General features: G+C 45.6%; 2 protein-coding genes across 7 annotated transcripts in view; both read left to right on the top strand.

The window, feature by feature from the left end:
* Positions 1 to 80,279, top strand: part of ECI2 (enoyl-CoA delta isomerase 2) — a 97,051-nt gene extending 16,772 nt beyond the window's left edge. The window contains exons 2-11 of one of the 3 annotated variants that reach the window (XM_063923077.1): positions 17,962 to 18,124; positions 31,185 to 31,283; positions 37,494 to 37,679; positions 38,390 to 38,459; positions 54,224 to 54,326; positions 56,233 to 56,353; positions 68,032 to 68,121; positions 68,312 to 68,422; positions 71,454 to 71,597; positions 79,885 to 80,279. In XM_063923077.1, coding sequence (XP_063779147.1) covers positions 17,962 to 18,124; positions 31,185 to 31,283; positions 37,494 to 37,679; positions 38,390 to 38,459; positions 54,224 to 54,326; positions 56,233 to 56,353; positions 68,032 to 68,121; positions 68,312 to 68,422; positions 71,454 to 71,597; positions 79,885 to 80,040 — 1,243 coding nt within the window. In that variant the 3' untranslated portion in view covers positions 80,041 to 80,279. Of the gene's footprint in view, positions 1 to 17,958; positions 18,125 to 31,184; positions 31,284 to 37,493; positions 37,680 to 38,389; positions 38,460 to 54,223; positions 54,327 to 56,232; positions 56,354 to 68,031; positions 68,122 to 68,311; positions 68,423 to 71,453; positions 71,598 to 79,884 lie in introns of all 3 variants that reach the window. The other 2 variants (XM_063923076.1, XM_063923078.1) reach the window with 2 other exon arrangements.
* A 39,966-nt stretch (positions 80,280 to 120,245) lies between these two features.
* On the top strand, positions 120,246 to 252,704 carry LOC134927942 (enoyl-CoA delta isomerase 2-like). 4 transcript variants are annotated; one of them, XM_063923072.1, is made up of 9 exons: positions 120,246 to 120,323; positions 154,525 to 154,613; positions 190,084 to 190,260; positions 199,429 to 199,498; positions 210,894 to 210,993; positions 218,590 to 218,710; positions 219,442 to 219,531; positions 221,252 to 221,395; positions 250,640 to 252,704. In XM_063923072.1, the coding sequence occupies exons 2-9, from the start codon at positions 154,563 to 154,565 to the stop codon at positions 250,793 to 250,795; spliced, it is 909 nt and encodes a 302-aa protein (XP_063779142.1). In that variant the 5' UTR covers positions 120,246 to 120,323; positions 154,525 to 154,562; the 3' UTR covers positions 250,796 to 252,704. The 4 variants fall into 4 exon arrangements, with proteins under 4 accessions (XP_063779142.1, XP_063779144.1, XP_063779143.1 ...); XM_063923073.1 differs by having other exon boundaries at positions 120,285 to 120,323; positions 154,530 to 154,613; XM_063923074.1 differs by lacking the exon at positions 190,084 to 190,260.
* Positions 252,705 to 288,358: the final 35,654 nt, after the last annotated feature.

The following is a 288,358-nucleotide window of genomic DNA, read 5'->3' as shown; positions in this document are numbered from 1 at the left end:
ATCACTCTCCACTTTATACTTATTAAGGCTTAACACATTTGGCCATATCTCTCTAAGGGGTCTATTCATGTAAGAATGCGATGTTTAGGTTTAACTTTTCACTAAACATCGCATTCTAATGTCAGGGTTTTTTTTTTTTTTTTTCACATTTTCAATGCAATTCATTAATACTTACCTGTTCCCTGATGCGATGCGGTATCCGGCTGTTCCACGATCCCGGCTTCTCCAGTCTTCTCTCTTCATATCGCGGCTGGGGGTTTCTGCACATGTACAGTGTATCCCCTGCCTCCAGGTGTCATCTGCGCATGCGCTGGGGAAACGATAACTGCGGCGGCGGGTCACAGGGTAGAGTGGGAGCGGGGTTGAGCTGACAAAAAGCTGGGTTTGGGCAGTAAGGAGCAGGTGACCCGGCATATGTATATGTCGGGTCACATTTTAGCAGCGGCGGGAGAAGGACAGTAGTGAGAAGTCATCGGGGGAACGGGGGCGGACAGTCTGGAGACCCGGCATATGCATATTTGCATATGCCCTGGTCTCCTCTGATTGGCTGGCATCAGAGAAGGGGACGGGGATACATGAGTCTCCGCTGCCCTTCTCCATTCTGCTGCCAGTCTACGCCATCCTGAAATGGCGAAAACAAAGTCAGGGGCGAAGCGGAAAGCACTGCTTTCAATGCCTAAATGAATTGCAATCACCATTCATTAGAATAGTGTTGCAATTCAGCTGCGGGGACAGGAGCCAGGTAGAGAAAACAGCTGCTAGAGGGGCGGTAAGACGCTACATGAATTAGAGGGAGCAGAGAGAAGCCCTGTTTAGCGCACAGCAGGGCTTTTCACTGCTCTATGAATAGACCCCTAAATAGGTTTGAAACATTTCCCCCCCTCATGCTTGATGTCACCCAGTTCATGTTACCCAGTCCACCTATCTTGGGCACATGCGTATTCATTACTGACGGACACATTTTAATAGATCTACATGTGGTTTGTAAAAGACGAACTGCTAAAAAGTCCTGAGATTGAGAAACACTGCATCGAATCACATACAGTCCCAACATCTACTATATACATGTACTTCCCTGATTGGCATCTGTAATGGGTGGACACCCTGCACTTGTTGAATATTCTAAACCTTGCTGCAGCCTTCAGGTGCCAGATTTTAGAGACGTGTACAGTGAGGTAATCACCTGGAAAATTACATCAACCCCATTTTGCCGGGGATAAGCATGTGCACAGTAGGCTCTGGCACAGTGCCAGAGTCTACACCGTGCATTAACCGGCATGAGGTGATTGGGTCCGCTTAGAGACTGTACAGCGGCCCTCTCATAACAGCGCATGTCCTGAGAGTACATCTATGATTGTAAGCTTGAGAGCAGGGCCTTCCTACCCTTATATCTATCTGGTAATACCCAGTTTTGTTACTGATGTCCTATTTGTAAAGCAAGGAAAGTGAGGATACAGAGAGAGGAGTCGCTGTGACCAGTAGAGAACTTCATGCATTACAGCAGCTGATTGTTTACCATCAATTGCCGGCAATTGTCCTTTTGCTACCACTGCACCATCCATCCCGCCTGTACATGAGAACTCTTAGACACTTTTGTCTGCTCAGCCTTAGTACATCTGTGCTGGGGGTGTTGCCCGGCGGCTCGGCTTACGGACACCGTGCCGCACGGCGGTTAGCGGCTTCAATCGGATCGTGCCGCTGACGGATGTCTCACCCGTGTAAAGGTTGATACAGAGCGGCTCTCTACAACCGATCCTGTGCTGTAAGGACAGTCACTACTGTGCAGTGAGTAGCCATTTGGCAGTCAGTCCCACACTTGTATATCAATTTCAGTAATTCAGCGGACTACCTAGCTGATGGACACTCTTTAATTGTTCCATATCAACACTGATCCGGGATACATTTATGTATGGATATAGGTGCTAAACCTATCAGCTGGATAATTAACTCTTACATAAACTGCGGGCTGCTAAACAAGCAGGAGAGACTGACTATATCTATTTGAGAGTCTCTCTAATATTTGTCTCAGCGACTACCTCACATTTATTTGCATTAGAATATATGATAATATATGTGCATGTATTATTGATTACACTGGTGGTATTATACATTTTAGGTTGATATGATGCCACATATCTTGGTCTATTATTTTTAATTGTTCATTTGTGTGTCTATATTTTTTTTTATGTCTTCAATAAATTGTTTTTTATAAATTGGGAGCATCATTGGAGTTAAGCGTTGGCCTGGTGTTTGGTTGCAATTTCTTTGGTTTTTGAGGAGGCTGGCTACCTCCTCACCAGGTGGCTGCTAATTCCAGGGTGTAAACCTACACAGATCTACTCGGCGCCAACAAACCATATTTTTCTGTTCACAATGGAATATGCTGCGCTATATAAGAAACTGGTAATAAATAAATATTAACAGATTTCTGTCTCGTGTATTGAACCTTCTGACACTAAGGGGGAGGGGGAATTTAATTGGTCACAAGGTTTAGCAAGGTGAAAATCCTTGCGTACCTCATGCGCGCTTCCAATACCCGCAGTATGCAATAAAAGAAAATGGCTGCAGGGTTTTCATCATTGAAAACCTTGCAGCGCGTAAAAGAAAAAAAGATACCTGCCTGGTGGTCTCCACGTCGTCTTTCCATTTTCCCACTGGACAGGGGGCTGCTGGGAGATGTAGTTCTCCCTGCGGTTGGCTGCAGGGGGGCGGAAACACACTCTTGCATCTGCCCCATACTTACAGACACTCACGCAACACCACATGCTCACCGCTCCTGCAGAGGACTTGATCCTGATGCTGGAGGAAAAGAGACTGCTTAGGAAGATGAGTAATTACAGATTAATTAAGTTAATTGGAAACTTCCGATTGATTAATTAGTCCTCAGAGGAAGTTCAATTGATTTTTCCGAAACTAATGGTTTTAGGAAAAATCAGACTTGTTCTGGAGATGCGAGAAAACAGATGCAGTGATGCGTGGCTGTGGGGAAAATCCAGCACCACAGGGTTTTTCCAGTTTCCTGCTGTCAGTTGAATTCTCCCCTAAATTGATAGGGAACAATGGACCCTATTCAGGTTGGATCGCAAATCTTTGGTCACTGCTCTTTAAGCTGTTTTTTTTTAATGTAGGATTTTAGTACAGATGAAATGCAAATACATTAGACTTGTCACTGGTCAGTTGATATACAGTAAATAGTCACATTTGCTCCATTTTTCATTGCATTGCATAGTCATTTTACACGAGTCATTGCCCAAGACTGAGGAACATTGGTTTAAAATATGATTAAATATGTGTGATTGTAGTACTGTACATTTATCTAATTATGTTTACACATGCCAATCCTTTTTTATACAGTGAATTTGATTAACTGATTTGTTTATTTTTCATTTTTAGATTTTATCTGTAAAAGCCCAAAGGCGTTATGGGATTTAATTAAGTAGAAATGACCTGGAAATCATTCTACAGAATGAAGCTCAATTACCTTTAATCCATTTTTTATTAAAATGGCATTAATAACTTTTAGTAAATAAGAAGGGTATAAGGAACACTATCATTTTAAATGTGTCAGATTTAGGATCAAAATGTAAATGACTGTAGTTACTTGCATACAGCTAAAGTCATCTCTATGCATTTTAAACAACCATTCTGCCTGTAAATATAAACATCTTGGTGAAAAAAGTTAAAATCTGTCTCTGTCTGGAAAACCGGACTGCCGTCTGCAAAGTGGTGAGATCATCCATGTGGGGCCATATTAAAAAGGCTATCATATACAAGCTAACTTTCCATAAAAGTACCCGGAGTGAAAGCATTTATCTTTTGATGAGAGCCCATGTGACTGTTTCAAAGCTATATCATTACACTGGGATGCCAGTGAAAAATAAAAGGACCATTTAAACAGAAACACCTTGGACTGTGTTATATGTTAAGAATCCATTATGCTGCACTAATAAGCAACTTTATAAAGATATTGTATGCTACAAAAGCTCTGTAAGAAAGATATCGTCAAAAGCATTTTAATACCATATATATGCCTATGGGGTTGATTCAATTCGGCAACTTAAGAATAGCGCCGGGAATTAGCTCTCGATGCTATTCAATTCAGCTGCTAGTTACCATGCAATTGTCGGGAATTCTTCTCTCATCCCCGACCTGTTAAGTCGGCGAGAACGGGCTTTCGCCGACTTAACTTTAGCTGAATTGAATAGCGTCGGGAGCTAATTCCCGGCACTATTCTTAAATTGCCGAATTGAATCGACCCCATATATGTTGTTGTTGTTTTTTTTTTTTTAATATCTATTTCTCTTATGTCCTAGAGGATGCTGGGGTTCCATTTAGTACCATGGGGTATAGATGGGTCCACTTGGAGCCATGGGCACTTTAAGAGTTTAATAGTGAGGGCTGGCTCCTCCCTCTATGCCCCTCCTACCAGACTCGGTTTAGAAAATGTGCCCGGAGGAGCCGGTCACAGCTAGGGGAGCTTCTAGGAGTTTTCTTAGTTTTGTTGTTTTCTAGAGTAAATTAGGTTACAGGAAGGCTGTCGTGGGACTTAGGGGGGAAAGTAGGAACCAACTCTTGAAGTTAATGGTCCTCTACTCCGCTGACAGGACACTGAGCTCCAGGGGGTGCTGATCGCAAGCCCACGAGGCGATTGCTCACTCCCGCAGCATGGCCGCCACCCCCTAACAGAGCCAGAAGAAAGAAAAGTGGTCAGTACAGCGCCGGCGGCCCTGTTAGCGGGTCGCCGGCGGGAAGGGAGGCACAAGGGTGGGAGCGCAGCTCTGACAGGCTGTGCTCCAGGAAGGCTCAGCAGCACACAGTGTAGGTGCTTTGAGGGGTGTCCTGAGCCAGCACGGATCACCCTACACTGGTCAAGCAGCTAACAGGGGCAAATCCCGCTGTTAGCAACAAAATCCTCCTGCCAGTATAATACAATTTGTGCGGGAAGCCGCGCGCCATTACAGGAGACGGGGCTTCTCCTCAGAGCCGATCCAGCACTCACCAGCTCCATTTTCTCCCTGCAGATCATAGAAACAGGACGCTGACAGGGAGCGCTGCCCTCCACATAACTCCAGCATACCTCTGCGGTACCAGGGTGTTATAGACGCCGGGCTTTTATCATAATAATTGCCTACTGGGGCGCTGTGTGGCTGGCTCCTTATACTCTGTGACTCTCTAAATGTACTCTGGGGGAAACTGTGTCTGACATTTTCGTGTGTGTATGTGTGTGTATATCTCACGTTACCATGTCTAAGGACATCTGTGTCCTGTGCTGCAGAGTGTTTATCTTCTCCTGAAGAGTCTATTCCATGTACTCAGGACTGCAATGTACTTTCCCAGCATTCTGAATCAGAACCCCCATGGGTGGATTCTTTAAGGGGAATGATATCCCAGATGTCAACATAGTGAGAAAGAAACAGTTTTTGAGAAAATCTGTGGAGGATTTGACATACTCGGCCCCCACTGATACATCTAAGATCCCCCCCCCCACGTACCCACAAAAACGTAGACTTGCCCAGATAATGCAAGCTGATACTGACTCTGATACAGGGGACGTTGATGGGGATCTACATGGGGGGGGGGGGGGGGGGAGATGCATCACTTGCTAATGAGGTGCAACTAATGATTGAAGCCATTAGGGACATTTTATATATTTCTGAAAATGTAACTGAGCAGGTAGAGGAATCTTATTTTACGTTATGTAAGAAATCCTTGCTTACCTTCCCGTCTTCTAAGGAGTTATACTCTTTGAAAAATCCTGGGAAAACCCAGAGAAAAAATTTCTGATCCCAAAAAGGGTTCTCTTTCCCTTTCCCTGAAGAGGACAGAAAAAAAGTGGGAAAACCCCGCTATATTAGACGCTTCTGTATCTAGGTTGTCAAAAAAGATGGTTTTACCTGTCCCTAGTTCAACCGCTTTAAAAGACCCGGCTGACCGCAAGATTGGGACTACGCTCAAATCAATATACACAGCTACTGGCGTAGCTTTAAGGCCCACTATTGCTTGTGCGTGGATTTCTATAGCCATAGTAAAGTGGTCAAGCACATTACTAGAGGACTTGGATACTATGGATAGGAGTGATATTGAATTGTTTTGAGTCACATACAGGATTCTGCAGGTTTCATGGTGAAGGCCATGAAGGACCTTGACATGCTGAATGCAAGGGCTACTTCCATGGCAGTCTCGGCACGCAGAGGACTCTGGCTACGCCAATGGACTGCGGATGCAGAATCCAAGAAAAGTGTGGAGAACCTACCTTTCACAGGTCAGGCTTTCTTTGGGGACGTATTGGATGTGTGGATCTCCACGGAAACTGCGGGTAAGTCAACCTTTCTTCCCTCAGCAGCACCACTGGGTAGGAAATCTTATTTTACATCTACACTGCAGTCCTTTCAGACCGCAAAAAGTAAAAAAATCCAAACCCCCTTCCACTTTCTTCAGAGGAGGTAAGGCAAAATCCAGAAAACCTGCACCAACAGGTTCTCAGGAACAGAAACCAGGTTCTGCTTCCTCAAAGTCTTCAGCATGATGGTGGACCTACCAGCATGGAGATAGGGCATGTGGGAGCGAGACAAAAAGGTTTCGGTCACATCTGGGCGTCATCATGCCTAGACCCCTGGGTAAAAGATATTGTTGCCCAGGGGTACAGACTGGAGTTTCAAGTGCTCCCACCTCACAGATTCTTCAAATCAGGCTTACCAGCTTCGCTGACAGAAAGTGCTATCCTACAGGAAGCCATTCAAAAATTGGTTCAAACAAATATCATTGTTCCAGTTCCACCTCACCTACAACACAAGGGTTATTACTCAAACCTGTGTTTGGTACCGAAACCGGACAGTTTGGTAAGGCTGATATTAAACCTAAAGTAATTGAACCCCTACTTGAGGGAATTCAAGATGGAGTCTGAGAGTGGTGATCTCAGGTCTGGAGGAGGGGGAATTCCTGGTGTCCTGGATATCAAGAATGCATACCTTCACGTTCGGATCTGGCCGCCTTACCAGGCTTATCTAAGATTTGCGCTGCTGGACTGTCACTATCAGTTCCAGGCACTGCCATTTGGCCTCTCCACAGCACCGAGGGTGTTCACCAAGGTCATGGCGGAGATGATGCTACTCCTCCGCAAGCAGGTAGTGAACATAATTCCATATCTGGATGATCTGCTGATAAAAGCATCTTCCAGGGAGAAGCTGTTACAGAACATTGCTCTCTCAACTCGACTACTCCAGGATCATGGGTGGATCCTGAACCTTCCAAAGTCACATTTGGAGCCGACAAGGAGACTTCCCTTCCTGGGGAGGATACTCGACACGGAAGTGCAGAGGGTGTTTTCTACCGGTGGAGAAAGCGTTGGTGATCCAATCAATGGTCCGGGATGTCTTGAAGCCAGCCCCAGGGTATCTGTTCATCAGTGCATTTGCCCTCCTACGAGGCTCTACAGTACAGAAGATTCCATGCACTGTCATTCCAACCGGATCTCCTGGACAAATGGTCAGGATCACATCTTCACATGCACCAGCGGATACGCCTGTCGCCGAAAGCCGGAATTTCAATCCTCTTGTGGCTGCAAACTTCTCACCTTCTCGAAGGCCGCAGGTTCGGGATTCAGAATTGGATCCTTCTAACCATGGATGCAAGTCTCAGAGGTTGGGGAGCAGTCACCCAAAGGCAAAACTTCCAAGGAAAGTGGTCAAGTCTGGAATCCATCCTTCCGATTAAACATTCTGGAACTAAGGGCCGCATACAATTGCCTTCTACAAGCGGCACATCTTCTTCTCCAAGATCAGGCCATTCAGGTTCAGTCGGACAATGTAACGGCAGTGTCTTACATAAACCGACAGGGCGGAACGAAGAGCAAAGCGGCAATGTCAGAGGTAACAAGAATCCTCCTCTGGGCAGAAAAGCATGCGGTGGCGCTGTCAGCAATCTTCATTCCGGGAGTGGACAACTGGGAAGCAGACTTCCTCAGAAGACACTATCTCCATCCAGGAGAATGGGGCCTCCACCCGGAGGTGTTCGCAGAGGTGACAAGCCGATGGGGTGTACCTCAGATAGACATGATGTCCTCTCGCCTCAACAAGAAGCTTCGGAGGTACTGTTTCGAGGTCGAGAGACCCACAAGCAGTGGCGGTGGACGCACTGGTAACTCCGTGGGTGTTCCAATCAGTGTATGTGTTCCCTCCACTTCCACTCATCCCAAGGATCCTCAAACTAATAAAAAGAACAAGAGATCAGGCGATCCTCATTGCTCCGGACTGGCCAAGAAGGGCTTGGTACGCGGATCTTCTGGAATTACTGCTGGAGGATCCGAGGCCTCTTCCTCTTCGCGAGGACCTTCTTCAACAGGGGCCGTTCGCCTATTACCGCGGCTACGTTTGACGGCATGGAGGTTGAACGCCAGATTTTAGCTCGGAAGGGCATTCTGAACAAGGTCATTCCCACCCTGATACAGGCTAGGAAGGGAGTAACGTCTAAACATTGGAAAAAGTATGTGTCTTGGTGTGAATCCAAGAAGTTTCCTACAATGGAGTTTCAACTGGGACGGTTTCTCCTCTGTCTGCAAGCAGGTGTGGATGTTGGCCAACGCTTGGGCTCCATAAAGGTCCAGATTTCGGCCTTGTCCATTTTCTTCCAGAAACAATTGGCTGCTCTTCCTGAGGTTCAGACATTCTTGAAAGAGGTTATGCACATCCAACCACCCTTTGTGCCTCCTACAACACCTTGCGATCTTAATGTGGTGCTGCAGTTCATGCAATCGGATTGGTTCGAGCCTTTACAGGAGGTAAAGGACGTCAAGTTTCTTACGTGGAAGGCGGTCACACTGTTGGAATTGGCATCTGCTAGACGTGTGTCCAAATTGGGGGCATTTTCCTGCAAGAGCCCCTGCTTGATTTTCCACGAAGATAGAGCTGAACTCAGAACACGTCAGCAATTTCTTCCAAAGGTTGTGTCAGCTTTTCATATCAACCAACCTATTGTGGTGCCAGTGGCTACTGACACCTCAATTACCTCAAAGTCCTTGGATATTGTGAGAGCTTTGAAGATTTATGTGAAGAGAACTTGTCATCACAGGAAGTCGGACGCTCTGTTTGTCCTTTATGATCCCAACAAGGTTGGGTGTCCTGCTTCTAAGCAGACGATTTCTCGCTGGATCAGGTTTGCTATCCAGCATGCTTATTCTATGGCAGGCTTTGCCGTGTCCAAAATTGGTTAAGTCCCACTCTACTCGTAAAGTGGGTTCCTCCTGGGCGGCTGCCCGGGGTGTCTCGGCTTTACAGCTTTGCCCAACAGCTACTTGGTCAGGGTCGAACACGTTTGCTAAGTAATACAACTTCGATACTTTGGCCTATGAGGACCTAAGGTTTGGTCAATCTGTTCTGCAGGAACCTCAGCACTCTCCCTCCCGTGCTGGGAGCTTTGGTACATCCCCATGGTACTAAATGGAACCCCAGCATCCTCTAGGACGTAAGAGAAAATAGGATTTTAATTACCTACCGATAAATCCTTTTTTCTTAGTCCGTAGAGGATGCTGGGTGCCCGCCCAGTGCTTCGTTTTCCTGCATTGTTACTTGGTTAAGTATTGTTGGTTCAGTTGTTGCTGAATCGTTTCAGTTTGGTTAGCTTGGCTTTCCTTATGTTATGTGTGAGCTGGTTTGAATCTTACCACTATCTATGTATTTCCTTCTATCGAAGTATGTTCGTCTTCTCGGGCACAGTTTCTAGACTGTCTGGTAGGAGGGGCATAGAGGGAGGAGCCAGCCCACACTATTAAACTCTTAAAGTGCCCATGGTTACCAAGGGACCCGTCTATATCCCATGGTACTAAATGGAACCCCAACATCCTCTACGGACTACTAGAAAAGGCTTTAGGTAAGTAAAATACTATTTCTCTTACGTCCTAGAGGATGCTGGGGACTCCGTAAGGACCATGGGGATAGATGGGCTCCGCAGGAGACATGGGCACTTTAAGAAAGACTTTAGATCTTGTGTGCACTGGCTCCTCCCTCTATGCCCCTCCTCCAGACCTCAGTTTGATACTGTGCCCAGTGGAGACTGGGTGCTTTTCAGAGAGCTCTCCTGAGCTTTCTGACAGAAAGTATATTTGTTAGGTTTTTTATTTTCAGGGAGCTTGCTGGCAACAGACTCCCTGCATCGAGGGACTGAGGGGAGAGAAGCAGACCTACTTCTGTGAGTTTCAAGGCTCTGCTTCTTAGGTTACTGGACACCATTAGCTCCAGAGGGAGTCAGAACACAGGTCTCACCCTGGAGTTCGTCTCGGAGCCGCGCCGCCGTCCTCCTCACAGAGCCGGAAGATAGAAGCCGGGTGAGTATGAGAAGAAAAGAAGACTTCAGAGGCGGCAGAAGACTTCATGATCTTCACTGAGGTAACGTGCAGCTGTGCACCATTGCTTCCACACACCTCACACACGGCAGTTACTGTAAGGGTGCAGGGCGCAGGGGGGGCGCCCTGGGCTGCAATATAAACCTCATTTCTGGCAAAAGAGATATATATACAGCTAGGCACTATATATATATATATATATATATATATATATATATATATATATATATATATATATATATATAAAGAGCCCCCGCCAGTTTTTATTATATTTAAGCGGGACAGAAGCCCGCCGCCGAGGGGGCGGGGCTTCTCCCTCAGCACTCACCAGCGCCATTTTCTCCACAGCACAGCTGAGAGGAAGCTCCCCGGACTCTCCCCTGTTTATCCACGGTGAAAGGGGATTTCAGAGAAGGGGGGGGGGGCCACATAATTAGCAGCAAATAATAGTATTACAGCGCTACTGGGTAAACACATTATGTGTTTTTCCTGGGGTATTAGCGCTGGGTGTGTGCTGGCATACTCTCTCTCTGTCTCACCAAAGGGCCTTGTGGGGGAACTGTCTTCAGTTAAGAGGATTCCCTGAGTGTGTGGTGTGTCGGTACGTGTGTGTCGACATGTCTGAGGTAAAAGGCTCTTCTAAGGAGGAGATGGAGCAAATGTGTGTGGTGTCTCCGTCGACAACGCCGACACCTGACTGGATATGTGGAATTAAGTGCTGAGGTAAATTTATTGCACAAAAGATTAGAGAACAGACAGGGAATCTACCCATGTCTGTCCCTATGTCGCAGGGACCTTCAGAGTCTCAAAACGCCCACTATCCAAAATAATAGACACTGATACCGACACGGAGTCTGACTACAGTGTCGACTACGATGATGCAAAGTTACAGCCAAAACTGGCAGAAAAGTATTCAATATATGATTATTGTAATAAAAGATGTTTTGCTGATGACCCATCATCACCACTGATGACCCATCTGTCCCTGACACGAGGGTACACATGATTAAGGGGAAGAAAGCTGAGATAACCTTTCCCCCCTCTCATGAACCAAATGAATTGTGTGAAAAAGAGCGGGAATCTCCAGACAAGAAACTGCAGTTTCCCAAAAGAATTCTCATGGCGTATTCTTTCCCTGCTAGGGCCAGGATACGATGGGAATCCTCCCCTAGGGTGGACAAGGCATTGACACGTTTACCCAAAAGGTAGCGCTGACATACCAAGATACAGCTACCCTCAGGGATCCTGCAGATAGCATGCAGAAAAGTACTTTGAAGTCCATTTACACATATTCTGGTACACTACTCAGACCGGCGATTGTGTCGGCAGGGGTTTATAGCGCTGTAGCAGCGTGGACAGATACCTTTATCAGCGGAGAATGAAACACTAGATAAGGATACCATGTTATTGACCCTAGGATATATATATATATATATATATATATATATATATATATATATATATATATATATATATATATATATATATATATATATATATATATATATATATATAGAGATAGATAGATAGATAGATATATATAGATATATATAAAAGATGCTGTCTTTATATATAAGAAATGCTCAAAGAGACATTGGTCTACTGGGTTCTAGAGTCAACGCTATGTCGATTTCTGCTAGACGTGTCCTGTGGAACATGCAATGGACAGGTGATGCCGACTAAAAGAGGCATATGGAGGTTTTACCTTACAAGGGTGAGGAATTGTGTGGAGAAGGGCTCTCGGACCTGGTCTCCACAGCTATAGCTGGTAAATCTGATCTTTTGCCTTATATTCCCTCACAGCCTAAGAAAGCACGACATTATCAAATGCAGTCCTTTCGGTCGCAGAAAAACAAAGTACGAGGAGCGTCCTTTCTTACCAGAGGTAAGGGCGCAGGGCACAGCTAGTTCCCAGGAACAGAAGTCCTCCCCGGCCTCTACTAAATCCACCGCATGACTCTGGGGCTCCGCTAAGGCAGTCCGCCCCAGTGGGAGCACGTCTTCGACTCTTCAGCCACATCTGAGTTCACTCACAGGTGGATCCCTGGGCAATAGAAATTGTTTCTCAGGGTTACAAGCTGGAATTAGAAGAGGTGCCTCCTCGACGGTTTTCCTTATCGGCCCTACCGGTTTTCCCCCAGAAAGGGAGATAATATTAAATACAATTCACACATTGTATCTCCAACAGGTGGTGCTCAAGGTTCCCCTCCTTCAACAAGGAAGGGGATATTACTCAACCTTGGCTGTAGTCCCGAAACCGGACGGTTTGGTCAGACCTATTTTAAATTAAAATCTCTGAACCTATACTTGAAAAGGTTCAAATTCAAGGTGGAATCACTAAGAGCGATCATCGCCAGCCTGGAAGGGGGGTGATTTTTATGGTGTATCTAGACATAAAGGCTGCATACCTTCATGTTCCCATTCATCCACCCCATCAGGCGTACCTGAGAATTACGGTACAGTATTGTCATTACCAATTTCAGGGTAATTGGCGGAAATGATGGTGCTCCTACGCAAGCAAGGAGTCACAATTATCCCATACTTGGACGATCTCCTAATAAGGGCGAGATCAAAAGAGCAGTTGTTGAACAGCGTGTCACTTTCGCTGAAGGTGTCACAGCAACTCGGCTGGATTCTCAATATCCCGTAGTCACAGTTTGTTCCTATGACTCGTCTGCCCTTCTTGGGTATGATTCTGAATACGGACCAGAAATGGGTTTATCTTCCGACAGAGAAGGCCCAGGAACTAATGACTCTGGTAAAAAACCTGTTAAAGCCAAAACAGGTGTCAGTGCATCACTGCACTCGGGTCCTGGGAAAGATGGTGGCATCTTACGGGGCCATTCCATTCGGCAGGTTCCATGCGAGGACTTTCCAATGGGATCTACGGAACAAGTGGTCCGGATCACATATACAGATGCATCAGTTAATCACCCTGTCCCCTAGGGCCAGGGTGTCTTTCCTATGGTGGCTGCAGAGTGCTCACCTTCTGCAGGGTCGCAGGCTCGCCATCCAGGACTGGATTCTGGTAGCCACGGACGCGAGCCTCCGAGGTGGGGGAGCAGTCACACAGGGAAGAAACTTCCAAGGTCTTTGGGTCAAGTCAAAAAACTTGTATTCAAATCAACATCCTGGAGCTGAGGGCCATATACAACGCCCTTCGGCAAGCGGAAACATTGCTTCGCGACCTACCGGTTCTGATCCAGTCAGACAACATCACCGCAGTGGCTCATGTAAACCGCCAAGGCGGCACAGAGCAGAGTGGAAATGGCAGAAGCCACCAGGATTCTCCGCTGGGCGGAAAATCATGTAAGCGCATTTTCAGCAGTTCATTCCGGGAGTGGACAACTGAGAAGCAGACTTCCTCAGCAAACACGACCTGCATCCAAGAGAGGACTTCTTTAGGAAGCCTTCGCATAGATTGCAAGTCAGTGGGAACTGCCACAGATAGACATGATGGCATCCCGCCTCAACAAGAAGCTACAGAGGTATTGCACCAGGTCAAGAGACCCTCAGGCAGTAGCTGTAGATGTCCTAGTGACACCGTGGGTGTTCCAGTCGGTCTATGTATTTCCCTACTCTTCCTCTCATACGCAAGGTGTTGAGAATGGTAGGAGGGAGAGGAATGAGAACAATCCTCATTGTTCCAGAATGGCAACGAAGGACCTGGTATCTGGATCTGCAGGAAATGCTCACAGAAGATCAGTGGCTTCTTCCTCTAAGACAGGACCGGTTGCAACAGGGGCCATGTCTATTCCAAGACTTACCGCGGCTGCGTTGGACGGCATGGCGGTTGAACGCCGGATCCTAGCGGATAAGGGAATTCCGGATGAGGTCATTCCTACGCTAATAAAGGCTAGGAAGGACATGACATCTAAACATTATCACCGTATATGGCGAAAATATGTTTCTTGGTCTGAGGCCAGGAATGCTCCTACGGAAGAATTCCATCTGGGCCGTTTCCTTCACTTCCTGCAAACTGGAGTGAATTTCGGCCTAAAATTAGGATCTATTAATGTTCAGAATTCGGCCTGATCAATTTTCTTTCAAAAGGAATTGGCCTCTCTCCCTGAAGTACAAACTTTTGTGAAGGGAGTACTGCATATTCAGCCTCCTTTTGTACCTCCGGTGACGCCTTGGGACCTTAACGTGGTGTTAAGTTTCATTAAGTCACACTGGTTTGAACCACTTAAAACGGTGGAGTTGAAAAATCTCACTTGGAAGGTGGTCATGTTATTAGCCTTGGCTTCGGCTAGGCGAGTGTCGGAATTAGCGGCTTTATCACATAAAAGCCCCTATCTGGTTTTCCATATGGATAGAGCGGAATTGCGGACCCGTCCTCAATTCCTGCCAAAAGTGGTTTCATCCTTTTCATATGAACTATTGTGGTGCCTGTGGCTACGGATGAATTGGAGGATCCCGAGTCCCTTGATGTGGTCAGGGCTTTGAAAATTTACGTGGCCAGATCAGCTACAGTCAGAAAAACAGACGCACTGTTTGTCATGTATGCAACCAACAAGATTGGTGCCCCTGCTTCAAAGTAGACTATTGCTCGCTGGATCTGTAACACGATTCAGCAGGCGCATTCTACGGCGGGATTGCCGTTACCTAAATCGGTCAAGGCCCATTCCACTAGGAAGGTGGGCTCTTCTTGGGCGGCTGCCAGAGGGGTCTCGGCGCTACAGCTGTGCCGAGCTACTACTTGGTCGGGTTCAAACTCCTTTGCAAAGTTCTATAAGTTTGATACCCTGGCTGAGGAGGACCTCCTGTTTGCTCAATCGGTGCTGCAGAGTCATCCGCACTCTCCCGCCCGTTTGGGAGCTTTGGTATAATCCCCATGGTCCTTACGGAGTCCCCAGCATCCTCTAGGACGTAAGAGAAAATAAGATTTTAAACCTACCGGTAAATCTTTTTCTCGTAGTCCGTAGAGGATGCTGGGCACCCGTCCCAAGTGCGGACTACTTCTGCAAGACTTGTATATAGTTATTGCTTAAATAAGGGTTATGCTATAGTCTCATCGGTCTTGGACTGATGCTATGTCGTTTTCATACTGTTAACTGGATAGTATATCACAAGTTATACGGTGTGATTGGTGTGGCTGGTATGAATCTTGCCCTTGGATTAACAAAAATCCTTTCCTCGTACTGTCCGTCTCCTCTGGGCACAGTTTCTCTAACTGAGGTCTGGAGGAGGGGCATAGATGGAGGAGCCAGTGCACACCAGATCTAAAGTCTTTCTTAAAGTGCCCATGTCTCCTGCGGAGCCCGTCTATCCCCATGGTCCTTACGGAGTCCCCAGCATCCTCTACGGACTACGAGAAAAAGATTTACCGGTAGGTTTAAAATCTTATTTTTTTTGTGTGTGTTGTTTTTGTATATGTACGTTTGAATATACCAAGTAAAAGGAATATTTTTCTGTGTTTTATATTGTGGAAAGATAAGAGCGCCTGATTATAATTGGGAGTATTTAAGTGCAGTGGAATATGTTCTATTTGTTTGTTCCTCTAGTAGAAGTTGGCTAACTTCTTCCACTAGCTGCTAAAATATCCATAGATATTTATTAATTCAGAATTTAGACCAGCGCCAAGGTTTTTTTGTTAGTGATTCTTTCACCAGCCTTTATTATTTACATTGTAAGGACAGGTTTCCCCTCCCCACTGTACGTTTGAGTCACAGCAGTGATCCACTTTGCGATTGTTAGTTTGGACACAAACTTTTGTAACCTCCTTAGAGTACCAGGAGATAATCTGACTTTCTAATATCTAGAATCTTTGAAGCCCCACTTTCACTGGAATGGGCTCCCTTGCTCTGTTAGACTCTCCCCAAACTTGCAAAGTTTCAAACAGGCACTGAAAATCCACCTGTTCATCAAAGCGCACCTATCCACCGCATAACCTAGTCTCAAGGCCACTCTCCCAACCTGTTGCCTCAAACCTTGGCCTTCTCTGCCTTGCTTATTTCCTGCCATTAAGCCACTTGCTCGCGTCTGCTGTTACCTGTCTGTCTTCTCTCCCCTCCCCCCTAGATTGTAAGCTCCTTGGAGCAGGGCCCTCTTCCCTCCTTTTCTCACAGCCCTCTTCTATCGCACTTCAATTACAGCTCTCCCGGGCAGCAACTGTCTATACCCGCATCTCCTATTACTCTTAATCGTTCAGCTCTTCCAATGGCTGCCCAGCCCTAGTAGTACGCCAATTGCTTCTTTGCTTCCTTACATCTCAGCTGTATTGTGTATTGAGAATTGTGGTGCTAATTGTTACCGGTGTTCTGTTTGTCTTTCAGTTACTATAATGTTCTGTGTACCCTGTATTGTTCTGTTTGCTATATGTACGGCACTGATAACCACCTGTGTCACCTTTATAAATAATATGTAGTAATAATAACAGATATTCAAGGCCCTCATCTCATGTAAGATATGTGGAGATCCCTCTTACTCAACTGGCCGAATTCCTATTTCCCCATTCCCCTGTATTTGTGTATATACAGTACACTTGAAGTTAGATACCCCTGCTTGGTACTAGCACCCTACCCATCTGCCTTTAGCTGACGTAATTGCGGTCTACATATTATGGTAAGTACTTGATAAATAGACATAATGGGCCTGATTCTGAGTTGGGAGTAAATTTTGGAATGATTGCTAGACTCCTCTGGAAGAAAAAGATTGATGGCAGTAATCTTAATGTTTAAGGAAATCCATTTTAGTTCATTATCCAAAACGTCTTGTAAAAACAGGAGCAAGTGAGCTTAATTGAAAAGTAGCTGGAAGCTCTTTTTGTCTTGTACCAAGAGACATAAGTCTTCCAGATTGTTCTCTGAAAAATGGTTTGTTTGGCCTGAGCATGTCCCTCCATGGTTCTCTGATTATGGCTTGAACTGACTCACCGTTAAAGCCAATCCCTTGTGGTACCAAGAGTTTGGGCCAGACTAGTGCAACTAACAACACCTAGAGCCTTTCCATTTTTATCACCTTAATGTGCAGAAGCATCAGCATTAGAAGATACATGTAAAATAGATTAGAGATGATGATGAGTGGGTACTAGGCAGCAGTCTTGGGGCGCAGGTTGCTTGGATTTATTCTATAGACGTGTGAAGTCGAACACCCTTCTAAGTGAAGTACCCTACTGTAAAAGGATTTGGTGTGTTTTGTGGACATTCTTTATCTAGATGGCATAATGTTGACTGCTGTCTGTTGACATTTTGTACCGGTCAACATGTTCAAAATGTCACCACACAATTTTTAGGCTAACCCTAAAACTTCTACTGTTGACAATTTGATGCCAACGTTTTAATCATGTAAACATCATGACGGGCAATTTTGTTGTTGACCTTTTAACTGTTGACATCGTGATTGTTGACCTAATGACCTGTAAAACAGTTTGTCTATTCTGGCTAACAGGTCAGTGAAGTGAGGTGATGCTACCTGTATTATTATTTTTTATTATTATTATATTTACAAGTGAAATAAAATAACAGTAGTTTACTATAAAACATGAAACCTTAACTGTGCTCTTCTAGGTGTATAGTACTGTATACATAGTACTGTATGATAGCCTAAAGTGATGCAGTACACAAGTTCTAAAACTAATATTTTCTCTCAACTTTGTCACAATATTGGTGTAATAACAGCAGAGCCCGTAGCTGGAGTCGCGTTACCTCCCTTGGCATACACACAACTGGAGGATATATGCAGGCAAATCGGAAAGACTTTGAGAAAGCACAAAATGAATTAAAATTGCTGAAAAAGGATCCTGGCAATGATGTAAAACTGAAGTTGTATGCTCTGTTTAAGCAGGTAATAACATGCTAATTTATATTCTATAAAGCTGAACAACGCTATGGTCTTGTACACAGGAACACTTTCTCTGCTCACATGATATTTTAGTTGAGTGCTGGTTGCCCAAGGGTTTAGTGTGGTTTACCAACATCTCCAGCTGCAAGCAGCTCAGATCTAAAGTAAGCATGATCCAAGAAAATATCCGTGTATGTACGTGAATGTGTTCTCCAGACATCTGTACATGGACAGCATTTATGTACTTGTTTTTTTTCCGCCCCGCATGTCAGGCCCTACCCCACCGCACAAGTACAAAAGCATCGCACAGTGGCGATGCTTTTGTACTGGAAGAGTAGCTCCCTACCAGCACAGCTCCTGCGCGCTGGCAGGGAGCTATTTGTCGCTGTGAACGTGGCAGCGGCTGAGTGTGATGTCACGCAGCCACCGCGGCCCGCCCCACACTGTCCAGGCACGCCTGCGTTGCCTGTACCGCGCCCCTAAACCGGCGGCCAAATGCCGCCAGCCTGCCCCCTCCTGCCCAGCGAACGCCTCTGGCCTCTGCCTGTCAATCAAGTCAATATAAGGTCAGGATTTCAACATTTCATTATTGAGAAAGTGACCACCTGGCTACTTCTTAATGCCACCTTGGCAGGAAACCTTTTCTGGGGAGAATACTTATGTTACCTTGATTGGCATGGCTCAAAAGTAATTTCATTGTGTTTTGTATTGCAAGAACAATAAGAAAAGCATTATTATTTTCAAAATGTCTTTAAAAAAAAAGGAAGCGCCCTATTACCTTTATTTTCTAATTTTTTTTTATTGTACCTTAACATTAAAAAAAAAAAAAAAAAAGCCAATAACGAGTTGACTAATTATGCCATGTTACACGTATTTATTAGGCAAATATGAACTGAGCTAACATTCAGTAGTGTCCATCAAATGTTAGCCAATTATAATCTATTTTTTTCTAAGAGTATGTAGATGTATTGGTTTGTTTTTAACAATGAACAGATAGAAATGCAGTAGGCATTGTCGATAAACTGGCAATAAGTCTCATTCAGTGATAATGTTATGATTTTTATAAATGAATCAAAGGGCAGAATTCAGGTGTTTTTTTTTTTTGGAGCAACAGTAAGTAATGGGCGCCCAACTGAGCTATTTAATTGTTTTTGGGTGCCCGTTATTTGTCACATTATTGCAGCCAAATCACTGGGATTAACTGTGTAAAGCGGTTAAACCCCTGTAAAGTACTGGGATAACAATTGAATAGCTCTGGCAGGTACCCAGTACTTAGCGAATTCTCCTGTAACCTGCAGAGTGTGCATTTACAAGGTCCCTGAACTCCTCAGTTACTTGTCTAAGATTCATATTAAGTAGTTAGTAGTTTATTCTAATTTTCTCCTACGTCCTAGAGGATGCTGGGGTTCCAAAAGGACCATGGGGTATAGACGGGATCCGCAGGAGACATGGGCACACTATAAGACTTTGAATGGGTGTGAACTGGCTCCTCCCTCTATGCCCCTCCTCCAGACTTCAGTTAGACTTTGTGCCCAGAGGTGACTGGACACACACTAGGGGAGCTCTACAGAGTTTCTCTAAAAGACTTTGTTAGGTTTTTTATTTTTAGGCAGACCTGCTGGCTACAGGCTCCCTGCATCGTGGGACTGAGGGGAGAGAAGTCAGACCTACTTCTTCTTAGTTCAAGGGCTCTGCTTCTTAGGCTACTAGACACCAATAGCTCCAGAGGGTTCGATCACTTGGTTCGCCTAGCTGCTTGTTCCCGGAGCCGCGCCGTCAACCCCCTCACAGAAGCCAGAAGAAAGAAGCCGGGTGAGTATTGGAAGAAAAGAAGACTTCAGTAACGGAGGTAACTGCAGCGGTAGCGCTGCGCTCCATGCTCCCACACACCAACGGCACTTGCAAGGTGCAGGGCGCTGAGGGGGGAGCGCCCTGGGCAGCATTTTACTGAGGTTCTTTGTTTTACACAGGCATTCTCGGGGCCCGGACACCCGGTACGATACCCCCGCCTAACAGCAGCGGTAGCGCTGCACGCCATTGATCCCGCACACTCAGCGGTCACTTGGGTGCAGGGCGCTGGGGGGGGCGCCCTGGACAGCAATATATATGTGTTTTGGGAAGGTATATAGTGCCTAGACACTGTATACGGTCCCCTGCCTGTATGTTACACTTTATTATAATGAGGCTGAAGCGCGCCAAATAGGGGGCGGGGCTTAGCCTTCACAGCAGTGTTCAGCGCCATTTTTCTCTCTGTCCCCGCCAAAAAGGTGATGCAGTACAAACGAGGGGGGGCACAGTGTCTTTAGTGGTATATTGAGATATATATAACGCTATTTGTTTAGAAATGGCCATAAAATCATTGTTGTGCATATTTCTGTGTGAGTTCCCTGTCCGTTATACCCACTATAGTCCACATGTGTCTACATGAGGGAGTGATCGGTCACAAACCGATATGGGGTCACTGTTGACATCGCCGACGCCTGTTGGTACTTGATAGAGTAAACAGGTCGGTAGTGGTATGCTTGTCATAAGTACACACTGTATGGGAAACACAGTAGTAGGTGGGTGGCCCTGTCGGCACCAACTATGATTACTGGGTGTAAAAATATATGAGAAACCTATACCTGTGTGTGTGTGTGTGTGTGTGTGTGTGTGTGTGTGTGTGTGTGTGTGTGTGTGTGTGTATACATAATATAAATATATATATATATTATGGTACGTTGCAGTGGGCTGTAGCTCGAGCACAGACGTGATAGTATTTTGTGGGGGCGTCCTAGTGAAATTAGGTATGTGTTTCCCTCAGATCTCTCGGGGTCACAGAAATGTTATTTTGGCCAGTCACTACTCCCTGTCTCCGACATGAATACTATGTTCTATGTCGGCCATAATGTTTCCTGATTAGATCCGCAACATTGGGGCATACACATTCAGAACACATTAATGTCACTAGGGACCCTGATGTTCCGGACAGATTATATATATATATATATATATATATATGTGTGTGTGTATTTAAATGTGTACAGTTATATTACAATTTATTATGAATGCTGAAGTAAAGTTATTCTTTCTCATGTGCTGGTTGCTCTGTTAATGAAGCTCTAGGTCAGCCGTGACAAGATGGTCTCGAATCCTCACAAGGAGTCCGAGTGTGTATTCCTTTCCTGCTGTGGATAGAATAAAGTGAATGTCTACCCCTGGTCTACACGGGGCCCTGTCAACAAGGATCGTATACAGGAAGCTAAGTTATAATTTTAATTATATGCTTTGATGATATTGGCATTACATGCGCATGGGGGGGTACTTGTATTCAAAGATGGTCGGTTACCTTGTTATCCGATATAATGAATTCCTTGGGTCTTATCTAGAACATTGCAGCCGTGCACTACAAGAGGTATGTACTGACTCCGAGAAATACGGGAGCATCTTCCCTATGAAGGGATAATCTGGTTTGGGGATGGCTTGGTTAAGTGGATCTCGGCAGATACCACTGGTATGTCTACCGTCCTGAGCTATGTTCCCTCAACGGTTGCTGACGCATTTTTTTGTGGGATGCAGTCATTTTGACTGGTTGGATACCATTTTGTTTCCCCTTCTTTGCAGGTAGAGGAAGGTGAAAAGGTAAGAGGTCTGCGGCCTTTTCAAGTTCGCAGAGCAAGATATCGTCCTCTGTTCCTACCACGTCCACCGCAGATCGTTGGGTCTATCTTGCTGGAGCCCTCACTGGTGGGAACTCGTCTGATACTCCTCAGTCAGTCCTGGAATGGACTTGACACAGTGGGTAAGAATACAGTCCATAGGGGAACATACTCGAGTTTCCAGATGATTCCCCTCGCTGATTTTTAAAATAGATCTTACGATTCTCCTATGGATGGGGAGGTAGTAGGAGACGCCATACAAGGTTTGGTTCAGGATCAGGACATTGTAAAAAAAAAAAAAAAAGGGGGAATAAGCTGGCTTTTTCGTACTTCTGAGACCAGACAGCTCGGTCAGAACAATCCCAAGAAGATTTCTTCTTAAAAAGTTAGAACTACAAGTTGGAATCTCTCTCAGGGCAGGGATTTCCGACCTGTAAAAGAAGAAAGCGGTTTTAAGTGCGGTGTCAGCCGCGTTAAATTTACCTATTTCTCTGACGTCCTAGTGGATGCTGGGAACTCCGTAAGGACCATGGGGAATAGCGGCTCCGCAGGAGACGGGGCACATCTAAAGAAAGCTTTAGGATCACCTGGTGTGCACTGGCTCCTCCCCCTATGACCCTCCTCCAAGCCTCAGTTAGATTTTCTGTGCCCGACGAGAAGGGTGCACACTAGGGGCTCTCCTGAGCTCTTTGTGAAAGTTTTAGTTTAGGTTTATTATTTTCAGTGAGACCTGCTGGCAACAGGCTCACTGCATCGAGGGACTAAGGGGAGAAGAAGCGAACTCACCTGCGTGCAGAGTGGATTGGGCTTCTTAGGCTACTGGACATTAGCTCCAGAGGGACGATCACAGGTTCAGCCTGGATGGGTCACCGGAGCCGCGCCGCCGGCCCCCTTACAGAGCCAGAAGAGCGAAGAGGTCCGGAAAAATCGGCGGCAGAAGACTTTCCTGTCTTCAGATAAAGGTAGGCGCACAGCACCGCAGCTGTGCGCCATTGCTCTCAGCACACTTCACACTCCGGTCACTGAGGGTGCAGGGCGCTGGGGGGGCAGCGCCCTGAGACGCAATAAATCGATAGAAAACCTTTTATGGCTAAAATAAATGCATCACATATAACTCCTGGGCTATATGGATGCATTTAACCCCTGCCAAAACATACAAGAAAACGGATGATAAGGACGCCGAGAAAGGGGCGGAGCCTATCTCCTCAGCACACTGGCGCCATTTTCCCTCACAGCTCAGTTGGAGGGAAGCTCCCTGGCTCTCCCCTGCAGTCACTACACTACAGAAAGGGGTTAAAAAAGAGAGGGGGGCACAAATTAGGCGCAGTATAAACAATACAGCAGCTATAAAGGGAAAAACACTTATATAAGGTTATCCCTATATATATATATATATATATATATATAGCGCTCTGGTGTGTGCTGGCAAACTCTCCCTCTGTCTCCCCAAAGGGCTAGTGGGGTCCTGTCCTCTATCAGAGCATTCCCTGTGTGTGTGCTGTGTGTCGGTACGTTTGTGTCGACATGTATGAGGAGAAAAATGATGAGGAGACGGAGTAGAGTGTCTGTAATAGTGTTGTCACCCCCTGGGGGGTCGACACCTGAGTGGATGTACTGTTGAAATTGCGTGACAGTGTCAGCTTTGTATAAAAGACAGTGGTTGACATGAGACAGCCGGCTACTCAGCTTGTGCATGTCCAGACGTCTCATACAGGGGCTCTAAAGCGCCCGTTACCTCAGATACAGACGCCGACACGGATACTGACTCCTGTGTCGACGGTGAAGAGACAACCGTGATTTCCAATAGGGCCACACATTGCATGATTGAGGCAATGGAAAAAGTTTACACTCTTCTGATAATATAAATACCACCAAAAAAAAAGGGGTATTATGTTTGGTGAGGAAAAACTTCCTGTAGTTTTCCTGAATCTGAGAAATAAAATGAGGTGTGTGATGATGCGTGGGTTTCCCCCCGATAACAATTGATAATTTCTAAAAAGTTATTGGCAGTATACCTTTTCCCGCCAGAGGTTAGGGTGCGTTGGGAAACACCCCCTAGGGGGGATAAGGCGCTCACACGCTTGTAAGAACAAGGGCTCTACCCTCTCTGGAGATGGCCGCCCTTAGGGATCCTGCTAATAGAAAGCAGGAGGGTATCCTAAAATGTATTTACACACATACTGGTGTTATACTGCGACCTGCAATCGCCTCAGCCTGGATGTGCAGTGCTGGGTTGGCGTGGTCGGATTCCCTGACTGGAAATTTGATATCCTAGATAAGGACAGTATAGAGCAATTAAAAGATGCATTTCTATATATGCATGATGCACAGCGGAATATTTACCGACTGGCATCAAGTATAAGTGCGTTGTCCAATTATACCAGTAAAGTGGTCAGGTGATGCGGATTCCAAACGGCATTTGGAAGTATTGCCTTAAAAAAAAAGGGGATGTACCCCAGGTCGCCTCTCAAAATAAGACGCCGTATTATCAGGCGCAGTCCTGGTTGGCAAGCGGACAAAAGGGTTCCTCTTTTCTGCTCGTGACAGAGGGAGAGGAAAATGGCTGCAGAGATCAGCCAGTTCCCAGGAACAGAAACCCTTTTCCGCCTCTGCCAAGCTCTCAGTATGACGCTAGGGCTTTACAAGTTCAGGCACGGTGGGGGCCCGTTCTCAATGAATTTCAGTGCGCAGTGGGCTCACTCGCAAGTAGACCCCTGGATCCTTCAGGTAATATTTCAGGGGTACAAATTGGAATTCGAGACGTATTCCCCTCGCCGTTTCCAAAAGTCTGTTTTACCGACGTCTCCCGCTGACAGGGAGGCAGTTTTGGAAGCCATTCACAAGCTGTATTCCCAGCAGGTGATAATTAAGGTACCCCTCCTGCAACAGGGAACGGGGTATTATTCCACACTATTGTGGTACCGAAGCCAGACGGCTCGGTGAGACCGATTTTAAAATCTAAAATCTAAAATCTTTGAACACTTACATACAGAGGTTCAAATTCAAAATTGAGTCACTCAGAGCAGTGATTGCAAACCTGGAAGAAGGGGACTGCATGATGTCTCGGGACATCAAGGATGCTTACCTTCATGTCAAAATTTACCCTTCTCACCAAGGGTATCTCAGGTTATGGTACAGAACTGTCACTATCAGTTCAGACGCTGCCGTAGGGATGGTCCACGGCACCCCGGGTCTTTACTGAAGTAATGACCGTAATGATGATATTCCTTCGAAGGAAGGGAATTTTAGTTATCCTTTACTTGGACGATTCCCTGATAAGGGTGAGATCCAGGGAACAGTTGGAGATCGGTGTAGCACTACCTCAGGTAGTGTTGCGGCAGCACGATTGGATTCTCAATATTCCAAAATCGCAGCTGGTTCCGACGACTTGTCTTCTGTTCCTAGGGATGATCCTGGACACAGTCCAGAAAGAAGGTGTTTCTCCCGGAGGAGAAAGCCAGGGAGTTATCCGAGCTAGTCAGGAACCTCCTAAAACCGAACCAAGTCTCAGTACATCAATGCACAAGGGTTCTGGGAAAAAATGGTGGCTTCCTACGAAGCAATCCCATTCGGCAGATTCCACGCAAGACTTTCCAGTGGAACCTACTGGACAAATGGTCCGGGTCGCATCTTCAGATGCTTCAGCGGATAACCCTGTCACCAGGGACAAGGGTATCCCTCCTGTGGTGGTTGCAGAGTGCTCATCTTCTAGAGGGCCGCAGATTCGGCATGCGGGACTGGGTCCTGGTGGCCACGGATGCCAGCCTGCGAGGCTGGGGAGCAGTCACACAGGGAAGGAATATCCAGGGCTTATGGTCAAGCCTGGAGACATCACTTCACATAAATGTCCTGAAGCTAAGGGCCATTTACAATGCTCTAAGCTTAGCAAGACCTCTGCTTCAAGGTCAGCCGGTGTTGATCCAGTCGGACAACATTACGGCAGTCACCCACGTAAACAGACAGGGTGCCACAAGAAGCAGGAGGGCAATGGCAGAAGCTCCAAGGATTCTTCGCGGGGCGAAAAACCATGTGATAGCACTGTCAGCAGTTTTCATTCCGGGAGTGGACAACTGGGAAGCAGTTTTCCTCAGCACGACCTCCACCCGGGAGAGTAAGGACTTCACCCAGAAGTCTTCCACATGATTATAAACCGTTGGGAAAAACTCGACAGGTATTGCGCCACGTCAAGGGACCCTCAGGCAATAGCTGTAGATGCTCTGGTAACACCGTGGGTGTACCAATCAGTGTATGGGTTCCCTTCTCTGCCTCTCATACCCAAGGTACTGAGATTGATAAGATGGAGAGGAGTAAGCACTATATTAGTGGCTCCGGATTGGCCAAGAAGGAATTGGTAACCGGAACTTCAAGAGATGCTCACGGAGGATCCGTAGCCTCTACCTCTAAGAAGGGACCTGCTCCAGCAAGGACCTTGTCTGTTCCAAGACTTACCGCGGCTGCGTTGACGGCATGGCGTTTGAACGCCGGATCCTGAAGGAAAAAGGCATTCCGGATGAAGTCATCCCTATCCTGATCAAAGCCAGGAAGGATGTAACCGCAAAACATTATCACCGCATTTGGCGAAAATATGTTGCGTGGTGCGAGGCCAGTAAGGCTCGACGGAGGAAATTCAACTGGGTCGATTCCTACATTTCCTGCAAACAGGAGTATCTATGGGCCTGAAATTGGGGTCCATTAAGGTTCAAATTTCGGCTCTGTCAATTTTCTTCCAAAAAAGAACTAGCTTCAGTCCCTGAAGTTCAGACATTTGTTAAAGGGGTACTGCATATACAGCCTCCTTTTGTGCCTTTAGTGGCACTTTTGGGATCTCCAGGTGGTTTTTGGGTTCCAAAAGTCACATTGGTTTGACACACTTAAATCTGTGGAGTTAAAATATCTCACAGAAAGTTGGCTCTGGCCTGGGCCAGGCGCGTGTCAGAATTGGTGGCTTTATCCTGTAAAAGCCCTTATCTGATTTTCCATTCGGACAGGGCGGAATTGAGGACTCGTCCTCCGTTTCTCCCTAAGGTGGTTTCAGCGTTCACCTGAACCAAACCTATTGTGGTGCCTGCGTCTACTAGGGACTTGGAGGACTCCAAGTTGCTAGACGTTGTCAGGACCCGGAAAATATATGTTTCCAGGACGGCTGGAGTCAGGAAATCTGACTCGCTGTTTATCCTCTATGCACCCAACTAGCTGGGTGCTCCTGCTTCTAAGCAGACTATTGCTCGTTGGATTTGTAGTACAATTCAGCTTGCACATTCTGTGGCAGGCCTGCCACAGCCAAAAATCTGTAAATGCCCACTCCACAAGGAAGGTGGGCTCATCTTGGGCAGCTGCCCGAGGGGTCTCGGCTTTACAACTTTGCCGAGCAGTTACTTGGTCAGGAGCAAATACGTTTGTAAAATTCTACAAATTTGATACCCTGGCTGAGGAGGACCGGGAGTTCTCTCATTGGGGGCTGCAGAGTCATCCGCACTCTCCCGCCCGTTTGGGAGCTTTGGTATAATCCCCATGGTCCTTACGGAGTTCCCAGCATCCACTAGGACGTCAGAGAAAATAAGAATTTACTTACCGATAATTCTATTTCTCGTAGTCCGTAGTGGATGCTGGGCGCCCATCCCAAGTGCGGATTGTCTGCAATACTGGTACATAATTATTGTTACCAAAAAATTCGGGTTATTGTTGTAGTGAGCCATCTTTTCGAGAGGCTTCTCTATTATCATGCTGTTAACTGGGTTCAGATCACAAGTTGTACAGTGTGATTGGTGTGGCTGGTATGAGTCTTACCCGGGATTCAAAATCCTTCCTTATTGTGTACGCTCGTCCGGGCACAGTATCCTAACTGAGGCTTGGAGGAGGGTCATAGGGGGAGGAGCCAGTGCACACCAGGTGATCCTAAAGCTTTCTTTAGATGTGCCCTGTCTCCTGCGGAGCCGCTATTCCCCATGGTCCTTACGGAGTTCCCAGCATCCACTACGGACTACGAGAAATAGAATTATCGGTAAGTAAATTCTTATTTTTTGCTATTCAGGATTGTCATTGCCAGTTCACCAGACTGATGGGGGTATGATGGTTTCCTTCTCTAGTAAGAGCCATTATTTTTCTGTACGGGGACGCTCTCCTGACTACGGCAAGGTCAAGAAACAAATGGTAAAATTCGTTGTTTCTCTCTGACGGTTCTTCGTCACAAAGAATCGCTGTTGATCCCAACGACGCTGAGGTCGGAGTTGGGAATAAGTTTGGATACTGATCGGTTAAGAGTTGTTTTTTCCTGTGGAAAGAGATCTGATGATCCAGAGTCGGATCAGGTTTGCAACAGTGTAAACCCGTCGATACCTTTCGTTGATGCGGAAGATGAATACGGCCTACAAGGCCATTCGGTGAGCAGGTCAAATGCCAGAGTGGTTTTGCGGCAACAGTTGAACATATGGGGGTAAATTTACTAAGATGGGAGTTCTATTTAAGATGGGATGTTGCCCATAGCAACCAATCAGATTCCAGGTATTATCTTCTAGAAGGTGCTAGATAAATGAGAAGTAGAATCTGATTGGTTGCTATGGGCAACATCCCATCTTAAATAGAACTCCCGTCTTAGTAAATTTACCCCATGGTCCAGGTCTTACCTGCACATGCACCGGTGAATATTCCTATTTTACAGGACCAGGATATCTCTCCTGTGGTGGCTTCACAGTTCTCACCTCCTACAGGGACGATGGTTCGGGATCCAGGATTAGATCCTGGTGTCCATGGATACAAGTCTCCAAGGCTGGAGAGCAGTTTTTCCAAGGGAAGAATTCCCAAAGGGAAAGGTCAAGCCGAAAAGCTTGCCTGCAATAAGCATTCTTGGATTAAGAACTATTTGCAACGAACATCTTCTTCGTGTTCTGCCCGTCTTAATTCTGTCGGACGACTAAACAGCAGTGGTGTAAGTAAGCCACTAGGGCGGAATGAGGAGCAGAGCGGAAATGGTGTTAGCCACAAAAGTTTCCGATAAGCGGAAAGGCAGGTAAACGCTCTATTAGAGGTCGTCGTTCCGGGTGAAGACAACGGAGAAATAGACTTCCTCAGCACGATCTTCATCCAGGAGAGTGGGGTCTTCATCAAGAAGTTCACAGAAATGACAAGTCTTTGGGGAATTCCTCGATTAAATGTGAGGGCGTTTTCGCCTCAACAGGATACTTCGGGGATGTTGGTCCAGATCAAGGGACACTCAAGCTATAGCAGTGGACCCCCTCGTGGCACCTTGGGGGCTTTTCAGTCGATCTATGTGTTCTCTCCACTTTCACTCTTTCCGAGGGTGATAACCATAAGAAAAACAAAGATTCAGGCGATCCTCATTGTTCCGGTCTAGCCAAGGAGGGTTTGGTATCCAGATCTTCAAGACTTACTCATAGCAGATCCCTGGCCTCTTCCTCTAAGAGTGGTCCTGTTACAGCAAGAACAGGGCGTGTACCAAGATTTACCGGGGCTGCGTTTGATGGCTTGGCAGTTAGACGCCATATCCTGGCCCGAAAGGGTATTGCCGGTAAAGTCATTTCCACATTGCTTCAGGCTAGTAAAGGAGTAACGGCGAAGATTTACCACCGTATTTGGAGGAAGTATGTGTCTTGGTGTGAATCCAAGAAGGCTCCTACGGAAGAATTTCGGCTGGGTCGTTTTGTCCATTTTTTTGCATGCAGGTGTGGATGCAGGCCTAAGGCTAGGCTCCATTAAAGTGCAGGTTTCGGCCTTATCAATTTAAAAACAAAAAAGAAGAAGAGTGGGCCACCTCTCCAAAAGTTCGGACTTTCGTGAAAGGAGTGCTGCACTTCCAACCTTCCATTTGTACCTCGGTGGCACCATGGGACCTTAATGTGGTGTTGCAAATTCTTATGTCACACTGGTTGGAACCTTTTACGTAAGGTAAAAAAATTCTCTCTTGAAAAGTGGTCATGCTATTGGCATTGGCGTCCGCAAGGCGGGTGTCTGAATTGGCGGCTTTGCCTCACAAGAGCCCTCTTTGATCTTCCTTGTGGATAGAGAGGAATTGAGAAATTGGCAACAGTTTCTGCCTAAAGTGCTTACTGCGTTTTCACAGGAACCAACCTATTGTGGTGCCTGGGACTGCTTAAGCCTTGGCTGATTCGACGTCTCTTGTGGTAGTCAGAGCTTGAATTTTTGAGTCGCCAGGACAGCTCAGATTGGGGAAACAGAGGCTCTGTTTATCCTGTATGCTCCCAACAAAATTGGGGCTCCTGCTTCTGAGCAGACGATTGCACGCTGGATCTGTGATATGATTCGGCAGGCTCATTATACGGCTGGATTGCCGTTACCGAAGTCGGTGAAGGCCCATTCTACCAGGAAGGTGGGCTCTTCTTGGGCGGATGCCCGTGGAGTCTCAGCGGTTCAACTTTGCAGAGCGGCTACTGGGTCCGGTTCAAACATTTTTCCTAAGTTCTACAAGTTTGATACCCTGGCTGCTGAGGACCTCAGGTTGCTCAATCGGTGCTGCAGAGTTGTCCGCACTCTCCCGCCCGGTCTGGAGCTTTGGTATAAACCCCATGGTCCTTTTGGAACCCCAGCATCCTCTAGGACGTAGGAGAAAATAGGATTTTAATACCTACCGGTAAATCCTTTTCTCTTCTCTTAGTCCGTAGAGGATGCTGGGCGCCCGTCCCAGTGCGTACTGTATCTGCAGCTATTGGTTGTCGTTGCACTCATGGGGTGTTTCTTGCAGTCGTGTCTGTTGCTGCAGTTATTCGTGCCATGACATGCGATATCTGATTATCGGTCATGATGCACACAAGTCGTGTTACGTTTTCGGTCAGCATTTTGCTGTATGGTTTTTCCATGCCATCAGCTGGTGTTCTATTGAATGCCACGTTCTGCGGCATGTTTGAGGTGTGAGCTGGTATGACACTCACAGTGTTTAAACATTAAATTCTTTCCTCGAAATGTCCGTCTCTCTGGGCACCGTTTTCTAACTGAAGTCTGGAGATGGGGCATAGAGGGAGGAGCCAGTTCACACCCATTCAAAGTCTTATAGTGTGCCCATGTCTCCTGCGGATCCCGTCTATACCCCATGATCCTTTTGGAACCCTAGCATTCTCTACGGACTAAGAGAAAAGGATTTACCGGTAGGTATTAAAATCCTATTATCTCACCTATGGCCTAGATACCTGATATATGCATCTGCGTAGATATCTTCTGTAGTGACAAGCTAGAAAGGGCTGTATGTGATTAAAACTTTTATGTTTTAAGTATGGTGTATATAGAACACAGTCCAGTATCTTGGTTATTCATCAGGGAATTTGTATGTTTGGCAAGTACATGACTGAAAAATTATATTTTGTTATCTTTAACCTTAGGACTTTGCTCTCTAGTACAAAAAAAAAAGTTTTCAACATTTTTATTTTATTTTTTTTCTTTGTGCTGTCCCTTTGCAGGGAACACAGGGAACTTGTAGTACACCAAAACCAAGTATGTTAGACTTTGTTAACAAGGCAAAGTGGGATGCCTGGAGTGCTCTTGGAAGCTTATCAAAGGTAAGACACTTGTTCACACTGCTTACTTAGGTTATGAGTCTTCATTTCATGCAAGGCTTTCTTTCCTGCAGGTGTAATATGAACATACTAATGGCATAAAACCACTGGATCTATTGTATTTGACAAAGTAGAAGGTGAGGGATCACAATACACTTTATAAAGAGAGCAATCCGTATGTATTGAATAAGGGGGCATAAAACATTAATAAGGGGGACATGTACTAAGCAGTGATAAAAGTGGAGAAGTTGCCCATAGCAACCAATCAGCTGCGCCATATATGTTTCCAGTATGCAAATTATAAATGTTACGTCAATGCTGATTGGTCGTCATGGGCAACTTCTCAACTGGCTCACTTCTCCACTTTTATCATTGCTTAGTACATGTCCTTCTAAGTCTCTATAAGAGCAGTATTATTTTATTAATATATTAAGGACAAAATGAATATAATTTTATTAAAAGGCAGTATTAATAGTTGATAGCCTTTTAAAAAGTGTTATGATGGGGGCATTTGTTATTTCAGGGCTATGTAAATTTAGCCCCAGTCATATAAAAGAAACTAAAACATTTTTTAAAACCAATTAATCAATTCACATTGCACCTTTAATATAATAGGTAATACTGCTGTCTTAATAAAATAAAATATTTCATTTTGGCCTTTATGTATTCATAAAATATTGCCCCCATAAGGAAATTTTGCATGTTATCAGTCTCCTTATCCAATACATAATGATGTGATTCTTTACCCCTCACATGCTGTGTAAGCAATCTCACCTTTTTATTTTTTTATTCTTCTGGGGTTTTGGCAACATTATTCCAGTGGTTTGCAAAACAGACGCTTGATAAATTATAGGGATTCAACTGGTTTCTTTTCTTCACTGTAAAAAAAACTGGTGTCTTTTACATTTGTTTTGCCTTAGTAGATCTGGGGTTTCCAAAAGCTGACTCAAAAAACAGAGATTTTACATGACCAATATTATATTATTGAAATTTGGGGATATTTTATTTATAAAAACTAATTATTCACTGGTAGAGGCTAATTGGAAAACAATTAGGGCAAACTTGGGGATTCCACAGTATATGGGGTAAACACAATTAAAAATATCTGCGGAGGAATATGGAGTTTGAAAATGTCTCGAACAGTCTGTGTAAGTGTCATTTGTACAGTAAAACAGACAAATCTGTTGACTTTTTAGTGGTTGAATACCTTTGCAGTACACTGTGTGTGTGTGTGTGTGTGTGTGTGTGTGTGTGTGTGTGTGTGTGTGTGTGTGTGTGTGTGTGTGTGTGTGTGTGTGTGTGTAATTAATATATATATATATATATATATATATATATATAAAAGCCCATGTAATAAAGATATTGCGCATGCCGCAAAAAGGGGCGTGGTCTCAAAAAGAAAGGGGCGTGGTCACACAATAGTAATAATGCCCACAGTGGTAGCACCCCATAATACACTTAATGCCCACAGCAACATACTTACCTATGTTCACACGCCGACCTCTGTCCACTTGTCCAAGTAGAATCCACGTGTACCTGTGAATAAAATTATACTCACCTGATCCAGTGTCCAGATTATAATCCACGTACTTGGCAAAAAAAAAAAACGAACACCCGGACCAAACGGACTGAAAGGGGTCCCATGTTTACACATGGGACCCCTTTCCCCGAATGCAGAGACCACCCGTGACTGCTGTCACAGAAAGGTCTCTTCAGCCAATCAGCGAGCGCAACGTCCTGGCACTCTGCTGATTGGCTCTGCGCGTCTGAGCTGTCAGACAGCGCATCGCAAAGCCTCTCCATTATATTCAATGGTGGGAACTTTGCGGTCAGCGGTGAGGTCAGCCGCTGACCGCGGGTAACCCCACCGCTGACGGCAAAGTTCCCACCATTGAAACTAATGGAGGCAGCTGTGCGATGCGCTGTCTGCCAGCAGACGCGCATACAGCCAATCAGGTGAGTGCCACGAAGTAGCGCTTCCTGATTGGGTGAAGGGACCTTTCTGTGACAGCAGTCACGTTGGGTCCCGGCATTCGTGGAAAGGGGTCCCATGTGTAAACATGGGACCCCTTTCAGTCCGGGTGTTCGTTTTTTTTTTTTTTTGCCAAGTACGTGGATTATAATCTGGACACTGGATCAGGTGAGTATAATTTTATTCACAGGTACACGTGGATTCTACTTGGACAAGTGGACAGAGGTCGGCGTGTGAACATAGGTAAGTATGTATATGTCGACATGTGTGAAATAAAGTTTTACTATCACGGTGTGCGTGTCTGTTTTTATTTGGGTATTTTTTTCACAGTAGAACTACAGGTACCAGCGGGCCCGTTTTTCTCCCGCATGCTGGTACTTGTGGTTCTCCAAGTACCAGCTTGCGGGGGAGGCTTGCTGGGACTTGTAGTACTACTGGAAAAAACAATATTCTTTCAATTTTCTCAAGGCTATCAGCCCCCCATCCGCAGCCCTTGGATGGGGGGGACAGCCTCGGGCTTCACCCATGGCCCTTGGGTGGCTGGGGGGGGGGACCCCTTGATTGAAGGGGTCCCCACTCCCCCAGGGTACCCCGGCCAGGGGTGACTAGTTGGATATTTAATGCCACGGCCGCAGGGCGCTGTATAAAAGTGACCCCCGGCTGTGGCATTATCTGTCCAGCTAGTGGAGCCCGATGCTGGTGTAAAAAATACGGGGGACCCCTACTCTTTTTGTCCCCCGTATTTTTTGCACCAGGCGCAGAGCCCGGTGCTGGTTTTAAAAATACGGGGGATCCCCTGTCATTTTTCCCACCGGATCTTTAGAACCAGGACCAGCTCGAAGAGCCCGAGGCTGGTTATGCTTAGGAGGGGGGACCCCACGCAATTTTTTTTCTGATTTTTACCATTCTATTTAAAAAAATATATATATATTTTTAAAAATATATAAATAATACTTGTGCCTCCAAAATAGACAAACCAAGTACCTAATCCCTTCTAATATAAATAGATATGCTATTACCAATAAAAAAAACACCAAAAAAAAACATGTTTTTAAAAAAAAATTATTAGATTCCGCCACCAAAGTGTGGCGGATTGAAAATGACGTATTTACTGTCTAAAAGCACTGTTGTCGAATTTCCAAACTTCAATTGAATATACTTTTGGCGAATTGCCGCATTTGTACCATTGCAGAAATGTCGAATTTGACAAATGTCGAATTTCAAAAAGTCGAATTTGGAAAGTCCGTTTTTTTGACGGAAAGTACTGAATTGCATTGTCGATTATCTTTTTTTTTGGGGGGGGGGGCGAAAATGTCCCGTTTTTCGACATTTTCGGAAATTCGACCGCAATTGCATATACCCCATAGAGGGATAGAGATATATATATATATATATATATATATATATATATATATATATATATATAATATTTATTTATTTTAAATAAATACTCAGTCTCTGCACTAATTGTCCATCTGTTCCCAGAGTTTCTTTGTTTTCAAAACCCCAAGTGCAGCTAAATGCCATTCCGAGCCACCGGAGCACGTTCAATTAGTGCTGTGCAAAAGAGATTGGAGAGCGCACTCATCAATGTAATATTTGATACACTTTATAGAAAAAAAAGAAAAATGTTTACATATATCAAGGTTTAAAATCACAAATATGGCTCTGCTGCAGATAAAACCGTTGGGCCTCTGGTCTGTCCGGCCTTTCACGCTAGCTCCGGACCAAGCTGGTGACGTCACAACCTTTCACACTATGGTGATGTCACAGCGCCCACGCTGTTTAGCCATGCCCATCGCATTTCGTCCAATGAGGGACTGCGTCGGGATGGTCATCCCATGACGATGTCCTTTATTGGATGAAACGCATTGGGCGTGGCTAATCGACGTGGGCGCTGTGACATCACCCTAGTGTGAAAGGTTGGCCGGACAGATCAGGGGACTGACTGTTTTATCTGCAGCAGAGCTTTGCCATATTTGTGATTTTAAACCTTGATGTATGTGAACATTTGTCTTTTTATATATATTTTTATATAATCTCATTGGAAATCCGCACTCACATCAAAGTACATAAACACATATTTGGGTTCACCCAGTGATACTGACAAAGTCAGCCACAAATACAATACTGGAAGGGGCACTCACAATAATATATGTACAGGTTGAGTATCCCATATCCAAATATTCCGAAATACGGAATATTCCGAAATACAGACTTTTTTGAGTGAGAGTGAGATAGTGAAACCTTTGTTTTTTGATGGCTCAATGTACACAAACTTTGTTTAATACACAAAGTTATTAAAAATATTGTATTAAATGACCTTTAGGCTGTGTGTATAAGGTGTATATGAAACATAAATGAATTGTGTGAATGTAGACACACTTTGTTTAATGCACAAAGTTATAAAAAATATTGGCTAAAATGACCTTCAGGCTGTGTGTATAAGGTGTATATGTAACATAAATGCATTCTGTGCTTAGATTTAGGTCCCATCACCATGATATCTCATTATGGTATGCAATTATTCCAAAATACGGAAAAATCCCATATCCAAAATACCTCTGGTCCCAAGCATTTTGGATAAGGGAGACTATATATATATATATATATATATAAAACTGGGGGATAGGGGTACTGGCGACAAGTGTGGCTAAAAACTGTGTATTTTAAAGCTTAAAATTAGAAGCCTAAAAATTTATAAAAATAGATTTTTAATATATATGAGAGTACAAACCGTTTCTAAAAAACTTTTTTAAAACAAGAATAAAAAGTTTTTGTCCATAAATGAGAAATATAAATAACAATTATAAAGGATAGGAATTCAAAACTTAGCTTGTCAGTAATGGGTGGTCAGTACAGGCCCAGCGCGTTTCGTCTTGTCAGCCTTCATCAAGGGGTTTTTGCACATATATATATATATATATATATAAAAAATTTACACACAATACGTAGGGAGAGAGTGATTAAGAATAATAATAATTATGCTTATCTTGGTTCCTTCTCAAGGTGTTTATTCAAATATTTATAGAAAGCTTTCTCACGAACAGTTTAAAACCATGTACAAAATATAAATAAGTGCTAATAATAGTGAAATTAAATACCTGTGTGTGTGTGTGTGTGTGTATGTATGTATGTATGTATGTATGTATATATATATATATATATATATATATACACACACACACACACACACACACACACACACACCGATTGGCCAGCACGCTGAACAAAATGCAGCTCCCACGGTGCTCACAATAGAGTAAATAGCAGGCAAATCAGGGCACTCAGTGGTATTATGTCAAAAAACAACTTGGCATACAAAATAAATTTGCAACGTTTCGGACCTTTAATGCCCATCGTCAGGAAGCAATAACAAACTTTTGTTGTTGCAAATTTATTTTGTATGCTGAGTTGTTTTTTTTTTACATAATACCACTGAGTGCCCTGATTTGCCTGCTATATATATGTGTATGTACGGAACAGGACTGCGTACAAAAATCTGCAAATCTGAAGTGTGAGAGGGCAGCAAGGGAGGAGTGAGTTCTGTTGCTGACATTTTATATAAATATGTGTGCGTATTTGAATGATGAAAGTCCACACACATTGACAAAGTGTACCAAAAATAAAAGTTCGTCTAGAAGGTCTAGGAATGAGTCACTGTTTCAGTACATCCAGAAACTTGAAAAGAAACAATGGGTTTTCAGTTTCTTGAGGCCATTGTTTAATTAACTAAGCTTTAGCAAATACCTGAACTGTGCCATAAGTAATAAAATACCATTTTGATAAGATTAACATTTGAGGTAAGATTAAATCACAAAATAATGCTATAATACGTAAATTGTTTAATTAACTTAAATTTATTTGTGGATAGAATATTTTGAATTAAGTTATTCCTCTATTTGGCAAGCCATATTAAATCTACAGTAGTTTGTTTTAAAAATCAAAAAAACATAATTATACAGTATATCTTTTAAAATATCTAAAATTATTATCTTACCCACACAAGGAATTGTTCTCAGTAATTATTGACTTTTTATAATAATGTATTTAAAATACATAATGAAACTGGATAAAAATGCCCACAGATGTTAACAAACCCTAAAATGAATTGCTGGCTGTTTAATGAGAATATCCAACCGTACAGTCCTCTTCTTTGCTTAAATAATAGAATGGAGAGAATAGTTATTACCCGCTCTACAAGGAAATGAAATTATTGTCTTTTCTACCTATGTGTTCAGGATGAAGCCAGACAATCCTATATAGAAATCGTTTCTAATCTCATCTCTTCTGAGTCTCCTACCACAAATCCATCATCCTCATCAGGAGCTGAACGGAAATATGAAACGCTACAAGTTTCTTGCCAGAATAATATAACTACAATATTTCTGGATAGGCCGGAAAAGAAGAATGCTATCACTTTGCAGGTGAAGTACATGGTCTGTTTGAATCTTGTTTTATGCAGTGTGTCTCTGACATAAGTGCTTACTGTTGATTATATATCAATTTTCCCTGTTAAGCCTCTACTACGTACATTCACCTTCATCAAATGTACACTTGAAAGCTCGTTGCATGGCTTATTATGGGGTGTTAGTCCCTGGAAACAGACCAATAAGATTTTGCCAGTTGAGTGTGGATTACCACTGACTCGAAGCAATTTCTTATGCCAGGGACGTACCAGTTTCTGAATTAAATGTATGATCTCTATAATCCTTATTAAATGTCAAATACACTGACTTTTTTGCAGAGTTTGGGATTATGTGTTCACATGCGTACTCTCTCTCTCTCTCTCTCTCTCTCTCTCTCTCTCTCTCTCTCTCTCTCTCTCTCTCTCTCGATCGAACACTCCTGGGTTTATAGCTATAAATTATTTTTAGGCCATATAATATCCTAAGAAAACAAGTAGTCCTAATCATCTGAATTTGCAGATTTACATTATATACAATAGAATGTACAGTATAGTCTGTATGACTGTTCATTAATTCTATCGTGTGGTGTGATTGAGGCCAAATCCTGATGAAATTTGCCAGACAAATGTCAAACAAGACAAAATCTGCAGAATAGTCTTTCATTTATTTTCAGACATTTCCCTCATTCCTAAATGCCAGTTTTAATAGGACTGAGTGTTTTATTTCAGATGTATGAGGAGATTGGTCTGGCTTTAGAAGAAGCTGGAAAAGATGATTCTGTTATCACTGTCCTGACTGGTATGTTTATATGCACTCTGTTGACCATGTTTATTTGGTGTTGGATTGCACACAATGTGGGGAATTCAATTGGGCACAAGGTTTTCTCTGCAAAAAAAACTTACTCCCATTGCCCCAATTTTGGATTACCATGGGTATGTGTTCTCCCGATACTCGTGGTATCAAATTTAATGCATCATGGATGACGCAATATAATAATACTCTGTGTACAATACATGTTACATATATGAGTATTAATCTGTGGATTCCGCTTGTGCATATTTTTCATCTGAACATGTGTCCTAGTCGCAAACCAAGTCTGTGGCTTTTTTCACGTCAAGTTCACAGCACCTTTTTTGCATGTTCGGGCAAAAAAAAGATACAAAAGGCCGTTTAGCACAAGCTGAGTCGCACGGGACCTGGTGTCTCACTTGTGCCACATGGTGGTGCAGATAATGGTGTATGAGGACACATCTGAAAATTTATTTTAGTCGCAATTCGACTTGGACGCACCAGGAGACTGTGCTGATTAATTTGATAAGAGACACTTGTATATTGTGTGTGTGTCTGAATACAGAGCAAAACAGAACTTGTATAGACATAAAGCTGCGGCTGCTACATTTTAGCACTTCATAAACCGACTAGTTAAAGCCTTTCAAAATGACGGCCATCAGGACTGGATTATAGTAGGAGGGTGGTCTCTGCTCTCACAGGAGCTGCCAGGTTTCTGGAAGTCCTGCTGTTGGGAGTCGAGGCTCTGTCATGCTGTGTGTGTGATGTTAACCTTTTATAAATATAATGCTGTATATCTGTAATGGGCAGGCTATAATGATGCTGCACTATATACACCAGTACTGGCATGTGTAAGCTCACCAATCACCGCACAGCTCCCGACCAGTCTAGGGGGTAGAGGACACCAGTAGCCACCAGCATCTGGCCGGAGGGTTCTGGGCATGGCCTTTGTAGGGCGTGGGAGGGTCGAGCACAGAACCCTGCCCCTTCGTCAGCGCACCGTAAAGCAACTGAGCGATTATCTGCCTCCCCCCTCATCTGCAGCACCGGCCACTCCTCCGCTCGTTCATCACACTACTCACCCGACACAGGGTCTCGCCTCTTCCTGCCAGACTGATTCACCTTCTCCCCCCGTCGGTAAATGGCTACACGTGTCCCCGATGCCTCCGCTTTGAGCGCTGCAGGACGTCTAGTGGTTTCCGCAGCAGTTTCCTGGTTACTGCTGCTACTTGTTGCAGAGTTCCGGAATGGCAAGTAACTTGGGATTGCAGCATGGTATATGAAGGAGGGAGTGCAGAGTATGCAGTATATGGAGGAGGGGGTGCCCTGTATATAGCGGGCACTATATGGAGGGGAATGGGGGTGCAGTATATGGTGGGAGGTGCAGTGTACATAGGGTGTGTGTGTGTGTGTGTCCGTGTCACACACAGGTGACTATATTGAAACAAACTGCTTCTCTCTCCACAGTCCCTCTCTGCCACCTCACTCTACACCAGGGGTGGGCAATTATTTCAGCTGAGGGGCCACTTGACATTTCCTGTCAGTATCCGAGGGCCACATACAAAATAGCAGCTCCCCCCACTTGCCAAAAATATAGGGACATGGCTTCATGTGGAAGGGGTGTGGGCAAAAAAATAATACAGATTCATATTAGGCTGCACAATAGTCTCCATTATTCAAATTGCGCCACACAGCGCCACTTACACACATTACACCAGGTAGAGCCCCTTTTACACACATTACGGCAGGTAGAGCCCCCTTTTACACATTAACATTTTATTTAGGATAATTATTGTGCAGCAAGCAAATTATCCAGTGTCTTAAGGCCCCTGGGGAAAGGTGTGACACGGTAACAGAACACGGGGGGTGTGACACAGTGACAGAATACGGTGGGGGTGACACGGTGACAGAACACGGGGGGGGGGGGGGTGACACAGTGACAGAACACTGGGAGGGGTGGTGACAGTGACAGAACATGGGGTGTGTGACACAGTGACAGAACACGGTGGGGGTGACACTGTGACAGAACACGGTGGAGGTGACACGGTGACAGAACACGGGGGGTTGACATAGTGACAGAACACGGGGGGGTGTGACACAGTGACAGAACACGGGGGGGGTGACATAGTGACAGAACACGGGGGGTGTGACATAGTGACAGAACACGGGGGGGTGACACAGTGACAGAACACGGGGGGATGGGGGGGGGGGTGACAGAACACGGGGGGGGGTGACACGGTGACAGAACCCGGGGGTGTGACACAGTGACCGAACACGAGGGGGGGGGGGGGGGGTGACACAGTGACAGAACACGGGAGGGGTTGGTACAGCGAGAGCTAAAGATCTCTCCCCCAAACCTAAAAACAGTCTGACGCCACTGCCCGCACACACAAATATACGCACGCTATCACACACACATACACACACATACACACATACACACACACTTTCTTTCTCTCACTCACTTTTCTCTGACGTCCTAAGTGGATGCTGGGGACTCCGTCAGGACCATGGGGAATAGCGGCTCCGCAGGAGACAGGGCACAAAAGTAAAAGCTTTAGGATCAGGTGGTGTGCACTGGCTCCTCCCCCTATGACCCTCCTCCAAGCCTCAGTTAGGTTTTTGTGCCCGGCCGAGAAGGGTGCAATCTAGGTGGCTCTCCTAAAGAGCTGCTTAGAGTAAAAGTTTTGTTAGGTTTTTTATTTTCAGTGAGTCCTGCTGGCAACAGGCTCACTGCAACGAGGGACTTAGGGGAGAAGAAGTGAACTCACCTGCGTGCAGGATGGATTGGCTTCTTAGGCTACTGGACACTAGCTCCAGAGGGACGATCACAGGTACAGCCTGGATGGGTCACCGGAGCCGCGCCGCCGACCCCCTTGCAGATGCTGAAGAGAGAAGAGGTCCAGAAATCGGCGGCTGAAGACTTCTCAGTCTTCATGAGGTAGCGCACAGCACTGCAGCTGTGCGCCATTGCTCTCAGCACACTTCACACCAACGGTCACTGAGGGTGCAGGGCGCTTGGGGGGGCGCCCTGGGCAGCAATGAAAGTACCTATGCTGGCTAAAAATACATCACATATAGCCCCTGGGGCTATATGGATGTATTTAACCCCTGCCAGGTTGTCAGAAAAACGGGAGAAGAAGCCCGCCGAAAAGGGGGCGGGGCCTATTCTCCTCAGCACACAGCGCCATTTTCCTACACAGCTCCGCTGCTAGGAAGGCTCCCAGGCTCTCCCCTGCACTGCACTACAGAAGCAGGGTTAAAACAGAGAGGGGGGGCACTGATTTGGCGATATTATTATATATTAAGATGCTATAAGGCAGGGGTGTCAAACTCATGGCCCTCCAGCTGTTGTGGAACTACACATTCCAGCATGCCTTGCCACAGTTGCAGCCATCCCTAATACAAAATAGATGGCAAGGCATGCTGGGATGTGTAGTTCCACAACAGCTGGAGGGCCGCGAGTTTGACACCCCTGCTATAAGGGAAAACACTTATATAAGGTTGTCCCTGTATAATATAGCGTTTTGGTGTGGCAAACTCTCCCTCTGTCTCCCCAAAGGGCTAGTGGGGTCCTGTCCTCTATCAGAGCATTCCCTGTGTGTGTGCTGTGTGTCGGTACGTGTGTGTCGACATGTATGAGGACGATGTTGGTGAGGAGGCGGAGCAAATTGCCTGTAATGGTGATGTCACTCTCTAGGGAGTCGACACCGGAATGGATGGCTTATTTAGGGAATTACGTGATAATGTCAACACGCTGCAAGGTCGGTTGACGACATGAGACGGCCGGCAAACCAATTAGTACCTGTCCAGGCGTCTCAAACACCGTCAGGGGCTTTAAAACGCCCATTTACCTCAGTCGGTCGACACAGACACGGACACTGACTCCAGTGTCGACGGTGAAGAAACAAACGTATTTTCCATTTGGGCCACACGTTACATGTTAAGGGCAATGAAGGAGGTGTTACATATTTCTGATACTACAAGTACCACAAAAGAGGGTATTATGTGGGGTGTGAAAAAACTACCTGTAGTTTTTCCTGAATCAGATAAATTAAATGAAGTGTGTGATGATGCGTGGGTTTCCCCCGATAGAAAATTATTGGCGTTATACCCTTTCCCGCCAGAAGTTAGGGCGCGTTGGGAAACACCCCTTAGGGTGGATAAGGCGCTCACACGCTTATCAAAACAAGTGGCGTTACCGTCTCCAGATACGGCCGCCCTCAAGGAGCCAGCTGATAGGAGGCTGGAAAATATCCTAAAAAGTATATACACACATACTGGTGTTATACTGCGACCAGCGATCGCCTCAGCCTGGATGTGCAGCGCTGGGGTGGCTTGGTCGGATTCCCTGACTGTCCCCATAAGGGCAAGCAGGCAAAAGGCCAGTCATATCTGCCCAGGGATAGAGGAAAGGGAAGAAGACTGCAGCAGGCAGCCCATTCCCAGGAACAGAAGCCCTCCACCGCTTTTGCCAAGTCCTCAGCATGACGCTGGGGCCGTACAAGCGGACTCAGGTGCGGTGGGGGGTCGTCTCAAGAGTTTCAGCGCGCAGTGGGCTCACTCGTAAGTGGACCCCTGGATCCTACAAGTAGTATCCCAGGGGTACAGATTGGAAATTCGAGACGTCTCCCCCTCGCAGGTTCCTGAAGTCTGCTTTACCAACGTCTCCCTCCGACAGGGAGGCAGTATTGGAAACAATTCACAAGCTGTATTCCCAGCAGGTGATAATCAAAGTACCCCTCCTACAAAGGAAAGGGGTATTATTCCACACTATATTGTGGTACTGAAGCCAGACGGCTCGGTGAGACCTATTCTAAATCTGAAATATTTGAACACTTACATACAAAGGTTCAAATCAAGATGGAGTCACTCAGAGCAGTGATAGCGAACCAGGAAGAAGGGGACTATATGGTGTCCCTGGACATCAAGGATGCTTACCTCCATGTCTCAATTTGCCCTTCTCACCAAGGGTACCTCAGGTTCGTGGTACAAAACTGTCACTATCAGTTTCAGACGCTGCCGTTTGGATTGTCCACGGCACCCCGGGTCTTTACCAAGGTAATGGCCGAAATGATGATTCTTCTTCAAAGAAAAGGCGTCTTAATTATCCCTTACTTGGACGATCTCCTGATAAGGGCAAGGTCCAGAGAACAGTTGGAGGTCGGAGTAGCACTATCTCAAGTAGTTCTACGACAGCACGGGTGGATTCTAAATATTCCAAAATCGCTGCTGTCTCCGACGACACGTCTGCTGTTCCTAGGGATGATTCTGGACACAGTCCAGAAAAAGGTGTTTCTCCCGGAGGAGAAAGCCAGGGAGTTATCCGAGCTAGTCAGGAACCTCCTAAAACCAGGAAAAGTGTCAGTGCATCATTGCACAAGGGTCCTGGGAAAAATGGTGGCTTCTTACGAAGCGATTCCATTCGGCAGATTTCACGCAAGAACTTTTCAGTGGGATCTGCTGGAAAAATGGTCCGGATCGCATCTTCAGATGCATCAGCGGATAACCCTGTCTCCAAGGACAAGGGTGTCTCTTCTGTTGTGGCTGCAGAGTGCTCATCTACTAAAGGGCCACAGATTCGGCATTCAGGACTGGGTCCTGGTGACCACGGATGCCAGCCTGAAAGGCTGGGGAGCAGTCACACAAGGAAACAATTTCCAGGGAGTGTGATCAAGTCTGGAGACTTCTCTCCACATAAATATACTGGAGCTAAGAGCAATTTACAATGCTCTAAGCTTAGCAAGACCTCTGCTTCAAGGTCAGCCGGTATTGATCCAGTGGGACAACATCACGGCAGTCGCCCACGTAAACAGACAGGGCGACACAAGAAGCAGGAGGGCAATGGCAGAAACTGCAAGGATTCTTCGCTGGGCGGAAAATCATGTGATAGCACTGTCAGCAGTGTTCATTCCGGGAGTGGACAACTGGGAAGCAGACTTCCTCAGCACGACCTCCACCCGGGAGAGTGGGGACTTCATCGGGAAGTCTTCCACATGATTGTGAACCGTTGGGAAAGACCAAAGGTGGACATGATGGCGTCCCGCCTGAACAAAAAACTGGACAGGTATTGCGCCAGGTCAAGAGACCCTCAGGCAATAGCTGTGGACGTTCTGGTAACACCGTGGGTGTACCAGTCGGTGTATGTGTTCCCTCCTCTGCTTCTCATACCTAAGGTACTGAGAATTATAAGACGTAGAGGAGTAAGAACTATACTCGTGGCTCCGGATTGGCCAAGAAGGACTTGGTACCCGGAACTTCAAGAGATGCTCACAGAGGACTCATGGCCTCTGCCGCTAAGAAGGGACTTGCTTCAGCAAGTACCATGTCTGTTCCAAGACTTACCGCGGCTGCGTTTGACGGCATGGCGGTTGAACCCCGGATCCTAAGGAAAAAAGGCATTCCGGAAGAGGTCATTCCTACCCTGGTCAAAGCCAGGAAGGAGGTGACCGCACAACATTATCACCACATGTGGCGAAAATATGTTGCGTGGTGTGAGGCCAGGAAGGCCCCACGAAGAAATTTCAACTCGGTCGATTCCTGCATTTCCTGCAAACAGGAGTGTCTATGAGGCCTCAAATTGGGGTCCATTAAGGTTCACATTTCGGCCCTGTCGATTTTCTTCCAGAAAGAATTGGCTTCAGTTCCTGAAGTCCAGAAGTTTGTCAAGGGAGTACTGCATATACAACCCCCTTTTGTGCCTCCAGTGGCACCGTGGGATCTCAACGTAGTTCTGGGATTCCTCAAATCACATTGGTTTAAACCGCTCAAATCTGTGGATTTGAAATATCTCACATGGAAAGTGACCATGATGTTGGCTCTGGCCTCGGCCAGGCGAGTGTCAGAATTGGCGGCTTTGTCTCACAAAAGCCCATATCTGATTGTCCATTCGGACAGGGCAGAGCTGCGGACTCGTCCCCAGTTTCTCCCTAAGGTGGTGTCAGCGTTTCACCTGAACCAGCTTATTGTGGTACCTGCGGCTACTAGGGACTTGGAGGACTCCAAGTTGCTAGATGTTGTCAGGGCCCTGAAAATATAGGTTTCCAGGACGGCTGGAGTCAGGAAAACTGACTTGCTGTTATCCTGTATGCACCCAACAAACTGGGTGCTCTTGCTTCTAAGCAGACGATTGCTAGTTGGATGTGTAGTACAATTCAGCTTGCACATTCTCTGGCAGGCCTGCCACAGCCAAAATATGTAAATGCCCATTCCACAAGGAAGGTGGGCTCATCTTGGGCGGCTGCCCGAGGGGTCTCGGCTTTACAACTTTGCCGAGCTGCTACTTGGTCAGGGGCACACCCTGGCTGAGGAGGACCTGGAGTTCTCTCACTCGGTGCTGCAGAGTCATCCGCACTCTCCCGCCCGTTTGGGAGCTTTGGTATAATCCCCATGGTCCTGACGGAGTCCCCAGCATCCACTTAGGACGTCAGAGAAAATAAGAATTTACTTACCGATAATTCTATTTCTCGTAGTCCGTAGTGGATGCTGGGCGCCCATCCCAAGTGCGGATTGTCTGCAATACTTGTACATAGTTATTGTTACAAAAATCGGGTTATTATTGTTGTGAGCCATCTTTTCAGAGGCTCCGCTGTTATCATGCTGTTAACTGGGTTCAGATCACAGGTTGTACAGTGTGATTGGTGTGGCTGGTATGAGACTTACCCGGGATTCAAAATCCTTCCTTATTGTGTACGCTCGTCCGGGCACGGTATCCTAACTGAGGCTTGGAGGAGGGTCATAGGGGGAGGAGCCAGTGCACACCACCTGATCCTAAAGCTTTTACTTTTGTGCCCTGTCTCCTGCGGAGCCGCTATTCCCCATGGTCCTGACGGAGTCCCCAGCATCCACTACGGACTACGAGAAATAGAATTATCGGTAAGTAAATTCTTATTTTCCCATTAACTTACTGATCTGGCTGGCTGTGGCAGGAAGGATGGATCTGTAGCAGTCTGGCTCTTGTCCTGTGTAGCTCCGCCCCCTGAGGTCCCGTGTAACCCCGCCCCCTCATTGGCACGTAGCTCCACCCCTTTTCGGCTGAACACAGCCGTGTCACTGGGGACTCTGGAGGCGGGAGGAGGAGGCTGCTACAACCCAGGCACCGTGCAGCAGCAGGGGAGAGAGGCGCCGCTGGCAGCTTGGAGGTACTGACTGCAGTGCAGAGCAATGACAAGCAGCTCATCCGGTCGGGCCTCTTGTCATTGCTCGCTGGTGGGAGGCAGTGGGCCGGGCCGTATTTTGCCCACCCCTACTCTACACAGTCCCTATCTAACCCAACCCCTCCCCCTCTCTATCCCCCCATGCCCTAGCTGCCTCAACCCTTCTGCCCTCTTTCTTTCTCCCCCAGTTCCTATCTGTTCCTACCCCCAGTCTCTATCTGCCCCTACCCCCACTCTACACCCCCCAGCCACTTCTCTGTAAGTAGCAGGTGTGAAACAGTCAGATCAGTATTATTAATATTAGCAGCAGCATGGTAGGTGGATATAACTTCTCCCTGCAGTATTAGTTTCACTTTGAGCTAGGGATGGACATCACATCAAGATGGTTTGAAATCATCGATGGTTTTGTTGCGATGGCAGTGTTTTTACCATTCGATGGCAGCATTCTGATGTTTGTATGGTAAACATTTGATGATGATCTGATGGTCCCGCCCCCATCCGGCCATGCTGCAGAGGGTTTACGCATGCGCGTTCAGTGGCGCACCCAGGGGGGGGGGGGGGGGGGTTCCGAGTACCCAGAAACCCCCCTCCACTAAAAAAAAAAAATATATATATTTTTTTTTTTAGCTGCATGAGTATTATTAATGACTGTCTAGCGTCCTCTGCAGCCTGCTGTCTTCCTGGTGGCACTTGCAAGTGCAATAAAAGTTTACTTTATTTTAATTATAGTACATATATATCCATGTGCATACATATATACACATGTATATTAGTGATGAGCACCGGAAATTTTTCGGGTTTTGGTTTTGGGTTCGGTTCCGCGGCCGTGTTTTGGGTTCGAACGCGTTTTGGCAAAACCTCACCGAATTTTTTTTGTCGGATTCGGGTGTGTTTTGGATTCGGGTGTTTTTTTCAAAAAACCCTAAAAAACAGCTTAAATCATAGAATTTGGGGTTCATTTTGATCCCAAAGTATTATTAACCTCAATAACCATAATTTCCACTCATTTTCAGTCTATTCTGAACACCTCACACCTCACAATATTATTTTTAGTCCTAAAATTTGCACCGAGGTCGCTGGATGGCTAAGCTAAGCGACCCAAGTGGCCGACACAAACACCTGGCCCATCTAGGAGTGGCACTGCAGTGTCAGGCAGGATGGCCCTTCCAAAAAACACTCCCCAAACAGCACATGACCCAAAGAAAAAAAGAGGCGCAATGAGGTAGCTGTGTGAGTAAGCTAAGCGACCCTAGTGGCCGACACAAACACCTGGCCCATCTAGGATTGGCACTGCAGTGTCACGCAGGATGGCCCTTCCAAAAAACACCCCCCAAACAGCACATGACGCAAAGAAAAATGAAAGAAAAAAGAGGTGCAAGATGGAATTGTCCTTGGGCCCTCCCACCCACCCTTATGTTGTATAAACAGGACATGCACACTTTAACCAACCCATCATTTCAGTGACAGGGTCTGCCACACGACTGTGACTGAAATGACGGGTTGGTTTGGACCCCCACCAAAAAAGAAGCAATTAATCTCTCCTTGCACAAACTGGCTCTACAGAGGCAAGATGTCCACCTCATCATCATCCTCCGATATATCACCGTGTACATCCCCCTCCTCACAGATTATCAATTCGTCCCCACTGGAATCCACCATCTCAGCTCCCTGTGTACTTTGTGGAGGTAATTGGTGCTGGTCAATGTCTCCACGGAGGAATTGATTCTAATTCATTTTAATGAACATCATCTTCTCCACATTTTCTGGATGTAACCTCGTACGCCGATTGCTGACAAGGTGAGCGGCGGCACTAAACACTCTTTCGGAGTACACACTTGTGGGAGGGCAACTTAGGTAGAATAAAGCCAGTTTGTGCAAGGGCCTCCAAATTGCCTCTTTTTCCTGCCAGTATAAGTACGGACTGTCTGACGTGCCTACTTGGATGCGGTCACTCATATAATCCTCCACCATTCTTTCAATGGGGAGAGAATCATATGCAGTGACAGTAGACATGTCCGTAATCGTTGTCAGGTCCTTCAGTCCGGACCAGATGTCAGCATCAGCAGTCGCTCCAGACTGCCCTGCATCACCGCCAGTGGGTGGGCTCGGAATTCTGAGCCTTTTCCTCGCACCCACAGTTGCGGGAGAATGTGAAGGAGGAGATGTTGACAGGTCGCGTTCCGCTTGACTTGACAATTCTGTCACCAGCAGTTCTTTGAACCCCAGCAGACTTGTGTCTGCCGGAAAGAGAGATCCAAGGTAGGTTTTAAATCTAGGATCGAGCACGGTGGCCAAAATGTAGTGCTCTGATTTCAACAGATTGACCACCCGTGAATCCTTGTTAAGCGAATTAAGGGCTCCATCCACAAGTCCCACATGCCTAGCGGAATCGCTTTGTGTTAGCTCCTCCTTCAATGTCTCCAGCTTCTTCTGCAAAAGCCTAATGAGGGGAATGACCTGACTCAGGCTGGCAGTGTCTGAACTGACTTCACGTGTGGCAAGTTCAAAAGGTTGCAGAACCTTGCACAACGTTGAAATCATTCTCCACTGCGCTTGAGACAGGTGCATTCCACCTCCTATATCGTGCTCAGTTGTATAGGCTTGAATGGCCTTTTGCTGCTCCTCCAACCTCTGAAGCATATAGAGGGTTGAATTCCACCTCGTTACCACTTCTTGCTTCAGATGATGGCAGGGCAGGTTAAGGCGTTTTTGGTGGTGCTCCAGTCTTCTGTACGTGGTGCCTGTACGCCGAAAGTGTCCCGTAATTCTTCTGGCCACCGACAGCATCTCTTGCACGCCCCTCTCGTTTTTTAAATAATTCTGCACCACCAAATTCAAGGTATGTGCAAAACATGGGACGTGCTGGAATTTGCCCATATTTAATGCACACACAATATTGCTGGCGTTGTCCGATGCCACAAATCCACAGGAGAGTCCAATTGGGGTAAGCCATTCTGCGATGATCTTCCTCAGTTGCCGTAAGAGGTTTTTAGCTGTGTGCGTATTCTGGAAAGCGGTGATACAAAGCGTAGCCTGCCTAGGAAAGAGTTGGCGTTTGCGAGATGCTGCTACTGGTGCCGCCGCTGCTGTTCTTGCGGCGGGAGTCCATACATCTACCCAGTGGGCTATCACAGTCATATAGTCCTGAGCCTGCCCTGCTCCACTTGTCCACATGTCCGTGGTTAAGTGGACATTGGGTACAACTGCATTTTTTAGGACACTGGTGAGTCTTTTTCTGAGGTCTGTGTACATTTTCGGTATTGCCTGCCTAGAGAAATGGAACCTAGATGGTATTTGGTACCAGGTACACAGTACCTCCAACAAGTCTCTAGTTGCCTCTGCAGTAATGATGGATACCGGAACCACGTTTCTCACCGCCCAGGATGCCAAGGCCTCAGTTATCCGCTTTGCAGCAGGATGACTGCTGTGATATTTCATCTTCCTCGCAAAGGACTGTTGGACAGTCAATTGCTTGGTGGAAGTAGTAAAAGTGGTCTTAGGAGTACGACTTCCCCTCTGGGATGACCATCGACTCCCAGCAACAAAAACAACAGCAGCGCCAGCAGCAGTAGGCGTTACACGCAAGGATGCATCGGAGGAATCCCAGGCAGGAGAGGACTCGTCAGAATTGCCAGTGGCAGTGACATGGCCTGCAGGACTATTGGCATTCCTGGGGAAGGAGGAAATTGACACTGAGGGAGTTGGTGCGGTGGTTTGCGTGAGCTTGGTTACAAGAGGAAGGGATTTACTGGTCAGTGGACTGCTTCTGCTGTCGCCCAAAGTTTTTGAACTTGTCACTGACTTATGATGAATGCGCTGCAGGTGACGTATAAGGGAGGATGTTCCGAGGTGGTTAACGTCCTTACCCCTACTTATTACAGCTTGACAAAGGCAACACACGGCTTGACAAATGTTGTCCGCATTTCTGTTGAAATACTTCCACACCGAAGAGCTGATTTTTTTTGGTATTTTCACCAGGCATGTCAATGGCCCTATTCCTCCCACGGACAACAGGTGTCTCCCCGGGTGCCTGACTTAAACAAACCACCTCACCATCAGAATCCTCCTGGTCAATTTCCTCCCCAGCGCCAGCAACACCCATATCCTCCTCATCCTGGTGTACTTCAACACTGACATCTTCAATCTGACTATCAGGAACTGGACTGCGGGTGCTCCTTCCAGCACTTGCAGGGGGCGTGCAAATGGTGGAAGGCGCATGCTCTTCACGTCCAGTGTTGGGAAGGTCAGGCATCGCAAACGACACAATTGGACTCTCCTTGTGGATTTGTGATTTCGAAGAACGCACAGTTCTTTGCTGTGCTTTTTGCCAGCTTGAGTCTTTTCATTTTTCTAGCGAGAGGCTGAGTGCTTCCATCCTCATGTGAAGCTGAACCACTAGCCATGAACATAGGCCAGGGCCTCAGCCGTTCCTTGCCACTCCGTGTGGTAAATGGCATATTGGCAAGTTTACGCTTCTCCTCTGACAATTTTATTTTAGATTTTTGAGTCCTTTTTTTACTGATATTTGGTGTTTTGGATTTTACATGCTCTGTACTATGACATTGGGCATCGGCCTTGGCAGACGACGTTGCTGGCATTTCATCGTCTCGGCCATGACTAGTGGCAGCAGCTTCAGCACAAGGTGGAAGTCGATCTTGATCTTTCCCTATTTTTGGAACCTCAACATTTTTGTTCTCCATATTTTAATAGGCACAACTAAAAGGCACCTCAGGTAAACAATGGAGATGGATGGATACTAGTATACTTATGGATGGACGAGCGACTGCCGACACAGAGGTAGCTACAGCCGTGGACTACCGTACTGCGTCTGCTGCTAATATAGACTGGATGATAATTATATAAAAAAATATATATATATATCACTACTGCAGCCGGACAGGTATATATTATATAATGACGGACCTGCTGGACACTGTCAGCAGCACTGCAGACTCCTAAAGTAAGCTACTAGTAGTATCAAGAAGATAGAAAAAAAAAAAAACACCACAGGTAGGTGGTGTACAATTATGGATGGACGAGCGACTGCCGACACAGAGGTAGCTACAGTCGTGGACTACCGTACTGCGTCTGCTGCTAATATAGACTGGATGATAATGATATAAAAAATATATATATATCACTACTGCAGCCGGACAGGTATATATTATATAATTAATGACGCACCTGCTGGACACTGTCAGCAGAATGCGTTTATAGAATAAAAACACCACACGACGAGTGTTTAACTTTTTCAGGCAGACAATCACAATATACTGGTGGTCAGACAGTGGTCACTGGTCAGTCACACTGGCAGTGGCACTCTGGCAGCAAAAGTGTGCACTGTTAAATAATATGTACTCCTGCTACTGCTCCCCAGTCTCCCCCACAATTAAGCTGTGTGAGCACTCAGCACAGTCAGATATACATAGATGATGCAGCACACTGAGGCTGAGCACAGATATGGTATACTGTTACTGTGTCACTGTGTATCGTTTTTTTTCAGGCAGAGAACGGATTATATTAAATAATAATATAATAAAAAAACTGCACTGGTGGTCACTGGTCAGTCACTAGTAAACTCTGCACTCTCTGAGTACTCCTAAGCTCCAGTAAATCAAGTGTCTCACTCTCACTCTCTCTCTCTTCTAATCTAAATGGAGAGGACGCCAGCCACGTCCTCTCCCTATGAATCTCAATGCACGTGTGAAAATGGCGGCGACTTATATAGAATCCGAGTCTCGCGATAGAATACGAGCCTCGCGAGAATCCGACAGCGGGATGATGACGTTCAGGCGCGCTCGGGTTAGCCGCGCAAGGCGGGAAGATCCGAGTCTGCCTCGGATCCGTGTAAAAAGGCTGAAGTTCGGGGGGGTTCGGATTCCGAGGAACCGAACCCGCTCATCACTAATGTATATACATACATACAAACACACACACATATGATATATATATACATATGATATATATATACATGTGTGTGTGTGTGTGTGTATATATATATATATATATATATATATATACATGCATGTTTAATATGCTATGTATATGTGTATATGTATGTGTGTGTGTATATATATATATATATATATACACACACACACACACAGACACACTAGTTTTACGGACCCAGCATATACTGGGTCACCTCAGTCCCCACCCCCATGATTGGCTCCGCCCAGTTCTGGAACCCCCCCCCCCCCCCCCAAGCAAATCCTGCGTTTGCCACTGGCGTTGGAGCAGCAGAGATTCACGCATGCGCAAATGTGGTTGTTGTTTTTTACGCATGCGCAAATCAGGTTTGGTTGGTTTTTTTGCCTATCAAATTCTTTTGACACGATAGTCAGTTACCATCGCAAAGAAAGATTCAATGGTGAAAGCTCAGCCATCATTTTATGGTGGGCTTCCAATGTCCATCCCATCAGCTTCCAGCACACAAAGGAATAATTTGGTCCATGTGGCGGCCTCTAGTGGACGGCAGTGCACATAACAGTGGTGAGGAGCAGAGTTGGCTTTTAGAATACAGGTTGAGTCTCCCTTATCCAAAATGCTTGGGATCAGAGGTATTTTGGATATGGGATTTTTCCGTATTTTGGAATAATTGCATACCATAATGAGATATCATGGCGATGGAACCTAAATCTAAGCATAGAATGTATTTATGTTTCATATACACCTTATACACACAGCCTGATAGTAATTTTAGCCAATATTTTTTATAACTTTGTGCATTAAACAGAGTGTGTGTACATTCACACAACTCATTTATGTTCCATATACACCTTATACACACAACCTGAAGGTCATTTAATACAATATTTTTAATAACTTTGTGTATTAAACAAAGTTTGTGTACATTGAGCCATCAGAAAACAAAGGTTTCACTATCTCACTTTCACTCAAAAAAGTCCGTATTTCGGAATATTTCGTATTTCGGAATATTTGGATATGGGATACTCAACCTGTATAGGATTCAGAGACTTAGTCGTACACAGATATATAAGTGTCCTATATCAAATTAATTGCATTGCAACTAAGATACTTTTTTTTGAAGAAAAAAAAGACACCCAACGCTAGCAGAGTCTCACGGGACCTGACTAATTGAGAGGAGCTGTTTGGCCCGACTGCAACAGTAATGTATGAAGACACATCAGTAATATATACACTATCAATGAATAGAGCACCAGCTTCAGTCGTTAATGCAAAATTAACCAGTCAGAAGCTACTAGCTTGTGCTGGCAGCCGTCTTCATCAACATTTATTTTCCCCAGTCCTCAGGCACCAGCAATTGATACAGCTACTGACAAGCATATATGTTTTCTTGTGGAGGTCTTTGGGTATTTGCGTCTCTTTATGTAGCATACACAGTACAATTTTGTGACGATTAGAGAAACGCGAACAGGCATAAATGCAACTCCGTCCTGTGTTTTACCAGGATAAATGCTTTTACAAAGGTGATGGAACTCTGAGGTGACTTCTAAAACGTCTTAGTGTTATTTTTTTTTTTTCCTTTTATAATACACAAGTTTCAGTTTCTACAGATGTTGCTGTTTTTGGATTCTTTATGTCTTTCATTAATTCAGCTAATCCTAATGTTTGTGTTCTCTTTATGTATTGTAGGACATGGTGATTTTTTTTGCAGTGGTAATGACTTGAATAATTTCACAAACATTCCGGCAGGAGGCAAAGAGAAGATGGCTAGCGATTCTGCAGTAGTTTTACAGTATGTAATCATTTGTCAACTTAATGCATTCACTTTGTACACATACTAGATACCCCAATTCTGTAATGACATGTTTGATTCTTTTCAGATGGATTGGATTGAAATTATTTATGTAATTAAGTATATGTAATCTAAATAGCAAAGGGTCAGCAAGAGTACACCTGACACTAGTAATTGTGCCAGAAGCTTCATGTACAAAGTACAACAATGATGGCCTGACAAGCTGTGACCCTCAGCCCTTCCAAGCTTTATTCCCCCCCATCTGCCTTTTTTATTTATTTATTTTCTTTGTAAATAAAGCATATCTGTGGATGCAAGTGAAGCTCTGTATCTTGTATAGTACAACATGATTGGTCCAGCCACTATTACATAACCACAGACGCAGGCTTTCTGAGTGGAAGGGATGGAGGAGAGGACTGCAGTCCAGTCCATTCAGCACCTCCTGATCTCCGTTCATCCATCACAAGAAAGACTCTGATTCCTGAATCAGTGGTAGCTATCAGTTATACCGCTTTCACATTGCAAAACTGGGTCGCACCCAAGACTTGTACATAGATCCTTCCCGGGTGTGACCTTGTTGATACCCCTTTTAGACTGGTGGCACCAACCTGCCAAATTGGCAGGTTGGTGACGTGTGCGGAGGCGGCGCCTGGAGATCAGATCATCTCCAAGCACCACCTGTCCCTCTAACGCCATCTCTCCCTATTCTGTGAACGGGTCCCGTGTCGCATCGACCCAGCAACCCGTTCACACTGCACCTGACCCAGGAATAACCCTGCTTTATTCCCGGGTTGAAATACCGGGTCAGGTGAACCGAGAATTCGGGACTTAACCCTTTCAGACCGCACATTGATCCGCAATGACCCGACAATATACCGGGTTATTTGTGCGGTGTGAAAGGGGTATTAGTGGTAATTTATTATCTATTGGTAATGGGTGCACACTAATACTCCTATAGTGGTGGACTGGGGGATGTGAGGCATTTTGTGACAAATGTACTTTCTTTAAGTGTACTATTATTATTATTATTATTATTATTATTATCATTTATTTATAAAGCACTACTGTTATGTAGCATTGTACTGTGTATTGAGGGGATTTTGACACAAGATACATTAAATTACTTGAAGCAGGAAGTGAAAATGGGTCAACCCAATGAACTTACAAATGAAGACGTGTGGGGAACACTTGGTAGATAAGGTAGCAGAAAACATTTGTACCTGCTGGTGGGGAATTGTGTGGGGTTGTTGTAGAGTAGCAGCATGATCAGCCACCAGTAAGAATGATTGTGTATTGTTTTATCTTATTACGGAGCTTACACTTTTGTAGCTTACAGGACCGCAGTTACAGCCCTTTAAAATATATCAGGCTGCCCATCGCTGGCATACAATAGATTACACCAGTTATTAGCCTGTGACAAAGCCTCTCGTGCATTTCAAGTAGATCTATGAAACCGTGAGGCTCTTTATACTGCAAGTCTGTAAAGTATTTATACAAATACAGTACATTACAGATCTATATATTTAAAATGTGTGCTCATGAAAGGCATTGTGTATGAAGCCAGAGATTCTGTATTTGTGATCCACAAGGGTTGGCTGGGTGAGTCAGTCTAAGCAGCAAAAAATCTGCAGAACATACTGTAAATCCATTCATCCTTCCCGTTGTAAAATGTCATATATGCGAATGTTAGGAACAGTACGTAATTAGAATGAGAGCAGATAATCTTGTGTAAGGGAGCTATCAGCAAGTGTGCTGGAATGAATTGAACCAACCTAATGAGCAGGATTATACAGTGTATTATGTTTTAACAAAATAAGGACTATTGTTGTAGCAAGGGTGGGGAAATAGAAGGAAATTTGTTCAATATGTAAATAAATGTTTAATTCTTTTTCATTTCCACTACCAGGGCATTTGTTGGTAAATTAATCGATTTCCCTAAGCCACTCATTGCCGTTGTAAATGGGCCTGCAATTGGTATCTCAGTGACTATATTGGGGTTGTTTGACCTTGTCTATGCTACGGAAAGGGTAAGTTTAAGTAACATTTCTCTATCGTCCTAGTGGATGCTGGGGTTCCTGAAAGGACCATGGGGAATAGCGGCTCCGCAGGAGACAGGGCACAAAAGTAAAGCTTTTCCGATCAGGTGGTGTGCACTGGCTCCTCCCCCTATGACCCTCCTCCAGACTCCAGTTAGATTTTTGTGCCCGGCCGAGAAGGGTGCAATTCTAGGTGGCTCTCCTAAAGAGCTGCTTAGAGAAAGTTTAGCTTAGGTTTTTTATTTTACAGTGAGTCCTGCTGGCAACAGGATCACTGCAACGAGGGACTGAGGGGAGAAGAAGTGAACTCACCTGCGTGCAGGATGGATTGGCTTCTTGGCTACTGGACATCAGCTCCAGAGGGACGATCACAGGTACAGCCTGGATGGTCACCGGAGCCGCGCCGCCGGCCCCCTTGCAGATGCTGAAGTTAGAAGAGGTCCAGAATCGGCGGCTGAAGACTCTGACAGTCTTCTAAAGGTAGCGCACAGCACTGCAGCTGTGCGCCATTTTCCTCTCAGCACACTTCACACGCTGTCACTGAGGGTGCAGGGCGCTGGGGGGGGGCGCCCTGGGAGGCAAATGTAAACCTATATACTGGCTAAAAATACCTCACATATAGCCCCCAGAGGCTATATGGAGATATTTAACCCCTGCCAAACTTCACTAAAGAGCGGGAGACGAGCCCGCCGGAAAAGGGGCGGGGCCTATCTCCTCAGCACACAGCGCCATTTTTTCTCACAGAAAGGCTGGAGAGAAGGCTCCCAGGCTCTCCCCTGCACTGCACTACAGAAACAGGGTTTAAACAGAGAGGGGGGCACTAATTGGCGATATAAATATATATATAAAGATGCTATTAGGGAGAAACACTTATATAAGGTTGTCCCTATGTAATTATAGCGTTTTTTGGTGTGTGCTGGCAAACTCTCCCTCTGTCTCTCCAAAGGGCTAGTGGGGTCCTGTCCTCTGTCAGAGCATTCCAGGTGTGTGTGCTGTGTGTCGGTACGTGTGTGTCGACATGTATGAGGACGATGTTGGAGGAGGCGGAGACATTGCCTGTAATGGTGATGTCACTCTCTAGGGAGTCGACACCGGAATGGATGGCTTATTTAGGGAATTACGTGAAAATGTCAACACGCTGCAAGGTCGGTTGACGACATGAGACGGCCGACAAACAATTAGTACCGGTCCAGGCGTCTCAGAAACACCGTCAGGGGTTTTTAAAAAAAAAAAACGCCCATTTACCTCAGTCGGTCGACACGGACACTGAATCCAGTGTCGACGGTGAATAAACAAACGTATTCCTCATTAGGGCCACACGTTAAGGGCAATGAAGGAGGTGTTACATATTTCTGATACTACAAGTACCACAAAAAAGGGTATTATGTGGGAGTGAAAAAACTACCTGTAGTTTTTCCTGAATCAGATAAAATAAAATGAAGTGTGTGATGATGCGTGGGTTTACCCCGATAGCAAATATTGGCGTTATACCCTTTCCCGCCAGAAGTTAGGGCGCGTTGGGAAACACCCCTTAGGGTGGATAAGGCGCTCACACGCTTATCAAGTGGCGTTACCGTCTCCAGATACGGCCGCCCTCAAGGAGCCAGCTGATAGGCAGCTGGAAAAATATCCTAAAAAGTATATACACACATACGGTGGTTATACTGCGACCAGCGATCGCCATCAGCCTGGAGATGCAGTGCTGAGTTGGCTTGGTCGAATTCCCTGACTAAAAATATTTTATTGATATAGAGCATTTAATAGGATGCATTCTATATATATGTATGCGAGATGCACAGAGGGATATTTGCACTCTGGCATCAAGATAAGTGCGTTGTCCATATCTCCCAGAAGATGTCATGGACACGACAGTGGTCAGGTGATACAGATCCCATAAGGCACATGGAAGTATTGCCGTATAAAGGGAAGGAGTTATTTGGGGTCGGTCCATCGGACCTGGGGGCCACGGCTACAGCTGGGAAATCCAACCTTTTTACCCCAAGTTACATCTCAGCAGAAAAAGACACTGTCTTTTCAGCCTCAATCCTTCCGTTTCCCATGTGGGCAAGCGGGCAAAAGGCCAGTCATATCTGCCCAGACATAGAGGAAAGGGAAGTAGACTGCAGCAGGCAGCCCCTTCCCAGGAAAAGAAGCCCTCCACCGCGTCTGCCAAGTCCTCAGCGTGACGCTGGGGCCGTGCAAGCGGACTCAGGTGAGGTGGGGGGTTAGTCTCAAGAGTCTCAGCGCGCAGTGGGATCACTCGCAAGTTGACCCCTAGATCGTACAAGTATTATCCCAGGGGTACAGATTGGAGAGTCGAGACATTTTTTCCTCGCAGGTTCCTGAAGCCTGCTTTACCAACGGCTCCCTCCGACAGGGAGGCAGTATTGGGAAAAAATTCACAAGCTGTATTTCCAGCAGGTGATAATCAAAGTACCCCTCCTACAACAAGGAAAAGGGTATTAGTCTTCCACACTATATTGTGGTACTGAAGCCAGACGGCTTGGTGAGACATAGTCTAAATCTGAAATCTTTGAACACTTACATAAAAAGGTTCAAATCAAGATGGAGTCACTCAGAGCAGTGATAGAGAACCGGAAAAAAGGGGACTATATGGTGTCCCTGGACATCAAGGATTACCTCCATGTCCAAATTTGCCCTTCTCAACAAGGGTACCTCTGGTTCGTGATACAGAACTGTCAATATCAGTTTCAGACGCTGCCGTTGAATTATCCACGGCACCCCGGGCCTTTACCAAGGTAATGGCCGAAAAGATGATTCTTAAAAGAAGAAAGGCATCTTAATTATCCCTTACTTGGACGATATCCTGAAAGGGGCAAGTTTCCAGAGAACAGTTGGAGGTCGGAAAAGAACTATCTAAAGTAGTTCTACGACAGCACGAGTGGATTCTAAATATTCCAAAAATCGCAGCTGTTTTCCGATGATACGTCTTCTGTTCCTAGGAATGATTCTGGGCATAGTCCAGAAAGAGGTATTTCTCCTGGAGGGGAAAGCCAGGGAGTTATCCGACCTAGTCAGAAACCTCCTAAAACCAGGCCAAGTATCAGTGCATCAATGCACAGGAGTCCTGGGAAAAATGGTGGCTTCTTACGAAGCGATTCCATTCGGCAGATCTCACGCAAAAACTTTTCAGGGGGATTTGCGGGACGAATGGTCCGGATCGCATCTTCAGATGCATCAGCGGATAACCCTGTCTCCAAGGACAAGGGTGTCTCTTCTGTGGGGGCTGCAGAGTGCTCATCTTCTAGAGGGCAGCACATTCAGCATTCAGGACTGTGTTCTGGTGACCACGGATGCCAGTCTGAGAGGCTGGGGAACAGTCACACAGGGAAGAAATTTCCAAGGAAGTGTGGTCAAGTCTGGAGATTTCTCTCCACATGAATATACTGGAGCTAAGGGCAATTTACGATGCTCTGAGCCTAGGAAGACCTCTGCTTCAAAGTCAACCGGTGCTGATCCAGTAGGACATCATCATGGCAGTCGCCCACGTAAACAGACGGGGCGGCACAAGAAGCAGGAGGGCAATGACAGCAAGGATTCTTCGCTGGGCGAAAAATCATGTGATAACACTGTCAGCAGTGTTCATTCCGGGAGTGGACAACTAGGAAGATTTCCTCAGCATGAATGAATTCCACCCGGAAAAGTGGGAACTTCATCTGGAAGTTTCCACATGTTTGTAAACCGTTGGGAAAGACCAAAGGTGGTTATGATGGCGTCCCACATGAAGCGCCAGGTCTAGAGACCCTCAGGCAATAGCTGGGACGCTCTGGTAACACCGTGGGTGTACCAGTCGGTGTATGTGTTCCCTCCTCTGCCTTTCATACCCAGTGTATGGAGAATGATAGGAAGGAGAGGAGTAAGAACTATACTCGTGGCTCCGGTTTGGCCAAGAAGAACTTGGTACCCGGAACTTCAAGAGATACTAGAAAGGATCTTGATTCAGCAAGAATCATGTCTGTTACATGACTTACCGCAGCCGCGTTGACGGGTGAATGCCGGATCCTAAGGGAAAAAGGCATTCCGGAAGAGGTCATCCCTACCCTGGTCAGAGCCAGGAAGGAGGTGACCGCACAACATTATCACTGCTTAGGTGAAAATGTGTTCCATGGTGTGAGGCCAGGAAGGCTCCACGGAAGAATTTCAACTAGGTTAATTCCTACATTTCCTGCAAACAGGAGTGTATATGGGTCTCAAATTGGGGTCCATTAAGGTTCAAATTTCGACCGGTCGATTTTCTTCCAGAAAGAAATTGGCTTCAGTTCCTGAAGTCCAGAAGTTGTTAAGGGAGTACTGCATATAAAACCCCCTTTTGATGTCTCCAGTGGCACTGGGCGATCTCAACGTAGTTTGGGATTCCTAAAATCACATTGGTTTAAACAACTCAAATCTGTGGATTTGATATATCTCACATGGAAAGCGACCATGCTGTTGGTCCTGGCCTCGGCCAGGCGAGTGTCAGAATTGGCGGCTTTATCTCACAAAGCCATATCTGATTGTCCATTCGGACAGAGCAAAGCTGTGGACTCGTCCCCAGTTTCTCCCTAAGGTGGTGTCAGCGTTTCACCTGAACCAGCTTATTGTGGTACCTGCGGCTACTAGGGACTTGGAGGACTCCAAGTTGCTGGATGTTGTCAGGGCCCTGAAAATATAGTTTCCAGGTCGGCTGGAGTCAGGAAATCTGACTTGCTGTTTATCCTGTATGCACCCAACAAGCTGGGTGCTCCTGCTTCTAAGCAGACTATTGCTCGTTGGATTTGTAGTACAATTCAGCTTGCACATTCTGTGGCAGGCTTGCCACAGCAAAAAAATATGTAAATGCCCATTCCACAAGGAAGGTGGGCTCATCTTGGGCGGCTGCCCGAGGGGTCTCGGCATTACAACTCTGCCGAGCAGCTACGTGGTCGGGGGAGCACACGTTTGTAAAATTCTACAAATTTGATACCCTGGCAAAAAGAGGACCTGGAGTTCTCTCATTCGGTGCTGCAGAGTCATCCGCACTCTCCCGCCCGTTTGGGAGCTTTGGTATAATCCCCATGGTCCTTTCAGGAACCCCAGCATCCACTAGGACGATAGAGAAAATAAGAATTTACTTACCGATAATTCTATTTCTCGGAGTCCGTAGTGGATGCTGGGCGCCCATCCCAAGTGCGGATTATTCTGCAATACTTGTACATAGTTATTGTTACAAAAATCGGGTTATTGTTGTAGGAAGCCGTCTTTCAGAGGCTCCTTTTGTTATCATACTGTTAACTGGGTTTAGATCACAAGTTGTACGGTGTGATTGGTGTGGCTGGTATGAGTCTTACCCGGGATTCAAAATTCCTCCCTTATTGTGTACGCTCGTCCGGGCACAGTACCTAACTGGAGTCTGGAGGAGGGTCATAGGGGGAGGAGCCAGTGCACACCACCTGATCGGAAAAGCTTTACTTTTGTGCCCTGTCTCCTGCGGAGCCGCTATTCCCCATGGTCCTTTCAGGAACCCCAGCATCCACTACGGACTCCGAGAAATAGAATTATCGGTAAGTAAATTCTTATTATTTAAAATAAAGAACAATACGTATATATATTATATTTATCTATAATCTTTTTTCCACTATTAGTAATGTACTTTCCCCCTATGATGTTAAGGAAAGAATGGATGACTTATGACAGCAAATACATCCTAGAACCCAAAGAGACTGTGATTAATGGACCAAACAAAATGATTTAGATCAAATTAAAATGTTAATTTCTCTAACGTCCTAGTGGATGCTGGGGACTCCGTAAGGACCATGGGGAATAGACGGGCTCCGCAGGAGACAGGGCACTTTAAGAAAGAATTTGGATTCTGGTGTGTTCTGGCTCCTCCCTCTATGTCCCTCCTCCAGACCTCAGTTTGAATCTGTGCCCGGACGAGCTGGGTGCTACTTAGTGAGCTCTTCTGAGCTTGCTAATAAGAAAGTATTTTGTTAGGTTTTTTATTTTCAGAGAGATCCTCTGGCAACAGGCTCTCTGCTACGTGGGACTGAGGGGAGAGAAGCAGCCCTACTCACTGAAGATAGGTCCTGCTTCTTAGGCTACTGGACACCATTAGCTCCAGAGGGATCGTACACAGGATCGCACCCTTGGTCGTCCGATCCCGGAGCCGCGCCGCCGTCCCCCTCGCAGAGCCAGAAGACAGAAGCCGGTGTCAGAAGCAAGAAGACTTCGAAATCGGCGGCAGAAGACTCCAGTCTTCATATGAGGTAGCGCACAGCACTGCAGCTGTGCGCCATTGCTCCCACACTAAACCCACATACTCCGGTCACTGTAGGGTGCAGGGCGCAGGGGGGCGCCCTGGGCAGCAATTAGAGACCTCTTTGGCAAAAGTTAGCATAATATACAGTTGGGCACTGTATATATGTATGAGCCCCCGCCAAAATTGTACATGAAAGCGGGACAGAAGCCCGCTGTCGAGGGGGCGGGGCTTCTTCCTCAGCACTCACCAGCGCCATGTTTTTTCTCCACAGCACCGCTGAGAGGAAGCTCCCCAGTCTCTCCCCTGCAGTTACACGGTAGAAGAGGGTAAAAAGAGGGGGGGGGGCACATAATTAGGCGCAAAAATCATTATAAACAGCAGCTACTGGGTTAACATTAAGTTACTGTGTTATTCCTGGGTTAATAGCGCTGGGGTGTGTGCTGGCATACTCTCTCTCTGTCTCTCCAAAGGGCCTTATGGGGGAATTGTCTTCAGATGAGCATTCCCTGAGTGTGTGGTATGTCGGTACGTGTGTGTCGACATGTCTGAGGTAAAAGGCTCCCCTAAGGAAGAGATGGAGCAAATATGTGTGTGAGAGGGTGTCTCCGTCGACAACGCCGACACCTGTTTGGATATGTGTAATTAAGTGCTAAGGTGAATTTATTGCACAAAAGATTAGAGAACAGACAGGAAATCTACCCATGTCTGTCCCTATGTCGTAGAGACGAGTCTCTCAATGCTCACTATCCAAAATAATAGACACTGATATCGACATGGAGTTTGACTCCAGTGTCGACTACGATAATGCAAAGTTACAGCCAAAATGGCAGAAAAGTATTCAATATATGATTATTGTAATAAAAGATTATTTGCATATCACTGATGACTCATCTGTCCCTGACACAAGGGTACACATGTTTAAGGGGAAGAAAGCTGAGGTAAATTTCCCTCCTCTCATGAGGAAAAAGAGCGGGAATCTCAAGACAAGAGACTGCAGTTTCCCACAAAGAATTCTCAGGCAGTATCCTTTCCCCACTAGGGCCAGGATATGATGGGAATCTTCCCCTAGGGTGTCACATTTGCCCAAAAGGTAGCCCTGACGTAACAGCTATTCTCAGGGATCCTGCAGATAGCGTGCACATTCTGGAACACTACTCAGACCGGCGATTGTGTCGGCATGGGTTTATAGCGCTGTGGCAGCGTGGACAGGTACCTTATCAGCAGAGATTGAGACCCTAGTATGTATATAGATATACATATGTATATATAGAGAGATATATATATTAAAGATGCTGTCTTAAGAGATATGTATATATAAAACATGCCCAAAGAGACATGAGTATACTGGGTCCTAGAGTCAAAGCTATGTCGATTTCTGCTTGACATGTCCTGTAGAATATGCAATGGACAGATGATGCCGACTTAAGAGGCATATGGAAGGCTGAGGATTGTGTGGAGAAGGGTTCTCGGACCTGGTCTCCACAGCTATAGCTGGTAATTCTGATATTTTGCCTTATATTCCTGCACAGCCTAGAAAAGCATGACATTATCAAATGCAGCTTTTCGGATAAAGAAATAAGAAAGTCTGAGGTGCGTCCTTTCTTGCCAGAGGCGGGGGCAGAGGAAAGAAGCTGCACAACACAGCTAGTTCCCAGGAATAGAAGTCCTCCCCGGCCTCTACAAAAATCCACCGCATGTCGCTGGGGCTCCACAGGCGGAGCTAGGCCCGGTGGGGGCACGCCTTCGTAAGTTCAGCCACAAGTGGGTTCACTCCCTGTTAGATCCCTGGGCAATGGATATTGTGTCTCAGGGATACGAGCTAGACTTTGAGAAGATGCCCTCTCACCGACGGCCCTGCCGGCTTCCGCCCACGAGAGGGAAACAGTGTTAACTGCAATTCATAAATTGTATCTTCAACAGGTGGTGGTCAAGGTTCCCCTCCTTCAACAAGGAGGGGGTTATTATTCGACCATGTTGTAGTCCCGAAACCAGACTGTTCGGTCAGACCCATATTGAATTTAAAATCCCTGAACATATACCTGAAAAGGTTCTAGTTCAAGATGGAATCGCTAAGAGCGGTCATTGCAAGCCTGAAAGGGGGAGATTTTATGGTGACTCGGGACATAAAGGATGCATACCTTCATGTCCCCATTTATCCACCTCATCAGGCGTACTCCAGAATTGCGGTACGGGATTGTCATTACCAATTTCAGACGTTGCCGTTTGGTCTCTCTACGGCCTTGAGAATATTCGCCAAGGTAATGGCGGGAATGATGGTGCTCCTGCGGAAGCAAGGTGTCACTATTATCACGTACTTGGACGATCTCCTCCTAAAAGCGAGATCAAGAGAGCAGTTGCTGAACAGCGTATCACTTTCTCTGGAAGTGTAACAGCAACACGGCTGGATTCTATATATTCCAAAGTCGCAGTTGGTTCCTACAGCTCATCTGCCTCTCCTAGGCATGATCCTAGACACAGACCAGAAAAGGGTTTATCTCCCGATAGAGAGAGCTCAGGAGCTCGTGACACTGGTCAGGAATCTATTAAAACCAAAACAGGTGTCAGTGCATCACTGCACTCGAGTCCTGGGAAGGAGGGTGGCATCATACGAGGCCATTCCCTTTGGCAGGTTCCATGCGAGGACCTTCCAATGGCACTTACTGGACAAGTGGTCCGGATCACATCTTCAGATTAATCACCCTATCCCCCAGGGCCAGGGTGTCTCTCCTGTGGTGGCTGCAGAGTGCTCACCTTCTCGAAGGTCGCAGATTCGGCATTCAGGACTGGGTCCTGGTGACCACGGATGCAAGCCTCCAAGGGTGGGGGGCAGTCACACAGGGAAGAAATTTCCAAGGGCTGTGGTCAAGGCAGGAAACTTGCCTTCACATCAATATCCTGGAACTAAGGGCCATATACAATGCCCTAAGTCAAGCGGAGACACTGCTTCGCGACCAACCGGTTCTGATTCAGTCAGACAATATCACCGCAGTGGCTCATGTAAACCGCCAAGGCGGCACAAGGAGCAGGGTGGCGATGGTAAAAGCCACCAGAATTCTTCGCAGGGCGGAGAATCGCGTAAGCGCACTGTCAGCAGTGTTCATTCCGGGAGTGGACAACTGGGAAGCAGACTTCCTCAGTAGGCACGACCTCCACCCGGGAGAGTGGGGACTTCATCAAGAAGTCTTCATGCAGATTGCAAGTCGGTGGGAACTGCCACAGGTGGACATGATGGCATCCCGCCTCAACAAAAAGCTGCAGAGATATTGCGCCAGGTCAAGAGACCCTCAGGCGATAGCTGTGGACGCACTGGTGACACCGTGGGTGTTCCCGTCGGTCTATGTATTTCCTCCTCTTCCTCTGATACCCAAGGTGCTGAAAATCATAAGGAAAAGAGGAGTGAGAACAATACTCTCTGTTCCGGATTGGCCAAGAAGGACTTGGTATCCAGACCTGCAAGAAATGCTCACGGAGGACCCGTGGCCTCTGCCTCTAAGACAGGACTTGTGCAACAGGGGCCCTGTCTGTTCCTAGACTTGCTGCGTTTGACGGCATGGCGGTTGAACGCCGGATCCTAGCAGAAAAAGGCATTCCGGATGAGGTCATTCCTACGCTGATAGAGGCTAGGAAGGATGTGACGGCTCAACATTATCACCGTATATGGCGAAAATATGTTGCTTGGTGTGAGGCCAGGAATGCCCCTACGGAGGAATTCCAGCTGGGACGCTTTCCTTCACTTCCTACAGTCGGGAGTGACTTTGGGCTTAAAATTGGGTTCCATTAAGGTCCAGATTTCGGCCCTATCCATTTTCTTTCAAAAAGAACTGGCTTCTCTACCTGAAGTTCAGACGTTTGTAAAGGGAGTGCTGCATATTCAGCCCCCTTTTGTGCCTCCAGTGGCACCTTGGGATCTTAACGTGGTGTTGAGTTTCCTGAAGTCACTGGTTTGAGCCACTTAAAACCGTGGAATTAAAATTTCTCACGTGGAAGGTGGTCATGCTATTAGCCTTGGCTTCAGCTAGGCGTGTGTCAGAATTAGCGGCTTTGTCACATAAAAGCCCCTATCTGGTTTTCCATATGGACGGGGCAGAATTGTGGACCCGTCCGCAATTTCTGCCAAAAGTGGTGTCATCTTTTCATATGAACCAACCTATTGTGGTGCCTGTGGCTACTCGTGACTTGGAGGATTCCGAGTTACTAGATGTGGTCAGGGCTTTGAAGGTTTATGTAGCCAGAACGGCTAGAGTCAGGAAAACGGAGTCGCTGTTTATCATGTATGCACCCAACAAGCTGGGTGCTCCCGCTTCAAAGCAAACTATTGGTCGCTGGATCTGTAACACGATTCAGCAGGCTCATTCTGCGGCTGGATTGCCGCTTCCAAAATCAGTAAAAGCCCACTCCACAAGGAAGGTGGGCTCTTCTTGGGCGGCTGCCCGAGGGGTCTCGGCATTACAGCTTTGCCGAGCAGCTACTTGGTCAGGTTCGAACACTTTTGCAAAAGTTTTACAAGTTTGATACCCTGGCTGAGGAGGACCTTGTGTTTGCTCATTCGGTGCTGCAGAGTCATCCGCACTCTCCCGCCCGTTTGGGAGCTTTGGTATAATCCCCATGGTCCTTATGGAGTCCCCCAGCATCCACTAGGACTACGAGAAATAGATTTACCGGTAAGTAAAATCTTATTTTAACGGTGGTTGGTACCCATAATAGAGATGAGTAATAAATAATTCATTGTTATAGATAGTATCAGTATGTAGGTATTAATGTAAGTGAAAGGTAAATATAACCTGTATTAAAACATGAATAATAAAGCATTGAGTCAGTACATAGTGTCAAGAGGAATAAAGTAAATATTTATTGAATGGTGATAGAATAAATTGCTGACGGCAGCTTTTGTGCTGTTTGCTATTTTTGCTTAATGTTGCATCTATCAAGCATAAAAGAAAGCATTGATTTAATAGGTGGCAGATTTTTAACTGCATGTCCATTTTTTGGTTTATAAAATTCTAAATTTGACCATCTTTATTGGAAGAAATTCTTTAAAAATGTGACAGGCATTATGACGGCTTTGCCTTCATTCCATTATCTATACCTAAATAGTGTTCGCTCTAGCGCCCCTGCACCTAATCAGTGATGAGGGCATATTTAAATTTTGAATGGCAGAATTGTATACGTGATGTATCACTATGGATACAGTAGGTGTAGTGATACATCACATCTAAACTTTTGCCATTCAAAATTAAAATGTGCCCTCCTCACTAATTAAGTGCAGGGTGCTAGAAATGAGTACTATACGAATTGGGTAAAGGTAATGGAGAGTGAACACAATTGTATCTAGATTGCAGCTTGTTAGGTTTTTCCTTCGACAATGCAGCTCTCACTTGTCATGATTAAATACATGTACACTACAAGTGTGACTGTGTCTCTCTTTTTGCAGGCAACTTTCCACACTCCTTTCAGCCAGTTAGGGCAAAGTCCGGAGGGTTGTTCTTCATACACTTTCCCTCGTATTATGGGTGTAAGCAAAGTAAGTCATGGTGCATAATGAAGTCTGCACTCTTCAGACACAGAAAGAATGCTTCTGATCTTCTGTGCTAGAGAAACGTAGCAGGTGGTAAATTTCTTTGCAGATTTTGCAGTTGGTGCATGTGAATTGTTGATAACAGTCAAGGAAATTTTTTTCCAGTTTTAAAATATGTTTTGGTACATTAATCTAGACAAGAAAACACAAACACATTTTCCAGCATACCATAATGGACCAGCAAAAGAGACTTACGTCATACAGGATAATAGAAATTCAGAGATCTCCGTTCCATTTGCAAACCTTGGTAAGCCACCAGCCATGGCAAGGCATCTATGCTCTGGTGCACCTACACTACATTATAATAGCACCTACTTTAAGTCAAACATTTTATGTATTTCGAAATTGAGAGCTAACTTACCTGGAGGCACCTCAAGTTCCTTCAAGGATCAGCGTACACTCCAACTACTGATCCCACCCAGGTTTCTCAGAACAGTGATACACGAGTAGTACAGATGTAGCCGCGCTCATCGTGCACTCCTGGCGTGGCACGCGGTCTCTGCAAACAAGGCGCGATTACATCTAGATGTAGCCACAATGAGCGTGGCTACATCTGTAGTTGCTCAAATCAATTTTATTGGTCCTTCACTGGTGCATGTGAGGGAGGTGCTAAATTTCCTTGAAAATTTGTAGTTAGGGATGATGTGTTATTGCATGTGACTTGTGGATGCAATTAAGGTTTTTTTTTCCAATTAAATATGTTTTGGTGCATTTTGTATACAGTGATTAGCAAAAGTATTCTGATTCTTTTGAAAGTTTAGCTATTTTTATAGTAGTATTATTATCTACTGGATTGCATAAATATATTAGAGAACCAAAATTTTCAGATGCAAGAAACTGTATGTTAACCTGACCTTTCCTAAAATCGTGACATTGCAGAAGTTAATGCGATGTTATGTGTGAAACTACAAATCCCTAAGGGCTTAATATAATACACAAACTATTTCCAGGGAGGCATATCCTTAAATGAATAAATACATATTACATTTCACTTTCTTGCCAAGACTTGCTTCAAAGCCCTTACCAAAGACACCCACACTGCCCTTGGTAGACATTGAATGATGTCCCCAGAGCCTTACACAGTCTGCGAAGTCGGATAATAAACTTCACACTTAATATACAATGTGTCATGCTTGCTGCACTGAGCCTGCAAGAACTGGGCTTGGTCCGGATATTCCCATGCACTGTTCCACATTGTTCCACGGAAAGCTGAGGCAATTTACTTATGACTGTTTTGACAAGTAGTACTTAGGCGGGGATGACGCATGGTAATTTTCAAGTTGCACAATCAAATATGAGTATTTTTCTGTTTCCATAGTCTTCTCAAAGAGCATAATTTTCCAAACTGTGACCTATCTAGTATACTAGACCCTGTAGTGAGAAGAGGTACTCTATTGAAACAACAAATGACATCAAGATATGGTTTTGCTTAATTCTACATGGTACATTCACATGGTGGGCATAACTTAATGTTACCTCCTCCACAGGCTATACATAGACTTAGTGAGTTCTGTCTGCTTTCCAGCATTTTTGGTCCTCATAAGTGATAACCATCCCCTACCATTGCACCATGCTTGTAAAAGGCACATCAGACAAATAGAAGTAACAGGAGGGCTTTGAAAAACTCCAATGTATTTTGTAGCAGAGACAAATGAATCCGGGAGGGGGAGTTCTGTGTTCACACGGATCCTGTTCTGCAGGATCCCGCAGAACAGGATCCGGCCAGTGACACGGGATTTCAGTAGAACACAGAACATTGAAATGTACTATATGTATTCATATTGAAATCCCGCCATCCTGTCATCCGACCCGGTTCGGCATGCAGTGGCCGGATCCGGTGGCACTGCCACACATGTGTGGGCGCCTGCATAGGCACCCATGTTCAGTCTCCTTGCGGCCAAGTGGGTCCCACTGAACGGGACTCGCTTGGCCGCTACGTGTGGCTCGACACTTGTGCGTTTCAAAATAACATCCTCCCCTTGGCCTGTGCAACATCTGATCCTCTGACAGCCATTTTCATTATCATTGAGACTTGATCTTTGCATCAAATTATGCCTTAAACAGAAAAAAAGGGACTGACTGTTTCATAGTATGTGTACCCCCAGATTTTCAGAATGACTTAATAGTCTCTTGAAGTATGAACTTTTATAAAGGTTTTCCAAGAGTTTGAAGGGTGACGGGACTGTTATACAATACCTTTCCCATAGATTATGGTATAAATGGAGTACTTTTGCTATTTGCGTTGCTGTCATCGCCTCACTTGTAGAAGTCACAAGAGAAGTGGAACTTAAAATGGGTCCAGCCAACTCCTGGTTTTGCTTTGGGGACTTCAAAAATACCTTGTCATGAGGTTAACTCAGTCCACAAATCATACTGTAGCTAATGCTTCCTTTTAAGTAATAAACACAGCAAAACAAATATCTATGGACTAGAGTTTATAGTGCCACCTTTATGAACCACCCTTCACTGCCAAGAACATCTCCTCCAGTAGTTTTGCCAGTCACTGTGCTCCAGAAGCAATGAAACCGGAAGAAGAGTGGTTACACTTACACCAATCATCTGTATGTGTTTCTGCAGTCTCTGTATTAGCAGTGCAGTGGCTGGCAGAATGAGTAATTACACTGATACTCCCTGCAGGAGGAGTACCACTGACTGGTGTAAGTGTCATACTGCGCACTCTCTCCTAACAGTGATTCAGCAGTGTAGTGACCTATGGAGATCCATTGTACCCGGATCAGGCTGTGAGCCAGGAAACGCACTGAAATCATTTCCTATGCTGCCCCATAAATTGCAGATTTTCTCCTTTATAGCTAATCAAAAAGATAATTCACAGCATAGTATAGGATCTCTCCACAATCATTAGTTTTTGTGCATCATTCAGTTCTATAACTGATGCCTTGTGTGTTCAATTTTTAGATGTGAAATGCAGTTCTGAAATCTAGGTGTACAAGTTTCTCAAAAAGGGATGCAAATTTTCAAGACTATCCATGCAAACCATGATCTTTATCCAGAAGCGTGTTTATCACCAAAGTGTCTTTTGGACAGTTGTGTTTTGAAGCAAGAAAAGTATAAAATCAAAGATTAACATTGAGCGATAAAAATCTGTGTGTGTTTATATGATTGCAGCCCTTGTGTTTTGTTGAGTTTTATACAGGGGGAATTTAACACCTTGCAATGTACTGTAGAAATAATGACCTGCTCTGCTAAATTCTAAAGTCCTGTCTTGTCTGGAATTTTAGTAGCACACTTTTCAAAGCTGACCCATGTCTTTGTAACAGGCTGTAGAAGTACTTCTATTCAACAAGTTGCTGACCGCACATGAAGCATGTAAACTTGGACTGGTCGCTGAGGTTTTTCCAGACAGCACTTTCCAAAAAGAAGTTTGGGAAAGATTGAAGGCTTATAGTAGCTTACCTAAAAATGTAAGTCTGACATCATCTCATTGGCTCTATAATGCTAATAAAGGGCAGAGAACTGGTATGTACTCAATATGAATCGTAAGATTTTATTTTATTATTTCTCTTATGTCCTAGAGGGTCCACATTAGTACCATGGGGTATAGACGGGTCCACTAGGAGCCATTGGCACTTTAAGAGTTTGAGAGTGTGGGCTGGCTCCTCCCTCTATGCCCCTCCTACCAGACTCAGTTTAGAAAATGTGCCCGGAGGAGCCGGTCACAGGTAGGGGAGCTCTCCAGAGTTTCTCTAGGAAAGTTTATTTTTAGAGTTTATTATTTTACAGGGAGGCTGCTGGCAACAGCCTCCCTGCTTCGTGGGACTAAGGGGGGGGAGTAGTGTCCGCCCAGCGGGGTCTGAGCCACTGACTCCGCTGACTGGACACTGAGCTCCAGAGGGGATGGATCGTTCCCCGCCACAGGGGATCGCTCACCCCAGCAGCATGCCGCCATCCCCTTACAGAGCTGAAGATCAGTGGCGAATGAGTCACCGACCCCCCTAGTAAGCGGGGGGGCGGTGTGAAGATGGCGGCATCAGGGTAGGAGCGCAGTATTTACAACGCTTCGGAGGCTCAGCGGTACATAGTGCGGCGCTGTGAGGGGCGCCGCGAGCCAGCGCCTACACCCTACACTGGTCACACAGCCTGTCGGGGTCCCGGGATCTCAGCCAGCATAAATCCTCAGGCCAGTATAATCCTGTGAAGAGCGGGAAGACAGCGCCATTTTGGGGGCGGAGCGTCTCCTCAGAGCGGACCCAGCAGCGTTCAGCGCCATTTCCTGCCTGCACAACGCTGTCAGTGAAGAGCAAGTCCCTCCACAGCAACTTCAGCTATCTCTCACGGTACCAGGGAATTGTAAGGGGGGGGGGGGGGGCTACAAAACGACTGTGAATTAAGGTGCACAGTCAGCGCCGATAGGGGCTCTCCATTTATATTAAAAGCGCTGTGTATGGGTTGGTTTCAATCTCTGTCTCTCTCTTGCCATTCTTGGGGGGGAAAACTCTGTCTGTACTCCCCTGTGTGTGTGTGTGTGTGTGTGTGTGTGTAGAGTGTCTGTGGTCTCCATTAAGCAATGTCCAGGGACTCTGTGTCATATGCTGCAGAGGATATGTCCTCTCAGGATGATCCCATTCCATGTAATCGGGATTGCACTGGTTTAGCACAGATACCAGCAAGTACCAGCTGAGTGGTTATCCTCTATCAAATCTGATTTCTCAGATTTCTAACAGGGTTGCACAAAATTAATCTGCAACTCAGGCTTTACAGAACTCTGTCAGTCTGGCCCAGTTCTGGTACATCAGGCTCTCGCTGTATATTCACATAAACGTGCTCTTGCACAGATCATGCAGGATGATACCGATTCTGATACTGCAGACGGTGACGGGGATGTGTTGCTGGGGGGCAGCATCTCTTGCAAAAGGGGTGCAGTTGATGATAGAGGCTATTAGAGATGTGTTGAATCTTGCTGATACAACACCCGAGTAGGTTGAGGAGGCTTACTTCACTGACAATAAGAAAGCCTCACTAACCTTCCCTGCGTCAAAGGAATTAAATGCTATATTTGAAAAGTCTTGGGAAAACCCGGATAAAAAATTTCAGATACCCAAGAGGGTTCTGGTAGCGTTTCCTTTCCCGGTAGAGGATAGGAAAAACTGGGAAAACCCGCCTATTTACGCGTCAGTATCCAGACTCTCAAAAAAGGTGGCTTTACCTGTTTCAGGATCTACCGCCTTGAAAGAGCCGGCTGATCGTAAAATTGACAATACGCTCAAATCCATGTACACGGCTTCTGGAGCAATACTACGTCCCACTATTGCCAGCGCTTGGATTGCCAAAGCTATAGTAAAGTGGTCAGGCACATTACTTGAGGACTTGGATACTATGGAGAAATGTGATGTTGAATTGTTTTTACATAACATTCAGGATTTGGCAGTATTTCTGGTAGAATCCATGAAAGACCTGGGTTCCATGGCTGCGGGAATTTCCTCCATGTCCGTATCAGCTCGTCAAGGACTATGATTGCGCCAGTGGTCTCCCGACGCGGAATCCAGAAGAAATGTGGAGACCTTACCCTACACAGGTCAGGCTCTCTTTGGGGAAGCGTTAGATGCTTGGATCTCCACGGCTACGGCTGGTAAGTCACCCTTTCTTCCCTCAGCTACACCTGCTCCGCAGAAACCCTTTTCTTCAGTTACATCACAGCCCTTTCGGTCTACCAAGCCCAGAAAGGCCAAGCCGTCCCAAGTTCAAGAAACCTGCGGCTGCAGGTTCCCAGGAACAGAAACCCACTTCAGGTACACCAAAGTCCTCCGCATGATGGTGGACTGCACGCCCCGGAGGTGGGGCCAGTGGGAGCGAGATTCAGACATTTGTCATGTCTGGGTGTCCTCTGGCCTGGACCCTTGGGGGCAAGATATTGTGTCCCAGGGGGTAGAATTTCAGGCTAGAATTTCAAAATCTCTGCCCTCATCGATTTTTCCGATCAGGCTTGCCAGCTCTGCTGGCAGACAGGACTGTCCTGCAAGAAGCCGCCCAGAAGTTGGTGGTGGCACAGGTCATTGTACCAGTACCACCTCATATGCAAGCAAAGGTTACTATTCGAACCTTTTCGTGGTACCGAAGCCGGAGGGTTCGGTCAGGCCTATTCTGAACTTAAAATCACTAAACCCCTTTCTGAGGGAGTTCAAGTTCAAAATGGAATCACTAAGGGCAGTGATATCAGGTCTCGAGGAGGGGTCATTCCTAGTATCCCTGGATATCAAGGATGCGTACCTCCACATTCTGATTTTGGCTGCCGCATCAAGCTTATCTTTGATTCACACTGCTGGACTGTCACTTTGAATTCCAGGCCCTCCCATTCGGCCTCTCCACAGCGCCGAGGGTATTCACCAAGGTGATGGCGGAAATGATGATTCTCCTCCGCAGACAGGGTGTGAACATAATTCCGTATCTGGACGATCTGCTGATAAAGGCATCGTCCAAGGAGAAGCTGTTACGGTCCATAGCACTCACGACCCAGCTTCTCTGGGAACATGGTTGGATCCTGAATCTTCCAAAATCACATTTGGAACCAACCTGGAGGTTGTCCTTTCTGGAAATGATCCTCAACATGGAGGTGCCGAGGGTGTTTCTCCCAAAGGAAAAGGCATTGGTGATTCAAACGATGGTCCGGGATGTCCTGAAGCCAGCCCGGGTGTCAGTTCATCAGTGCATTCGACTTCTGGGGAAGATGGTGGCCTCTTACGAGGCTCTACAATACGGGAGGTTTCACGCTCGGTCCTTCCAACTGGATCTCCTGGACAAGTGGTCAGGATCCCATCTACACATGCACCAGAGAATACGTCTGTCGCCAAAGGCCAGGATTTCACTCCTCTGGTGGCTGCAATTACCTTACCTTCTGGAGGGCCGCAGGTTCGGGATTCAGGACTGGGTCCTTCTAACCACGGATGTTCGTCTCCGCGGCTGGGGCGCAGTCACTCAAGTGGTAACCTTCCAAGGAAGGTGGTAAAGTCAGAAAGCTGGCCTGCCGATAAACATTCTGGAACTAAGAGCCGTCTACAACGGTTTTCTCCAAGCGGACCATCTTCTGAGAAATCGGGCCATTCAAGTGCAGTCGGACAATGTGACAACAGTGGCTTACATAAACCGACAGGGCGGAACAAAGAGCAGAGCTGCAATGGTGGAGGCAACAAGAATCATCCTCTGGGCAGAAAAGCACACGGCGCTGTCAGCAATCTTCATTCCGGGAGTAGACAACTGGGAAGCGGACTTCCTCAGCAGACACGATCTCCATCCAGGGGAGTGGGGTCTCCATCCGGAGTTGTTCAAAGAGGTAACAGATCTTTGGGGCGTACCCCAGATCGACATGATGGCCTCATCTCAACAAGAAGCTTTGGCGGTATTGTTCCAGTGGCGGTGGACGCCCTAGTGACTCCGTGGGTGTTCCAGTCGGTGTACGTGTTTCCTCCCCTTCCACTCATCCCAAGAGCTCTAAAGCTCATAAGGAGAACAAGGGTTCAAGCATTTCTCATTTCTCCAGATTGGCCAAGAAGGGCTTGGTACGCGGTTCTTCTGGATCTACTGCAAGAAGAGCAGAGTCCTCTTCGGGAGGACCTGCTGCAGCAGGGGCCGTTCGCCTATCAGGACTTACGGCGGCTACGTTTGATGGCATGGAGGTTGAACGCCTGATACTAGCTCGGAAGGGCATTACGAACAAGGTTATTCCTACCCTGATACAGGCTAGGAAAGGAGTAACGTCTAAACATTACCATCGAATTTGGAAAGAATATGTATCTTGGTGTGAGTCCAAGAAATTTCCTGCGGTGGAGTTTCAACTGGGATGGTTTCTACTCTTCCTGCAAGCTGGTGTGGATATGGGCCTGAAGTTGGGATCTGTGAAGGTCCAGATTTCAGCTCTGTCCATTTTCTTCCAGAAGTAATTGGCTGCCCTCCCTGAGGTTCAGACCTTTTTGAAGGGAGTTCTGCACATCCATCCTCTATTTGTACCGCCTACGGCGCCATGGGATCTTAACGTGGTGTTGCAGTTTCTCCAATCTGACTGGTTTGAGCCTCTACAGGCGGTCGAGGTGAAATTTCTTACGTGGAAGGCTGTCACTTTGTTGGCTTTAGCTTCTGCTAGCCATGTGTCTGAGTTGGGGGCTTTGTCCTGTAAAAGGCCATACTTGATCTTCCACGAAGATAGAGCATTTCACATAAACCAACCTATTGTGGTTCCAAGTGGCTACTCACTCCTCAATTTCATCAAAATCCTTGGATGTTGTAAGGGCTCTGAAAATCTATGTGAAGAGGACTGCTCGTCACAGAAAATCGGACTCTCTGTCCTTTATGATCCCAAGAAAATTGGGTGTCCTGCTTCTAAGCAGACGATCTCTCACTGGATTAGGTTCACTATCCAGCATGCGTATTCTATGGCAGGATTTCTGTGTCCTACGTCTGTCAAGGCCCACTCTACTCGTAAGGTGGGGTCTTCCTGGGCGGCTGCCTGCGGTGTCTTGGCTTTAGAACTTTGCCAAGCTGCAACTTGGTCTGGGTTAAACACGTTTGCGAAGTTCTACAGGTTCGATACTTTGGCCTCTGATTATCTGAAGTTCAGTCAATCAGTTCTGCAGGAGCCTCCTCGCTCTCCCTCCCGTTCTGGGAGCTTTGGTACATCCCCATGGTACTAATGTGGACCCCAGCATCCTCTAGGACGTAAGAGAAAATAGGATTTTGGTTACCTACCGGTAAATCCTTTTCTCGTAGTCCGTAGAGGATGCTGGGCGCCCGCCCAGCGCTTCGTTTTCCTGCTATCGTTATTTGGTTCAGTACAACTTCATTTAAGTTGAGTACTGCATTGTTACTTGGTAAGTAATGTTTCAGCGGTTGCTGAGTTTTCAAGCTACGTTAGCTTGATGTGCCTTGTATGTGTGAGCTGGTGTGAATCTCGCCACTATCGGTGTTAAATCCTTTTCTCGAAGATGTCTGTCTCCTCGGGCACAGTTTCTAGACTGAGTCTGGTAGGAGGGGCATAGAGGGAGGAGCCAGCCCACACTCTCAAACTCTTAAAGTGCCAATGGCTCCTGAAGGACCCGTCTATACCCCATGGTACTAATGTGGACCCCAGCATCCTCTACGGACTACGAGAAAAGGATTTACCGGTAGGTAACCAAAATCCTATTTTAAAGTACATTCAATATATATAAAGCATATGCCAAGTTTTTGAAAGTATAATAATAGGGTGGTTTAGGGATATAGAAAGAAAACATAGGGATGAAGGGATAACAAAACAGTCAATAATAATTAATTTACCAATATAATGGCTTGTAATATTTCAGTAGTTTATACATAAATGCAGAAATCTTATATAAATGCAGTCTTCAATAGTTGTGTTTGGAATCATTACGTTACTGGAAAATGTCAAAAGCACAATATTGGAACAATCCTTTCACAATAGGTGGCCCAGGGCGACGATATAGTAGAGATAGATATGTTATACAGGTTGAGTATCCCATATCCAAATATTCCGAAATACGGAATATTCCGAAATACTGACTTTTTTGAGTGAGATAGTGAAACCTTTGTTTTTTGATGGCTCAATGTACACAAACTTTGTTTAATACACAGTTATTAAAAATATTGTATTAAATGACCTTCAGGCTGTATGTATAAGGTGTATATGAAACATAAATGAATTGTGTGTGTATGTACACACACATTGTTCAAGGCACAAAGTTACAAAAAAATATTGGCTAAAATTAGCTTCCGCTGTGTGTATAAGGTGTATATGTAACATAAATGCATTCTGTGCTTAGACTTGGGTCCCATCACCATGATATCTCATTATGGTATGCAATTATTCCAAAATACGGAAAAATCCGATATCCAAAATACCTCTGGTCCCAAGCATTTTGGATAAGGGATACTCAACCTGTATATAAAATGTGTGCTTCTTTTCTATGAATATCATAGATGTAGACAGTAATACTTACCATTACAGTACAGGGGTGAGAGAAACATGTCTGTTTTGCTATTATTACATGCAGCCTGTGAAAATATATTTTTAAGTTAATGTCTAAAGTTCCTTAGTTTTAATTGTACTTGGCATTACACGCAATGATTAAAAAGAAGGGCATTAATGATTTATTACTGTCAAACTTTAGCCAATTTTGTTCATGTCAGACAGATGTTTAGTTTTCTTTTTCTTACTGAGCACATGTGGAGGTATATATGTATATGCTGGATTCATTCTCCATAAATGTATTTTGAAGGTTTTTTGTTTAACTAACCTTTTGTTAAATGTTTGCATTTGCACTAAAAACATACATTTTCATCAAGACTTATACTTTCAAGGTCTAACCTGCTTAACCAGCAGTTAGTAATAAAAGTTAATTACTAACTGGGAGCTAAAATTTTAGTAATGTTAGTCCTTGGTGTGCACATTCACGTCTATGTACTAAGCTTTGGAGAGAGCTAAAGTGGACAGAGATAAAATACCTATCAGCCAGCTCCTGTCCTGTTTCAAACAGAGCCCGTAACATAGGGGTAGAGTCAGTTAGAGTCTGAAACTGCCGTCTTGTCGGAAAGACGGCAGTTTCCGTCTGGAATAGGTCGGAAGGGGTTCCGACCTATTCAATCCAGCCTCATTTTTTCCGACAAGTTTGTAAATCCGACTTGTCGGGAAGCTGTCGGAAGGCACGCGAATCGGCGGAATAAGGGCCGATCCTCATGCTGCTGTTGGAAACTGGGCCAAATCCGACAGGTTTTGGTCCCGTTTCCGACAATGTCAATCAGACTTTGTAAAAAGTCAGATTGACATGTCGAACGGCCAAATCCTGTCTAATTTGTCCGTCCTATTGAATAACCCATGTTGGATCCTTTCCGAAAAATGCATGTCTGTTAATTGCATATACCGCATAGCAGTTAAGAACGGATTGGCTGGTACCTTATCTCCAAAGGTCCACTTTATCTCTCTCCAAAGCCTAGTACATAGACCCCTAGGTGGCAACCTGCTTTCACTGTACATTTTGACATTTATTTTGCAAGCTAAACACAAGTGAAAATATTTTCACAGTAATAAATGCAGAAGTGACAAATGGGTATCTAGGATACTGATCCCTCCAGTCTCAAGGCAAACTTTGGGGTCTATTTACTAAGCCTTGGGTGGAGATAAAGTAGACAGAGTTAAAGTACCAGCCAATCGGCTCATAACTGTCATTTTTCAAACCCAACATGTGACATGGCAGTTAGGAGCTGATTGGCTAGTCATTTATCTCCGTCCACATTATCTCCAGCCATGGCTTAGTAAATAGACCCCATCATTTATGTTAGTGAAACTATTCCAAAAAATGTTGCTCTCACTTTTAGAAAATATTGTTTAAAACTTAAATTATTTCATTGGATGTTAAAAATCATGTGCCATATTTTTAAAGCGTTTGAACTTTTTGTTCTTCACATTTACTTTATAACAATTGCTAATAAGATATGAAAGACATTTCTATTTAAATGCCTTGACAAGTCACTGGGACACAAAATACCTGTAATCTCAATTGTTTAATTATGTACTTTATTCTGTAATAAATATCAAATAATAACACTTACATGTTTAGCGTTCTGAAGGTGTTTAATGTATATGCTTTACGAATACACTTTTCCCTTTTTGGACTGTGTTTGTCGAAAAAGAACTACTGCCCTCAAAGTTAGTATTAGTGTATTGTATTTTATCCATAATCTATTTGTTTTTTTAACTTTTTCCAACAGTCCTTGGCTTTCTCCAAGCAGCTGATTCGTGAGACTGAAAAGGAGAAGCTGCATTCTGTGAATATTCAAGAGTGTGAACGCCTGAAGGAGCGCTGGCTGTCAGAGGAATGCATGAATGCAATTATAAGCTTCTTCCAAAAGAAAGCAAAATTATGATTTTTGCTTTTAGGCTCTTTAGGTTATGGAATATTTCATTTGTATACTAAGATAACCTTATTACCCAAGAAAACATTCATTTTACTAACTCTGTTTTCATAGTAATACCACCATTTGGGGTTTTATATAAATTAAAATATATCTGCAGTTATCTGATTATATACTTTTTCTGTTGATCTTTTCTTCATCATGTTTGTTCATTTAAAATTTTGGGCAGGTTATAAATACTTAAAACTTTACTTGTGGAAAAAAGTGTTTGTTTTTTTTACATCCCAAAAATAGCCCTGACATTGCGGTTGTCAGGTGTATTCGATTGAAGTCGGAACTGTTGTCAAGTCGGAAAGACTGTAGTTTCCGACCTTTTTTTTTTTTTTGTCAAATCAGGATTCGACCTATTCAATGGAGCTGCCGTTCTTCCAACTTGTTGGAAAATACATGGATCGGCGGATTAGCTGCGGATCCACGTGTTTCATTGAATTAGCGGCCAGTTCCGATAGTTTTTTGGCCTGTTTTCGACCATGCTGATCCGACGTCAAAAAAAGTTGGATTAGCATTGTCGAAAATGGGCAAACCTGTCAGAAATTCCCGCTAATTGAATACTGCACTGTCTGATACTCTCCGTCAGAGAGGATCCGACATGCACTGAATAGACCCCTAAGTGGACATGCAAAGTGTGAATGCTATGTCAAGTCCACAAAAACACTAACAATCTTATACCCCTTTCACATCGCACAAATAACCCGGTATCGACACGGCATATTGCTGTGTCGAAACGGGTCAGTGTGCGATGTGAAAGCTCCTTTGCCGAATTAGCGGGTCACCTGACCCGGTAATTCAACCCGGTAAAAAAGAAGGGTTATTACCGGGTTGAATACCGGGTCAGGCGCAGTGTGAATGGGAGCCGTTTCGATGCGACACGGCTCCCATTCACAGCATAGGGAGAGGCGGCGCAGGAGATGAGCTTATCTCCCAGCGCCGCCTCCACCCCCGCCCCTACTGCGCCCCCCAGCTGCTATGGCAACTGACTCTGTATATTGCCGGGTCGGAAATCCACCAAAGAAGAGCAAATGCCGGATCCCACCCGGTAAGGACACGTTTCTCTTATCGGGTGGGATCCGGCATTTGCGATCTTAAAGCGGCATTAGTGACTTGTAACAGTTATTCTGTTTGATTTTTTAAATATAATGAAAACATGTCAGATGCTTGGAGTTAATCTCACACACAATTTCTTGCTTAATAGTCCCGGACTGACGTGATTCATCTCTGCTGAGACTTTTTGAAGATTAGCCTTTTTGTTGTTAAAGTTAATTAATTAACCAATTCCATGAGCAATTTCATTCCAAAATGTATTATTTTTCTAAGTACTGTATTTATTAGGAGCATTTTTTAATAGTGTTGGAACAGTAGGAACAATCACACTCCCCTCGTCTTCCATATTACGTTAAGTAATAGTTCAGGTGGTGAGAGGTGCCTTGAGCAAAGACATTTTAGAAATTTAGCCTGCAAAAATATGGGACCCCACTAAGCAACCAACTAAACAGCAACAGGGCTCTTACTGAACCACCAGCACTGTGGGTGCCAGGGTAATCACAGAAAAATATTAAATTATATTACAAGTCCCAACATGCACTGGCAGAGCAGCAATGCAAATGATTGAAAAGGAGCCTGACCACTGATAGTCAGCAGACTAACTGCCTGGAGCAGTGGTTCTAAAACTCGGTCCTCAGGACCCCACACGGTTCACGTTTTCCATGTCACCCAGCAGCTGCACTGTGCATCACCAGCTGTCACATTTTAAAAATCTACAGGTGACCTGCAAAACATGGACCGTGTGGGGTCCTGAGGACCGAGTTTGAGAACCTGTGGCCTAGAGCATCTGAAAAATATTTGTGTGTTACAGACGAGAGAATCGGCAACATCTGCAATAGGTAGAGTAGTTTAGGGAACATGATAATTTTAATAAAATGTATTTGGTCAAGATAGGAAAGCATTAAGTGTTTCTCCGGCAGGGTCCACAGGTTATCCACAGAATAACATTGGGATATGATGGAGCGACGGCGGATGGGCACCAAACGATTACAAGCTTTCAGGCCACCCAGAATGCACCGGGCTCTTCCATATAATCCCGCCCACTGACTCACTCAAATCAGTTTTTTGTTTGGTGCGGCAGGAGCCGGACCATGGTCACAGGGCTGCTGTGTTTGGCAGCCCTAAGCTTTATTTGAGTTATTTCTCTAACGTCCTAGTGGATGATGGGAACTCCGTAAGGACCATGGGGAATAGCGGGCTCCGAAGGAGGCTGGGCACTCTAGAAAGATTTAGGACTACCTGGTGTGCACTGGCTCCTCCCACTATGACCCTCCTCCAAGCCTCAGTTAGATTTCGTGCCCGGCCCAGGTTGGATGCACACTAGGGGCTCTCCTGAGCCCTTAGAAAGAAAGTATAATTTTAGGTTTTTTATTTTCAGTGAGACCTGCTGGCAACAGGCTCACTGCAGCGAGGGACTAAGGGGAGAAGAAGCGAACTCGCCTGCTTGCAGCCGGATTGGGCTTCTTAGGCTACTGGACACCATTAGCTCCAGAGGGATCGACCGCAGGCCCAGTCCTTGGTGTTCGGTCCCGGAGCCGCGCCGCCGTCCCCCTTACAGAGCCAGAAGCAAGAAGAGGTCCGGAAAATCGGCGGCAGAAGACATCAGTCTTCACCAAGGTAGCGCACAGCACTGCAGCTGTGCGCCATTGCTCCTCATGCACACTTCACACTCCGGTCACTGAGGGTGCAGGGCGCTTGGGGGGGGGGCGCCCTGAGCTGCAATAAAAACACCTTGGCTGGCAAAAATACCACAATATATAGCCCTAGAGGCTATATATGTGGTAAATTCCCCTGCCAGAATCCAGAAAAAAGCGGGAGAATAGGCCGCGGAAAAGGGGCGGAGCTATCTCCCTCAGACACACTGGCGCCATTTCTCCTTCACAGATCCGCTGGAAGGAAGCTCCCTGGCTCTCCCCTGCAGTCTACACTTCAGAACAGGGTAAAAACAGAGAGGGGGGGCACTAAATTTGGGCGCAATACATATATAATATAAAAAGCAGCTATAGGGGACATAACTTAGTTAGTCCCTGCATTATATAGCGCTCTGGTGTGTGCTGGCATACTCTCACACTGTCCCCCCAAAGGGCTTTTGTGGGTCCTGTCCTCATTCGGAGCATTCCTTGTGTGTGTGCGGTGTGTCGGTACGGCTGTGTCGACATGTTTGATGAGGATAATGATGTGGAGGCGGAGCAGATGCCTTTAGAAGGGATGTCACCCCCTGCGGGGCAGACACCTGAGTGGATGGGCTTATGGAAAGTAATGAGTGCACGTATAGACTCCTTATATAAGAAAATCGACGACATGCCAAATATGGGACAGCCGACTTCTCAGCTCGTGCCTGCCCAGGCGTCGCATGGGTCGTCAGGGGCTCTAAAACGCCCGCTACCTCAAGCAGACCCAGATGTCGACACGGATACTGACACCAGTGTCGACGACGATGAGTCAAACCTGATGCCCACTAAGGCCATTCACTGTATGATTGAGGCAATGAAAGAGGTGTTAAACATTTCTGATATAACTACTGGTACCACTAAAAAGGGTATTATGTTTGGAGAGAAAAAACTACCCGTAGTTTTTCCCCCATCAGATGAATTAAATGAAGTGTGTGAAGAAGCGTGGGCTTTCCCTGATAAAAAATTGGTAGTTCCTAAGAAGGTACTAATGGCGTTCCCTTTCCCGCCAGAGGATAGGTCACGTTGGGAAACACCCCCTAGAGTGGATAAAGCGCTCACACGTTTGTCTAAAAAGGTGGCACTACCGTCTCCGGATACGGCCGCCCTCAAGGAACCTGCTGATAGAAAGCAGGAGGCGATCCTGAAGTCTGTATATACACACACAGGCATTATACTTAGGCCAGCTATTGCGTCAGCTTGGATGTGCAGTGCTGCCGCTGCGTGGTCTGATAAACTGTCAGAAAATATTGACACATTAGACAGACACGATCCTGTTAACCATAGACCATATAAAAGACTCAGTCTTATATATGAGAGATGCACAAAGGGAAATCTGCCGATTGGCATCTAAAGTAAGTGCATTGTCCATTTCTGCTAGGAGAGGCTTATGGACTCGCCAGTGGACAGGAGATGCAGATTCAAAAAAAGCACATGGAAGTGTTACCATATAAGGGTGAGGAATTATTTGGGGATGGTCTCTCGGACCTAGTTTCCACAGCAACGTCTGGGAAGTCAGCATTTTTACCCCATGTCCCCTCACAGCCTAAGAAGGCGCCGTTTTATCAGGTTCAGTCCTTTCGGACCCAGAAAAACAGGCGTGGAAAAGGCGGGTCCTTTCTGTCCAGAGGTAGGGGAAAAAGACTGCAACAAACAGCAGGTTCCCAGGAGCAAAAGTCCTCCCCCGCTTCTTCTTCCAAGTCCGCCGCATGACGGTGGGGCTCCACAGGCGGAGCCAGGTACGGTGGGGGGCCGCCTCGAGAATTTCAGCGATCAGTGGGCTCGCTCACAGGTGGATCCCTGGATCCTTCAAATAGTATCTCAGGTGTACAAACTGGAATTCGAGGCGTCTCCACCCCACCGGTTCCTAAAATCTGCCTTGCCGATTGCTCCCTCAGACAGGGAGGCGGTGCTAGCGGCAATTCACAAGCTGTATTCCCAGCAGGTGATAATCAAGGTACCCCTACTTCAACAAGGCCGGGGTTACTATTCCACACTATTTGTGGTACCGAAACCGGACGGTTCGGTGAGACCCATTTTAAATTTGAAATCCTTGAACACATACATAAAAAAGTTCAAGTTCAAGATGGAATCGCTCAGGGCGGTTATTGCGAGCCTGGACGAGGGGGATTACATGGTATCCCTGGACATCAAGGATGCTTACTTGCATGTCCCCATTTACCATCCTCACCAGGAGTACCTCAGATTTGTGGTACAGGATTGCCATTACCAATTCCAGACGCTGCCGTTTGGACGGTCCACGGCACCGAGGGTATTTACCAAGGTGATGGCGGAAATGATGATACTCCTTCGAAAAAAGGGAGTTTTAATTATCCCGTACTTGGACGATCTCCTAATAAAAGCGAGGTCCAAGGAACAGTTGTTGGTGGGAGTAGCACTATCTCAGGAGGTGCTGCACCAGCACGGCTGGATTCTGAATATCCCAAAGTCACAGCTGGTTCCGACGACACAACTACTGTTCCTGGGTATGATACTGGATACAGTCCAGAAAAAAGTGTTTCTCCCGGAGGAGAAAGCCAGGGAGTTGTCATCTCTAGTCAGAGACCTCCTGAAACCAAAACAGGTATCAGTGCATCGCTGCACGCGGGTCCTGGGAAAGATGGTGGCTTCTTACGAAGCAATTCCCTTCGGCAGGTTCCATGCCAGAATCTTTCAGTGGGACCTGTTGGACCAGTGGTCCGGATCGCATCTTCAGATGCATCGCTTGATAACCCTGTCTCCAAGAACCAGGGTGTCGCTACTGTGGTGGCTGCAGAGTGCCCATCTTCTAGAGGGCCGCAGGTTCGGCATACAGGACTGGGTCCTGGTGACCACGGATGCCAGCCTTCGAGGCTGGGGGGCAGTCACACAGGGAAGAAACTTCCAAGGACTATGGTCGAGTCAGGAGACTTCCCTTCACATAAATATTCTGGAACTAAGGGCCATCTACAATGCCCTAAGTCAAGCAAAATCCCTGCTCCTACACCAGCCGGTGCTGATCCAGTCAGACAACATCACGGCAGTCGCCCATGTAAATCGACAGGGCGGCACAAGAAGCAGGATGGCGATGGCGGAAGCCACAAGAATTCTCCGATGGGCGGAGAATCATGTACTAGCACTGTCAGCAGTGTTCATTCCGGGAGTGGACAACTGGGAAGCAGACTTCCTCAGCAGACACGACCTCCACCCGGGAGAGTGGGGACTTCATCCAGAAGTCTTCCAGATGCTGGTAAACCGTTGGGAAAAACCACAGGTGGACATGATGGCGTCCCGCCTCAACAAAAAGTTAAAAAGATATTGCGCCAGGTCAAGGGACCCTCAGGCGATAGCTGTGGACACTCTAGTGACACCGTGGGTGTACCAGTCGGTTTATGTGTTCCCTCCTCTGCCTCTCATACCAAAGGTATTGAGAATAATAAGAAAGCGAGGAGTAAACACCATTCTCGTGGTTCCGGATTGGCCAAGACGAGCGTGGTACCCGGAACTTCAAGAGATGCTCTCAGAGGACCCGTGGCCTCTACCGCTCAGACAGGACCTGCTACAACAGAGGCCCTGTCTGTTCCAAGACTTACCGCGGCTGCGTTTGACGGCATGGCGGTTGAACACCGGATCCTAAAGGAAAAGGGTATTCCGGAAGAAGTAATTCCTACGCTTATTAAGGCCAGGAAAGATGTTACGGCAAAGCATTATCACCGCATATGGCGGAAATATGTTGCATGGTGCGAGGCCAAAAAGGCGCCAACAGAGGAATTTCAACTAGGTCGATTTCTGCATTTCCTGCAAGCAGGAGTGAATATGGGCCTAAAACTAGGCTCCATTAAAGTACAGATCTCGGCTCTGTCGATTTTCTTTCAAAAAGAACTAGCTTCAGTACCTGAAGTTCAGACATTTGTGAAAGGAGTGCTGCATATTCAGCCCCCATTTGTGCCTCCTGTGGCACCTTGGGATCTCAACGTGATGTTGAGTTTCTTAAAATCACATTGGTTTGAGCCACTAAAAACCGTGGATCTGAAATATCTCACGTGGAAAGTGGTCATGTTATTGGCCTTGGCTTCAGCCAGGCGAGTGTCAGAATTGGCGGCTTTATCATGTAAAAGCCCTTATCTGATTTTCCATATGGATAGGGCAGAATTGAGGACTCGTCCCCAGTTTCTCCCTAAGGTGGTGTCAGCGTTTCACCTGAACCAGCCTATTGTGGTGCCTGCGGCTACTAAGGATTTGGAGGACTCCAAGTTGCTAGACGTTGTCAGGGCCCTGAAAATATGTTTCCAGGACGGCTGGAGTCACAGCCAAAATCTGTAAATGCCCATTCCACAAGGAAGGTGGGCTCATCTTGGGCGGCTGCCCGAGGCGTCTCGGCTTTACAACTTTGCCGAGCAGCTACTTGGTCAGGGGCAAACACATTTGCAAAATTCTACAAATTTGATACGCTGGCTGAGGAGGACCTGGAGTTCTCTCATTCGGTGCTACAGAGTCATCCGCACTCTCCCGCCCGTTTGGGAGCTTTGGTATAATCCCCATGGTCCTTACGGAGTTCCCAGCATCCACTAGGACGTTAGAGAAAATAAGAATTTACTCACCGGTAATTCTATTTCTCGTAGTCCGTAGTGGATGCTGGGCGCCCATCCCAAGTGCGGATTGTCTGCAATACTTGTAAATAGTTATTGTTAACTAAAGGGTTATTGTTGAGCCATCTGTTGAGAGGCTCAGTTGTTTTTCATACTGTCAAACTGGATATAGTATCACGAGTTGTACGGTGTGATTGGTGTGGCTGGTAAGAGTCTTACCCGGGATTCTAAATCCTTCCTTATTATATCTGCTCGTCCGGGCACGGTGTCCTAACTGAGGCTTGGAGGAGGGTCATAGTGGGAGGAGCCAGTGCACACCAGGTAGTCCTAAATCTTTCTAGAGTGCCCAGCCTCCTTCGGAGCCCGCTATTCCCCATGGTCCTTACGGAGTTCCCAGCATCCACTACGGACTACGAGAAATAGAATTACCGGTGAGTAAATTCTTATTTTTTATAGTCTTACTATGTTTTTTGAGTGATCTTTCCTAACAGCGTCTTACATGCATAATTGGAAAGAGTCGCTCCAACAACTCTCTGCTGGGTCGCAACAACGCTTACCCACGGTACAAGTGCTGTCTCGACGGGCGTCTGTGTCGGATGTTACTAGCAGGTCCAGCAGACGTTACCAGGCTGTGTCAGGAGCACGGGGAGAAGGTAAGGCATCGGTTCCGCTTAGAGGGGGAATACGGACACAGCCGCACTGTTTTGGGAGGAGACTACCAAACAGTAGCCGGCGCGCCACCACCACGGGTGCTCTAGCGCTAGGCTTTAGGGATCATAAGGCGCCAGGATTAGTTTGAGGCTGCGATCCCTAGGGTTGATGTCAGCAGTGGGGAGTCAGACGCTCTCCTGGTCGCCCCTCCCCTCAGTTCATGACCAGTTACCGTGCATCTCCCACCATGAACTGATTGCCTCACTTCCGCCTCAGACGCTACCACGAGGGGACTCGGTCGCAGCCTAGGCCGCTGCTTCTGTATACACTAAGGTTTACCGCTAAGAGATGGGGTCGCAGATAGGAGCGTCTGCATGAACTAATGTTCACTGAGTGTCTGTGTCCACAAATAATGAGCGGAGCGGTAGTGTACACTAGTAGCATCTAGATCTACTCAGCGTTCGCTAACGTATTGATCGATCCTGGAAGTGGGGTAAGTCTCCCTGTATCCCACTCTACTGAGTACAGGTTATACAGCACTAAAATTCTATCTACCTTTGTAGTATGGATAGTTAACTTTAGTGCCTAATGCATATGAGTTTTATGTACAACACTGTGGTTTTCTTCGCAATGCGTCTGGATACTTTAAATATCTGTATAAGACAGAATTCAGTAAATGTAGTACTACATGCTTTGAGATGTGTTCGTAGTTGATAATCTGCTCATATGATGTGTGTGTGTGTGTGTGTGTATATATATATATATATATATGTGTGTGTGTGCGCGTATAATATGTGGCTGACTGCTAGTGTGATGCAGACTTAATAATAAATGATTGCCGGTTGATATTTCTGATCCTTAATGCAGGTGCATGGGAAGGATCACACGTCACTTTAGAGAAAAGTGATTACAGTCACAATTGTGTAGTACACTGTGAAAGTGCTGAGTATTTATCATGTCTAAGGGCAGCAAAACACTTATGTTGTTGTTCGGCAAAAACTGTATTATCCTCTATGATTGGTACAGGATGGTTATGTGTAAAAATGATTTGCTGTTTAGCATAATACATTTCCTGATTACATCAGGTATAGATGGACAATGTTGCACAGACCTTGTGCAGTTTAGCTGAAATGTTAAATCTTACAATATTAACACATGCTGCTCACTGAGTGTGGTATATCCCCAACAGCGTCTTCAATAAGACAAGCTGATGAACCGAATGTAAGTAAATCTTAGACTATCACAGGCTACACATGAAATCATCATATGATGAAAGCTCCATATACTCTACTTCAGCATACGAAGAACAGGTAAAAGATATCAGCTAAATAAATAAGCTGAATAAATGAGAGCAAAAATAGGCTTGCTGTCAATAAAGGGAGGCAGCAGAGCCTGGGGAAATAAGGCACTTCGCTTTAAACGTCCCAAGAGGTCTCTGACGAGGGCAGAATTCAGGAAAAAGGTTTGGGTTACACACAATAAAATAGAAGCCCAGTAAATGGGATTCCAATATCTTTTTCAGGATAGGGACTGTTTTGAATAGGGAAGTGCCTCCCAAAATAGATATTCATATCATTTGATGCAAAAATCTATAGGGCCTCTGTCATCAAAAGAATAAGACCATATTGTCTTTGTCTGGGGCAGTGATAAGGCCAGCCAGGACTTCACCTTGTTGTCTACGGCTACATCACACTGGATAGGCCCAATCTCAATAGATTTTGGAAGCTAAGCAGTGTTCGGCCTGGTTAGTTCTTGGAGGGGGACCACCTTGAAATACCAGGTGCTGTAGGTACATTAGGCTGAGGCACTGGAAGCCAGGTTTCAGCGCCTGCAAGGGAGTAAGAATCCCATATAGCTCATATGGACACTAATGTTCTAGGGCATCAGCATAACAATCGCTGTTCAATAACAGCTTGGTTTACGTACAGACGGGTCCTCGGTTATCTTGACTAGTTTTTGTGCCTAAGCACAACAGGACTTATAGTATAAATCCTTCATCTGTACATAGGAGGCTGATTCAGAATCTAAGAAGGTTCTGAAATTTTTTTGCCCTGGATGGAAGTTTCTGTTTTAACAGTTATTCCAGAGTCCAAGAAGGTCACATTCCCTTCCACATCTAACCCCAAAATGGGGTCTGGTTTGGCCTTGTCGGTAATAAAGGAACGTAACAGCCTTAATACAATAAGTTTGGTAAGGCAAAGAAGCAAAGGCAACCAGAGGCCATCAGTATGATGGAGCAGGTCTCCTTCTGGCTGATTCCAGAAGGATAAGGGGCCGACTTCTTCAGTTTGCACAGATTGATAGCAGTCTACAAATAGATGCCTGGGTGCAAGAAGCAGTATCTCTAAGGTTATATTTTCACTTCTAGAACCATTCTGCTAAAAGGTAATCGGTTTCAGCCCGTCTCGGGTAGAGGCGTAGGCAAGGGTTTTGCATGAAGTCAATGGAGGGTTTATTCCCAGCTGGTTCAAAAACAATCCCTTGCCCCATTATCATTTTCAAAAACAGAGAAATTTGGGTAACACGGTTCACGTGGAGGCAACTCCATAGTTGGGTGAGGAGCCAATATAATACATGGTATTCCTGGATAAGTCAGAAATTTTACCTTCAGGCTCCTATAAAACTGTCCATCAGTGTTATCTCAAGGTTTACAATCCTTCAGCAAAAATTCAGGTAGGCCTTACCCTTTGGGTTAGCCACAGCCCCAGAGTACCAAAATGATTATGCAATTTATCTCCGTTAGTAGAGGTTAAGAAAAATTGTCATATCTTGACCACCTTCCTATCCTGACACTAATACAGGAAAGGTTCTGTGTCATCTACAACATACAAATAACTTGTCTGCAGAGGCACGGGTGGTTCGTAAAGGGGATCATCTCTGGTTCCGTAACATAACTCACGGTGGGGCTATACTGAATTCAAGTTTGCAGAAAGTAGTTAACTCAGAACAAGATATCCAAGGCAAAACTAGGAGAGTGGTTACAATGTCAAACAATATTGATTCACACAGCAATGCGAATGAAGGGTTTGATGGTGTTAACAATACACATGATGGAGTGGGCATAATTCCACTCAAGACTTTTCCAGTATCTCCTCCATCTAAGGCTGCATCACACTGAATATGTCCAATCTCAATGATGTTGGAAGTTAAGCAGTGTTGTACCTGGTAAAATTCTCCGAGCACAAGACCGTCTGTGAATACCTGGTGGTGTAGATGGGCCAGATGGACAGTATACAAACACGTACGTGGTACTGGCAAAAAAAGGTAAGAAGTAGCCTGGAGGCTACAGACATTCCATCTAGATGAGAGGATACCTTTTTCTTTTTGGTATCAGGTGGAGAAATCCTGATAACAAATACAAGTCTTCTCGACTATGGAGGCCATTTTTCCAGAAAAATATGATTCTGGGGATTATGGACCACAGAAGAAAGGTGCCTGCTAATAAATCTGTTAGCACTTCAGGCCATATACTGGGTCCTGATTCAGGCACGAGACATTCCTAAAGGAAGATCGGTCCAGATCCGCAAGGACAAGGAAAGGACAGTAGTGTACCTTAACTTTCAGGCAGGAACACGCAGATAAATAGCGAGGAAGGAGGTAAATCACATACTAAAATGTGCAGAACTACATCTTCCAGCCTAGTCCTCAGGGTTTGTTCCGAGAGTCCTAAACTAAAGAGCTGATTTCTCAGTCAACACACCATTCAGGTAAATGAATGCGCTTTGCACCCTAAAGTCATTTTAGACTCTGGTAGACAAATGGGCTTGGCCAGAGATAATTCTCATGAAGTCCCATTTGAACAACAAAAGCCATAATCGGGTCAGTAACAAAAGAGTGATTTTTGTGGATATCTTTTTAATGGGAATTTATTTCTCTTATGTGTTTCTCAGATCATCCTGTTACTCAGGATAGTGAGGAAAACACAATAAAAATGCCGGGATCCTAATAAGCCCCGTCTTGGACCAGAAGGTGTTGGTACACAGAGCCGCAGAAAATGTTGAATACCTTTTCTGTTTCCTCTACGCCCAGACTTATGGGCCCTACACATTGGCCGAGCTGCCCGACGGCGGATACGGCCGACCCGGTGGCGGGGGGACAGTGAAGTTACTTCACTCCCCCCGTCACAAGGCTCCATAGAACTTCAGGCAAATATGGACGAGATTGTCCATATTGGCCTGCATGCACAGCCGACGGGGCACCAGCGATGAACGAGCGTGGGGCCGCGTATCGTTCATCGCTGGTGCCTCCACACTGCACGATATGAACGTTATCTCGTTCATTAATGAACGAGATCGTTCATATCGTGCAGTGATGTCGGCCAGTGTATTATCACAAATATCTGGATCAACTGTTTTAATGGTGTGGCTTTTGAAATCTAAATACTGAGGTCCAGAGGATTCTCACAAAGGCTCAGAGCAAGGAAAAATTTCCTTAACTCGTATTTATCACCAAATGTGACAAACTTATATGCATTGGTGCAATAAAAGAGGTATGGACCCAAAATCTTGCAGAGTTTCCAGGGTTTTTGCCATTCCTTCAAACAGGAATAGATTAAAGGTTTAGTGGTGGCTTCCTTGGAAATACATGTGTCAGCATTTGACTGTATGGTTCTGAAAAGAAAAATGCCAAATTGCAGAATGTGTGCACTTTTTACCAGGGAATGCTGCGCATTCAACCTTTCCCTTTTCCTACTACAGTGTCAGGGAATCTAAATCTAGTCCTCAAAAGCCTGTCAAGTTACTCTCTGTTTAAACCACAAAGAGATGTGGGTTTTTAAATGGTTTACAGCTAAAGTTCTCGTTCGGCTGACTATGGCATTAGCTAGAAGAGAGTTAGATTTAGGAGCACTTTCATGCTAATCTCCTTTTTTGATAGTATCCAGATAAAGTAGTTCTTAGAACTGAGTCTGGGTATCTTCCTAAGGGGTGATCTATATTCCACCTTAATGAAGATAATATGGTCCCGGTTTTTCAAGAATCGGGATTTTTCTGCGGGAGATGCGTCGCTGGACGTAGTCCGGGCATTAAGTATCTACATGCATTGTACCAGTGCCATTAGAAAGACAAATGCTCTTTTCATCCTCTACGGTTTTCACAAGAGGAGATGGCCTGTTACTAAACAGACGCTAGCAAGATGGCTTCGAATGACTATTTCAGAAGCATATTCTTAAGCTGATCTCGGCTAATATCTCTGCTTACATTTACATGTAAGGAAGGTCTTTCATGGGTAGCACAATATTGTGCTTGAGCAGAACAGATATGTAAGGTAGCCACATGGCTTCCAATAAACACATTCAATCAGACATTATGCCTGGGATATGCCTCACATGATGCTCAATTCGGGCGTAAGGTTCTACTATTAATCAGGAGCGTCTCCACCACTAAAAATTGCTTTGGGAAATCCCAATGTTATCCTGTGGATAACCTGTGGACCCTGCCGGAGAAATATACGTTATGGTAAGAACTTACCATTGATAACGGTATTTCTCCTAAGTCCACAGGGATTCCCACCCTAACACACCTGATTTGAGAATCTGTATACTCACTAAACTCTTCCCTCTTGCATGGAAGAGTGTGCATGTGGGTTTTTCGCCTGAATAGGGTTGTACATAATGCTCCTGCCTATATGCTTTGAAAACAACTGATTTGACTGAGTCAGTGGGCGGGATTATATGGACGAGCCTAGTGCATTCTGGGAGGCCTGAAAGCTTGTGATCGTTTGGTGCCAATCCGCTGTCGCTCCATCATATCCCAATGTTATCCTGTGGACTTAGGAGAAATACCGTTAACGGTAAGTTCTTACCATAACGTATATTTCCAAATAAATAAGTCACCAACCACAACCCTAATAAGCCCCTCATAGTAGGATCATGCAAGTCATGGGTGTTTCTCTTACGTCCTAGAGGATGCTGGGGACCCCGTAAGGACCATGGCGATAGACGGGCTCCGCAGGAGACATGGGCACTTTAAGAAAGACTTTAGGTATGGGTGTGCACTGGCTCCTCCCTCTATGCCCCTCCTCCAGACCTCAGTTTGATACTGTGCCCAGAGGAGACTGGGTGCATTACAGGGAGTTCTCCGGAGTTTCCTGTCAGAAAGTATTTTAGTTAGGTTTTTTATTTTCAGGGAGCCTGCTGGCAACGGACTCCCTGCATCGAGGGACTGAGGAGAGAGAAACAGACCTACTTCTGTGAGTTTCAAGGCTCTGTTTCTTAGGCTACTGGACACCATTAGCTCCAGAGGGATTGGTACGCAGGTCTCACCCTCGCCGTCCGTCCCAGAGCCGCGCCGCCGTCCTCCTCGCAGAGCCGGAAGATAGAAGCCGGGTGAGTATGAGAAGAAAAGAAGACTTCAGAGGTGGCAGAAGACTTCTTGATTTTCACAGAGGTAACGCACAGCTGTAAAGCTGTGCGCCATTGCTCCCATACACCTCATACATGACAGCCCACTGTAAGGGTGCAGGGCGCAGGGGGGGCGCCCTGGGCAGCATATAAACCTCTCCTTTGGCAAAAATACATATATACATGTGCAACTGGGCACTGTACATGTATATAAAGAGCCCCCGCCAGTTTTTTAAGATTTTTGAGCGGGACAGAAGCCTTCCGCCGAGGGGGCGGGGCTTCTCCCTCAGCACTCGCCAGCGCCATTTTCTCCACAGCACAGCGCTGAGAGGAAGCTCCCCGGACTCTCCCCTGCTTACTCACGGTGACAGAGGGTTTTCAAGAGAGGGGGGGAAGGGGGGGGGGACATAATTGGCACATATAAAAGGCGCTACTGGGTAAACATTTTGTGTTTCTTCCTGGGTCATATAGCGCTGGGGTGTTTGCTGGCATACTCTCTCTCTGTCTCTCCAAAGGGCCTGGTGGGGAAACTGTCTTCAGATAAGAGTTTCCCTGTGTGTGTGGTGTGTCGGTACGCATGTGTCGACATGTCTGAGGTAGAAGGCTTGCCTAGGGAGGAGGGGGAGCGTATGAATGTGAGGTCTCAGTCGGCAGCGCCGACACCTGACTGGATGGATATGTGGAATGTTTTAAGTGCTAATGTAAATTTCTCTGACGTCCTAGTGGATGCTGGGAACTCCGTAAGGACCATGGGGAATAGACGGGCTCCGCAGGAGACTGGGCACTCTAAAAGAAAGATTAGGTACTATCTGGTGTGCACTGGCTCCTCCCTCCTCCAGACCTCAGTTAGAATCTGTGCCCGGCCAGAGCTGGATGCACCTAGTGGGCTCTCCTGAGCTAGCTAGAAAGAAAGTATTTGTTAGGTTTTTTATTTTCAGTGAGATCTGCTGGCAACAGACTCACTGCTACGTGGGACTGAGGGGAGAGAAGCAAACCTACCTGCGTGCAGCTAGCTTGTGCTTCTTAGGCTACTGGACACCATTAGCTCCAGAGGGTTCGAACACAGGGCCTGACCTCGATCGTCCGTTCCCGAAGCCGCGCCGCCGTCCCCCTTGCAGAGCCAGAAGACAGAAGAAGGAGATAAAATCGGCGGCAGAAGACTCCGGTCTTCATTAAGGTAGCGCACAGCACTGCAGCTGTGCGCCATTGCTCCCACTGCACACCACACACTCCGGTCACTGTAGGCTGCAGGGCGCTGGGGGGGGGGCGCCCTGGGCAGCAATAAGTATACCTTTTGGCAATATATACACATAATACAGTCTGGAAAACTGTATATGTGTAAAACCCCCGCCATGTTTAGTCAGAAACAGGACAGAAGCCCGCCGCTGAGGGGGCCGGGCCTTCTTCCTCCGCACACCAGCGCCATTTTCTCTTCACAGCTCCGCTGGAAGGAAGCTCCCCAGGCTCTCCCCTGCAGTATCCTGGTACACAAAGGGTGAAAAGAGAGGGGGTGGGCACATAAATTTAGGCGCAAAAATTTGTATATACAGCAGCTACTGGGTAAACACTGAGTTGTAGTGTAATCCCTGGGTTATATAGCGCTGGGGTGTGTGCTGGCATACTCTCTCTCTGTCTCTCCAAAGGGCCTTGTGGGGGAACTGTCCTCAAATAGAGCATCCCCTGTGTGTGTGGTGTGTCGGTACGCGTGTGTCGACATGCCTGAGGTAAAAGGCTCCTCTAAGGAGGTGATAGAGCGGATATGTGTGTGAGAGGGTGTCGCCGTCGACAACGCCGACACCTGTTTGGATATGTGTAAGTGCTGAGGTGAATTTATTGCACAAAAGCTTAGAGAACAGACAGGAAATCTACCCATGTCTGTCCCTATGTCACAGAGACCTTCAGAGTCTCACAATGCTCACTATCCATAATAACAGACACTGGTATCGACATGGAGTTTAACTCCACTGTCGACTACGATAATGCAAAGTTACAGCCAAGATGGCTATAAGGTATTCAATATATGATTATTGAAATAATAGATGATTTGCATATCACTGATGACTCATCTGTCCCTGACACGAGAGTACACATGTTTAAGGGGAAGAATGCTGAGGTAAATTTCCCTCCTCTCATGAGGAAAATGAGCGGGAATCTCCAGACAAGAGACGGCAGCTTCCCACAAGAGAATTCTCAGGCTGTATCCTTTCCCCACTAGGGCCAGGATATGTTGAGAATCTTCCCCTGGGGTGTCCTGTTTGCACAGATGGTAGCACTTGCTATTCTCAGGGATCCTGCAGATAGTGTGCACATTCTAGTATACTACCCAGACCGGCGATTGTGTCGGCATGGGTTTATAGCGCTGTGGCAGCGTGGACAGGTACCTTATCAGCAGAGATGAGACCCTAGTATGCAATATAAATATATTAAAGATGCTTTCTTAAGTGATAGATATATAGTTATAAAGCATGCCCAAAGAGACATGAGTATACTGGGTCCTAGAGTCAAAGCTATGTCGATCTCTGCTTGACGTGTCCTGTTGAATATGCATTGGACAGATGATGCCGACTTAAGAGGCATATGGAAGGCTGAGGATTGTGTGGAGAAGGGTTCTCGGGCCTGGTCTCCACAGCTATAGCTGGTAATTCTGCTAGTTTGCCTTATATTCCTGCACAGCCTAAGAAAGCACGACATTATTAAATGCAGCCTTTCGAATAAAGAAACAAGAAAGTCTGAGGGGCGTCCTTTCTTGTCAGAGCCGGGCAGCTAGTTCCCAGGAACACAAGTCCTCCCCGGCCCCTACAAAAATCCACCAATGTCGCTGGGGCTCCACAGGCGGAGCTAGGCCCGGTGGGGACACGCCTTCGTAAATTCAGCCACAAGTGGGTTCACTCCCTGTTCGATCCCTGGGCAATAGATAGTGTCTCAGGGATACAAGCTGGACTGTGAGAAGATGCCCCCTCACCGACGGCCCTGCGGGCTTCCCCCCAAGAGAGGGAGCCAGTGTTATCTGCAATTCACAAATTGTATCTTTAACAGGTGGTGGTCAAGGGTCCCCTCCTTCAACAAGAGGGTGTTATTATTAGACCATGTTGTAATCCCGAAACCAGACTGTTCAGTCAGACCCATATTGAATTAAAAATCCCTGAACATATACCTGAGAAGGTTCAAGTTCAAGATGGAATCGCTAAGAGCGGTCAGTGCAAGCCTAAAAAGGGGGAGACTTTATTGTGAATCGGGACATAAGGGATGCATACCTTCAGGTCCCCATTTATCCACCTCATTAGGCGTACCTCAGAATTGCGGTACGGGATTGTCATTACCAATTTCAGATGTTGCCGTTTGGTCTCTCCACGGCCTCGAGAATATTCACCATAGTAATGGCGGATGTGATTGTGCTCCTGCGGAAGCAAGGTGTCACTATTATCACGTACTTGGACGATCTCCTCATAAAAGCGAGATCAAGAGAGCAGTTGCTGAACAGCGTATCACTTTCTCTGGAAGTGTAACGGCAACACGGCTGGATTCTATATGTTCCAAAGTCGCAGTTGTTTCCTACAGCTCATCTGCCTCTCCTAGGCACGACCCTAGGCACAGACCAGAAAAGGGTTATCTCCCGATAGAGAGAGCTCAGGAGCTCATGACACTGGTCAGGAATCTATTAAAACCAAAACAGGTGTCAGTGCATCACTGCACTCGAGTCCTGGGAAGGATGGTGGCATCATACGAGGCCATCCCCTTAGGCAGGTTCCATGCGAGGACTTTCCACTGGGACTTATTGGACAAGTGGCCCGGATCACCTCTTCAGAGGCATCGGTTAATCACCCTATCCCCCAGGGCCAGGGTGTCTCTCCTGTGGTGGCTGCAGAGTGCTCACCTTCTCGAGGGCCGCAGATTCGGCATTCAGGACTGGATCCTGGTGACCACGGATGCAAGCCTCCGAGGGTGGGGGGCAGTTACACAGGGAAGAAATTTCCAAGGTCTGTGGTCAAGTCAACAGACTTGCCTTCACATCAATATCCTGGAACTAAGGGCCATATACAACGCCCTAAGTCAAGCGGAGATCCTGCTTCGCGACCAACCGGTTCTGATCCAGTCAGACCGCAGGGGTTCATGTAAACCGCCAAGGCGGCACAAGGAGCAGGGTGGCGAGGGTAGAAGCCACCAGAATTCTTCGCTGGGCGGAGAATCAAGTAAGCACACTGTCAGCAGTGTTCGTTCCGGGAGTGGACATCTGGGAAGCAGACTTCCTCAGCAGGCACGACCTCCACCCGGGAAAGTGGGGACTTCATCAGGAAGTCTTCACGCAGTTTGCAAATTGATGGGAACTGCCTAGGGTGGACTAGATGGCGTCCCACCTCAATAAAAAGCTAAAAAAAGGTTTTACGCCGGGTAAAAAAGGTTTTATCACCTCAGGTGATAGCTGTGGTCGCACTAGTAACACCGTGGGTGTTCCAGTCGGTCTCTGTATTCCCTCCTCTTCCTCTCATACCCAAGGGCTGAGAATTGTAATAAAAGGAGGAGTGAAAACAATATTCTGTGCTCCGAATTGTCCAAGAAGGACTCGGTACCCGGAGCTGCAGGAAATGCTCCGAGGACTTAGGGCTTCTGCCTCTCAGACAGGACATGTTGCAACAGGGGCCCTGTCTGTTCCAAAATGTACCGCGGCTGCGTTTGACGGCATGGCGGTTGAACGCCGGATCCTAGCGGAAAAGGGCATTCCGGATGCAGTTATTCCTACGCTGATAAAGGCTAGGAAAGACGTGACAGCAAGACTTTTTCACTGTATATGGGGAAAATATGTTGCTTGGTGTGAGGCCGGGAAGGCCCTACAGAGGAATTCCAGCGGGGTCGATTCCTGCACTTCCTACAGTCAGGAGTGACTATGGGCCTAAAATTAGGATCCATAAAGGTCAAGATTTCGGCCCTATACATTTTCTCTAAAAATGAACTGGCTTCACTGCCTGAAGTTCAGACGTTGTTCCGGGGGTGCTGCATATTCATCCTCCTTTTGTGCCACCGGTGGCACCTTGGGATCTTAACGTTGTGTTGGATTTCCTGAAATCCCACTGGTTTGAGTCACTTAAGACCATGGAGCTAAAATATCTCACGTGGAAAGTGGTCATGCTATTGGCCTTAGCTTCGGCTAGGCGTGTGTCAGTATTGGCGGTGTTGTCATGTAAAAACCCTTATCTGATCTTCCATATGGACAGGGCAGAATTGAGGACTCGTCCCCAATTTCTTCCTAGGGTGGTATCATCGTTTCCTTTGAACCAGCCTATTGTGGTGCCTGCGGCTACTAGGGACTTGGAGGATTCCAAGTTGCTGGACGTAGTCCGGGCTTTGAAAATTTATGTTTCCAGAAAGGCGGGAGTCAGAAAGTCTGACTCGCTGTTTATTCTGTATGCAGCCAACAAGGTTGGCGCTCCTGCTTCGAAGCAGACTATTGTTCGCTGGATCTATAGCACGATTCAGCTGGTTCACTCTGCGGCTGGAGTGCCGCATCCAAAATGGTGAAAGCCCATTCCACAAGGAAGGTGGGCTCTTCTTGGGCGGCTGCCCGAGGAGTCTCGGCTTTACAGCTTTGCCGAGCTGCTACTTGGTCGGGGTCAAACAAGTTTGCTAAGTTCTACAAGTTTGATACCCTGGCTGAGGAGGACCTTGAGTTTGCTCATGCGGTGCTGCAGAGTCATCCGCACTCTCCCGCCCGTTTGGGAGCTTTGGTATAATCCCCATGGTCCTAACGGAGTTCCCAGCATCTACTAGGACGTCAGAGAAAATAAGAATTTACTCACCGGTAATTCTATTTCTCGTAGTCCGTAGTGGATGCTGGGCGCCCGTCCCAAGTGCGGACTCTCTGCAATACATGTATATAGTTATTGCTTCACTAAAGGGTTATTGTTATGAACCATCTGTTACTGAGGCTCAGTTGTTGTTCATACTGTTAACTGGGTATGGTTATCACAAGTTGTACGGTGTGATTGGTGTGGCTGGTATGAGTCTTACCCTGGATTCCAAATCCTTTCCTTGTTGTGTCAGCTCTTCCGGGCACAGTTTCCCTAACTGAGGTCTGGAGGAGGGGCATAGAGGGAGGAGCCAGTGCACACCAGATAGTACCTAATCTTTCTTTTAGAGTGCCCAGTCTCCTGCGGAGCCCGTCTATTCCCCATGGTCCTTACGGAGTTCCCAGCATCCACTACGGACTACGAGAAATAGAATTACCGGTGAGTAAATTCTTATTTTATTGCACAAAAGATTAGACAAAGCTGAAGCTAGGGAACAGTCAGGGAGTCAACCCATGTCTGTCCATATGTCGCCGGGACCTTCGGGGTCTCAAAAGCGCCCACTATCCCAAATAGGAGACACAGATACCGACACGGATTCTGACTCCAGTGTCGACTACGATGATGCAAAGTTACAGCCAAAAGTGGCTAAATGTATTCGTTTTATGATTATTGCAATAAAAGAGGTTTTGCATATCACAGAGGAACTCCCTGTCCCTGACACGAGGGTACACATGTATAAGGGAAAGAAACCTGAGGTAACTTTTCCCTCCTCACATGAGTTGAACGAATTATGTGAAAAAGCTTGGGAATCTCCAGACAAAAAACTGCAGATTCCCAAAAGGATTCTTATGGCGTATCCTTTCCCGCCAATGGACAGGATACGGTGGGAATCCTCCCCTAGGGTAGACAAAGCATTGACACGCTTATCAAAAAAGATAGCGCTGCCATCACAAGATACGGCTACCTTCAAGGATCCTGCTGACCGCAAGCAGGAGGTTACCTTGAAGTCCATTTACACACATTCTGGTACGTTACTCAGACCGGCAATTGCGTCGGCCTGGGTTTGTAGCGCTGTAGCAGCATGGACAGATTCCTTATCAGCGGAAATTGAGACCCTAGATAAGGATACCATTTTATTGACCCTAGGGCATATAAAAGATGCTGTCTTATATATGAGAGCTGCTCAAAGAGACATTAGTCTACTGGGTTCCAGAATAAACGCTATATCTATTTCTGCTAGGCGAGTCTTATGGACCCGGCAGTGGACAGGTAATGCCGACTCAAAGAGGCATATGGAGGTTTTGCCTTACAAGGGTGAGGAATTGTTTGGGGAAGGTCTCTCGGACCTCGTCTCCACAGCTATGGCAGGTAAATCGAATTTTTTGCCTTATGTTCCCTCACAGCCTAAGAAAGCGCCACATTATCAAATGCAGTCCTTTCGGTCAAATAAAAGCAAAAGAGTACATGGATCGTCCTTTCTTGGCAGAGGTAAGGGCAGAGGAAAAAAGCTGCACAACACAGCTAGTTCCCAGGAACAAAAGTCCTCCCCGGCCTCTGGAAAATCTACCGCATGACGCTGGGGCTCCGTTGAGGGAGTCCGCCCCAGTGGGGGCACGTCTTCGACTTTTCAGCCACATCTGGGTTCACTCACAGGTGGATCCCTGGGCAATGGAAATTGTTTCTCAGCGATACAAGCTGGAATTCGAAGAGGTGCCTCCTCGCCGGTTTTTCAAATCGGCTCTACCGACTTCTCCCCTAGAAAGGGAGATAGTGTTAAATGCTATTCACAAATTGTGTATTCAACAAGTGGTGGTCGAGGTTCCCCTGCTTCAAAGAGGGAAGGGATACTACTCAACTCTGTTTGTAGTCCCGAAACCGGACGGTTCGGTCAGACCCATTTTGAATTTAAAATCCCTGAACCTATACTTAAAACGGTTCAAGTTCAAGATGGAATCGCTCAGAGCGGTCATCGCCAGCCTGGAAGGGGGGGATTTTATGGTATCTCTGGACATAAAGGATGCATACATTCATGTTCCCATTTATCCACCTCACCAGGCGTACCTGAGATTTGCGGTACAGGATTGTCATTACCTATTTCAGACGTTGCCGTTTGGGCTTTCCACGGCCCCGAGGATTTTCACCAAGGTAATGGCGGAAATGATGGTGCTCCTGCGCAAGCAGGGTGTCACAATTATCCCATACTTGGACGATCTCCTCATAAAAGCGAGATCACGAGAGAAGTTACTGAACAGCGAGTCACTTTCACTGAAGGTGTTACAGCAACACGGCTGGATTCTCAATATCCCGAAGTCGCAGCTGGTTGCTACGACTCGTCTGACCTTCTTGGGCATGATTCTGGACACAGACCAGAAAAGGGTTTTTCTTCCGATAGAAAAAGCTCAGGAACTCATGACTCTAGTCAAAAACCTATTGAAGCCAAAACAAGTGTCAGTACATCATTGCACTCAAGTCCTGGGAAAGATGGTGGCAACATACGAAGCCATTCCCTTCGGCAGGTTCTATGCAAGGACTTTCCAATGGGACCTATTGGACAAGTGGTCCAGGTCACATCTACAAATTCATCAGCTGATCACCCTGTCCCCCAGAGCCAGGGTATCTCTCCTGTGGTGGCTGCAGAGTGCTCACCTTTTAGAAGGCCGCAGGTTCGGCATTCAGGACTGGATCCTGGTGACCACGGACGTGAGCCTCAGAGGGTGGAGAGCAGTCACACAGGGAAGAAACTTCCAAGGACTTTGGACAAGTCAAGAGACTTGTCTTCACATCAACATCCTGGAACTGAGGGCCATATACAACGCCCTATGTCAAGCGGAGAACTTACTTCGTGACCAACCAGTTCTGATCCATTCAGACAACATCACCGCAGTGGCTCATGTAAACCACCAAGGTGGCACAAGGAGCAGAGTGGCAATGGCGGAAGCCACCAGGATTTTTCGTTGGGCGAAAAATCATGTAAGCGCACTGTCAGCAGTGTTCATTCCGGGAGTGGACAACTGGGAAGCAGACTTCCTCAACAGACACGACCTGCATCCAGGAGAGTGGGGACTTCATCAGGAAGTCTTCGCACAGATAGCAAGTCAGTGGGGACTGCCCCAGATAGACATGATGGCGTCCCGCCTCAACAAAAAGCTACAGAGGTATTGCGCCAGATCAAAAGACCCTCAGGCGGTAGCAGTAGACGCCCTAGTGACACCGTGGGTGTTCCAGTCGGTCTATGTGTTTCCTCCTCTTCCTCTCATACCCAAGGTGTTGAGAATAATAAGAAAAAGAGGAGTGAGAACAATTCTCATTGTTCCAGATTAGCCACGAAGGGCCTGTTATCCGGATCTGCTGGAAATGCTCACGGGAGATCCGTGGCCTCTTCCTCTGCGACAGGACCTGTTGCAACAGGGGCCCTGTCTGTTCCAAGACTTACCGCGTCTGCGTTTGACGGCATGGCGGTTGAACGCCGGATCCTAGCGGAAAAGGGCATTCCGGATGAGGTCATTCCTACTCTGATAAAGGCTAGGAAAGACGTGACAGCGAAACATTTTTCCCGGATATGGTGAAAATATTTTCTTGGTGTGAGGCCAGGAATGCTCCTACGGAAGAATTCCATCTGGGCCGTTTCCTTCACTTCCTACAGACTGGAGTGAATTTGGGCCTAAAATTAGTCTCCATCAGGGTTCAGATTTCGGCCTTATCCATTTTTTTTCAAAAATAATTGGCTTCTCTCCCAGAAGTACAGACTTTTGTGAAGGGAGTGCTGCATATTCAGCCTCCTTTTATACCTCCGGTGGGGACCTTAAAGTGGTGTTGAGTTTCCTTCAGTCGCACTGGTTTGAACCACTTCAAACGGTGGAGTTAAAACATCTCACTTGGAAGGTGGTCATGTTATTAGCCTTGGCTTCGGCTAGGCTAGTGTCGGAATTGCCAGCTTTGTCTCATAAAAGCCCCTATCTGGTTTTCCATATGGATAGGGCGGAATTGCGGACCCGTCCTCAGTTCTTGCCTAAGGTGGTGTCATCTTTTCATATGAACCAACCTATTGTGGTGCCTGTGGCTACGCAAGACTTGGAGGATTCCGAGTCCCTTGATGTAGTCAGGGCTTTGAAAGTTTACGTGGCCAGAACGGCTAGAGTCAGAAAAACAGAAGCACTGTTTGTCCTGTATGCAGCCAACAAGGTTGGCGCCCCTGCTTCAAAGCAGACTATTGCTCGCTGAATCTGTAACACGATTCAGGAGGCGCATTCTACGGCTGGATTACCGTTACCAAAATCGGTCAAGGCACATTCCACTAGGAAGGTGGGCTCTTCTTGGGCGGCTGCCCGAGGGGTCACGGCACTACAACTGTGCCGAGCTGCTACTTGGTCGGTTTCAAACACCTTTGCAAAGTCCTATAAGTTTGATACCCTGGCTGAGGAGGACCTCCTGTTAGCTCAATCGGTGCTGCAGAGTCATCCGCACTCTCCCGCCCGTTTGGGAGCTTTGGTATAATCCCCATGGTCCTTACGGAATCCCCAGCGTCCTCTATGACGTAAGAGAAAATAAGATTTTAAACCTACCGGTAAATCTTTTTCTCGTAGTCCGTGGAGGATGCTGGGCGCCCGTCCCAAGGGGGTAATTCCAAGTTGATCGCAGCAGGATTTTTGATAGCAACTGGGCAAAACCATGTGCACTGCAGGGGAGGCAGATATAACATGTGCAAAAAGAGTTAGATTTGGGTGGGTTATATTGTTTCTGTGCAGGGTAAATACTGGCTGCTTTATTTTTACACTGCAAATTAGATTGCAGATTGAACACACCACACCCAAATCTAAGTCTCTCTGCACATGTTATATCTGCCTCCCCTGCAGTGCACATGGTTTTGCCCAGTTGCTATCAAAAATCCTGCTGCGATCAACTTGGAATTACCCCCCAAGTGCGGACTACTTCTGCGAGACTTGTATATAGTTTTGCTTACATAAGGGTTATGTTATAGTTTCATCAGTTTTGGACTGATGCTAAGTTGTTTTTTCATACTGTTAACTGTTTAATGGATACACAAGTTATACGGTGTGATTGGTGTGGCTGGTATGAATTTTGCCCTTGGATTAACAAAAATCCTTTCCTCGTACTGTCCGTCTCCTCTGGGCACAGTTTCTCTAACTGAGGTCTGGATGAGGGGCATAGAGGGAGGAGCCAGTGCACACCCATACCTAAAGTCTTTCTTAAAGTGCCCATGTCTCCTGCGGAGCCCGTCTATCCCCATGGTCCTTACGGAGTCCCCAGCATCCTCTACGGACTACTATTTACCGGTAGGTTTAAAATCTTATTTTTTCATCATATAAACACCTACGTTTTTAGGAGATTTAGGGCAGTATTCAATTAGGTGTGCGAGTTTTTCTCCCCCACAAAATGGCAGATTTTTGACTGAAGGTCATTTTTGGGCTATCCAATTAAAGCCCCTTTTTTGTGGGAGCAAAGTATCCTGTTTTCAGTCGATAATACATGGGTTCCAATAAGTTTCTGATCTCATGTATTATCGCCGCTCCGAGGGCTGCTTATCGTGGATTATGCCTCGGTTTCCTGAGACAACCGAAACACAATACCTGATAAGTGCGGGGTATCATGGTTAATTCAATAGCCCCCGGCGAATCTATTAGCTGTAGTAAATTACTGCAGCTAATTGAAGTTCATGATCTCCAGTCTTCAGGAGCAGGTGTGCTTTGTTATTATTGAAGACCCAGACATGTCTGCCACTAAGAGTCTTGTCAGCAGAAGTAAGAGTCAGACTGCACTGAGAAACCTTCACCAAGATGGGGCAACCGCAGAAGAAGGTGCAGGGGAGATGAACCCTACTGTAGGGCACAGGCCAGTCTGTGATACAGGTATAGACTGCATCTTCCAAATGGCAGCTGGACCTTGCGCTCAACCCAGTGAGCTGGATTCTGGGGAAACAAAAGACAGGAACCTGGAAGTCAAGAATTGCTTCATACATCACTATCCCCATAACGTGGCAGCTCTGCAGGATCTCCAGCCTGGTGTGGGGGCCAAATGTTTGCAGATTTTTGGAGAGACTAAAGGAGCTAAATAAAATGAGGCTGCATTTGTGGCCCATACATTGGAAGTCCCCAGAAGGATAGCAAAGTTCCCTTTTGCAGAAAGTCACATACAGTAAAATGTAATTGAATAATTTCAACATAGCAGGGGCAATATGGGGTTGTAAGATTTTGCAATATTCATTAGAGAGGCTATCTGAACCCAGGGATTTACGCAACTGGAGTTTAGAAATTACCACAGTAATCTCGAGTGTGATGTCCTCGCTATGGGATTCCAACTGGCCCAAAGTAAGAAGGGGTAGGTTTGCATCTTACATAAATTCATCATGGTTAGCTTGATCAAAAGAGAGAGCAGAATACACATTAGTTTAATCCTCAGTCAGGCGCAGCTGTCCTGACAGGCGCCGCAAAGCTGTTCTCGCACCCCTCTCCGCACCATTGGGACACAGGGGCCTGTCCCTTCTAGTACCTTCCTATCTCTAGGTGCTGTTCGATACCCCCCTAGTAGGTTTTCCCGCCACCTGTGTGGAGTGCAGTAGTGACCCTCCTGGCCTCTCAAGCACACTGCGCCCAAACTCCTGTGACTTTTTTGAAGGTTAGTTTTTCCTTTTATTTTCATCTATTAATTGTTTATTTTGCTCATTTTATGAATGAAAATTACAAAGGTTGTGGATATTTTGCGGAAATATGTAGGTTTGTCCAGGGTGGCCTCTCAGGCACACTGCGCCCAAACTTATACTCCTGTTCGTGTTTTCTCTATTTTGCTTAAGATTTTCTGCTGAAATGGACCATAAAACCTACGATTTCTCTCTTTGTACGTCCTAATGAAGGTCACTAATCGCTTTAAGAGCGTTAGAATTGAGTTAATTAGGGGCTAATGATGATTTTCTAACAGGCGCCTGAACCTGGGAGTCCCAGAGGTTCACCTGACGGAGGGTTAATAGGACTCAAAATGTTTGAAAATTTCAGGGGAGGAAACAGTAAAGAGTTCCTGGCTTTGGGTTACTAATGTCTGTAATAAACCGCCAGGTTTAGCCATAGACGCTAGTAGATGGCCAGTTTTATTTCTCCGCCGAAAATATTTAAATTTGGAGAACACTAGATCACATTTGTCTTGGGATAACAAAGTCATTTAAGAGTTGTTTGGCTTGTGTGTATTGTTGTAATAAATCATCAGTCTGAGACGCTAGATGTTCTTGCAATGCCCTAGATCAGAGGTTCTCAAACTCGGTCCTCGGGGGCACACACAGTGCATGTTTTGCAGGTAACCCAGAAGGTGCACAGGTGTATTAATTACTCACGGACACATTTTAAAAGGTCCACAGGTGGAGCTAATTATTTCACTTGCGATTCTGTGAGGAGACCTACAAAACATGCACTGTGTGTGCCCCCGAGGACCGAGTTTGAGAACCTCTGCCCTAGATAGTGAGTCATGCAAGGATGTATATTGTGCAGCCGACTTTTTCTTTTATTTGAGGAGACAAAATCAATTCTAGAAGTGTTATTGATGCACCCCAGAACAGTGCAGGTATGTCCCAGAAATCAAAATTGTCATCTAGGTAGGATATCCATTTATTAGTAAGGAATTCACAGAATTCCCCAGACTGATCAACATAACTTGGAAAGCGCCAAAGAAGCGATCCACCAGTCTATTGATCAGGCAAGTGACAAAAATAGCAGGGCATGGTCTGAGATCTAGATATTGTGAATATCCGTGTGTTGGACCTGGGTAACCAAAAAGTAATTAACTAAAATTTCTCTGACGTCCTAGTGGATGCTGGGACTCCGTCAGGACCATGGGGAATAGCGGCTCCGCAGGAGACAGGGCACAAAATTTAAAAGTTTGACCACTAGGTGGTGTGTACTGGCTCCTCCCCCTATGACCCTCCTCCAAGCCTCAGTTAGGTTTTTGTGCCCGTCCGAGCAGGGTGCAATCTAGGTGGCTCTCCTAAAGAGCTGCTTAGAAAAAGTTTGTTAGGTTTTTTATTTTCAGTGAGTCCTGCTGGCAACAGGCTCACTGCAACGAGGGACTTAGGGGAGAAGAAGTGAACTCACCTGCGTGCAGGATGGATTTGCTTCTTAGGCTACTGGACACTAGCTCCAGAGGGACGATCACAGGTACAGCCTGGATGGGTCACCGGAGCCGCGCCGCCGACCCCCTTGCAGATGCCGAATAGAGAAGAGGTCCAGAAACCGGCGGCAGAAGACGTCTCAGTCTTCATGAGGTAGCGCACAGCACTGCAGCTGTGCGCCATTGCTCTCCGCACACTTCACACCAGCGGTCACTGAGGGTGCAGGGCGCTGGGGGGGGCGCCCTGGGCAGCAATGTAATATACCTATTCTGGCTAAAATATATCACATATAGCCCCTGGGGCTATATGGATGTATTTAACCCCTGCCAGGTTCCAAAAAAACCGGGAGAAGAAGCCCGCCGAAAAGGGGGCGGGGCCTATTCTCCTCAGCACACAGCGCCATTTTCCTGCCCAGCTCCGCTGCGAGGAAGGCTCCCAGGACTCTCCCCTGCACTGCACTACAGAAACAGGGTAAAAACAGAGAGGGGGGCACTTATTGGCGATATTTATAATATTTGAGCTGCTACAAAGGGAACACACTTATTAAGGTTGTCCCTATATATATTTATAGCGCTTGGGTGTGTGCTGGCAAACTCTCCCTCTGTCTCCCCAAAGGGCTAGTGGGGTCCTGTCTTCTATCAGAGCATTCCCTGTGTGTCTGCTGTGTGTCGGTACCTGTGTGTCGACATGTATGAGGACGATGTTGGCGTGGAGGCGGAGCAATTGCCTGTAATGGTGATGTCACCCCCTAGGGAGTCGACACCAGAATGGATGGCTTTGTTTATGGAATTACGGGATAGTGTCAGTACGCTACAAAAGTCGGGTGACGACATGAGACAGCCGGCAAACCAGTTAGTACCTGTCCAGGCGTCTCAGACACCGTCAGGGGCTGTAAAACGCCCTTTACCTCAGTCGGTCGACACAGACCCAGACACTGACACTGAATCTAGTGTCGACGGTGAAGAAACAAACGTATTTTCCAGTAGGGCCACACGTTATATGATCACGGCAATGAAGGAGGCTTTGCATATCTCTGATACTGCAAGTACCACAAAAAGGGGTATTATGTGGGGTGTGAAAAAACTACCGATAGTTTTTCCTGAATCAGAGGAACTGAATGAAGTGTGTGATGAAGCGTGGGTTACCCCAGATAGAAAACTGCTAATTTCAAAGAAGTTATTGGCATACCCTTTCCCGCCAGAGGTTAGGGCGCGCTGGGAAACACCTCCTAGGGTGGATAAGGCGCTCACACGCTTATCAAAGCAAGTGGCGTTACCGTCTCCTGATACGGCCGCCCTCAAGGATCCAGCTGATAGGAGGCTGGAGAATACATTAAAAAGTATATACACACATACGGGTGTTATACTGAGACCAGCAATCGCCTCAGCCTGGATGTGCAGTGCTGGCGTGGCTTGGTCGGAGTCACTGTCTGAAAATATTGATACCCTGGATAGGGACAGTATTTTACTGACTATAGAGCAGTTAAAGGATGCATTTCTTTATATGCGAGATGCACAGAGAGATATTTGCACTCTGGCATCAAGAGTAAGTGCGATGTCCATATCTGCCAGAAGAAGTTTATGGACGCGCCAGTGGTCAGGTGATGCGGATTCCAAACGACATATGGAAGTATTGCCGTATAAGGGGGAGGAATTATTTGGGGTCGGTCTATCGGATCTGGTGGCCACGGCAACGGCCGGAAAATCCACCTTTTTACCCCAGGTCACCTCCCAGCAGAAAAAGCCGCAGGCTTTTCAGCCGCAGTCCTTTCGTTCCTATAAGAACAAACGAGCAAAAGGACATTCCTATTTGCCCCGAGGCAAAGGAAAGGGTAAGAGACTGCAACAAGCAGCTCCTTCCCAGGAGCAGAAGCCCTCCCCGGCTTCTACAAAGGCGTCAGCATGACGCTGGGACCTTACAAGCAGACTCAGGGGCGGTGGGGGGTCGCCTCAAACATTTCAGCGCACAGTGGGCTCACTCGCAGGTGGACCCCTGGATCCTGCAGGTAGTATCTCAGGGTTACAGGTTGGAATTCGAGAAGTCCCCTCCTCGCCGTTTCCTAAAGTCTGCTTTGCCAACGTCTCCCTCCGACAGGGCGACGGTATTGGAGGCCATTCACAAGCTGTATTCTCAGCAGGTGATAGTCAAGGTACCCCTCCTACAGAATTTTCCAAAATCCCAACTGATCCCGACGACACGTCTGTTGTTCCTAGGGATGATTCTGGACACTGTTCAGAAAAAGGTATTTCTTCCGGAGGAGAAAGCCAGGGAGTTATCCGATCTAGTCAGGAACCTCCTAAAACCAGGAAAAGTATCTGTGCATCAATGCACAAGAGTCCTGGGAAAAATGGTAGCTTCTTACGAAGCGATTCCATTCGGCAGATTCCATGCACGAACTTTTCAGTGGGATCTGCTGGACAAATGGTCCAGATCGCATCTGCAGATGCATCAGCGGATAAAATTGTCCACAAGGACAAGAGTGTCTCTGCTATGGTGGTTGCAGAGTGCTCATCTGTTAGAGGGCCGCAGATTCGGCATACAGAACTGGGTCCTAGTGACCACGGATGCCAGCCTGAGAGGCTGGGGAGCGGTCACACAGGGAAGAAACTTCCAGGGCGTGTGGTCAAGCCTGGAGACGTCTCTTCACATAAATATACTGGAGCTAAGAGCAATCTACAATGCTCTAAGCCTGGCAAAACCTCTGCTTCAGGGTCAGCCGGTGTTGATTCAGTCGGACAACATCACGGCAGTCGCCCACGTAAACAGACAGGGCGGCACAAGAAGCAGGAGGGCAATGGCAGAAGCTGCAAGGATTCTCCGCTGGGCAGAAAATCATGTGTTAGCACTGTCAGCTGTGTTCATCCCGGGAGTGGACAACTGGGAAGCAGACTTCCTCAGCAGACACGATCTGCACCCGGGAGAGTGGGGACTTCATCCAGAAGTCTTCCACATGATTGTGGTCCATTGGGAAAGACCAAATGGTGGACATGATGGCGTCCCGCCTCAACAAAAAACTGGACAGGTATTGCGCCAGGTCTAGAGACCCTCAGGCAATAGCTGTAGACGCTCTGGTAACACCATGGGTGTACCAGTCAGTGTATGTGTTTCCTCCTCTGCCTCTCATACCAAAAGTACTGAGAATTATACGGCAAAGGGGAGTAAGAACGATACTCGTGGCTCCGGATTGGCCAAGAAGAACTTGGTACCCGGAACTTCAGGAGATGCTCACGGAAGATCCGTGGCCTCTACCTCTAAGAAGGGACCTGCTTCAGCAGGGACCGTGTCTATTCCAAGACTTACCGCGGCTGCGTTTGACGGCATGGCGGTTGAACGCCGAATCCTAAGGGAAAAAGGCATTCCGGAAGAGGTCATCCCTACCCTGGTAAAAGCCAGGAAGGAGGTGACTGCACAACATTATCACCGCATTTGGAGAAAATATGTTGCGTGGTGTGAGGCCAGGAAGGCCCGACGGAGGAATTTCAACTGGGTCGATTCCTACATTTCCTGCAAACAGGATTGTCTATGGGCCTCAAATTAGGGTCCATTAAGGTTCAAATTTCGGCCCTGTCGATTTTCCAGAAAGAATTGGCTTCAGTTCCTGAAGTCCAGACTTTTGTAAAAGGAGTACTACATATACAGCCCCCGGTTGTGCCCCCAGTGGCACCGTGGGATCTTAATGTAGTTTTAGATTTTCTCAAATCCCATTGGTTTGAGCCACTCAAATCGGTGGATTTGAAATATCTTACATGGAAAGTAACCATGCTACTGGCCCTGGCTTCAGCCAGGAGAGTGTCAGAATTGGCGGCTTTATCGTATAAAAGCCCATATCTGATTTTCCATTCGGACAGGGCAGAACTGCGGACGCGTCCTCACTTTCTGCCTAAGGTGGTTTCAGCGTTTCACCTGAACCAGCCTATTGTGGTGCCTGCGGCTACTAGCGATTTGGAGGATTCCAAGTTGCTGGACGTTGTCAGAGCATTGAAAATATATATTTCAAGGATGGCTGGAGTCAGAAACTCTGACTCGCTGTTTATACTGTATGCACCCAACAAGCTGGGTGCTCCTGCTTCTAAGCAGACGATTGCTCGTTGGATTTGTAGCACAATTCAACTTGCACATTCTGTGGCAGGCCTGCCACAGCCTAAATCTGTCAAGGCCCATTCCACAAGGAAGGTGGGCTCATCTTGGGCGGCTGCCCGAGGGGTCTCGGCATTACAACTCTGCCGAGCAGCTACGTGGTCAGGGGAGAACACGTTTGTAAAATTCTACAAATTTGATACCCTGGCTAAGGAGGACCTGGAGTTCTCTCATTCGGTGCTGCAGAGTCATCCGCACTCTCCCGCCCGTTTGGGAGCTTTGGTATAATCCCCATGGTCCTGACGGAGTCCCAGCATCCACTAGGACGTCAGAGAAAATAAGATTTTACTTACCGATAAATCTATTTCTCGTAGTCCGTAGTGGATGCTGGGCGCCCATCCCAAGTGCGGATTGTCTGCAATACTTGTACATAGTTATTGTTACAAAAAAATCGGGTTGTTATTGTTGTGAGCCGTCTGTTCAGAGGCTCCTACGTTTGTCATACTGTTAACTGGGTTCAGATCACAAGTTGTACGGTGTGATTGGTGTGGCTGGTATGAGTCTTACCCGGGATTCAAAATCCTTCCTTATTGTGTACGCTCGTCCGGGCACAGTATCCTAACTGAGGCTTGGAGGAGGGTCATAGGGGGAGGAGCCAGTACACACCACCTAGTGATCAAACTTTTACATTTTGTGCCCTGTCTCCTGCGGAGCCGCTATTCCCCATGGTCCTGACGGAGTCCCAGCATCCACTACGGACTACGAGAAATAGATTTATCGGTAAGTAAAATCTTATTATCTATTCATGACCAGGAGTGGTTCAACCCAAAAAAGAAAGTAAAGGTCTTAGCCGGGGGGTTCAAGAGGCACCAAATATCTATGAGCAAGAGAGTGGACTTAATAGACTGAATATGTTTTCATGAAGAGGAACCAGGAATTTTAGGGCTAGTGGGTATCAAGAAGGGATTAATCCACTGAGTTGAAGTCTCCACCCACAATAAGAGGGAAATTAGAATGTTGTGCTAACTGGTGAGTGACGCCATGCAGGAATTCAAAAGTAAAAAGGTTAACTATTAACTAGGGTGTACTGAGTTACCCACACCTCCACATCAAGACGTAAGTAACATGCATTAGGGTCAGCCACAAACAGTGTCCTAGTGTCAGCATCAGTGTGTTAGTGTATCAGTGTCTGTGTGTCAATGTCTGTGTCAGTGTGTGACTGCATCTGTGTGGCAGTGTGTTAGCATCTGTGTGTCAACATATGTGTTAACGTCTGTGTCAGCATCTGTGTCAGTAAATGTGTATCAGTGTCAGTTTGTCAGCATTGGTTTGTGTTGATGTGTCAGTGTGTCGGCATCCATGTGCCAGTGTAGCTGTCTGTGTCAGCATGTTAGCTAGTGTTTCAGCATCAGTGTGTCCACATCATTGTGTCAGCATCTGTGCCAGTGTGTCTGTATGTTAATGTGTCTGCATCTGTGTGTCAGCATCTGTCAGCACCAATGTCTTGGTGTCTGTGTCAGCATCTGTGTATGGGGTTCACTACGGCTGGCCGGCGGTCGGGCTCCCGGCGACCAGCATCCCGGCGCCGGGAGCCCGACCGCCGGCTTACCGACAGCTTGGCGAGCGCAAATGAGCCCCTTGCGGGCTCGCTGCGCTCGCCACGCTACGGGCACGGTGGCGCGCTACGCGCGCCACACTATTTTATTCTCCCTCTATGGGGGTCGTGGACCCCCACGAGGGAAAATAATTGTCGGTATGACGGCTGTCGGGCTCCCGGCGCCGGTATACTGAGCGCCGGGAGCCCGACCGCCGGCAAACAGAAGACCACCCGGTGTATGTAAGTGTCCTGTGTATATCAGCATCAGTGTCAGCATCTGTGTATCAGTGTATGTGTGTCAGCATCTGTGCCAGTGTCAGCGTGTCAACACCTGTGTGTCAGTGTGTAAGCATCTGTGTGTCAGTGTCAGCAAGTGTGTGTTAGTGCATCAGCTTCTGTCAGCATCTGTCTCGTGTGTCAGCATCTGTGTGTTAGTTTCAGTATCAGTGTGTTGGAGTGTCAGTGTGTCAGCAACTGTGTCAGTATGTCAGCATTTGTGTGTCAGTGTCTGTGTGTCAGCATCAGGCCATCTGCATGTCAGCATCTGGTCAGGTTCAGCATCTGTCAGTGTGTCAGCATCAGTGTGTCAGCGTTTGTGTCAGCAACTGTCAGTATGTCTGTGTGTTTGTGTCAGCATCTGTGTCTGCATGTCAGCATCTATGATTAGGTTCAGCATCTGTCGGTGTGTCAGCATGTCAGTGGCTGTGTGTCAGCACTGGTCAGTGTGTCAGCATCTGTTTATCATTGTGTCAGTGTGTCAGCATCTGGCTGTGTGTCACTGTGAGGCATGTCAGTGTCTGTGTCAGCATCTGGCTGTGTGTCAGTGTCAGCCTCAGTGTGTCAGCGACTGTGTGTCTATATAAGTGCATGTCAGTGTGTCAGCATCTGTGTTTCAGTGTGTTCGCATCTGTCTGTGTCAGTGTGTAAGCATCCGTGTCAGCACCGGTGTGTTAGTGTCTGTGTGTCAACTTCAGTGTGTCAGCATCTGTGTGTCTATGTTTCAGTGTCTGTATCAGCATCTGAGTGTCAGTGTGTACGAATATGTGCGTCAGTCAGTCAGCATCTGTCTGTGTATCAGTGTGTACTTCATACCCCTCGCACCTCATACCCCTCTGGCACCCGGCCCTCCACTGCATACCCTGGCACTGGCACACACCCACTTCCTGGCACCTGCCCATTCCCTATAGGAGGAGGAGGAGGACAGGTGGCTGGAGCAGCAGTACTTCCAGCCATGCACTGCTCCGCAGCTGTCTCAGCCCCAACTCCTCTGCCATGCTCTAGTCTCATTCTGCCTGGTATCGGTATCAGATCCTATGCAGAGCTGATACTGAAAGTACTGGCGGGAGCTCCAGCCTGACCGAAAGATGGAGGAGGCCACCACCCAGGTGCGGGCTGTGTGTGGGAAATGTTATGTGGTGTGTATGTGGGGGACCGTGGGAGTAGGGTGTATGTGGGGCAAAATGGGACTAGGGTGTGTGTGGGGGTAGGTGGTTATGGGGTGTATGTGGGGAGACGGAGTGCAGGGTTTGTTAAGGGTAGAGAGATATGTGGGGGGACTAGGGCGTGTTTGGTGTGGTAGAGGGTAGTGGGGAGTATGTGCGGGATAGGGGTATAAGGGGTGTATGTGAGGTGACAGTGAGTGCATGGTGTGTTCGGGGTAGAGGGATATGAGGTGTATGTTGGATGACAGGGTGAGTAGGATATGTTGGTGGTAGAGAGGTATGGGGTGTATGTGGAAAGATATGGGGAGTAGGTTATGTAGGGGTAGAGGAATATGGGGTGTATGTGGGTGGACAGGGGGAGTAGGGTGTGTGGGAGTATTAAGGTATAGAGATAGGGGTTGGGTATGGGGAGAGGGGGGTGTATGTGGGCTACGAGGGATTATGGGGACTAAGGTGTGTGTGTGTGTGTGTGTGTGTGTGTGTGTGTGTGTGTGTGTGTGTGTGTGTGGAATAAGGGGTGTGGGGGGTTGTATGGGTTAATGGTGTAGGGTCCTGGGTCAGAGGCAGACCCACCAGCAGTGCAGCTGATGCATTACAGCAGGGCATGCCGCAATGAAGGTTGTGGGATTTTCTGCTAAGGGGTCCCAATAAAAATCTTCCTTAGGGCATCAAAATCTTTTTTTTCCCGTATTTTTGGAACCAGGACCGGTCCAAGAGCCTGGTGCTGGTTGTTAAAATAGACGGTGGCCTCAATCATTTTTCCCCGGTTTTTTTTTTTAACCACTCAGTTATGCTTTTGGGAAGGAAAGGGGGGCGCACATCTTTTATTTTTACATTTTTAACTCATTGTTTACTTTTGCAGACAGAAGTATGCACAGATCTTACTAATCTGTGCATGCTTCTGTCAAACATGCACGTATTACAGGTGCACTGAGGTGCGATTTTTGTGCGCTTTTCATTGGTAGTTGGGATGAGATTTCTGCAGGGAAAACAACAAAATCAGGCCTATACACACACACACACACACACACTACAATGCAACACAATACACCATCAAAAGACTTGTTAGTAAATGTGCGGTTTTTGTTCCGGCACTTAGAGGCAATAAGGGTTGTAACACACGCGCCGGATTCTCCCGGATGGCAAAAAGCCGGACAAACTTTGTCCGGCTTTTTGCCATCTGGGAGAAACCGTCAGAGTCTCTCACATAGGACGGCTTTGAGCCGTGTGTAATGCTGTGCGCATGCGCAGCATTAGACACGGCTTGGAAAAAAACCGTTGTGTGTGAAAGCTCCCCTTCACACACACGGTTCACTGGCTGCAAAGACGGCGCGGGGCCGGCCCGACAGCCGGACCTTCCAGTGGATAGTTCCGGCTGCAACCCGGCAGCCGGGCCAGTGTGTAAGGACACTACACCTCACACTGGTCATTACAATGCCGGCATGGGAAAAAGACATCCGGCTTTTTCCCGGCCGGCAAAAGCCGGCTTGTGTGTTTTAGCCCTAAGGGGTGATTTAGGATGATTTTCTAAATCGTACAAAATAATTTCTTAGTAAACTGCACCCTAAGTACTATTTCACACACTCAGGTTTTGTCCAGACTGCAAAAAGACGGACAAAAGTTGTCCATTTATTTTACCGGCTGGCAAAGCCTTTCACACACAACGACTTTCAGCCGTGCTTACTGCTGTGCGCAGCAGAAGAAAAAAGTTGTTGTGTGTGAAAGCTCTCATTCACACACATTCTAGACTGCCATCAGGGTGGGCATGGCCACGGCACGGCAGCCGACCTTTCAGTGGATATTTCCGGCTGCAACCCAGCAGCTGGGCCGGGGTGGTGCTGTGAGAAAGGAGCAGTGTGTTTTCATATATAACTGAAAACACCGCAAGGCAAAAAGCCGTTCAACTTTTTGCCGGCCGCTGAAAATCGGCTAGTGTGAAACAGCCCTAAGAGGGTTATTCCAGGGCCATCTTAACAGCAGTGTAGGTCCCTGGGCACAGCAATGCACTGGGCCCCCTACCCACCCTCCAGCAGTAGGGATGTGGGGTGCTATCAGCGGCAGCTTTGATGTCCCGCGGGCGGTGGGGGGTGTTCTATCTTCCGCTCAGCATGTAGGACTTTGAGCAGTATTTTCTGCTAATTACTCCTTTACGGCACAGATGGGGCTAAACTGTAGAAGGGGGCATTGGGCTGAATTAAGAAGCCCTGGTACATGACTTCTGGGGTGGTAGGGGAGTGTTTAATATGTAGGGGAGTGGTGGATAGTGGAGTGGGCTTAATATTTAGCATTTTCCAGTGGGAGGGCAGCTTGCTTGACTGCAGATATCTCAAGTTCCTGAAAATATATTTCTTAGCTTTGAATGGGATAAAAAACTAGAGAGTCCCACCTTTCAGAAGGTTCTGGGGACACCTTTCAGGAGGTACTGGGGACACCTTTCAGGAGGTACTGGGGACACCTTTCAGGAGGTACTGGGGACTTGGGGATCAGAGTTCAGGAGCCAGGGCAATTCACCAATGAAAATCTAAAACTGCATATTAGGCATGTGGAGCTGGAGCAGGGACCAGCTGCTGGAAGGCTGATATCTATGGTTCTGGGCATAGTAGAGACAAGCTGCCAAAGTCCACCAAAAGCGGAGAGTCCCAGCTTTTGGAGTTTACTCTCATAAAAACTATAGGTCAGACAGAACTCGAGATAGCTGGCTGGGAAGAGCAATTAACAGGCTTGGATGGGGACCACTGCTTTCAAGTCAGATATCTCCGGTTTGCCAGGGCCGATTTTCAAAAATCTGGTACCCCTGGAAAGAGGGGACCCTCAGCTATCAGCCTAGGGCCCTTAAACTCCTGGGGCCCTTGGGCAAGAGCCCATTGAGCCCATACGAAAAGACGGCCCGGGGTTATTCAGGTTTGTTAGCAAACAAAAAAAGTTAGCAATTGAGCAAAACCGTGGGCCCAATTCAGACCTGATTGCTGCCGTGTTTTCGCACAGCGGGCGATTATCGAACTGCTGTGCATGCGTATGCACTGCAATGCGCAGGTGCGACGCCAAACAACGATAGGATGGTGTGATTGAAATTTCGATGCACGGCCGTTCGCACAGTGATTGACAGGAAGAGGATGTTTGTGGTTTGTAACTGGCCGTTTTCAGGGAGTGTCTGGAAAAATTCGGGCGTTCCCAAGCGTTCTCAGGGCGGGTGTGTGACGTGAGCTCCGGCCCCAATCGGTCTAATTTCATTGCACTGGAGGAGTAAGTATTGAGCTATGCGCAGACTGCACAGAATGGGAAAAACATTCCATGGTGAGTGTTTTGCAGCCGTCCACTGACTGGGGGGAATTTTCGCACGGCGTACACATGCAAATTTTCACTCCCCCTGGCTGGCTACTATCTGATCGCAGGACAGTGTAATTTGCAGCACAGCAATCAGGTCTGAATCGGGCCCCATGTTGCACTGCAGGTGGGGCAGATGTAACGTGCACAGTGATTTTGATTTGGGTGGGTTATATTGTATTGCAAGGTAAATACTGTCTGCTTAATTTATACACTGCAATTTAGATTTCAGTTTGAACACACCCCACCCAAATCTAACTCTCTCTGCACATGTTACATCTGCCCCATTTGCAATGCAACATGGTTTTGCCCAATTGCTAACTTGTTTGGTGTGCTAACAAACCTGAATAAGGAACAAAATGCCTTTCAAATTTCCATACCCCCACTTTGCCCACTGATAGAAACTTCAATTTATAGAATAAAAATATATAGAAAGGTTGTTTCAAACTTGAGAAGGATTTATCAACTCACTGCCTCAGTCTTTGGAAATAGAGCTGCACAAATGTTTTTAGAAATCAGAATGATACGAAACAAGAATCTTCATGACATCATGACAGATTAGGTTGGAGTTATAAAGTAGTATGTGAAGAAAATGTGCTCTGTTAGAGAATAAAAACAACCCACACTTGAAAAAAATGAGTATACTGTATATCAGAGGTTCCCAAACGCGGTCCTCACGGCACCCCAACGGTCCTAGTTTTAAATGTATCCATGGTTGGCCACAGGTGACTTAATTAGCACCTTAGTGAATTTGATTTAACCATCTGTGCTGAGCCATGGATATACCTAAAACCTGGACTGTTGGGGAGCCTTGAGGACCGCATTTGGGAACCTCTGCTGTATATCGATTGATACATGTATGTTAAATTGGGGTGTGGATCATTGGGTCGACAGTCACTAGGTCGACCACTTTTGGTCGACAGTGACTAGGTAGACACCTGGAATAGGTCGACATGGGAAAGGGTCGACATGAGTTTTGTTTTTTCTTCTCTTTTTTTTTTTACATAGTGTCGTTTTCTTCATAAAGTGACTGGAAACCCCAATTTGTGCACCGTGTCCTCTTGCATGGCTTGCTTCACTCGCCATGCTTCGGGCAAGCTGCGCCCGGCACAGGTTACTGTTCCCAGTCGTAGCCAACATGAATCATAAAGTATGTAAAAGTAAAAAAACAAAAACAAAACTCATGTCGACTTTTTTCCATTTTGACCTTGTCGATGTCGACCTAGTGACCATGTCGACCAATAGTGGTCAACCTAATGTGTCGACCTAAGTACTGTCGACCTAAAGACCGGATACCGTTAAATTGTTTTATGCAAAACCTTTTATATGTATAATGGAACTTTTTTATGTTTTTTTTTTTTTTTTTTTGCTGAAATTAATAGATTTATAAAAAAATATATTTGGTAATATGTTTTCTTTTAAATTCTGCCAGAAAAACGGTCCTTGAAGGTTTAAGTTGTTCAATAAAAAGTACAATTATACTTCAGCTTAATATGTACAGTACCCACATCTAGATGTGGTCATTGCCCTTTTAAAATTTAAGCAGTAATGCCCCTTTAAAACTTGTTGTCGGGTGTCAGATTCCAGGAAGAGAGGACTAACATTACAAGCACACTGGAAAGACTTTGAGAGGTAACAATAATTAAGACAAACTAAAGGCTGCTTATGTGTGAACATACAGTGTTTTAATTAGATATATTGTGCACATCAGAATTCAGAATCTTGATAACTGTTTCATGCTGAGTGTGGATAGAATTTGCTTCAAAGTTTTACAAATGTGTTATGTGCTCTTGTAGTCAAATGGTCAGTAAAGCTGATTTTCATTACACAATATGTGCCACTGGTGCACTATTACAGATTCTTTACAGATTCCAACATGTTTATCCAGTCTGCAAACTAAAACTGTGTACTCCTATTATTATTGTTTTTTTACTGTATATCTGCGATAGATAGATGGATGTTTATAAAATAAACTCACCCTAAAGCTATTAAAAGTAGGCAGTTTACATATTAGACATTAATAATCACTGTGTGAATAGCAGCACATTTCCAACCTGGTTTTGCCTTTTAAATTATTGGTGCTTTAAATCTGCAGGCTAAATTTGCAGGCAACATATTGGCCATGGAATACCGTCAGAATTCAGGGGCAGATTTATTAAGCTCGTTGAAGTGATAAAGTGGAAGGTGATAAAGCACCAGCCAATCAGATCCTAACTGCCATGTCACAGGCTGGGTTTGAAAAATGACAGTTAGGAGCTGACTGGCTGGTCCTTTATCACCTTCCACTTTATCACTTCACCAAGCTTAATAAATCTGCCCCTCAATGAGCTATTTCATCTGATAAAACACTTTTGGTAACACAAATAATTTACTGAAAGCTCTTCTGAATTTCTAAAATCAGACAAGGTGCAGAAAAGTCCAATGTCAAAGTCAAGTAGTACAGCTGAGATTGCTCCTTAACGGGTATACACCTAAACCACCATTAACTTAATTTCTCTAACGTCCTAAGTGGATGCTGGGAACTCCGTAAGGACCATGGGGAATAGCGGCTCCGCAGGAGACTGGGCACAACTAAAGAAAGCTTTAGGACTACCTGGTGTGCACTGGCTCCTCCCTCTATGACCCTCCTCCAGACCTCAGTTAGAATTTTGTGCCCGGCCGAGCTGGATGCACACTAGGGGCTCTCCTGAGCTATTAGAAAGAAAGTAATATTTAGGTTTTTTATTTTCAGTGAGATCTGCTGGCAACAGACTCACTGCTACGAGGGACCTAGGGGAGAGAAGCGAACCTACCTGCTTGCAGCTAGCTTGGGCTTCTAGGCTACTGGACACCATTAGCTCCAGAGGGATCGAACACAGGCCCAGCCTCGGTCGTCCGGTCCCGGAGCCGCGCCGCCGTCCCCCTAGCAGAGCCAGAAGCAAGAAGACGTTCCTGGAAATCGGCGGCAGAAGACTTCGGTCTTCATTAAGGTAGCGCACAGCACTGCAGCTGTGCGCCATTGCTCCCCAGGCACACCACATACTCCGGTCACTGATGGGTGCAGGGCGCTGGGGCGCCCTGGGCTGCAATATAAGTACCTTACTTGGCAAATTAACACATAATATAGCCTTTAAGACTATATATGTGTAAAATCCCCTGCCTTAACTGTATCAAAAAAGCGGGAGAAGCCCGCCGGAAAAGGGGCGGGGCTATCTCCCTCAGCACACTGGCGCCATTTTCCCTCACAGCTCCGCTGGAAGGATCGCTCCCCAGACTCTCCCCTGCAGTTCCAGACTACATAGGGTAAAAAAAGAGAGGGGGGGCACTAAATTTAGGCGCAATCTGTGATATATAAGCCGCTATAAGGGGTAAAATCACTGTGTAGTGTGTATCCCTGTTTTATATAGCGCTCTGTTGTGTGCTGGCATACTCTCTCTCTGTCTCCCCAAAGGGCTTTGTGGGGTCCTATCCTCAGTCAGAGCATTCCCTGTGTGTGTGCGGTGTCGGTACGGCTGTGTCGACATGCTTGATGAGGAGGCTTATGTGGAGGCGGAGCAGGTGACGATAAATGTGATGTCACCCCCTGCGGGGTCGACACCTGAGTGGATGGATATGTGGAAGGAATTACGCGACAGTGTCAACTCCTTACATAAAAGGTTTGACGACATATCAGATGTGGGACAGCCGGCTTCTCAGCCCGTGCCTGCCTAGACGTCTCAAAAGCCATCAGGGGCTCTAAAACGCCCGCTACCTCAGATGGCAGACACGGATGTCGACACAGATACTGACTTCAGTGTCGACGATGATGAGACTAGTGTACATTCCAATAGAGCCACACGTTACATGATTACGGCAATGAAAAATGTGTTGCACATTTCTGATATTACCCCAGGTACCACAAAAAAGGGTATTATGTTTGGGGAGAAAAAACTACCAGTGGTTTTTCCCCCTTCTGATGAATTAAATGAAGTGTGTGAAGAAGCGTGGGCTTCCCCCGATAAGAAACTAGTAATTTCTAAAAAGTTACTAATGGCGTACCCTTTCCCGCCAGAGGATAGGTCACGTTGGGAGACATCCCCTAGGGTAGATAAAGCGCTCACACGCCTGTCAAAGAAGGTGGCACTACCGTCTCTGGACACAGCCGCCCTAAAGGAGCCTGCTGATAGGAAGCAGGAGGCTATCCTGAAGTCTGTTTATACACACTCAGGTATTATACTGAGACCAGCTATTGCTTCAGCATGGATGTGCAGTGCTGCAGCTGCGTGGTCCGATTCCCTGTCAGAAAATATTGATACCTTAGACAGGGACACTATTTTGCTAACCATAGAGCATATTAAAGATGCAGTCTTATACATGAGAGATGCACAGAGGGATATTTGCCGGCTGGCATCTAAAATAAGTGCAATGTCCATTTCTGCCAGGAGGGGTTCATGGACTCGGCAGTGGACAGGGGATGCAGATTCTAAAAGGCACATGGAAGTTTTGCCTTACAAGGGTGAGGAGTTGTTTGGGGATGGTCTCTCGGACCTCGTTTCCACAGCGACAGCTGGGAAGTCAGCATTTTTACCCCATGTTCCCTCACAGCCAAAGAAAGCACCGTATTATCAGGTACACTCCTTTCGGCCCCAGAAAGGCAAGCGGGTTAAAGGCGCGTCCTTTCTGCCCAGAGGCAGAGGTAGAGGAAAAAAGCTGCAGCATACAGCCAGTTCCCAGGAACAAAAGCCCTCCCCCGCTTCCTCTAAGTCCACCGCATGACGCTGGGGCTCCACAGGCGGAGCCAGGTACGGTGGGGGCCCGTCTCAAGAACTTCAGCGACCAGTGGGCTCGCTCACGGGTGGATCCCTGGATTCTACAAGTAGTATCTCAGGGGTACAAGCTGGAATTCGAGACGTATCCCCCTCGCCGTTTCCTCAAATCTGCCTTGCCAACAGCTCCCCCGGACAGGGAGGCAGTGCTGGAGGCAGTTCACAAGCTGTATTCGCAGCAGGTGATGGTCAAGGTACCCCTCCTTCAACAAGGAAGGGGTTACTATTCCACAATGTTTGTGGTACCGAAACCGGACGGTTCGGTGAGACCCATTTTAAATTTGAAATCCTTGAACACATATATAAAAAGGTTCAAGATGGAATCGCTCAGGGCGGTTATTTCAAGCCTGGAGGAAGGGGATTGCATGGTATCACTGGACATCAAGGATGCTTACCTGCATGTCCCCATTTACCTTCCTCACCAGGAGTACCTCAGATTTGTGGTACAGGACTGTCATTACCAATTCCAGACGTTGCCGTTTGGTCTGTCCACGGCACCGAGGGTATTTACCAAGGTAATGGCCGAAATGATGATACTCCTTCGAAAAAAGGGAGTTTTAATTATCCCATACTTGGACGATCTCCTTATAAAGGCGAGGTCCAGGGAGCAGTTGTTGGTCGGGGTAGCACTATCTCGGGAGGTGCTACAACAGCACGGTTGGATTCTGAATATTCCAAAGTCACAGCTGGTTCCTACGACACGTCTACTGTTTCTGGGGATGGTTCTGGACACAGACCAGAAAAAGGTGTTTCTCCCGGAGGAGAAAGCCAAGGAGTTGTCGTCTCTAGTCAGAGATCTCCTGAAACCAAAACAGGTCTCGGTGCATCACTGCACGCGAGTCCTGGTAAAAATGGTAGCTTCCTACGAAGCAATTCCATTCGGCAGGTTCCATGCAAGAATCTTTCAGTGGGATCTGTTGGACAAGTGGTCCGGATCCCATCTTCAGATGCATCGGCTAAAACCCTGTCTCCAAGGACCAGGGTGTCTCTGCTGTGGTGGCTGCAGAGTGCTCATCTTCTAGAGGGCCGCAGATTTGGCATACAGGACTGGGTCATGGTGACCACGGATGCCAGCCTTCGAGGCTGGGGGGCAGTCACACAGGGAAGAAACTTCCAAGGGCTATGGTCAAGCCAGGAGATTTCCCTACACATAAATATTCTGGAACTAAGGGCCATCTACAATGCCCTAAGTCAGGCAAGACCCCTGCTTCAAAACCAGCCGGTACTGATCCAGTCAGACAACATCACGGCGGTGGCCCATGTAAACCGACAGGGCGGCACGAGACGCAGGACGGCGATGGCAGAAGCCACAAGGATTCTCCGATGGGCGGAAAATCACGTGTTAGCACTGTCAGCAGTGTTCATTCCGGGAGTGGACAACTGGGAAGCAGACTTCCTCAGAAGGCACGACCTCCACCCGGGAGAGTGGGGACTTCATCCAGAAGTCTTTCAGCTGATTGTAAATCGCTGGGAACGGCCACAGGTGGACATGATGGCGTCCCGGCTCAACAAAAAGCTAGAAAGATATTGCGCCAGGTCGAGAGACCCTCAGGCAATAGCTGTGGACGCTCTAGTGACACCGTGGGTGTACCAGTCGGTTTATGTGTTCCCTCCTCTTCCTCTCATACCAAAGGTACTGAGGATAATAAGACGAAGAGGAGTAAGAACTATACTCATTGTTCCGGATTGGCCAAGAAGAGCTTGGTACCCAGAACTTCAAGAAATGAGATCAGAGGACCCATGGCCTCTGCCGCTCAGACAGGACCTGCTGCAGCAGGGGCCCTGTCTGTTCCAAGACTTACCGCGGCTGCGTTTGACGGCATGGCGGTTGAACGCCGGATCCTGAAGGAAAAGGGCATTCCGGAGGAAGTCATCCCTACGCTGATTAAAGCTAGGAAAGAAGTGACCGCAAACCATTATCACCGCATATGGCGAAAATATGTTGCGTGGTGTGAGGCCAGGAAGGCCCCAACGGAGGAATTTCAGATGGGCCGTTTTCTGCACTTCCTACAGTCAGGGGTGACTATGGGCCTAAAATTGGGTTCCATTAAGGTCCAGATTTCGGCTCTATCGATTTTCTTCCAGAAAGAACTGGCTTCACTACCTGAAGTTCAGACATTTGTTAAGGGAGTGCTGCATATTCAGCCCCCTTTTGTGCCCCCAGTGGCACCTTGGGATCTCAACGTGGTGTTGAATTTCCTAAAGTCACATTGGTTTGAACCACTTAAAACCGTGGATTTAAAATATCTCACGTGGAAAGTGGTCATGCTGTTGGCCTTTGCTTCGGCCAGGCGTGTGTCAGAATTGGCGGCTTTATCATGTAAAAGCCCTTATCTGATTTTCCATATGGATAGGGCGGAATTGAGGACTCGTCCCCAATTTCTCCCAAAGGTGGTTTCAGCTTTTCATTTGAACCAGCCTATTGTGGTGCCTGCGGCTACTCGTGACTTGGAGGATTCCAAGTTGCTGGACGTAGTCCGGGCCCTAAAAATCTATGTTTCCAGGACAGCTGGAGTCAGAAAGACTGACTCGCTATTTATCCTGCATGCACCCAACAAGTTGGGTGCGCCTGCTTCAAAGCAGACTATTGCTCGCTGGATCTATAGCACGATTCAACTTGCACATTCTGCGGCTGGACTGCCGCATCCTAAATCTGTAAAAGCCCATTCCACGAGGAAGGTGGGCTCTTCTTGGGCGGCTGCCCGAGGGGTCTCGGCTTTACAACTTTGCCGAGCAGCTACTTGGTCGGGGTCAAACACATTTGCTAAATTCTACAAGTTTGATACCCTGGCTGAGGAGGACCTAGAGTTCGCTCATTCGGTGCTGCAGAGTCATCCGCACTCTCCCGCCCGTTTGGGAGCTAACAAAGCTAAATATTTATCTTATTAAAAACACGTTAAAGGTTAAAGAACACAGTACGCAATTGGCGCAAAAAGTACCGCAAGGGTACTCCCTTAACTATACCTTAAGGAATGTACTTATACTGTAAACCTCTGTGTAGTGGTAGAGTGTAAATGCAACACAGTGTAACCTTATTAACTTCAAAGCTGTTTGAGCGTCACCGACGCTCTGAGAGTACTTAACACTATAAGAAATACACAGATACCTGGGCTTAGGGTCTAACGCCTTATATATATATTATGGATGGTATGCTTGCAAAAGAATAATACAATACAATTATACACTACCAATATAACACAGAATATCTAACCAAGTTAACTACACAGGAAATACAATACAATACAATTTACGTTTAAGGGAAAATGAGGGAGAAAGAGAGAGGGAGAGAGAATGGCTAACAATAACAATAAGACAATATGGTTGCAGAGAAGCTTACACATGTGAGGAACAATCGCTGCGCAGTTAGTCAATGCTGATGAAATACTTGAGCTTACTCATACTGGCTGTCCCTATATACACAACCCTACAATACCGCATGGGACAGACGCTAGACTCCATTTTGGGAAAACTCCACTTGATTCCAAAGACTACACCACATGGTTGAAAGGGGGAGGGGAAAATACCCGGCAGCAGCCATTTTAGATTTGCAGGTCCAAACACATGGCACTCTCTGCTACACCACAATCACATAGCAGAAGACACAAGACTCCATTTTATTCCAAAATGTCCAAGCCTCAGAACAATGCATATGTTCTGATTTTACAATTCCAAACCATCTAAATCACCTTTCACAATTTCAATCCAACTTCCTAGAACCATCTTATTCACTTTCGCATTCCAAACAACTTCCTAGAACCATCTTATTCACTTTCACATTCCAAACAACTTCCTAGAACCATCTTATTCACTTTCACATTCCAAACAACTTCAGTATCTCAATAACCAGAGCATATTCATCACAAGACCAGATCACAATGTAACCACACATCTCAGCCCGCCACTGCCACAAGCACATGCCCAAACGCAACTGCATGGTGGTATTTATGATTAACAAGATATATATTATAACTAACCAGTACAATCTATTTTAAATCACCATAGGCAAACAAATACCACAAATGCTATGCTACAGGTTGTCTAATGTCCCAGCTACCATCACAGATTCCCAGATCTATCACACAAACACCCAACAATCACACAACCAAGTTACAATATCCTATTTAAACCAGAAAGCAATCTGTCTATATTTCCTTATCTAGCCATGTGAATTCAATACTTAGTCCTTTGGTGCCTGGTGATGATCCAGCCATGCTTCTGAGTGCTTTGTTCTGAGTGTAGCTTCATTACATCTGTTCTCTGAGGCCACCAGCAAAACTGACCCCCAACCCCCCCAGACAGGAACTATCCTCCTGTGTGTCTGTTCCTAGGGGAGGGGTCTCTCTCTCTCCTTTGTATATGTTAATCAGGTTCAGCCCTGAAAATCTTAGTAAAAGGTTGGCTTGATCATCCATTGTTCTCAACAAAGTGATCTTAGCTTTTATACATATAATCATATCTATCCGCTGCAATGTCCCACAACTTCACAACCAGCATCAAACTAACCCACACATCATTCTGCTTGCTTCAATACCAAACATGATGGGCGCACCTGGTTCTGTTCAGATAATACATATTCATGACATCAATTCATCAGCCAATTCTAAATCTCCATGATGTCTGGTGCTTGACATTATTATAACCATGTACTGTATGAAACAAGCGCCGAATCCATCTCCGTGCCATGTCCGAGCAAATGCGTGTGTTTCCATATATTGCTGTGCTCGCTGCGCATATTTGCAAGTATAGCGACTTAAATGTGTGTGTGGTTTGTATGTTCTCTCTATGTAATATTTTTGACTTTGACAGTCCACCCTTTGGCAGTCACCAATAACTGCCACTTCCTAAAACATTTCAAAAAGAGAAAAATATATGTCATATGTAAATACATTTCTATGATTGGGTAAGGGAGGAGAGAAGAAGGTGGGAAAAAGGTATGACCTAGTGAGATAGCAGAAGTATGTATGTATGAATCCATGTTTGGGGGGTCATGTATCATCGTGCCGTACGTGTTTTAAATCAAGCTTCGAGGTATTGCGAAGTATACATTTGAATTCCTTCTTATCCCGTACTAAGGGTCTGTGGATGGGCTGTCAAACTTTACCGAGCTCGTTTCGGCTTTTGGTTGCAACAAAATGGGGGAGCACATTTTAGTTGATGATACATGAATGGGGGAATATGTGATTGCTGATATCTGTGCCTGTATTCCCTATCGACTATGTGTGTCACTACCTGAGGGTTGTAGAAATGAAGATAAAGAACACTTATGGTAAATGCAGTGGTATTCTATGTCGGGTTAATGTACATTTGTCGGTTGAAGTCTTGTTCGGTGTCTGTTGGTTGCAGTCTTCTTTGTGCTTTTGCCCATAAGGTGCGAGCAAAAGCTTATGTCAATGTCCATAGATTTACAAAAGTGTTGGGCTGGCGTAATTTTAAAATTTCTAGGGAAACTGGGGATCTATGGCATTGTTCATCAAAAATCTGTGTATAAGGTTGTCAAAACTTCTTCTTTAATCCATCTGTTGTCTGTATATCGGCTCATCAAATTCCTCGTCCAAGTGGGTCTTTTTACCTTGGAGGAAAACGGAAAAACAGGTGAAAGAAACGGACCGTATAATCGCATTTTCATCACATCATTGTTTCTACAGTTGGGTCATAAATCAAATCCATTGAAATTACAGTTTCCTCACTCCTTAGACTCATTACCTCAGGTAGTACTTTTCCAATATAACACAATCCTTCAGAGTTTGGGGCAAGCCGCTCATACGCCTTTCTCCCGCATATGAAATATGCATCATCGGGGAGAACATATGGGACGGAATATGTCATAACCATATTACAAACCTTCCATGTGAAATCTCCTAACCCTAATTCTCCCATCTGTTTAGTACACGTATCAGGTTGTACGATATGTGCACAGTATCCTGGTGATACCTCTCCAACTCTCGTAATCCTGTTTCCTAAGGTATACCTATATCGGAAATATTTTCCACTATCGGCTATGTGGCGTATGAGCTCTGTATCTGTAGGCATTGTATCTGCTCTATGCGAAAAGGTCATGGTTTGGTTACTCCATGACACTTCCCAATTTCCCGGCTTTCGGGGATTGGAGATGTTAAAACATAATAGGGACCTATCCACATGATATTGGTGGAGCTTCAAACTAGGAGGGCTGTAGATATTAAACCTCCTGTCCACCGGTCTCCCACCCTTTAGCTCAAGTACCTCCCCTACCGTTAAAGGAAATGGTACTAGCCCTGATTTGCTATGACCTTGAGGCACTTGAGAGCATACCCAACAATCTGTTTTATTCAACACACTACCCACTAAAGAGTGATAGTCACTCAAGGGATGCCGGTCCATATGGATATTAAAACTGGATTGGCATTTCTTAATGCACCCATCCTCAATGACATTGTTACAGAGCCTACAGATACAGTTTTCTTCAGCTAACAATCCTTAAAAGAAAATGTTTACAGATAACATGGCTGCTGGATCGTTTCCGGTACTCGCCTTTGCTTGGTGATTGGGTTGTTATTGGAAATTTACACCTCCATCTTTATCATCAGGACCTTTCTGGATCCTTTCTCGACCTCACTGATACTCTCACCGAAACAGACTGCTCTGGTTAACATCATGGTCAACAGGAAAATCCATATCACAGTCTCTTGGGGCAAGTCCATCTTACAGGAGGAGAAAAGAAGAAATTTGTAATGGGGTACAGAAAATCAGTTTGAGGGGGAAGAGAGACTTGTTACGATAATAAGTTCTCTAGTCTTTGTTGTTCTTCTTGTTCTGCTGTCTTCTCAAAGGTGCTGTCTCTCAGTCTTCCAAACGAACATTCTGGTGATGCAATATTCCCTCCAAACCAGCGATCTTTCTGTAAGGAGCAAAAAAAAAAAAATCCTGCATCACCATTTGTCTAACTGAGGGGTGACATACCATCTTTAAAACATGAAAACATGAGTGAGAAGAGAGAGGAAACAAAAAAAACAACAGAGAGAGAGAACACTTCATATGTATATGTATATTACATAAATCAACAATAACCAACAATAGGAAAAGAGAAAAAACATTTTTTTTCAAACATTTTAAAACATTGCCAGATCATCAGGCTGTCATATCTACATGTCCAATGGTTTCTTTGCGCCGTCCCTCCCTCCAGCACCATACTCCACTTTCTGTATCTGGCCAGGATACATTGATGTGGATAGGTCATGCTGGGGTTTGGTAGACTTCTGCAAAGACCAAGCGGATATGCAATGTTTGAGTTCTTACCAATAATCGTCAGAGATGGGGAGAGAGAGAGGAAAAAAAAACATTTTCCACAAATACATTTACAACGTTTCACCTGGTCATTCCTGTGTCTTCAGTGAATGACCTCCCTATTTGTTAACCGTTACCTCAGGCTTACCATCAGTCCTAATGATCACCTTTCCTGACCACATATCATGGGTGTGGCCCAAAATTCTTCCTATATGATCCCTGATTATAATTTGGTGTGTCCTAACTTTTGCTCATTTTCATGTCTAGGGGGTCTGATTTTATGTGGGCTGTTGCAGTTACTGGCATAATGCCCTTCTCTTTTGCAAAGATCACAAATCCTTGAGTTCCTCCATGTGCCAATGGCCTGGGGTTTTGGTTGATTTGATGCCTCCTCAAACGCTTGGATGCTCATCACCATCAACCGCTTTCCCTGTACCTACCTGATTCCTTGGATACCATGATTATGTCGTTGTCTAGGGAGTTGATATACCTTCTGTGAATCTTTGATCATACAGTTAGATCTTTCCTAGGATCTGGGTAATCAGACATGATTGATCTCAATTCTGTCCGGGACCAGGGATGGCGCATTGCACTGTCCTTGACGGGAATGGTTCCCTGATCGTCAGTCTTCCCATTGGGGACTGTGATCACCCTGACAGGACTAAACTCAATTACATCACCTTGTTTTGGTCTTACAATATGGGGTACATTTGTTTGTGCGTGATATAAAACATTGTACGTACCTGTGGACACGACCTCACCTGACCCTCCGTTAGGGGGTTTGATTATTGCCTTTACCAATTTGGTCGCGTCCACCTGGATGTCTTGTAGGATGGCTTCTGGAAGAGGTGCCGACATCGTTCTGGGCTCACTTTCTTGCTGATAATCCTGAGGGAAGTTTAACATGGGGTGCGACTTGCACAGGTTAACATTTGTGATTTTTTACACTTTCATTTTTATAAACATTATTACATTTGTTACTTTCGTTCTTAATACAGTTACTAAGTGCATTTTTATCATACAACATTGTGCCATTTCTCTGCAACCATAATCCTCTCCATTGCCATGTCTCTCCTCTCAAGATGAAAGTTAGGTATGTAAGTTACATTTCTTTGCATTTCACTTTCCTGTAGCCATAACTGCAAACAATCATCATGTTTAACTCGTTTCCAGGATTTTATGAGACAGATCCTCCGCCTTAAATTATGCAACACCTCTGAGTCAAAACTACCTATCCCAGGAAATGGTGCTTTATCCCCCGCAGTCATTCGTGTCCATTCATCACAAAAGGTCTCAGTGTGGGGACCATACTTCCCCCACATTACTAACCGAGCAGACCCTCGGGGTCTGCAAGCCTCTGCAGTCTGAACCCTGACTGCTGAACGTCCCTGTGTTGTGCACTTGGCTGCCATTGTGGACCTCTTTTAACACAGAAAAAACTTCCTAAAATGCACCAAACACAGAAGTCTACGGTGGGAGTTTTCCAAGCTCTTCCACCAGCTTCTTCTGCTCCGGGTATCTCCGGTCCGCCTTCTAGCAGACACGTGTAGCCGTTGCAGGCCCTATCTCTAGAGATTTTACCAGTGAAAATTCTCTTCCTTTTTTTTTTTTCTTTACACAAATCACGCTTGCATGTGCTTCCCACAACACGTATGAGGGCAATTTACCTCGTATCACGTTGCGTTATTGGTCACACCTACAACCGTGCGGTCCAATCGTACCCCTTATAGACACTTGTTGCCCATAAATGGTAGGATCATTGGAGTCTCCCTACTGTGCTCCAAAACAGCCAGAGCGTAATACAACGAAAACTTTATCACACTCTGTTGCACGTTTTCACTCAGACCGTGCTCATCACGTTCCACTAAAGATCACACAGATCACAAAGTCCACAAAGCGGAATTCAATACCGTTTTATCACATAGATCACAAAGTCCACAAAGCGGAATTCAATACCGTTTTATCACATAGATCACAAAGTCCACAAAGCGGGATTCAATACACTCATACCGTTTTCAACCCACTATCATTCTTATAGTTTTCTGATCAGAAAAATCATTTCCCGTAGTCTGATAGCTCTCCCCAGAGGCGTTACAGTAAAGTAAGGTATTTAAACTAAGTTTTGGAAACTGAAATCAATTTGTGCTATGATCACGTGGCTATACTATACCGCCCCCACTAGAACAATGCTATTGTGCGATTTGAGTTTTGGTGGGCGTACCCAGACGCTCCGTTGCGTAATATACGCTGCGTGCGTCGGCCTTTGTGTTGCGTTCGCGAGTCTCAGTCTTTTGTTAGAGACACGTGTACGCTGGCCACAAAAATACAATTAGCACGTTTATCAATGTAGATGATCTTTAACTGTAATCATCTACCAAGCACCACACAGGTCTTTCCTTGTATCTCAGGTAAAGCTGTGCGTGTGTCTTACAATTTACCCCTTAATGTATTACTTTTACACTTTAACTATTTAAATAGCGACAAATCTCTCTTAGCACGTTTATCAATTCAAATGGCAAACAGGAAGGTGAGATATGTGAAAGTACACAGATGAAAATGCAATTCTAAATTTAATCTAATAACATACATTGATGTAAGCACACGCATATAGATTTTACATATAAGTACCAATCACTATTACTTATGATTGACTATGATATAGATTAAATAAATGCATTAAAAAAACTAATTAAATGATGATTTCTTTTTGACAATGGGTGGCTGATTATTTCCTGAGTCAACTGAAAATCAGCCGTTCAAAAAAAAAATATTGACCTTCCCAAAATGGCCGCTCCTCCCCCTTCCACCTCCATGAGGGTCACACAAAATGGTGGACAGACCATGCGGCCTCTCCTGCCATAAAGAAAATCACCATGCTAGCTCCCAAAGTAACTTTTAAATGTACTTTTAAACCTACTTAAACAGATAAACAATCTAATCTTAATCAAACACGATATGATCCATTTGAACCTGGTTTTGCGACAATAAAAATACATTTTAGCATCTTAAATATTATGAGAAATGCCTTGTCCCTTAAAATTTCCTATCAGCGTCTTACTGATACCACAATACATTAACGTGGATGTTTTTTTTTTTTTCTTTCAGCATTTTGCGAGATGTCCATCATTAGCCGGTCAATTACAGCCGCGTTTGTAATGTACAGTGCATCATTAAGATCGTGATATCGCGGACCAGAGCCCCCATCTAACAAAGCTAAATATTTATCTTATTAAAAACACGTTAAAGGTTAAAGAACACAGTACGCAATTGGCGCAAAAAGTACCGCAAGGGTACTCCCTTAACTATACCTTAAGGAATGTACTTATACTGTAAACCTCTGTGTAGTGGTAGAGTGTAAATGCAACACAGTGTAACCTTATTAACTTCAAAGCTGTTTGAGCGTCACCGACGCTCTGAGAGTACTTAACACTATAAGAAATACACAGATACCTGGGCTTAGGGTCTAACGCCTTATATATATATTATGGATGGTATGCTTGCAAAAGAATAATACAATACAATTATACACTACCAATATAACATAGAATATCTAACCAAGTTAACTACACAGGAAATACAATACAATACAATTTACGTTTAAGGGAAAATGAGGGAGAAAGAGAGAGGGAGAGAGAATGGCTAACAATAACAATAAGACAATATGGTTGCAGAGAAGCTTACACATGTGAGGAACAATCGCTGCGCAGTTAGTCAATGCTGATGAAATACTTGAGCTTACTCATACTGGCTGTCCCTATATACACAACCCTACAATACCGCATGGGACAGAAGCTAGACTCCATTTTGGGAAAACTCCACTTGATTCCAAAGACTACACCACATGGTTGAAAGGGGGAGGGGAAAATACCCGGCAGCAGCCATTTTAGATTTGCAGGTCCAAACACATGGCACTCTCTGCTACACCACAATCACATAGCAGAAGGCAGAAGACACAAGACTCCATTTTATTCCAAAATGTCCAAGCCTCAGAACAATGCATATGTTCTGATTTTACAATTCCAAACCATCTAAATCACCTTTCACAATTTCAATCCAACTTCCTAGAACCATCTTATTCACTTTCACATTCCAAACAACTTCCTAGAACCATCTTATTCACTTTCACATTCCAAACAACTTCCTAGAACCATCTTATTCACTTTCACATTCCAAACAACTTCAGTATCTCAATAACCAGAGCATATTCATCACAAGACCAGATCACAATGTAACCACACATTTCAGCCCGCCACTGCCACAAGCACATGCCCAAACGCAACTGCATGGTGGTATTTATGATTAACAAGATATATATTATAACTAACCAGTACAATCTATTTTAAATCACCATAGGCAAACAAATACCACAAATGCTATGCTACAGGTTGTCTAATGTCCCAGCTACCATCACAGATTCCCAGATCTATCACACAAACACCCAACAATCACACAACCAAGTTACAATATCCTATTTAAACCAGAAAGCAATCTGTCTATATTTCCTTATCTAGCCATGTGAATTCAATACTTAGTCCTTTGGTGCCTGGTGATGATCCAGCCATGCTTCTGAGTGCTTTGTTCTGAGTGTAGCTTCATTACATCTGTTCTCTGAGGCCACCAGCAAAACTGACCCCCAACCCCCCCAGACAGGAACTATCCTCCTGTGTGTCTGTTCCTAGGGGAGGGGTCTCTCTCTCTCCTTTGTATATGTTAATCAGGTTCAGCCCTGAAAATCTTAGTAAAAGGTTGGCTTGATCATCCATTGTTCTCAACAAAGTGATCTTAGCTTTTATACATATAATCATATCTATCCGCTGCAATGTCCCACAACTTCACAACCAGCATCAAACTAACCCACACATCATTCTGCTTGCTTCAATACCAAACATGATGGGCGCACCTGGTTCTGTTCAGATAATACATATTCATGACATCAATTCATCAGCCAATTCTAAATCTCCATGATGTCTGGTGCTTGACATTATTATAACCATGTACTGTATGAAACAAGCGCCGAATCCATCTCCGTGCCATGTCCGAGCAAATGCGTGTGTTTCCATATATTGCTGTGCTCGCTGCGCATATTTGCAAGTATAGCGACTTAAATGTGTGTGTGGTTTGTATGTTCTCTCTATGTAATATTTTTGACTTTGACAGAGCTTTGGTATAATCCCAATGGTCCTTACGGAGTTCCCAGCATCCACTTAGGACGTTAGAGAAAATAAGATTTTACTCACCGGTAAATCTATTTCTCCTAGTCCGTAGTGGATGCTGGGCGCCCGTCCCAAGTGCGGATTGTCTGCAATACTTGTATATAGTTATTGGTTAACTAAAGGGTTATTGTTGAGCCATCTGTTGAGAGGCTCAGTTATATTTCATGCTGTTAACTGGGTATAGTATCACGAGTTATACGGTGTGATTGGTGTGGCTGGTATGAGTCTTACCCGGGATTCCAAATCCTTTCATTATTGTGTCAGCTCTTCCGGGCACAGTATCCTAACTGAGGTCTGGAGGAGGGTCATAGAGGGAGGAGCCAGTGCACACCAGGTAGTCCTAAAGCTTTCTTTAGTTGTGCCCAGTCTCCTGCGGAGCTGCTATTCCCCATGGTCCTTACGGAGTTCCCAGCATCCACTACGGACTATGAGAAATAGATTTACCGGTGAGTAAAATCTTATTTTTCAGAATTATTTTAAATCCTTAAACCTAAATGTTACTATATTAGAAAACCGGAGTGTGGCTTCCAAACAATGTTTGAATAAACCAATGTAGTCATTTATTTTGTTATTTTGCTAAATTGAATTTGATATAGTGGTTTGGTAACAATGATGTTAAGCTGTTGTGGTATGCAGTTAGTTTGTTGACATTCAGAACGTTAGCATGGTCTGAACGTTGACATATCCAAAATGTTGACATTGTGAATATCAACAGAATATTGACATTATGAATGTCGACAGTCAGAATTAAGACAAACAATTATAGTGTTATGTTATTGTCAACATCCTGATCAATATGCTGTCGACATACTGAATGTTGACAAAATATACCACTATTCTGTTGCAATACTACACAATAAATACTACACAATACTACACAATAAAAATATTGTGTTGACAAAATATACCACTATTCTGTTGCAATACTACACAATAAAAAATACAGAAATATTAAGTTGCTCCATGCACCAGGCCACACACACACTACTGAGCCTCATTTTGACTTGTTTTAAGGACATTACATCAAAGTTGGATCAGCCTGTAGTGTGTTTTTCCACTTTAATTTTGAGGGTGACTCCAAATCCAGACCTCCATGGGTTAATAAATTTGATTTCCATTGATAATTTTTGTGTGATTTTGTTGTCAGCACATTCAACTATGTAAAGAACAAAGTATTTAATAAAATAAAGGGAACACTTAAACAACACAATGTAACTCCAAGTCAATCACACTTCTGTGAAATCAAACTGTCCACTTAGGAAGCAACACTGATTGACAATCAATTTCACATTCTGTTGTGCAAATGGAATAGACAACAGGTGGAAATTATAGGCAATTAGCAAGACACCCCCAATAAAGGAGTTGTTCTGCAGGTGGTGACCACAGACCACTTCTCAGCTCCTATGCTTTCTGGCTGATGTTTGTCTACAACCCACACAAGTGGCTCAGGTAGTGCAGCTCATCCAGGATGGCACATCAATGCGAGCTGTGGCAAGAAGGTTTGCTGTGTCTGTCAGCGTAGTGTCCAGAGCATGGAGGCGCTACCAGGAGACAGGCCAGTACATCAGGAGACGTGGAAGAGGACGTAGGAGGGCAACAAACCAGCAGCAGGACCGCTACCTCTGCCTTTGTGCAAGGTGAAACAGGAGGAGCACTGCCAGAGCCCTGCAAAATGACCTCCAGCAAGCCACAAATGTGCATGTGTCTACTCAAATTATCAGAAACAGACTCCATGAGGAGGGTATGAGGGCCCGACGTCCACAGGAGGGGGTTGGGCTTACAGCCCAACACCGTGCAGGACGTTTGGCATTTGCCAGAGAACACCAAGATTGGCAAATTTGCCACTGGTGCCCTGTGCTCTTCACAGATGAAAGCAGGTTCTCACTGAGCACATGTGACAGACGTGACAGAGTCTGGAGACGCCAAGGATAACGTTCTGCTGCCTGCAACATCCTCCAGCATGACCGGTTTGGCAGTGGGTCAGTAATGGTGTGGGGTGGCATTTCTTTTGGGGGCCGCACAGACCTCCATGTGCTCGCCAGAGCTAGCCTGACTGCCATTAGGTACCGAGATGAGATCCTCAGACCCCTTGTGAGACCATATGCTGGTGCGGTTGGCCCTGGGTTCCTCCTAATGCAAGACAGTGCTAGACCTCATGTGGCTGGAGTGTGTCAGCAGTTCCTGCAAGACGAAGGCATTGATGCTATGGACTGGCCCGCCCGTTCCCCAGACCTGAATCCGATTGAGCACATCTGGGACATCAGGTCTCGCTCCATCCACCAACGCCATGTTGCACCACAGACTGTCCAGGAGTTAGCGGATGCTTTAGTCCAGGTCTGGGAGGAGATCCCTCAGGAGACCATCCGCCACCTCATCAGGAGCATGCCCAGGCGTTGTAGGGAGGTCATACAGGCACGTGGAGGCCACACACACTACTGAGCCTCATTTTGACTTGTTTTAAGGACATTACATCAAAGTTGGATCAGCCTGTAGTGTGTTTTTCAACTTTAATATTGAGTGTGACTCCAAATCCAGACCTCCATGGGTTAATAAATTTGATTTCCATTGATAATTTTTGTGCCGTCCTGTGGCCGGGTTGCCATGGTGAACCCCGGGCGCTGGAGCGCAAGCAGCGTCGTCGTCATGACAACGCCCAGAAGCTCGTACCCGGAAGTGAGTCACCAAGGCGGACCTGCGGCTCTGGGCGCGTCTGGGAGGCGAGGACGGCGTGGACTGGCGGCGGAGGTACATAAGGGGGTAAGTTGTTTTTATGTGTTTGTTCTGGTGTTGTCTGGAAGAAGGGGCTGGTGCTCCGAAACGTTACACATGAATATTCCAGTTTTTTGCTAATTAATTACCCTGTGAGTGCCGTTCATTGCCGCCTTTGGATTTCTATATCATTGAGGATTCAGGCACCATTGAAAGTTGATCTTGAGACAATAGAGTGCTGACTGATTTGTAAGTATATATATATATATATATATATATATATATATAGGTATGTGATGGTCCGGCACTCACTGGTGAGAAGAATAACTTGGTCCGGTGCCCGTGCTGGCGCTGTCACGTGTTTGTAGTAAGGTAGATGCCCGGCACTCTGGACTCAGTGAGTAAAGTAAGTAGTAGCCTCTCCAGTGCTGTCGTCAACGTTTCAATTTATTAAATTTTCCTCAGGACATACCTATGTATGACGACAGCACTGGAGAGGTACTACTTACTTTACTCACTAAGTCCAGAGTGCCGGGCATCTACCTTAATATATATATATATATATATATATATATATATATACACACATACACTAAGGGGTATATGCAATTGCCGGCGAATCGCGGCAATTTTTCGCCCGTTTTTTAATTCGACACAATTCGACCGTCGAATTCCGGCAGGTGGGTGCCGGAATTCTACATATTCAATAAAAAACGGATTCGACAGTCCCGCTGTCGAAAAACGGCCGATTTGACGGATCTTGATTAGATTTTAAAAAAAAAATTAAAAACGGTAAAAAACCCGAAAAAAAATTGCGTGGGGTCCCCCCTCCTAAACATAACCAGCCTCGTGCTCTTTGAGCCGGTCCTGGTTGCCAAAATACGGGAAAAAAATGACAGGGGATCCCCCGTATTTTAACAACCAGCACCGGGCTCTGCGCCTGGTCCTGGTGCAAAAAATACGGGGGACAAAAAGAGTAGGGGTCCCCCGTATTTTTTGTACCAGCACCGGGCTCCACTAGCTGGACAGATAATGCCACAGCCGGGGGTCATTTTTATACAGCGCCTTGCGGCCGTGGCATTAAATATCCAACTAGTCACCCCTGGCCGGGGTACTCTGGAGGAGTGGGGACCCCTTCAATCAAGGGGTCCCCCCCAGCCACCCAAGGGCCAGGGGTGAAGCCCGAGGCTGTCCCCCCCCCCCCCCATCCAAGGGCTGCGGATGGGGGGCTGATAGCCTTTTGAAAAATGAAAGAATATTGTTTTTTCCAGTAGTACTACAAGTCCCAGCAAGCCTCCCCGCAAGCTGGTACTTGGAGAACCACAAGTACCAGCATGCAGGAGAAAAACGGGCCCGCTGGTACCTGTAGTTCTACTGGAAAAAAAATACCCAAATAAAAACAGGACACAGACACCGTGAAAGTAAAAGTTTATTTCATACATGACGACACATACATACTTACCTATGTTGACCCGCCGACTGCCACGTCTCCAATGTCGCCGACGATCCGGGGTACCTGTGATTAAAATTATACTCACCTGATCCAGTGTCCTGGTCTTTTATTATAATCCACGTACTTGGCAAAAAAAAAAAAAACGAACACCCGGACCAGGCGGACTGAAAGGGGTCGCATGTTTACACATGGGACAACTTTCCCCGAATGCAGAGACCCCCGTGACTCCTGTCACGGAAAGGTCCCTTCAGCCAATCAGGAAGCGCCACTTCGTGGCACTCACCTGATTGGCTCTGCGCGTCTAAGCTCAGACGCGCATTGCACAGCCCCCTCCATTACTTTCAATGGTGGGAACTTTGCGGTCAGCGGTGAGGTCACACCCCACCGCTGACTGCAAAGTTTCCACCATTGAAACTAATGGAGGGAGCTGTGCGATGCGCTGTCTGCCAGCTCAGACGCGCATACAGCCAATCAGGAGAGTGCCACGAAGTGGCGCTTCCTGATTGGCTGAAGGGACCTTTCTGTGACAGGAGTCACAGGGGGTCTCTGCATTCGGGGAAAGGGGTCCCATGTGTAAACATGGGACCCCTTTCAGTCCGCCTGGTCCGGGTGTTCGTTTTTTTATTTTGACAAGTACGTGGATTATAAAAAAAGATCCGGACTCTGGTTTTTGGTGAGTATAATTTTTTTTGCAGGTACCCCGGATTATTCACTGACGAGGGGGTCGTGGCCAGTGTCGGAGTGTCAACATAGGTAAGTATGTGTGTGTCGGCATGTGTGAAATAAAGTTTTACTCTCACGGTGTGCGTGTCCTGTTTTTATTTGGGGTATTTTTTTTCCAGTAGAACTACAGGTACCAGCGGGCCCGTTTTTCCCCGCATGCTGGTACTTGTGGTTCTCCAAGTACCAGCTTGCGGGGGAGGCTTGCTGGGACTTGTAGTACTACTGGAAAAAAACAATATTCTTTCATTTTTCAAAAGGCTATCAGCCCCCCATCCGCAGCCCTTGGATGGGGGGGGGCAGCCTCGGGCTTCACCCCTGGCCCTTGGGTGGCTGGAGGGGGGGGACCCCTTGATTGAAGGGGTCCCCACTCCTCCAGGGTACCCCGGCCAGGGGTGACTAGTTGCGTATTTAATGCCACGGCCGCAAGGCGCTGTATAAAAGTGACCCCCAGCTGTGGCATTATCTACCCAGCTAGTGGAGCCCGATGCTGGTGTAAAAAATACGGGGGACCCCTACTCTTTTTGTCCCCCGTATTTTTTGCACCAGCACCAGGCGCAGAGCCCGGTGCTGGTTTTAAAAATACGGGGGATCCCCTGTCAGTTTTTCCCCCGGATTTTTAGAACCAGGACCGGCTCGAAGAGCCCGAGGCTGGTTATGCTTTGGAGGGGGGACCCCACGCATTTTTCTTTCTGATTTTTACCCCATTCCATTTAAAAAAAAAATTATATATATTTTTAAAAATATATAAATAATACTTGTGCCTCCTAAATAGACAAACCATGTACCTAATCCCTTCTAAGATAAATAGATATGCTATTACCAATAAAAAAAACACAAAAAAAAAACATGTTTTTAAAAAATGTTATTACATTCCGCCAGCAAAGTGTGGCGGATTGAAAATGACGAATTTACTGTCTAAAAACACTGTTGTCGAATTTACAATCTTCAATTGAATATACTTTTGTCGAATTGCCGCATTTGTACCATTGCAGAAATGTCGAATTTGACAAATGTCGAATTTCAAAAAGTCGAATTTGGAAAGTCCGTTTTTTTGACGAAAAGTAATGAATTGCAGTCGAATTTTTTTTTTGGGGCGAAAATGTCCCGTTTTTCGACATTTTCGGGAATTCGACCGCAATTGCATATACCCCTAAATGTAATAATATGTAAAAAAAATAAGATTTTAAACCTACCGGTAAATCTATTTCTCCTAGTCCGTAGAGGATGCTGGGGACTCCGTAAGGACCATGGGGTATAGACGGGCTCCCCAGGAGATAGGGCACCTAAAAGAACTTTGACTATGGGTGTGCACTGGCTCCTCCCTCTATGCCCCTCCTCCAGACCTCAGTTAGAGAACTGTGCCCAGAGGAGATGGACACTACAAGGCAGGATTTAGAAATCCAAGGGCAAGATTCATACCAGCCCACACCAATCATACCATGTAACCTGGATCATACATAACCAGTTAACCGTATGAACAAAAAACAGCAACGGTCCAAGACCGATTCCAACTGTAACATAACCCTTATGTAATCCACAACTATATACAAGTCTTGCAGAGTTTCCGCACTGGGACGGACGCCCAGCATCCTCTACGGACTAGGAGAAATAGATTTACCGGTAGGTTTAAAATCTTATTTTCTCTTACGTCCTAGAGGATGCTGGGGACTCCGTAAGGACCATGGGGTTTATACCAAAGCATCCAATCGGGCGGGAGAGTGCGTATGACTCTGCAGCACCGACTGAGCAAACGCTAGGTCCTCATCAGCCAGGGTATCAAACTTGTAGAATTTAGCAAAAGTGTTTGACCCCCGACCAAGTCGCCGCTCGGCAAAGTTGTAATGCCGAGACGCCTCGAGCAGCCGCCCAAGAAGAGCCCACCTTCCTAGTGGAATGGGCCTTAACCGAATTTGGCACCGGCAATCCAGCCGTAGAGTGAGCCTGCTGAATCGTATTACAGATCCAGCGAGCAATAGTCTGCTTCGAAGCAGGTGCGCCAAACTTATTGGCCGCATTCAGGACAAACAGGGCCTCTGTTTTCCTAATTCTAGCCGTCCTGGCTACATAAATCTTTAAAGCCCTGACTACGTCCAGGGATCTGGAATCCTCCAGGTCACTTGTAGCCACAGGCACCACAATAGGTTGATTCACATGGAATGAAGAAACCACCTTAGGCAAAAATTGCGGACGTGTCCTCAATTCAGCTCGATCCACATGAAAAATCAAGTAGGGGCTTTTGTGTGACAAAGCCGCCAATTCTGATACTCGCCTTGCCGATGCAAAGGCCAACAACATGACCACCTTCCAAGTAAGAAATTTCAACTCAACCTTGTTAAGCGGTTCAAACCAGTGTGATTTTTGGAACTGCAACACCACGTTGAGGTCCCATGGTGCCACTGGAGGCACAAAAGGGGGCTGGATGTGCAGCACTCCCTTTACAAACGTCTGGACTTCTGGAAGAGAAGCCAATTCCTTCTGAAAGAAAATCGAGAGGGACGAAATCTGAACCTTAACAGAGCCTAATTTCAGGCCATATCCACTCCTGTCTGTAGGAAGTGGAGAAAACGACCCAGATGAAAATCTTCCGTAGGTGCATTCTTGGTCTCACACCAAGACACATACTTTCGCCAGATACGGTGATAATGCCTAACCGTCACCTCCTTCCTAGCCTTTATTAAAGTAGGGATGACCTCTTCCGGAATCCCCTTTTTTGCTAGGATTCGGCGTTCAACCGCCATGCCGTCAAACAAAACCGCGGTAAGTCTTGAAATACACAGGGCCCCTGTTGTAACAGGTCTTCCCTCAGCGGAAGAGGCCAGGGATCTCCCGTGAGCATCTCTTGTAGATCTGAGTACCAGGCCCTTCGAGGCCAGTCTGGGACAACGAGTATCGTCTGTACTCTTCTTCGTCTTATGATCCTCAACACTTTTGTGATGAGAGGAAGAGGAGGAAACACGTAGACCAACTTGAACACCCACGGTGTTATCAGAGCGTCTACTGCTACTACCAGAGGGTCCCGAGACCTGGCACAATACCTCCGAAGTTTTTTGTTGAGGCGTGACGCCATCATGTCTATTTGAGGAGTTCCCCAAAGACGTATTCTGTCTGCAAAGACTTCTTGATGAAGTCCCCACTCTCCTGGATGGAGATAGTGTCTGCTGAGGAAGTCTGCTTCCCAGTTGTCCACTCCCGGAATGAAGACAGCCGACAGAGCGCTCACGTGATTTTCCGCCCAGCGAAGAATCCTGGTGGCTTCCGCCATCGCGACTCTGCTTCTTGTCCCGCCTTGGCGGTTCACATGAGCCACTGCTGTGACATTGTCTGACTGAATCAGAACCGGTAGGTTTCGAAGAAGACTCTCCGCTTGTCGAAGGCCGTTGTATATGGCCCTGAGTTCCAACACATTGATGTGTAGACATGACTCCTGGTCTGACCAAAGTCCCTGAAAATTTCTTCCTTGTGTGACTGCTCCCCATCCTCGAAGGCTCGCGTCCGTGGTAACCAGGATCCAATCCTGAATTCCGAATCTGCGACCCTCCAGTAGGTGAGCACTTTGCAACCACCACAGGAGAGACACCCTGGCCCCTGGGGACAGAGTTATTTTTCGATGTAAGTGTAGATGGGACCTGGACCACTTGTCCAGAAGGTCCCATTGAAAAGTCCTTGCATGGAACCTTCCGAATGGAATGGCCTCGTAGGCCGCCACCATCTTTCCCAGAACTCGAGTACACTGGTGAACAGACACCCTTTTCGGTTTCAGCAGGTCTCTGATCATGTTCTGGATGTCCTGGGCTTTCTCCATTGGAAGGAAGACCTTCATATGTTCCGTATCCAGTATCATACCTAGGAACGGTAATCGAGTTGTCGGAATCAACTGTGACTTCGGTAGATTTAGAATCCAACCGTGTTGCTGGAGCACTCTCAGAGAGAGCGCCACACTGCTCAGCAATTTCTCCCTTGATCTCGCTTTTATCAGGAGATCGTCCAAGTATGGGATAATTGTGACTCCATGCTTGCGCAGGACCACCATCATTTCCGCCATTATCTTGGTGAAAATCCTCGGGGCCATGGAAAGTCCAAACGGCAACGTCTGAAATTGGTAATGACAATCCTGTACAGCGAATCTCAGGAATTCTTGATGGGGGGGATATATGGGGACATGAAGGTACGCATCCTTTATGTCCAGAGACACCATAAACTCCCCCTCCTCCATATTGGCTATTATCGCTCTGAGCGATTCCATTTTGAATTTGAATCTTTTTATGTACAGGTTTAGGGATTTCAGATTCAAGATAGGTCTGACCGAACCGTCCGGTTTCGGGACCACAAAGAGGGTTGAGTAATAACCTCTTCCCTGCTGGTTCATGGGAACCCTGATTATCACTTGCTGTATACACAGCGTTTGAATTGCAGCTAACACTACATCCCGTTCCGACATGGAAACTGGTAGGGCCGACTTGAAAAATCGGCGCGGGGGCACCTCTTCGAATTCCAGTTTGTAACCCTGGGAAACTATTTCTAACACCCAGGGATTCAGGTCTGAGCTGACCCAGACCTGGCTGAAAAGTCGAAGACGTGCGCCCACCGGTGCGGACTCCCTCAGGGGAGTCCCGGCGTCATGCTGTGGGTTTTGGAGTAGCCGGGAGGACTTTTGTTCCTGGGCGCCTGTCGAAGCAGGTGCTCTTTTGCCTCTGCCCTTACCTCTGGCAAGGAAGGAGGATCCCCGACCTCTTCTGGACTTGTGCGACCGAAAGGACTGCATCTGGTAGGGTGGCATTTTCTTTTGCTGTTGGGGAATATATGGTAAAAAATTTGATTTACCTGCTGTAGCTGTGGAAACCAGGTCCGTCAGCCCATCCCCAAACAATACATCACCCTCATAGGGTAGTACTTCCATATGGTTTTTGGAATCCGCATCACCTGTCCATTGGCGAGTCCATAAGGATCGTCTAGCTGAGATTGACATGGCATTGGCCCTAGAAGCCAGCAATCCAATGTCTCTTTGAGCATCCCTCATAAATAAGACTGCGTCTTTTATATGGGCTATAGGTAAGAATATAGTATCCTTATCCATACTATCAAAATTATCTGTCAGCTCATCTGCCCAAGCTGCAACTGCGCTACACACCCATGCCGACGCAATCGTCGGTCGTAGTACAGCACCCGTATGAGAATAAATACCCTTTAAGGTAGTTTCTTGCCTGCGATCTGCAGGGTCCTTAAGGGACGCTGTGTCAGGAGACGGTAGCGCCACCTTCTTGGACAAGCGCGTCAGGGCCTAGTTCACAGTGGGAGGTGATTCCCAACTCTCCCTGTCCTGTTTAGGGAAGGGGTATGCCATATAAATTCTTTTGGGGATCTGCGGCCTCTTCTTCGGAGTCTCCCAAGCTTTTATAAAGAATTCATTTAATTCATGAGATGTGGGAAAATTTATAATCTGTTTCTTTTCCTTAAACATGTGTACCCTTGTGTCGGGGACCGAGGGTTCATCCACAATATGCAAGACATCCCTAATTGCCACAATCATACACTGAATGGTTTTAGTCGCCCTAGGATGCAATTTTACTTAGTCATAATCGACACTGGAATCAGAGTCCGTGTCGGTAGTAGTGTCTTGTGTTAAGGGACGTTTTTGAGACCCCGACGGGCCCTGTGAATCGGTCCAATCCGAGGATTGACCCCCTGATGTTCCCCTTAATTCAGCCTTATCAAGCCTCTCATGTAAAGATGTCACACTTGCATTTAACCTATGCCATATGCTCATCCAATCCTGAGTCGGCACCAGCGACAGGGACACACCACTCATTTGCTCCACCTCCTCCTTGGAGAAGCCTTCCACTTCAGACATGTCGACACACACTTACCGACACCCCACACACACAGGGAGTTACCTATAAGGGGACAAAACCCCAACCAGGCCCTTAGGGGAGACAGAGAGAGAGAATGCCAGCACACACCCAGCGCCCAAACACTGGAATATATGACCAGATAGTGCTTTTATATATTTATAATGTTAATCTCCACTCACTGCGTCGCCAATGTGCCCCCCTCCTCTTTTTTCCAGCCTGTGAAGCTCAGCAGGGGAGAGAACAGGGAGCCAGCGTTTTCTCATGCAGCCTCTGTGGAGAAAATGGCGCTGGTTAGTGCCGAGGATCAAGCCCCGCCCACCCGACGGCGGGCTTCGGTCCCCTCATGATATTGTAAGAAAATGGCGGGGGTCCGTGGATTTACTGTCCCACAGCCTAATCCAACATATTTATGCCCAAATTGAGGTTTATTGCTGCCCAGGGCGCCCCCCTGCGCCCTGCACCCTACAGTGCCTCTTGTGTGTGTGTGACTGGGAGCAATGGCGCGCACTTACCTCATGAAGATCTGATGTCTTCTGCCGCCTGAAGTCTTTTCCTCAATACTCACCCGGCTTCTATCTTCGGCATCTGTGAGGAGGACGGCGGCGCGGCTCCGGGACGAACCCCAGGTGAGGCCTGTGTTCCGACTCCCTCTGGAGCTAATGGTGTCCAGTAGCCTAGAAGCAGTGCCCAACCTTACAAGCAGGGCCGTTTCTTGGGGCAGGCGAGCAGTGCAACCGCACTGGGCGCCCGCCGTGGCACTAACTGTGGCTCCCTGCTTCCCCCTCCTATTTCTCCCCGAGTAACCCGCTCGGGGGCGGAGTTTCATGGAATGATGCGGTTGCGTCGTTACGTCACGACGCAACCCTGTCACTCCGCGAAACTCCCCCCCTTCCCCCGAGCGGAATACATAGGGGGATCCAAGTTAGGAAGAGGGAAAGGTCGGCGCGAGTAGCGACTGGTGAGGCGGGCCAAAGAGCGGTAATCGCCTCTGTAAGTACTCTCTCTCTCTCTCTCTTTCAATGTGTAAAATGGGGACTCTTGCCTGCAGTAGTGTGGGGATTTAATGTATCAAAGGCATTGCGGTGTGTGGCATAATATGGTGTGTGGGGCTTAATATGGTAGAATTTTTTTTTCCTGTGGTGGTGGTGGTCGTGATCTGTTGCAGCAGGGTCAAAAACTGGATTGTGAGGTAGTCTTATCAGACAAGGCCATGCCCATTTAAATGAGGTCACACCCATTTAGATGAGGCTGCGCCCCCTTTCCGGGTGCGCGCGCAAGTTTTTTTTTTTTATCTAGGTGTGTGGGGGGGCACATTTTTTTATGTCATGGGGGGGGGGCGCGCATTTTTAAATCTCGCACTGGGAGCCAAATTGGCTAGAAACAGCCCTGCTTACTTCTCTCTCCTCAGTCCCACGATGCAGGGAGCCTGTTGCCAACAGGACTCCCTGAAAATAAAAAACCTAACAAAATTCTTTAAAACCGCAAACTCTTGAGAGCTCACTGCTTTGTACCCTTTCTCCTCTGGGCACAGAATCTAACTGAGGTCTGGAGGAGGGGCATAGAAGGAGGAGCCAGTGCACACCCATAGTCAAAGTTCTTTTAGGTGCCCTATCTCCTGCGGAGCCCGTCTATACCCCATGGTCCTTATGGAGTCCCCAGCATCCTCTAGGACGTAAGAGAAAAATACTTGAAAGTGTAACAGATCATAAGCATGGGAAGCAAATCATTTGAAATCTAGGCACAATAAATACGGTAGTACAGGTTGAGTCTCCCTTATCCAAAATGCTTGGGACCAGGGGTATTTTGGATATGGGATTTTTCCGTATTTTGGAATAATTGCATACCATAATGAGATATCATGGTGATGGGACCTAAATCTAAGCACAGAATGTATTTATGTTACATATACACCTTATACACACAGCCTGAAGGTAATTTTAGCCAATATTTTTTATAACTTTGTGCATTAAACAAAGTGTGTCTACATTCACACAATTCATTTATGTTTCATATACACCTAATATACACAGCCTGAAGGTCATTTAATACAATATTTTTAATAACTTTGTGTATTAAACAAAGTTTGTGTACATTGAGCCATCAGAAAACAAAGGTTTCACTATCTCACTCTCACTCAAAAAAGTCCGTATTTCGGAATATTCCGTATTTCGGAATATTTGGATATGGGATACTCAACCTGTATTCAGTAAAATAAAACCTTCCATACACCATTTTCAATTTTTTTTTGTATTAATATTTAACTCATATCAAATGTTTGTAGCAAATGTAGGTTATTCAATACGGAGTCAGGAATAACTGTGGCTCAATTTGGTTAGTGTGTTACTGTAAGTACCAATTTTTTACACACATTACAGTAATTACCTAATGGTCTTTTCATTGCAAATACAGTAGTTGATGCAATTCTTGTTTTATGTGAGTTTTTGGAAACAACGTATACATATGCTTTTGTACTTTTTATACATGGGGTGGGTTCCTATTTAGGAATTATTATTTTCATTTTGTAATTGAGTTTAGGTTATTATTTTCTTGCCTGGAACAAAAATTATTCAATTCATTTTAATTAGTTTATTATATATACAGGTTGAGTCTCCCTTATCCAAAATGCTTGGGACCAGAGGTATTTTGGATATGGGATTTTTCCGTATTTTGGAATAATTGCATACCATAATGAGATATCATGGTGATGGGACCCAAGTCTAAGCACAGAATGCATTTATGTTACATATACACCTTTTACACACAGCCTGAAGGTCATTTTAGCCAATATTTTTTATAAATTTGTGCATTAAACAAAGTGTGTCTACATTCACACAATTCATTTATGTTTCATATACACCTTATACACACAGCCTGCAGGTCATTTAATACAATATTTTTAACAACTTTGTGTATTAAACAAAGTTTGTGTACATTGAGCCATCAAAAAACAAAGGTTTCACTATCTCACTCTCACTCAAAAAATTCCGTATTTCGGAATATTCCGTATTTCGGAATATTTGGATATGGGATACTCAACCTGTACTGTATATGAGTTTACAAAAGAGAATGCGTGAAAGATTATCTTTGCCTTATGCCTTAACAATTCATGCAAAGCATAGTTTAGAAAATGAATCTGTGTTGAGTGCTTCTGTGTTGTCACTGGACAGAGTATGGAAGAAGGGAACCTTATTCCCAAAAAATTATAGCTGTTTGTTATTAGCAGGGAGTGTGATATTATAGCCATTGTCAAGTATTTATCACTATTTTCTTATATAAGGGAATCAAAAATGGATTCATATGAGAATCTGTGCTGGTGATCAACACAAACTAATCTGCAATTTCAAATTATAAAATTAAAATTACTTCAAAAGCTTTAATTACTAGTACAAAAAGTGAGTGTGATTACCCTGCCCACTTTTTTTTATATGAACTATGCAATCATGCCCTGCCCCACAAAGGTACATATATCAAGTTTGGCTTTAATACTTTGGAGAATCACATTTGGCTGAAAGTACATTTGAGTCTAACTGGGTAAGTTTTTGCAGCCTTGTATGTGTACAGTACGTATACTTCTTTGTAATATTGTTTGATCTCCATCATGTCAGATGGGTCCACAAGTATCAATTTATGTATTTAAACTACTTACTTAAATATGTCTTTAAATATTGAATTACTTAGAAATAACTCTATTGAATGCAAGGTATTTTGCAGACTGCAGCAAGTTTTCCTCCAAGATGTGTCTATATCTGGCTGTACTAATATTGCAAATGTTCCAGTGTCTGAAGCAGGGAATCCTCTCCTTAGTATTATGCATCCACTACGGGTTTGGTATGCATGTTCTACAATCAAAATATTAATACCCAGAATGGGGACAGTGTGAAGTCAAACCAGTAATGCTGACCTATAGTAATTAGTAATGCAATATAAAGCATTTCATCAGTGTTGGCTTCCAGCTTAAACATGTTGGCAAAGCATTATATTTACAGGTTCAACCTCTTACTGTCCCCGTTCTCAGAGTAGATATTTTCATTGTGGAGCTGCATACCCTCCACTTCCACTCTTCACAGTAGAGGTAGTTTTCTTGGCTTGCACCTTGGTTTTGATGCCAAAAAATTGTATTCAAGGTCTTATCAGACCATATAATATTCCTCCACTTACTATGAGACAATGTCAGAAAAGGTTTCTAGCAACTCTAGGTGAATCAGTCAGTGTACTTTTGCCACCCTGTAATAAAGCATAGAACTGCCCAGACTGTTTTGTCCATCTTTGTAATGGGAGTTACTTAAGCTTAGCTTTGAGGTTAGGCAAGTAGCAAAAAGATATGACAGGGGAAAACCAGTCTCACAGAAAATATCACACTGTTATAAATGATAAATACAAATTTATTAAAAGTATATTGTTCAGTCAAATAAAATTAGAACATCTTCAAGATCAACATATACTGTACTGTATTTACCATATAAAGAGAGCAAACATTTTCACACCTTATATATAGCAGCTTTAAAATGTACCTTCTCATATACAAAAAAACAATTGGATTTACCTATTCTGGGAGGTGGATCTATAATGTTTTAATATAGCAGACAAAGGAATAAAGAAACTTGTATGTAATTACAATTGTGAAACAAGAAAAAATTCCAGGCGCTATGATTTAAACAAGTGCGTGAGCAGCTCTCTCAGGGGCAATTGGTATTTCGCCCCTGAAATAGAAACAGAAAAACCAAAAAAATGAGAAAGCGCTATTCACATTTGATGTGGATTTTATTTTTCCTTAATTAACAATTTTCGCTAAAAGCACATTATATATATTCAACTGCCGGCCGGCAATGCACAGACAATAATAATAAATATAAAAATATTACAATAAACTCAGTAATAATGTTCTGGATATATCCTTTCACCTGTGTATTATGAGTACAATGACTCTGATTTATGATCTGTCTATATTATGACAAAATGTATCAACCTTGTAATCTTCTCATATTAGTATAACCAGGCAAATGTTGGACGTGTGCCTTTGTAACAATATTAGACCATGCTGATCTCCATGAATCCCGTGTTAATGGAGTGCATGTGTTCACAGACAAGCTTGTGGTGGGTTTGTTTAAAGGTGTTAAATGCAGTTCATAAATAAAGTTAATACATGTATGGTGATTATACCACTGTGTGGATATTGAATGAAAGTACCGTGCAGATGCCTCTGTTAAAACGCAATGATTGTAATGCTCCTCCTGGCTGGTGTTCCGCAAATGCCTTTGGTTGGAGTTGAACGGCTTTTATCCACGGTATGCTCTCTTTTTCCTCCCGGCCGGTAAGCACTATCCTCGGCCTTATCCGGAGTCCGTGAGCGGGTGATGTTAAGAGTTTCTCCTCTCCACAAGGACTGTGCTCTAATTTGTCCTCCCGGCCGGTAAGCACTCCCCTCGGCCTTATCCGGAGTCCGTGAGCGGGTGATGGTGAAAGTTTCTCCTCTCCACAAGTACTGTGCTCAGCTGGCTAGCTGGTAAACTCGGTCTATAGTGCACACATGCACTCCATTAACACGGGATTCATGGAGATCAGCATGGTCTAATATTGTTACAAAGGCACACGTCCAACATTTGCCTGGTTATACTAATATGAGAAGATTACAAGGTTGATACATTTTGTCATAATATAGACAGATCATAAATCAGAGTCATTGTACTCATAATACACAGGTGAAAGGATATATCCAGAACATTATTACTGAGTTTATTGTAATATTTTTATATTTATTATTATTGTCTGTGCATTGCCGGCCGGCAGTTGAATATATATAATGTGCTTTTAGCGAAAATTGTTAATTAAGGAAAAATAAAATCCACATCAAATGTGAATAGCGCTTTCTCATTTTTTTGGTTTTTCTAATTACAATTGTGTCTGTATTTAAAACATGATTATTTCTGTTATTTCAATATCCCATTTGTTCCAGGTTTTTACAAGCAGCGTTTTTGTATATGTTTCCAGTCAAATGGGTACTGTGTCTTATATTGCTCTCGTTGTGAGCATAGGACACATGAATAATAGTCTGTCTCCATTGCGGGAGGTACGGATAACCCCCTTGACTGTTAATGGTGGGGAAGAGAGAAGAGGGAGGCTAATCTCAAGCCGGAGATTTTTCTGCATGGTGGGTACCTATTATGGTGCAGTGTAAGTCCTGCTGCTGCAACTTTATTCCAACGTCTACCTTGGTAGTGCTGTAGGAACACAGTGTCACTGCGCGTCAGTCTCACCAGGACCCCACAAAGGAACATGCAGATTAACCAGAGGGTCCAAAAAGTCCAAACTCTGACTAGTTTCGCACCATCTGACTAGTTTTGCACCATATAACAGGCACAATACCTGTTTGACTGGAAATATAACCAGAGACCTAGAACAAATGGGATATTGAAATACCGGAAATAATCATGTTTTAAATACGGACACAATTGTAATTACAGAAAAGTTTCTTTATTCCTATGACGGCTATATTAAAACATTATAGATCCACCTCCCAGAATAGGTAAATGCAGTTGATGTTTTTGCATATGTGAAGGTACATTTTAAAGACTGTTTTTCTCATGTCATAGATTTTTTAGCGCAGAGGCAATTTGCTGTTTAAGTGTTACACCTGCTTTCAAGGTGCTGCTGTGTGTAACCACAAGCACACTTGTCTGCCTTTTGCTGCTTAATTTAATAAATATTCTTTATATACATATATTTTTTATATATATATATATATATATATTTGATAATATTTATTAGCGCGAAGCCATTTGTTTTGTAACATCTAGGGAAAAGGTCAAGTTTGTACTATAGTTGTTCCATTTATGTATTATGGACTTGAGTGCTCTGAGATATTTTAAAATTCTTTGAAGCATACTTCACTGTTTGCCGATTTGGTGCCTTTTCATAATCCTTTTTTTTATTTAGCTTTTTTTTTTTTTTTTTATAATCCCCAGACTTGTTTTAAATGATAGCTGTTCTTCATGAAAAAGTCACGGGTCCTCTCACAGACTAACGCATACATTTTACATGAATTAAAACAATTAACTGAAGCAGCTTGGACTCCTTTAAAGACAAATTACTTTTTACAGGATTTTAATTGTATCATACTTTTTATATGTAGTAGATTAAGACCTTTTTTTCAATTTGACATTACAGAGTATTTTGTGTTTATCAGTTGTAAGGATTTACAAATAAATCCATATAGTTTTCATAGTGTAAGACAACATAATGCATGCAGTATTGATATTCATAATAGCAATATCAATATCTAAATCAAAAGCCCAATTAGCAATTTAATGCAAAAATAGGATATTGACCTGACATTACAGAGTACTTTGTGTTTATCAATTGTAAGAATTTACAAATAAATCCATATGGTTTACATATTAGACAATACGTAAAATGAAAAAAAAAATGCATGCGTTATTGCTGTTCACAATTACAATATAAAATATCTAAAGCAAAAACCCAATTAAGAATGTAATCTAAAATTAGGAGCGATATTGATCTGATTTGTAACTATAGAATTTGCAGATTACATTGAAATAGCTACAGCTGATTTTGGTAGGCTACAGAGAACTCTTTTCTTAGAATCTACTGTGTATAGAGTATGTTCTGATGTATGGTTAATAATAATAATAATAATAGCATCACTATTTTCTATTTATAGATATTCAGAACTATATATATATATATATATATATATATAATCAGCATTTAAAGTTAAGTAAACATTGTTTTTATAGTTCTTGCAAACTTTGACCTGTGTTCAATGTCTGTCATACCTAGTCACCTGTGCACACAGAATGTTAATGTTTCATTCTCTTTCAGTGCAGTCTACTTGAGATAGCAGTATACAGCTTGCACAAATGACAGAATTTCACTTCACACCAAAGAAGTATATATATAATGTATTCATGGTAAGACCACTATATGTATTGAATTGCTAATTTAAAATTTTTCTCAAGTTTCCTAAGTAGGTAAAATAAAATTTAACCGCACAGTATTTCTAATGTTCCTGATGCTTTGTAGTAATATATAAACAAAACTTTGTTTCCTTTTTCTTTTATTTTGTTTTACTGCTTAGCAAGTATTGTTCTTTTCTCTAAGATTTTAAAATAGTTGTTCGCATACTGTAATGTACTGTAGACTATATCGTCTTTGATGCCAAATATATATATGTGACTATACGTCTATGCGTAAACCAGTGGATGGCTGTCAAAGTTTAGACTGGGCTACAACCACAAAGCATTGGCCCTGACTTCAAAGGTGATTTTAGGTATAGAAACACATGGGCTAATTTATCATAGGGAAAAAAAGCTTTTACTAGTAATAGCAAAAGGACTTAGTATTCATCCTATGTATTAAAAGTTATTGACTCTTGATGTTACAGCATATTTTTCAAGCATTAAGACGTTATTCCTTTTTCTGTTAACCATCTTTAGGTATTATTACAAGAACAGAAGCATTAGAAAAATTCTTTAACTTTGGAATAAGACATTTTTTCCTAATGCAGTATTGCAGTGGGAGAAGTGTTGTTAATGGGCTACAGTGGTGTCATTAAAATTAACCATAAAAATGGAGCACCCTCTCGACAGGGCTCCCTCCTCCTCTTCCTTTATCCTCTTGCTTCCCTCCTCCTCTTCTCTATTTTTATGGTTCTCATATGCTCTTACAGTAGGTTTTGTTTGTGTATGTTATGAATATTGGGGCCCTCCATCAGACCTGGGCCCGGGTAAATTTTACCCTCCCCCTTCGGCACCATTGTTGCTATGTATTTGACTACTCCATGTTGTTTCTGACATTGGGCCTAATACAGACCTGATCGCTGCTGTGCATTGGATTGTACATAGAAACTATTATTAATCTGTCTGTTTTCTGTCTGTTTTTCTGTGTGTCTGAACTGACTACAAATAAAAGTGTAAAAACGACTTGATTATATTAACATTTTGAAAACACAAGTATTAAAGGCGAACTTAAAAAGGTATTTATTTAAATAATTATCGAAAAAATCCATGGTATCTGCCAATATTGCAATTTCTTATTTATTGTGCAAGTTCTTGTAATACAAGTTGTAAAGGTATCTGATTTAGGACATAAAGCCCACCTTTATTCTCGGACCACCTTAAACACAGCATTCAAACAGATAAGGAACCTTATGATCAAATATTTATTGAAAGATAATGTAAAAACAACACAAGCCTTCTAGGTAACATGACACAATCACCAAAAAGCTTGTAACAACATCTTATTTATCAGATTGAAAATCTCTCCAAAAGTCTCAGCAGAGACCCCAAAACTCATCAGAGGCAGTTACTATAGCTTAATACATTTCCTACCAGGATCTCAGGTAATCAACTCCAGCAGACGGTTCTGGGACCAAGCAACTATACCCTGGCATCTGCAGCTTACAAGGATACACCAGCAAACCTCCCAGCACTTCCAGAATGCCTGCTGCCTGGGCTTCAATCAACACAGAATTTGGAAAACTGACCCCCCAGCATCTGTTCCCTTTTAAAACCACATTGAAACATGTCTAGAGGCGTGTTCAATTGACAAGGCCAGCAAAACAGGAAATACCAGAAGATCATGCTGGGAGAGAATAGTCCTACTTGGTAGTAATGCAAAAGATACAGAAACTCACAAAGTAGCATGCTGTGAGATGTAATCAAGCTGCTGGGAAGACAGTCTGAGCACAAATCTTTACCCAGAGAAGATATCACCCAGGTTGCTGGGCTCCGCTTTTATTACAGTCAGGTTAGTGAACAAAAAGACACCCTCTACAACTGTCTAAACCCTCACACAAGTGAAGGAGACAGAGCATATCAATAGTTAAATATCCGAGGCATAAACTAATTTTGATACAGATGACACCGGGTGTAGTATGGTTTGCCGGCGGTCGGGGTTCCAGTGACCAGCATACCGGCGCTGGAATCCCGACCGCCGGAATACCGACAGCTGGGCGAGCGCAAATGAGCCCCTTGTGGGCTCGCTGTGCTTGCCACGCTGCGGGCACGGTGGCGTGCTACCACGCTATCTATTCTCCTTCCAGGGGGGTTGTGGACCCCCAAGAGGGAGAAAAGATGTCAGTATGCCAGCGGTCGGGATTCCGGCGCCGGTATGGTGGTGGCCGGGAGGCCGGCCGCCGGCAACCTGAAGACCACCCAATGACACCAGCTGCTGAAAATTTAAATTTGAATGGCTTTTGTCATATCCTTCTCCTCATCGTCTGTTGGAAAGAAAGTTGTATGAATAAAACTATCCTTGCCTTGCATCAGGGGAGGATGTGCTGATTCAGGGCTCCTGCTGCAGCACTACTAAAATAGGGGTTTTTACCCAGTTTCTGCCGACCCCCACACTGTGCCACGGTCTTTCCGCCCTGCTGAGCCACCCTGTGCTGAAAGTTTTGCGCTGCGGAGCCGGGGGGACCTGCGCTGTTCCCCGCAGGTTGCGGCCCACCTTCATCCCTGGAGCTGGGACCTCGATTTCAGGAGGAAGCTGCTGGTGACGGCCGGCTGCCGGGACTCGCACTGCCTGCGCTGCTGACTTCCCGCTTGCCCAGCTCAGATCCCCGTTCCCTGGTCCCTTACCTAAACGGGCTCCACCACTCGGCAGACGGCTGGCAGTGGGGGGGAGTTGCTGGAGGAGACGGCTGGAGAACTCACCACCAGCGGTCGGTGGACATCTTGCGACTGGCACCGTGATCTCCCCGCTAGGCGGCTGCTGGGATGCTGGAGTCCCTGGCGGGACAGTGGCCGGCCCTTCTGCTAGCTACACCATCCGCCCTGGACTGAGGCATGAATACTGAGAGGTGAGAGGGTTAGTGCAGCTCTTCTAAGCACTGCTCTTTTTCCTTATACAGCAATCTGCAGACCCGGCTGAATATAATCTGGAGCTGAGCACCTGTGTTTTCCCTCTTCCCCTCCACTAACCCACGCTTGCTCTGCCTCCCCAGTATCTCCCTACATCAAGATTTCCTCACATGACATTAAGGTTTGAGAGCATTCTCTCCACACCTGCTTGTCTTCATATCTGATGCTATGGTGCCCTCCAGTGGCTGCATATAATTACTGCGCCCTCTTTGCAAGTTTACTTCTAATGGAAGAAGAGAAAGAGAGGGCTGTATTGTTGATGCACAAAAGAAGAGGTGACCTATTTGTCACATCCACCAAAAAATTCATAAAATTTAACTTTTATTATTATATGATTCAAAAGTGTGAAAATGACTAACACACAGACTAGAAGTATAGGCGAAAACATAGAGGTTAAAACTTTGACATATACACAACATATAATAAGTGCAATAGGAATAATAAAGGTGATTTAAGATTAAAATATGTGTCAGCGTGTCTTATTCTAAATGCCCAAACACACGTAATATCGTTCTTATTCTCAGCCAGTCTGTCGGTTTGTCTCGTTGTCAGCAGTTCGTCTCCAAGTTGTCTTATTGGCCGCTTGTACTAATATTAACGGTACTAATAATGCAATCTGCAGGGATTATGGATTTGTCACTGGTATAGATACTCTCACTCCAATATCGATGAGTGCAATACCAGGATTTAGTTGTAATTGATATAGGTACAAGATTGATGTATAGTGTACCTTCAGGGATGAATATCCACCTTATTTCACAAATATTAATCTATTATTGATGTATGAATTCTGATTGTTTCACTCGTAAACTACTCAGAGTGTTAATGTAACTGAATGAAGAGACATCTCAAGTGATAGAGATTAAATTTATGGAGAGTGACACATTCACTATAATAGTGCTAATATAGTTGTTGCACCTGTCGAGGGTGTCACTCAGTTTTATTGCTGTATCCTGAGGAGGTCTCAACAAATATAGGCATTGCTTGTATAATACTCCCTACAGATGTGCAAAGTATCCATATCAGACATCATACATAATTCAAATAATGATATTCATCAATTTAATCTGACTGTTCGTGAGTGCAGTATCAGAATTTAAAATTTATTAATAAGATTCAGTGTAGATACAATTCTGATATATAGTTGTCAGAGTATGGCCAGGGCCGTCTTTTCGTATGGGCTCAATGGGCTCTTGCCCAAGGGCCCCAGGAGTATAAGGGCCCTAGGCTGATAGCTGATGGTCTCCTCTTTCCAGGGGTACCAGATTTTTGAAAATCGGCCCTAGGGAACCAGAGATATCTGACTTCAAAGCAGTGGTCCCCATCCAAGCCTGGTAATTGCTCTTCCCAGCCAGATATCTCAGGCTCTGTATGACTTAGAGTTTTTCTGAGGGTACATTTCAAAAGCTGAGACTCTCCACTTTTAGTGAACACTAGCAGCCTGTCTCTACTGTGCCAAGAGCCAGAGATATCAGCCTTCAAGCAGCTGGTCCCTGCTCAAGCTCCACACGCCTAATATGCAGTTTTATATATTTGTTGGTGGTTTGCTCTGGCTCCTGAACTCTGATCTCCAAGTCCCCAGTACCTCCTGACAAGTGAGACACTCTAATTTTTTTATCCCATTCAAAGCTAAGAATTTTTTTTCCAGGAACTTGAGATATCTGCAGTCAAGCAAGCTGCTGTCTGACCAGAAAATGATAAATATTAAGCCCACTCCACTGTCGACCCCTCCCTTACGTATTAAACACCCCATACCACCCTGGAAGTCATGTACCAGGGCCCCTTCATTCAGCCCAATGCCACCTTCTACAGTTTAGTGTTCTCCCTCCCACCCCATCTGTGCAGTAAAGGAGTAATTCGCAGAAATTACTGCTCCAGGTCCTACATGCTGAGCGGAAGATAGAACATTCCATACCGCCCGCGGGACATCAAAGCTGCCGCTGATAGCACCCCCTCCCATAGAGGATGGGTAGGGGCCCCAGTGCATTGCTGTGCCCAGGGGCCCACACTGCTGTTAAGACGGCCCTGAGTACGGCGGAACACGCATGTGGGCAGTGTGTGTCCGCGTGCTCTCTATGCCCTTGCTCTAAGAAAAGAAATAGAATGCTTAACCAGTCCTGATATATATGCATAGTTAACTTTTACAAATCTGAGCATAGAATAGCAGGCAGTTGATCATATCTGAATATAGAGATCTGTATTCCTGTTTTCTATGGTAGTTATTCAGTGGCAGTAAAACAAATGCTATACCAATATGTCAGCCGCTCTGATACTACATTATAGAGGGATAGCAGCAGCACAATTTTGATGAACATGTGCTATATACCCTAGACAGCTATTTAGTAGTAATATTAGGCACTTATGGTACTAAGTAATAGATATATAAATAATAAATGCTTTAAAGTCTATCCTCCATGCCATTCATGGGTCATAAAGACACATTATTCTGACATCATACTATAAGGGTACAGCAGCTGCACTAATCTAGGAAACGTGCACTGTGTATCCATATTAGTGAGGCAGCAGTGACACAAGACACCTGTGATTCTCAGCAATTGATACAATAATAACAAATGTTTCAATGAGAACTCCTACAGTTATTCAGGAGCTATATTGATACATCTGTGATACAATCTTACAAATATAAATACAGTATATGAGGCATATGTTGTACTGAGCAATTGATTTAAAAGAAACAACAAGTGTTTCAATGAGAATCCCTGAAGTCATTCAGGAGCTATAAATAACGACACATTTGTGATACCTCTCAATATCATATATAGCCACACAGAATCTGCATAGGTGAATGTTAGAATTAAGAGTACATAATGCAGACTGAATAAATATATTTATCCCTAATTATGGTGGTATAATTAAGGACGCATTGAAACAATAAATATTTAACTCCTATTTTTGGAGGCGTCTACCCCCCTAGGGATACAAATATTGTGACCACTGGATCTCTATAGCTACATTATTGAAACATTAACAGTATATTAATATATGTAAAATAAGGGAGATACGTATCCCCTGCCACATACTATATATCAGAATTGTATCTACACTGAATCTTATTAATACATTTTAAATTCTGATACTGCACTCACGAACAGTCAGATTAAATTGATGAATATCATTATTTGAATTATGTATGATGTCTGATATGGATACTTTGCACATCTGTAGGGAGTATTATACAAGCAATGCCTATATTTGTTGAGACCTCCTCAGGATACAGCAATAAAACTGAATGACACCCTCGACAGGTGCAACAACTATATTAGCACTATTATAGTGAATGTGTCACTCTCCATAAATTTAATCTCTATCACTTGAGATGTCTCTTCATTCAGTTACATTAACACTCTGAGTAGTTTACGAGTGAAACAATCAGAATTCATACATCAATAATATATTAATATTTGTGAAATAAGGTGGATATTCATCCCTGAAGGTACACTATACATCAATCTTGTACCTATATCAATTACAACTAAATCCTGGTATTGCACTCATCGATATTGGAGTGAGAGTATTTATACCAGTGACAAATCCATAATCCCTGAAGATTGCATTATTAGTACCGTTAATATTAGTACAAGCGGCCAATAAGACAACTTGGAGACGAACTGCTGACAACGGGACAAACCGACAGGCTGGCTGAGAATAAGAACGATATTACGTGTGTTTGGGCATTTAGAATAAGACACGCTGACACATATTTTAATCTTAAATCACCTTTATTATTCCTATTGCACATATTATATGTTGTGTATATGTCAAAGTTTTAACCTCTGTGTTTCGCCTATACTTCTAGTCTGTGTGTTAGTCATTTTCACACTTTTTAATCTTATAATAATAAAAGTTAAATTTTATGAATTTTTTGGTGGATGTGACAAATAGGTCACCTCTTCTTTTGTGCATCAACAATACAGCCCTCTCTTTCTCTTCTTCCATTGCATTTACCATAGCTGTAGTTGGTAGCACCCCCAAATTGAATGATAATTATTAAACATATAATAGGGGTCTTTTTGAGTTGGAGCTTCAGTTCCACATCGTTATTAAATCAATTGTGTGTGTTCAGATACAATCTTGCTTCCAAGTTTACTTCTATACTGATGCCCGGCTAGCCACTTCTATTCTGGGGGGAATGTGCCGATGCTGGCCCTGACGGGATGCTGTCCTAATCACATAAGAACTACCGACGTTCTATCGACGATACCAAGGTGCCTCATGGTGAGAGGTAGGAGAGGATCGCAAGGGAGAGGGGAAAAAAATCACAAAAGGTGGCTCTGGCACGTGAAATGAATACTCCTCCTTCAGCAGATATGAGAAAATATCTCCTTTCCCAGGACTCCGCCTCTGTGGATGATACTTCCACGTCCTCTACCCCCCCCCGCCTTTCACCTGTCACAGACTCGGCCTCTCAAGCGGGGGCCCATGCGCCGGATCCGTACACAACATCAGAGCCAGGAAGTCGATCACGGATTTTGAACCTTCTTCAGGCCCTGCCAACGTAACAAGACTTTGAGCAACTGGAGAGTAGATTCAGAGAAACGGTCTGCTCGGAGATTGCCGCTGTTCAATCTGAGATATCTCACATAGAGTCCCGACTGACTTCATTGGAAGGCTTTTCCTCTGATACTGCCGCGGCCCACAACGCCCTCAGAGCTACAGTCACCAAACAAGCGACCAGTCTCCAACAGCTTCATGAGCGCTTAGATGATTGCGGAAGGAGAAACAGTTTGAGGGTTCGGGGGGTCTCAGAGGACATCCCACCCCAGGAACTTATTGACTTTCTCACGAAAATCTTTAACGAGCTCCTGGGCCGCGATCCTGCTTCCATAATTGAATTCGACAGAGCTCATCGGGCCTTACGACCCAGAGGATCGCCATCTGACTGCCCTCGTGACATAATTTGCCACTTCCACTATTATAAAGAAAAGGAGGAGATCCTCTGCAGAACTCGTCGCATGGATGTGATAGAGATTGACGTTCATAGGATTCAGATCTTCCAAGACTTGTCATCAGAGCCGGATTAACAATGGGGCGGGAGTAGCTTCAGCTCCAGGCCCCCCCCATTAAAATAGGCCCACAGCATCTGCTGTGCTACTGTAGACAGGGAAAAATTATTTCCTGCTACAGCCTGCAGCCTGTGTGCCTGAGGCCGTTCCGAGTTCCCCGACACTGAGACCACGGTAGCCCGACAACCCCCAGTCACTACCAGTTAAACTAGACGCGGCAAGGACTGTTAAAGGGCCCGTAGCCAATAACCCAATCCCCTGCGCTGGACAGAGCCGCGCCAAAGCAAGGACAGGGGGCGCCAAAGCAGGGCACAGAACGATTAAGAGGACCCCGCACCCAGGAATGCACGGCACATCGTTACAAATTACTAACGGCTCTCATCTCCGTTGCTCTGCTCGCATTCCCCCTTCTCCGCAATTTGAGGACAGCTGCCCAGGCAAGCAGCTGTCTGTTCATCACTCTGGACCTAGCCCCACATGGATTTGTGTCATCATGGGACTCTGCTCACCTGTACATGATGTGCATGCCCCCACTCCCCCTCCAAATACAGTGAAACTTAAGTCGGAGTCTGGAGAGAAGCTGTGAAGTGACTAGAAGGGGAGTGCTGCTGCTGCTCGGACAGCATGGTACTCGCACGGCACTCTTAGCAGTGTGTGAGGAATGTCAGTTGTTAGTGCAGTGCAGTATTCTGGCAGCCTGCAGCCCACCCAGCTCTCAGGAGACACAGGAGAGGTGAGTTTATGGCTGTATCTGGATTAAATGAATGTAAAATATATGTCATTATTTTTTTATCTTTAAAGTGAAATGCATGCTAAAGGGGTTTTTGTACTCCCTATGCAATGTACAAGATGCCCATATCGTGGTCTTCCTCCTTTGTATAACACTAACTTTTGGGGTCCATTTAGTAAACAAAAATATGGCTTGTCTTCAACATTTTATCTGGTAAAGGCCATACGTTTGTTTTCTATGTATTTTGTTACATGAAAAGTGTGGTGAAATCACAAATTTCTCCACCTTGTCATTTCTCCTGACACATTCCAGCAGCCCTGTCACATTCCAGGAGTCCCATTTGAAATAATGGGTACTGTGCAGGAATAGTATTTAAATAGATGAGAGAAGCTAAGATCACATCTCTTTTGAGAAACATAACACCATCTCTGGATGGCGTTACGTGTTTTCTTACATGCAGAAACTAAGAAAGGCAGTGAAGAGGCGTTCTCCTCTTCTCCGGAGACTCCTACTCCCTTGGCTGGCTTCCCCTTCTCTGCAGCCCCCAGCTGTTTCTCCCATCTTCATAGGTCTGATCTCACAGACGCTGATCGACACATGCGCAGCCCATGCAAATAGTTTTAGCAAATCCGAAAGCTATATGAAATCTCCTCACCGGGACAGCATTTCTCGCAAGACCTGTCCCGGTAGTTAAAAAAATATAAATTTGTAGATAAAACAGCCTGTCTGCACTTCTCCTGTCTGCCAGCCTCTCTGTCCTTCTGTCTGTGACAGCTTCCCTGCCCTTCTCCTCTCTGCTCCAGTCTCTCTGTCCTTCTTGTCTGTGACAGCTTCCCTGCCCTTCTCCTCTATGCTCCAGCCTCTCTGTCCTTCTTCTGTCTGTGACAGCTTCCCTGCCCTTCTCCTCTCTGCTCCAGTCTCTCTGTCCTTCTTCTGTCTGTGACAGCTTCCCTGCCCTTCTCCTCTATGCTCCAGTCTCTCTGTCCTTCTTCTGTCTGTGACAGCTTCCCTGCCCTTCTCCTCTCTGCTCCAGTCTCTCTGTCCTTCTTCTGTCTGTGACAGCTTCCCTGCCCTTCTCCTCTATGCTCCAGTCTCTCTGTCCTTCTTCTGTCTGTGACAGCTTCCCTGCCCTTCTCCTCTCTGCTCCAGTCTCTCTGTCCTTCTTCTGTCTGTGACAGCTTCCCTGCCCTTCTCCTCTATGCTCCAGTCTCTCTGTCCTTCTTCTGTCTGTGACAGCTTCCCTGCCCTTCTCCTCTATGCTCCATCTCTCTGTCCCATTTTTTCCTGTCTGCGACAGTCTCCGTTCTTCTGTCTGCACCAACTTCTCAGCCCTTCTCTCTGTGCCAGTCTCTCTGCCCTTTTGTTGTCTACTCCAACAACTCTTCTATTCTCCTCTCTGTGCCAGTCTCTCTGTCATTTTCTTTTTTTCAAGGGGTGCCATATTTCTAATGGCTAGGGGCCCCAGTGCAATGCTTTGCTGAACGGCCTACACTGCCGTTTAGACGTCCCTGGACATGGCACTGCAGCAGCACAATGGAATGCTTCTCTAGCTTCCCCCTGCGCAATATACTGACGATTCTTGGTGTATTCTCCATGCCATGTTGTGCCGCCCCCACCATTGTGCTCAAATGCAGCCAATCCCGAGCTCAGCTCTGTGAAGGCACGGCAGTCCAGCCAGGTGGCTTCTTTTCCTGACACTGAGATGCGGTGAGAGTCCTGCTGGTTGCTGATCACTGCTCAGAGTGTCTTTCCCTTCAGCCAGAGACCGTGCCCCTGTAGTAAAAGCAGACACTTAAAAAAGATTTCAATAATATTTTTTAAACCAGTTTCACGTGTGTGTGTGTGTGTGTGTGTGTGTGTGTGTGTGATTTTGGATAGTGGGAGGAAACCCACGTAAGCACCAGGAGAATATACAAACTCCACACAGTTAGGGCCATGGGCGGAATCGAACCCATAACCTCAGCACTGTGAGGCAGTAATGCTAAACATTACACCATCGGTACTGCCCCAATATATTCATAAAATGTGTTTGTATACTGTATGTTTCTGCTATATAAAATGTATTATATTCTCATATATACTGTATATGTTGATATTATACATTGTATATGAGTGGATAAAGTGATTTTTTTTGCACCTTTAGTAATTTATTTTTGGTTCCGGGTGTAAGAGGTGGATTCCATTAATTAACTGAATATTATGATCCTCAACCTATACTCTGAGCAAAATGAATACTCAATACATTGGTTTTGGTTAAAATAGGGTAAACATACTTATATTAGTTTTAAGTTGCAGTTGCTCCCCTGGGGCTGCAGCGCAGACCACACACTTAGAGGGGTAGCTGGAAAGTACATTTCCCTAACTGCATCTATAATTAGGTTTTTAATACCTGCGGGTGACTGATGTGTCTGCCTGTGCCTGGGAAAGCGTGCTGTGTATCACAGCCGCTGCACCATAGTCACAGCAGCTGGCTAGTTACACAGGAGTCTGTGGGGCAGGTAGATAAAGATAAAGAATGGAAATGCTGACTGCTGTGTCCTGGATGCAGCGGCCCCTGTGAAGACCACACCCTCACACCCCTGCCATGCTGGTCACATCCACTGTCACAGCACACAATAGGCCCTTCATAGATTTCAGCTCCAGGCCCATGTGGACCTTAATCTGGCACTGCTTGTCATGGTCAACTCTTCAAAAGCGCAGGGCCCTACAACCGCTTACTGCGGAGCTCCGAAAGATGGGAATTAAGTACAGATGGGGTTTTCCTTTCAGCTTACAGGTCTCGCATAATGGGAAGCTGTGTTCACTTAAAGACCCAACTGATTTGCCTCCTTTTTGTCAAGAGCTCGGGGTGCCCCTGGTCACCCTTCCGGACTGGCTGGAGCCCCTGACCCGTTCTGTTCCACCAGAACTCTCTTACCCCGAAAATGACTGGCATCTTGTCCAACGTAACCCGAAGCCCTCTAGGGAGCAACGGACCCCTGCGCAGACGGCGAGAAGATGAGGGTCCCTTGGTGGTTTGGGAAATTTGCTTGTTTTTTTTTCTCGAGTGTCTTAGCTTAGTTGTAATGTCTACTGTTGGGTCGGGGGGTCTCCTTGCCATGGTGTGCCTCTCCCCTTCTGGGGGTATACTCGTGGCAGCGACACACATAAAATTTGTTCCTCTTAATGTGAAGGGCTTAAACATCCCAGAGAGGCACTCAAGGGTACTTGGAGACCTTTTTGCCTTCAGGGCTGATGTTGCGTTTCTCCAGGAGACGCACTTCAAAACTGGGGTTGCTCTAGTTCTTAAAGACCGCAATTACCCACACTCCTTTTATAATATAATAGCAAGAGTAAGTATTTGGGAGTCGCTATTCTGTTATCCAAAAGACTTCCTTTTCAAGATATGACATCCATGGCCCTGGAGAAGGGCAGAACACTCCGGGTAAAATGTAAATTGTTCGATCAGGTATATACCTTTATAAATATATACGCCCCCAACCAATCACAACCTAGTTTCCTTGTAACAGTTCTTAATCGTATTGCCTCGCTGGTTGAGGGTATCCCAATAATAGGAGGTGACCTCAATTGGTCTCTTCAACCGGAAGTGGATACCTCTGGGACACCAGCTAGTCCCTCACTAGCTTCGCACCGTAGGGTGCGCCGTTCTCTTCATGAACACCAGCTGGTTGACACGTGGAGGCTCCAACACACGGGGGACAGGGATTATACATTCTATTCTAGACCACAGGACACCTACTCCAGGCTTGATTATTTTTTTTCTGCCACACCGATTTCTGCATTTAATTAGGGACACCGATATTGGGTTGATCACCTGGTCTGACCATGCCCCCGTCTCCCTGACTCTGTAGAACAGTGTACTTGGAGGCTTAACAAACAAATTTTAATGGATCCGCGGTTTCAACCTCAAATGCTTGAGACTATTGAGAATTACTTTGAAACAAATGAGATGCCGGACGTCTCTAGAGTCACGGTGTGGGAAGCTCATAAATGCGTCATGCGGGGAAGGTTTATCCAGCTGGGTTCAATAGTGAAAAGGGAAAAGCTGGGGAAAACAATTGCCTTACTTCAGTAGTTGAAGGACCTGGAGACCATACATAAGGCAGGACCATCTTCTCTGGTTCTGACTGCATTGAATGAGACAAGAACAACCCTCAATGCTTTGCTACTTGAGGATATTAAGAAGGACTATAGGCTATGCAGAAACCGCTTTTTTCAATGGGGTAACAGACCAGGGAAGCTTTTAGCTAGAGCACTCCGCACACAAAGAGCGACTCTATACATGCAATCGGTGCAGGACACGGCGAGGACCCGCCGTACCCTCACGAGAGACATAGCAAATGCATTCCACTCCTATTATACTAAATTATATAATCTCCATGATTCTAGATCCTCTGAGCCTTTGCTCGCTACCCCGGATTTGGTGGATAAATACCTATGTGATGCGGGACTCCCCAGGCAGTCAGTGGAAGACAGTGCCTGGCTGGACTCCCCGTTCTCTCTCCCAGAATTAGAGCGGGCCCTTAAAGAGACTCCCTCAGGGAAGAGCCCAGGTCTGGATGGATTTACCATCTCTTACTATAAATTCTTCAAAGACTCTCTTTGACCTAAGATGCTGACGGCCTTTAATGAGGTCTCTGATGGTGGTGGTTTCTCCCCCCAGGCATTAGCGGCTTTCATCACGGTCATACCAAAGGAAGGGAAAGACCCGGCTCAATGTGCCAGTTACCGTCCAATATCACTCCTTAACGCCGACATCAAGCTGTTTGCTAAACTTATAGCAAACAGACTAAAGTTATTGCTCCCCAATGTTGTCCATTCAGATCAGGTGGGATTGGTCTCTGGGAGGGAAGGTCGTGACAACACGACTAAAGTACTTGATTTGATGCATCTAGCCTCACCCCGGTAGTGCTGTCCACCGATGCCGAAAAGGCTTTTGACAGAGTTAACTGGGTATTCATGGAAGGGGTCCTCAGACACCTTGGGCTTGGACCTGTTAGCTTGTGCTGTATTTTGGCACTATATAAATTCCCAACAGCAAGGATCAAAATTAATAGAGCCCTGTCCGAGCCGGTTCTAATTAGGAATGGAACCAGACAGGGCTGCCCCCTTTCGCCCCTTATTTTCATCCTCTGCATGGAGGCTTTAGCTGGATCCATTAGACTTAATCCAAATGTTTCAGGATTTATAGTAGTAGGTAGAGAATATAAACTTGCATTGTTTGCGGATGACCTGTTATCAGTCCTGTCGAACCCAGTGGTGTCTTTCCCCAACCTGATGTCCGAATTCTGTAAATTTGGCTCTCTGTTAAATTTTAAAATTAAACTTTCGAAGTCTGTGGCAGTGAATATATCAGCCCCGTCCCGATCCCTTGAAGACCTTAAAAAATCCTTTCCATTCAACTGGCATCCCTCTAGCTTGAAATACTTGGGGATTATATTGAATACGGATTTAACATGCCTTTTTAACGAAAACTTAAAAAAATTACTTAACACACTGTGCTCCGAGTTTCGAGACTGGGGTAACAAGAGGCTTTTCCTGGCTTAGTGTAATTAAAACGAATGTTTTGCCACGGGTTCTGTATCTACTCCAGACGCTCCCAGTCTATATTCCCAAAACCTGGTTCCGGGATTTACACAATTTAGTTAGAGATTTTGTTTGGGGTAACAAACGGCCTCATTTCCAACATACCATACTTTTCCACCGCAAACATATGGGTGGTCTTCAGTTGCCCCATTTTTCTCTGTATTACGATGCCATTGTCCTTAATAGGATAATGGAGTGGACACAGTTATATGACACTAAACAATGGGTACTTATAGAGAGTGCAGCCTTATCTCCCATAGCTCCTTATCCCTGGCGCTCAAAGATCCCTAACCTTGCACATCCTACCATTGGCCCTACACTCTTACGCTGGAATAGGCTTAGGGTCCTTCCGTATGTCTCTTCCAAATTTTCTCCACTGACTCCACTATTTAATAACCTGGACTTTCCTCCAGGGGTTTCTGGCCGGGGGTTCGATTCCTGGAAGTCGATGGGGGTGACACGTGTTGGCCAGCTGGTGGAACATGGAGAGATAATCCCATTCCCTACCCTGCAGTTGAAATGATTTAGAAATACCTCCAGCTGAAGCACTTTGTATTGGGGAGTAAAGTTCGCTCTAGTAGTACTAGACCTTTGACGATTTTTGAGAGCATATGCTCGGACTCTTCTCATCCAGTGCATTTTCTCTCAAAATTTTACAGATTTTTGATTGAACATAGGTTCCTGGATCTCCCTAAGTATACTAGAGATTGGGGTCATGACCTACAGATTGAATTAACATAGGAAGACTGGGAAAAAAGCTTCCAGGCCACTCTTGTAAGCTCAATTAGTTATTCAGTGATTGAGACACAATTCACGGTTTTATCGCGATGGTATAGATGTCCCCTGACACTTGCTAAAATGTTTCCAGGTGTACCGGATACGTGCTGGCACTGTAATAAGGAAACTGGTTCTCCGATACATATCTAGTGGAGTTGTTGCATGCTTCGCCCCTTTTGGAACAAAGTTATTGCATTCTCGAGGTTGATCGTGGGCTCTGAGGTCCCCTCTGAACCCGCTTTCTGCCTTCTTAACTTAGTTACGGGTTCCGTGGCAACATACAAACAGTCTGTATTAAAGTTTCTTAATAGTGCCGCTAAAGCGGTTATCCATGTTCGTTGGCGATGCACTACACCGCCTACTGTGCAGGACTGGTTTGGCAAAATAGATTTGTATATGTCAATGGAGGAATTGCGAGTGACACCAGAGAACCAACGGAGATTCACAGCCACTTGGTTCCCCTGGTTGTATTTCAAGTCCTCACAGACATACCTGACGAATGTGAATTGAGTACGAGTCCCCTGTACTGGGCCCTACATCCAGAATCTGTCTTACTGTTTAACAGTATCCTGGGCTGGTACTTCTGCTCTACGGTTCAAATAGACGTAGGAAAGACCACACTTCCCTTTCCCCCCTTCCCTCTCTTTGACTCTCGATTTCTTCCTCTCTTTTGTGTTTTCTTTTTCCCTTTTTCGTTTCTATGCTATGATTTGTTTTGTTTAGATAGGGATTGATGGATGACTATTTGGTTGATTGGACGTAATAGTATATTAATCTAGGCGTTGAGTATATACAGATGTGTCCACTTACATCTTTGCTTTTTTACAAATTTGTCGCAACATGCAAAACACGGCTAAGCTGTTTTTCACGAGCAGCGAGTGGATGAATTTTAAAATTTTTGTTTGCCATAAAGTAACATAATAAAGAAGCAAATAAAGAAGAATCACAAGGCATGGCTAAATCTCTGAGTCTATCGCATGCAAAACAGTGCCATACATGGCGGGATATAGCAAAGATGTATGTGGACACATCTGTATCTAAGAGTGCCATATCTTTCGGATTGTATCTTCCTGTGCTACCTGTCAATGTGCTTTTGCTGTTCATTTTATTCTGTTGAAAATCAATAAACATTTATTGAAAAAAAAAAAAAAAAACTTTCCTTGCCAGTTCTAATTGCTCTTGTAGGCTTAGTTCACGTTGTTCGACTTCCAATTGGTCCTTCACTAAACTCTAAGATTCAGCAACTTTTTCACACTCAACATCACCATCACTGTCAACTGCAGATGTAGCTGGTGAATGGGAAGAATTTTGAAGCATCAAAAATGCTATAGTTTTTTTTAGCTCCACATATTTTGTAACTGTGAATGTGGTGTCATATGACGTGGCCCTTGGATTGTTTTAATATTGCAGAATGCCTGCAAATTCATTAATCCATTCACTAATCCTCCCTAATTAACGAAGTATAGTATGTGAGTATCAAATGATGGACATCAATATTCTAATCACTGTAATATACACCATAGTGTTGTTCCAATTATAAATTCATCAATAATATCCTCTTTATATATTCTGTCAGGATGTGGTATATTTTGTCAACGTGGTAATAATGTCTATATGCTTGGCATGTCAACATTGATCACATCGACATTCATCATGTTGACATAGATGAAATGTTGACATGATTAGAATATCGACAAAACGTCTTTGTTGGTGTAGTGGTGACTTAGCTGGTACAGCGTGTCCGGTGACTCCAGCGGTGTCTTCTGGGTCCAGGGGTAATATCAGGATGACTTTCGGTGGGCCTTGCAGTGCTTCCAGCGGTGAGTATTGCTAAATCTACACCCTAACCCTATCCCTCCCTCTACTGCAAGAACCTAACCATCCCCTACCGAAGCCTAACCCTAACCTCCATCCCCGCCCGAACCCTAATCTTCCATGCAGAATGTTAACATTTCACATGTCAACATGTCACTTGTCAGCATTCTGCAGATGCCGACATGTTCAATATCAACATTTCAACAATGTTGACCGGTAGTTAGACATTCTAAATGTGTACATTGAAAATGTTGACATTATGACTATAGGCCTAATTCAGACCTGATCGCAGCAGCAAAATCTTTTTCTAATGGGCAAAACCATGTGCACTGCAGGTGGGCAGATATAACATGTGCAGAGAGAGTTAGATTTGAATGGGTTATATTGTTTCTGTGCAGGGTAAATACTGGCTGCTTTATTTTTACACTGCAATTTAGATTTCAGTTTGAACACACCCCACCCAAATCTAACTCTCTCTGCACATGTTATATTTGCCCCACCTGCACTGCACATGGTTTTGCCCATTACAGAAAAAGTTTTCTGCTGCGATCAGGTCTGAATTAGGCCCTATATCCATTGTGTAATACTATCCCTAGTCCAACATCATACTGTTAGACCCACATGGTCTTTAACATTTTAGTGGATTTCGCATCTTTAACAAAGAAAGACTGCATATACAGTGATGTTCCGAGGCATTTTGCTCAGATAAGTGGTCAGTGGTGCAGTATTTGGTTTCACAAATAAGAAATAAAGGTGACCATACAGCTTGTCCAGGTTAAAACAAACAAAACAGTGCATTAAATGCATTGGCATATAGCATCACAAAATAAAGAACAATGGGGGTAATTTAGATCTGATCATAGATGTGCTAAATTTAGCACATTTACGATCAGTTTGTCTGACATGCGGGGGGACGCCCAGCACAGGGCTAGTACGCCACGCATGTTATGCCCTATCTCCCTGCAAGGGTGCAAAAGCATTGCACAGTGGCAATGCTTTCGCACCCGGCGAGTAGCTCCCTGCCTGCACAGCCTAGCTGCGCTGGCAGGCGCTACCGACTGCATCTTGGGTCGCAGTGGCTGCATGTGACGTCACGGAGCCGCCACTACCCACCCCCGCAATGGTCCGGACACACTGCTCTACCTGGCTGTCCTAATGCTGCCAGCGCTGTTTGTCTCAATGGTTGCCCGGCACCCTCCTTACTGTGGTGCCTTACTTAGCCGCGTAGTTGGCGTAATGGTCGGGCTGGCCCTGTATATGTGTGAATAAATATATAATATTATACTATACTGTGTGTGTGTGTGTGTGTGTGTGTGTGTGTGTGTGTGTGTGTAATATATATATATATATATATATATATATATATATATATATATATAATTCCAAACATAGCCGGCACTCATGGACTGAAACATGGACAATACACCAGTATCTTAAGCCAACGTTTCGGGGTTTTATTCCCTTTGTCAAGACCACATAAAGTACAAAAGTGACATACCTTATATAACGTGCACCTTCACCATCACCATGTTTCCCGTCTGAGTCCCGATGACGTCATCGTGGCGCGTCCGCGCCGGCGTGACGGGTACTCGTAGGGAAGTGAAACAAATCATCCCCGTGTGTGCAATCAGTACAACTGAAAATTAAAACATATATTTTACATAAAACAGTCTGTCAAACGAAAAGGGCAATGAGATACGCTGCTAGCATACTAAGTATAACATGCTGTAGAAGATATAAACTGCACTATAGAAAAAAGGCTGAATGTGCAGTGGACAAGTACAAACTCTACACCAGTGTATCTCGATCTAGTGCTGTACAAGAAATTTTTTTTGCAAAATGTATGTTAAATATATAGAACAATAACATCAGACTGTAACACACGAGCAAAATGCCACCATCTATCTGCTGATGAGGAATCATGATGTGGGCACTATTGATTTATGGAATCTTATTTATGAATATTAATATTCAATATAACATATATGGTTATTAATATATGGATATATTTAAATTAATATGCGTTATCATATATATCTGCAAATATATTATGTCAGGCTTACAAATTAATTGGCTGATAAATATATGCAGTCCTTATATATATATGACTTATGAAATTATGAAGTTAAGATTCCTTAAAGAGAGTTCAAGCTTGAATATTACCGCTCTTTTTATATGATTCTTTATTTACAGGCAGATCAAATCGTACAGAATAAGATATACACAGTAGTGATATATATACTAATTATAATTATATTAAGCTATGCTATGTTTCCTTCGTTACATAACATAAAACAACATGACATAAGTTTCACAAACAGTTTCAATTATTATCATATTTATACTTGCAAGTTAAAGATTGCCATCCCAAGAATCATTCCTTCTGCATGTTCTCCATGACTTCTCCTCCTGACTGACTTCCTTCCTTCTCCTTCTTCTTCTCCCTCTCCCTCTTCCTTCTAACTCCTAACTACAAGTCTGGTCCTTTTATCTCATATTTTACCAATTCAAACTATCATATTCTCATAGTTTCCAATGGAATAGGTAATTATAGGTTTGTCAGATTCCAAGGTGTAATAAAACAAACATTGAACTGGGCTGTCGTGTCCTGTTCACAGAGGCATGGTGTCATAAAAGTGTGGTGTCCACACTGCCTTAAGCAAGTATAGTATTGTAAAATCTGGAATGTCTTTTCATCCAAAGTTCTGTTGTATTGACAAGTTTTCCTGGGGTCGGTTACACAATGTTTTATCAATGGATGTGATCTCTTTTCATAGTAGTTAATTTATGCTCCCTAGCTTTTAACCTTCACTGGACAATAGACAAACCAGTAGATTCTGATCTACTGTAAGCACACCTGTGAATTCCAATGACCAACAGAGCTCTGTCACATACCTATTATCATTTATGGCCTAATACCTTTTCTCTACAATGACTCTTGATCTTACTGTAACCTCTCTGGCCTTATTTATGACTAGAGCAGAATAAACCTGTTCCCTACACTATTTTTTACCATCTTGCAGTAAAACACAAATATACAGTATATCTATATAAACACATACACAAACCTAATTTCTTAAATCAGCTAAACATTACCTCATACATTCAAACTTATTTCATATCTATTCCTTACTATATATATCCACTATACTGTCCACTATGGTAACATCGCCTATTTATAATGAATTATATTTTGATTCAGACAACATCTATTGCCCTAATATTAGACTAAGTGCAGACAATTACCTATAAGGCAACAGTCGCCCCCTTGTGGCCATGAGAAATTATTTTGATTGGCCACACATTAAACTAGCGTAATTGCTTCCAAATACATTTCAAAATATTTCTTCAAAACATAACTTTTGTTGTAACCCTAATATATACCATAAGTGTAATAATAATAACCATTGTGATTTTAAAAATCTCTAAAAATTCTTAGCTTACCTAACCTTATTCTACTTTTTAACTAAAGCAGACCAAGACTGAGGTTTTTATTCAGTATTCATGAGGAAAACTAATTTCTACAGACATTTGGAATACCATAGCCCAATTGTAGACCTTTTTTCTGTATCTGGATCAGTACATTTGGACATTTTTGCTGTTCTTGGCTGTAGCAATTTACTGGGATAAGACTGTCATCTGCGTGGTTTGCTTGCAATTGGAGACGCCTTGCGTCTGCATTATGGAGGCAGTTGAAGTATAATTCTTCATAGCAGCTGCTCCTTTGCTTGCCATTTCGCTGTTTGACGCAGAGGGCTGTGTATTTTGCGTACTATGATCTTGAGTTTGCAACTCAGTACTTGTGATGACCCTCGGTAATGGTCTTTATACAGTATTTAGCAGTTCTGTTTCCTTTGCGTTTATCCAATACCGCAGTTGTGACCAGTGTCCATATTGCTTTGCACAAAACAGGTTGTGATTTTGAATAGAACAGGCATATGTGAACCAGTCCTTTTTTTTTTTTTTTCTTTCTTTCTTTCTTTCTTTGCTTGTTAATAGTAGGTCTTAATTGTCTTCGGGCAATAGTACCACAAATGGCTGCAAGTAGTACACCTACTCTGTTCTGTATTTCCTCACTGAATAAATTACCATGCAGTCTTAAGTCTCCTTATTCTACCTTGAACCTATTTATACATCTCAATCTTAAATAACCCTATACCAGTTTAACCCATATAAAGGCGTTTTCTATCCTACCTATATTTTGACTAATAATTATTTAAAATGCTTTTGATGTGTATATAGTAACATGCTATCAATACAATAAATGAATACAATTTTGCTTCAAATAGATATTAAATATCATTTAGGAATGGCTTTGACTAAATCTAATTCCATCCAGTATTAGATATTTAATTACTTTTGAAGCTTTTACGAAGGAAGCATAGGTAGTATCTACTGTGTAATATTAAAAAAACATAAAATATTTACAAGGTATATAATACAATTACATAATATATATATATATATATATATATATTATCAGACAAATGTTTACATATATTTGATTAAGGTATATGAAGGGATGAGACAGTTCTGTATAATCACAGTGATGAGATGTGCTGTACACTGTTGTGGGGGTGTACATGTAGTTTGAAAGACAAGTAATGATTACTTGTGATGAAAGGGTTAATGAAAACCTTCCCCTTTCTTGTGAAACTGGAAAACTCCTTGAGGATTTGTCCATATATCAGTCTTTAGGGATGCTATGTAGATTTTGCTGGATAGCAGCGATGAAAGGGTTAATGAAGACCTTTTCCCTTGTAAATTAGAGTCTTTTTGGAGTCTTGCACCATTCTGTATACAGGTTGCCAGGATTACTATGAATCAAACAAAAAGACATACAATGAATATCACAGATATTTATACAGTGATTTAACATAGCTTGCTATGCATTCTGTCCTATCTGCTGCATGTTATCAGGTACAGAATTTACAAATGTGTCTTTAAAGATTGAATAACAAACAAACAATTGTTTCTGGCCTGTGCCAATCTTTCCTGTCACCTTGTGTGTCAATGGCAGCACAATTGTCGCTGCAGATATGATGCAGGTTTAATTTGGAAACTGTGGCTGTTGGAACATCAAAGCAAACAATGGCTACATTGGATCTAACAAGTAAAGGAATGATACTACCGTATTCACTTGTGACCATACTCCCTTGTGATGCAGCCTGGTCCCAGACTGTCTCCAACCATAGCGTTTGCTGCTTGGCATGGCTTCTTGGTCTTGAAGCATCTTGTATTTCCTGAAAAATATTCTTGTGGGGAGAGAAACTTGTTAGACTTTGCCAAATATGTTTTGTAGGTTCCAGGGCCTTCTGTTTGTCCACACCTTTAATAAAATGGTTATGGCACCAGTGCATAAAAACATTTTCATCCTGGTGATCCTTTTTGTCATTGTTAATTGGTGTGTGGTTTGCAGAATGACATTCTGCATGTGGTCTCTCTGAGAGCCTGCAAACATTTGCACCATCACTAGATGTCTCTGAGTGTTGTGTGGGGGTTACAAAAGTTTGGGAACTTTGTTTGTAAACATGCATTCCTGAATTAATTTCATGGATTTTCCCTTTAAACATGTTCCCAGGTGAATACATTTCAAGGTTTGCAACTCTGGTTGCCATGGGAGTTTTCACCATGGGGAACTTCTCCACCCCTGTGTGCACTGTACTGCAGCTATCAGTGTTTAAATCTGCTGACAATTCACCTTTGCCTAAGGGCATAACAAATTCTTCATTTACATAGGGAACTCTGAGAGTGTATTCAGCAGAATACTCATAATCTGAGTTACAATGATCTTCCCCCTTACTAGAAACAGTATAGGGGACATCTCCTATTGCTGCTACCTCCTTTACATTAATGTGCTGTCTGATGATAGACACATCCTGCACATTGCTACTTTCTTCATTTACCAAAGAGGCTGTTCTGCTGGTGGTCTGTGTGACCATAGCAGACTCTGTGTGCTGCACATGGACAATGCTGTCCTGAGTCTCACCTACATCTACAATGTTCTCCCTTGTACTTTCTTTTATCTCCTCCTGAGAGGTCATGACAGTTTGCTTACAATCTGCCAGGCTTTTTGCTTCTGCCCCAAACTTTTTCTGTTTATTTTTCTGTTTAAGGGACTTAAATAATGAATGCATTTTTGCATTAATGGTCAGGCACGCCTTACGAAGACGTGAACCTGATCCTTCTTTACATTTCTGTTTGGCTTCTAAAGCCGCAGTTCTGCGCATTTTTCCTAATGCTGCTGCAACTTTTTGCATATTTAACATTACAATGCTAAATTTATATATTCTTTGTTTTTAGTACTGAAGGTATCCTCTCCTTAAGATTGACCGGTGTCTTAAGGTTAAACTCTAATACCTGGTACATTTATACATTTATTTGGAAATACTCATTTCCACTGTGCACATTTTCTATTCTAGGCCTTTAAATTCTTTATTCTCATTTGTAACCTATTCCACTGTGATCTTGTACTTTGCCAGCAGGCTTATAGCCATTGGTGCTGCTTCCTAATAGATATTATGTTAGTTAAAATAACGTATATTGCACTAACACATTTATCCTAGGTTATACAGAATACAAAATTGACATTACACAATGGTAATAAATTTTCATAGATACATCCCCACCGTGATTCTGCAGATTTGGTAGCCAGCTTATAGCATTTGCTACTCCTCATAAATATTATAAATCAGATAATCAGATTCAGTAATAACAAGTCCAATTCGTGGTCGCCAATATTGATTTATGGAATCTTATTTATGAATATTAATATTCAATATAACATATATGGTTATTAATATATGGATATATTTAAATTAATATGCGTTATCATATATATCTGCAAATATATTATGTCAGGCTTACAAATTAATTGGCTGATAAATATATGCAGTCCTTATATATATATGACTTATGAAATTATGAAGTTAAGATTCCTTAAAGAGAGTTCAAGCTTGAATATTACCGCTCTTTTTATATGATTCTTTATTTACAGGCAGATCAAATCGTACAGAATAAGATATACACAGTAGTGATATATATACTAATTATAATTATATTAAGCTATGCTATGTTTCCTTCGTTACATAACATAAAACAACATGACACAAGTTTCACAAACAGTTTCAATTATTATCATATTTATACTTGCAAGTTAAAGATTGCCATCCCAAGAATCATTCCTTCTGCATGTTCTCCATGACTTCTCCTCCTGACTGACTTCCTTCCTTCTCCTTCTTCTTCTCCCTCTCCCTCTTCCTTCTAACTCCTAACTACAAGTCTGGTCCTTTTATCTCATATTTTACCAATTCAAACTATCATATTCTCATAGTTTCCAATGGAATAGGTAATTATAGGTTTGTCAGATTCCAAGGTGTAATAAAACAAACATTGAACTGGGCTGTCGTGTCCTGTTCACAGAGGCATGGTGTCATAAAAGTGTGGTGTCCACACTGCCTTAAGCAAGTATAGTATTGTAAAATCTGGAATGTCTTTTCATCCAAAGTTCTGTTGTATTGACAAGTTTTCCTGGGGTCGGTTACACAATGTTTTATCAATGGATGTGATCTCTTTTCATAGTAGTTAATTTATGCTCCCTAGCTTTTAACCTTCACTGGACAATAGACAAACCAGTAGATTCTGATCTACTGTAAGCACACCTGTGAATTCCAATGACCAACAGAGCTCTGTCACATACCTATTATCATTTATGGCCTAATACCTTTTCTCTACAATGACTCTTGATCTTACTGTAACCTCTCTGGCCTTATTTATGACTAGAGCAGAATAAACCTGTTCCCTACACTATTTTTTACCATCTTGCAGTAAAACACAAATATACAGTATATCTATATAAACACATACACAAACCTAATTTCTTAAATCAGCTAAACATTACCTCATACATTCAAACTTATTTCATATCTATTCCTTACTATATATATCCACTATACTGTCCACTATGGTAACATCGCCTATTTATAATGAATTATATTTTGATTCAGACAACATCTATTGCCCTAATATTAGACTAAGTGCAGACAATTACCTATAAGGCAACAGTACCTATTCGAACACATGTATAATGTTCAAAGTGGTACCCATGGGAAGCAGAATAATAGGAGGGGGGGGGAATTAAACAACAGGCTGATGCAATAAGTTAATAGTGCTGATGCACGTATCCATGCTGATGATCTATATAAATGAAATACTTTATCATAGGAACGAGGTATATGTCAATGAGTCATTAAGACCATACGGTTTGTAAGTCTTGAGAGTATGAATCCAGAATGTCTCTCTCTGTAATAATTTACGATCACGATCACCGCGTCTGATGTTTACAGGGATACAGTCAATCATCTTGTAGCGCAAAGATGCTAGATTGTGTTTTAATTCAGCAAAGTGCCTTGCTACTGGTTGGTCCGAGCCTTTGCCCTCCAACGCTGCACGAATGCTGGACCTGTGTATCGCCATACGCTCTTTCAGTTGTCTTTTAGTTTTACCCACGTATAGTAGGCTGCATGGGCATCTGATGAAATATACCACATAAGTGGAGGAACACGTAAGAATATGTTTGATGTTGTATTTTTTTCCCGTATGTGGGTGGGGAAACGTAGAGCCTGGTTCCAGATAACTGCATGTTGTGCAGCCTGTACACTTGTAATTTCCTGGTTTTTTAGTCAGAAAATGTTTTTTGGTGGGTATCTTGAACTCTGAAATGTCGTTATGGACGACTGCATCTTTAATACTGCGACCTCGCTTATAGGATGATAAAATGGAAGTGTCTCTTAACATGGGTAATTGCGGGTCTGTAGTTATGATTGGCCAGACTTTTCGTGCTCGCGCTGCCAATTTGTGACTGATTCCTGAATATCCCTGGGGCCAAACCATCTTTTTTTCCAGAGATTTGTTCTTCATTGTATTTCCACTCAAAGCTTGTTCTCTGGTGAGTGTTAATGCATTGGTTTTGGCTATTTTTAATTTTTTGTAATGGTATCCTCTGAGTAAGAATTTATTTAACAGGTTGTCAATTTGTACTACGGCATCTTCTTCATTGCTGCAGATTCTTCTTGCTCCTAGAAACTGCGAGTAAGGTAACCCTCGAATGGTGCCCGCCGGGTGATCACTGGAAGCATGCAATACTGTATTGCGGTCTGTTTCTTTGGTATATAGTGAAGTAGAAATGACGTGTTCATGATTACTGGAAATGAGCACATCCAAATAGTGGATGGATGATGTACTACTTTCCCAGGTGAACTTCACAGCTGGATCAAGTGTATTGATCTCCTTCATGTTTTCTTCAAACGAGTTTTGACTCCCTGACCAAAATACAAAAATGTCGTCGATGTAGCGACAATAATATTTGATCTGTTGTTTGACTGTGTCATTGCTAAGAAATAAATCTCTCTCGACCTCGGCCATAAAAATGTTTGCGAAACTTGGGGCCACACAGGACCCCATGGCACAACCGGAATGCTGGATGTACAGCTTAGAATCAAATAAAAAATAATTTCTAGATAATGTAATTTCTAGGAGTGCCAAAAAGAAATTGAGATCTGGGCCGGTATACAATGGATTATTCGTGAGCCATCTGCGGACCGCTGCTAGGTCCCTCTCATGTGGAATACATGTGTACAATCCTACCACGTCAATGGTACACATTAACCACTCTCCTGTCAAGGGTGACAGTTCTTGTAGTTTGCGCAAAAATGTGGTAGTATCCTTAAGGAATGTAGGGATGCCTTTGACCACCGGTTGTAGGTAAAAGTCCAGATATTGGGACAGGACATAGTATAATGAGTCCCTTGCCGCGATGATCGGACGTCCTGGCGGTGATATCGGGTCTTTATGCAGTTTGGGCAGCATGTAAAAAATAGGAATCACGGGTTCCTCAACCATGATGGCATTGCGATCTCGTTCACTTATGATGCCCCCTGAAACTGCTTGATCTAAAATGGTCGTAAGTTCTTTCTTGAAGCGGTCTGTGGGATCTCTGGACAATGGTCGATAAGTGTTGGTATCATTCAATTGTCGGTGTGCTTCATTGCGGTAGGTGGACACATCCTGTATGACCACCCCTCCCCCCTTGTCTGCAGAATGTATGACAATGTCTTGATATGAGCTTAAGTCCCTCAGGGCTTTCTGTTGTAACCTGGATAAGTTCCACTTATCCTGATGATACGTGTCTACCAGATGCTCAATTGTGGAATCCATGGCTTGCGTAAAATGTCTAATGGCAAGACTGTGAGATTGAGGTTCAAACCCAGATTTTTTTCTCACGGGAATCACCTCATTAATAGGTGCTGGCATATCACCAAACCATTCTTTCAACCGCAGCCTTCTGTTGAATTTATGGAGGTCAATTTTGGACTGAAACACATTGGGTTTTTGGGTGGGCACAAAAGAGAGTCCCAGATTTAGGACTGCTGTTTCGGAGTCCGTCAGTTGTCTGGATGATAAATTAAATACTATATCTTCTTTTTTGTGTTCTTTTTTGAGAAGTCGAGCCCACTGGCCTCCTCTTCTGTTATTCTTTCTCCGGCTACGTGTCTGCGTGCTCGCGTTCTGACACCCGAGGGTGGTTTGTCCTGAAAACCCCTCTTCTTGCGGCTATCTTGTTCATTGGAAGACGCACCATCACTGGAAGATTCAGTGTCTCCCCAATGTTTCTTCTGACGAGACCTATAATATTTCTTCCGATCAGATTTAGGTTCTCTATTGTAAACCCAACTATATACTTTCAGTTCTGCGTAATCTTGATTAACCAAACGTAATTTATTCTGTTTAAATTTGATTAATTCCTGTTTGTATTTGCCAATTTGTTCATTGAGTTTAGTGATCCAGTCCATACTGGTGTCTTTTTTTAGATTATCCAGATGTTGTAATTCAAAGGCTTCAATTTTCTCTTTGACTAATTTCAGTTCCCTACCTGACTCCTCTATCACCAGAAGAATCAGGTCAAAGGAACACTTATTAAGGACTGCTGCCCAGCGCCTGCAAAACTCCTGATTGTATCTGCCAATGGTCGGGATGTTCTTAATTCTAAATCCACGAGGGATTTTTTTGCTCCGGAAATAGTCCGATAGTGTGACGCCGTGTAGATAAAAATCTGTTTCTTTTTTCTTTAGACGAAGTAGCTGTGTGTAGCTTTGTTCTGACGTGTCCATTCCTGCTGCAACTTGGAAATTATCCGAAAACAAAATGTTTCCTGCATCAATATCTGATAAATTTAGCATTTCACCAAGTGGTAATACGCTGCTTACAAAGCCACTGGCCTCATCTGTTGCCGAATTCATAGACATGGTGTGTAAAAAACTGCTGCCGCGGCAGCCACCAGTGAAAAAAGAAAAATAATAGTGAAAAAATAAATGAAATGGAACGGTGAAAAGGCCTTGTTAAAAATGTCAGCGGTGCCTTGGCCAGATCCTCTCAAGCGTGTGGGAGGATATGCAATGTAAAGCCAAAAGCTTGTGTCCGGCACTCCTGCTGTAAGAAGATAACTGCCACGGTGCCCTGGTTTTCAATTAGCATAGAATTCCAAACATAGCCGGCACTCATGGACTGAAACATGGACAATACACCAGTATCTTAAGCCAACGTTTCGGGGTTTTATTCCCTTTGTCAAGACCACATAGAGTACAAAAGTGACATACCTTATATATCGTGCACCTTCACCATCACCATGTTTCCCGTCTGAGTCCTGATGACGTCATCGTGGCGCGTCCGCGCCGGCGTGACGGGTACTCGTAGGGAAGTGAAACAAATCATCCCCGTGTGTGCAATCAGTACAACTGAAAATGAAAACATATATTTTACATAAAACAGTCTGTCAAACGAAAAGGGCAATGAGATACGCTGCTAGCATACTAAGTATAACATGCTGTAGAAGATATAAACTGCACTATAGAAAAAAGGCTGAATGTGCAGTGGACAAGTACAAACTCTACACCAGTGTATCTCGATCTAGTGCTGTACAAGAAAAGATACACTGGTGTAGAGTTTGTACTTGTCCACTGCACATTCAGCCTTTTTTCTATAGTGCAGTTTATATCTTCTACAGCATGTTATACTTAGTATGCTAGCAGCGTATCTCATTGCCCTTTTCGTTTGACAGACTGTTTTATGTAAAATATATGTTTTAATTTTCAGTTGTACTGATTGCACACACGGGGATGATTTGTTTCACTTCCCTACGAGTACCCGTCACGCCGGCGCGGACGCGCCACGATGACGTCATCGGGACTCAGACGGGAAACATGGTGATGGTGAAGGTGCACGTTATATAAGGTATGTCACTTTTGTACTTTATGTGGTCTTGACAAAGGGAATAAAACCCCGAAACGTTGGCTTAAGATACTGGTGTATTGTCCATGTTTCAGTCCATGAGTGCCGGCTATGTTTGGAATTCTATGCTAATTGAAAACCAGGGCACCGTGGCAGTTATCTTCTTACAGCAGGAGTGCCGGACACAAGTTTTTGGCTTTACATTGCATATCCTCCCACACGCTTGAGAGGATCTGGCCAAGGCACCGCTGACATTTTTAACAAGGCCTTTTCACCGTTCCATTTCATTTATTTTTTCACTATTATTTTTCTTTTTTCACTGGTGGCTGCCGCGGCAGCAGTTTTTTACACACCATGTCTATGAATTCGGCAACAGATGAGGCCAGTGGCTTTGTAAGCAGCGTATTACCACTTGGTGAAATGCTAAATTTATCAGATATTGATGCAGGAAACATTTTGTTTTCGGATAATTTCCAAGTTGCAGCAGGAATGGACACGTCAGAACAAAGCTACACACAGCTACTTCGTCTAAAGAAAAAAGAAACAGATTTTTATCTACACGGCGTCACACTATCGGACTATTTCCGGAGCAAAAAAAATCCCTCGTGGATTTAGAATTAAGAACATCCCGACCATTGGCAGATACAATCAGGAGTTTTGCAGGCGCTGGGCAGCAGTCCTTAATAAGTGTTCCTTTGACCTGATTCTTCTGGTGATAGAGGAGTCAGGTAGGGAACTGAAATTAGTCAAAGAGAAAATTGAAGCCTTTGAATTACAACATCTGGATAATCTAAAAAAAGACACCAGTATGGACTGGATCACTAAACTCAATGAACAAATTGGCAAATACAAACAGGAATTAATCAAATTTAAACAGAATAAATTACGTTTGGTTAATCAAGATTACGCAGAACTGAAAGTATATAGTTGGGTTTACAATAGAGAACCTAAATCTGATCGGAAGAAATATTATAGGTCTCGTCAGAAGAAACATTGGGGAGACACTGAATCTTCCAGTGATGGTGCGTCTTCCAATGAACAAGATAGCCGCAAGAAGAGGGGTTTTCAGGACAAACCACCCTCGGGTGTCAGAACGCGAGCACGCAGAGACGTAGCCGGAGAAAGAATAACAGAAGAGGAGGCCAGTGGGCTCGACTTCTCAAAAAAGAACACAAAAAAGAAGATATAGTATTTAATTTGTCATCCAGACAACTGACGGACTCCGAAACAGCAGTCCTAAATCTGGGACTCTCTTTTGTGCCCACCCAAAAACCCAATGTGTTTCAGTCCAAAATTGACCTCCATAAATTCAACAGAAGGCTGCGGTTGAAAGAATGGTTTGGTGATATGCCAGCACCTATTAATGAGGTGATTCCCGTGAGAAAAAAATCTGGGTTTGAACCTCAATCTCACAGTCTTGCCATTAGACATTTTACGCAAGCCATGGATTCCACAATTGAGCATCTGGTAGACACGTATCATCAGGATAAGTGGAACTTATCCAGGTTACAACAGAAAGCCCTGAGGGACTTAAGCTCATATCAAGACATTGTCATACATTCTGCAGACAAGGGGGGAGGGGTGGTCATACAGGATGTGTCCACCTACCGCAATGAAGCACACCGACAATTGAATGATACCAACACTTATCGACCATTGTCCAGAGATCCCACAGACCGCTTCAAGAAAGAACTTACGACCATTTTAGATCAAGCAGTTTCAGGGGGCATCATAAGTGAACGAGATCGCAATGCCATCATTGTTGAGGAACCCGTGATTCCTATTTTTTACATGCTGCCCAAACTGCATAAAGACCCGATATCACCGCCAGGACGTCCGATCATCGCGGCAAGGGACTCATTATACTATGTCCTGTCCCAATATCTGGACTTTTACCTACAACCGGTGGTCAAAGGCATCCCTACATTCCTTAAGGATACTACCACATTTTTGCGCAAACTACAAGAACTGTCACCCTTGACAGGAGAGTGGTTAATGTGTACCATTGACGTGGTAGGATTGTACACATGTATTCCACATGAGAGGGGCCTAGCAGCGGTCCGCAGATGGCTCACGAATAATCCATTGTATACCGGCCCAGATCTCAATTTCTTTTTGGCACTCCTAGAAATTACATTATCTAGAAATTATTTTTTATTTGATTCTAAGCTGTACATCCAGCATTCCGGTTGTGCCATGGGGTCCTGTGTGGCCCCAAGTTTCGCAAACATTTTTATGGCCGAGGTCGAGAGAGATTTATTTCTTAGCAATGACACAGTCAAACAACAGATCAAATATTATTGTCGCTACATCGACGACATTTTTGTATTTTGGTCAGGGAGTCAAAACTCGTTTGAAGAAAACATGAAGGAGATCAATACACTTGATCCAGCTGTGAAGTTCACCTGGGAAAGTAGTACATCATCCATCCACTATTTGGATGTGCTCATTTCCAGTAATCATGAACACGTCATTTCTACTTCACTATATACCAAAGAAACAGACCGCAATACAGTATTGCATGCTTCCAGTGATCACCCGGCGGGCACCATTCGAGGGTTACCTTACTCGCAGTTTCTACGAGCAAGAAGAATCTGCAGCAATGAAGAAGATGCCGTAGTACAAATTGACAACCTGTTAAATAAATTCTTACTCAGAGGATACCATTACAAAAAATTAAAAATAGCCAAAACCAAAGCATTAACACTCACCAGAGAACAAGCTTTGAGTGGAAATACAATGAAGAACAAATCTCTGGAAAAAAAGATGGTTTGGCCCCAGGGATATTCAGGAATCAGTCACAAATTGGCAGCGCGAGCACGAAAAGTCTGGCCAATCATAACTACAGACCCGCAATTACCCATGTTAAGAGACACTTCCATTTTATCATCCTATAAGCGAGGTCGCAGTATTAAAGATGCAGTCGTCCATAACGACATTTCAGAGTTCAAGATACCCACCAAAAAACATTTTCTGACTAAAAAACCAGGAAATTACAAGTGTACAGGCTGCACAACATGCAGTTATCTGGAACCAGGCTCTACGTTTCCCCACCCACATACGGGAAAAAAAATACAACATCAAACATATTCTTACGTGTTCCTCCACTTATGTGGTATATTTCATCAGATGCCCATGCAGCCTACTATACGTGGGTAAAACTAAAAGACAACTGAAAGAGCGTATGGCGATGCACAGGTCCAGCATTCGTGCAGCGTTGGAGGGCAAAGGCTCGGACCAACCAGTAGCAAGGCACTTTGCTGAATTAAAACACAATCTAGCATCTTTGCGCTACAAGATGATTGACTGTATCCCTGTAAACATCAGACGCGGTGATCGTGATCGTAAATTATTACAGAGAGAGACATTCTGGATTCATACTCTCAAGACTTACAAACCGTATGGTCTTAATGACTCATTGACATATACCTCGTTCCTATGATAAAGTATTTCATTTATATAGATCATCAGCATGGATACGTGCATCAGCACTATTAACTTATTGCATCAGCCTGTTGTTTAATCCCCCCCCCCCTCCTATTATTCTGCTTCCCATGGGTACCACTTTGAACATTATACATGTGTTCGAATAGGTGCCCACATCATGATTCCTCATCAGCAGATAGATGGTGGCATTTTGCTCGTGTGTTACAGTCTGATGTTATTGTTCTATATATTTAACATACATTTTGCAAAAAATTTTTCTTGTACAGCACTAGATCGAGATACACTGGTGTAGAGTTTGTACTTGTCCACTGCACATTCAGCCTTTTTTCTATAGTGCAGTTTATATCTTCTACAGCATGTTATACTTAGTATGCTAGCAGCGTATCTCATTGCCCTTTTCGTTTGACAGACTGTTTTATGTAAAATATATGTTTTAATTTTCAGTTGTACTGATTGCACACACGGGGATGATTTGTTTCACTTCCCTACGAGTACCCGTCACGCCGGCGCGGACGCGCCACGATGACGTCATCGGGACTCAGACGGGAAACATGGTGATGGTGAAGGTGCACGTTATATAAGGTATGTCACTTTTGTACTTTATGTGGTCTTGACAAAGGGAATAAAACCCCGAAACGTTGGCTTAAGATACTGGTGTATTGTCCATGTTTCAGTCCATGAGTGCCGGCTATGTTTGGAATTCTATGCTAATTGAAAACCAGGGCACCGTGGCAGTTATCTTCTTACAGCAGGAGTGCCGGACACAAGTTTTTGGCTTTATATATATATATATATATATATATATATATATATTATTATACTATACTATACTGAGTGTGTGTATGTATATGTGTGTGTGTGTGTGTATATATTAGCTATATGTGTGTGTTTGTGACAGACATGCAAGGGCGTAGCTACCACAGGTGCAGGGAGTGCAGCTGCTATGGGGCCCACAAGCTGAGAGGGCCCACCTTCCCTGTCACAGTTACATGTGTTATATACATCTTCACCATTGGATTGTACATAGGGGCCCTTACAGACATTTTCCTTGGTACCTGCAATATATCTAGCTAAGCCCCTGGACCTGCTCATTGTAATGTAGTATAAAATGAACTGGAGGGCATTATAATGTTACATAATAAGAACTGGGGCACTGGAATGTGGCACAATATGAAGTGGAAGCACTATAATGTGGCATAATATGTACTGGAGATACTGAACTGTATATCATAATGTGAATTGTGGATACTGTGATGCATAATGTGCACTGGCACCCCTACCGTGTGACATCATGTACACTAGGACACTACTACAGTTCATAAAATAATCTGGGCACTACTATGGGACATAACATCAACTAAGGCACTACTATGGTTCAGAAAATTAAATAGGGGCCTGTTATGGGGTATAAAACGAACAAATTATGCGGAGAGGTGTCCGCATTGGGACAGGGGCCCCTTCAAAATGTTGCTATGGGGCCCACAAAGTTCTGGAGTACTGGCTCCGCCCCTGCATACATGTGTACTATATTTCTATGTGTGTGTGGGGTGTGGTTCATAGGGTTGTCCACTATTGGTCGTCAGTAACCCAAAATAGGTCGACACAAGCATTAAGTTGACTTGAGCAAGGTCGACATGGTTTTTTTTTTTCTAATTGGTGTTGATTTCTTCGTAGAGTGACCGGGAATGCCAATTAGTGCACCGTGTCCCATCGCAGCTTCGGGCAAGGTTACTGATCCCAATTGTAGTCCATGTGGATCATAAAGTATGAAAAAGTTCAAAAAATTAAAAACTCATGTTGACCTTTTGTCATGTCGACCTAGAACATGTCGACATAGTGACCATGTCGACCTATAAATCCTGTCGACCAACAGTGGTCGGCCTAATGACTGTTGACTTAAGTGTGGTCGACCTAGAGACCGGATACTGTGTGTGTATCATTTTTATAGTCAAAACTTTGGAATAAAAAGTCTGATAGGTGAGGCAGTGCCTATCTTTTCAGCACATCTCTGATCAAAACTCACCAAATTTTTAGCAGTACAGTACTACTGCATCTTTAAAAATAACAAATTTTGCACCTGCCGAGACTTGCGCACAAGGGCAGCAAGAAAAATGGATGTTCAAAGGGTGTTATCCTCACCCAACAGCAATATATGGAAAACTTTTGTATTTTGGACACCCTTCCTTCTGCTTCCCTTTACAAACTTAAATTGTTAAAAAATAAGGAGAAAAACTCCACTTAGCTTAAAGTAGAAACTCCCAGTCACTCCAAGGTCTTCGCAAAAGTTTTTTTGCACATAAGTGATATAAAATATGTCCAGATGATACATGCAAAAAAGAATGAAAAAACAATCTAGTGCAATATGTTCACCAAATATGTCTTACATATAACAAGATACACAGTCACTCCAGAATGTAATGAGTGTTAGTCCAACAGATAGTAAAAAAGATATTTTAATAAAACAATAAAAATGTCAATATTCTTATGGGAAAATGATTGACATTCACTGATGTTACAATCCAAACTTATGAGAGTGGCTTCCTACCAGAATCCGGATATAAGAAGTGCATATAGGAAACTGTGTAGATGTTCAACGTTGCGGGGAAGAATCCGCTCCAAAGATGGGCACTCCGTTTACGTGTGTGTGTGTGTGTGTGTGTGTGTGTGTGTGTGTATGTGTATATATATATATATATATATATACACGTATGTATGTGTGTGTGTATATATATATATATATATATATATATATATATATATATATATATATACACACTTTTTAATTAATTACAGTATATAGAGAAAATGTCCAGTTTCACATACAGTCTCAGCTATTGCTTGCTTACAATTCCAGGCCAGAGAGGAGCAGAAAGATGTTTATCTTGTATCAAACCTGGTGTCATCAGAGCCTGATAAACATGCACGAAGAGACAACCTTTCAAAATACAAAACCCTTCAAGTTAACTACCAAGACAACATTACTAAAATAATAATGAATCGGCCTGAGAAAAAAAATGCTCTCAGCTTGGAGGTAATGTGTTTTTTTTAAATGTGTAACTGGAACAATACTAGGGACATTATGATTATGTGTATATGGCACTATACTGGGGGCATTATATGTATCTAGCGCTATACTGGGAACATTATGTGTATCTTGCAGTACTGGATGCATTATGTGTAAGGAGCATTGCTACTGGGTGGCTTAATGTTGAAGGGGCACTACTACTGGGTGGCTTAATGTTCAAGGGGCACTACTACTGGGTGGCTTAATGTTCAAGGGGTACTACTACTGTGTGGCATACCATGCTAGAGGCACTATTACTGTGTGGCATACTGTGCACTAATACTGTGTGGCTCAATGTGTATAAGGGACACTACTGTGTGGTGTTACTTGAATTGGGGGTACTATAGTGTGGCTAAACCCTTTCCCCATTAGACCATGCCTTTGTTTGGAGCATGCCTGCTGTCCCTGTTTAAAATATGGAGGTAACACCAATGCTCTTTCTGGCACAGGGCACCAAAATGTCTCGTTATGGCTCTGTTGGGGAGGGAGCATCTTTTAACCAGAGCACCATGACAGAAATATTAGATGCAAGCACTGGGATATACAGCAGGAAGCTACTATCACATGTGGGCCCTTATCACTGCTAACCACTCCCTCTTCCACTTTCATGGCGAACCCCTTCCATTTTTTTCTGGATCTTCACCTGGAGTAGTCAGTAATGTAGTGTAGCATATAGATGGGTCAGTGATGTGTATGGAATACAGAGGTCAGTGATGTAGTGTACGGTAAACATACATCAATGATATAGTGTGGAGTATAGAGGGGGTCAGTAATATAGTATAGAGCATATAGGTGTCAGTGATGTAGTGTAGAGTATAGAAGGGTCAGTGATATAGTTAGCAGTCCTTGATGTAGTGTAGGATGTAGAGGGATCCGTGATGTAGTGTTGTGTATACAGGGGTCCTTGATGTAGTGAAGGATTTAGAGGGATCAGTGATGTAGTGTAGGGTATACAGGGGTCCTTGATGTAGTGAAGGATTTAGAGGGATCAGTGATGTAGTGTAGGGTATACAGGGGTCCTTGATGTAGTGAAGGGTGTAGAGGGATCAGTGATGTAGTGTACAGTATAGAGAAGTCAGTAATATAGTGAAGGTGTAGAGGGGTCAGTGATGTGGAGTAGGCTATACAGGATTCAGTGATGTAGTGTATGGTAAAGATGGGACATAGATCTAGTTTAGGGTATAGAGGGGTAAGGGATGTAGTATAGGACAGTGATGGGGAACCTCTGGCACTCCAACTGTTGTTGAACTACACATCCCAGCATGCCCTGCTACAGTTTTAGCATGGGCAAATAGCAAAACTGTAGCAGGGCATGCTGGGAAGTGTAGTTCAAAAACAGCTGTAATGACACAGGTTCCCCATTGCTGGTGTAGGGTATAATCCCAAGTACTTAGTACACCATTATTAAATTAAGATGCAAAGTGCAGGAAATAGTATGGTTAAAAAAAAAAAAAAAGCAAAAAATGCACCACATATCATTTTGCTCAGACTAGTGGGCCCTACACACTGGCCGACATGACTGCACGATATGAACGATCTCAATCATTAATGAACGAGATAACGTTCATATCGTGCAGTGTGGAGGCTCCAGCGATGAACGATGCGCGGCCCCGCGCTCGTTCATTGCTGGTCCCCTGTCGGCTGTACATGCAGGCCAATATGGTCGATCTCGTCCATATTTGCCTGCACTTCAATGCAGCCGGGTGACAGGGGGAGTGAAGAAACTTCACTCCCCCCGTCACTGCCCCCTTACCCCCGCCGCCGGGTCGCCCGTCGGCCGTATCCGCCGTCGGGCAGCTCGGCGGCGGATCGGCCAGTGTGTAGGGCCTATAAGATTTGTTCTTTTTGTTTCTGAGTGCGGGCTGCTCCAAAGAAATTTTTTGTCCTGGGCTCAGCTTGGTTTGTCAGAACCACCAGTTTCATTGGGCCATTTTAAATTTGTACAGTATAAAATCAGTTGTATTTTGAATGCTGGATTCCAAGGAGCCTAGTTCGTGACAGGATTGGTAGAATCAGTTTTGTAAGTATTGCTGCCCTGCAATTGGTAAGTCAACAACACAGCTTCTGTTTATAAGGAGATATATATAGATATAGATATATATATATATATATATATATATATATATATATATACTGTTTAAAAAAATAAAGGGAACACTTAAACAACACAATGTAACTCCAAGTCAATCACACTTCTGTGAAATCAAACTGTCCACTTAGGAAGCAACACTGATTGACAATCAATTTCACATGCTGTTGTGCAAATGGAATAGACAACAGGTGGGAATTATAGGCAATTAGCAAGACACCCCCAATAAAGGAGTTGTTCTGCAGGTGCTGTCCACAGACCACTTCTCAGCTCCTATGCTTTCTGGCTGATGTTTTGGTCACTTTTGAAAGCTGGCGGTGCTTTCACTCTAGTGGTAGCATGAGACGGAGCCTACAACCCACACAAGTAGCTCAGGTAGTGCAGCTCATCCAGGATGGCACATCAATGCGAGCTGTGGCAAGAAGGTTTGCTGTGTCTGTCAGCGCAGTGTCCAGAGCATGAAGGCGCTACCAGGAGACAGGCCAGTACACCAGGAGATGTGGAGGAGGCCGTAGGAGGGCAACAACCCAGCAGCAGGATCGCTACCTCCACCTTTGTGCAAGGAGGAACAGGAGGAGCACTGCCAGAGCCCTGCAAAATGACCTCCAGCAAGCCACAAATGTGCATGTGTCTACTCAAACGGATCAGAAACAGACTCCATGAGGGTGGTATGAGGGCCCGACGTCCACAGGTGGGGGTGGTGCTTACAGCCCAACACCGTGCAGGACGTTTGGCATTTGCCAGAGAACACCAAGATTGGCAAATTCGCCACTGGCGCCCTGTGCTCTTCACAGATGAAAGCAGGTTCTCACTGAGTACATGTGACAGACGTGACAAGTCTGGAGACGCCAAGGAGAACGTTCTGCTGCCTGCAACATCCTCCAGCATGACCGGTTTGGCAGTGGGTCGGTAATGGTGTGGGGTGGCATTTCTTTGGGGGGGCCGCACAGCCCTCCATGTGCTCACCAGAGGTAGCCTGACTGCCATTAGGTACCGAGATGAGATCCTCAGACCCCTTGTAAAACCATATGCTGGTGCGGTTGGCCCTGGGTTCCTCCTAATGCAAGACAATGCTAGACCTCATGTGGCTGGAGTGTGTCAGCAGTTCCTGCAAGATGAAGGCATTGATGCTATGGACTGGCCCGCCCGTTCCCCAGACCTGAATCCAATTGAGCACATCTGGGACATCCTGTCTCGCTCCATCCACCAACGCCACGTTGCACCACAGACTGTCCAGGAGTTGGCGGATGCTTTAGTCGAGGTCTGGGGGGAGATCCCTCAGGAGACCATCTGCCACCTCCTCAGGAGCATCCCCAGGCATTGTAGGGAGGTCATACAGGCACGTGGAGGCCACACACACTACTGAGCCTCATTTTGACTTGTTTTAAGGACATTACATCAAAGTTGGATCAGCCTGTAGTGTGTTTTTCCACTTTAATTGTGAGTGTGACTCCAAATCCAGACCTCCATGGGTTAATAAATTTGATTTCCATTGATAATTTTTGTGTGATTTTGTTGTCAGCACATTCAACTATGTAAAGAACAAAGTATTTAACAATAATATTTCATTCATTCAAATCTAGGATGTGTTAATTTAGTGTTCCCTTTTATTTTTTTGAGCAGTGTATATGTATGTATGTATATATATATATATATGTATATATATATATATATATATATATATATATATATACTTGTTCATAGCACTTTGCAAAGTTGCTGTGGCTCCATGCAAACCAAACAGCAGTTTTTTGTACTGAAATAAGCCCTTTGGGGTAGAGAAGGCTGTTCTTGCTTTAGCAGCCTCAGTCAAAGGAATCTGCCAGTACCTTTTTGTCAAATCCAGAGTGGTAAGATACTCATTCACCCGGGGCATAGGGTAGGAAACAAACTGTGAAACTTTATTTAACTTGCAAAAATCATTACAGAATCTTAAATCACCCGAATGTGTAGGCACTAAAATACTGGGATTATGCCATTCACTGTTTGATTCCTCTATGACCCCTAGGTGCTAGTTTTATCACTGCCTGTTTTACGTCAGGTATACAGTATAGCCTCTGTTTTATTACCACCCTGGGAGGAGTAACAATATCATTCTGGATAATTTGGATCTTTCCCAGAATGGCAGAGGACACAACCTGGTACCATGCTAGATCACCGCTTCCTGTTTCTGGCTAGACTTAAGGGTAACTTCAGTGGGTGCCTGACATTCTGGGGTTTCCTTGGCCACCAAAGAGAGATGACCGCCACTCTCTTTCCAAGGTTTTAACAAGTTTACATGGTAGATTTGTACCGCCTTCCTTCTACCCTCCTGTCGAACCTTGTAATTAACAGGTCTATGACCTCATAAGGGCCTCGCCATTGACCATAAAATTTGCTTTCACTGGTGGGCAGGAGATACAGTACTTTGCCTCCCGGTTTAAAAGTCCAGCTGACTGCGGTCACATCATAACTGCGTTTTTGACACTGTTGGGCCCTATTCATGTGCTCATTCAAGAGTGGCACAATCTGCCTTAAACAGCCATACAATTGGGACACAAAATGAAAGATGTTAGGTTCTTGGCATGACTGTTGCTCCCACCCTTCTTTTAACAAATCTAGGTATCCCTCTGGGCTGTCTACCATAGATAAACTGAAAGGGGCTAGACCTCATAGAGGCTTGGGGTACCTCTCGAACCGCAAACATTAGATAAGGTAAGAGTAGGTCCCAATCTTGCTTCTCCTGTGACACCGCCCTTTTTAGTATCTGCTGAAGGGTTTGATGAAAGCGTTTGACAAAGCCATCTGTCTGCGAGTGGTAAACCAAAGTGGTAATTCTATCTACCTTTAACAGACAACACAGGTCTTTCTACTACTTTAGACACAAAAGGAGTGCCTTGGTCCGTCAGGACCTCTTTTGGTATTCCCAGACGGGTATACAGCATAAATAACTACTGGGCAATAGTGCCAGACTTCATGTTCCGTAGTGGAATGGCATCCGGGTATCTGGTGGCATAATCTACCACCACCAGTATATACTGCTGCCCACAAGCAGATTTTTCCACTGGCTCTATAAGATTCATACCAATTTGTTCAAAAGTCACAGAAATGATAGGCAGGGGAACCAGTGGCACCCTAAATTCTGGCTGGGGTGTGGCCTTTTGGCACACTGGGCATTCCTGACAATATTTTTTTAATGAAGCATGAATGCCTGGCCAGAAAAACTGTTGTTGGATATGCTGGAGAGTTTTCTCCTCTCCTAAATGGACACCTCATAGATGCGTGTGTGCTACCCCCAATACCAACTGCTTGTGTTTCCGGGGAACTAATAACGGGTCTACCCTTTTACCCTGCAGAGAGGTTACATATATAAGGGGACAATATACAGATCTTGCACAGGACCTGTTTTTGGTTAGATCAACACAGAGAACTCGTGGACACTCGCTCAGGTTAGAGGAGAGGAGATTCCACACAATACGGCGTAAAGGCTTTTTTATGGTAAGGACGATACGTGTTTGGAATTCCCTGCCTGAGGGAGTTGTAATGGCCAACTCAGTCAACATCTTTAAGAATGGGTTAGATAAATTCCTAATGGATAAGGATATCCAGGGTTACGGGGCATAGTCACGCACTATGGTTATTATAAAAAAGAGGGGTTAATCGGAACGGCAGTCAGCAACTTCAGTCAAAATTTTATACAAAATAATCGTGCATAGGAGACCACAAATATGTTGAACCCGATGGACAATTGTCTTTTTTCAACCTTAGATACTATGTTACTATGTTACATGATACAACAAATCATTTTTTAAATAAAATATGGTACACCTACTGGTGGCAAAGCAGCAACCACTTTACCGTTAACTACTACCACATTTTCAAAGACATTAATCAAATTTCTATTGTCTTATTTGTCTCGGCTGAATTCCTGTAAAGATACTTGCTTACCAACAGGGGGGCACTGGGCCTTAGTCTTTGTTTCCTCCTGCAGTTCACTGGCCAAGGAAGCTATCACAGTCACCAGGCTCTGGTAACCCATGGTCCTTGGATCCTGGGACGCCTCAGCTGCTGACCATTTGCTGACATCATGCTACGTAACCACCTCCTGCAGCAATAGGAAATCATGTCCCAGGATCAACAGATAAGGTGATCTAGAGGTCACTGCAGCTACCACTTTCAATAGCCGGCCTTTTATCATTAGTGGTAGATGCACACATGGCCACTCCTTGACATCCTCATGAATACACAGCACCTTGATAAGGGGTAAAACCTGGTTAGTCCCCGCAGGATCCAGGTTAGTAAGTTCACTACCAGTGTCAACTAAGGCCCAGATCTCCTGGCCTTCCAGCTGTACCATCATACGGAACAGGGTGGTTTCTGCCAGGCAAATGTTTCCAGCGGCCATGCTGATGACAGGTTGAGTCCCTGTGCTACAATCCATTGGTTCACCTTGTTTTGGACAGTCCCAACATATATGACCGGGCTTGCTGTAGTCAAAACACACCATGGGATGTGAGATCTTTGCTTTAGCAATGGGGGAACCTGGGTTCTGGGATTAGGTACTGGCTCCCACCCTTGATTAGCTTTAATTAATAAAGGGTCAGGTACTGCTCTATCACCACTGTCAACTCCTCAAATGTTTAAGGGTCAGCCTGTAGGGCCCACTGCTGTACCACACGGTCTAAGACCCACATGGCATGGTCCAAAGCAACTGTCTCTACTGTTTGCTGAGCAGAGTTTTTATCTGGTCGCAACCATGCTTACTCAGCCTGGCTAATTTGGCCAGCTGGGTCCTTGGAGGCTCACTTAACTCTAGCCGCCATTCATGAAACTCTTGGGCTTTGTGGGGTCTGTCATATAGCTTTCTTAAGGGCAGGGTAAGAGTCTGCCTTAGATATAGCAAAATCAACATAAACTTGCTGTGGCTCCTCTGTTAGACAGGGAGCTAGTCTGGCAGCTCACTCCTGCTCTGGCTATTTCAATCTTGTAGCAGTGCATTCAAAGGTGCATAGAAATGTCCTAATGTCATCAGCTGTAGTAAGTTTATGTAATGCCTCATGCTCCTGCCCACCTTTACGTATTTCAGTCAACTCGGCATGTAACAATTGAATTTGAGTCCAGTGACTGAATCAAAGCCTGCTGTCCCTGCAACTGTGCTTGCTGGCCAACAGCTAGGTCAGGGCTTTCAACATTTCCTCCATATTGCACTGCTCTTTTGCTCTGTGCACAAATGTTGAAAGCTTTATCAGGTGTGCAAGTGTTAACACAAAATCAATACAACAACAAACACCGTCCATAACCTTCTGGCATCGAAGCTAGAGGCATAACAATCTTAGAATATAGAATGAAGGGAATGTTGGCTCAAAATCAGTAGTGGATGCTCAATCACATGGCCTAAAACCTGCCCAAGCCAGGTCAAAATATTACATTTGTACAAAAAAGGCAATAGTTCAAAGGCAACACAAAATATCAATCAAACCCATGAGTCCAATTAATTGTAGATGACAGAGCTTTCTCTTAAGGTGCATACACACTGGGCATTTTTGGCCAGCGTGTATGCACAGCGATGATCGCTGACATTGCTGGGCTGAAAAGCGCTGAGTGCATACACACTGACCACTTTTCCCCTCTGCCCAGCGATGTCAGTGGGGGTGGACAGCTTTCCATAGCAGGACACTATGGAAAGCCGCTCACCCCGCCGTTCATCTACTGGTAATACCAGCAGATGAACGGAGGCTGCCAGCGATGAAGCGGGAGCACGCATCAGCGCTCATCGCTTGCTCGTACACACTGGGCGGTTTTGAGCTGAAAGCAGCTCAACACACCAAAAGTGATCTGCTTTCAGCTCAATATCGCCCAGTGTGTATGGGCCTTAAGAGGAAGATGTCATCTGCAATTCATTGGACTCATTTGTTTGATATTTTAGCGTTGCCTTTTTTCTATTGCCTTACTTGTACAGACAAGATGCATAACAATAAATTTGCTCAAGCTGTAAAAACTGCCTGACTACTTACCTGTGTACTCCAGGTTCCTATTTGCTGCATAATAAAGTCCAGCAATGTGAAGTCCCTGTTTGGGCGCCAAATGAGAAAAGGATCATATACAGTGAACATATTACAAGCAGCTTCCTTTATTGGGGGTAATTCTGAGTTGATCGCAGCAGCAATTTTGTTAGCAATTGGGCAAAACCATGTGCACTGCAGGGGGGCAGATATAACATTTGCAGAGAGAGTTAGATTTGGGTGGGTTATTTTGTTTCTGTGCAGGGTAAATACTGGCTGCTTTATTTTTACACTGCAATTTAGATTTCAGTTTGAACACACCCCACCCAAATCTAACTCTCTCTGCACATTTTATATCTGCCCCCCCTGCAGTGCACATGGTTTTGCCCAACTGCTAAAAGATTTCCTGCTGCGATCAACTTGGAATTACCCCCATTCTTCTCACTCAGAAGGACAGTAACAGGTATCTTTTCAACAGCATAGGCTTGCTTCACAAATCAGAGGCAAGTTGTTTACAGGTTAGAAACACATCGGTAGCACATCCCAAATGGCTTCCCTGCGTAAACCCCACACCCCCAATCTTTTTGTTTGACTGGTCCAGGATCGGAAGCATTGTGTTCCTACACTGAACACATATTTAAAGGCAGATGACAGGTGCTGTTAATTAATTAGGTTAGCTTCTGGCTGACAACTGATTGAGGTAAAACCTGGACTGGACCATTCAGTGCTGCTGCTGCTGCTGCTGCTATAAAGCTGGGAAATCCTGATATTCCACATTAACTTCATGTGGAACCATGCTGTACCTGCCACAATATTTATATGTAAAACTTGTGTATATGAGGCTTCTTAATATAGATCTCCATTAAAAGGTTCTGTTTTATTACGGCCTTGCCAGAAAATGCTGCAGCGTTTTATTCATCTGATTTGAAATGTTTTCTATAATTATGTTTTACTTGCTTACAGTATGTATTACATTAACTAAAACTAAAAACTGCATGTCATTGGCACAATGCAAGACTGACACTATTTAAATTGAAAATAACAAATGTCTCTTCTTCATTTCAGATGTACAATGAAATTATTTGTGCACTAGATGAAGCCGGAAAGGATGATTCTGTCTTAACAGTCTTAACAGGTATCGGGTGAACAGCTGGGAATAGTCTTTCTCAAGGCAATATAATTCCCCAGGTCTGCCCAATAAATGTCTCATACAATGTGCTGGAGGGAAGTTTTACCTCTCCTATAACTATTTCTTATATAATTACCCTTAACTTCTTTCAGATCTTTAGTATTCATAACTTTCATGTAAATAGTTCATACACCTTTTTCATTTTGCATAAACTAAAGGATCCGCATAATAAAACAACTAAATAACCATATATACCCATAATAATAACCATATCATTTCAAGGTAATTGGTTCTTCAATCTTGCTGCTTCTATTTATATTTGGTAAGCGTGTGCAGAGGCGGATTGGGCCACCGGTAACACATATAAACTGTATGACCCAGCAGCATGTCCTGGGGCTGACCCAGTAGGGAGAACATTACCTGCAGATAGGAAGCTCTGCACAATCCGTGCAGGCTCACGGCTGCCACTTTTCTCAACTATGGTCAGCAATCTAACTCTCGATTGTACACCTGGCGCCGTCACTAATCAGAGTAAGAGCAGCCAATCCTGAGGACTTGATCCCAAATACCTCCAGAATATAGAACAAAACAACGGACAGCGCTCCTTACTTTGATAATTTTATACAAAGGAAATGTACATGACTATAATACTAAAATAGATACTGGCCAGTATCACATTAGAAATACAATTACAAAATATTTTCAAACATTAATAAAAGATCTATAGGAAAATATGTTAGATCTTATACTCTTATAGGATATATCTCTGAAGACAACCACCAAACCTCCTTTCCTATAAACAGGTTAGTTAAGCATGCAAATCTTTCCTTATTTGAAGCACATCAACCATGCAATTTAGCAAATGAGTCCAGCACAAACTTGGGTCATTCGTAGATGTTAGTATGGATTAGATCAGCATGTCTAGTTTTAATAGGCAGTTCATTCCAGACAATTAATCGCCTTATAAGCCATAGATAATCACTTATATGCACATATGCAGTACAGTCCACTTAGAACTCCAGCAAACAGTTCATTTGAGAGATTATCTATGGTGATTAATTGTCTGGAATCAACTGCCTATTAAAACCAGACATGCTGATCTAATCCATACTAACATCTACTAATGGTCAGCAATGACCGGCTACATGGATCAATGATTGCTAAACCCCTGCTAAGCGGTACAGCCACTTGGTAACTTTTTCACCTGCTAGACTGTGGGTGATAGTCTGCACGGTCTATGCAGTGGGCTTCCCGACGGAAAGTGTAGGAACGCCCAGTTTGAGTGAATACCAGAGAGTGGATAAAATATATATTGCTGCAGTCATCTAGACTCCGGAGTGGCCCCCGATGCAGATCACAGCTGAGCATAAAGTGGTTTATATTATCTGAGGTTAGAGAAAACCAAAGAGGTAAAATTTCAAAAATCTTCAGTTTTCTGAGTTTGGTACATTGGGGTCATACCGTAGTCTCCATTGTTAATAATGGGGACTGTGATCTTCATAACTAATTATCCTATGGCAGGAGATTTCTGTGAAGTCTCTGCTGCAGCAATTGAGTGGAAAAATACCAATGGGCGCTGACACTGCATTTAATCTTAGGTGGACCATACATCAGCGCTGCGATTCCCTGCCACCGATCAAAACAGCTGCCATAAGTTAATCAGTGATCCATAGGCTAATCGCGGAAAAACAGAATGTTAAAATTCCCTGACTCGCCGTTCTGACCAGATTTTAGTTCAGAAATGGCAAGTCTGAGATTTCTCAGATTTCCCCCCCACCCCCACCCAGCCAGCCATCGGCAGAACAGGGAGTTGAGGCAGATGTATGGCCACCATTACTCCTATACATTACATTTATTAACTGAAGAAATTTTATTAGAGAAGATTTTCATTACAGAACATACACAACGTTATGTAAACAAAAAAGCCAATAACACGTTAGCAGTATGTCTGAAAACCATAATACATGGCAGTAAAGTAATAATACTAAAAGACTTGAAAGTTAGACATAAAGAAAAAATAGGGGAGATAAGAAGAAGAGGGGATAGAGAAAGAGTGGAACACAGAATAGAGGAGATGCGGACCATCATTCTTTCAGGGAAACTGTATAGAACCTGCGCATACTTCTGTACATTTTTAACTAAACAGTAAATAGACATATATAAAAAGAAACTAAACATCACCCATTACAAGGCAAGGCATTCCGGGAGGTAGTGCAGGAGGAATAGTAATCAAACCACGGTAGCCATTTCAATAGAGGGGATTGGGGAGCTAAGGAGTATTTGATGCTCATAGTTTCCATTTCGAAATTGCGCTGTATTGACGTTATAATTTTGGATAAGCGTGGTGGATCTGTTCTTTTCCAATATTGGGCGATTGCGGCCCTGGTAGCTATGAGAATATGGCCTATCACATAAGAGTATTCAGAGGGTACATAAGGAGGAAAGTAATGCAAAAGAACAATCTCAGGGCGGTGGGGGAGGGTCACCTTTGTGACCTTTTCAATTAGTCCAAAAACCTCCATCCACAATGGCCTAATAACTGGGCATGTCCAAAATGTGTGAATTAAAGTACCTTCTAATCCACATTGCCTCCAACAAAATTTAGAGGAATCTGGCCAGATCCTATGTAGTTTATCAGGCGTGTGATAGAGGCCATGAATTAATTTGAACATCATTTCAGTGTGATTGATGCACCGAGACATTTTAAAAATATTCATAAAAATATTTTCCCATTCCTGATCTGTCAGAAGAATATTAAATTCTGATTCCCACCGTGTTTGAATATGTAGTTTCACTTCATTGAGCGGAGAGAGGAGCGTAACATACCACTGAGATATACCACCTTTGTGGTGTATGGAGGAAAAGTTACTTAAGATATATGGAGGGGGAGTAGGGGAGGAGAGAGGATCGGGCATATTCGCCCTAATCCAGTGTCGGATACGTAGATATTTATAAAAGTCCTTTGACGGTATTAAATATTGGGTTTGTAGCTGTTGGAAGGTTTTAAGCTCTGATTTATCATACAAGTCCTTGACCAGCTGAACCCCGAGCTCCCGCCAGTTCCGCAATGGGAGGTCTGGGAGCAGTTTGGAAATCGCCAAAATGGATAGGTGCGTGGAGGGCAGCGGGCAGTCGCCCAGTTTAGTGACCAATCTGTCCCAGACCTTAAGAGAATTAGTTATACTCCTCATAAGTTTGGTAGAGGGGGGTCTATGTAAGGGTTTGACCCAGATTAAATCTGCAAGAGGAAATTCAGTGCACATATGTCTTTCAATATCTACCCAGGGTTTTACGGACTCAGTCCGGAGCCAGTCCTTCAACTGATCAAGGAGACATGCATGCTGATAAAGTTCGAGGTTAGGAAATGCAAGACCCCCGCTACCTTTGGATCTAAACAAGCGGTTTCTAGCTATCCTGGGTTTTTTACCCTTCCAAATAAAAGTAGACATGACAGAATAGAATTTGTTAAGGAGAGCAAGCGGGACTAAGTAAGGTATGGCTCTAAACAGGTAAAGAATTTTAGGGAGGAGCATCATTTTAATTGATGAAAGGCGCCCCAACCAAGAAATTTCGTAATTCGTCCACTGTTTGGTGAGGGTTTGGAAGTGGCCCAAGAGAGGGAGGTAGTTACAATCCACCGTGGAATGAGAACTGGAAGGGATCTTGATCCCAAGGTATTGGAGGGAAGAGTCCTGCCAGGCGTAAGGATATGTAGATTGTAGGGATTGGAGTGGGATCGGTTCAATGTCAAATGCCAATGCCTCCGTTTTAGCCGTATTTAGTTTATAATAGGAGATTTTAGAGTAGTCCTGCAGAATATCGTGGATAGCTGGGAGAGAAGATTCGGGCTTAGTTACAAACAGCAGGACGTCATCTGCAAACAGGCAAATCTTATGTTGCGTGGGACCTATGGAAACTCCGCTAACTAGGGTAGACGCTCTGATTTTCTCTGCCAGAGGTTCTATTGCTAAAATGAAAATGAATGGTGACAGTGGACAGCCCTGACGGGTGCCGTTGGTGATGGGGAAAGAATTGGATAAAAACCCATTACTAAAAACGCGTGCTGAGGGGTGCGTATATAGGCGTAGGACATTCTGTAAAAATTGTCCCGTGAATCCAAACCTGGCAAGAACTTCTGACATGTATAACCAATGGATCCTGTCAAAAGCTTTCCCGCGTCAAGGGAGAGCAGTAATAAGGGTTCCCGCGATGCGGAGCGAGCCTCTAGAAGGGAGAAGACTCTCCTGGTATTGTCAGGGGCTTGGCGTCCAATAGTGAAACCCACTTGATCTTGATGAATCAATGTGGGGATCAACGGATTCAGTCTATTTGCAAGCAGTTTGGCATACAACTTAATATCTGTGTTCAAAAGTGCTATGGGTCTATAATTTGCGCAGAGAGATGGGTTCTTGCCAGGTTTGAGAATCGTTATCACCTGTGCCTCCAACATTTCTCTAGGGAAAGGGTTAGAGGAAGCGTCGTTGTACAGGTTAAGAAGAAGTGGGGAGAGTGAGTCTTGGAAGATAATGTAAAAGAGATTAATAAACCCATCTGGCCCAGGGGCCTTGTCATTTTTGAGGGCTTTCAGGGAAGTCTGAATTTCCCTCTCAGTCCAGGGTGTGCAAAGTGTGGAGGCATCATCAGGGGAAATGGAAGGTAGATTAATGGAATCTAGGAAAGATCGTATAAGCTGCAAGGAAGGTTGCGGGGTGAGGGAATCATGTTTGAGATTGTATAGTTTTCTATAATAAGAGGCAAATTGGTTCGCAATATCTTTAGGGTTCAGGGACAGCGATCCATCTGGGTTTGTCAAGTATTTAATTCTATTGATAAGGTTTTTCCCTCTGAGTTTCCGCGCCAGTAATTTACCCGCCCTATTGCCTAATGTGTAATATTTTTGATTCAGGTTGGAGAGTGCTCTTTGTACGTGCAAAAGGTAGAGACTGTTCAATTTCCTCTTTGCTTCAGTCAGGGACGCAAGGGTGAGATCGTCGGCAGGGGATTGTTTATGTTTGGTTTCTAGCGTCGTCACCTCCAGCTCACAAGCCAACTGAACTTCCCGGTCTCGGCGCGCTATGTGAGCTGAGGCTTGGATAGCTGCACCTCTCAGGACTGCTTTAAGGGCGCACCAATGATTGGAAATAGAGGTATCAGCGGGGCTATTGGTGTCCAAATAAGAAGACAAGGTCTCTCGTAATATAGAGACTCCGTCCTCATCTTTCAAAATGTAATCCCGTAACCTCCAAGAGCGTGTTGTGGGAATAGGCGTTTTGTATGACCAAGACCAAAGTAATGGCGCATGGTCTGACCACGATATCGGCAATATTTTGACGTTAGGAATTGATTGTAATGTCCATTTATCCGTCAGGAGCAAATCGATCCTAGAATAGGATCTATGCACTGCCGAATAAAATGTATAGTCTCTAGCACCGATATTCCTGACCCTCCAAGCATCATATAAATCAAATTCGGTTAGTAGGTGTGAAAAAGAGGAGGCCAGGGCTTTGGCTGCGTTAGCAGACTGTTTATCAAGTTTTGAGGATTTGTCTATATTAGGGTCAGGGGCTAAATTAAAGTCACCCATCAGGAAAACCGCACCTTTCTTGACACTATACAGCTTCTGAAAAAAGGATTTCAGGAACCGGGGTTGTTTAGAATTAGGGGCATAAAGGGAGACCAAAGTAACATATTTAGTTCGCAGTTTCCCCACTAGAATCAGATATCTGCCATTGCCATCTACCCACTTGCCCTCCAATTGGAAAGAGCACGATTTATGGAAAAGGATAGCGACACCGTTCCTCTTAAACGGCCCACAGGAGACATAGTGAACTGGGTACTTGGTATTGGAGAACTGAGGAGGGGAGTGTAGTGGGAAGTGGGATTCCTGTATAGCTACTACGTCCGCCTTTTGATCAGCAAAATATTTCAGAGCCAGGCGCCTCTTATGGGGTGAATTGAGCCCTTTAACATTAAGACTTAAAAAGGTGGCCATGTGGGAGGGTATGACAGGGTGATACATAGCACAGCGAAAAGCATCAGTAACCCTTGCATCAAAATATAATACATAGCAGCACAGTCCTCTAAAACAGAGCAAGTAAAGTCAGCATCAGTAAGGAGAAGAATAGGAGAAGAGAAAACAGAACAAGAAATAAAACATGGGAAAAAAACAGAAATAGCATCCATAAAGGAGCTAGAGATCCCGTCACAAGGGTATCGTGACGGACAGGTGTGGGTGGGTGGCATACCAGCCAAAGTTACCCACCGTCGCCTCCAAACCAGAACATACTTAACAAATGGTTATCAATCGCAAAAATAGATAAGATACATAAAGAAGGTCATCCTAAAATAAGGAGAAATGGACGTTTGCTGTCTAATTGAAACAGGAACAGTTCTACCTCTATCTAAGTTTTAACGAAAACATTGGAACATCAGACGAAAAGCATCGCCTATAGTGTAATGAGCACATAGCCACATATAAACCTGTAGGAGAAAAAACAAAAGCTAAATAATAGTTATCATATGGTTATTTCCAGGTGATTCTCAGCCCGGAGCCAATGTCCAGTCTTGGGCTATCCGTTTCGGTGATGTAGCGGGGGGAACAGGTTGTATATCGAGAAGGATGTCCCATTTTTTCAGAATTTTAGGTCCATCCTCAGGTGTGTTGATAATGGTGGTAGTGCCATTGCGTAGCACAATCAGCTTAGTAGGGAAACCCCACTTATATTGGACTGCAGCTTTCCGTAAGGCTGATGTAATATTAGAGAATGATCGCCTTTTGGCCATAGTCGCTGGAGACAGGTCCTGGAAAAGTTGAAGAGAATCCAGACAAGTCGCCGTAGGAGAAGAGGGCAGTGCTGCACGTAAGATCTTTTCCTTAATGTGAAAAAAATGAACCCTGAGAAGTGTGTCTCGGGAGGCCTGAGCAGGTGCTTGCCTAGACTTCGGGAGTCTATGGATCCTGTCGATCAGGAGATCAGGTAGCGGAACATCAGGTATCAATTTATGGAAAAGATCGGTGGCGTATCCATACAAGTCAGCATTTGAAACATCATCAGGGATGCCTCTTATTTTTATATTATTCCTACGTGAGCGGTCCTCTAAATCTGTAGTTTTGTCCCGGATGTTAGTGACCTCCTCTAAGAGAGAGTCGTGTGCGGTAATCAAATCATTGTGTGATGCGACCAGCTCCTCCATCTTATGTTCAATGTGGTCTGTCCTGTCACCGATTTCAGAGATGTCAGAGCGGAGAGCTTGTATATTAGATCTAAGCTCAGATGAAATGTCAGACTTGAAAGAAGCTAACAAGGAGTGGATAGAGCGTAACGTGACCGGGCCATCCAGAGAGTCCATATCAACTTGTGCGGCGTTAGCCGTGTTGCATATTTTTGATAAAGTTGATTGAGATGATTGAGCTAGAGTCGGCGAGGAAAGGGATGCGTGGGTCTTGTTACCGGAGGAGGAGGACCCAAAAAAATTCACTTGTGAGGCCGATTTAGACCCCTTCGACTTCTTTGGAGGCATGGCGAGACGTCCCAAAAAGGGTTAGCAGATCATTCAGGTAGAAAGAGGATGACCATAGCGAGTGGTTATTCAGGCAGGAAGCGACGGTGAGATAAACATGGTGTTAAAAGGACATATCCTCACAGGGGGGGTCGCACCCTATATGTTGTAGTGGTTAGCAATGGGTGTAGACTGCGTGATCCTGGGAAATCGGATGATATACACGAGGGAACAAAGCAGGGACACAGGTCGCATGCTTCCTCCCCAGTCTCGTAATTCCGGGTTCCCAACCTGGGCCAGCCTGCAGTCGGGGCCCTCCGTGTAGGGGCTTGTAAATATCCAGGGAGACTCTGTGGAGTGATTCAGGTGGAGAGTAGCTGGTTTACAATACTTGTATTCAGCTGCAGCAGCAGCAACATCAGCAGCAGCTCTATGCAGCCAGCACCCCTCTTCCACCTCCAATATGGCTGCCGCTGCTGGGTCTCTGCCTTATATGGTGGCAGTACAGGAGTCCCCCACCGCTGTGCCAGGTCACTGAGCCCACAAGCCCCCTCACAGATGATAAATGCAGGTCTGGGGTCAGAGTGGCCGTTCTAGCAGGCGCTACGTCCGCGCGCCCTGCTCTGTCCCAACCAAGATGGCCGCCGGCTCTGGACACTCGTGGGTGTCTCCGCGGGCTTCAGCGGCTCACCTCGTCTGTCTCCGAGTTCTGCCCGCCGCTGCACGGCTCTCAGCAGTGGCGTGGAGGAAGGTGTGATCGGCGGTAGCGGGGGCCGTTCACGTCCGCACGGCTCCCGGAGGGTCCCGATGTCCGGCCAGGGATCTGCCAAATCTAGGTCCCGGCTCTAGTCCCGGAGGTAGGCCGCAACCTGCAGGAGCAGGTTAAACCCACTCCCCGGCTCCGCAACTTTCCCTCTCTAAGGGCTGGGGCACAGGGCAGCTGTGGAGGTCTCAGGATGAATTAGTATATTGGGTGGGAGGCCAATAAGGTGGTTATTAGGGGTATTCTGGCACGAGCTCCCCTGGGACACAACCTAGCATTCAGGCAGCAGGCCACACCCCCCTATACATTACATTTAAGAGTATGTAAAAGTCCTGCAGAAAAAAAAATGTGTGCCTTAATATCCCTGGCATACAACAGACTGTGGGGTAAATTTACTAAAGCTTCTAAGACAGAGAATTGGTGATGTTGCCCATAGCAACCAATCAGATGCTGTCTATCATTTTCTAAAAGGCAATAGAGAAATGGTAGACCGCATCTGATTGGTTGCTATGGGCAACATCACCAATTCTCAGTTTTAGAAGTTTTAGTAAATTCACCCATGTGCCTTATTCAGCTTGTATCGCTATTGAGACACAAATTGCAATTTTCTCAGAACTGCTTCTGCTAACATGTGAAGAGCTGCCCAGAAAGGTAAAAGATGCCCACCGATGCATTCGCAAATTTGCATATGCATTTGCACAATTGCAATGCATACGCAGAAATCGAACACCATCGACAATTCAAGTTGACCCATGCATACACAGGATATACGCAGCTGGCGTCGCAACGGTGCCATGTTTTTAATTGCAGCAATCGCAGTTGATGTCAGATGTATCCAGTGTTGCCAAGAGAGAATGGGGAAGAGGGTACACTTTACAAGGGCCCAGGTCTGACGGAGGGGCCCAGTGAGGGCCCTGTTGGGGGCTCCGAGCCATCTCCCCCTTAACTGGTAGCAGCAGCTACAGCTCTTCTTCTAAGCCCAGCACACGCTGCTGACTGCTGGGCTGGAGTGTGGCCATGGTGGCGCTTAAAATTAAAAAAATTCTGTATTTTTTTCAAAGGGTGCACGACCACACCTCCTGTGAATAGGCCACGGCCCCTGAAAAGCACCTGGTCCCAGCCAGACTCTCTACTGCCCTATATGTGTGTGTAATATCTATCTATACACTGTACAGTATATACGTGTGTGTATCTATCTATATCTATCTAGCTAGCTAGCTGTCTCTATATATGTCATAGCTGGCACTCTGTCCAAAATACTGTGCGATTTCCCAGGTGCCCTTAGTGGGATGACAGGTAATATGAGCAGAAATACTGTGTCACTCTCGGGACCAGGGGTGTATCTTCCTATTGGCCAGGATGGCACTCGCCAGGGGCGCCAGCCGAGAAGGGGCGCCGTCCAGAGGTGCCACCCGTGGGCAGTAGGTTAATTCACTTTTAGAGTCAGCAGCTATCCCCCCACCCCCGTGTAGTTCCTCACCAGCAGGGATGCCCAGTAATGATCACAGTATGCGGCAGCGGCTGCTGGGCGGTGTCGTTTATGTAGAGTTTCTTGTCTGTATTGTGGTGCGGTGCTGGACCCCGGCGCCAATTACAGTGGCTGCTGCTGCATTCTATGATCATTAATGGGCATCCCTGCTGTTGAGGAACTACACGGGGGTGGGGGGATAGCTGTCACCTCTAAAAGTGCTGCCTTTAATAGTAAAATCAACATGGGGCATATGTGTGTCTGGCACTGTGGGGGCATATGTGTATCTGGCACTGTGGGGGCATTTGAGTGACTGGCACTGTGGGGGCATTTGAGTGCCCAGCACTGTGGGGGCATACGAGTGTCTGGCACTGTAGGGGCATACAAGTGTCTGGCTCGGTGGGGGCAAATGTGTATCTGGCACTGTGGGGGCATATTTGTATCTGGCACTGTGGGGGCATATGTGTATCTGGCACTATACTCGGAGGCATTATGTGTATCTGGCACTGCACTACTAGGATCATTATGTGTAACTGGCACTATACTGGGGGACATTATGTGCATCTGACACTATACTGGGGACATTATGTGTAATGAGAACTACTGTGGGTATTGTGTGTAAGGCTGCTAATTGTGTGTGTGCGCATGTGTAGGGGGTGTGATTATGTATTTATAGTTTGATATCATAATATAAAATTGTGAGGCCACACCCACTTTCCCAGGAGTGTGCATGCCTTCCTATATATATATATATATATATATATATATATAGGCACTACTATGTGGCATAATGTGCATAAGGGGTACTGCTGTGTAGCATAATGTGAATAATGTACATTACTGTGCTGTGTAATGTGAGTAAGGCACACTACTGTGGTGTAATTTGAATTGGGGTACTATTGAGTGGCCACGCCCCTTTTTTGGCACCCGTGCCTTCCCTATTTCAAATATGGGGGGGGCACCAGTCCTTTACTTTGCCAGGGGTGCTCGGACACCTAAATACACCCCTGCTCGGGACTTACTAATGTAACAATATATTCTGGTGATGACCACTAATGAGCAAGTCAACATTTCAGTTTATTCAACTTCAATCATAGTAAGTCCTAAAAGTTCTGTGGCATTTCTGCATATACTTTGTTTGTATGTGTGTGTGTGTGTGTGTGTGTGTGTGTGTGTGTATACAGTGATTGCACTTACACGCTATAGCGCATCCTTTATCCCAAAATTACAATAGAGGATCCTCTTTTACAAAATGATGGTGTTCAATGAATGCGCTCTGCAACCAATGCAGCTTTTATGTGACTGTACCACCATCCTAATAGTGAACACTTGTGTCCCAACTGCTGGGAGGTATGTCATGCTCGTGTGAGTGGGTACTTCTCGTGTGCTAGACATGCCCCCAAAGTGGTGCAGCCATGCAACTAACAGGGTGTGGTCACACCCCCTGCAGGAGGGGCCCTGGGAAGTTACTGTACCGGGGCCCAAGATTTATCTTGGCAGCCCTGGATTTATCCACCCGAAAACGGCCATGACATGCATGTGCAGTCGTCCGATAATCAGGCGATTTGTGAATTTTAAATTCTTCAACTGAAGCTGAATAAAGCCACATATTAGAATCAAGATTTACACTGAGTTCTAATTTAAGAATAATTAATTTTATGTTTTTGCAGGATATGGTGACTACTTTAGCAGTGGTAATGACCTAAATAACGCTAAATACATATCACCAAAAAAAGATGAAATTCTAAAAACACCACTAGAGGTAGTAAGGTAATTGTTTTTTTCTTCATGTTCTTATTGTCAACTGCATAACACCAGCCACATGTAAAGTTTTTCCCAATATCCCAATATGTTTTCACTTTGTAGAACACAATATTTGGTGTTATATCTGATAATATAAATTTTTAATTACAGCACACACGTTTACAATCGCTTCACCTACTGTAACATAATTAGAATACATGTTTTAAAAGAAGTTAAATTTCACCATTTAGGGCAGGGGCGGGGAACCTTTGGCCCTCCAGCTGTTGTTGAACTACACATACTAGCTATTTGGACATGCTAAAACTGTTGCAGGGCATGCTGGGATGTGTAGTTCAACAACAGCTGGAGGGCCGAAGGTTCTCCATCCCTGATTTAGGGTTACAATTTTCCACCATTATCATTTGTAGTTAAAACCAATCTTCTTATATTTTGGGGGAAATGTACTAAGCCTTTGAGAGTAGATAAAGTGGAGAAAGATAATGTTGGGCAACGCCGCCCAACATGTAAGGCGCCACCCTGCATTGCTATCGCAGTTACACTGCGATCTCATCGCAGATTCAGAAAATAGAGGTCCGCTCCTGTATACGCAGCCACGCTGCATATATAGGCACACCACCGCCATGTTTCCCGTTGCAGGAAACGTCATCCAACCACCCCAAAAATGCCCATGACACGCCTGCATTTCCTGTACCAATTTCCCCCAAAAAGTATGTTACCTGTTCGTTGATGCCTCTAATTACATAGTAGAAAACTGGACTAGGGACTTCACAAGAACATTCCCTCTGAGTACTTAGTGGAACTTGTACCCTTTATTGATGATGTTGTGAACCCTTAAGTGGTGAGCATCCATGCCTCTACATCATTTTAAAATCTACCATTCAGTGGACTCCATGGATTTTGACCTTGAAATTAGTAATTGTAAAGCATTTGGCAATGGCTTAACTTTCTTACCCATGAACAACAAGGCTGCTGAAATGCAGCAATACTAAACTACCAAATGACTGCTTCCTCGGTTGACACTATAGCTCTGTACTTCTCTGGAGACAGGAAGAAGAAGGCAGATACCTAGTTAATGGGAAAAATTGGCTTTACCGCTATTGACTTTCAGAATAATTTCATCCAGTTTTTCGGCAAACAAAAAAATGCCTCCACATGGAAGTTTAGCTAATTCATTAATTTCAGATCTGCTACTCACAGTTGCAGCTATAAAGCTCTTTTTTGCCATTGGGTGGTACATGGGGCCCACAAATTACTAGTTATACTGGTATTTAAGATTCATTTAACTCTTGTCTAACTGTTCACAATAATTATGAATTTTAAAAACCCAGGATACTAAAACACTCTGCCTTTAGCTTCCTGAACCACAACGAGGAAAATCAGAGAAGAGTCAGAGACTAGGGTATCACTTGTTAATTTGTTGAAGGAGGACATTCACAACATCTGGGATTTCTCTAACGTCCTAGTGGATGCTGGGGACTCCGTAAGGACCATGGGGGAATAGACGGGCTCCGCAGGAGACATGGGCACTTTAAGAAAGAATTTGGATTCTGGTGTGCTCTGGCTCCTCCCTCTATGTCCCTCCTCCAGACCTCAGTTTGAATCTGTGCCCGGACGAGCTGGGTGCTGTTTAGTGAGCTCTCCTGAGCTTGCTATAAGAAAGTATTTTGTTAGGTTTTTTTATTTTCAGGGAGCTCTGCTGGCAACAGCCTCCCTGCATCGTGGGACAGAGGGGAGAGAAGCAGCCCTACTCTCTGAAGATAGGTCCTGCTTCTTAGGCTACTGGACACCATTAGCTCCAGAGGGATCGTACACAGGATCTCACCCTCGTCGTCCGATCCCAGAGCCGCGCCGCCGTCCCCCTCGCAGAGCCGGAAGACAGAAGCCGGGTGAAAGAAGCAAGAAGACTTCAAAATCGGCATCCAGTCTTCACTGAGGTAGCAGCTGTGCGCCATTGCTCCCACACTACACCCACATACTCCGGTCACTGTAAGGGTGCAGGGCGCAGGGGGGGGGGGGGGGGGGGCAGCAATTAGAGACCTCTTTGGCAAAAGTTTGCATATAAACAGTTGGGCACTGTATATATGTATGAGCCCCCGCCAAAAATTGTACATGAAAGCGGGACAGAAGCCCGCCGTCGAGGGGGCGGGGCTTCTTCCTCAGCACTCACCAGCGCCATGTTTTTTCTCCACAGCTCCGCTGAGAGGAAGCACCCCAGCCTCTCCCCTGCAGATACACGGTAGAAGAGGCTAAAAAGAGAGGGGGGGGCACATAATTAGGTGCAAAAATCAATATAAACAGCAGCTACTGGGTTAACATTAAGTTACTGTGTTATTCCTGGGTTAATAGCGCTGGGGTGTGTGCTGGCATACTCTCTCTCTGTCTCTCCAAAGGGCCTTGTGGGGGAATTGTCTTCAGATGAGCATTCCCTGAGTGTGTGGTGTGTCGGTACGTGTGTCGACATGTCAGAGGTAAAAGGCTCCCCTAAGGAGGAGATGGAGCAAATGTGTGTGTGAGGGTGTCTCCGTCGACAACGCCGACACCTGTTTGGATATGTGTAATTAAGTGCTAAGGTGAATTTATTGCACAAAAGATTAGAGAACAGACAGGGAATCTACCCATGTCTGTCCCTATGTCGCAGAGACCTTCAGAGTCTCTCAATGATCACTATCCAAAACAATAGACACTGATATCGACACGGAGTCTGACTCCAGTGTCGACTACGATAATGCAAAGTTACAGCTAAAATGGCAGAAAAGTATTCAATATAAGATTATTGTAATAAAAGATGATTTGCATATCACTGATGACTCATCTGTCCCTGACACAAGGGTACACATGTTTAAGGGGAAGAAAGCTGAGGTAAATTTCCCTCCTCTCATGATGAAAAAGAGCGGGAATCTCCAGACAAGAGACTGCAGTTTCCCACAAAGAATTCTCAGGGAGTATCCTTTCCCCACTAGGGCCAGGATACGATGGGAATCTTCCCCTAGGGTGTCACGTTTGCCCAAAAGGTAGCCCTGACGTAACAGCTATTCTCAGGGATCCTGCAGATAGCGTGCACATTCTGGTACACTACTCAGACCGGCGATTGTGTCGGCATAGGTTTATAGCGCTGTGGCAGCGTGGACAGGTACCTTATCAGCAGAGATTGAGACCCTAGTATGTATGTATATGTATATATATATATATATATATATATATATATATATATAAAAGATGCTGTCTTAAGAGATATATATATATATATATATATAAAACATGCCCAAAGAGACATGAGTCTACTGGGTCCTAGAGTCAAAGCTATGTCGATTTCTGCTTGACGTGTCCTGTAGAATATGCAATGGACAGATGATGCCGACTTAAGAGGCATATGGAAGGCTGAGGATTGTGTGGAGAAGGGTTCTCGGACCTGGTCTCCACAGCTATAGCTGGTAATTCTGATATTTTGCCTTATATTCCTGCACAGCCTAGGAAAGCACGACATTATCAAATGCAGCCTTTCGAACAAAGAAACAAGAAAGTCCGAGGTGCGTCCTTTCTTGCCAGAGGCGGGGACAGAGGAAAGAAGCAGCACAACACAGCTAGTTCCCAGGAACAGAAGTCCTCCCCGGCCTCTACAAAATCCACCGCATGTCGCTGGGGCTCCACAGGCGGAGCTAGGCCCGGTGGGGGCACGCCTTCGTAAGTTCAGCCACAAGTGGGTTCACTCCCTGTTAGATCCCTGGGCAATAGATATTGTGTCTCAGGGATACCAGCTGGACTTTGAGGAGATGCCCCCTCACCAACGGCCCTGCCGGCTTCCCCCCACGAGAGGGAAACAGTGTTAACTGCAATTCACAAATTGTATCTTCAACAGGTGGTGGTCAAGGTTCCCCTCCTTCAACAAGGAGGGGGTTATTATTCGGTCATTGCAAGCCTGAAAGGGGGAGATTTTATGGTGATTCTGGACATAAAGGATGCATACCTTCATGTCCCCATTTATCCACCTCATCAGGCGTACCTCAGAATTGTGGTACGGGATTGTCATTACCAATTTCAGACGTTGCCGTTTGGTCTCTCCACGGCCCCGAGAATATTCACCAAGGTAATGGCGGAAATGATGGTGCTCTTGCGGAAGCAAGGTGTCACTATTATCACGTACTTGGACGATCTCCTCATAAAAGCGAGATCAAGAGAGCAGTTGCTGAACAGCGTATCACTTTCTCTGGAAGTGTAACGGCAACACGGCTGTATTCTATATATTCCAAAGTCGCAGTTGGTTCCTACAGCTCATCTGCCTCTCCTAGGCATGATCTTAGACACAGACCAGAAAAGGGTTTATCTCCCGATAGAGAGAGCTCAGGAGCTCGTGACACTGGTCAGGAATCTATTAAAACCAAAACAGGTATCAGTGCATCAAAGCACTCGAGTCCTGGGAAGGATGGTGGCATCATACGAGGCCATTCCCTTCGGCAGGTTCCATGCGAGGACCTTCCAACGGGACTTACTGGACAAGTGGTCCGGATCACATCTTCAGATGCATCGGTTAATCACCCTATCCCCCAGGGCCAGGGTGTCTCTCCTGTGGTGGCTGCAGAGTGCTCACCTTCTCGAAGGTCGCAGATTCGGCATTCAGGACTGGGTCCTGGTGACCACGGATGCAAGCCTCCGAGGGTGGGGGGCAGTCACACAGGGGAAAAATTTCCAAGGGCTGTGGTCAAGTCAGGAGACTTGCCTTCACATCAACATCCTGGAACTAAGGGCCATATACAACGCCCTACGTCAAGCGGAGTCCCTGCTTCGCGACCAACCGGTACTGATTCAGTCAGACAACATCACCTGCAGTGGCTCATGTAAACCGCCAAGGCGGCACAAGAAGCAGGGTGGCGATGGTAGAAGCCACCAGAATTCTTCGCTGGGCGGAGAATCACGTAAGCGCACTGTCAGCAGTGTTCATTCCGGGAGTGGACAACTGGGAAGCAGACTTCCTCAGCAGGCACGACCTCCACCCGGGAGAGTGGGGACTTCATCAAGAAGTCTTCACGCAGATTGCAAGTCGGTGGGAACTGCCACAGGTGGACATGATGGCATCCCGCCTCAACAAAAAGCTGCAGAGATATTGCGCCAGGTTAAGAGACCCTCAGGCGATAGCTGTGGACGCACTGGTGACACCGTGGGTGTTCCCGTCGGTCTATGTATTTCCTCCTCTTCCTCTCATACCCAAGGTGCTGAGAATCATAAGGAAAAGAGGAGTGAGAACAATACTCATTGTTCCGGATTGGCCAAGAAGGACTTGGTATCCAGATCTGCAATAAATGCTCACAGAGGACCCGTGGCCTCTGCCTCTAGGACAGGACGTGTGCAACAGGGGCCCTGTCTGTTCCAAGATGTACCGCGGCTGCGTTTGACGGCATGGCGGTTGAACGCCGGATCCTAGCAGAAAAAGGCATTCCGGATGAGGTAATTCCTACGCTGATAGAGGCTAGGAAGGATGTGACGGCTCAACATTATCACCGTATATGGCGAAAATATGTGGCTTGGTGTGAGGCCAGGAATGCCCCTACGGAGGAATTCCAGCTGGGCCTTTTCCTTCACTTCCTACAGTCGGGAGTGACTTTGGGCCTTAAATTGGGTTCCATTAAGGTTCAGATTTCGGCCTTATCCATTTTCTTTCAAAAAGAACTGGCTTCTCTGCCTGAAGTTCAGACGTTTGTAAAGGGAGTGCTGCATATTCAGCCCCCTTTTGTGCCTACAGTGGCACCTTGGGATCTTAACGTGGTGTTGAGTTTCCTGAAATCACACTGGCTTGAACCACTCAAAACGGTGGAAGTAAAATATCTCACGTGGAAGGTGGTCATGCTATTAGCCTTGGCTTCGGCTAGGTGTGTGTCAGAATTGGCGGCTTTGTCACATAAAAGCCCTTATCTGGTTTTCCATGCGGATAGAGCAGAATTGCGGACCCGCCCACAATTTCTACCGAAAGTGGTTTCATCCTTTCATATAAACCAACCTATTGTGGTGCCTGTGGCTACTACTGACTTGGAGGATTCCGAGTCACTGGATGTAGTCGGGGCTTTGAAGGTTTATGTAGCCAGAACGGCTAAGGTCAGGAAAACAGAATCTTTGTTTATCCTGTATGCTTCCAACAAGCTTGGGGCGCCTGCTTCAAAGCAAACTATTGCTCGCTGGATCTGTAACACGATTCAGCAGGCTCATTATGCGGCTGGGTTGCCGCTGCCTAAATCAGTTAAGGCCCATTCCACAAGGAAGGTGGGCTCTTCTTGGGCGGCTGCCCGAGGGGTCTCGGCATTACAGCTTTGCCGAGCGGCTACTTGGTCAGGTTCAAACACCTTTGCAAAGTTCTACAAGTTTGATACCCTGGCTGAGGAGGACCTTGTGTTTGCTCATTCGGTGCTGCAGAGTCATCTGCACTCTCCCGCCCGTTTGGGAGCTTTGGTATAATCCCCATGGTCCTTACGGAGTCCCCAGCATCCACTAGGACGTTAGAGAAAATAAGATTTTACTTACCGGTAAATCTATTTCTCGTAGTCCGTAGTGGATGCTGGGCGCCCGTCCCAAGTGCGGACTTCTTCTGCAATGCTTGTATATAGTTATTGCTTAAATAAGGGTTATGTTATAGTTGCATCAGAGTTTATCTGATGCTCTGTGATTGTTCATACTGTTAACTGGGTAAAGTTATCACAAGTTATACGGTGTGATTGGTGTGGCTGGTATGAGTCTTACCCTGGCTTCCCAAAATCCTTTCCTTGTACTGTCAGCTCTTCCGGGCACAGTTTCTCTAACTGAGGTCTGGAGGAGGGACATAGAGGGAGGAGCCAGAGCACACCAGAATCTAAATTCTTTCTTAAAGTGCCCATGTCTCCTGCGGAGCCCGTCTATTCCCCCATGGTCCTTACAGAGTCCCCAGCATCCACTACGGACTACGAGAAATAGATTTACCGGTAAGTAAAATCTTATTTTTCCACAATCTCCTTTTTTATTACTAGATGACCATTCATTTTGAATAAGAAACCCCAAGGGCCCACAACAAAAAAGGTCCAGACTGTACTTATATAGATTGTGAGTGGAATATCTCCAGAACAGCTGTTACTGCCGTGGACTTTTCTGACTACTTGTCTCATTTGACAAAATATGTAAATATTTGTTCTGCGGTTAGGATAGAGGCAATCACACTATGGCCCAGATGTATGCTTTCCTGCAGTGTTGTATTTCTTGTCACTTCTCTCTGAACTGCAACTAATAACCCGGCTCTTCTAAGGCGTTCATAGCAACCAAGTGTTCGGTAGAAAGAGGAATCATGCAGTGGAATACATATGCACACACCACTGATAACAAGAATTTAAATTAGGCAAACTAGGGATAGGCAACATGTGGCACTCCAGCTACTGTGGAACTACGCACTTCTATAGTTTTAGTGTGCCCTAACAGTAAAACAGTGGCAAAGCATGCTGGGATGTGTAGTTCAACAGAAGCAGGAGTGCCATATGTTCCTTACAAGACCGTAATATTTCATATTCTTGTCATTGCCACACATTATTTATGACTTACTTTGTATGATCTGATTATACTGTCTAATTCATTGTTTATTTTATAACATTTCAGGAATTTTGTTTGTAAATTCATTGATTTTCCAAAACCTCTCATAGCCATGGTAAATGGGCCTGCAATTGGCATTGCTACTACTATTCTTGGTCTGTTTGACCTTGTGTATGCCTCTGACAAGGTAAGATGTATGGGAATATACACATATGAAAAGAGCACACTATTAACAGCACTGGTTGTAATGCATAAATTAATTACTAATGCAGATCAAAAGTTTAGCAGTGTTTATTAACGTATATGTAATATAAAACAAAATGTTTGAAAACTACAACATTTCATTTATAATATATAAATATATTACATTAGGTAGTAAAAGACTGGCATTAAGATGAATGGAAATGTCCAAAAGTCTATGGAGCCGATTCACATTTGTATGCAAGTTGGCCGCAAATGCTCTTGCATTGCGTGCATGTATCTAAAGGCGTAAAGGCATATTTGATATGTTTTAGAGACTTTACCATTGTACATAAATTGAACAAAAAATAAAATGATTCACCAATGTTTCTCCATGTCCATGAAAGAATGTTAGCATATTGTAATAGCATAGCAAAGCATAGTAATAGTAACATATAAACTGAGTTATAAAAGTAAAAATAAAATATAAATCAAGTGTAAGAAAAGAAAACAATGAATAACGGTAATAATTAAACTAATAATAATATTTAAAACTAATTGTACATGGAAAAAAAAACATAGCACAAAGTGCTGGCTGTGGTTGGGTACTTTAAAATAAAAATTGCAATGAGAACCTTTTTTATTCCTGAAACATAAAATGTATTTATTTCCTTAATAAAGTATTTACATAGCATTGGTATACCCTGGACAATTGATAATCATATTTTTCTAATGCAGGCCACATTTAATACACCTTTTAGCAAATTGGGCCAACATCCAGAAGGATGTTCTTCTTATACATTCCCTAAGATAATGGGTTTAGCAAAGGTAAGTCACTGTTTATAGCTATAAATGAGTAAACGTTGTTTTTAACACTTGTGTAAATATGAGACAGTTCTTGTCTGCAAATTATTATTTCTGTAATCTTAGATTTCTTTACTTTTAGTTCTGATATTTGAGAATCAGTGTTCCTATATGGCCCATAAAAGTACACATGTATCTCTTCTCCAGTCAAAAGGAGCAGGGGTGGATGGGTCATAGGGCTCACCAGGCAGATTCCTGGTAGACTGGCATGTCTGTAGGACCTATTTTGTGTGTTATCATGTAGCCCCACTCCTCACGACAGGTAGCCCATCGTACTCAGTACACTGCATTGTACCCATTTATTCTGTTATTCCATCTCTGCCATCCAGTGATTCTGCCATGGCTACACGGTATGTTATACTTCATGTGCTGCCCATGTCAGGCCACGTCAATGAAATTTTACAGGGACACTTTTAGTTCCTGGTCTCAGACACAACTGCAGTAAAAGACGCAAGAAAGGGCGCAACTGCGTACAATCAGGTCCTGTGATGAGCGATCCCGCCCCCCTCAACAGACCCCATTCCCTCATCAGGGCTGCTTCCATAAATTTCACGGGCTGGTTTTCCATCCCTATCTGCTACTGAAAAGGAAGCATGGCATTGTTTAACTACCATTCTGCTATTTATTAGGGCATAGTTTCCCAAACTCCGCTTTCCAGGTTTTAAGGCTATTCTTGCCTGAGCATGTGACTTAATACTTCAATTTGATGTAACCATCTGGACTCGAGTTTAGGAAAGTCTGTCTTAAGGTAACATGGAAACAAGTGTGGGTAGTTGAGTATGTCTCAATTAAAGGACATGTAAACCCTGGAAGAATAAAAGATTTTACAGCCTCCCCATATCATGAATATGCCAACCCCCTCTAACCCTACAGTGCAGGACTTTAGCAAGAAGCAACTTGAGGACATTTCCCGCTGGACGGTATTGCATGCCTTGCTGACCCGGTTGAAATGCTCACCACACTACCAGTCTTTACACCAGACCTGTGCCACCTGGAACTGGGATCACAGAGGTTTATCAGTTATTTTGGAATGCATGCTCATACCTCTTACAGTTTTATATCTCATTCTCAGTTGTTTGTTGTGATAACAGAAATAATAAGAAAAAATAAATGAGACCACTAATCAATCACCAGGCAATGAGAGTACAGGTTGAGTCTCCCTTATCCAAAATGCTTGGGACTAGAGGTATTTTGGATATCGGATTTTTCCGTATTTTGGAATAATTGCATACCTTAATGAGATATCATGGTGATGGGACCCAAGTCTTAGCACAGAATGCATTTATGTTACATATACACCTTATACACACAGCCTGAAGTTATTTTAGCCAATTTTTTTTGTAACTTTGTGCATTGAACAAAGTGTATCTACATTCACACAATTCATTTATGTTTCATATACACCTTATACACACAGCCTGAAGGTCATTTAATACAATATTTTTAATAACTTTGTGTATTAAACAAAGTTTGTGTACACTGAGCCATCAGAAAACAAAGGTTTCACTATCTCACTCTCACTCCAAAAAGTCCGTATTTCGGAATATTCCGTATTTCGGAATATTTGGATATGGGATACTCAACCTGTATTTTCAAATGTATGCTTAGTGTTGTAGACTTTTGTGTTATCCATTATTAATCCTATATATGTGTTCACTTCTGTGTTACAATGTTTTTGGGGCAGGCTACTGAGGTACTTGTTTTCAACAAGACGTTGACAGCTAGGGAAGCATGTGACCTGGGTCTGGTCACTGAAGTATTTCCCGACAACACATTCCAAAAGGAAGTTTGGTCGAAGTTAAGAGCTTATGCTACCTTGCCTAAAAATGTAAGTATGACAAGTGTCTTGACTTAGTCTGATCTTTCCTAGAATGATCATAATTGTTATGATATCTAACCAGGGCCATAACTAGGGGTGTGTGAGTGTTACCGCCACACAGAGTCCAGGTTACACACCTGGAACAACACCCTTCGGCCAGAATCGCTACTGCAGTCTCAGCTGGAGAGTCCTTTGGATAGTCCAGAAGTGCAAACTGCAGCTCTTACAGCCCCCTGGAGAATCCTGAGAATGCTCTGGGCAGTGCAGTAATTCCTGGAGTGGGTGGCCTCGCCCACTACAGATGACATCATGCGCTCTGGGGCATGATCGGCACGGGGCGCAGTAAAGCCCTGTTACCGAGCTGTATCTCAAAATAGTGACAGCCTTGTTGAATAATATCATACTTGAGTATGGATTGCGAAGCTATTATTCTAGCATAGGATAAGTTGACCATCCATTCTAGTTTGGTTGGGCTTGGCACTTATTTACCAAAGCCACCACATACTGATTTTTTTCTATTTCTCTGACGTCCTAGTGGATGCTGGGAACTCCGTAAGGACCATGGGGAATAGCGGGCTCCGCAGGAGACTGGGCACTCTAAAAGAAAGATTAGGTACTATCTGGTGTGCACTGGCTCCTCCCTCTATGCCCCTCCTCCAGACCTCAGTTAGAATCTGTGCCCGGCCCGAGCTGGTTGCACACTAGGGGCTCTCCAGAGCTCCTAGAAAAGAAAGTATTTGTTAGGTTTTTTATTTTCAGTGAGATCTGCTGGCAACAGACTCACTGCTACGAGGGACTAAAGGCCCGTACACACTGGTCGATGTATCGGCCGTTCTCTTGAACGGCCGATACATCGCGGGACCGTCGGCCAGTGTGTACGGGCGATACGTCTGTGAACTCCGTCGTTCACAGACGTATCGCGTCGGCCGCGCAGCACAGCCGACAGCCAATATATCTAACGATATATTGGCCCGTCGCTGTGTGTGTGGGGCGGTCGTCCGATCGCCCGTACACATGCTGCGGCGGCCGGCGGTGATTGACAGGTGAACTGGGCGGGCGCGAGCGCCCGCCCAGTTCATGACGTCAGTCCCCCGACGGATCGGGCTGTGTGTATGCACAGCACACTGCCCGATCCGTACATAGATATATCTGCAGATCAATTGATCTGCAGATATATCTAATAGTGTGTACCCACCTTAAGGGGAGAAGAAGCGAACCTACCTGCTTGCAGCTAGCTTGGGCTTCTTAGGCTACTGGACACCATTAGCTCCAGAGGGATCGAACACAGGCCCAGCCTCGGTCGTCTGGTCCCGGAGCCGCGCCGCCTTCCCCCTTACAGAGCCAGAAGCAAGAAGAACGTCCTGGAAATCGGCGGCTGAAGACCTCGGTCTTCATTAAGGTAGCGCACAGCACTGCAGCTGTGCGCCATTGCTCCCTATGCACACCACATACTCCGGTCACTGATGGGTGCAGGGCGCTGGGGGGGGGGCGCCCTGGGCTGCAATTAGAGTACCTTAACTTTGGCAAACAACACATAATATAGCCAAATAAGCTATATATGTGTGTAAAAATCCCCTGCCATAATACAATTATAAGAGCGGGAGAAGTCTGCCAAAAAAGGGGCGGGGCTATCTCCCTCAGCACACTGGCACCATTTTCTCTTCACAGTGCAGCTGGAAGACAGCTCCCCAGGCTCTCCCCTGCAGTTTCCAGGCTCAAAGGGTTAAAAAGAGAGGGGGGGCACTAAATTTAGGCGAAAACTGTATATTAAAAGCAGCTATAGGGATAAATCACTTTCTATTAGTGTAAACCTCTGATTAAATAGCGCTGTGGTGTGTGCTGGCATACTCTCTCTCTGTCTCCCCAAAGGACTTTGTGGGGTCCTGTCCTCAGTCAGAGCATTCCGTGTGTGTGTGCGGTGTGTCGGTACGGCTGTGTCGACTTGGTTGATGAGGAGGCTTATGTGGAGGCGGAGCAGGTGCCGAAAATGTGATGTCACCCCCTGCGGGGCCGACACCAGAGTGGGTGGATATGTGGAAGGTATTAACCGACAGTGTCAACTCCTTACATAAAAGGCTGGATGACGTAACAGCCATGGGACAGCCGGCTTCTCAGCCCGCGCCTGCCCAGGCGTCTCAAAGGCCATCAGGGGCTCAAAAACGCCCGCTACCTCAGATGGCAGACACAGATGTCGACACGGAGTCTGACTCCAGTGTCGACGAGGTTGAGACATATAAACAATCCACTAGGGGCATCCGTTGCATGATTTCGGCAATGAAAAAATGTGTTACACATTTCTGACATTAACCCAAGTACCACTAAAAAGGGGTTTTATGTTTGGGGAGAAAAAGCAGCCAGTGTTTTGTTCCCCCATCAGATGTATTGAATGAAGTGTGTGAAGAAGCGTGGGTTTCCCCCGATAAGAAACTGGTAATTTCAAAAAAGTTACTGATGGCGTACCCTTTTTCGCCAGAGGATAGGTCACGTTGGGAGATATCCCCTAGGGTGGATAAGGCGCTCACACGTTTGTCAAAAAAGGTGGCACTGCCGTCTCAGGATACGGCCACCTTGAAGGAGCCTGCTGATAGAAAGCAGGAGGAAATCCTGAAGTCTGTATATACACACTCAGGTACTATACTGAGACCTGCAATTGCCTCAGCATGGAGGTGTAGTGCTGCTGCAGCGTGGTCTGATACCCTGTCAGATAATATTGTTACCCTCGACAGGGATACTATTTTGCTAACCATAGAGCATATTAAAGACGTCGTCTTATATATGAGGGATGCACAGAGGGATATTTGCCGGCTGGCATCCAGAATTAATGCAATGTCCATTTCTGCCAGGAGGGTATTATGGACCCGGCAGTGGACAGGTGATGCTGATTCTAAAAGGCACATGGAGATTCTGCCTTATAAGGGTGAGGAATTGTTTGGGGATGGTCTCTCGGACCTCGTATCCACAGCAACAGCTGGGAAGTCAAAAATTTTACTTCAGGTTCCCTCACAGCCTAAGAAAGCACCGTATTATCAGGTACAGTCCTTTCGGTCTCAGAAAAGCAAGCGGGTCCAAGGCGCTTCCTTTCTGCCAGAGGCAAGGGAAGAAGGAAAAAGGATGCACCAGACAGCCAGTTCCCAGGATCAAAAATCTTCCCCCGCTTCCTCTAAGTCCACTGCATGACGCTGGGCTCCACAGGCTGAGCCAGGTGCGGTGGGGGCGCGTCTCCGGAACTTCAGCGACCAGTGGGCTCGCTCACAGATGGATCCCTGGGTTCTGCAAGTAGTATCACGGGGATACAAGCTGGAGTTCGAGGCGACTCCCCCTCGCCGTTACCTCAAATCAGCCTTGCCTGCTGCCCTCAGAGAAAGGGAGGTAGTACTGGCGGCAATTCACAAGCTGTATCTTTAGCAGGTGATAATCAAGGTACCCCTCCTTCAACAGGGACGGGGTTACTATTCCACAATGTTGTGGTACCAAAACCAGACGGTTCGGTGAGACCCATTCTAAATTTAAAATCCTTGAACATTTATATAAAAAAGTTCAAGTTCAAAGTACCTCAAGGTTGTGGTACAGGACTGTCATTACCAATTCCAGACGTTGCCGTCTGGTCTGTCCACGGCACCGTGGGTATTTCCCAAGGTAATGGCCGAAATGATGATGCTCCTCCGAAAGAAGGGAGTCATGATTATTCCGTACTTGGACGATTTCCTTATAAAGGCGAGGTCCAAAGAGCAGTTGCTAGTCGGCGTGGCACTATCTCAGGAAGTGCTGCATCAGCACGGCTGGATTCTGAATATCCCAAAGTCGCAGCTGATTCCTGCGACGCGTCTGCTGTTCTTGGGCATGATTCTGGACACAGAACAGAAGAAGATATTTCTCCCGGAGGAGAAGGCCCAGGAATTATCATCTCTGGTCAGGGACCTCCTGAAACCAAAGCAGGAGTTGGTGCATCACTGCACGCGAGCCCTGGGAAAGATGGTAGCTTCTTACGAAGCAAGTCCCTTCGGCAGATTCCATGCAAGGATATTCCAGTGGGATCTGTTGGACAAGTGGTCCGGATCGCATCTCCAGATGCATCGGTTAATCTCACCCTGTCCCCGAGGGCCAGGGTGTCTCTGCTGTGGTGGCTGAAGACTGCTCATCTGCTCGAAGGCCGCAGATTCGGCATACAGGACTGTGTCCTGGTGACCACGGATGCAAGCCTCCCAGGTTGGGGGGCAGTCACCCAGGGAAGAAACTTCCAAGGACAATGGTCAAGTCAGGAAACTTCCCTACACATAAATATTCTGGAACTAAGGGACATTTACAACGCCCTGAGTCAAGCAGAACCCCTGCTTCAAAACCAACCGGTTCTGATTCAGTCAGACAACATCACTGCGGTCGCCCATGTACACCGCCAGGGCGGCACAAGAAGCAGGGTGGCAATGGCAGAAGCCACAAGGATTCTTTGATGGCGGAGAATCACGTGATAGCACTGTCAGCAGTGTTCATTCCGGGAGTGGACAACTGGGAAGCAGACTTCCTCAGCAGGCACGACCTCCACCCGGGAGAGTGGGGACTTCATCCAGAAGTCTTCCAGCTGATTGTGAACCGTTGGGAACGGCCACAGGTGGACATGATGGCGTCCCGCCTCAACAAAAAGCTACAAAGATATTGCGCCAGGTCAAGGGACCCTCAGGCGATAGCTGTGGACGCTCTAGTGACACCGTGGGTGTACCAGTCGGTTTATGTGTTCCCTCCTCTTCCTCTCATACCCAAGGTACTGAGAATAATAAGAAGGAGAGGAGTAAGAACTATACTCATTGTTCCGGATTGGCCAAGAAGAGCTTGGTACCCAGAACTTCAAGAAATGATCTCAGAGGACCCTTGGCCTCTGCTGCTCAGACAGGACCTGCTACTGCAGGGGCCCTGTCTGTTCCAAGACTTACCGCGGCTGCGTTTGACGGCATGGCGGTTGAACACCGGATCCTAAAGGAAAAGGGCATTCCGGAGGAAGTCATTCCTACGCTGATTAAAGCTAGGAAGTATGTGACCACAAAACATTATCACCGCATATGGCGGAAATATGTTGCTTGGTGTGAGGCCTGGAAGGCCCCAACGGAGGAATTTCAGCTGGGTCGATTTCTGCACTTCCTACAGTCAGGGGTGACTATGGGCCTCAAATTGGGTTCCATTAAGGTCCAGATTTTGGCTCTGTCGATTTTCTTCCACAAAGAACTGGCTTCACTGCCTGAAGTTCAGACTTTTGTTAAAGGAGTGCTGCATATTCAGCCCCCTTTTGTGCCTCCAGTGGCACCTTGGGATCTCAACGTGGTGTTGGATTTCCTAAAGTCCCATTGGTTGAGCCACTTAAAACCGTGGAGCAAAAATATCTCACGCGGAAAGTGGTCATGCTGTTGGCCTTGGCTTCGGCCAGGCGTGTATCAGAATTGGCGGTTTTGTCATGTAAAAGCCCTTTTCTGATTTTTCATATGGATAGGGCGGAATTGAGGATTCGTTCCCAATTTCTTCCTAAGGTGGTATCAGCGTTTCATTTGAACCAACCTATTGTGGTGCCTGCGGCTACTCGGGACTTGGAGGATTCCAAGTTGCTGGACGTAGTCAGGGCCCTGAAAATCTATGTTTCCAGGATGGCTAGAGTCAGGAAAACTGACTTGCTATTTATCCTGTATGCACCCAACAAGCTGGGTGCTCCTGCTTCAAAGCAGACTATTGCTCGCTGGATCTATAGCACGATTCAACTTGCACATTCTGCGGCTGGACTGCCGCATCCTATATCAGTAAAAGCCCATTCCACGAGGAAGGTGGGCTCTTCTTGGGCGGCTGCCCGAGGGGTCTCGGCTTTACAGCTTTGCCGAGCTGCTACTTGGTCGGGTTCAAACACATTTGCAAAATTCTACAAGTTTGATACCCTGGCTGAGGAGGACCTTGAGTTTGCTCATTCGGTGCTGCAGAGTCATCCGCACTCTCCCGCCCGTTTGGGAGCTTTGGTATAATCCCTATGGTCCTTACGGAGTTCCCAGCATCCACTAGGACGTCAGAGAAAATAAGAATTTACTCACCGGTAATTCTATTTCTCGTAGTCCGTAGTGGATGCTGCTCCCAAGTGCGGATTGTCTGCAATACTTATATATAGTTATTGCCTAACTAAAGGGTTATTGTTATGAGCCATCTTTTAGTGAGGCTCAGTTGTTATTCATACTGTTAACTGGGTATAGTATCACGAGTTGTACGGTGTGATTGGTGTGGCTGGTATGAGTCTTACCCGGGATTCCAAATCCTTTCCTTATTGTGTCAGCTCTTCCGGGCACAGTTTCCCTAACTGAGGTCTGGAGGAGGGGCATAGAGGGAGGAGCCAGTGCACACCAGATAGTACCTAATCTTTCTTTTAGAGTGCCCAGTCTCCTGCGGAGCCGCTATTCCCCATGGTCCTTACGGAGTTCCCAGCATCCACTACGGACTACGAGAAATAGAATTACCGGTGAGTAAATTCTTATTTTTACCCTCTCATGTTGCAGCAGCAGATTTGATTTCTGAGCAAACTTTCATGCTATGGGGGATATTCAATTACCCGCTATCACTGATCACGGGTAATTGTCTCGCCTGGGACTATTCAATTAGCCCCGATAAACCGGCGCAAGACGTAGCTTATCAGGGATTTGTTTCACCAGCCTCAGGCAGGCAAAGGAACATCCTCAAAAACAACCCTGTTTTCAGACTTGCATGTAGACCCCTGGTACATGCAGACACCTCTTGCTGCAGTCAGATGCTGCACAAGATTTCTGCAGGTTTTTTTTTCCAAATGTTTGATTTTAGATCGATTGTCGCCAGCCCATGAAGGATGCATAATTAGAATGTAACAACCTATAGACTGCCCCCCCAAAAAAGTGCAGTTTGTATAATACAGTACTTCAGACATATGTAGGCCCAATGATCACTGTAAACCAGATTCTCTCTCTGGTGCAATGATTAAGCACTCAGATCAACAGGCACACACAGCAGACTTGGGGGTAAATGTATGAAGCAGTGATAAGAGTGGAGAAGTGAGCCAGTGGAGCAGTTGCCCATGGCAACCAATTAGCATTGAAGTAACATTTATAATTTGAATACTATAACATTATACAGAGCTGCTGATTGGTTGACAGGGGCAACTTCTCCACTCACTTTTATCACTGCTTTTATACATTTACATACCCTCCAACATGACCCATTCCATTAGGTACAAAATTCTCTGTTGCTGGACTTCTTTGCCAGTGGCAATTATAGAGGTGGGGCTGCAGCACAGTCCAAAAATCAAATAGGGGAGCCACACCAACTGCCACCCCAAACACTGCCAAACATCACCGGCCAGGACTCAATGGCAGTTGGTGTGGCTCCCCTATTTGATTTTTGGACTGTGCTGCAGCCCCACCTCTATAACTGGCACTGGCAATGAAGTCCAGCAACAGAGCATTTTGGGGGTCATTCCGACCCGATCGCTCGCTGCAGTTTATCGCAAAGATCGGGTCGGAACTGCACATGCGCTGCAGGGTGCCGGCTCATGCCGGACAGCCGAAGGCCGTCGGACCCTAGCTGTCACCTCTGCCTGATTGACAGGCAGAGTGGGTCGCTGGGCAGGAGGGGGCGGTACAGCAGCGTTTGGCCATCGTTTTGAGGCGCGGTGCGGCCAACGCAGGCGTGGCCGGACCATGCGGCTGCGTGTGACATCAGGGGCAGCAAAGAGGTTCTCCCGGCCAGCCGCAGGAGCTGCGCTGGCCGGGAGTTACTCCTCAAATGCAAAAGAGCGATGCTTTTGCATTTCTGCGGGTGGGGGGGAGGCACTGACATGCGGGTCTGAGTGCCTGATTGTAGCTGTGCTAAATTTATCACAGCTACGATCAACTCGGAATGACCCCCTGTTACGATCCTGATGCTCAGGACAGGGGAGATCTTATGTAGTGAGTCCTGAGCACCAAGACGGAATGCTGGTATTGGGAAATGGGAAGGAAATAGCCCCTAGCACCCTACCTCCGTTGTCTTACCCGTGTTATCAATTCACGCCTGAGCGACTATGGTTTCTTGGGCCCATGGCAGCCGCGTTTGAAGGGCGGATTAGGTCTGCCCAACTCCGATGCCCCCTCAGGTCTTAAAGAGAGACAAGGCGTGAACTGAGACAGGGTAATAACAAGGGGACCTCTAACTGAAACAACCACGCTAGGGGCTATAAACTACCTAAAAACTAAACGTATGTGCGGCACGCCGCCAAAGGAAAAAGAACTACAAAGAAACCACTGTCCGCTCCCCTACACGGCACAGCCGATTTCCGGGGAGGACAGTGAAAGCGGAAACCTCCGCAAATGCACCAATTCACAGTAAAGTAAACACTAAGCGGCATAGGCCGCAACACACGGCAGAAGCCGCTACTCACGAAACCGGGCGAGAACCCCAGATGACAAACAGGTTCGCAAGGACTAGAAGGATTCCCAGGACCGGCTTCGGACCTCCAAAGTACCAAAGGGCAGGGAGCAAGATCCACCAAACACGGCTGACAGGAACAGAGTTCTGCAAGGCAGGAACAGCATACAAGAAGCTATCACCGGCGGGGCTGCAGTGTGCTGGCTCACATAAAAAGGCCCTGCTGGCCAATAACAGGAGGGCCAGCAGGACCAGCCCCCAGACCCTTAATTACTAGTTGCCGTGCAGCTGCCCTGCTGCACGAGCAACCTAATTAACTATTCTTAGCAACGGGGAACGCGGTCCACCTGTGGCGTCCCCGTTGCTATGCACCCGGCGGCCCTGCACGCACGGCGTCCTGCGTTGCCAGGGACCCGGCGGCTATCGTGCGCACGGCGTCCTGGCGTTGCTAGGTGCCGTGCGGGGGACAGGGAAGGAGAGAGGCGCAGCGGCCTTGATCGCTGCTCAGTCAGGGCACGGCCGAAGACTGCCGCGCCTAACAGTACCCCCCCCTTGAGGAGGGGTTAAAGAACCCCTAGAGCCAGGTTTCTGAGGAAACTCCTGAAAGAAAATCCTCTTTAGCTTGGGAGCATGTAAATCTTTATCCAACACCCAAGATCTTTCTTCAGGGCCATAACCTTTCCAGTGGACCAAAAAATAGAGCCGACCCCGAGAAAGCTTAGAATCTAAAACCTTCTCCACCAAGAACTCTTGTTGCCCCTGAACATCCACCGGAGATCTCCCCTGGGAAGTCCTCCAAGGAAATCTCCTGGAAGAAAAATACTGTTTCAAAAGAGAACAGTGAAAAGTATTGCCAATTTTGAGAGCTCTCGGCAAGCGTAGTCGAAAAGCAACTGGGTTGACCTTCTTAATGATAAGGAATGGTCCAATAAATTTGGGTCCCAATCTAGCCGAAGGTTGTCGGAGCTTGATGTTGCGAGTTGACAACCATACCTTATCTCCCACCTTAAAAGTGCAAGGACGTCGGAGCCTATCAGAAAATTTATTTTCTCGGAAGGCAGCTTTTCTCAAGGCAAGGTGCACCTTTCTCCAAATTGTTCTGAGATGGGAGGTTAAGGTCAACGAGGAGACTGGAGAATGAGGAAAAAGAGTTGGCTGTAGGATGAAAGCCAAAGACTGAAAAGAATGGGACTCCTTGGTGGAAGAATGACAAGAGTTATTATAAGCAAATTCGGCTAACGGAAGAAATTCAGACCAATCATTCTGGAGTTTGGCCGAATACAACCGTAAATACTGTTTTAATGACTGGTTAACTCGTTCGGTTTGTCCATTAGATTGTGGATGGTACCCAGATGTTAAAGAGAGTTTCATATTTAATGAGGCACAAAAACGTTTCCAGAAACGAGCAATGAATTGCGGACCCCGATCAGAGACAATATCCCTGGGCAACCCATGGAGCCTGAACACATGACGGAGAAACAAGACTGCCAACCCTTGAGCAGAGGGTAATCGGGGAAGAGCAATGAAATGAGCCATCTTACTAAAACGATCTACTACCACCCAAATGACTCGAAATCCGGCTGAAAGAGGAAGGTCCACCAATAAATCCATGGATATATGTGACCATGGCCTGAGAGGAACGGCTAAAGGTACGAGTTGCCCGATCGGCAATGAACGAGGAACCTTATGCCATGCACAAACCTGACAGGAATGGACAAATTCCCTTACATCTTTAGAAAGACTAGGCCACCACACCGAGCGAGAGACTAACTCCAAGGTCTTAGTGATACCTGGATGACCAGAGACTTTGTTGTCATGAAACTCAGCTAAAACAGTGCCTCTCAGAAATTCAGGGACAAAGAGACGATCAGCAGGAGTCGGTTTAGGAGCCTGCTGTTGAAGCTGGACTAACTGAGTAAATAAATCCTGTGTGAGGCCTGCCCGGATGACAGATGATGGAACTATGGGAATAGTAGCAGGATGGTTATTGTGAACCGGAAGAAAACAACGTGACATGGCATCAGCTTTAGTATTTTTGGAACCGGGCCTGAAGGTGATAATAAACCTGAAACGAGTAAAAAAACAATGCCCAACGTGCCTGCCGAGCATTAAGCCGTTTAGCTGACTCAATATACTGCAGGTTCTTATGGTCAGTAAACACTGTAATAGTATGCCTAGCTCCCTCCAGCCAATGCCTCCACTCCTCGAAAGCCCATTTAACTGCCAGCAATTCTCGATTACCAACGTCATAGTTGGATTCTGCGGAGGAGAATTTCCTGGACATGAAGGCACAAGGGTGTAATTCCTGAGACTCCGGATCTTCCTGAGATAGGATAGCCCCCACTCCAACCTCTGAGGCATCTACCTCGACTATAAAGGGGAGCTCCGGGTTAGGGTGCCTGAGAACAGGAGCCGAGACAAAGGCCTGCTTTAAGGCCCGAAAGGCAGACTCGGCTGCAGGCGACCAATTGGAAGGGTCCGCTCCTTTTTTAGTCAATGCTACTATAGGAGCGACCAAAGCAGAAAAGGTATGAATGAACCGCCTATAATAGTTTGCAAACCCTAAAAAGCGCTGAATTGCTTTTAAATTTGTGGGTTGCGCCCAATTAAGGATGGCCTGGAGTTTTTTCGGTTCCATGAAAAATCCCTGGGGAGAAATAATATACCCCAAGAAGGACACTTCCGTGATGTGAAAATCACATTTCTCTAGTTTTGCGTATAAATGATTCTCCCGTAGTTTTTGAAGAACCAGACGCACATGGGTAATATGTTGTTCCATAGACTCATAATAAATCAAAATGTCGTCTAAATAAACGACAACGAACTTTCCAAGAAAGTCACGAAGAACATCATTGATGAGGTCTTGAAATACCTCAGGAGCATTTGACAGCCCAAAGGGCATCACCAGGTATTCATAATGACCCGACTGTGTGCTGAAAGCCGTCTTCCACTCATCCCCAGATCTTATTCGGATGAGATTGTAAGCTCCTCTAAGATCGATTTTTGAGAAGATAACGGCAGAGCGTAACTGATCAAAAAGTACTGAAATCAAAGGCAAAGGGTAGGTGTTTTTAACAGAAATTTTATTCAGAGCCCGAAAATCAATACATGGTCTGAGCGACCCATCTTTTTTCTCAACAAAAAAGAATCCTGCACTCAAAGGAGATTTCGAAGGCCTAATGAAGCCTTTTTTCAGGCTTTCCTGGATATAATTATCCATAGCCGTGGTTTCTGGCCCGGAGAGGGCATATAATTTCCCCTTAGGTAAAGTGGCCCCGGGAACTAAATCTATAGCGCAGTCATAGGACCGATGGGGAGGCAGAACGTCCGCATTACCCTTGGAGAACACATCAGCAAAATCCTGATATTCCAGAGGAATAAGTTCTGGGGTAACTGCCGCAACCCGGACAGGATGGGAAATACACTCCTTAACACAAAAAGGACCCCATTGGGAAATCTCCCCAGACCGCCAATCTATGGTGGGATTATGAAAGGCAAACCAGGGGTGACCCAAAACTACTGGAACTGCCGGACAATGTATAAGGTAAAATTCTATTTCTTCTGAATGTAGGGCCCCCACTGTCAGCAATACTGGAGGTGTGCGGTGAGTAATAACCCCATTGGAAAGCGGACCCCCATCCAAGCCGTGCATGGTGATACGTCTATTTAAGGGTATCAGTGGAACGCCTAAAGCCTTAGCCCAAGCTAAATCCGTAAAATTTCCTGCAGCTCCACTGTCGACGAAGGCCGACACCAACGAACTGAGGCTGCCAAAGGAAATCTTTACCGGAACTAATAGAGAATTATTAGAGGAGATTAACTGCAGACCCAAGTGAACCCCCTCACAATTCACTTGGTCAGAGCGTTTCCCGGCTTGTTCGGGCAGTTACGTGCGATATGTCCCTTACCACCACAATACAAACAAAGACCAGAACTTAACCTTCTGGTTCTTTCCTCTGGGGACAGCCGGGAGAGACCCATTTGCATGGGCCCCTCGACGTCCTCAGGAAAAGTATATACACATGGATTAGGACTAAAAGTTGTTCCTCTTTCAGCCCTCCGCTCTCGGAGACGACGATCAATTTTAATAGCGAGCTCCATGAGTTTGTGTAGAGTCTCAGGAGCGGGGTACTGAAGGAGACTGTCTTTAATCACTTCCGACAGTCCGAGGCGAAACTGACTGCGCAGGGCCGGGTCATTCCAGCCACAGTCGTTCGACCAACGGCGAAATTCGGTACAATACACCTCTGCTGGATTTTTGCCTTGCTTAAGGGCACGCAGGTGACTCTCAGCTGATGCTTCTCTATCTGGGTCGTCATATAAGAGGCCTAAGGATTTAAAAAAGGCGTCTACTGATAACAAAGCAGCATCATCCGCTCTTAGCCCAAGTCTGTGGATCACCCTGAAGTAAAGACATCACAATCCCGACCCGCTGAGACTCCGTACCAGAGGAACGGGGCCCTTAAACGAAAATAAAGCTTACAAGCTTCCTTAAAATTAAAAAAATCCTTTCGGTTACCCGAAAAACGGTCAGGTAAATGCATCTTTGGTTCTGGAACCATACTCGGGGAGGCTCGCAAAAGATCTTCCTGCGATCTCACCCGAAGAGTAAGGTCCTGAACCATCTGAGTTAATTCCTGTATTTGGTTAACCAAAAGCTGACTGGGGTTTGGCCCTAAACCTGCCGGATTCATGAGGCCGAATTTCTAGGCCCACCAATACAACGGAAAAAATTAAACCTTTTTTTTTTTTTTATGTGGGCCGGTGATAATGTTACGATCCTGATGCTCAGGACAGGGGAGATCTTATGTAGTGAGTCCTGAGCACCAAGACGGAATGCTGGTATTGGGAAATGGGAAGGAAATAGCCCCTAGCACCCTACCTCCGTTGTCTTACCCGCCAAAGGAAAAAGAACTACAAAGAAACCACTGTCCGCTCCCCTACACGGCACCGCCGAGTTCCGGGGAGGACAGTGAAAGCGGAAACCTCCGCAAATGCACCAATTCACAGTAAAGTAAACACTAAGCGGCATAGGCCGCAACACACGGCAGAAGCCGCTACTCACGAAACCGGGCGAGAACCCCAGATGACAAACAGGTTCGCAAGGACTAGAAGGATTCCCAGGACCGGCTTCGGACCTCCAAAGTACCAAAGGGCAGGGAGCAAGATCCACCAAACACGGCTGACAGGAACAGAGTTCTGCAAGGCAGGAACAGCATACAAGAAGCTATCACCGGCGGGGCTGCAGTGTGCTGGCTCACATAAAAAGGCCCTGCTGGCCAATAACAGGAGGGCCAGCAGGACCAGCCCCCAGACCCTTAATTACTAGTTGCCGTGCAGCTGCCCTGCTGCACGAGCAACCTAATTAACTATTCTTAGCAACGGGGAACGCGGTCCACCTGTGGCGTCCCCGTTGCTATGCACCCGGCGGCCCTGCACGCACGGCGTCCTGCATTGCCAGGGACCCGGCGGCTATCGTACGCACGGCGTCCTGGCGTTGCTAGGCGCCGTGCGGGGGACAGGGAAGGAGAGAGGCGCGGCGGCCGTGACCGCTGCTCAGTCAGGGCACGGCCGAAGACCGCCGCGCCTAACACCCCCTTTGTCCCAAATGTATTCAGCTATAGCAAGAGATAAAGTGGAGATGGATAAAGAGTGATATATGACCAGCCAATCAGCTTCCTAACTGCCACGTCAAAGGCTGTGTTTGAAAAATGAGTTAGGAGCTGGTTGGCTGGTCATTTATCACTCCTTATGTGTCTAACCTTTATCTCTTGTTAAGGCTTAATACATTTGGGCCTTTGTACCTAATGGAACAGGTCATGTTGGAGGGTATGCATTTACCCATTGGTATTAAAATCTGCTGCCATTGGGCTTGTGCAGTAGCTCCATTCCGCCCTTTATACTGCAGGAAGTGGCTGTTGGCTAGGCTGTGGGGAAGGGGATTTACGGGCAACCAGAAACCCCATGCATTTGCATATCGCAGTAGTGTACTGAGCTGCATCCTAGAAAGCAGCATCTGGTCTCTCACCCACCATCAGACGGTTTGCAGCATCAAATGTGCTATTTAAGCTGTCCGTCGCAGAGATCAGGAAATATCCGTCCTACAATGGATATCCCTGGCCTCTTCCCTCCCACTAATTGGCAGTAACGCATTGCCATTTTCACAAACAGAGGCCATCACTGACAGTCTGCTGCTGCTCTGCGTCCTGTGTTGCAGTACCCGTTCGCTTCCTGCACATGCACAAAATACCGAAAATTGGTACGTTGCGACAAGGGTCAGCTCCTTCACCAATGAAAAGGAAACCAATAGAGAGGGTTAAGCCCCCAGGCCGATCAAAAAGGCGTCTCCGTCACTGGGGGTCCCTAATACTAGGTATGGGTCCAGGGTGCAGGACCCCATCACATCGGCACAGGTCGGCTACCCCAGGTTAGCACACAGGTGAAAATCAATAAGGGTTAATAAGAAGCACATAAGTGCTATGTAAGTGAAGAGTGATTAAAATAATTACAATACAAAAATATATACAAAGTGATAGGGAAAATCATAAGTGTTAATAGTGTTAGGGTGTGCCGACCTGGAGCCGCCCAGCCATACCGACATAGGGGCCACCGCACCCCACAAATAATTACACATATGTCTGGGTCTGAATGCCCAATGTAAGGCAACATGATAATGGCTCCTACAGCATCTGAGAGCCAGCTTACCTGGAGACACCCCTAGCTTCTCCAATGGAAGCTAGGGGTTTTTATAGACTTACTTTGTTTTTGAGCGATCTTTCTTAACAGCGTCTTATACGTATATTGGAAAGAGTCGCTCCAACAACTCTCTGCCGGGTCGCAACAACGCTTACCCATGTGTACAGTGCTGTCTCAACGGGCGTCTGTGTCGGATATACAAGCAGGTCAAGCAGACGTTACCAGGCTGTGGCCAGAGCATGGGGAGAAGGTAAGGCATCGGTTCCACGTAGTCGGGGAATACGGACACAGCCGCACTGTATTGAGAGGAGACTACCAAACAGTAGCTGACGCGTCGCCACCACGGGTGCTCCAGCGTTAGGCCTTAGGGATCATAAGGCACCAGGATTAGTATGAGGCTGCGATCCCTAGGGTTGATGTCAGCGGTGGGGAGGGGAGTTAGACGCTCTCCTGGTTTCCCCTCACCCCAGTTCATGACCAGTTTCCGCGAGTCTCCCGCCATGAACTGTTACCTCACTTCCGTCTCAGACGCTACCACAAGGGGTTTCGGTCGCAGCATAGGCCGCTGCGTCTGTGTTCACTAAGCGCTACCGCGAGGAGACCCGGTCGCAGTACAGGCATCTGTATGACCGGTGCGTCTGTATGCACAGTGCATCTGTGTTCACTAAAAATTCCTGTCGCGGCGGTGTACCCTAGTAGCGTCTGAATCCACTCAGCGTTTGCTAACGTATTGATCGATCTTGGAAGTGAGATGAGTCTGTATCCCACTCTACTGAGTACGGGTTATGCAGCACTAAAGTTCTATCTACGTTTGCAGTATGAAGTTGAATTTAAGTGCCTATTGCATATGAGTCTGTGTACATTACTGTGGTTTTCTTCGCATTGCGTCTGAATACTTTAAGATCTGTATAAAACAGAATTCAGTAATATGTACTCCTATATACTTTGAAATGTTTGTAGTTGATTATGTGCTCATATGACTAATATATAACAAGTGACTGACCGCTAGTGTGGTTGCTGACTTTAATATGTTTGTCAGTTGTTTCTTCTGGTCCTCAATGCTGGTGCATGGGTAGGGTCAGATTGATATCACTTTAGAAGGTTAAAGTGATTACAGTCACAAACTGTGTAGTACATTTTTAAAGTTCTGACGATTTATCATGACTAAGAGCAGCAAAGGTGACGAGGGTACACTCACAGTAACACCAACACTCATATCATGTTTGTCTTGCAAAACTGTATTATCCTCTCAGGATCTGGTACAGGATGGTTTATGTGCAAATTGTTTTGCATTTCAGCAGATTACAAGGCAGATCCCTGTTCAATGTCAGGTACAGATAGATCCACCTTGAGCGATGTTTGCACAGACCTTGTCCAGTATAGCTGAACGGGTAATTCCTACAGCTTCACTACCAGAAATGGGGTACACTAATAACCCATACATGCAGCTCCCTACCTACGGTATATCATTTCCCTCACCAGCTTCTCCAAAAAGATAAGCTGAAAAACCGAGTGTAAGTAAACCGTCAACTTCACAGGCTACACAGGATGATTCATCAGACGATGAAAGATCTATATACTCTTCTTCGGCATACGAAGAACAAGTAGAAGGTCTCAGCTCAGTGGAGATAGCTGAGTTAATTAGAGCAATAAAGGCCATTCTATCCATAGAGGATTCAGCAGAGCCTGTGTTAAAAGCCAAGGTACCTGTGTTTAAACGTCCCAAAGCAGGTAAGACTGAGTTTCCAGGGTCAGAACAGCTAACGGAAACATGGAAGAGGCTTGGGCTACACCCAGTAAAAATATATAATTCCCAAAAAATGGGATTCCAATTATTCTTTTCCAGCTGGGGACTGTTTAAAATGGGAAATGGCTCCCAAGGTAGATACACATTGCATTCGATTAGTGTGAAAATCTATATTGCCTTTGCCATCAACGTCATTGGATGATGTCACGGATAGGAGAGTGGTTGGTTTTCTGAAAACCATATTTTCTCTGTCTGGGGCAGTACTAAGGCCAGCCATGGCTTCAGCTTGGATGGCAAAAGCAGTTGCTGCCTGGATAGAGGTACTGGAAGATGGACTATCAGCACCTTCAAGGGAGCAAGAATCCTGTATAGCTCATATAAAACAGGCTGCAATGTTCTTGGAAGAAGCAGCATTAGATATGGGCACTATCGCCTCCATGGCATCAGCTTCAACAATAGCTGCTCGCAGAGCAGTTTGGTTACGTACATGGAAAGCTGATTCAGAATCTAAGAAGGTTCTGGAATCTTTGCCTTTTACTGGAAGTATTCTGTTTGGTAAGGAATTGACAGATATTCTGGAGTCAGAAGCAGACTCAAAAAAGGTAAAATTTCCTTCAACATATAACCCCAAATGTAGGGGTCCTGCTTTTCGGCCCTTTGGGTCACAAGGAAAAGCAAAAGGAAAAAGTGATCGTAGGCAGCCCCAATATAATAAAATTGGTAAGGCGAAAAAACAATGGGCTACCAGAACGCCAGTCTCCAAACTAGAGAATAAGCCATCAGCCTGATGGTGCAGGCCTCCTCCTGGGGGACCCCATGGCAGGGGGCCGACTTCTTCAGTTTGCACAGATATGGCAGCAGTCTACAACAGATGCCTGGGTACAAGAAGTGGTATCTCTAGGTTATGTTTTTCCCTTCAAGAAGTATCCTCCTTGAAGGTTCTTCTGCACCAGCCTGTCTCGAGTAGAGACGAAGGCCAGGGCTTTGCAAGAAGCAGTTCAGAAATTGCTTCAGTCAGGAGTAGTCATTCCAGTACCCCTTGCACAATTGGGACAGAGGTTTTACTCCATCCTGTTTTTGGTTCAGAAGCCAAATGGGTGATTCCGGCCAAGTCTCAATCTCAAAATGCTGAACAAATACATTTGGGTACCACGGTTTCACATGGAGACATTACGCTCCATAGTTTTGGCCATGGAACCAGGGGATTATATGGTATCGCTGGATATTCAGGATGCTTACCTACATGTTCCTATAGCACTGTCCCATCAGTGCTATCTCAGGTTCTCTATCCTCCAGCAGCATTTTCAGTTCCAGGCATTACCATTTGGGTTAACCACAGCACCCAGAGTATTTACCAAGATCATGGTGGTTATGGCAGCTTATCTTCGCAAGCAGGGGATAAGAATATTTCCATACCTCGATGACCTGTTAATCCTAGCACAATCACAGAAATTGCTCCTGGACCATCTCAAACAGACAATAACATGTCTGCAGAGGCACGGATGGCTCATAAATTGGGCAAAATCATCTCTAGTTCCGTCACAACGGATGGCTCACTTGGGGGCTGTTCTGGATTCAAGTCTGCAGAAAGTATTGTTACCTCGGGACAAGATAGCCAAGGTACAGTCAAGGACTCAGGAGTTGTTACACAGTCAAACAATATCAATCCACGCAGCTATGCGACTGATGGGTTTGATGGTGTCAACATTCAACATGGTGGAGTATGCACAATTCCACTCCAGACCTCTGCAGCGTCTGATTCTAGCCAGATGGAATGGAATATATCAGACAATAAAGAAACAGACTATGGTACTTTCACACAAGGTAAGAAAGTCATTAGCATGGTGGCTACAGACATCCCATCTAGACAAAGGGAGACCCTTTTGGATATCAGATTGGGAGATCCTGACAACAGATGCCAGTCTTCAAGGCTGAGGAGCAGTGTCCGGAAAATTATGGTTCCAGGGACAATGGACCACAGAAGAAAGTTGCCTGCCAATAAATCTGTTAAAACTTTGGGCCATATAAATGGCACTGATTCAGGCAAAGGACACTCTTCAGGGAAGACCAGTCCAGATCCGCTCGGACAATGTAACGGCGGTAGCATGCCTCAACCATCAGGGAGGAACGCGCAGTCAATCAGCAATGAAGGTGGTAAGTCGCATACTAAAATGGGCAGAACTCCATCTTCCAACATTGTCTGCCGTATTCGTTCCAGGAGTCTTAAACTGGGAAGTGGACTTTCTCAGTCGACATGCCATTCAAGCAAGCGAATGGGCTCTACACCCGGAAGTCTTTCAGACTCTGGTAGACAAATGGGGTTTGCCAAAGATAGATCTCATGGCGTCCCGTCTGCACAACAAAGTGCCCGCATACGGGTCAAGAACAAAGGATCCCGGAGCGATCTATGTGGACGCCCTGTCAGTGAAATAGGACTTTCATCTGGCGTATCTGTTTCCTCCGATCATCCTGCTACCCAGGGTGGTGAGGAAAATAAAAGAAGCAAAGGGTGCCGTGATTCTAATAGCTCCGGCTTGGCCTAGAAGGCATTGGTACACAGATCTGCAGAGAATGTCGATGGATTCTCTACTTCTGCTCCCTCAACGTCCAGATCTACTAATGCAGGGTCCTTGTTATCACAGGCATCTGGATCGACTATCGTTGACGGCGTGGCTCTTGAAACCTCTATCCTGAAGTCAAGAGGATTCTCACAACAGGTAATTCAAACAATGCTCAGAGCAAGGAAACCCTCCTCAGCTCGCATTTATCACTGAATATGGCAAACCTATATTCATTGGTGCAGTGAAAGAAATATGGACCCGAAATCTTTCCAGATTTCTAGGATCTTAGATTTTCTTCAGGCGGGAATGGATAAAGGTTTGAAGGTGGCTTCCTTGAGAGTACAAGTATCAGCATTGACTGTATGGTTCCAAAAGAAAATTGCACATTTACAGGATGTGCATATTTTTTTCCAGGGAATGCTACGCATTCAACCTCCTTTTGTTCCTCCTACAGTGCCTTGGGACTTAAATGTGGTCCTGAAAGCCCTTCAAGTTGCTCCATTTGTACCACTTAATAAAGTGGATCTTAAATGGTTGACAGCTAAAGTTCTCTTTTTACTGACTATGGCATCAGCTAGAAGAGTGTCAGATTTAGGAGCGCTGTCATGTCGTTCTCCTTTTCTGATTTTTTATCCAGATAAAGCAGTTCTCAGAACTAGGTCTGGGTATCTTCCTAAGGTGGTGTCTAAATTCCACCTTAATGAAGAAATTGTAGTCCCGGCTTTTCAGGTATCGGGACTTTCTGCAGGAGATGCGTCTTTCATTCTCTACGGATTTCACAAGAGAGGATGGCCTGCTACTAAACAGACGCTGGCAAGATGGCTTTGAATTACGATTTCAGAAGCATATTCTCGAGCTGATCTCCCTGTTCCAGCTAATGTCTCTGCTCACTCTACTCGTAAGGTAGGTCCTTCATGGGCAGCACAAAATGGTGCTTCAGCAGAACAGATATGTAAGGCAGCCACATGGTCTTCCATTAACACATTCATTAGACATTATGCCTTGGATACTTTTTGCCTCTCATGACGCTGAATTCGGACAAAAGGTTCTCCTGTCCAATCAGGAGCGTCCCCACCACTAAATTGCTTTGGGAAATCCCATTGTTATCCTGTGGATAACCTGTGGACCCTGCCGGAGAAATATACGTTATGGTAAGAACTTACCGTTGATAATAAGATTTTAAACCTACCGGTAAATCTTTTTGTCCTAGTCCGTAGAGGATGCTGGGGACTCTGTAAGGACCATGGGGAATAGACGGGCTACGCAGGAGACATGGGCACTCTAAAGACTTTAGATGGGTGTGCACTGGCTCCTCCCTCTATGCCCCTCCTCCAGACCTCAGTTAGAGAACTGTGCCCAGAGGAGACGGACAGTACGAGGAAAGGATTTTTGTTAATCTAAGGGCAAGATACATACCAGCCCACACCATCCACACCGTACAACTTGGAACATACGAACCAGTTAACAGTATGAAACAAAACAGCATCAGCCCGAGACTGATCAAAACTGTAATATAACCCTTATGTAAGCTATAACTATGTACCCAGTCTTGCAGAATTTAGTCCGCACTGGGACGGGCACCCAGCATCCTCTACGGACTAGGAGAAAAAGATTTACCGGTAGGTTTAAAATCTTATTTTCTCTTACGTCCTAGAGGACAATTTTATTAATTGCATTTGCGCTCAAATTTATACCAAAGCTCCTGACCGGGCGGGAGAGTGCGGATGACTCTGCAGCACCGATTGAGCAAACATGAGCTCCTCATCAGCCAAGGATTCAAACTTGTAGAATTTAGCAAAAGTGTTTGAACCCGACCAAGTCGCCGCTCGGCAAAGCTGTAATGCCGAGACGCCTCGGGCAGCCGCCCAAGAAGAGCCCACCTTCCTAGTGGAATGGGCCTTTACCGAATTTGGTAACGGCAATCCAGCCGTAGAATGAGCTTGCTGAATCGTGTTACAGATCCAGCGAGCAATAGTCTGTTTAGAAGCAGGAGCGCCAAGCTTGTTGGCTGCATACAGGACAAACAGTGCCTCTGTTTTCCTAACCCGAGCCATCCTGGCTACATAAATTTTTAAGGCCCTGACTACATCAAGGGACTTGGAATCCTCCAAGTTACCCGTAGCCACAGGCACCATGATAGGTTGGTTCATATGAAAAGATGAAACCTCCTTAGGCAAAAATTGAGGACAAGTCCTTAATTCTGCTCTATCCACATGGAAAATCAGATAGGGGCTCTTGTGAGACAAAGCCGCCAATTCGGACACCCGCCTTGCAGATGCCAAGGCCAACAACATGACCCCTTTCCAAGTAAGAAATTTTAAATCCACCGTTTGAAGAGGCTCGAACCAGTGAGATTTTAGGAACTGTAACACCACGTTAAGGTCCCATGGTGCCACTGGGGGCACAAAAGGATGCTGGATGTGCAGCACTCCCTTTACAAAAGTCTGGACTTCTGGGAGAGAAGCCAATTCCTTCTGAAAGAAAATTGATAGGGCCGAAATCTGTACCTTAATGGAGCCTAACTTTAGGCCCATATCCACTCCTGTCTGTAGAAAGTGGAGAAAACTGCCCAGATGGACATCTTCAGTAGGAGCCTTCTTGGCTTCACCCCAAGATACATACTTCCTCCAGATGCGGTGATAATGTTTCGCCGTCACCTCCTTCCTAACCTTAATCAGAGTAGGGATGACTTCCTCCGGAATACCTTTCCCCACTAGGATTTGGTGTTCAATCGCCATGCCGTCAAACGTAACCGCGGTAAGTTTTGGAACACGCAGGGCCCCTGCTGCAATAGGTCTTCCCTGAGAGGAAGAGGCCACGGATCTTCTGTGAGCATTTCCTGAAGATCTGAATTCCAGGCCCTTCGAGGCCAATCCGGAACAATAAGTATTGTCTGCACTCTTTTTCGTCTTATGATTCTCAGTATTTTTGAGATGAGCGGAAGAGGAGGGAACACATAGACCGACTGAAACACCCATGGTGTCACCAGGGCGTCCACCACTACTGCCTGATGGTCCCATGACTTGGCACAATACCCCTGAAGCTTCTTGTTGAGGCGTGACGCCATCATGTCTATTTGTGGAAGTCCCCACTGACTTGTTATCTCTGCAAAAACTTCTTGATGAAGTCCCCACTCTCCTGGATGGAGATCGTGTCTGCTGAGGAAGTCTGCTTCCCAGTTGTCCACTCCCGGAATGAAGACTCCTGAAAGAGCGCTTGCGTGATTTTCTGCCCAGCGAAGAATCCTGGTGGCTTCTGCCATTGCCACTCTGCTCCTTGGCGGTTTACATGAACCACAGCTGTGAAGTTGTCTGACTGAATCAGAACCGGTAGGTCGCGAAGAAGATTCTCCGCTTGTAGTAGGCCGTTGTATATGGCCCTCAATTCCAGTACGTTGATGTGTAGACAAGCCTCCTGGCTTGACCATAGTCCCTGAAAATGTCTTCCTTGTGTGACTGCTCCCCATCCTCGGAGGCTCGCGTCCGTGGTTACCAGAACCCAGTCTTGAATGCCGAACCTGCGACCCTCTAGAAGGTGAGCACTCTGCAGCCACCACAGGAGAGACACCCTGGCCCTGGGGGACAGGCTTATTTTCTGATGTATTTGTAGATGGGACCCCGACCACTTGTCCAGAAGGTCGCACTGAAACGTCCTCGCATGGAACCTGCCGAAGGGGATGGCCTCGTAGGTCGCCACCATTTTTCCCAGCACTCGAGTGCATTGATGGACTGACACTTTTTTTGGTTTTAACAGGTCTCTGACCATGTTCTGGAGTTTCTGGGCTTTTTCCATCGGGAGAACAACCCTCTTTTCCGTGTCCAGAATCATGCCTAAGAAAGATAGCCGAGTCGTTGGAATCAACTGTGACTTTGGTAGATTTAGAATCCAGCCATGCTGCTGCAGCACTCTCAGGGAGAGCGACACGCTTTTCTGCAATTGATCTCTCGATCTCGCTTTTATCAGGAGATCGTCCAAGTACAGGATAATTGTGACTCCCTGCCTGCGCAGGAGCACCATCATTTCCGCCATTACCTTGGTAAAAAACCTCGGGGCCGTGGAAAGCCCAAACGGCAGCATCTGAAACCGGTAATGACAGTCCTGTACAGCGAATCTCAGGTATGCCTGATGAGGGAGATATATGGGGACATGAAGGTATGCATCCTTTATGTCTAGTGACACCATAAAATATCCCCCCTTCCAGGCTGGAGATAACTGCCCGGAGCGATTCCATCTTGAATTTGAACTTTTTCAAGTACAGGTTTAGGGATTTTAGATTTAGAATGGGTCTGACCGAGCCATCCGGTTTCGGGACCACAAACAGGGTTGAATAGTACCCCTTCCCCTGTTGAACTAGGGGAACCTTGACAATCACTTGTTGTTGACACAGTTTTTGAATTGCAGCTAAAACTATCTCCCTTTCTGGGGGAGAAGCTGGTAAAGCCGATTTGAAAAATCGGCGAGGAGGCACGTCTTCGAATTCCAGCTTGTGGCTGAAGAGTCGAAGACGTGCCCCCACCGGCGCGGACTCCCTCAGTGGAGCCCCAGCGTCATGCAGTGGATTTAGTAGAAGCCGGGGAGGACTTCTGCTCCTGGGAACTAGCCGTAGCAGGCATTCTTTTCCCTCTACCCTTACCTCTGGCGAGGAAGGAAGAGCCCCGACCTCTTCTGGACTTATGCGACCGAAAGGACTGCATCTGATATCATGGTGTTTTCTTTTGCTGTGGGGGAACATAAGGTAAAAAAGTAGATTTACCCGCGGTAGCTGTGGAAACCAGGTCCGCGAGACCTTCCCCATACAAAAACCTCACCCTTGTAAGGCAAAACTTCCATATGTCTTTTTGAGTCGGCATCACCCGTCCATTGGCGGGTCCACAGGGCTCGCCTAGCAGAAATCGCCATGGTGCTGGCTCTCGAACCTAACAGCCCAACGTCTCTCGAAGCGTCTCTCATATATAAGACTGCGTCTTTAATGTGACCAAAGGTCAATAAAATGCTATCCCTATCTAGGGTATCAATGTCAGATGACAAGGTATCTGCCCAAGCTGCTACAGCGCTACAAACCCAAGCCGACGCTATTGCCGGTCTGAGCAATCACCCGTATGTGCATAAATTGATTTAAGGTAGTTTCCTGTCTGCTATCAGCAGGATCCTTGAGGGCTGCCATGTCTGGAGACGGTAGCGCCACCTTTTTGGACAAGCGCATTAAAGCCTTGTCCACCCTGGGCGAGGATTCCCACCGTAACCTGTCCTGTGCAGGGAAAGGATACGCCATAAGAATTCACTTGGGAATCTGCAGTTTCTTGTCTGGAGTTTCCCAAGACTTTTCAAATAACGCGTTCAGCTCATGAGATGGGGAAAGGTTACCTCAGGTTTCTTTTCCTTAAACATGCATACCCTCGTGTCAGGGACAGAGGGGTCATCTGTGATATGCAAAACATCTTTTATTGCAATAATCATGTACTGAATACTTTTGGCCACCCTTGGGTGTAACCTAGCATCATCGTAGTCGACACTGGACTCAGAATCCGTGTCGGTATCAGTGTCTGCTACTTGGGACAGGGGACGTTTCTGAGACCCTGGAGGGCCCTGTGATACAGCCAAAGCCATGGATTGACTCCCTGTCTTTTCTCTGGACTCTGCTTTGTCCATTCTCTTATGTAATAAAGACACATTTGCATTTAAAACATTCCACATATCCAGCCAATCAGGTGTCGGCGTCGCCGACGGAGACACCACAATCATCTGCTCCACCTCCTCCTTAGATGAGCCTTCCCCTTCAGACATGCCGACACACACGTACCGACACCCCCACACACTCAGGGATATATATATATATATATATATATGGAGACAGTCCCCCAATAAGGCCCTTTGGAGAGACAGAGAGAGAGTATGCCAGCACACACCCAGCGCCACCGGACACTGGAATAAAATCCCAGTTAGTACAGCGCTTTTATAAATATACTCACTGCGCCAATTAAGTGTGCCCCCCCCCCCCTCTTTTTTACCCTCTGTACTTGTGTTCAGCAGGGGAGAGTCCGGGGAGCCAGCTTCTCTGCAGCGTGCTGTGGAGAAAATGGCGCTGGTTAGTGCTGAGGAATCAAGCTCCGCCCCCTTACCGGCAGGCTTCGATCCCGCTCAAATCTTTATACTGGCGGGGGGTTTTGCAATATACTGCCTCCGTAGTATATATCTATGCCAGTGTCCCTAGTGGGTTAATAATTGCTGCCCAGGGCGCCCCCCCTGCACCCTGCACCCATACAGTGCCGCCAGCGTGTGTGTGTGTGTTGGGAGCAATGGCGCGCAGCGTTACCTCATAGAAGATCAGAAGTTTTCTGCCGCCTTTGAAGTCTTCTATCTTCTCATACTCACCCGGCTTCTATCTTCCGTCTCTGTGAGGACGGCGGCGCGGCTCCGGGACGAACGGCGAGGGTGAGACCTGCGTTCCGACCCTCTGGAGCTAATGGTGTCCAGTAGCCTAAGAAGCAGAGCCTATCATTTAAGTAGGTCTGCTTCTCTCCCATCAGTCCCACGATGCAGGGAGCCTGTTGCCAGCAGTGCACCCTGAAAATAAAAAAAAACCTAACAAAAAGTATTTTTTCAGAGAAACTCAGTAGAGCTCCCCTGCAGTGCACCTAGTCTCCTCTGGGCACAGGATCTAACTGAGGTCTGGAGGAGGGGCATAGAGGGAGGAGCCAGTGCACACCCATCTAAAGTCTTTAGAGTGCCCATGTCTCCTGCGGAGCCCGTCTATACCCCATGGTCCTTACGGAGTCCCCAGCATCCTCTAGGACGTAAGAGAAAATGGTATTTCTCCTAAGTCCACAGGGATCCCACCCTGACGCACCTGATCTGAGGATCTTCCTACTCACTAAGCCTCTTCCTTCTGGTACGGAAGGGTGTGCATGCAGGGCCGGCAACAGAAATCTTGGGGCCCCATACAATGATATCTCTGGGGGCCCCCTACACCCTCAACTCCCCCCCTCGATATGTACTACATATATAAATATATGTTTGTGTTGGAAATTAATTAAAATTTAAATAATTTGTGGGTGGCCCGAAGTGCATTCAGCCAGACCCGGACCTAAACAATTTGATGCCCTAGGCAAGATTTGTCTGGTGCCCGCTAGCACCGCCACTAGTTTCACCACTGACGCAGCACCCCTCTCCCAACACAGCACCCATCACCCAGCACACTTTATCCTACACACAGCTCCCCCCCAGCACACTTTATCATACACACAGCTCTCCCCCCCCAGCACACTTTATCCTACACACAGTTCTCCCCCCAGCACACTTTATCCTACACAAAGCTCTCCCCCCAGCACACTTTATCCTACACACAGCTCTCCCCCCCCAGCACACTTTATCCTACACACAGCTCTCCACCCCAGCTCACTTTATCGCTGGCACTGTGCACATCTTCCCTCGCCCCCCCAACCCCACCACCACCACCACCACATGCAGCTTTTAACTACCTTATTCTTTTGTTCCCCCATTGATAGTCACTGTCGGCGTGGGTGTTCTCACGGCTCTCTTTATGTGGCAGGAAAGACGGACGTGAGGTGATGGCATCACGTCGTCTCATTCCCGCCGCCGAGGCCAGCACCAGCAGCAGGGGGACTTGCGGAGGCGGGCCAAAGGAGTTTGTGCAGCGCTGCTCGCCCGCCCCTTTTTTAATGTGGGAGACAGCAGGTGGGGACAACAGCACTGTGCAGAGTATAGTGGACGGGCAAAGTGGGCTGGAGGTGCGGAGGGGGAGAAAGCATAAGGAGAGGTGCTGAACCAGCTGGAACTTCTCCTGTCCTGTTACGTCCCGCAGCCAGCCACAGTATACTGTAATGAGTCAATTTGACTTATCAGTACTGCTGACATTGCCACTTCATCCCATCGCACCTCTGCCACGTATCTCCACTGGATCCAGCAGGGTCCGGCAGCTGTGTTGCTGCCCTGCCCGCTGCATGGATCACACAGCATTCTTACGTGCTGCCTAAACATTTTGTGTGCCCCTGATACTCGGGGCCCCCCTGATCCTCGGGGCCCCATACGGGTGTCCCCTTTGACCCCCCCTGTCGCCGGGCCTGTGTGCATGTGTGGTCTTCTTGCCTGATTAGGGCTCTACATGATGCTCCTGCCTAAATGCTTTGGAATACAACTGATTTGCCTGAGCCAGTGGGCGGGGATATATAGACGGGCCCATTGAATCCTGGGAGGACTGAAAGCTTGTGATCGTTTGGTGCCAATCCGCTGTCGCTCCATCATACCCCATTGTTATCCTGTGGAACCTTACTACAACGTATATTTATTTTCCTTACCACATAATGTGCAGGGCATAAAAAAAAACATAAGAGGGCCTGGTGACAGAGTTGCTTTAAATGTGGCCTTATAGTGATGTCATCACTTTGATAAATTGCAATGTGTTAATATGACATCATAAGACAAGCCTGTATAATATTTTAAATCTGTTTGAAAAACACTGTGCTAAATAGTGCACTATTCTGTTATCCTGTATATAATTGAGTTGAAATGTTTTATAGTCCTATTTGACTTTCAGACTGTATAATGGAAATTATCTATACGTTTATAGATTCACTTACATGGACATCATACAGTAGGTACCTACAAGTTTGAAGTGTTGTAACTGTTATTGTATGCTTTGTCATTTGGCGTTTTCTCCAATATATGCAGGGGATCCTGATCATAGTCTAGCCTGCACATTAGCAACTGTAAATCATTTGTAAAATTACCAGCATTATATTGATTTGTTATTGATAAGATGTAGCCCAACAGAATAGACAGGGGGAGATGTTTCAAACCTTGCAGAGAGATAAATTGGGAGATACAGTACCAACCAATTGTCTACTATCTGGCATTTTACAGGCTGTGTTTTAAAAATGGCAGTCAGAAATTGATTGGTTTGTACTTTATCTCTCTCCACTTTCTCTCTCCGAGGTTTGATACATCTCCCACTTAGTCACTCATTACTTAAAAACTAGATTATCTGCAAATTGTTTTGCACTGAGAATCACTTACCTCTTATTGCAGTACATGTGAACCTTCTGGGGCTCTAGACTTTTTGAATGTATTCCCTGAGACAACTGTAGGCCATACAGGCTCATTCAGACCTGATCGTAGATGTGCTAAATTTAGCGCATCTACGATCAGCTTCCTTGACATGCGGGGGGACGCCCAGCACAGGGCTAGTCTGCCCCGTATGTAAGGCCCTGCCCCGCCGCACAAGTACAAAAGCTTGAAGAGCAGCTCCCTACCAGCACAGCTCCTGTTCGCTGGCAGGAGCTACTCGCCGCAGCGGCTGCGTGTGACGTCACGCAGCCGCAGCAGCCCGCCCTCCCAATGGCCCTAAATGGCGGCCAAATGCTGCCGTCCCGCCCCCTCCAGCGACCACCTCTGCCTGTCACAATGCAGCGCCGGCGCAGTTCAGACCTAATCGCTGCTGTGCGAAAACGCACAGCACCGATCTGGTCTGAATTAGGCCCATAGTTTGGGCAATGCGAATGGAAATTGCTTCCGTCTTCAGTGTTACTGGCTGATTATCAGCTGCAACGTTATAGTAAATAATACATTTACAGAGCAAGAGGGACACTCAGACTGCTCAAAAGACAGTAGGCATATAGTGTTATCAGTGGCATCCTGCAAATATATTTCAGTATGATGGCACTAAGTAGATATCTGTTGTAACAACTAAACCTACAGACAAGTTCAAGATGTATTACGTTGGTGGGCATATACTTTGCAAACTTCAAATATTTCAATTCTGAGAATAATCAGTCATCTAAATTCCTAAAACCAATACTGGTCCTTTCCGGAAAATAATAACTCCATCATTTTCTTTAATAGTGTCTGACCCTCTCCAAGCAGTTGATTCGCAATGTGGAAAAGGAAAAACTTCATGCTGTTTGTGAGAAAGAATTTGAACTTCTCGCTAAAAGAGCCAATTCCGAAGACTCCCTCAAGGCAGTACAGCTTTTTTTCCAACGCAAGGCAAAGCTGTGATTTTTCTTTCATCATTTACTACATTACATTACTATGGTTCTTTGCATTATCCAATTAAAATGGATTATGCAAAGAACCCATAATTAGGAAATGCAGTTTTATATATTTAGAAATTACCTTTCATTATATCCCTAATCTTCACTTTTTACTGTAGTAACACTTTGTATTAATGTTTTGCACCATTCCACTGTTATATGGTGACAAGTCAGCTGTACCATGTATACTCTTGTGTTATATAATTTAATGTAACCAATGTCCCAATTTGGTGATGGATTCAATTGTGCCATAGTTATAGTGCTCTTCTACTGCTGACTGGAGAAATCACAGGAGTGTTTTTTAAATTCTGCTGGTAACCTCAGGGAGAAGAATAAGTTAATGCATTTAAAATGCATATTATTTATATGTTTTAATCATACTAACAGGCATACTTTTGCCCATAATCTGTTTAGCATACAAGGGACTATTTTGCAGCTTTGCTGCTTATTATGATAATCAGTTTGAGCAGGAAAACTATACTGCATTGAATAATAGTGAACTATTGTAGACAGGGACAGCAACAGAAATCTTCGGGACAGCACACTCATGTTTTTGGGGCCCCCTATCTCTTCCCATTAGGGACAGGCAAGTCAGCCATTGGCTCATCCCTGTCTCTTCAGCATCGTACTCACCTGTTTTCTCAGCCTTATCCCCCCTGTGCTTCTCTAGCCTCATTCCAGCCTGTGTTGCTCCCCCACAACCCCCATCTCTCCAGCCTCATCTCCACCTGTGCCACTCCAGCACCATCCCTGCCATGTCTCTCCAGCACCATTTCTATTTCTCACCTCATCCCCCAACTGTCTCTCCAGCTTCATTCTCTCTCCCCCCTGTGTCTCTCAGCCTTCACCCCACCCTGTCTCTCAACCGTGTCCCCCTGAGTCTATCAGCATCATCACACCATCTTTCTCAGGCCCACCACCCTGTGGTTCCCAAGCCCCGTGTCTTCAGCTCCATCCCCTCGTACCACTTCATCTCCAGCCCCACCCGACCCATGTCTCTATAGGCCAGCTCAGCCCGCGCTTGCCTCCTGCTGCCTGCTGAGGCTGCTAATCCTCTTCACGGGTGGCTTGGCTCCTTTGTGATCCAGTGGCACAATTTAATTGTGATGGCTACCCCTTTTTCTGGGGACACATGAACTGCAAATAATCTTGTTAAACAAAAACAACTGATGCAAAGCAGGGAGGGAGCGCATGATGGAAGGAAACACAGTAACAGGCAAAACATGCTTTTTATGTGAAACTACACATCCTAGCATGCCCTGCCACAGTTTTAGCATTTTCTAGTAGCAAAACTGTGGCAGGGCATTCTGGGACTTGTAGTTTCACAACAGCTGGAGAGCCACAGGTTGGCCAGGCCTGCTTTAATCGTTGTGTCTTTGTGACTCCAACATTGTTATCGCATTTCGATTAAAGTGGAACTTTCATCTTATAGACAGCGGAGGAAACAGTTTGTGGCCTCAGCAAGCATGCAGCATATCAGTTTGCTAGGAACCAATAACATCACTGAGGCACCTGCTAATATCACACAACCTGACTTATATTCATGAGACATTGGTTACTACTAAATTGATAAGTATAGTCCCATGAATATTTGCCACAGCTCACTTTTCAGTGTAAATCCCGCTGCTTTTAGAGCTCCACTGATCCTATTTGATGATAGCATAATTAGTTTAGTATACTGCATCTTGCATACACCCCATAATATTGAAAATTATTTTTCTGTGAAGGCTAAATACATGCTGCACATAGAATTTAGTGGTGTTTGGACATTTAAGCCACATTTAAAGTTCACAATTTATCTTGACTATATACATTTTTTATATAAAAAAAAAAAGTATCTACTGAACAAATAAAGAAACATTTTTAAAAACTCATTATGATGTGGATGATGTTCTCTCACTTTCATTTCAGTTTTGAGAATAGCAGCAGTGTTGGACTAGTGCAGGCCTGGCCAACCTGTGGCTCTCCAGATGTTGTGAAACTACACATCCCAGCATGCCCTGCCACGGTTTTAGCATTCATTAATAGCAAAACTGTGGCAAAGCATGATGGGACTTGTAGTTTTACAACAGCTGGAGAGCCACAGGTTGGCCAGGCCTGGACTAGTGCATTAAGGGCCCACCGGGGGAATGCAGTGGTAGGGGCCTGTGTTTAGGGGTGTGGCCAGTCTCCAGAGGGGGTGAGGCCACTCCGCACAGAGCTTTGGCTAACCATTAGTGAGTTTATGGTCTGGGCCCCTTGATAAAATACACAGTAAATACTGCTAGTGCATGCAAGATAATATACCAGATTAATAACAGCAATACACTGTAGAAAATACACCATAGCCCTGTGCAGTATAATGTAACATATGTATTATGATTAGTGCACAGTTTGAAACCTGATCCCTAGAGGTTGAGGAGGAGCCCCCAGGTAGTGGGGCCCACCGCGGTGGTTTCCACCTGTGGGCCAGTCTGACCCTGAGTAGGAGTGTTTGCATAAACCATGGCGAGTTTTAAAAAAAGAGTATTCACTATTAGGCTGGCTCCTGCTGTATCAGTCTAATAATGTTGTCTGTCTATAGTGAATTGATAAGTGAGAATAAAAATTACACTGAAGGGTCAGTTGCTGGAAGTGAGAATAGAAATTTCACCACAGATGAAAACACTGAAACATCAATTCCTTTCTCAGTAAATGTTTTGAAAATATGAACCCATTTATCTTATAGACAGGCTTCTGAATTAGAAGTCTACTTCTGCCAATTTAATTTACTACACACTTCAACTATTTTTACTGTTCAAAATATTGTTATTTATCAATAGTAATGGAAGAAATTTGTTAAAGATGATCTAGTACCAGACCCAACCTATATTTCCTTTATGGTCAGACGAAGCCATGAAAAATTAGCTAATTCCTCTGTAGTGTATTGAGCTACTCCTCCATATATAAAACCCATCACACGGCCTATGAAAACATTTTTCGGTTAAGTCCCCCTATTCGTGCAATGCTTGTAAGTGGTTTCTGTCGGCAGAAGATGTTCTTTTCTGACACAAAGTTTCTCAAAAAGGTTGCTAAGAATGGCTAATAGTTCTATAGCTGTCATTTTCTTGTTCTCTATTTTCATCTGTTTAATGCAATTGTAGAACACTTTGAGCTGGCATTGTAGCAATGTAAGCCACGATGGCTAAATGGATGCAGAAAAAAGTTGCTTGACTATCCTGTCAGTTGGCGACAATGACAACCAACTTGTTTTTGAATCACAAAACTCAGATTGACTTGCCACATGAACAGTATATTAAAAGGGCGTAAATGTAACTGGTACATGTACATATAATCGATAGTATAGCCTTGGCACAGATTATTTTTTACACATATTCCTCTTACTTGTCTAAACATTTTTTCCAATGGTACACCAAGGCATCTATCCCGGCATTGAAGAAATAAGTGACAAACACCTGAAGCCAGGACATGACAGCTTGCTGAACTTCACCATCAGTTACTATCAGGGCCGGTTCTTGGGCGCTGTGCGCCCCGGGCGACAATAGGGGGCGTAGCTACGTACAGGGGGCGTGGTCATTTACGCCCCCTGTACAGACTGAAATGATGTGCGGTGCGCGATGACGTCATCGCGCACCGCACAGCAAAGGTCCTCTCCACGAAGCGAAACTAGACGCGTACGCGTCTAGATTCTCTTCACAGCGGCAGCGGATCTTGCCCTGGTGCGGAAATATAGGGGAAAAAAACAGGCACACAGAGTGGGGCAGCGTGAGCTGACCCCCGCTGTTACCTGCTGCAAGAATCCGTAGTCAATGACGTTGCTTCTCTCTAAGCTCTGTCCTGCTCCCTCAGCCAAGGCTGGAATCGGCTTATGCTGATGAAGGTCTATGGCGGGACTCCTCTGTCAGAGTGCCGACAAGCCTTATGCTGCTACAGCAGCACACACGGACCCGGACCCAAGCTTCTTAAGAAGCTGGGAAAGGCTGTTGTTGAAAATGAAATGGTAAAAATGAAAAGAAAAATACTAAGTCTGGAGCTTCAGTCCAGCATGTGCTACCCCATGAGGCACATAAAAAACACTGAGGCATGTTGGGAGTATGGAGGGGAAGGAGGGTTACACATTTAAATATTTAAATGTGCCTATCCCTGCTATCGCACCGTCCATATCCCAAGAGTACTCCAGTGACCCCTAGTGGCTGAAAAAGGAATCCAAATGGGTCTCACAGACCAAGAGTCAGTGTTCGTGTCACAAAATTTGGAGTCACTACTGAAGGGTTAATAACTTAGCTTGCGTGGAGGCACTAATTAAATAACATATCCTGCCTAAACAAAATAAAGGTGGGCTACACATAAAATGCTAAATGACCGGTCATGATTAATTGACTGCAAATTTTATTAGTATGTATTTTACTAGTCCTTATATTAGATTAATTCCTGATTTGTTTAATAAAATGTTTCTTTTCCTGTGTTGTAATAGACATAATTGTAGTTATATGGAACATGGATAACTAAGATGTATGAAGAATTCTAGATAATCCTTCAAAAATAGACAAACGACTTACCTATTTACTCAAGCATTTCACTAATATCTACTGTTAAGCTTGTTTTGTATTTTGAGCTGTAAAGACAATTGTAAAGCACTTTTGAGTCCTATTAGGAGAAAAGTGCTATATAAATATCATTATTATTATATTACAATGTAGTCATTCTGTACACGTGTGTTCTACATGAATAATATTAAGAAATAAAGTGCTTTTTTTGGAGACTTGCCGAAGAGAAAAATAGCTGCAATTGAGACTGGCTGAACAGAACAAAGACTATTAAGAAAATTAGTTTCTCTAACGTCCTAGAGGATGCTGGGGACTCCGTAAGGACCATGGGGATAGACGGGCTCCGCAGGAGACATGGGCACTTTAAGAAAGACTTTAGGTCTGGGTGTGCACTGGCTCCTCCCTCTATGCCCCTCCTCTAGACCTCAGTTTGATACTGTGCCCAGAGGAGATGGGTGCACTTCAGGGAGCTTTCCTGAGCTTCCCGACAGTATATTTGTTAGGTTTTTTATTTTCAGGGAGCCTGCTGGCAACAGACTCCCTGCATCGAGGGACTGAGGGGAGAGAAGCAGACTTACTTCTGTGAGTTTCAAGGCTCTGCTTCTTAGGCTACTGGACACCATTAGCTCCAGAGGGATTGGTACGCAGGTCTCACCCTCGCGATCCGTCCCAGAGCCGCGCCGCCGTCCCCCTCGCAGGGCCGGAAGATAGAAGCCGAGTATGATTAGAAAAGAAGACTTCCGAGGCGGCAGAAGACTTCATGATCTTCACTGAGGTAATGCACAGCACTGCAGCTGTGCGCCATTGCTCCCATACACCTCACACACGGCAGTCACTGTAAGGGTGCAGGGCGCAGGGGGGGCGCCCTGGGCAGTATATAGACCTCTTTTGGCAAAAATAAGTATATGTACAGCTGGGCACTGTACATATATGAGCCCCCGCCAAGTTTTGAGATTTTCAGCGGGACAGAAGCCCGCCACCGAGGGGGCGGGGCTTCTCCCTCAGCACTCACCAGCGCCATTTTTTCTCCACAGCACCGCTGAGAGGAAGCTCCCCGGACTCTCCCCTGCTTATACCACGGTAGACAGAGGGTTTTAAAGAGAAGGGGGGAACAAATTTGGCGCATATTCTATATGTAAACAGCGCTATCTAGGTAAACATAATATTATTGTGTTTTTGTCCTGGGTCATACAGCGCTGGGGTGTGTGCTGGCATACTCTCTCTCTGTCTCTCCAAAGGGCCTGGTGGGGAAACTGTCTTCAGATAAGAGGTTCCCTGTGTGTTTGGTGTGTCGGTACGCGTGTGTCAACATGTCTGAGGTAGAAGGCTCACCTAGGGAGGAGGGGGAGCGTATGAATGTGAGGTCTCCGTCGGCGGTGCCGACACCTGACTTGGTGGATATGTGGTATGTTTTAAGTGCTAGTGTGAACTTATTGCACAAGAGATTAGACAAAGCTGAGGCTAAGGAACAGTCAGGGAGTGAACCCGTGTCTGTCCCTATGTCGCCGGGACCTTCAGGGTCTCAGAAGCGCCCACTATCCCAAATAGCAGACACTGATACCGACACGGATTCGGACTCCAGTGTCGACTACGATGATGTAAAATTACAGCCGAAAGTGGCAAAATGTATTCGATATATGATTATTGCAATAAAAGAAGTGTTGCATATCACAGAGGAAGCCCCTGTCCCTGACACGAGAGTACACATGTATAAGGGAAAAAAGCCCCAGGTAACTTTTCCCTCCTCACATGAGTTGAACGAATTATGTGAAAAAGCTTGGGAATCTCCAGACAAAAAACTGCAGATTCCCAAAAGGATTCTTATGGCGTATCCTTTCCCGCCAACGGACAGGGTACGGTGGGAATCATCCCCTAAGGTGGACAAAGCGTTGACACGCTTGTCAAAAAAGATAGCGCTGCCATCACAAGATACGGCTACCCTCAGGGATCCTGCTGACCGCAAGCAGGAGATTACCTTGAAATCCATTTACACACATTCTGGTACATTACTCAGACCGGCAATTGCGTCGGCCTTGGTTTGTAGCGCGGTAGCAGCATGGACAGATTCCTTATCGGTGGAGATTGAGACCCTAGATAAGGATACCATTTTATTGACCCTAGGCCATATAAAGGATGCAGTCTTATATATGAGGGATGCTCCAAGAGACATTAGTTTACTGGGTTCCAGAATAAACACTATGTCAATCTCTGCTAGACGAGTCCTCTGGACCCGGCAGTGGACAGGTGATACCGACTCAAAACGACATATGGAGGTTTTACCTTACAAGGGGGAGGAATTGTTTGGGGAAGGTCTCTTTCACAACAGCTGGAGAGCCACAGGTTGGCCAGGCCTGCTTTAATCGTTGTGTCTTTGTGACTCCAACATTGTTATCTCACAACCTAAGAAAGCGCCACATTATCAAATGCAGTCCTTTCGTTCAAATAAAAGCAAAAGAGTGCGTGGATCGTCCTTTCTTGCCAGAGGTAAGGGCAGAGGTAAAAAGCTGCATAGCACAGCTAGTTCCCAGGAACAGAAATCCTCCCCGGCCTCTGCAAAATCCACTGCATGACGCTGGGGCTCCGCTGGGGGAGTCCACCCCAGTGGGGGCACGTCTTCGACTTTTCAGCCACATCTGGGTTCACTCACAGGTGGATCCCTGGGCAATAGAAATTGTTTCTCAGGGATACAAGCTGGAATTCGAAGAGGTGCCTCCTCGCCGGTTTTTCAAATCGGCTCTACCGACTTCTCCCCTGGAAAGGGAGATAGTGTTAAATGCTATTCACAAATTGTGTCTTCAACAAGTGGTGGTCGAAGTTCCCCTACTTCAGAGAGGGAAGGGATACTACTCCACCCTGTTTGTAGTTCCGAAACCGGACGGTTCGGTCAGACCCATATTGAATTTAAAATCCCTGAACCTATACTTAAAACGGTTCAAGTTCAAAATGGAATCGCTCAGAGCAGTCATCGCCAGCCTGGAAGGGGGGGATTTTATGGCATCCCTGGACATAAAGGATGCATACCTTCATGTTCCCATATATCCACCTCATCAGGCGTACCTGAGATTTGCGGTACAGGATTGTCATTACCAATTTCAGACGTTGCCGTTTGGGCTTTCCACGGCCCGAGGATTTTCACCAAGGTAATGGCGGAAATGATGGTGCTCCTGCGCAAGCAGGGTGTCACAATTATCCCGTACTTGGACGATCTCCTCATAAAAGCGAGATCACGAGAGAAGTTACTGAACAGTGTGTCACTTTCAGTGAAGGTGTTACAGCAACACGGCTGGATTCTCAATATCCCGAAGTCGCAGCTGGTTCCTACGACTCGTCTGAGCTTCTTGGGCATGGTTCTGGACACAGACCAAAAAAAGGTTTTTCTCCCGATAGAAAAGGCTCAGGAACTCATGACTCTAGTCAAGAACCTATTGAAGCCAAAACAAGTGTCTGTGCATCATTGCACTCACGTCCTGGGAAAAATGGTGGCAACATACAAGGCCATTCCCTTCGGCAGGTTCCATGCAAGGACTTTCCAATGGGACCTATTGGACAAGTGGTCCGGATCACATCTACAAATTCATCAGCGGATCATCCTGTCCCCCAGGGCCAGGGTATCTCTCCTGTGGTGGCTGCAGAGTGCTCACCTTTTGGAAGGACGCAGGTTCGGCATTCAGGATAGGATCCTGGTGACCACGGACGCGAGCCTCAGAAGGTGGGGAGCAGTCACAAGGGGAAGAAACTTCCAAGGACTCTGGACAAGTCAAGAGACTTGTCTTCACATCAACATCCTGGTACAGAGGGCCATATACAATGCCCTATGTTAGGCGGAAAACTTACTTTGCGACCAACCAGTTCTGATCCAGTCAGACAACATCACCGCAGTGGCTCATGTAAACCGCCAAGGCGGCACAAGGAGCAGGGTGGCAATGGCGGAAGCCACCAAGATTCTTCGCTGGCCGGAAAATCATGTAAGCGCACTGTCAGCTGTGTTCATTCCGGGAGTGGACAACTGGGAAGCAGACTTCCTCAGCAGACACGACCTGCATCCAGGGGAGTGGGGACTTCATCGGGAAGTCTTCGCACAGATTGCAAGTCAGTGGGGACTGCCCCAGATAGACATGATGGCATCCCGTCTCAACAAAAAGCTACAGAGGTATTGCGCCAGATCAAAAGATCCTCAGGCGGTAGCAGTAGACGCCCTAGTGACACCGTGGGTGTTCCAGTCGGTTTATGTGTTTCCTCCTCTTCCTCTCATACCCAAGGTATTGAGAATAATAAGAGAAAGAGGAGTGAGAACAATTCTCATTGTTCCAGATTGGCCAAGAAGGACCTGGTATTCGGATCTGCTGGAAATGCTCACAGAAGATCCGTGGCCTCTTCCTCTACGACAGGACCTGTTACAACAGGGGCCATGTCTGTTCCAAAGACTTACCGCGGCTGCGTTTGACGGCATGGCGGTTGAACGCCAGTTCCTAGCGGAAAAAGGAATTCCGGATGAGGTCATTCCTACGCTGATAAAGGCTAGGAAGGACGTGACAGCTAAACATTATCACCGTATATGGCGAAAATATGTTTCTTGGTGTAAGGCCAAAAATGCTCCTACGGAAGAATTCCATCTGGGCCGTTTCCTGCACTTCCTACAGACTGGAGTGAATTTGGGCCTAAAGTTAGGATCCATTAAGGTTCAGATTTTGGCCTTATCCATTTTCTTTCAAAAAGAATTGGCTTCTCTCCCAGAAGTACAGACTTTTGTAAAGGGAGTGCTGCATATTCAGCCTCCTTTTATACCTCCGGTGGCGCCTTGGGACCTTAACGTGGTGTTGAGTTTCCTTAAGTCGCACTGGTTTGAACCACTTCAAACGGTGGAGTTAAAATATCTCACTTGGAAGGTGGTCATGTTATTAGCCTTGGCTTTGGCTAGGCGAGTGTCGGAATTGGCGGCTTTGTCTCATAAAAGCCCCTATCTGGTTTTCCATATGGATAGGGCGGAATTGCGGACCCGTCCTCAATTCTTGCCTAAGGTGGTGTCATCTTTTCATATGAACCAACCTATTGTGGTGCCTGTGGCTACACGAGATTTGGAGGATTCTGAGTCCCTTGATGTAGTCAGGGCTTTGAAAATTTATGTGGCCAGAACGGCTAGAGTCAGGAAAACGGAAGCATTGTTTGTCCTATATGCAGCCAACAAGGTTGGCGCCCCTGCTTTGAAGCAGACTATTGCTCGCTGGATCTGTAATACCATCCAGCAGGCGCATTCTACGGCTGGATTGCCGTTACCAAAATCAGTCAAGGCCCATTCCACTAGGAAGGTGGGCTCGTCTTGGGCAGCTACCCGAGGGGTCTCGGCACTACAACTGTGCCGAGCTGCTACTTGGTCGGGTTCAAACACCTTTGCAAAATTCTATAAGTTTGATACCCTGGCTGAGGAGGACCTAAGGTTTGCTCAATCTGTGCTGCAGAGTCATCCGCACTCTTCCGCCCGTTTGGGAGCTTTGGTATAATCCCCATGGTCCTTACGGAGTCCCCAGCATCCTCTAGGACGTTAGAGAAAATAAGATTTTAAACCTACCGGTAAATCTTTTTCTCGTAGTCCGTAGAGGATGCTGGGCGCCCGTCCCAAGTGCGGACTACTTCTGCGAGACTTGTATATAGTTTTGCTTACATAAGGGTTATGTTATAGTTCCATCAGGTTGGACTGATGCTACGTTATTTTTTCATACTGTTAACTGTTTACTTGATACACAAGTTATACGATGTGATTGGTGTGGCTGGTATGAATCTTGCCCTTGGATTATAAAAAAAATCCTTTCCTCGTACTGTCCATCTCCTCTGGGCACAGTTTCTCTAACTGAGGTCTAGAGGAGGGGCATAGAGGGGGGCTACAAATGCAGTAGGATAGGTTGCATTACTTGTAACTTTATAATAAATAAAAGCACCACATTTAATTCTACTGCACTAGGAACTACCTTCAATATTAATCATCACATTAATTGTAACTCCACATATGTTGTATACCTGATAACATGCCAATGTGGAGCACAATATGTAGGAAGGACAACTCGTTCCTTGAATACAAGATTTCTAGAACATAGGCGGAATGTCCTAAAAGGGTTATGTATGCATAGCCTATCCCGCCATGTACAAACAAAACACGAGGGTAATATTAGTGTACTACAGGTGCAAGGAATCGAACACATTGGGAACACGGCCAGAGGTGCAGATCGCTTCAACCTTCTGCGTAGAAGAGAAGCGTATTGGATTTTCTCTTTAGGCTCATTGTTCCCTGCAGGATTAAATGAGTCAGTTGAATTAAATAGCCTCTAATATCTCTTTAATCTATGATGGCCCACTGGAGGATGTGATTTATGATTTGTATGCTCAGCCTCTAGTGTGCTTATAGCTACTCTAAGTAGCTGTATTTATGATATGTTAGCTGTATTGGTTCTAGGAAGATCTCTGTCACATATTCTCTACATTCTATACTGGTTATTTGGATTGTTATGGGTCTTTTGAGATAATCTTATAGGTTTTTATCTATAGCTACGAACTGATCATTAGTATGCGTATATACATGTATTTATGAAAGATTAGAATTATACCTATTCATGAAACATAAAAATTGGTAAACCAATGGGTTGGACCAAAAATCATGATTGAATCAGTTCGAGGATAGTACTAAATTAAGCTCTGATAAATTATCTCTTTTTCATGATTATATATATATATTTTTTTGATGATTAAATATAACCTTCTATTTCCTCTCTTTCTTTGTATAATTGTATGTGTATATGATTGTGTAAAAAATGTGGTCAGAGATAAGTGACCTGACTATATATTAACAACATATAGGTGTTTTTGGAAAAGAATGTATAAGACCGTTGAGGATAATGGATATTCTGAGAACTAAAGTAAAAGTTATATAAAGAGAGAGAGAAAAAATATATACATATCGGTGATGCAATTTGGTTTTGGATGGGAATCGAACTTGGGTCCGACTATATGCTTGACTCCGGCATTAGCCTGTTGCGCCACTGATCTTTTAGTATCTGTATTGGATTTTTTTCTATTAGTTACAGTATATTATTATAAACATGAATTGCGGTGATGCCTTCTTATATCAAATAAAACATAAATTTTTTGTAAACAAACGTTAAATAGAACTGATAGTTTGTATAAATAAATATTGTTGATGCTTCATAATAATGCTTTTTTAAAGAAATGTAGATAAAGATAAACCTCATTATACTGAACACTTGTTTTAGATTATTTTTTACACCTGTTGCTGCTAAATGGTCTCTGCGGATTGGCCAATTGCACATTTAAATATCAGACCAGCTTGACACCTAATTATACCTTCTGAGGAAACCGCTACATTGTGACAGCGGAGAAACGCGTAAAGGCTACCCCTGTGAGGACCACACTATTGTTCCGGTCTCTGTCTCCATTGTTCCACTGCTAGTCCGCAGCCGCGCTCTTTCTTGCGTGTGTCCTGGGAAACATCTCACCAGCCCGCCCCCGTTTGTGGAACCCGGAGCACGGGCTGACAGGGACACTGCGAGCGGTACTGCTGACAGCCGCTCAACTCTCTTCACACGGCATTTGGATCCAGAGAGGTGTATGCTCTTTCTCCCCCCGCTGCACCAGACATTGGGAAGTTTACTGCTATTGAACTCCAGCAGCGGTGAGCATTAGACATTATCCTTAAAACATCGTATACTATTCTGTGGAACTTTATCCAAATACAGTGGAAAAAACTATCAATTCATGAGACAGCGATTGATTTACAGGCAATTACCGGATCATTTACATCTTGTGGAATCCTCTGGGGTTGTGTCAAGCACTATCACTTTCCAGAAAAATTACAATTTATATTTTATATTTTGTTTTATAAATTATGTGCATTTATTAAAGTATATACAATTTTATTAATTGCATTTGCGCTCAAATTTATACCAAAGCTCCAGACCGGGCGGGAGAGTGCGGATGATTTTGCAGCACCGATTGAGCAAACATGAGGTCCTCATCAGCCAGGGTATCAAACTTGTAGAATTTGGCAAAAGTGTTTGAACCCGACCAAGTCGCCGCTCGGCACTGCTGTAATGCCGAGACGCCTCGGGCAGCCGCCCAAGAAGAGCCCACCTTCCTAGTGGAATGGGCCTTAACCGAATTTGGTAACGGCAATCCAGCAGTAGAATGAGCCTGCTGAATCGTGTTGCAGATCCAGCGAGCAATAGTCTGCATAGAAGCAGGAGCGCCAACCTTGTTGGCTGCATACAGGACAAACAGAGCCTCTGTTTTCCTAACCCGAGCCGTCCGGGCTACATACATTTTCAATGCCCTGATTACGTCAAGGGACTTGGAATCCTCCAAGTCCCCCGTAGCCACAGGCACCACAATAGGCTGGTTCATATGATACGATGAGACCACCTTAGGCAAAAATTGAGGACGAGTCCTCAATCCTGCTCTATCCACATGGAAAATCAGATAGGGGCTCTTGTGAGACAAGGCCGCCAATTCGGACACCCGCCTTGCAGATGCCAAGGCCAACAACATGACCACCTTCCAACTGAGAAATTTTAATTCCACCGTTTGAAGAGGTTCAAACCAGTGAGATTTTAAGAACTGTAACACCACGTTAAGGTCCCATGGTGCCACTGGAGGCACAAAAGGAGGCTGTATGTGCAGCACTCCCTTTACAAAAGTTTGGACTTCTGGGAGAGAAGCCAATTCTTTCTGAAAGAAAATTGATAGGGCCGAAATCTGTACCTTAATGGAGCCTAATTTCAGGCCCATATCCACTCCTGTCTGCAGAAAGTGGAGAAAACGGCCCAGATGGAAATCTTCCGCAGGAGCATTCTTGGCCTCACACCAAGATACATACTTTCTCCAGATGCGGTGATAATGCTTCGCCGTCACCTCCTTCCTAGCCCTTATCAGAGTAGGGATGACTTCTTCCGAAATGCCTTTTCCAGCTAAGATTCGGTGATCAACCGCCATGCCGTCAAACGTAACCGCGGTAAGTCTTGGAACACGCAGGGCCCCTGTTGCAACAGGTCCTCTCTGAGAGGAAGAGGCCACGGATCTTCTGTGAGCATTTCCTGAAGATCTGAATACCAGGCCCTTCGAGGCCAATCGGGAACAATGAGTATTGTCAGCACTCTTTTTCGTCTTATGATTCTCAATATCTTTGATATAAGTGGAAGAGGAGGGAACACATAGACCGACTGAAACACCCACGGTGTCACTAGGGCGTCCACTGCTACTGCCTGAGGGTCCCTTGACTTGGCACAATACCTCAGAAGCTTCTTGTTGAGGCGTGACGCCATCATGTCTATTTGAGGAAGTCCCCAACGACTTGTTATCTTTGCAAAAACTTCTTGATGAAGTCCCCACTCTCCTGGATGGAGATCGTGTCTGCTGAGGAAGTCTGCTTCCCAGTTGTCCACTCCCGGAATGAAGACTGCTGTCAAAGCGCTTACATAATTTTCCGCCCAGCGAAGAATCCTGGTGGCTTCCGCCATTGTCACTCTGCTCCTTGTTCCGCCTTGTCGGTTTACATGAGCCACGGCTGTGACATTGTCTGACTGAATCAGAACCGGTAGACCGCAAAGAAGATTCTCCGCTTGACGCAGGCCGTTGTATATGGCCCTCAATTCCAGTACGTTGATGTGTGGACAAGCCTCCTGGCTTGACCATAGTCCCTGAAATTTTTTTCCTTGCGTGACTGCTCCCCATCCTCGGAGGCTCACGTCCGTGGTCACCAGAACCCAGTCCTGAATGCCGAACCTGCCACCCTCTAGAAGCAGCCACCACACGAGAGACACCCTGGCCCTTGGGGACAGGCTGATTTTCTGATGAATGTGAAGATGGGACCCGGACCATTTGTCCAGAAGATCCCACTGAAAAGTCCTCGTATGAAACCTGCCGAAGGGGATGGCCTCGTAGGAAGCCACCATTTTCCCCAGTACTCGAGTGCATTGATGAACTGACACCCTTTTCGGTTTCAACAGGTCTCTGACCATGTTCTGTAGTTCCTGGGCTTTTTCCATTGGGAGAAAAACCCTCTTTCGTTCTGTGTCCAGAATCATGTCCAAGAAAGATAGCCGAGTCGTTGGAACCAACTGTGACTTCGGCAGATTGAGAATCCAGCCATGTTGCTGCAGCACTCTCAGGGAGAGCGACACGCTTTTCAGCAACTGTTCTCTCGATCTCGCTTTTATCAGGAGATCATCCAAGTACGGGATAATTGTGACTCCCTGCCGGCGCAGGAGCACCATCATTTCCGCCATTACCTTGGTGATAATCCTCGGGGCCGTGGAAAGCCCAAATGGCAACGTCTGAAACTGGTAATGACATTCCTGTACAGCGAATCTCAGGTACGCCTGATGAAGGAGATATATGGGGACATGAAGGTATGCATCCTTTATGTCTAGTGACACCATAAAATCCCCCCCCCCCCCTTCCAGGCTGGAGATAACTGCTCGGAGCGATTCCATCTTGAATTTGAACTTTTTTAAGTACAGGTTTAGGGATTTTAAATTTAAAATGGGTCTGACCGAGCCATCCAGTTTCGGGACCACAAACAGGGTTGAATAGTACCCCTGCCCCTGTTGAAGTAGGGGAACCTTGACAACCACTTGTTGTTGACACAGTTTTTGAATAGCAGCTAAAACTATCTCCCTTTCTGGGGAAGAAGCTGGTAAGGCCGATTTGAAAAACCGGCGAGGAGGCACGTCTTCGAATTCCAGTTTGTAACCTTGGGACACAATTTCCATTGCGCAAGGATCCACCTCTGACCGAACCCAGACGTGGCTGAAGAATCGAAGACGTGCCCCCACCGGCGCAGACTCCCTCAGTGGAGCCCCAGCGTCATGCGGTGGATTTCGTAGAAGCCGGGTAGGACTTCTGCTCCTGGGAACTAGCCGTAGCAGGCTGCTTTTTTCCTCTTCCCTTACCTCTGGCGAGGAAGGAAGAGCCCCGACCTCTTCTGGACTTATGCGACCGAAAGAACTGCATCTGATATTGCGGCGTTTTCTTTTGCTGTGGGGAAACATAAGGTAAAAAGTAGATTTGCCCGCGGTAGCTGTGGAAACCAGGTCCGCGAGACCTTCCCCAAATAAATCCCCACCTTTGTAAGGAAAAACTTCCATATGCTTCTTTGAGTCGGCATCACCCGACCATTGGCGGGTCCACAGGGCTCGCCCAGCAGAAATAGCCATGGCGTTGGCTCTCGAACCTAGCAGCCCAACGTCTCTCTGAGCGTCTCTCATATATAAGACTGCGTCTTTAATGTGACCTAAGGTCACTAAATTGGTATCCCTATCCAGGGTATCAATGTCAGCTGACAAGGTATCCGTCCAAGCTGCAACAGCGCTACAAACCCAAGCCGACGCTATTGCCGGTCTGAGCAAGGCCCCCGTATGTGTATAAATAGATTTTAAGGTAGTTTTCTGTCTGCGATCAGCAGGATCCTTGAGGGCGGCAGTGTCTGGAGACGGCAGCGCCACCTTTTTTGGACAAGCGCGTTAACGCCTTGTCCACCCTGGGTGAGGATTCCCACCTTAACCTGTCCTGCACTGGGAAAGGATACGCCATAAGAATTCTTTTGGGAATCTGCAGTTTCTTGTCTGGAGTTTCCCAAGCCTTTTCAAATAACGCGTTTAGCTCATGAGATGGGGGAAAGGTTACCTCAGGTTTCTTTTCCTTAAACAGGTGTACCCTCTTGTCAGGGACAGAGGGGTCATCAGTGATATGTAAAACATCCTTTATTGCAATAATCATATAATGAATACTTTTGACCACCCTTGGGTGTAACCTTGCATCATCGTAGTCGACACTGGAATCAGAATCCGTGTCGGTATCAGTGTCTGCTACTTGGGACAGGGGACGTTTCTGAGACCCTGAAGGGCCCTGTGACACAGCCAAAGCCATGGATTGACTCCCTGTTCTATCCCTGGGCTCTGCTTTGTCCAACCTCTGATGTAATAAAGACACATTTGCATTTAAAACATTCAGCATATCCATCCAATCATGTGTCGGCGTTGCCGACGGAGACACCACAATCATCTGCTCCACCTCCTCCTTAGATGAGCCTTCCGCTTCAGACATTCCAACACACGCGTACCGATACCCCCACACACTCAGGGATATATCTATATGGAGACAATTCCCCAAAAAGGCCCTTTGGAGAGACAGAGAGAGTATGCCAGAACACACGCAGCGCCAACTGACACTGGAAACCAAATTCCTAGACAAAACAGCGCTTTTATATAAATATATACTTATACACTCACTGCGCCAATAAAAAGTGCTCCCCCCCTCTTTTTTGCCGTGTCACCGTGTTCAGCAGGGGAGAGTCCGGGGGGCCAGCTTCTCTGCAGTGTGCTGTGGAGAAAATGGCGCTGGTTAGTGCTGGAGGATCAAGCTCCGCCCCCTCATCGGCGGGCTTTGGTCCCGCTCAAATTTTCTATACTGGCGGGGGATTCTATAATATAGTGCCTCCGCAGTCTCTATATATATTATTAGCCAGTCCCAAGGGGTTTATAATTGCTGCCCAGGGCGCCCCCCCTGCGCCCTGCACCCTTCAGTGCCCGCTGTGTGTGGGAGCAATGGCGTGCAGCGTTACCTCAGAGAAGATCTGAAGTCTTCAGCCGCCTTTGAAGTCTTCTTTCTTCTTATACTCACCCTGCTTCTATCTTCCGGCTCTGTGAGGAGTACGGCGGCGCGGCTCCGGGACGAACGGCGAGGGTGAGACCTGCGTTCCGACCCTCTGGAGCTAATGGTGCCCAGTAGCCTAAGAAGCAGAGCCTATAATTTAAGTAGGTCTGCTTCTCTCTCCTCAGTCCCACGATGCAGGGAGCCTGTTGCCAGCAGTGCTCCCTGAAAATAAAAAACCTAACAAAATTATTTTTTCAGAGAAACTCAGGAGAGCACCCCTGTAGTGCACCCAGTCTCCTCTGGGCACAGGATCTAACTGAGGTCTGGAGGAGGGGCATAGAGGGAGGAGCCAGTGCACACCCATTCTAAAGTTCTTTATAGTGCCCATGTCTCCTGCGGAGCCCATCTATACCCCATGGTCCTTACGGAGTCCCCAGCATCCTATAGGCCGTAAGAGAAATAAAGATATTAATTACATATTAACAATAAAAACAATTATGGCTAGGACTGTGGTAATTAAAGAATGGATATTAAGGATTGAGGGAATATAGATATCTCATTAAGTTTTAGAAAGTATTTAAAATAGTATTTTAATACCTACCGGTAAATCCTTTTCTCTTAGTCCGTAGAGGATGCTGGGGTCACCATTAGAACCATGGGCTATAGACGGGATCCGCAGGAGACATGGGCACTTTAAGACTTTGAAAGGGTGTGAACTGGCTCCTCCCTCTATGCCCCTCCTCCAGACCCCAGTTATAGGAACTGTGTCCAGGGAGACGGACATTTCGAGGAAAGGATTTATTGTTAAACTAAGGTGAGATTCATACCAGCTCACACCTCAAGCATGCCGCACAACATGGCATTCAACAGAACACAGGCCAACGGCATGAACAATTGCAGCAACATGCCGACAATAAACGTAACACAACATATGTGTTTCCAGAACTATTAACTGCAGATACAGTACGCACTGGGACGGGCGCCCAGCATGCTCTACGGACTAAGAGAAAAGGATTTACCAGTAGGTATTAAAATCCTATTTTCTCATACGTCCTAGAGGATGCTGGGGTCACCATTAGAACCATGAGGTTATACCAAAGCTCTAGAACGGGCGGGAGAGTACGGACGACTCTGCAGCACCGATTGACTGAACTTAAGGTCTTCATCGGCCAAGGTGTCAAACTTGTAGAACTTCGCAAAAGTGTTTGATCCGGACCAAGTAGCTGCTCGGCAAAGTTGCAATGCCGAGACCCCCTCGGGCAGCCGCCCAGGATGAGCCCACCTTCCTAGTGGAATGGGCCTTCACTGATTCTGGTAATCCAGCCGTGGAATGGGCCTGCTGAATCGTGTTACAGATTCAGCGCACAATGGTCTGCTTGGAAGCAGGACACCCAACCTTGTTGGGAGCATACAGGACAAACAGAGCCTCTGTTTTCCTAATCTGAGCCGTTCTGGCGACATAAATCTTCAAAGCTCTGACCACATCCAGAGATTTTGACTCAACGAAGGCGTCAGTAGCCACAGGAACCACAATAGGTTGGTTTATGTGGAAAGAGGAAACCACCTTCGGTAAAAATTGCTGACGTGTCCTCAATTCAGCTCTATCTTCATTGAAGATCAAATAAGGGCTCTTGTGAGACAAGGCCGCTAACTCAGACACCCGCCTTGCAGATGCCAAGGCCAACAGGATGACCACTATCCAAGTGAGGAATTTTAACTCCACCTTCCGTAAAGGTTCAAACCAATGTGATTGAAGGAACTGCAACACCACATTAAGATCCCATGGTGCCACTGGAGGCACAAATGGAGGTTGGATGTGCAACACGCATTTCACAAAAGTCTGAACTTCTGGAAGGGAGGCCAATTGTTTCTGAAAGAAAACCAATAAGGCTGAAATCTGAACCTTAATTGAGCCCAATTTTAGGCCCGCATCCACACCTGCTTGTGGAAAATGGAGAAACAGTCCTAGCTGAAACTCTTCCGTAGGAGCCTTCTTGGATTCACACCAAGAAATCATGATTTTGGTACTTACCGATAAATCCCTTTCTCCGATTCCCCGGGGGACACTGGAGCGCAGTTACAATGGGAAATAGTAGGCAGTAACTGGGAGCTGGCACTTTAAAACTCAAACACTGTGGCTAGCTCCCCCCCTACTATGTCCCCCATCCAAGCCAGTCTACGTAAAACTGTGCCCGAGGAGAGCTGGAATAAACTAACGTTAAAGTAGAGGAGGTTAACGCCGCCATGTAAACCAAGACAACACGAAAAACCAACTTGGAACCTAACCTAACAAAAGGTTAACCTGAACCAAACAAGCAGTCACATAGTGATCTGAGAACCATTAAGCGAAGAAAAAGGAGTAAACAGCGCTGGGTGGGCGTCCAGTGTCCCCTGTGGAATCGGAGAAAGGGATTTATCGGTAAGTACCAAAATCCTGTTTTCTCCTTCATCCACTAGGGGACACTGGAGCGCAGTTACAATGGGGACGTCCCAGAGCTCCCAAGACGGGCGGGAGAGCGCTGAGAGTACTGTAAAACCGCTCGGCCAAACTGTGATGCAGAGGCCGCAAAAGTGTCAAATCTGTAGAATTTGACAAACGTATGTCGGCCTGACCAAGTAGCCGCCCGACATAAAGTAGTCATGGATACCCCACGAGCAGCCGCCCATGAAGGCCCCACAGAATGCGTAGAGTGCGCTGAAATTGAAGATGGAGGTTCCCGAGAAGCTGCCAAATAAGCTTGTCTGATGGTCAGCCGAATCTATCGAGACAAGGTCTGCTTAGAAGCCGGCCAACCACGGCGGGCAGCATCATATAGAACAAATAAGGAGTCGGACTTCCAAATAGCCGAAGTCCTATCCACATAGATCTTGAGCGCCCTGACAACGTCCAATGATCTCGAATCCGGAGAGTCCACCAAGAGGGCCGAAACCACATGTGGCTGATTGATGTGAAAATCGGACACCACCTTAGGTAGAAAAGACATGCGAGTACGGAGCTCGGCCCTATCAGCATGAAACACCAGGTAAGGAGATCGACAAGAGAGAGCCCCAAGTTCCGATACCCGTCTAGCCGAAGCGAGAGCTAGGAGAACCACCTTCCAGGTGAGATATTTCATCTCCACTGACTCTAGAGGCTCAAACAACGAAGATTGCAGAAAAGAGAGGACCAGATTGAGGTCCCATGGCGTTGTCGGAGGGCGAAAGGGAGGCTGTATTCGTAGAACCCCCTGAAAGAAAGTCTGAACTTCCGTCAGCAAGGCTAACTTCTTCTGGAAGAAAACCGAAAGAACAGAGCCCTGCACCTTTAGTGAACCCAGTCTTAAGCCTGCCGAGAAACCCGCCTGCAAAAAACTGAGAAGGCGGGCTAAGCGAAAAACTGAAGGAGAAAACTCTCGACGTTCACACCAAGCCACATAGGCCTTCCAAATACGGTAGTAGTGAGACGGTGTGACTGACTTTCTAGCCCGAAGTATAGTTGGTATAACCGTACGAGGAATCCTTTTTCAAGATGGCCTTCTCAACAGCCAAGCCGTGAAACGAAGCCTGCGTAAGTCTGGATAAAGAAAAAGACCCTGTTGTAGAAGATTGTCCCGTAGTGGCAGGGGCCAAGGCTCGGCCACTGACAACAGGTGTAGGGTGGAGTACCAAGCCCTGCGTGGCCAATCTGGAGCCACCAGGAGGACCAGAGCGTTTTCTCTCTTGATGCGTTGCAGAACCCGAGGCAACAGTGGGAAAGGAGGAAATAGGTAAACAAACTGTAAATTCCAAGGAGCCGTGAGGGCATCCACGCCCGCCACGCCTTGTTCGAGAGTAATAAAGAGGCATCTGATGGTTCAGGCGGGACGCCATGAGGTCGATCTGTGGTCTTCCCCACCGGCGGACCAACTGCCAAAACACCTGGGGATGAAGTGACCATTCTCCCGGGTGCATATCCTGTCGGCTGAGGTAATCAGCTTCCCAATTGTCCACTCCTGGAATGAATATCGGAGAGAAGGACAGAACATACTCCTCCACCCAAAGAAGGATGTTGGTGACCTCCCTCATCGCCGTACGGCTGCGAGTGCCGCCCTGACGGTTGATGTACGCTACCGACTGAACTCTGACTGCTCGACCGCGCAGCAGGTGATGTGCCTGAAGTAGGGCGTTGTATACCGCCCGTAATTCGAGAATGTTTATGGGGAGAATGGATTCGTGGATCGACCAGCGCTCCTGAAACCGATGTTCGAGGGTCACTGCCCCCCAGCCTCGCAGACTTACGTCCGTGGTGAGGAGAGTCCAATCCCACACTCCGAACCGCCTTCCTTCCAATAGATGTGCCGACTGGAGCCACCAAAGAAGCGACGACCTTGCCTTTGGAGATAGCGTCACCCGCTGATGAAGGAACAGATGAGATCCTGACCACTGATGTAGAAGACACAGCTGAAACGGTCGAGAGTGGAAGCGACCATACGGAAGAGCTTCCAACGCCGCTACCATCTTTACCAGAAGACAAATGCACAGATACACTGACACCCGACGGTGTCGAAGTACCGACCTTGCCAGCGTCTGCAGAGACAGGATCTTGTCCTGAGGAAGGAAAACCTTCTGACGGACCATGTCAAGAATCATCCCCAAAAACAGCAACCGTTGTGAGGGGCATAAATGAGACTTCGGGAAGTTCAGGATCCACCCGTGCCAAATCAGAAGGTCCTGCGTTATCCGGATATTCTGATGTAACAGGTCTGCCGAGCGCGCCTTTATGAGCAGATCGTCCAGATAGGGAACAATCGTCATACCCTGCTTCCGAAGGAGGGCCATCATGACCGCAATGACCTTTGTGAACACTCTGGGAGCAGAAGAGAGACCGAACGGAAGGGCCTGGAACTGGAAATGAGCGTCCTGAATCGCGAACCGGAGAAAAGCCTGATGAGGAGGCCAAATGGGAACATGTAAGTATGCATCCTTGATGTCTAAGGACGCCAGAAATTAATTTTGCTCCAAACCCGCAATAACAGACTGGAGGGACTCCATCTTGAACTTGAATACCCTCAAATATGGATTGCGATCCTTCAAGTTCAGGATTGGTCTGACCGAGCCGTCCGGCTTTCGGACGAGAAACAGGCTTGAGTAATAGCCCTGTTTCCGATGATGAGCGGGAACCGGGATCAGTACCTTTGCGGATACAAGCTTCTGGACCGCTGCCTGTAAGGCAACTCTTCTGTTGTCGGAAACTGGTAAACCCGTGGTAAAAAACCGCTGGGGCGGTCGGGTTTGAAAATCGAGTTTGTAACCGCAAATTATGAGATCTCTGACCCAAGCATCTGGATAGGACTGTACCCAGAACTCCCTGAAGTCCCACAGATGAGCTCCTACCCTGTGGTCTCCCAGGTGGGAGGGAAGCCCATCATGCGGTGGTAGTGGTGGAGGACTTAACCTCTGACTGGGTTGAGGCTGTGGAACCTCTGCCTCTACCCCTATGGCCACGGGAGGCGGAAGCTCCTCCCCTGGCCTGGCCTCGAAACCTGGAAGGGGCACGAAAGGATCGAAAGGAGGGACCCCTATAGGGCCTGCGAGGGGCTGGAGCAGCAGAAGGAAGATAAGTCGACTTACCTCCGGTGGCCTGAGAAATCCAGGCATCCAGACCCTTACCGAACAGGACCTCTCCCGTAAAGGGCAATGCTTCTGCAGCCCGTTTGGACTCCCTATCCACTTGCCACTGCCGCAGCCAGAGAGCTCTGCGGGCCGAAATTGCTAAAACGGAAATCCTAGCACCGAGAATACAGATGTCCTTGGAAGCCTCGCAAAGATAAAGGGCTGATTCACGGATGTGTTCTTCCAACTGTATCAGCTGATCCGCCGGCAAATTGTCCCGAATTCCAGAGGACAATTGCTCCGCCCAAGCTTCCATCGCCTTGTTGACCCAACAACCTACCTGCGCCGGGCGATGTAATACCCCCGCCGCCGAGTAAATAGTCTTCAAGGTGGATTCCAACTTCCTGTCCGACGCCTCCTTAAGCGAAGTCGCTCCAGGAACCGGCAGAACCATCTTCTTGGACAGATGAGACACAGGAGGATCCACAATCGGAGAGGTCTCATAACGCGTCCTGCTATCTGTGGGAAAAGGATAGGAAGACATTTTTCTTGATACCTGAAACTTCACGTCTGGATGTTTTCAGGCTGTCGTGATGAGCGCATCCAGCTCCTCCGAAACGGGAAAAGTCACCGGCAAGCATTGGTCCGTCTCCTCATACACCTGATCATCATCAGTATCCTGTATATCTACCACCGCGTCATCTAACTGAGGCATATCATCGTCAGATTCCTGCAACACAGAGGCTAGCAATCTCTTTTTAGAAGCCTGTGGGGGAGGACTAAAGGACGGGGCTTGGAAAGAGATTACAGCCCTAGAGAGCCCTTCCACTGATTTTGCCAGTGAAACAGCCCATACTGGTTCTGGCTCCGGTACCGGGACAAGCTGTCGGTACCGGTTCGCCTCTCTATCTTCCCGAGAGGCCTTCAGTTCCCTAGTCAGCAGGGACATAACCTCTATGAGCTGTGCTGTCCATGCAGGGGTGCTCTGGGGTTCTGATGAGGACTGGGCAGATGGTTCTGTCCCACCATCCTCCCATAACTGGAGACCCTGTTTTTGTGTTGCCTTGGAGCCTTTAGTTGCCATGGCAGGACCTAGCACCTGTCACCCTCCCCTAATCACAGCAATACGCAGAAAGGGAGGGAAGGGGGGGTGAAGCAGGGAGAAGCGCAGCCACAGCCGTCCCAATGTATCCTGCACGCTACTGTGCAAGCCTTAATAAAGTATAGGTGCCCCCTGTCCCCACTGCAACCGGCTCACTGTGACCAGAGGACTCGATTTGCTTCTTCCCCCCATGCTGCAGCCTCGGAAAATGGCTGCCAGCGCGTGCTGAGCCCGGTGGAGCAAAGCGGGACTAAGCTCCGCCCCCCTCTGCAAAGGCGCCAAATTCAAACTTGCTTAGCGCCTCCAGCGCGATCCCCGTACCGGCTCTGTGAGCCGCGCTGAACGGGGATCTGTGCGCGGGAAGCGGGGGGAGCGAGCCGGGACCGGCGCTAAGAGCCGGGGGAGCGCTAAGAGCAGCCTGACTGTTAAAAAACACAAACACAGTCACATCCATATAAAATAAAATAGCCACCTCACATAAAGAACAGCTATTTACTCACCGCTGTTTGCTCTCGGTGGGACGGCCCTGACGCGCCGCACGAAGCGGTGTCCGGCCACACATACTTACCGCTGCCGGAATCTTCTGCCGATGAAGCGGCCCCGACACGCGCCGCACGCAGTGGTGTCCGGACAGCTCTGGAGAGCTCAGTGTCTCCTTCAGCCGGGGCCCATCCCGAACCGCACGCAGCTCCGATGGGACCCCGCTGGCAGCCTCCCGCGCTGCAGACTGACAGAGGCAGAGGTCTGTGAGTTTAAGAAAGAAAAATAAAAAATTCTTCAGAGATAACCCAAAGGTGACCAGCTCCCTCTGGGCACAAAACAAAGACTGGCTTGGAGGGGGGACATAGTAGGGGAGGAGCTAGCCACAGTGTTTGAGTTTTAAAGTGCCAGCTCCCAGTTACTGCCTACTATTTCCCATTGTAACTGCGCTCCAGTGTCCCCTAGTGGATGAAGGAGAAACATATTTCCTCCAAATATGGTGGTAATGTATGGACGTTACCCCTTTCCTGGCCTGAATAAGTGTGGGAATGACTTCACTGGGAATACCCTTATGGGCTAGGATTTTGCGTTCAACCACCACGCCGTCAAACGTAGCCGCGATAAGTCCTGATACACGCACGGCCCCTGTTGTAACAGGTCCTCGCGCAGAGGAAGAGGCCAGGGATCTCCGATGAGTAATTCCTGAAGATCTGGATACCAAGCCCTCCCTGGCCAGTCTGGAACAATGAGGATCGCTCGGACCTTTGTTCTTCTTATGATCTTTAGAACTTTTGGAATGAGAGGAAGTGGAGGGAACACATACACCGACTGAAACACCCACGGTGTCACAAGAGCATCCACTGCAATCGCTTGAGGGTGCCTTGACCTGGAACAATATCTCTGAAGCTTCTTGTTGAGACGAGAAGCCATCATGTCCACTTGAGGAACTCTCCAATGACCTGTCACTTCTGTGAAGACTTCATGGTGGAGACCCCACTCTCTTGGATGGAGATCGTGTCTGCTGAGGAAGTCTGCTTCCCAGTTGTCCACTCCTGGAATGAAGATTGCTGACACAGCGCTTGTATACTTTTCCGCCCAGCGGAAAATCCTTGTGGCTTCTGCCATCACCGCTCTGCTTTTCGTTCCGCCCTGACGGTTTATGTACGCTACTGCTGTTACACTGTCCGACTGGATAAGTACAGGCAGACCTCGAAGAAGATGTTCCGCTTGTAGTAGGCCGTTGTAAATGGCCCTTAGCTCCAGAACATGTATGTGGAGACAAGCTTCCTGACTTGACCATCTTCCTTGGAAGTTTTCTCCCATTGTGATTGCCCCCCAACCTCGGAGGCTTGCAATCGTGGTCACTAGGATCCAGTCCTGTATCCCGAACCTGCGCCCCTCTAGGAGGTGAGAGCTGTGCAGCCACCACAGTGCAGGAGTGCATGTGTAGATGGGACCCGGACCACTTGTCCAACAGGTCCCACTGGAACACCCTGGCATGGAACCTGCCAAACTGAATGGCCTCGTAGGCCGCAACCATCTTCCCCAGCAACCGAATGCATTGATGGATTGACACTCTTGCTGGTTTCAGAATTTGTTTGACCAGACTCTGAAGTTCCAGAGCCTTTTCCACAGGAAGAAAGACTCTCTGTAGTTCTGTGTCCAATATCATTCCCAAAAACGACAACCGCGTCGTCGGAATCAACTGTGATTTTGGCAAGTTTAGGAGCCAACCATGTTGTTGAAGAACTGTCATGGAGAGTGCAACGTTTCGGACCAACTGGTCCCTGGATCTCGGCTTTATCAGGAGATCGTCCAAGTATGAGATAATTGTGACTCCTTGCTTGCGAAGGAGAACCATCATCTCCGCCATCACTTTGGTGAAAATCCTCGGAGCCGTGGATAAACCAAACGGCAATGTTTGAAATTGGTAATGACAATCCTGAATTGCAAATCTCAGGTAAGCCTGATGCGGAGGATAAATGGGAACATGTAAATAGGCATGTTTTATGTCCACCGACACCATAAAATCCCCTTCCTCCAGAGTGGAGATCACTGCTCAGAGAGACTCCATCTTGAATTTGAATCTCTTTAGGTAGAAATTCAGGGATTTCAGGTTTAGGATTGGTCTGACCGAGCCGTCCGGCTTCGGGACCACAAACAGGCTCAAATAAAAACCTTCTCCCTTTTGTGACTGGGGAACCGACGATAACCTGATTTTGACACAATTTTTGTATTGCGTCGCAAACTACCTCCCTGTTCGGAAGAAAAGCTGGTAAGGCCGATTTGAAAAACCGGTGAGGGGGGACGTCTTGAAACTCCAGCTCGTACTCTTGGGATACTATTTGTAAAATCTAAGGGTCTAGGTTCGAACGAACCCAAAACTGACTGAAGAGTTTTAGACGGGCCCCCCCTGGCGCGGACTCCCGCACAGGAGCCCCAACGTCATGCGGTGGAATTGGCAGAAGCCTGGGAGGACTTCTGCTCCTGGGAGCCTGACCAGGCTGGAGATCGTTTACCTCTTCCCCTTCCTCTAGTAGCAAGGAAGGAAGAACCTCGGCCCTTTCTGAATTTATTGGGCCGAAAGGACTGCATCTGATAATGGTGTGGTTTCTTTTGTTGCGGAGGAACATAAGGTACAAAGGATGACTTACCTGCGGTAGCCGTAGATACCAAATCATCAAGGCCGCCTCCAAATAAGGCCTTAACTTTATATGGTAGAGATTCCATACTTTTCTTGGAGTCGGCATCAGCATTCCATTGGTGAATCCACAATGCACGCCTAGCTGAGACAGCCATGGCATTGGCCTTTGATCCCAAAAGACCATTATCTCTCACAGCTTCCTTAAGGTATGCTGCAGCGTCCTTGATATAACCCAGCATCAAGAGGATGCCATCCCTATCTAGGGTATCTATATCAGATGACAAGTTATCTGCCCACTTTTCGATAGCACTACTTACCCACGCAGACGCAATGACAGGTCGGAGTAGTGTACCCGTGGTCACATAAATGGACTTCAACGTAGTTTCTTGTTTATGATCCGTAGGATCCTTAAGGCCCGCCGTGTCAGGTGATGGGAGAGCCACCTTTTTAGACAAACGAGACAAGGCCTTGTCCACGGTGGGGGGTGACTTCCACTTTTCCCTATCCATCGAGGGAAACGGATAAGCTGCCATAATTCTTTTGGGAATCTGAAACTTTGTCAGGACCTTCCCAAACTTTTTCAAATAGCGTGTTCAGTTCATGAGAGGGAGGAAACGTTATCTCAGGTTTCCTTTTTTTATACATACAGACCCTTTTATCAGGGATAGCTGGGTCCTCAGTGATATGTAACACATCTTTAACCACCACAATCATGTACTGAATGCTTTTAGCCAATTTTGGGTCTAACCTGGAATCGCTATAGTCGACACTGGACTCAGTGTCCGTGTCGGTATCAGTGTCTGCCAACTGGGCCAACGTACGTTTTTGTGATCCTGAGGGGACCTGACTTTGGAATAACATATCTTCCACAGATTTCTTCCATGCCTGGGTCTGCGACTCAGACTTATATAGCCTCTGACTAATAAAAGCCACATTAGCATTCAAAGCGTTCAACAAATTTACCCAATCAGGTGTCGGCAGTGCCGGCAGGGTCATCCCCGCAGCCGTCTGTGTCCCTAATACAGCCTCCTCCTGGGAAGAGCCTTCAGCCTCAGACATGTCAACACTCGTGCACCAAACACCCACAGACACTCCAGGCATATAGGGGACAGACCCACAGTAAAGTCTGTCAGAGAGACACAGAGGGGATTTGCCAGCACACAACCCTGCGCTGAGAAAATGGGTCTGAAAGCACCAAGACAATGCTTCAGGCGTATATTATTATTATTTATTACCAGTTATTTATATAGCGCACACATATTCCGCAGCGCTTTACAGAGAATATTTGGCCATTCACATCAGTCCCTGCCCCAGTGGAGTTTACAATCTATATTCCCTACCACATGTACACACACATTTATGCTAGGGTTAATTTGTTGGAAGCCAATTAACCTACCAGTATATTTTTGGATTGTGGGAGGAAACCGGAGTACCCGGAGGAAACCCACGCAAGTACGGGAAGAATATACAAACTCCACACAGTTAGGACCATGGTGGGAATCGAACTCATGACCTAATTGCTGTGAGGCAGTAATGCTAACCATTACACCATCCGTACTGCCCAAAAGTGCGTATAGCACTTTTATCACATATATATATTGCACCAATTATATGCCTCTCTCCCCCCCCCCCCCTCCCGTTTTGCACCCCTGGTACTTGTCAGTGAGGACCAGCGTCTCTGCAGCTTGTGGAGAGGAAATGGCGCCGTGAGGAAGAAGCTCCGCCCCCTTAATTGCGCGCTTCTATTTAGCTTTTCTCAATATTTACACTGGCGGGGGGTTGGGACAGTGACGCGGCACTAATGTCCCCTCTTGCCAGTGGGCTTAGTGAGGATGTTTTTTCAGCTGCCCAGGCCCCCCCCCCCCCCCCAGCAGTGCTGTGTGAGTGGGAGCTTGGCGCGCAGCGGGTACCTGATAAAATGCCGTCACTGAAGTTGAAGTCTTCTTTTCTTCGGTTACTCACCTGTCTTCTGACTTCTGGCTCTGAAAGGGGGTGACGGCAGGCTGTGGGAGCAAGCATCTCAGCGTACCCAGCGATCAAACCCTCAGGAGCTAATGGTTTCCTGTAGCCAGAAGCAGAGCCCTTGAACTCACTGTAAGTGGGTCATACTTATCTCCCCTAAGTCCCACGAAGCAGGGAGACTGTTGCCAGCAGCCTCCCTGAACATAAAAAAACCTAACAAAAAAGTATTTTCAGAGAAACTCAGTAGAGCTCCCTGTAGTGCGTCCAGTCTCACTGGGCACAATTCTAAAACTGGGGTCTGGAGGAGGGGCATAGAGGGAGGAGCCAGTTCACACCCTTTCAAAGTCTTAAAGTGCCCATGTCTCCTGCGGATCCCGTCTATACCCCATGGTTCTAATGGTGACCCCAGCATCCTCTAGGACGTATGAGAAAAGGGGTTTGGTATGTGTGACCGGCGGTTAAGAGACAACTGGTCACAATACTGATGGCAGGAGCCCGGCATTTAGAGGCCCAGCAGTGGGGGGCGAGCGCAACGAAGCACCTTGCGGACTCGATGGCAAGCAACTATATGCGTATCGCGCACACCTCCGAGTGGGAATAGTCCCTGTTGGTCAGCATACCAACCGTAGGGATAGTGTAGGTGCCGGTATTGTGACCGCCAGTCACATAACTACAACCCTTTAAAGGGGCCCCTAGAAACTTTTTGGGCATATATATAATATGGTTCGAGTTTGCCAAAGGTGTGGGATGACAGCCGCGAATGACCATATTTTAAAGTGGCAATCATTTACAAGGTAAACCCAGGTTGGTTGTGCCTTAGAAATGATTGCGCAATTAAAAATACGGCCATTCTCAGCCGACATCCCACTCCTCCAGCAAACTCATACCCTATTACATATACCCCCTGACGTTATAAAATGTCCACCTTCAAGGTCTCTCGGGTAAAAATGGACATATGCCAAGACACGTGCATAGGCCTTCACATATTATGTCAAAGTTACTTTCTGTTGGATCTACCGATGAGTCTTGGTGACATCATCTTAGATTAGTATAAATATTAGAGCTAAAGTGAGCTCAGCTCATAGGAAGACTTGGAACTGCTGAGACACATACCTGTAAATGTTTTCTTTCTATTGTCCTGTGTCTGTACTTGGGTCAACCTTTATGGAGTCAGTATGTGTTTGGGCCAGCCTTTATAGGGTTTGCTTGAGTGATAGTAGGATTTTGGTACTTACCAGATAAATCCTTTTCTTTGAATCCATATGGGGCACTGGAGTACCCTTGGGATACGGACAGGGCGTAGCCGGGAATGGCACATTTAAATATTTAAATTAGTAACTGGTCACCCCCTCCGTACTCCCATAAAGCCTTCAGTATTTTTACTGAGCCGAACAGGAGCGATAGAGAGGATGAACCATAGAGAATTACATATAACAGTATAATATAACGGTCAACACTAAAGTTGACACATAACGTAACTGACAACTAAGCAGTTGACACCATAATAGATATCACCGTAACATCATATCCATCGGTGATTATGTGTTACGATAAGATCCCCTGAACTTACCACAAGACAGGTAAACTGCTCTGGGTGGGCGTCCAGTGCCCCCTATGGATTCAAAGAAAAGGATTTATCTGGTAAGTACCAAAATCCTACTTTCTTTTTCATCCACTAGGGGTCACTGGAGTACTCTTGGGATGTACCAAAGTTTCCCCCTTGGGCGGGAGAGCTGTTTGGCACCTGTAACACTATACGGCCAAAGCAAGATGCTGATGCCGTAACGTAGCCAACTTGTAAAAGCGCACCAACATGCGCACTGATGGTCATGCACTGATGACCATGTAGCAGCTCGTCTAAGTCGTTTCTAGGAAGCTCCACGATTTGCTGCCCATGACGTTCCCAAAGAACGTGTGGAATGGTCTGACACTGATGTAGGCGGTTGTAGCCTGCCCATGACGTTCCCAAGAACATGTGGAATGGACTGACACTGATGTAGGCGGTTGTAGCCTATGATGAAGCTAAACCTGACATATGGTATAAGGTCTGCTTGGAAGCTGGCCAAGCCATCTTAACTACATTATAGAGAACAAACAATGTGTCTGTTCTACGTACAAATGATGTTTGGGCTCCATAAACGCATAGTGCGCGTACCACATCTAAAGTAACTGAAGTTCCTGAACCTACTGATAACACAGGAACTACGATTGAATAAGTGATGTGTAACATCTTTGGTAAGAAAACGGAATTCATGCAAAGTTCCGCTCTATGGCCCTCATTCCGAGTCGTTCGCTCGGTAATTTTCTTCGCATCGCAGTGAAATTCCGCTTAGTACGCATGCGCAATATTCGCACTGCGACTGCGCCAAGTAATTTTACAATGAAGATAGTATTTTTACTCACGGCTTTTTCTTCGCTCTGGCGAACGTAGTGTGATTGACAGGAAATGGGTGTTACTGGGCGGAAACACGGCGTTTTCGGGGCGTGTGGATAAAAACGCTACCGTTTCCGGAAAAAACGCAGGAGTGGCCGGAGAAACGGGGGAGTGTCTGGGCGAACGCTGGGTGTGTTTATGACGTCAAACCAGGAACGACAAGCACTGAACTGAACGCAGATGCCGAGTAAGTCTGAAGCTACTCTGAAACTGCTAAGTAGTTTGTAATCGCAATATTGCGAATACATCGGTCGCAATTTTAAGAAGCTAAGATACACTCCCAGTAGGCGTAGGCTTAGCCTGAGCAACTCTGCTAAATTCGCCTTGCGAGCGATCAACTCGGAATGAGGGCCTATGATCATAAAACACCAGATACTGTGACTTGCATGACAAGGCACCCAATGTTAACACACGCCTTGCTGAGGCTAAGGCTAAGAGAAACTGTTTTCCAAGTGAGAAACTTAATCCATTTGTTGTAAGGGTTCAAAATATGAAGACTGTAAAAAAAAAAAAAAAACATAAACCCAGATTCAAGTCCCATGGCGCTGTAGGTGGTGTAAATGGAGGTCGTACTCTGAGGACACCTTGCCAGAAGGTGTGTACAGTCGGCAAAAGCCTTTGAAGGTAATTCACAAGGCAAAGACCTGCACTGTGAGTGTAGAACCGTAGTCCTCCACCTAACCCAGTCTGTAAAAAATATTAAAGGACGGTAACTTGATAGATGATGTCGGAAACTTCCGAGCTTCCCACAAACCTATATAGGCACGCTAAATCCTGTGATAACGAGCTGCCATAACTGGCTTCGTAGCACGTAACATGGTTGGTAGAACAGATTCTGGAACGCCCTCCCTTCTTAAGAGGGCGGTTTCAACAGCCACCCCGTCAAACGCAGCCGCGCTAAATCGGGGTAAGGAAACGGACCCTGTTGTAACAGGTCCAGATGTGGCGGAAGCGGTCAAGGATCGTCTGCGAGTAGGTCGCGGAGATCCGAGAACCATGCTCTCTCAGGCCAATGAGGCGCCACTAGTATGACCGTCGTGGACTCTCAGTTGGTCCGCATTAGCAACCGAGGAAGCAGCGGAAACGGAGACAGATGCACAAAGCTGTACGGCCACGCGATCATGAGAGCATCCACTGCCACTGCCTTTGGAGCTCTTGTTGTGGACACATACTGGGATGTTTGATTATTTTTGGCGAGATGCCATTAGATCCCCCTGTGGGTAATTCCACCGCTGGAACGCTTCTGATTCAATGTCCAGTTTCCTGGATGAAAATCCTGACAGCTGGGATAATCTGCCTCCCAGTTGTCCACTCCAGAATAAACACTGTCGACAATATCACCTGGTGACGCTCGGCCAATCCAGGATTCAAGCAACTTCCTGCATGGCCATGCGACCTCGAATTCCTCCTTGTTCGGTGATGTATGCGACTGCCGTCGCATTGTCTGACTGCACCTGGACAGTCTAAGACCGGAGCATGTGCACTGCTTGTTGCAGCGCGTTGGAAATTGCCCTGAGTTCCAGGGCATTTAATTGACCGCAATCTTCGGTGATCTGACCAGAGACCCTGAAGTTGCCAATTTTGGACCACAGCTCCCCCACCTCTGAGACTAGCGTCCGCTGTAAGAATTATCCAGTCCAGAGGCCGAACATTCTCCCAGCGGGGAGATTGTGTACTTGGAGCCACAGAGTAGTGATACTCTGGCCCTTGGAGACAACCGCACTACCTGATTAATTTGTAGATACCTGCAATAACATCCAGGTGAAAATAACCTGAGTAAACTCCTGCGATCTGGAGTACGTCGAAAGACGCCACCCTCCTTCCTAATAGTCGAATGCCCAAATGCACAGAGACAGTCCGTGGATTGCACACTAACTGTACGCGATGAAGAACCCTTTGTGTTCAAGCAGGGGAAGCCGTTTATTCACGAAATCATTCCTATCCTTTGTGACGGAATGAGGGTTGATTTCTTGAGTTTGACAAACCAACCATGCTGAACGACGCCATTGTACGTTAGTAAGGCACGTTGCAGGAATAAGCGTTGAGAAGGAGCGTTGATGAGCAGATCTCCCAAGTACGGAACTGTTATCACTCTCAGGGATCTGAGATGAGCTATCATAACCGCCTTTACTTGTGACTACCCGAGGCGTCGATAAGAAGGCAAACGGTAGCGTGTGAAAGTAAGAATGGTTTTTACAGCAAACCATAAGTAGGCCTGATGCGTCTAAATACGAGATCCATTGTAATCCGGTATTACTGTGGATTCCACCCTGCAGTTACCTACTGCAAGTATTCTACGTTGAATCTGTAGCAAACTACGTATTGTCTGCAGAATCAGTATCGGACTGACAGTCATCTAGTTTTGGAACTATGCCAAACCGAAATATAATCGCGACTCAGGTGTTGACTGCGGTATGAACTTCTGAGACTATTAGAGCCTGTGTCTCTGCAGAAACGCCGTCTTGTCCTCTGACCCCGCAGACTTGTCTTGCAAATGGCAATGATGGAAAACCGTCGCTGTATTCTCATAATCTGTGAATCCAAATTCGCGGATCCACCCAACTGTGGATGTCCACCACTGACGATTAGAAATGATGGAAACCCATTATGGCACTGGCTTGGCAGTGGGCTTAGGTGTAAAGGCCACTGAAACTTGGTTAGAGATATCTCGAAGTAGGTGGCAGTACCATAACCGTAGTCTACCACATGTTCTGTGTATGGCTGCTCCTGTAACACGGCGCCGAATGGACTGAGGCGGAAAGACAATATCCTGAGCAGTTCCATTCAGGAATTTGCGTAGACAATGGTAGGAAACCGAATCCCCCCCGTGGTTTGTGAAAGGCAGGTGTCCAAGACAGGACCAAACCTCTAGCCAGCGTAAAGTAATGCCTCTATTCTCGTTTGGAATCCGACTCCGCTTGTTAAGAACGTAGCCAAAAGTAGCCGTCGTGCCGCACTAGGGAAGCTGAAAGGCGAGAACAAGACTGGCCGACGTCCAGAGAAGCTGTAATCAGCGAGAATCGTAAGCTGTTCTTCTTGTAGGCAATCGTGAACTGGAGTGCCATGCCACTACAGCCTTGTTAACCCAACCCCCCCCCCCCAAAGCAGGGCGAAGCAACACCCCTACTGCTGTATACTGTAGGGTATGCTCCGACGGGTAGTTAAACATCGTAGGCTGAAACTGACAATGGATAACACCAATAATTCCAATTGTCCCTCGTTGGAAATTGTTCAGCCTTCGTTGTGACGTACTGGCCTGTTGCTATGAGCGCTGGCGGCGAATCGACCGCAAACAAACAGTCAATTTATAAGACAAAGAATCACAATTTGTCCCTCCAGGCAGTACATGCATCCGCATTTTTCCAAAGAGGATCGGCAAGGGTCCGTCTGTGCAGTCATATTTGTCCAACATACTGTCTGATCGACTTTGCAGCAAAGCTGCTTGTTTGACTTTGCATTAGACTTACTCATTATGTACACTGACCAGCAAGTACAGAAAGACAGACCAGTATCGTGACGTAGTACCACGGAAGTAAAGTGTGTATAAATTCGCCTTACAGTGCACGTGTTTAACTGCAACAGCGAAACCTGTGTGAAAAAAATGAAAATAAAATTCCTAACAAGACCCCAGCTCCTCCAAAGGCTGAGTGTTGTAGGGCAGCAACTTCCTGGGAAGAACCAGGAAGTAATGTTTAAATGGTGTCCGCCATGTGCTTGCTTATTGCAAGAATAGTCTTTTAATGTTAGCTGGTACACCAATCTCTCTCTCTCTCTCTATATATATATATATATATATATATATATATATATATATATATATATATATATATATATATATATATATATATATATATATATACAGCAGGTAGGTGCGGCACTCCAACAAAAAGCAGACATAAGACTTTATAAAGTGCAACGTTTCAATGCCATTTAATAAGGCATTTTCATCAGAATATAACAGAGACATAAAACATCCTACCTTATATACAAGCATCACCCAGTGAAGTGCCGATAGCCGCGGCGGGACTGCACACCCGGCGGGAGCGCACTGTAGATGACGTGATGACGTCCTATCAAAGGAAGTCAAGCGTCATGTGTAAAAACCGTCACCATAACAACAAATATAAACAAACCAACTGCCGTACTCTGTAGTGATGTGTCTATTAACTTATAAATGGTTACAAATAGAAGATCGGCAATGAATATATCAAAACGTTAATGTTATCATATATAACTAAAAGCAAGCACTATATAGATACATATAAGTCAATGGCAAGTTAGTCGGATAAATTTTAGATTAAGAATAAAAGAGAAACATCCAGATAGCATAAGCAAGAATAGATGTAATGATTATACCTGTAAATCAATCAAAATGATATATTAGTAATTACTGGCGAATATACTAATCCCTGACTGCTCATTTAAGCCACCCGGGGTCAGGGTTCCTAGCCTGTATATCCAACGAGCCTCACACTGGAGAAGCTTCAGACCACGGTTACCACCCCTTAAAGAGGGGGGCACTTGGTCAATCATTCGATACCTCAATGTTGTGAGATTATGTGATGCTTGCAAAAAATGTCTGGCCACAGGGAGGTCACTTTTGCCAGAATTAATAGCTAATTTAATTGATGACCTATGTGCGGCCATCCTTTCCTTAAATGGACGTTCGGTTTTACCAATATAGGACAAACCGCACGGGCATATGATTTGATACACTGTAAATTTAGAATTGCACGTCAACCTATGACGAATATGCAGAATCTTACCAGTGTGTGGATGGTAGAAAGTCTCACCTGGGATTAAAAACTTACAGGTGACACATGTGCAACGAATACATCCCAGACTGCCTCTATAAATATTGGGAGAAATTTCAGAAATATCTGACCGCACTAAAATGTCACGCAGACTGCGACCCCGTTTATAGCATGACATAAGTTTAGTGTTGGTTAAATTACAATCAGGATCTGTCATAACAATTGGCCAGTGTTTTTTTGAAATCTTACTGATGGTCTGACTAGCTGGAGTATACTGAGTCACCCAAGGCATGATGCATGCTTGATCGACTTTTTTAGGGTGTAAAAGTAGCAAAGGATCCAGTGCCAGGGCCTTGGATTTGGCTGTCTGTAATAAAGCGGGATCATAACCCCGTTCCAAAAATTTTTGAAATAATATATCAATTTGAATAATGGCTTGTTTGGGGTCAGAAATGATCCGTCTGGCCCTTAAAAATTGAGAATAGGGAAGACCTTTAACAAGAGATCTAGGGTGACAACTGGTAGACAAAAGCAAATTATTGCGATCAGTAGGTTTGGTATACAAATCTGTGGAAATAAATCCATCACAAATAGAAATTGCTACGTCCAGAAAGTGTATCTTAGCAGGACTAAACTCAAGAGTAAATTTAACCGGGCTCTCACTAGCATTATGGGAATCAATATGCTCGATAAGGATCTTACTGTCGCCTTTCCAAAAAATAAGGAGGTCATCTATATAACGGCAGAAAAAAATAATTTTTGAAAAAATGGCAGGATCTGAAAAGAACACTGACTGTTCAACATCAAACATGAAAACGTTGGCGTATGAGGGGGCCACCGCCACCCCCATCGCACAACCAATTAGTTGGAGATAGAATGCACTATCATACAAAAAGAAATTACGGGTCAAAACAAACTGTAGTAATGTCAAAACAAATGCAATTGCTGTACCGTTATAATCAACCTGAGCATTTAAAAAGCGACCAACAGCTGCCAAACCCATCTCATGCGGAATGACAGTGTACAAACTAGTAACATCGATTGTAAACATCACTATATCAGGATCTAATCTAGGAAGAGCCCTCAATTTAATCAACAAAGACGTCGTATCTAAAAGGTATCTAGGATGTTTTTTGATAAATGGCTGTAGTAAGCTATCTAAATATACAGAAATGGGTTGTGATAAACCACCCCGGGCGGCAATGATTGGTCTACCCGGGGGGTCAATAACCGATTTGTGTATTTTCGGGATGGTATAGAATAATGGAACCAAAGGGAATGCAGGTAACAATGCTTTACTCAGTTGGTCAGTGATAGTTCCATTTTCAAAAGCGGAGTGTAGAATGGACGATAGTTCCTTTTTAAACAAGGCTGTAGGGTCTTGAGCCAACCGTCTATAGG

Source organism: Pseudophryne corroboree, chromosome 5, assembly GCF_028390025.1.
Source record: "Pseudophryne corroboree isolate aPseCor3 chromosome 5, aPseCor3.hap2, whole genome shotgun sequence".
Taxonomy (NCBI): domain Eukaryota; kingdom Metazoa; phylum Chordata; class Amphibia; order Anura; family Myobatrachidae; genus Pseudophryne; species Pseudophryne corroboree.
This window is presented reverse-complemented; position numbering and strand designations above follow the sequence as displayed.

Excerpts from the sequence above, each read along its gene's own strand:
- LOC134927942 (XM_063923072.1), top strand. The coding sequence starts at position 154,563 with ATGACAGAATTTCACTTCACACCAAAGAAGTATATATATAATGTATTC. Across the intron at positions 219,532-221,251 it reads AGATAATGGGTTTAGCAAAG|GCTACTGAGGTACTTGTTTT; the intron begins GTAAGTCACTGT and ends TTTTTGGGGCAG. Across the intron at positions 221,396-250,639 it reads ATGCTACCTTGCCTAAAAAT|TGTCTGACCCTCTCCAAGCA; the intron begins GTAAGTATGACA and ends TTTCTTTAATAG.